At 45.5% G+C, this 287,609-nt stretch overlaps 6 protein-coding genes and 1 pseudogene across 15 annotated transcripts; 1 reads left to right on the plus strand and 6 right to left on the minus strand.

The window, feature by feature from the left end:
• Nucleotides 1-12,571: 12,571 nt before the first annotated feature.
• Nucleotides 12,572-27,218, plus strand: LOC128788385 (interleukin-2 receptor subunit alpha-like). Of its 2 annotated transcripts, none has more exons than XM_053943391.1 (7): nucleotides 12,572-12,647; nucleotides 21,239-21,424; nucleotides 21,652-21,774; nucleotides 22,069-22,296; nucleotides 24,021-24,074; nucleotides 24,938-25,010; nucleotides 26,293-27,218. In XM_053943391.1, exons 1-6 carry the CDS (start codon nucleotides 12,572-12,574, stop codon nucleotides 24,988-24,990), a joined length of 720 nt encoding a protein of 239 aa, XP_053799366.1. In that variant the 3' UTR covers nucleotides 24,991-25,010; nucleotides 26,293-27,218. The 2 variants fall into 2 exon arrangements, with proteins under 2 accessions (XP_053799366.1, XP_053799367.1); XM_053943392.1 differs by lacking the exon at nucleotides 12,572-12,647 and adding an exon at nucleotides 20,298-20,377.
• A 3,104-nt stretch (nucleotides 27,219-30,322) lies between these two features.
• Nucleotides 30,323-40,926, minus strand: LOC128788382 (endonuclease domain-containing 1 protein-like). The gene is made up of 4 exons (XM_053943381.1): nucleotides 40,362-40,926; nucleotides 36,348-36,399; nucleotides 33,982-34,300; nucleotides 30,323-31,953 (listed from the first exon to the last, which is right to left on the minus strand). The coding sequence occupies exons 3-4, from the start codon at nucleotides 34,264-34,266 to the stop codon at nucleotides 31,393-31,395; spliced, it is 846 nt and encodes a 281-aa protein (XP_053799356.1). The 5' UTR covers nucleotides 34,267-34,300; nucleotides 36,348-36,399; nucleotides 40,362-40,926; the 3' UTR covers nucleotides 30,323-31,392.
• Nucleotides 40,927-42,892: 1,966 nt separating this feature from the next.
• On the minus strand, nucleotides 42,893-54,144 carry LOC128788383 (endonuclease domain-containing 1 protein-like). Of its 2 annotated transcripts, XM_053943382.1 has the most exons (4): nucleotides 52,909-54,144; nucleotides 48,895-48,946; nucleotides 46,529-46,847; nucleotides 42,893-44,523 (listed from the first exon to the last, which is right to left on the minus strand). In XM_053943382.1, the coding sequence occupies exons 3-4, from the start codon at nucleotides 46,811-46,813 to the stop codon at nucleotides 43,963-43,965; spliced, it is 846 nt and encodes a 281-aa protein (XP_053799357.1). In that variant the 5' UTR covers nucleotides 46,814-46,847; nucleotides 48,895-48,946; nucleotides 52,909-54,144; the 3' UTR covers nucleotides 42,893-43,962. The 2 variants fall into 2 exon arrangements, 1 of the variants encoding a protein (XP_053799357.1); XR_008431054.1 differs by lacking the exons at nucleotides 42,893-44,523; nucleotides 46,529-46,847; nucleotides 48,895-48,946 and adding an exon at nucleotides 50,494-52,048.
• A 1,255-nt stretch (nucleotides 54,145-55,399) lies between these two features.
• LOC128788379 (endonuclease domain-containing 1 protein-like) lies at nucleotides 55,400-66,742 on the minus strand. Of its 2 annotated transcripts, XM_053943378.1 has the most exons (4): nucleotides 65,411-66,742; nucleotides 61,397-61,448; nucleotides 59,030-59,351; nucleotides 55,400-57,030 (listed from the first exon to the last, which is right to left on the minus strand). In XM_053943378.1, the coding sequence occupies exons 3-4, from the start codon at nucleotides 59,315-59,317 to the stop codon at nucleotides 56,470-56,472; spliced, it is 849 nt and encodes a 282-aa protein (XP_053799353.1). In that variant the 5' UTR covers nucleotides 59,318-59,351; nucleotides 61,397-61,448; nucleotides 65,411-66,742; the 3' UTR covers nucleotides 55,400-56,469. The 2 variants fall into 2 exon arrangements, with proteins under 2 accessions (XP_053799353.1, XP_053799354.1); XM_053943379.1 differs by lacking the exons at nucleotides 61,397-61,448; nucleotides 65,411-66,742 and adding an exon at nucleotides 60,901-60,989.
• Nucleotides 66,743-67,902: 1,160 nt separating this feature from the next.
• LOC128788381 (endonuclease domain-containing 1 protein-like) lies at nucleotides 67,903-74,139 on the minus strand. The gene is made up of 3 exons (XM_053943380.1): nucleotides 73,807-74,139; nucleotides 71,525-71,843; nucleotides 67,903-69,525 (listed from the first exon to the last, which is right to left on the minus strand). Exons 2-3 carry the CDS (start codon nucleotides 71,807-71,809, stop codon nucleotides 68,965-68,967), a joined length of 846 nt encoding a protein of 281 aa, XP_053799355.1. The 5' UTR covers nucleotides 71,810-71,843; nucleotides 73,807-74,139; the 3' UTR covers nucleotides 67,903-68,964.
• Nucleotides 74,140-75,404: 1,265 nt separating this feature from the next.
• Nucleotides 75,405-237,561, minus strand: LOC128788384 (endonuclease domain-containing 1 protein-like). 7 transcript variants are annotated; one of them, XM_053943389.1, is made up of 8 exons: nucleotides 236,764-237,561; nucleotides 201,771-202,034; nucleotides 183,919-183,977; nucleotides 177,748-177,830; nucleotides 90,025-90,075; nucleotides 80,866-81,007; nucleotides 77,910-78,228; nucleotides 75,405-76,773 (listed from the first exon to the last, which is right to left on the minus strand). In XM_053943389.1, exons 7-8 carry the CDS (start codon nucleotides 78,192-78,194, stop codon nucleotides 76,228-76,230), a joined length of 831 nt encoding a protein of 276 aa, XP_053799364.1. In that variant the 5' UTR covers nucleotides 78,195-78,228; nucleotides 80,866-81,007; nucleotides 90,025-90,075; nucleotides 177,748-177,830; nucleotides 183,919-183,977; nucleotides 201,771-202,034; nucleotides 236,764-237,561; the 3' UTR covers nucleotides 75,405-76,227. The 7 variants fall into 7 exon arrangements, with proteins under 7 accessions (XP_053799364.1, XP_053799363.1, XP_053799362.1 ...); XM_053943388.1 differs by lacking the exon at nucleotides 183,919-183,977 and having other exon boundaries at nucleotides 237,207-237,561; XM_053943387.1 differs by lacking the exon at nucleotides 183,919-183,977 and having other exon boundaries at nucleotides 237,020-237,561.
• LOC128788495 (endonuclease domain-containing 1 protein-like) lies at nucleotides 83,218-86,087 on the minus strand (annotated as a pseudogene).
• Nucleotides 237,562-287,609: the final 50,048 nt, after the last annotated feature.

A 287,609-nucleotide genomic window follows, 5' to 3' on the forward strand; every position in this document is an offset into this window, starting at 1 on the left:
AGCTTTGCCCACCGGGCAAAATGAAATATGAAGAGGAAAGCCCCAGAGGAAAACTTGTCCTGGCTTGGGAAGATCGGCTTAGGTTTGCTGCCTTAAAAGAAACAAAACCCAAACTTAAAGGAGTAGCAACCTGAAGGAATTGAAAACAGTTAGAAAGGCATTTGAAATATTCTTTCTTCTGCTAAGGGAACAGCTGAAAATATGACTGTGAAAGCAGTGAAGGAAACAGTGCCTTTTGCCATATATAGAATAACCCAAACCCCCAGAAAATTGTGGGGTTTTTCCCCCTATTTTTTACTTGCTTCACATTTTCACCTAGTTTCATACTTTGGCTAAGTTCCGTAACTAAAATGAGTAAGAAATATCTCAGAACATTTCATCACAGATGAAGTTTCCAACACACATACTTCAATATTTTTGATGACAACTGAAAAAAACTCCATTGCTTTTGACACTGCACAGGGAGTGTTTTTGTTTGGCCAGCCATGGGAAAAAAAACATGCTTCAAATGAGGAAATGACCATTTTGTCCTACCACTACTGTCTAAAGCTTGTTTGAAGAAGTGAGAAAACATCAAAAACATAGCAGTGAAAATATTACACATGACTAGACTCAGTACAGATGGGATCTCTGCCATCACTGAAGAAAAAAAGGGTTGTGCTGCTCTGCTAGAGGAAGGATTTTGATAAGAAATTATTCAGAACTCCCCCGTGTTAGCTACAGTGGGTCTCTGTGCCAAAAATACAGGTTTCTTACACGCTGAAAATCCCACTGCCTGAGAAACTGGAGGGATTTCAGGAGGTTTGTCTTTTTGGAATTCTAGAAGATCTTGTGTTGAAATGGACCTACAAAGATCTGGATTAAGAACCTTTGCTGGGAGTTGGACTCAGTCATCCCTGTGTGTCTCTTCTGGCTTAAAATGTTCTATGATTCTGTGATTTTATGAAAATGAGGGGTTGGGGGGAGTTAAACCTCTGTTGCAATGGTCACCAGTTTTAAAACTCATAACTGAGAAAGATACTGTAAGCCAAGGCAAACAGTGAAGGAGGGTTTGGAAGTGGAGAAGAAAATCAGCTTTATAAACATCTGAATTAAAGCTCTATCCAAATTTACAGGTAGTCTTTTTTGACTGAAATAAAATTCTGGTTATGAGATTAAATTCTAAGAACTGTGAGTTGTTATCAAGCGGAGTGACATCGCTCTGGAAATGCCTCTGCTCTGATGATTTTATAAGGTGAGGTTACCCTTCCGCTTGCTCAAGATTTATATCAAATTCTCATGAACCACTGTTTTCAGCCCAAAATAGCTGAGTCCAAGAACTTGAAGTTCAAAGAGAATTTTCTGACGTCCTGTTGTAGTGGCTTGGCATAAACAGAACTATTCTTGGTATAAACAGAACTATTTGGTGTTAGAAGCACATTAATGGGGCACTGAGGTTGGGCAGTCTCCATCCTTGGAGGTTTGCAAGGCCAAGTGAATAAATCCAGGTGGGATCTCATTACCAGCCTTGTTTCCAATCTGAACTGTTTGATGAATCTGTGATTATTTCTATGGCTTTGTTACTTGCTGTACGTCTTCAGAGAGATGAAGGAGAAGATTTAGCATCCAGACTTGCTCTGGATTTACATTCCAAGTGCTCTGACCACTGGGAAAATGTCAAAAGGAGTTCTCCTCCATTAGGGATCCCCAGCTTTTAAACAGAAATTCAGCCTCTCTTCCATGCAGTATTTTGTGCTGGGACATGGTCTTCTCTGTCTTTTTCTGTGGATTTCTTCCCATGAGGATCAAATGCAGCATCCTGGGCCCTGAAGCATGTCCAGTGGCATTGATATTCCAGGTGAGTTTTTGCAGCTAAGACAGATGTTCAGAATCTGTTGAATGAAGAAATGCTGGTTTAGGGTAGTTGTGCCAACCCTTCCAAATGTTTTTTTGCCACAGAGGTGTATGATGCCAACAGAGACAGGAACACTGGAACATCCTCATCCCTGACCAGTCTGGTCTAAGGGATATGACTCTGGTTTAGGATTTGGAACGTCATCAAGCCCCAAGCAGCATTTTCCAGCTGTTTAGAAGTTACACTTTCCATCTCACAAGAGGACCATATATATGGATATATGGACACAGGGATGTTGTCTTATACAATTAGAATATAATTAATTTCATCAATTTTTATCTTTCTAAAACTGAGATGCCCAATACGTTTTCAAGCACAGGCTGTGGCCAGGTGATCAGTCATCTCTAGAACACAATCCTTGGAACAGCACTTTCCTAATTTACTGGGACACTTTCCATATTCCACTTTATATCCTAGGACTTGGTCATAGTTTTAATTTTATGAAAATACATAATTGTTTGCCATGCAATTTTTGGTAACTCTACAATTCACAAGACACTGCTCGAGTAAGAAACAAAGAGCTGTATGTTTATTCTGAGTGTGTATCTCATTCAACACAGAAAAACTTTTCTATGTTATAAAACAACCTAATGACTGGAAGTTAAAACAAGATTAGGAAAAAAGGCTGATTATTCTGCATTTTTCTGGGCAGGATTAGGAAAAAAAGGCTGATTATTCTGCATTTTTCTGGGCAGGATTTATTGCCTCTTCCTTCAGAAATATTATCCTGTTTATTGAAAAAGGCCTGATACTGAACTACCCTGATAGGTAATGTAGCCCAGCCTGTCAACTCTTATATTTCTTAAAAAAACAAAAGCAATGTAGCCAGAGATAGAGTACTCCAAAGTCCTTGGTGATCTGATCCCAACATGGATCAGATCACTGTATCATGGAAGGCAAATGATGGAAATGGAATGCTGGACTTTCATCTTTTTCAACCTGACAGTGTTCACCACGTGCCTTGTTTTTCTTTCTACACTCATTCCAATGCCTTAATCATGAACGAGCAATGGCCAAGTGTGAGCACTGTCCATCCTTCTGTTCCTCAAATACAAGGAAGGCATAAAAAAAATCTACCCCAAACCTACTCTTCAGGTAAATAGCATCATCTTCACCATCAGACCAGACCACATGTACGTAAAAGGATGTGTTATCAAAAATATCTGTAATGGTGACCTTAAAAAAGTACAAGCAGTGCTAATGAATTTCTTGTTATTTTAGAAAGGGACTTTCTTCTCTGTTGGTGCAGAGAGCTTCCTGAAGCAAAAACAAATGAAGCTTTTATCTCTTTCTTTTTAAATGTAAGGCAGAAACATTTTGACTAAATTTCTGCTCTGCTTTTTTTCTAGTTATTCAGAATTAGGAGGAGATATTTTCAATGATCCTTCAGCCCAGAAAATAGAAGGGTCTGGGGAGAGCTTCAGACACCTTCCAGTACCTAAGCAGTCTCCAAGAGAGCTGGAAAGGGACTTTGTATGAGGGCATGGAATGACAGGACAAGGGGGGATGGCTTTAATCTGACAGAGGACAGTGTTAGAATGGATATGGAAGAAATTCTTTACTGTGTGTGTAGTGAGCTCTGGCACAGGTTGCCCAGAGAAGCTGTGGCTGCCCCATCCCTGGAGATGTTCAAGGCCAGGTTGGACAGGGCTTGGAGCAACCTGGGATAGTGGAAGCTGTCTCTGCCCATGGCAAGGGGCTAGAACAAAGTGATCTCTAAGGTCCGTTCCAACCCAAATGATTCTGTGATTCTAAGACAGAGTTCTGTCTTAGCTCAAAGACTGCACATGGCATCAAGCAGGAGGACATAGAGACATCTCTGCAGTTAACATGAAGGTTTTTATCAAGAATTTATTGTAATCAAGAGTTTACAGGTGTTGGGCAAGGGGAAAGGCAAGGAAGTGTCTTCCCCAATCTACATTTGGAGTTAGTGGAGGAGCCCAAATTAGGACGAGGTGCTCTAAGCTGTCTCCTCTGGGTTCCTTCTGATGCTTGTGGCCTTTGGAAGCTGGTCCTTCTCATGAAGCTCTCCCTCTCTTAGCTCCTCTAGTTCCCCATGTATTGGAAATTCCCATTTGTTGGTTATGATTTCTCATTTCAAAGCTCCACACTGGAGCTGGATGTTGCCAGAATGGAGCATTCCAAGGGCAGAGCCAGCCTGTGCCACCATGGGGAACTCTCAGCAATGCCTGTGACACTCAGTGAATGCCAGCAGCTCTGCTCAGACAATGTCACTTTTTGGGGAGTGTAAGAAGCTGAGGTTTGGCTGTGCATGGACATTTGAGATGCCACAGCAACCAGAATGCAAATCCAGTTGCATTAAAATGGCTGCAGTTACTATCTTTGTGGAAATATTTAGTTTTATAATTTTCTTGATACCACTAAAGAGAGATGATACAGATATAATCATCTTGATGACTACTGAACAGCCAAGCGGGTAGATACTATAATTCTATTATGATTTATTTTTTCATATTATCTTTCATTTATTCTTTTATAGTCTAAGCTGCACATATCTGGCAGAGTATCTGGAGTACTTTCCACTTCTAACTTTAAATGACCTGACAAAAACACTCCAAATGGAGGAGGCTCAGTGTCTGGCTTTTATTAGTCACATCACATATTCAGGTTTTCCACTTGCTCACCATGAAAACGGCTAATGAGATGTTTTTTTTGAGTGCTACTCTTTGTATCATGCAGGTGACAGATATAATGAAGACCGTCATGAGGGCATCTGAGCGAGGGGCAGTCTGGCTGGTAGGAAGTAAATCGGCCCTGGAAATTGTCCTCTCTTTGTTCCTTCAACACAAGTGACATCAGCCTCTGTGTGACACGGGGACATGTGAAACTCTACCCAAAATATTCTCACTTTCAAAGACTTATTTAATAATTCCCTATTTTAAAAGTAAGTTGCAAGTCAAACTCAAGATGAGGGAATGTTGATCTCTGGGAGTAGAAACAAAGAAATTTTGGAGTTGGAACCACCCACCTGAGGACAGAGCCTAAAATTAAAAGATTGTTTAATGCTTTCTTCAGAGGACTGTATAGGGTTGTCCTTGGTTATCACCATGCAGGGATCAAAATAGACAGGACTTCAGAAGGGCTGAACTGTAATAATCAGAGGTATCAATAGAGAAGAGGGTAAGTGTGCACCCAGAAGAGATATAAAAGATCCCACACGTTGTTTTTTAATCTGATTTCCTGCCTGCAGTGTCACTGTACCCTTTCAAAGCACAAGACCATCCTACACATGATGGAATTCTGCTGGATGAAGGTGACCTCCAGCAAAATTTCCACATTTTGTGCAGTTGGTATATACAATCAGATTCTAAGCCAATTGCACTCACTGTCTGAGCTCAGCATGTTGGGGTGAGGACCCCTTTTCAGCACCGAATGTGCTTAAGTTGCAATGAGCTTTGTCCTGATCTCTGGGAGAAAGCTTGAGGCTGTTTGCCCTACATGAATGATTCCTCTGCAACCTCCAAAGCCAACCACCAGGCAGTTCCCTCAGTTGGACGGATGCCGGTGATGAAATAAGGTCTGGCTGTAAAATGTGGATAGTTGAATTCCTCAGGGTCAGAGGAGAACTTCCTCAGGGTAAGGGTACTTGTGTTGAACAGCCTGACAAATAGCTGCTCCTTTCTTGGAAAAACAGCTCCAGGGCATGAAATACTATCAGCTTTATGGAAATAACTCCTGTATTTCATTGCATGCTTTACAGTCAGCTTGATCCTGTCTAGGTCACCTTCCTTCCTTTTCCTCCCAGCAGTAGAGAGGCATTGACCATCAGAGGCCTTGAACAGAACAGGTGTTTGGACTCATGTGGACATCTTGGACCTTTCCATACTACAGATTTGTCAGCTGCAGTCCTTTGCTTTCACCTTTAATTGCATTACCCTTCCAGAGTGAAACTGTCTAGAATCCAGCCCCAAACCTGCTGTGCTCCAGTATTTATAACAATCTGTGCACAAGAGCCAGAAAGATGGTGAGGTTGATGACAAGGTCTCTAAGCAAGGTCTCTAAGCACTGGGAGACTGTTATGGACACCAAGGCAACACAGGGCAATGTTTGGTGCTAATTATAGCAGGCAGGGTTTGTTCGTGGCAGTTGAATGCCAGGTGGGAGGTTTGGTGGGTATCCTCAAACCAAATGCGACATCTGCAGCATTTGGGTGTTCCCAGCCAGTGCAGCTAAGAAGCCACTTCACAGTGGAGCTCATTTCACCCCAGTGCAGACATCAGAAATAGGTCATCGGAGCTGCTGCTTCTCCTCTCTTTTCACAGTGACAGCAGACGGGTGACTAACTCAAAAGTCTGTGTCTACACCAACATCTCATTAATTGAGAAAATGTGAAAACCACCTTGTTGATCCAAAATTCTTTTCTCATCTTGTATCAGCAGTTGAGCTCCTCAGGAGAAAGACACAAAGTGCCCTGGAACCCCCCACAGGCCTGTCAAGTTACTCAGAGCTTCACACCTCAAACATCCATCATCTCATGGTCAGGGAGACCTTAGAGCAGCATTCCAGTATCTAAAGGAGGCTCACAAGAGGGCTGGAGAGGCACTTCCCACAAGGGCATGGAGTGATAGGACAAAGGGAAATGGCCTTAAGCCAAAGGACAGTAGAGTTGGATTAGATATTAGGAAGAATTTCTTTACTGTGAAGGTGATGAGGCACTGGAACAGGTTTCCCAGAGAGATTCTCCATCCCTGGAAGTGTTCAAGGCCTGGTTGGACAGGGCTTGGAGCAACCTGGGATAGTGGAAGGTGGCACTACCTTCAACAGGGAGGTTGAAACTGGATGATCTTTAAGGTCCCTTCCAACCCAAACCATTATGTGACTCTATAATTGTATGATTTAAAAATCTGAAGATCCCATCCCAACCCCACCCTTCTCCACTGCACAAATAGTGCTCAGTCAATGAAAATGGTTTTAGGTTAACTGCACCAAAACAGGCCACATAGATCTAAGCCAATGGAAAGGGTACCCACCAGTGAGCTATTTATTTAATATCTCACCCATAATTTTCTGTCTTCAAATGTCTGGCTCTGCTGAACATCAGTGCTCCCTCATTAATTCATAATTATCCCATTTTAGTTTGCCTCATCTACAACTGCTTGAATATTGGTGTCACTGGAGTATTTGAGTACCACTGAATGTGCGTTAGAAAAATGCCCTACTGAGAAAGTCCTAAAGCAGCCACAGGAAATAATGGTTTTGAAATTCTGTTCCAAATCATCAGGTCTGACTTCTGTAACAAATCTCAGCCTGAGTTACTCTGGCAATAATTGGAAGGATTGCACTTAATTCTGTAAGAAGAGGATTTGGGGTTCATCACAAAGATGTTGGACAAAGTCCTGAGCCTCATTAGAAGCAAAGAAACAAGGCATGAACCCTTATTCTGTGCTGAATAGAAGGGTCAGCTTTAATAATTTCTGCTCAAGAAGGAAAAATTCCTATTATTTTCTGTTTCTTTAGCTTGGCTGAAGCAAAATGCATTCTGAGCTTTCTACATAGCTTTTGATTTTCTCACTCTGTACTTGTTTCCTGAGTACCACACCAGTTTTCACACTTCAACACCAACTTTTCTTGGTTAGTGGTTAGATCTAGAAATCTTCCAAGTTACTCGATCTGAAGAACTTCTCTAAATAGTTCCCACTGCTATTTGCATTTAGAACTTCTAATTTTTTGCATTTCTATAAGTAATCCTCAAAATCCATCCAGTTGAGAAGGTTTTTTTCACTCCCAGGGTAAGGCACTACATTATGGTCTAGGACCTGAAATGAAACTGTTTGCTTTTAATTTCTGTAGCAGAGAATTTAGCCCCAGTTCTTGGAACATCTACACCAGCTTCCTATGAGGTGGTAAATTCAGAGCTGACTCAACAAAATTCATACAGACAAGATTAGCTGTGCTTTTACTGAGCTAAAGGAAGGCACTGAGCTCTGCCTTCTTAAACAGAAGCATCTACCCAGCCCATGAAGGTAAAGAAGATGCAGAAAGGTGCCTTCTGACATGCAGCAGAAAGATTTCTAATGGTGATCTTCAACCATGGGAAGTTCACTCGGCAATTTAAGGGCCAAAGGTGGAATGGCAATAGTGGGATGTACTAAACTGAGCATTAAAACATGCTCACATTAGTCTCTCTTGATTTTAGATGCCTCTAATAAAAGGGATGTGCCCTATTTAAATAGTCCCTAGACTCCAGTGCTGGAAGGAGATTTGAGGGCTCATCTAGTCCGTGCCTAGATGAGCTCCATCACTACCACTGCTAAGGCTCTTACCTTGTCCCCTTCTCCGTCATCATTCCTCAGGCAGCTTCAAGTTATCTGGCCCTTTCTTTTGGAAAAGGTTTTCTAGACCCTTTTTTCATTTCCATTGCTGCTCCATGCTTTTCTCAGCGTGCAGTGCCCACAAGTAGGGGCAGCATCCTGTCCATGGCTTCACTGTCACAGCACAAAACAAGGGATTTCTTTGCATGTGCTGTGCAGTTCAGAGTTAGATTTAAGTTTTTAATGTGTGACGTTGCCAGCTGGTCTTCATCATCCAGGGGACTGCTGGAAAGACTGAATAACCAAAGACTCACCTGGGCACCACCTTGCAGTGCACCCTTCTCTTCTGGTAGTTAATCAGTGCCTCTCAAGATGACCTTCCATTTGACACAGTTTTGAACCATTTTAAGAGCACTTTTTTTTTTCAGGGGTTTTCCAATAAATTTCATACTGACCTCATAATTCATCTAGGTTATATTTCTGTAACTTTACAGATAATATAAAAAATTCTTACTGAAATCAAGCTAAGAAATGGTGTCTTGGGTAAGAAGTTCACTGCAGGGTGCACTTGTGCAGTTTACAGGATTAAATAGACTTTATTCACTATAACTTCCTGGCAATAAAAAGAAGAGAAGGAGCAAATATGACCATGCAATAATACACTTAATTTACCAGTTCCTCAATTTTTTTTTTTTTTTTTTTTTTTGCTCAGGCCAAGGGAATGATGAGTGCAAATAAGAATAGGAAGGAAGTTATCTGTACTATTCAGCTGTATTTGCATGGGGAAGTATTGAGGAACCCAGTCTAGACATTGGTGTGTGGAGAACATTGTGGCAGTACTCACTACATGGAAATTAAACATATCCAAGAGTTTTTCATGGTCCTTACATATTTATCTCACAACTCAGCATCAAAGAAAGGAATAGTTAATATGAGCCATGATGACCCATATCCAGAATGTTTGGCAGAAAAGACTGTTCCCAGTCACTAAACAATCAATTTAAATTCTATTTTCAAACTCAGTATGGATTTTCAGGATGGATTTGTCTCATCCAGCTGGGGCTACCTAAAAGACCTGCTGTGCTTGTTTAACAGTTGTGTGCAGATGGAAGGGAGAGAGGGAGAGAAGATAAGAGAGACTCATCTGGTGGATGTAGATGTCCAGAAGAGGAGGTGAATCACATTCTAGATGTCCTTATTGACCCTCCACGGACTCATGGGGAACTCTCAGGGACAACTGTGACCATACAGCTCTCTCTTGAGTTGAACCCTGTATGGACATGGTGAAGATGCTCCATTTAAGGTGTGAAATTTGTGTGCCTCTTGTGTCAGCTCCATCTCACTTTTATGGGAAACAAAAAGTGTTTAAAACCTGTTTGACCTTTATAGATAATTAGGTTGGATGTAAATCTTCTCATGATAATTTTGAGCCTGGTATAACTCGGGCTTCCCCAAACCTCTGCCCTGCAACAGAGCTGGATGCTGCTGTGGAGGTTGGGAAGGGCCCTTGTGGGTGCACAATGTGAGTTCACAACCACCATTACTGTAATTTTAAGGATACATAAGCAATATGCTGATTAACAGAGTTTAGGTAGCTGCTAGAGCCACCCCCACAGTCTCCCTGGGAAGGTCCATATGAAATGTTATTCCCTTGAATACAGGACCTGTGTAAGAGTGATTCACAGCAGAAAAGCTGAATAAAACACAAAGCTTGCTTATTTCAGTGAGTTACATGGATGTTTACAGCTGCTTTAAACTGGCAAGGGCTCCAGTAAGATCACAGTGTTGCCCTTTCTTCAAGCTGGCTGAGAGACCAGTTTAAGGAAAGGACAATCATCCAGACCAAACTGTGCAGAGTTTTAAAAGCACTTACAGGATTTCAAAAAGCCCTTGTTAAAGCTAGACCTAAGAAGGCTGTAGCTGTGTTTGTGGTTTGCTCCATGGCAACTCCATTTCTGTACTAGTGATCTTGTGATACTGAATAAAAATAATCTTTATAATCTTGTCTGTGGTGGCCTGAGCTACGTGACAGGCTCTTTTCCTCCCAGCTCTCTGCTGAAACAGGGGACTTAACCTGGGCAGCAAAACTCTGCTGATCAGTGGAGGAAAGTCAAGGAGCAACAGATATCCCAGCACCTTCTTGTCCTCCTCCATCTTCCTTAATTCTCAAGATGCCTTTTTTCTTGTTTTTTTCCCCCACCACTTCCTAGATACCCACTGAGTTTTCACAGCACCTCCCTTCCTTTATTTCCACACCTAATTCTGTTGCTAACATCTCATGTTGATCATCTAAATTATAATGCTAGTTATGTTTTTTTTCTCATAACCCCAGTTTTTATCTGTGCTTGGGTGCCTTTCCCCCTTGCTGGGTCTCTCTGCTCTCACTCTCCCCTTCTCTACCTCGCTCTACTTTGGGTCTGTTCCTTGCAGAATCTGCACTTTTTTTTTTCTTGCAGAATTGTTCAGCAAACTGACCTATTTCCCAAAGCCGATCTGGCTAATTCCTCTCACAAACCATAACCGTTTTTTCTGACCTTTAAGAGGTGTAAATGCTGAGTTACAGATCTTTCTCATGCAATCTGTGTTTGTAGCAATGAGCCACCTGAAGCCACCATTCATTCCAGTACAACTGACTGTATTTCCCATTTATTCCTAGATAAAAACTCACCTTTTCTGATAAAACCTTAGTGGCTGTTACTCACCTGTGCTGAGGTTTGCTACCTGAAAACAAATGCTGCATGAAAGATTGAGCTGGAGGATTGCAGAAAATATCCCTCATCTGTGTCCATCATTAAAATAGCTGTGGAATTAAATAGTTAGACCAAGCCAGAAATTGAAGCAGAGGTTGGCAAGTAAATCCCTTCACCTCAAAAGAATAGACCCCGTGTTTAGTAAGGAAAGGAGAAAAAGTTTGGGATTTCTTTCCGGGCAACATAATAAATATGTTTTACTGCAAATGACTGCAGAGTTCAGGCAGTTACATATCTCCAGGCATCTTGGAAAAAGGTGAAGGATTGGGTTCTAAGACTTCGAGACAGATTTTTCAGGAGTGAAACTCTCTAAGTCCTTCAGATGGCTTTGGCATGAGCTTTTCCTATTACACTGTTAAATGTAGAAGATGATTTGATACTGAAGCAAAGGCAGTTAAATACTGTGGAGCGTGAAGCAGCCCTGGGGTGAGCAGAGCATTTTACCCACAGCCATTGCTTCAGAAGTCTTGCTCTCCACGCCCTGTTGCATTTGGATTTGAGAAGTAATCTCCTGGCAAAGCCTCGCAGCTGGCAAACCCTGCAGGAGGATTTGTCACCTGCATCACAAAGCTGCACAAAATCTCTCATGGAAAGAGCAAAGGGAGATTTATCAGGAAAAAGGTGGCAGACTGATGGATACAGCCATAGAAGCAGTTAAAAATGTATTACATCTATTCCTTAGCTTGCCTGTTAAGAAGATTTAATTCATTGAGGATTTATAAAGGAGAAATAAATGCCCAGCATGTAATAATCATGATAGAATACCACAGATAGTTTAAATCTGTTTTTTTTCTATTGTCTATCCCAATTAATTCTCTAGTTACTAACAGAAAATAATTTCTGTGTAAATGGCTGAAGAAAAACTACATAAAGTGTAATACTTCCTTGGTAATTTCCAGTTTTCCACTGGCATTTGCAAAAATTTCACTGAAGCACGTCACACCCAGACAATTTAGGAGCAAGGGAAACTTTTTCCAAACCTGGCAGCCTCACCCTCATGGTTTTTTTTGTTTTTGTTTTGTTTTGTTTTGTTTTTTAATCAAGCTGCCCATCCTTCAGAAGCTCAGCTGTGATTCAGAGAAACTGCACATATGCTTCCATCAAAACCAAATGCAGTATGGCTTTATCATCACTAACAGAAGACCTCTGAAAACCAAAAGGATAAGCCATGGAACTTTTTCTTTGCAGGTAGAGCCCACAGATGTTGCCTGAGATCCATTGTCACACACCAGACATCTATTCCACAGCCCTGGTCCCTCTCTAATACCTGTCCAGCCACAGATTTAGAGCTGAGTGCCTGAACAAACCTATTAAAGTCTTCCTGCTTCTACTGACCTCAGCTGTAGTGAAGTGTGAAAGAGTTCTGGAGCCAGGAGCTCTGATGTGTCAAACCACTTCCTATACACGATGGCATGCTCTGCCACACCGAGCATCGAGTTTGGTTTCCTGGATAACAGACTAATACCTGAACAGAAAGCAGCCTTTGTTCTTTCCTGTGGAGCCAGCAAAACGATGATTTGCTGACCAAAGCCCTCGCTGCACACGTGGGTGATGCTCCCAGACAGCCTCATCGGGCAGTAATTAGTTCCTTGTCTTGGCTGGCAACAGCTCATCGCTTCTGAGAAACTTCACCATCTTCGAGGTGCAGAGAAAAGATGTGGACCAGTCCCATGGAGCTCAAGTGGCTTTTGATGTGGCTCTTGTTTGGATTCATCAAGGGGAACAGGCCAGGTAAAAGACTCTTTTTGCCTTTTGGGGAGGGAAAAAGTGATTTGGGTCTTTTGGTGGTTGTTAGAGGGTGTTCACAACATCCTGACTTTTTTCAGCAAAGAAAAGATGCTAAGGAGCTTAAGGAATTTATTATTCTAAGGAAATGAGAGAAATTAGTTCTGTGCCCACAGACTGCCAACTGCAGAAAATCCAGAGCTTTAGAGGATATTTTTTGTCTGACTAATGTATGTATCCTCCAACCCATCACTGGAACAGTGGGCAGATCAAAGCAGCCTGAGGCAGCCCTTTGAATTTCCTTTTTCCATTTTGCTTGTAAGTTTAGGAAACAAAAATAGACATTGAAATGCCAGTACCCCGTAGGTAAAAATGATGGCAATGCTCTTAGTTAAAAGGTACCATCCAAATTTGCTATAGGTACTGTAGATATGAAATATTTTTTCAGCTATACCTCTCAATCAGCAGTGCCTATAAGCTGTGAATGGAGACAGCTAATCCAATTCAGCACAATTTTACACATTTATAAATGGTGACACTGCTTATATTTGGCTTATTTATCATGACAAGTGTGTGCATTGTGAAATGGTCTGGTGATGCATTAGTGTATTTAAATTTAAACTGCTTTGTTCAAAGGCAGGGATAAAAAAAAAAAAAACCTTCCATTCTCAGTGCTCCATAAATGTGATATTTCTTTCTGTGTCTGATGATGATGTCCAGGCTGAGAGGTATGAACAGACACAGCCTAAAGCAGGCTCTCAGATATGCTGGTACTGTAACTGCTGATGGATCACCCTTAGCAGGGCTGGGAATTTTCCTCAGGGCTGCCCATCTCAAGGGAAGAGTGTGTTACTAATGACTGAACTGATAAATGCAGGAAGGACCTTCATGAATGTTGAAGCCCCAGGTGATTTTATTCTCGTTATTTTGCCAGTAAATGCTGCACTTTCTCCTTTCACTGCCAGATGAGGTGCCAGAGCCCCTGGGAAGTGTTTGGTGCTGCATGCAGGAGCAGCACCATGAGCTGCTCAGCCAGAGATGTGTCAGTGGGATCAGTTCTGGGATGAGTCAGGTTCCCCAAATCACACTTTCTGTATTACTCTGCCTGGAACATGTTGTGAAATTTCTGGCAGGTCTCGTTTATCAGAAACCTTTTTGTTTTTTGGAAAAAAATCTAGGGGTGTCAGAGCAGTTGCATTTTATGCTATTTCATGTAATTTTATTCACCACTGAATGAATTAATGCACAGGATTGCATTCTCCACTGTATCACTAAGCTCTTATTTCCTCAGCTTCCTTTACTTATTTTCAATGTCTCTCCCAATGTTTAAACATAATATTTATATATATATATATATATATTTGTAATTTCTCTCTGCAAATAATATGCTAAGGTAGAAACACCACCTTTTGCCAGTTTAGGAGCTTTTAATCATGGAGACACCTAAGGTATTGTGGCTGTAAGACCTGTTGATTTAATTCCTTAGGGGGATCAACAAGGAGACCTGGGAATAGACATGAGCAAAGCAAAGGGAAAGGGGCTGGGTCAAACTGGTCAAAAAACAACCAGGCCTCAGCACATACAGTGCTTTTTTTATTATTTTGCCTTAGTATTTTCAGCTTGTCCCAGCACTGCAAGTTCAGTTTTGTAAATACATCCAGCCCTAGATGGTGTTTGTCAAAATGCAATATCAGGAATACATATAATTAGAGGGAGAAGGAAATAAAACCCATTTGTTTTACAGAATAGTTTCACTGATAGTTCTCAAAGTGAGAGAGAAAAGTCCTGCGGGACTGGGGAAGTTAAGGCATGGGATGATCATTCATTTAATAAATATTAAACTACACCTTAGTGCTAAAAAGAAGAGAAATGCTGGTTTTCCTGTGAGGAGCATCACATTTATCTCCTTTATTCTGCACAGCAGCAGTGCCTAGAAGATGCAGGCATGGGTGAAGCCTGAAGTGAGGGTCAAACACAAGGTAAAAGCTGGTCTGTGCTCCTACAACCTTTCCATCTTGCTGTTCATCATACAGGGATACACTGAACAGATTTGCAACTTAAACCTGGAAAGGATTAAAATTCACAAAAGAAAGAAATTCATTCAAGTGAATTTCATTCACACAAGATGGGTACCAGATCTCAGTCATGTAAATGAGAGGAATTTCTTTTCCATTATACTTGCATATTAGTGCTGGCCCCCATGGATTTGAAATGCAATGCAGAATACATTAAAGTTGTCAAACACAGACAAGTGATTCTTATAAGGTCAACTAGAGAGCAAATACCTTTACAAACCTTTTCAGCTACAGTGGCCTTCAGCAACAAAGGGTTCAATATGCAGCTACAAGTAAAAAAATGTTAGTAAAATGTTTTAAAAGTGTGATCCTACTGGGGAAAAGCAGACATTACAGACAGAGATCCTGCAGTACCTGCTTCTTTAGCTGGAGGAATTGTCTTTCCACCTCATCAGAGGTGAGATGTTATGTCCTTTTTTCCTTTTATTGCAGAAAAGAATCCACTCTTTATCTAATTCTAGAAAGACACTGCTTCTGACCTTGCTCACTGTTGCCTTCAGAGTGTTGTTATTTTGGTCTCCCTACCTGCTCAATGTTCAACTTTGTCTGCCCTGTTCTCCTGTTGTATCAATGCTATCTTCAGAGCCCGGCTTCTGAATATTTTCTACCCACGGATTCCGTTCCCTGACCTTGGTCCTGAATTTTGGAACAAAGTGGCTCCCTGAGTCTTTGCTCCATCTCCTCTAATGCTTCCCCAAAAACTTACATTTCCAAAGTCCTTCCGTGACTTTCCCCATTTGACTCCCTGTTCCTCAGCCCTGCCAGGGGAGCGGCACTCTGTCATCTGCTGCTTTCTTTTGATGTTCTTGATTTGTAAAGTAAGCCTTCACATAAAGAATATATAACCCTCTCTATGTGGAAAAACACTTCATGCACGACAACAGAAAAATCATGTTCATGTGCAGAAAATTTCCATCTCACTCTTGAGATCTCCAGGGCAAAGCTCCATGACCATGCTAAGTCAGGTGAGATGAGTCCTTAGGGAATATTTGAAATCAAAATTTCCCCACTAGACCTTTTTTTTTTTTCCCATTTTCCCAAGACTGGGAAACACACTTGTCAGACCGTTCAATTATTTTCAGAGAGGATATTCTCTACTTTCAGCCCTACAAAAGGCAAGTCTGAGAAAATTCCAGACAAAGGAAAGAATTTGTATCTCTGCTGTTGTTTAAAAATACATTTTTTTTTCTTTTCAGATGAAAATATCAAAGACGTGTGTTACTGAGCTTGTCTGTTTAAGCAAAAGTGTCACACACCAAAACAAGTCTTTCATGTATGATATTCTCAAAACTTGGCTCTGTGTTCTGCTACAAAACCACATGCCATGATTGCATGTAGGGAGTCTGAGCTCTGCGGCTTTACCACGGAACCAAGGATGTTATAAACACCCAGAAACAAAAAAAAGTGTTCCCTGTTCTTTACTTAGTGCACTTTCTATGCAGCACACTGTGCCCAGGCAAGTTTTCCTCTCTCTTCCTTCTTTGCTAATGATCCCTCTTCCAATTCCACATCTTGAGTTCAAGTCCCCAGCCCAGCCTCTCTGCTAGGGCAGGTGTGAGATCTATCAATACATCAGGCAAACCACTCTGATTATCAATGTGAGCATGTAAGAACATTCTTCCACCACTGCAGCTGATAAAAAGAAAGAAGCACTTCAAAGCTTTGCTTTGGAGAAGGTAAATTAGGTGTCTGCTGTGCTCTAGAGAGGTTTGCCCAGCTCCACTTCTCACAGAAGGAGCTAAGAAGGCATATTCCTGAGGCTAAATTATGCTTAACATGAGAAAGCTTAGTCCACTGTGCAACCTGCTCTAGCCTTGCTGTATATGGAATTTTTTTGGCGTTAGATTCCACTGCCTAGGTCAATGGCAAACAGCTGGTCAGCAGGGTTAAGCCAAGAGGTAAGAGAAGTGCATTTCTCCAAAACCCAGTTTTCTGTGGTCCTAGAGCTCCTGACAGTTCATATTCCACTTTATTTTACACTGTTTTTTGAACAGAGACATCTCGTACAGCAAACTCAGCAGAGACTGAACTGCCAGGTCCTTAGAACAGGACATTCTTCTTCACCACTGCTGGAAATATTCAAACCCACCTCCATCCCCCTAAGGCTGGTCTCTCCTCCATTGCTGTTTGTATTAAAACTTGTGCCTGGTCATTTTATCTGCACTGTATTTCTGTCACTTACACTGCAGACTCACTATTACTCAAATTATTTTTTAAGATAATCTCTCTATAATCCAAGGTACGGTTAATTATAATCTCACAGGCAAATTAAGTTGGGGTCTGTACCCCAACCCCACATCTGGGATCTATTCCCATCTTACAAATTCACATACGTAATAAATGTCATTAATGGGGGAAAGAATCCTGCAGAGCTGAGGCTTGCTTGTTAAAGGATCCTTTGGGAATAAGTTTTGAAGTTAGAAAATGTTCATTACCATTTCAGTCCTGATGTCGGTATCAATTCCTTCGCTTTGCCTGTATCAGTTTCATCTTCATGAGACTGCACCATTTAGAGAGCCCAGTTTCACACAGCACATAAATCCCCGGGGTTGATTTAGCTTTTCAGGCACAGCTGGGGAAATATCTTCATTTTGGCTCGGTTTGATTTGTTGGTATCTCTGGGGAGAGGTGCTCTTCATCTCTGAACTGGGCAGGTGTGTGCACTGCCTGGTTTCTTCCACTGCTTCTGCCCAAAACTTCAGAGCATCCAGTTTCTTACCAATCCCATCCTACTGCCTTTGTGCTAAGGGGAAAATCATCCTATTTTTGTACCTTTCTGCTTTAACTTGACATCAGATTAATGTCAGTGCTGGTGACACACAGCCACGTGACAGGGGAAATTCTGATTTTAGGTTAGTGTGCCATGATTCACTGTCTTTTACCTAGAACTAAAAATACCTGTTACAAATTTTCCCCACTCACTTCTTGTGGACTAAAGGTGTTGTTTTAAAGCCTCATCTATCACTGCTCTGCCAACTCAGACGTGGAAGAGAAACAGGAGGGAGGGTTTCATGAAGCCTGGTACTGCCAGCACACCCACCAAGAGCAGTTTTGTGGTTGTGTGAGTAACATAGTTGAATGGGAAACGTGAGGGAAGAAATCTGAAAGAACTGATGCTGATTTAGATGCTGGGTTTCTTTCCCTCCAGTGTCTCCTGTGTGATATCTGACAGCTCATGTGGAAATCCCAGAGGTCCTGAGACATCTCAAATGGCATCAGACACCCCAGCTCACACCTATCTGTTGGCTCAGATGACAAGGCTTGCAGTTCTCAAAAAACTTTTCAAACTTAATTTAGAGAGTGCTCCAGCAGAACCAATAACTACTTTTTAATTGTTATGTTTCATGGCTGTCTATTGTCTCAATACAGAAGTTTCCTTCTAATTCCAAGGGTTTGTCTCCATCCACTCCATCATAATCATTGAAACCACCTCCAGAATTTCCACAAATGCTGTAGGCACCAAAAACCCATTAATATGGGGAGACACAGAAATTCCCACCTGTTTTAGGAGAGCTAAATGTTCTCATAATTCTGCAGCTGACAGAAAGGCTAAATCCCTGTGAACACAATTACACCAACCTCTCTGTTTGGCCCATTTTCTACCTGTAAGTGCAGAGAAATGAAGTCCCAGGACACTTCTGGGGTGTGGGAAATGAGAATAAGTGGTAGGGGCTGATGAATTTTGTGAATGAAGGAATGAGAGAGCAGTGGACATCAGGATAGCAGGAGAAGGAAATAGTGGCACACAACACCTTGTCATGGGGATGAAAAATTGGAATATGTGCAGAGGCAAAATGAGGAGGCAAAGAAAACATCAAGACATCTCAAGGTAATGTGAGGGCAGTATTTCAAACCAGTAATAGCAGGAGTGCAGCCCTGGAGCAGCTGTGGGGGGGTGCAGAATCCAGGGAAAACTGGGCTGTGCAAAACTAGGTCACCACAGGCTGAGAGGCAGGTTATGCCCAGCTGTGCTGGCCTTTTAAAAGATTGACATTTTCATATCACGCCAACTCAAACAAGGTGATTGGCTAATTACCAACAAGGTGCAAAACAACAAAAAAAAACCCAAAAAACAAAGTTGATCTTTCCTAAAAATGTAAAAAAGTCAGAAATTTGGTGAAGGAAAAAATCTACCCTGCCATTCCCTACTCCCTGGATTCTTCCAATCCCTTGGCTATTTTACCACTCACATAGCAAGGATATTGATTTTTTTAGGGGCAAACCATGTAGTTTCCTTGGGCACAAAGATGGAATGAAGTTTTAGGCTCAATTCACTCCAGAGGTCAGGATGGTCCAGACCTCACCAGATCTGCATCCTCCCTGCAGTCTTCCCAAACTATTCCAGGAGGTGCCATGACATGAAACCGAAGGAACACGTGGAGATGCTGGAACAGGTCCAAAGAAGGGCAGTGGAGCTGGGGAAGGGTCTGGAGCACAGGTCTGACGAGGAGAGGCTGAGGGATCTGGGGGAGCTCAGCCTGGAGAAAAGGAGACTCAGGGAGAAGCTTTTCACTCCCTAAAACTTCCTGGCAGGAGGGTGCATGAGTTACATGCTGAGTGCCTACTTTTTCTAGAAAGAGGAGTAAAAACCACATAAAGAGAAGCACTTCTGAAGATATATAAGATATTTTGAGACAATTAAGAGCAATCATGGCAAAGGATATTTTGCAAAATCCATATTCATTCATGGCTCCTCCCAGTGTGAGGACTGGTACAACAATAAACCCAAAAGTTGATGACTTTGATCAAACACATTGGTGAGAAGTATGGGAGGAGAAGCCAGTGTTTCAGAAGGTTATGATGATTGCAAAGGAGAAGGTTCTTGAAAATGGGAGCAAAATATTTAATTGACAATGACAATTGACAATTTAAGTGACAATGAAGCAGTTAAAAGTCAAAGGGAGGCAGGCACAAGGTCACAACAAGACCTGGGAAATTTCTCTTCCAAAATTCTTTCTGGATCGGAGAAAGAAGTATAATTGTAAAGGTCAAAGAAGATAATGCAGTTATTTAGAGGTGAGAAGACAAGAACTTAAGCAATGTGGATGAAATTAAAAGGCTGGATTCAAGAAAGGCTGTGTGTGATCCAGCTGTAATGTGGATGTTCACCACCTCCCAAGTGCACCATTTCTGCACAATCCCTTTCTGATGTGTGCAAGTTCAGAAGAACCCCACATCTGATCATCAATTAAAAGACTGTTTGCCCTTTATGATGAGTCGGTCAAATGTTGTGGGTTTTCTTAAGAAGAGACTAATGAGTTGTAGGTTTGAGTGCCTTATGCTGAGATTCAGATCTGCAATCTGCTTCAAAGAGGCTTTTGAAGTCTTGAGGGAAACAAGCTTTTAGCTTTCAGGGAAAGTGAGAGTACATGATCTCAACTTGCTGCTGATCTGATAACTCTTTAATTTTAATCACCCTGACAGTCTGTGGTAAACCATGTGGTTAACTATTTCGGGTGCAGTCGCTTCTCTCAAAGCCACAGTCTGATGTAGTTTACAAGGCGAATCCTTTGATAACACAGAGGTACAAGGGGATTGAAACAACCCCTATGCAGATTAGCTGTTAAACTGCTCACATACCTTTTGTTGTTGCCTTCTACAAACTTTGTGACTTACTAAACAGCAAGACATTGTAAAGCAAAGAGGGCAGAAAATATCGAAGTGAGGAAATGAAAGTAAAGGGCATTGCAGGGCTGGGGCTGGGAGTCACAGGTTGAGTTGCTGTTGGTCTTTCGAGGAGAAAACACATTGGGAGTCAAGGGCAGACATCAAATGATGAACAGCTATCAGGGACTTGAGGGCCTTTGGCAGTCACTCCTGCTGGTTGCTAAGGCTGCATTAATTATTGCTGCAGAAAGTGTGAGGATATGATGACTAAGAAGTTTCACTCCCGATAGCTGTTACTGTTGTGCATAAGCATAAAGGGCCACAGATCAGGCACCCAAAGATCCAGAGTGCCAGGCCTGGTGCAACCAGACTATTTGATCCTTTAATTTCTCAGCCTTTAGGCCTTAAATAATAATTATGTAGTGCCTTTTTCAACCTCTGGGTCCCCAGCTCAGCTTGAGCAGGCTTTTCAAGTGCACTGAAATTATCTAACTTAATTCATTCCAACTGATTGAGAAGTATATTTAGATATGATTTACTGATGACACAACACTTCACATCCTTGTTTTGGGGCAAGTTATATTTAGGTTTGCAAATTTATTTCACAGTAAGCTGCTCTTTGGTGTCCTCAGACAGAACTGAGAGTCTATGCCCATTCCCAATGTTTGCTTATAGATGATTGCACCTTTTAATTGCTTACTTTTGCCTGTTGTGCCTCACTCCATAGACTGAGGCCTGTACACTCTGCTGGGGGTAGCTGCTCTCCAAAACAATTGTGTAAAACTTCATTAAGGAATTGTTGATAGTGTTTCATGCTTCCATCTGCTGGATATGTCTTTTATTGAGAATGGGGCAGTCCTTGATCCATAAAGTAAAATGCCATGCTGTCCTGATTCTCAGGCTTTCTGTTTGCAGGTGTATGCCCACGTCTTTCACCGACTGAATTTGCTGATGTTACTGCTGAGATGTATCCACCACAGACCAAACTGTACTATGAGTGTGACCCTGACTATGTCAGAAAGGCTAGTGCATACCTAGGAATTCAGTGTAAGATTGAACAGCAGGGTGCTGTTTGGAAATACCAACCATTTAAATGCTTTGGTGAGTGAGTGTTGGTTTTTTTTTTTTTTTTCTATACATAGAGGTGTTTCTCCTCTATGTGTTACTTGGTATAAAACAAATCTGGGCATTAGCAAAAGATCTTTTGTGCTTATTTTTCTAAGTTAGAACTTGAAACAGTTTTATCCAACCTCTAGAAGCTTGGGTGCTCTGGCACTTTGTTCTGATATTTGTCCTGCTGTAACTCAACAAATGTAACTTCTCCACAGATAAGAAAGATTTGTCCTCAACGGATCCCATGATGGAGTTAGAACTTACACAGAAACCAGAAAGAGAACCAAAGAGCCCTGCACCCCAGAAGCAAGAAGACCTTTCAGAGTCCAAACAAAAAGGTAAATAAGAGCTCATTCAATACTTCTCCTGCTGATTTCCATGGGAGTAGTGTAAAACTGGTGAATAATATTTAATTATTTTGCAGACAGAGGGAAAGAAATTATTTCTGTAATATCTTGGCTGAATAAGGTGATATGGTATAAGCAATTCAGTGGTTTATATCCTAACCAAGAATTAGAAAGCCTTGCTATATCCTGCTTGTCTATATTTCCTAAGAACACAAGATTTTCAAGAAGAGAAGCAGTATGCAAAATCTGTCTGTTTTAACCCTGTGCTGCCTTGTGCTCCCACAGATTTCTGTGGTCCTCCCAAGACTGTTCCACATGCCTCCATAAGGCTGCCCCAACAGCATTACGTGGGACAAGTCTTACATTTCAAATGCCAGACAGGTTATGATAAGAGACCCCCCACCTTTGGCAGCAGGACGTGCAAGGAGGTGAATGGCAAAACCTTCTGGACCCCCCTTGATATGAGATGCACCAATGACAGCAGCCAGTGGCCACCACAGACCATTGGGCCAGGTAAGACGGTTGTGATCACACCACAGCAATGTCCTGACCTGCTCATGTGGGGTTCAGACTTCCCAGCTGTCATGGGGAGAGTGGGAGCTTCAAAAAAGTTTACTAAAGAAGCTCTGCCACTGAGGGGAATAAAGAACTCCCTTGTGTATTTAAACACATTCACAGAAAGGGGTTGAAATGAAGGCAAATCCTTCCTTAGCCTCAGATTTTGTCAACAGTTTAAATTTAAAGAATCACTCTGTCCTGCAAGTACTATTGATGGCAAATCAGATGTATTTATATAAAAAAGAATTGTTTATTAAGACAAGTGAACAGGAGGTAGCAGACAAAAGACCTTCACCAAAATTACTTACTACACAGCATAAAACTAAAATAACTATTAGCAAATAATATAAAACTGTATCAAGATACCTATATTAAAGCCAACAAAAGAAATAGTATTGATTAGGAGTCAAATTTAACTTACCACTGAAATTATGATAATGTACACAGACAGATTCCTTCACTTAATCCCTTGGGAAGTAACCATGAAATAGGTGTCCCTACTCACAGGAGAAACTCCACACATTTCCAGGAAAATGTACAGATTTCTGCTTTGTGAAAGTTCGCTGTAGCTTTTATAGTTGTAAAATGAATGTCTGTCAGTGAGAAATTCAGCCTGTTTTGTCATTCCAGCCTTTGTGACCATACCAGACCACTGCACACACTGTTTTGGCATCAGCCCAGGACTTTCTCCCCTATTTCATAGATCTGTTTCTCTGTGGTTCCTGGTTCAGAGTGTTCCTGGTACAGAAGACACAATTTGCTGTCTGATCTTTCCTCTACCATCATGACACCATTGAAAATTTCACTTGGTGCTATCAGGATAAGAGAATTTCTTGATATAGCCCATCAACAAAGCAGTCCTAGAAAATAATACAGCCTATTGAAATTACATATATTTAAAATTTGCAAATATTTTAAAAATTTAAAATTTGGATTGTGAAAAACATGGGCTGGATAACAAAAGAACCCCCCTTGGCCTTTAATTCAACAAAATAGTAATTCCAGTTTCCTGCAAAATGCTCTGAAACTTCAGCAAGGTCAGGTTCTTGCAAATAGAGCACCAAATATTTATTCCCCTAAAGTGTTGCCTTTGTATTTGTTATGATCTGATGTTCGTAATGAAGCTGGAACTTTCAGTTCTCCTTCAGCATTCAGCACAAAAAATTTATCAAGAAACCACTATTACAGTTTGTCTTGTTAAAAATCTTGCCCCATACAGGGGCAAGTTCAGAGCTTCCTTTTCAGGATAAGAGAAAAATTAAATTAATTTCTTGCACCAGGGAAGTTTTAGATTACATTTTTGGGAAAAAGCAGGTCCTGGTTGAAACCATGTTTCCAAGTACTAGCTTGGCACCTTGAATGTCATCCTTCCACTCTTATATGAAGTAAAGATCTTAGATGGATCCCATTCCAGTTCACTTCATGCCCACCATTAACAAGTATCAGGTCAGCAGATATGTTGGTATCCAGGCTGGAAAGATCTGTTGATGGCCAAGAAACAAACATGGCAATTTTTAAATGTTCTGTGTAGAGGGAGAGCTGTCAGACTGTACCCTTGGAACTGCTTTGGTGCTGGAATGAGCTGGCTCTTTGGCTGACTCTGTCCTCATCACTGCTCTGGTGCTCTTCATCAGAAGAGCAAATTGATACAAAAATCAAGAATTTCTCTCTCTTCATAGGTTTGACTCGTCTGTCCTCTTTCCTTTCCTCATCGGGGACACTGCCAGTTACAGGTATGCCATTTTATTAAAAACTTCACTCCACCATCCAGAGCACTTAGTTGGTCTTTCAGTTTGTTGTTCTATTCCAAAGAAATCCTTTTCTGTTGGAAGACCTACTAAATACGCTGCAAGACAAATCTATACCCGTGTATCGTGTGAGAAGTTTATACAAAGACAGTATAAACAGATTGTTTAAGCACTTAAGTTTTTATAAAGAAATTTTCAAATATTTGTAAGGAATGTAAAAGAAAACCTGTTCAACCAAAAGTTTTTTTTTTTTAAATGGAGCCATTTTCAGATTCTTTGAGACTTTCCGTGAATTCAGCGAATCACTTCAACTGGAAAAAAGCAGAAAAAAAGTAAATATTTAAATGCTGAGGTTTTTTCACATTTTCAAAGGAATAAAAAAAGATGGGCAAATAGGACATTTCTTCACAGCTTAACTAGTGCATTTAGATCAGTCTGAAGAGATTTTTTTTCTCCCCCTTCCCCATCATCATTAGCTGATGAAATACAAATTGTGTCTTGCTGTGCATATGCTCAAGACTTTGCACAAGGGCTCTTGATTCCAGCTGGAGTCTGTCGAAAACTGTAGTGCACATTATGGTGAGAAGGAAAAATGAAATGAGATGAAGGAAGGGAAGGAGGAGTTTTGCAAACTACTCCAGGGACCACACATCAGTAGTCCCTGGTTATTCGACTGTGGTCACTCTCTAGTTGGTTGGGTCCTAGGAACAATGGAGAAACATGGAAAAATTCCTGCCGTTGGGCAGAGGGGCAAGATGAGGCCCTATCCCTAATCTTGCCTGTTTCTCCCAGTTGGAGTAAATGCAATAATTAAGAAAATTCCAGGTGCTAACCATATTGATTTTCAGGTTTTACAGCTATGTGGTTTGTTCTGCTTATCATTCCCACTGCCTTTGTGTGACTCACCAAGCATACAATAAGGTAAGTGGGACAGAATGAGGAAAATGTGAAATCTAACTAAAAAGTCCCTTGAAGTGGAAGAGTTATCAACTAGAACAGCCTCTCCCTATTGCACTGCTTAGATTTCTGGGCATCTTCTTGGTGTTAAATATGATCCTGGATTTTGGGATTGTCTGATTCAGCTGTTAAATATTGGCACAAGAAAAGGAGGAATCAGAGCTTTTAAAATCAAAAAAATCTCAGAGCAAGTTGCCCAGAGAGGTTGTGGACTCCTCATCCCTGGAAGTATCCAAGGCCAGGTTAGATTGAACTTGGAGCAACCTGGGATAATGGAAGGTGTTCCTGACCATGGCAGAGGGATAGAATGAGATGGGCTTTAAGATCTCTTCCAATCCAAATCATTCTGTGATTCTCTAATTCTAAAAAGCAGTCTTTGTCCCAGCCATTGTGGAACTGAGAATGGTAGTTCAAATAATGGGTAGGAGATTAAGTCTGTGGGAAAATTAAGGTTAATTATGCAAATACGTTGTTTCAGATAGGTTATGCAATCAGTCTTTTTCTCTCTGGCCAAACCGTGGGAAATCTGGGGGAGCATCTGCCACCACAATCACGTAATTCTGTTTCCTTCATCCCCCTAATTTCAGAGTTGTGTCATGACAACTTTGTACTTCAGATTTATTTCAGTCTGGCCTCCTCCCTGTTTCTGTTACTACGCTGAGATGCACCAAGGCTGTTCCTGTTCACAGGCTCCCTAGCCTAGTTAAGCCAAGATGTCCCTATTTAACATTTGGGAATTCTCGTCTTCTCCTCTCTCTTCGCTAATCCTCATCCCTGTTTCTCTTCATGTTCCTTACCAATTACTGCTGCTTCTTAGCTGAATGAGGATTTCTCTTGAAAAGTGGGAAGGGAGGACCTTGTGAAACCACATTAGAAGTGGATTTTTTGTCAATTCATGGCTGGATAAAGCCATATAAAGTGTAAGCAATGCTTTGAAATGTGCTTTAATAAAGATAGTCAACCATGGTGGAGATTGCCTGGGCCATTGTAGGATTTTTGAAAATATCCTATGTGAAAAAGTGTCAAGAATGATCTACATTATACTGGCTCTGTGGTGGAAAAAAGGTGAAATAGCCAGTGCCAGATGAAATAGTAACTGGCAAATGAAAGAGTAACTGAGATCCTAAATGGTGTCATCTGCAAAAAATACTCTGTTGTTTCTCTGTTGTTTCTCATGGTAAATATAGAAGAAGCCACAGAAAACCTGCTTCTTCCCACCTGTAATAAGGTGTTTTTCCTGTTGTAGGGAAGACTTCTCAGGAATTTGTGGCATTCAGATGCAAACTTGTGAAATTAATGACTTGCCACAGAAGAAACCAGATTGTACCAGCGACCCCAAGACCAGCAGTGGCAAACAAGGAGGAAGCCTGGACATTTAAATCCAATGTGTGAAGGTGGCAGAAGATGTTACAGAGTAACTCTTATGAGGACAGCATGACTTTCCACCTACAGCGTGCTGGTAGGAGGACTGCACCCCATCACTGACTGATGGGGAAAGAGCCCTGCCTGGAACTGCTTCCCAAACCCACTTCTCCTCCTCCTACCATGCAGCAGATGTATCTCTAATATAACTGCAGCCCCTCCCAAGCCACCAGGAGTACATATGGACCATTCTCCCAAGCACATTAAATGGTGCCAGTGTCATTTCAGCCCACACACCATCCTCCCCACAAACAGAGCAGCTTTGCTGGACACCTGATGTCCCCCTGCCTCTTCCCCAGGTGGGTCAAGCACAGGCACAGTTTTCTCCTCAAATTGTTCCCTTTGGAAATTAAACCCCTTTACCCCCTGCACTGCAGCTGAAAAACTGACAGGATTCCCTTATGGTTCACTATATACATGCATTCCTCATCACTCCCCTCTTCCCAATTATTTTGGATTTGTGCCTTCCATGACAGTTCCTACATAATTCCTCCAGCTCTGACAAGGATGCTACAGATCGTGACAGCTCCTTTCAAAGCTGCAGAGAGTGAGAGAGCCCAGCACAAAGGCATCTGAGGACAGGCTCAAACACACATAATACCTGACATGTTCTTGTATTATTTAGAATTTGCAATGTCTGGATATTCTTCTGCCTCTTTTTAGCCACACTCAGCTGGGGAAGATGGGTTTCACCTGGATGAATGCAAGTATCTGTGTCTGAGGCAGGCAGTAGGGAGGAACAAGTCCCTTTAGAGAGCAGTTCACGTCACCCTACTGCCTACATATATAATAATAAATATATATTATATATAATAATTCATATATTTTTATTCTGTAATATATGTATGTGAATATGTATTTATTTATACACATGCATAGACATATAGTTATTTATGTATATACACAGGTCAAATGACTCGGGGTCTTGACCTATTTCTCTGCATTTCTCTGCATGACTTTAAAAATGCCCAGATTGATCAGATTAGCTACAGATGCTTACATGGTATATGGCAAAAGCCAAATGGGATGGATCCCTTCCTTATAATTCAGAAGACATGAGGAGGTTTTGGTCTAGTTTTCTGTTTTGAGATAGAGTGTATGTGTCATTGCTTTAGTGGTTAGTATTCCTGTTGAGTTGTTCTTACTCTATAACCTTGATGTTTATATTCTGAGAAGGTCCATGGGCATGGATGGCATGAAAGGAGACAAACCCTGGAGAGGGCAGTGTTGGAAGTGAGGGGAGTAGCCATTCACACCGGCAGTGGGTATTCAAAGAGAAACTCTCCATTTGACAGTGCTGTCCTCTAGATGACTTAGAAACATGAAAACACAATTCGGTTTTAAAAAAGGGCTTTTAATTTATGTCAAATATGAAAACACCTGTAAATTTAATGTGTGCTTTGCAAACAGAGATGTGTTCTAAGACTAGTTCTCAGATTTCCATTTTATGAGTTTACCTGCCATATAATGCTTTCATGTAGAAAATTCTGGCACCACCATTGGCACTGAGAAACTTTTATGTGCATTATGTAGGAGCACTCCTCTTGTGCCACATGAGCAGGAGCTGTGTCCTGGAGTGATGTGTGTTACTGCACTTCATGGGGCTAAAGATGGACAGGTTTGGATTCTCTGTGTGCAGCCATATTCCAGGATACACACTGAGGCAGCTGGGGGTGTTCAACCTGGAGAAGAAATGACTCCAGGGAGACCTTGGCGCCACTTCCAGTGCCTAAAGGTCCTCCAGGAGAGCTGGAGAGGGACTCTGGACATGGGCATGAAGTGACAGGACAAGGGGGAATGGTTTCCCACTGCGAGAGGGCAGGGTTAGATGGGATATTAGGGATACATTCTTAACTGTGAGGGTGGTGAGGCTCTGGCCAGAGAAGCTGTGGCTGGTCCATCCCAGGAAGTATCCAAGGCCAGGCTGGACAGGGCTAGGAGCATCCTGGGATAGTGGAAGATGTCCCTGCCCATGGCAGGGGGTTGGAACTGGATGATCTTTCATGTTCCCTTCCAGCCCAAACCATTCCATAATTCAAAGAAGCCCCAGGGAGTGGTTTTTCCCTTTTCCCATAACAGTACAGCTGCTTAAAACAAGATTTCTGCAGCTGTTAGAAGAAAAGGATATGATGTGTTAACCTGGAGTATCTGCATGTGTATTCACAAGAGCTGGCTTATACATTCCCAAATGATGTGGTCAAGGGCTCATGTTCTGCCATCCTCACCTGTGCTCACTGACAATCACAATCTCTCTGATACTCTTAAACTGCTGTTTTCTGAAGACTTCTCATGCTTGAAACTGGAAGACACTTAGCAGCCAAACCTTCTCATTTTTTTCTTTTCTTTATTTTTTCTCTCAAAAATCAAGATAAAAACACTTGCATTTTAATCTTTTTACATATCTAAGATCCAGAGTTTATCTAGACACAAAGTGGTTTTGGGTAGCCATAGTCATTAAATACCACCTTTATATAAACCAGCAAGAGAAGGACAGAGATAAATCACTGCTCCTAGCATTTACTCTCTGAAGGATGGAGCCAGTGCAACCTGTTTACTTCCAGCTCAGAACCACTGGTTCAGCCTTCTTGAGCTTGCAGGTTTTTCTATCATATTTATATCACACAATTTCATTTGCTTTGGGCTTTGAATATTTTGTGAAGGTAGTGCGGAAAAATGTAACTGCATATGAAAAGAAAAACAAAAGTATGCCAATTTGCATTCCCAAGGTACAGTACTGCTATTGAATGGTGTTGGCATTTTCTGGACTTCTTCAGCATCTGATGTAAAACCCCTCAAACCCACTGGCATAGCAGAACCATCCGTCCAGCACTTGAGACAGATCAGGCTGATCTGGAGTGTATTTTCCCTCTTAGTTCTCTTCGATATATGAATCTGCCTTCTTGGAAAGTTCTTTAGATTATGAAATTTTGAGGCTCTGAATTTACAATGAATCAAAAATTAGCAGTTCCTTAAAAATAATATCAAGTAAAATCTTTTGCTGAAGCAAAAGAAGAAATGTGAATGTGATCTGGATTCTCAGAAGCAGCTCTTGTTGTCGTGGCCTTTGAGTATTCCTTAGAATGGATCTCCTAGGTATCTGTGCAGCCCAGCTGGCACAAGGCAGGGCTCTTGCTGCTGTGCCCCTGGCAGCTGGAGGCAACAGGAGCAGAACTCCATGATGCTCCCTGGCAGTGCCCTGTGTCTGCCCTGGCATCTGGTGCTCTGTGCTCAGGTGTGCAGAGCCCCCAGAGCTGCCCAGGGCAATGGGCCTGGCCTCTCGCTGCTGGCCCAGGTCAGGGTGGGTGTTGCCCAGGATCCTGCAGCACATCAGCCAGCCCCAGTGGGGCTCTCCAAAGCTCAGGGCAGCTGCAGTGGCCCAGGGGGCATCTCTTTCTGCAGCTGAGGCAGGCCTGGAGCCCTGCTGGCTGCAGTCACAGCGGGGACACCAGCACACCTGGAGACACCTGCTTGGGGCTGCCTCACTCTGCACCTCCACCAGAACCTGTGTTTTAGTGCAGCCCCCAAACAGGTCGATCCTGGCTGAGCAGTGAGACCCAGCAGGACAATGAACAACAGCTCCTGAGCTGAGAAGTCCAGTCCCAAGCTGGCACCTCTGAAAGTGACACAGCTTCTAGGAGCTGTTGGCATCCCGGCCCACTTTGTTCATGCCATTCACAGGAGAATAACTGGGGTCAGATGCTGACACTTGTGGGGGTGTTATGGCATCCGCTGATTGCATTTGCACACCCCATGTCCTGCAAGGATGCTCTGGGCACTGTGACTTTACTGGTGGTTGTAGAAATTTCAGTGGGAAGCAACTTGTGGTTTATAGAAGACGTGACCCTGCAATCCAGCACTGCAGCAAGGAACTTTTATTGCAAGCTCTTGCAAACTACATGATGTGGCACACCTTGATCTTTGACAACCATTGAATACATTTGCCCAAATCAATTTCCCGTAAATCTGCAGAAAAGCTTCAGAAGCAGAGCAGAGGATGAAGGTGTCCAAGGAGTGCACCACAGGAATTTAGCTTTGGCTGCTCAAAGCTTTCTCTGTGTCTGAGGCCGAAGCCTGCCTGTCTGATACAACAGCTGCTGCTCTCAAGGTGCAGTTTCCAAAGCAAGCAACCAAAAGCATGTCCCAGGATCACAGAATCACTGAATTGTTGTCTTTTGGAGGGACTTGTCAGGATCTTCTAGTGCAGACCCCAGGCTCCAGCAGGATCAGCAAGAGCAGGTTGTGCATCACCATGTATTGTTGGGGTTTGGGTATCTGCAGACATGGAGATCTCCAGAAAAGATCTCTGGGCAGCGTGAGGCGCCCTGGTCCCACAGCCTTGCTAAGGAGGTGAGGGACAAGTCAGCTGCACACTCTCGGGGACAGCTGAGGAGCAGAGGACCTGTTCCTGAGAGCTCTCTCCTGAGAGGGGCAGCAAAGCAAAGCAGCTGGAGGCTCTGCCCACAGCTTTGTGCCTTTGAGCAGAGGAGGAGGTGCCCTGAGGGACAGAGCTGGAAACACACCAGAGAAGGAAGCAGCACAGACGCTGCAGAGGACATTTGTCCCTTACCTAAAGGACCTCGATGAGGGCTGGAGAGGGTCTTTGGACAAGGGTATGGAGTGACAGGAGAAGTGGGAATGGTTTCACACTGATGGAGGGCAGGGCTAGATGGGATATTATAACCAAGTAAATTACCCTGAGCAGGCTGTGGTATGAGTAAAAGTTACCCAGAGCTGTTTTGACTGCTCCATCTCTGGAAGCGTTCAAGGCCAGGCTGGGGAGGGCTTGGAACATCCTGGTGTAGCGGGAGGTGTCCTTTACCATGGCAGGCAGGTCGGAATGAGGTGATTCCTAAGGTCGTATCAAGAGCAACTCATTCTGTGATTCTGTGATTCTAGGACATGTGGAAATGCCACCAAGCCTCTTCTAATGAGGATGTGAGCTTTGTTCCCGGGGACAGGCATTGTTGAACAGAGTAACCATTTTCCCGTAGAGATTGGTCAACCTCTTCTCCAGCTCCCCCAGGCTGAGGACCTCCACCTCATTCTTGTCGTTCTCAGCGATGGCCCCCCAAGCCTTCCAGGGCTGTGTGTCCCCCAGACAGCAGGCAGCTGACCAGATGTGGCTGGGTCTGTTAACCCTGCCTTCGGAGACGTAGGTGTTCCCAGGCACAGCACCCGTGACAACGTAGGTGCTTGTACAGTCCATGGTATATTGGACCATTGTGTCAACCTCATAGGCATTCCACATGCCCTTGTTGAGACTGCTGTCCTGGGGCACTATGTTGGTGAGGGTGAAGGTAGCCATCTTGCTATCAGTACTAACATGATGGCCACTGGGGCTCAAATGGCCACGGTCCAAATCCTTCAGGTCTTCGTAATCGTAAAGGACAGCCTGGCTCTCTTTGATTTGGTCTAAAGTGAATTTTTGTTGCTCTATGAGGACCGACTCTCTTTCCATCTCTTTAAGGCTATTTTTATCTATGAGCTGGAGAGGAAAAGAGAAAGAAGTGTTAGAATGGGGAATGGGAGTAATGCAGAAGATTTCCCTGGAGCAGAAGTCTCTGATGGTCAAGATCCCATTTTTTACCATCTCAGTGTAGGAAAATGTAGGAATCTGAGAGAAATCATACACATGCCCCTCCTGCATGAATGCAAGAGCTTTAAAGAGCAAGCAGCTCAGAATATGACTGCTCTCAGATTGACTTGTGACCTTTGTGATCCAACCTGCAGCCTGTGCTGGGAGCATGGATGGATGCATGAGACAAGGAACATTTCCCACTCCTAGGATTGAAAGGAAACTTTGCTGAGACACCTTCCCTGCCAAAACTGCTTCCCTTTCCTCCTGTCTCCACAGCCCAAATCTGCCCAGGGCTCTCCCTGGATCCCCTCACTCCCTGCTGGGATTCTGTGATTCTGTGATTCTGTGATTCTGTGATTCTGTGATTCTGTGATTTTATGTGTGGTTGCTACAGGTGTAGCCCAGTCCTGGAACACCAGAGTTTACCTCCTCTGACCCCATACTCAGGCAGTTGTGTCAGGAAATCAGTCCTGGAGCTGAGGTTTCCCTGGGAGGGCTACAGTTCGTTCAAGGATGAAGAGTTTTGCTCACTAAGCAAAAAGATCTCAATGTGAATGGAATCTGTTACAGCAGTGCTGAGAATGTGTCTCAGAGCTGATCTGGGCCAGGGAGCATTTTCTGCAGCATCACAGAAAAGAAGTTACAAATGATCAGGCTCTGAGTGGGGCCTGAAACTTCAAAAGAGTCCTGAAGAACAGAAATATTCCAAAAAGGCCTCTGGAGAAAGTTAACAAAATCAAAGCCTTTTTGGGTGGCCTGGGTCCAAGATCCAGGAGGAAAATGCCAGATTGGATAGGGCTTGGAGCATGCTGGTCTAATGGCAAGTGGCCTGGCCCACTTGCAGGGGAGCTGGGCTGAGATGGTCTTTAAGGTTCCTTCCAACACAAAGCATTCCATGATTCTCTAAAAAGACAGAATGGGGAGGCTGCAGTGGTGCAAGACTAGATGAGTTGCTTGAGTTCCTGTGTGTAATAAGATGCTTCTGTTTTTCATAACTTCAACATCATTTTATAATCTTCAGGGAAACATACCTAGCCTTCATGTGGAGTAGGGCATGGGGCTTCCTTCTCAGGCACCTTCCCCCAAATGCTGTCCTGCTGCTCTGTCCTCACCAAGGACAGGAATTGCCTCTTTTTCTCTTCTGCAATTGGCGTGGCCTGTTCTACTGAAGTTTGCCTGAAGGACATTTGTGAGGGCTCTAGAGCTTGTGCAGTTCTGTCTGACTGCTGGATCCTTCTGGAGCAAGCCTGAGCCAAAGGTGCTCGGGGTCACTGCCATGGATGGAGATCTCACCCTTGTAAATGGACCAACACTGATGCTCCTCACTTTCCACTGCCTGAAATGTCTCTCCAGAAATCCCTCCACAGTTAACCTGACCCTCTCATCTCCAGTGCCTTTTCCCCCAGGGCTTTGTCCCTGGGCCATCTCACCCCCTTCTGAGTTTCTCCTCACTTCTCTAACACCACTCACAAAGCCTGTTTGACTCTTGTCTGGGAGCAGATAAACTCTGCCAGGGGTGCAGAACAGCTCAGGGCAAAGTGGGGATCAGATCCCAGCAGGACTGTTGGTCCCTCACGTTTAGCCTCTCCTGGATGCCTTTTCCCATCACTTGGCCAGCCAGCACAGCAGGGCACAGGGAGGGGAAGCATTTGACTTTGTCATGAAAGCAAAGAAATCTGATTTGCTGTTCCTGTCAGGTGAAGGCAGAGAGCTGGGCACCTTTGGGATATGATTCATCTCATCCTCCTGCTGATGTCTCAGATGCATCAGAGGAGCCATGTGGTGCAGGGGTTTGAAGTTCAGTGAGGACATTCCCATCCTGTGTGGCCATTTGCATGTGTGTAGTGGGGTGTTAGGAAATAGAAGTGATAATTTAAATGCTGCAGCTCATCTCTGAGTGGCTGAAGGGTGATGTGCTGTAAGAGAGACACTCACCTGGGGCTCAACAAACCACCACGAGTGAGGTTTCTTGGCATCTCCAGGCTTGTATTTGTAGGCTGAGTACACTGGAATTCTCCTGTCTCTGTCATACAGGGTGGCATAGTGATATGAGTTCATGTAGCGCTGACAGATCCAGGCTGGGTTCTTTGGATTCAGGACATCATTTGGGGTGGTCCCAGCATAGAAGAACTGAGGACAGCTTGTGAAGGATGTCACCACCTCGCCGTGTCCCAGCCAGAGGCAGCTGGCCAACACCTGCAGCAGCAGCAGCCCCAGCATCGTGGGAGGATTTCAGAGAAGGGCTCTTGCTCCCCTGGAAGGCAAATGCAGAGGGACACTCAGCTGGAGAGAGCTGGTCATGGCCTGGAGCCTTTTTGTGCAGGGGGACAGAGCTGGCAGAGGAGGGGATTCAGAGAGACCAGGAAAGGAGTAATTTCTGTCCTCCTGGATATGGAAAAATCAGGAAGGAAATAAGGGTAAAACCTAAAACAGGGATAAGGAGCCCAGAGGAGGCAGCAGTGGGAGAGCTCAGCCTGTAGGAGGAAAGAGTCAAACCCACCAGGACTGCAATCAGGTCTTACAACAAAGTGATCTAGCAACTGAGGCAGAGCCTGGGACAAGGTCACATTTCCCACCTCCCTCCTGCTCTCAGCACCTTCCCACAGCAGACACCTGCAGCTGGGCACGCACTCTGCTCAGCCCCCTGCAATGCTGAGCTGGGCTTTAATCTCCTGGGGCGTTGGGCAGGCAAAGAACAGCAATGCTGCACTTCCTACATGTCTCTGGCCCCATGCAGGTTCACACAGACACTCAGCTCTTCCAGTCAGACCCAATACTGAGCCCCAGATGATCCACCTGGGTCCTGCCTCTCACGTGGCCTTGGCAATGGGTGTCCTGCTGCTCACCTTGCATTTCCACATTATCCAACCCCAGACTCTGAACTTGCAGACACATGGAGAGAGCAAATGAAGGGACCAAGCAGATGGTAGCAGCAAGCACAGGGGTAACACCTCTATCTTATCAGCACAATGGCTGCTGCAATGCAAGCACTGAGGGGCAGCTCTTCCCCTGGTTGCTTGGGATTCCTGCTGATGCCCATCTTCAGCTTTGCTGATTGATTTGCCTGTACAGTCAAAGGCACCGTAGCAGGAATTTCTTGGACAGCCACCTGTCCTATTTTGTCTTTCTTAGTGCTGATGTGATTTTCAGCAGTCAGTAAGGTCATTCCCTATAGAGAAACTGATGAACAGTTCCCTGGGACGCGGGCAAGCAAGCAAGGGGCTTTGTCTCCTTTCAGAGGCAGCAGAGGTTTGGGAGAGCAGGGATGCTTCCATTTGCACTAGCAGACACTCATTGGAGTGATTTAATATCATCAGCATTTGGAATAAAGCAGCTGGGACAGGCAGTTCAAAGGGTTCCTGGGAGAGAAAGCTGCCACAGCCTGTAAAGCACAAAGCCCACCTTGGGCTGGGAAGGGTCTGAGCTGAGGACTGCTGAAGGCTTGACAAGTCCCCTTGCACATTTGCTCTTTTCTTCTTCTTTTCTTCTTCTATTCCCTGACCCTCATCTCTCCATTTCAATTGGATTCAGGATGTTGATCTGCACACAGCCTGCTCTGACCCAAGATATGTGCTCCTATTTCTCATCCCTGGATCAGGAATGTGGTGACCAATGAGCTGGAAACTGAGAACTGGAACTACAAGTCGGGATTTTTTACAGGGCTCTGCAGAGCATGCCCATAGCTGCCCCAAATCAAGCAGAGAAGTGTGTGAAAAGTCCCTCTGCATGACCCCTCCTTGAAATTAAAATAGATCTCACTAACACAATATCTAACTTAACAGATACATAGAAAACAACCTACTGTGAGAAGGAGCGGCACAGGATTCTGCTCACAGCCCCAAAGTGACAGAGGAGTCTCAAATGCCTCAGCTCCAGTCTCAGACTGCCTGGGTTTATCTGCTCTCCAAGGAGAGCCAGTTGTTTGATTTCCTAAGCAGGATTTTGACTAAATTATCCCAGGAGTTCAGACAGCAACACTGTTTGTCCAGAGGTTTTTTTTGAAGGTGAGGGTTGGAGTTTTAGCACTCCATAATCTTCCCCTTGCTTATTGTTCAACAGTTTGATGTTACTTTTCAGTTGAGCTGGCTTGAGTTTATTTCCCAAATCATTCCTTCTGTCCTTGCCCTCCTGACTGACAGAAAATACTAATGTCCTGCAAAATTCAGTGCATGCATATGCTCTGATTGCTCCTTGGAGCGCAGCAGCTGCAGCACAGGCTTTGCCGATATATATATTTATTCTGAAACTCAGGAAAGATTATGAATATTGGAGTCAATGGTGAGGAAGGAGCAAGAGCTTACCTTGAAGCAGAGTCTCAGAACAGGCAGCTGTACTGTTCCTTCTGTCTTCTCCCTGGAGAAAGAACTGTTTGAATCCTCAGGAGTTGCACTGCAATATATACCCAGTCATAAATTTGCCCCTTCGTATAAACAGGAAATTCCACCGAATTGAGAAGTTTTCTATTTTCACACAGGGGGTATGTTCACACCCATCGTGAAATGTTTTGACAGTTGTTTTTCATGGTTTCCTCAGAATTTCTCCCAACATTGCTGACTTGCAGCATGGTATGTCAGGATCAGCCAACAGGGTCTGGTCACTTCCTTGGTCAATTCATCAATTCCCCCAGCTGCAGCTGCTGCTGCTCCAGCACCTACACGTGTTCCTGTTCCCAACAGAACATCTCTGGTGACATTGGATGGACTGGCCTGTCTCTGAGTACACTCAGATATTCACAGTCTGCTCTTCTGCAGCCTCCCAGAACATCATTCCGATGGTCAGGCTACAAATATTCTCTTGCCTGATTGCCATGGCTTTGTATCAGCTTCATTCCAGCAGCCTGGGAAGCAGAAGGCTCTGGGGATACCTCAGAGCACCTGCCAGTACTTTTGGGGTCTACAGGAGAGCTGGAGAGAGACTTTGCACAAGGGCATGGAGCTGATGGCTGTGCTGGGTTCAGAGTGAATTGTTTTGACAGTGGCAGGTATGGGGCTGTGTTGTGGAGTTCTGCTGAACACAGAGTTGATAACACAGGGATGTTTCTGTTATTGCTGGGCAGAGGTTTGACAGAGTCAAGGCCTTTTCTGCTTTTTGTGCTGCCAGGCTGGCAAGGAGGCTGGGGGTGCTTGGGAGGTTGGGAGGAGACACAGCCAGGACAGGTGAGCCCAACTGAGCAGAGGGATATGCCAGGCCATGTGACATCATGCTGATGATTTAAAGGGAGGGGAAGGAGGAGGAAGGAGGGGGCATTTGGAGTGCTGGGTTTTGTCTTCCCAGGTAACTGTAAGGTGGGATGGGGCCTGCTCTCCTGGAGGTGCCTGAGCACCTTTCAGTCCATGGGAAATGGTGAAAGAATTCCTTGATGTGCTGTGCTTGTGTGCACAGCTTTTTCTTTCCCTGGTAAACTGTCTTCATCTTCACCCTTGAGTTTTCCAGCTTTGACCCTTCCAGTTCTCTGCCTGATCGCAGTGGTCAGGGAGGGAGGGAGCGGCTGCTTGGGGCGTGGCTGCTGGCTGTGGTTAAACCAGGCCATTAGGACAAGGTGAAATGGCTTGAAATGAAAGGAGTGTGGGTTTAGATTGGATATGAGGAAGATATTTGTTACTGTGGGGGTGGTGAAACCCCAGCACAGGCTGCCCAGACAAGCTGAGACTGCTCCATCCCTGGAAGTGACCATGGCCAGGTTATCCCTTGGAGCAAGCTGGGATAGTGGAAGGTGTCCCTGTCCATGGGAGGGTATGGAAGTAGCTGGTCATTGAGGTCCATTCCAAACCAATTGTTTTGTCATTCAATGATCATTCATTCACTCAAAACTAAACTGGACCCATTTTCTTCCATTTCCAAAATTCCAGGACTAATAGAATGGTGAGTTGGTTGTTACAACGAGAAATATCCAGAAGAAATGTGTTAGAGCAAAGTTCATTCAAACAAACTGGTTGAGTCCTGTGGTTTCTTTTGTCTCGGTTAACTTGGATTGATACCTTAAACAAAGTGGGGATTAGCCAGAATGAGGGAGGGGGCCAAGAAGGAGCAGATCTGGTGGAGGAGGGACTAATTCCTCCTTTCTGATGGGGCCCAACTGACAAAACAAAGCAGGGCCCAACAGTGGTCACATCATCATCAGAATGGGCCATAAACCATCAAAGACCCCTAAAGCATCCTCCAGCTCCAAAGTGATGCATGACACAGTGTGAAACCCCTCCCAGGAAAAGTGGGGCAATCCCACATAATCCTGAATGCACAGAACCCGTTGAAGTCTTTGTTGCACAGACCCCCACCCCCAAAGGTGCAAGAGTGAGGACACCAAAGTCTGAAGCCTCCTTGCTGGATCCATGAGGATATCTTGTTTGAGCTGTTGGCACCCCGGCCCACTTTGTTCATGCCATTCACAGGAGAATAACTGGGGTCAGATGCTGACACTTGTGGGGGTGTTATGGCATCCTCTGATTGCATTTGCACACCCCATGTCCTGCAAGGATGCTCTGGGCACTGTGACTTTACTGGTGGTTGTAGAAATTTCAGTGATCACAGAATCACTGAATTGTTGTGTTTTGGAGGGGCTTGTCAGGATCTTCTAGTGCAGACCCCAGGCTCCAGCAGGATCAGCTAGAGCAGGTTGTCCAGAATGTTCTCTGCAGCATCTACAGGTGTGGCACAGCAGCTGGGCAGCAGCATTCCTGAACAAACACCTCCTCACCTGACCCTCGGAGGTTCTTGCCTGATGTTCCTGTGCCAAAGTGCTGTTGCCCATCAGCAAGAGACCTTTTGCCCAGGTCCAGGAAGTGAGAAGCACAATGCAGGGAGTGTAACACAAACCCACCCAGATATACAACAGATAAGCAGTTCCTCAGAAATCAGAGGTGTAACCTTACAATGTGACCTTATAAAAGGTGCCAAACAGGAAAGTTTCTTTCTTGGATGGACCAAAGGATCTTTACCCAGCTGCTCCCTCAAGCAGAGACCAAAAGATGTCACTGTCTTCATTCTCCGGTTTCCTTCTTTTTTGGGACAGCATATGGCAACATGTTCAGTCCCCAGAAAGTGAAGCCTTGATGTTTCTGGAGAAGGACTAAGCAAGCTGCATGATCCAAACACACTTTGCAGTGAAGTGGCTGGAGGTCGCAGTGTCTCCTCACAGCTGCCAGCAAAAATAATTTTTCCTTAGTGGCTAAAATCCCTGTGACACACTGGAGCTCAGAGCTCTCCCCAAAGATGGACAGACACAGAGCAACCTGCAAAATTACCCTCCCGTGTCAGTGCAGCTGCATCTTCCCAGGGAACACAGGTGCTTCCCAGCCCACCGTGGGCATGGACCAGCTCTGGGCTCAGCAAAGGGCTCCATTCCTATTCCCCATTCACAGCAGGCTCAGCAGAAAACGGGGCAATCCCAGATGAAAGGTGCCTGGCAGCATGCTTGTGGAGCTGGGGCAGCCCTCTGCTCAGCTCCAAGCTGGGCTCCTGTGAGAAGCACAGAATTATTGATGTTGGAAATGGCCTTTGGGATCATGGAGTCCAACCCCTGATCAAATACCACCGGGTCAAGTGGACCATGGCACTGAGTGCAACATCCAGTCTCCAGGGACTGGGATTCCACCACATCCTCAGGCAGTCCATTCCAACGTTGAATCACCCTTTGTGTGAAAAAATTCCATCTGATGTCCCCCCAGAATGTCCCCTGGTGCAGGTTGAGGCCTTGTCCTCTCATGGTCTCGCTAGGAGAAAACCCTGCCTAGGAGAAAACGCTGTCCCCCACGTGGCTGCACCCCCTTTTCAGGGAGCTGTAGAGCAAAATAACCTCTCAGAGCCCCCTCTTCGGGGCTAAAGAAGCCCAGCTGCCTCAGCTGCTCCTCACAGGCCGTACCCTGCAGGGCCTTCACCAGCTTCATGGCCTTTCTCTGCACTGCCTGCACTGGTGGCCTCGGCCCGTGGATCCGGCCTGTCCAGATCCCTCTGCAGAGCCTTCCTGCCCTCCAGCAGGCTGAGTCTCCCACCAAACTTGGTATCATCCGTGATCTTGCTGTGAGTTTGCTGGATCCCCTCATCCAGATCATCAGTAAAGATATTAAACGGGTCTAGGCCCGACACTGGTCCCTGGGGACGCCGCTTGTGGCCGGGCACCAGCTGGATGTGGCACTGTTCCCCAAGGCTCTCTGGGCCTGGACATCCAGACAGCTCCTGACCCAGCCAAGAGAGCATCTCTCCAAGCCATGGGCTGACAGCTTTTCCAGCAGAATGCTGTGGGAGATGGTGCCAAAGGCTTTGTTGAGGTCCAGGTAGACACTTCCACAGCCTCCCCCCTCATCCACTGGGCCAGTCACCTGGTCATCAAAGGAGATCAGGTTTGCCAGGCAGGACCTGCCTTTCCTAAAGCCCTGCTGGCTGGGACTGATGCCTTGCTTATCCTGTATGTGCCGTGTGACCACACTCAGGACAATCTGCTCCATAACCCTTCTGGGAAGCAAGGACAGGTGGACATGCCTGTAGTTCCCCAGATGCTCCTTCCAGCCCTTCCTGGGGATGGTGTCACAATGGCCAAACTCCAGGCATGTGGGACCTCCCCAGTGACCCAGCACTGATAGAACTGCTGGAACGCAACAGTCCTCAGGCATGAAATAAGGCAGAGTCCAAGCTGATCCTTTTCTCTGTTGGGTTTCCCATGTGTTTCACAAGCTTGCTGTGGATGGCAGGGCACTTCTGATTACTGCCAGGGGTGAAGGTCCTGGGAAGAGCCTGAGAAGCTGATAGAGCTGGCACTGATGGGCTTGGGCTGTTGGTTTTGCGCAGCCCGGTTCTTGGTATGGGGGGGCCACAGAGGTGGCTTCTGTGAGAAGCTGCTAGAAGCTTCCACCATGCCTGGCAGATCCAGTCCTGATGGCTGTGAAGATGGACCTGATGCTGGCCACAGCCTGGTCAATTAGAGAGGTTGGTAACACCTCTGCAAGAACATATTAAAGAAGAAAAATCAAAACAAAGCAGGGTGTGGTTTTAAGTCCAGCCAGAGAAGAGGAGGAGGTGAGAACATGTGAGGGAGAGAACATGGAGACACCAGGGTGAGTGGAGAAGGAGGGGGAGGAGGTGCTCCAGGCACAAGAGCTGAGATTCCTCTGTAGGCCGTGGTGAGACAATGATGAAGGAGCTGTTCCCCTGCAGGCCATGGGGATCCACGGGGGCTGCAGAGATCCACCCACAGCCCATGGGGATCCACGAGGGCTGCAGAGATCCACCCACAGCCCATGGGGATCCACAGAGAATGCACAGATCCACCCACAGCCCATTTCAGAGGTGCCCACACTGGACTGGGTGGATGTCTGGAGGAGGCTGTGATCCAATGGCAGCCACGGTTAAGAGAGTGGTCCCCTGCTCCCAGGATGGAGCGGCCTGTCCTTGGAGGACTGCACCCTGTGGAAGAATGGCCCATGCCAGGGCAGTTTTGGGAGGACTGTGTGCCTGTGGGAGGGACTCAGGTTGCAGCAGTTTTGGTTGGACTGCTGCTTGTGAGAGTGGAGCCACACTGGAGAAGTTCAAGGAGAACTGTCTCCCATGGGAGGGACTCCTCTCCCTGAGCATTGGAAGAAAACCTTGGGTGATGAACTGACCAAACCCCCCCCCCACTCTGTCTCCCTGTGCTGTTGGTTGGAAGGAGGGAAGAGTTGAGGAAAGAAAAGGTGTTTTGAAGGGCTATTTCATTTTTCATTATCCTCCTCTGATTGTGTTTGTAATAAACTCACTTTCTGTCACTAAGTTGGACATGTTTTGCCCTTGGAGCGTTTTCTCCCAGTCCTTCTGTCAACTCATGAACCTTTTATTAATTTTTTTTCTCTCCTCTGTCCAGCTGTGGCAGGGGAGGCTGAGTGAGCAGCTTTTGTGGGTGCCTGCTGTTTGCCCAGTGCCAAACCAGGGCAGCTGGTCAATCAGGCAGTGGTTCCAGAGCCTGGAAATGGAGGGCAGTGGGCATGGCATGAGTCATGGTGAGGATGAGTGTGGTCCCAAGCCCCAGCCAGTGTGCAGAGGTGGGGGAGCATGTCAGAGGGAGCCCCCTGAGGTCCAGCAGAGGTGTCTGCAGAGGAGCAGACAGCCTGAAATCACTCGGATGCTTTCATCCCATCAGGGGCTGTGTCAGCATTTGATCCCAGCAGAAAAAATCCATCCAGGCAGAGGACCTGGGATTGCAGGAGCTGTCCAGCAAAGGGGGTGAGAGTGATGTGCTCACTTTGTTCTCCTAAAAGCCAAATCCTCTCCTAGGTATCTGTGCAGCCCAGCTGGCACAAGGCAGGGCTCTTGCTGCTGTGCCCAGTGGGTGTTGCCCAGGATCCTGCAGCACATCAGCCAGCCCCAGTGGGGCTCTCCAAAGCTCAGGGCAGCTGCAGTGGCCCAGGGGGCATCTCTTTCTGCAGCTGAGGCAGGCCTGGAGCCCTGCTGGCTGCAGTCACAGCGGGGACACCAGCACACCTGGAGACACCTGCTTGGGGCTGCCTCACTCTGCACCTCCACCAGAACCTGTGTTTTAGTGCAGCCCCCAAACAGGTCGATCCTGGCTGAGCAGTGAGACCCAGCAGGACAATGAACAACAGCTCCTGAGCTGAGAAGTCCAGTCCCAAGCTGGCACCTCTGAAAGTGACACAGCTTCTAGGAGCTGTTGGCACCCCGGCCCACTTTGTTCATGCCATTCACAGGAGAATAACTGGGGTCAGATGCTGACACTTGTGGGGGTGTTATGGCATCCTCTGATTGCATTTGCACACCCCATGTCCTGCAAGGATGCTCTGGGCACTGTGACTTTACTGGTGGTTGTAGAAATTTCAGTGGGAAGCAACTTGTGGTTTATAGAAGACGTGACCCTGCAATCCAGCACTGCAGCAAGGAACTTTTATTGCAAGCTCTTGCAAACTACATGATGTGGCACACCTTGATCTTTGACAACCATTGAATACATTTGCCCAAATCAATTTCCCGTAAATCTGCAGAAAAGCTTCAGAAGCAGAGCAGAGGATGAAGGTGTCCAAGGAGTGCACCACAGGAATTTAGCTTTGGCTGCTCAAAGCTTTCTCTGTGTCTGAGGCCGAAGCCTGCCTGTCTGATACAACAGCTGCTGCTCTCAAGGTGCAGTTTCCAAAGCAAGCAACCAAAAGCATGTCCCAGGATCACAGAATCACTGAATTGTTGTCTTTTGGAGGGACTTGTCAGGATCTTCTAGTGCAGACCCCAGGCTCCAGCAGGATCAGCAAGAGCAGGTTGTCCATCACCATGTATTGTTGGGGTTTGGGTATCTGCAGACATGGAGATCTCCAGAAAAGATCTCTGGGCAGCGTGAGGTGCCCTGGTCCCACAGCCTTGCTAAGGAGGTGAGGGACAAGTCAGCTGCACACTCTCGGGGACAGCTGAGGAGCAGAGGACCCGTTCCTGAGAGCTCTCTCCTGAGAGGGGCAGCAAAGCAAAGCAGCTGGAGGCTCTGCCCACAGCTTTGTGCCTTTGAGCAGAGGAGGAGGTGCCCTGAGGGACAGAGCTGGAAACACACCAGAGAAGGAAGCAGCACAGACGCTGCAGAGGACATTTGTCCCTTACCTAAAGGACCTCGATGAGGGCTGGAGAGGGTCTTTGGACAAGGGTATGGAGTGACAGGAGAAGTGGGAATGGTTTCACACTGATGGAGGGCAGGGCTAGATGGGATATTATAACCAAGTAAATTACCCTGAGCAGGCTGTGGTATGAGTAAAAGTTACCCAGAGCTGTTTTGACTGCTCCATCTCTGGAAGCGTTCAAGGCCAGGCTGGGGAGGGCTTGGAACATCCTGGTGTAGCGGGAGGTGTCCTTTACCATGGCAGGCAGGTCGGAATGAGGTGATTCCTAAGGTCTCATCAAGAGCAACTCATTCTGTGATTCTGTGATTCTAGGACATGTGGAAATGCCACCAAGCCTCTTCTAATAAGGATGTGAGCTTTGTTCCCGGGGACAGGCATTGTTGAACAGAGTAACCATTCCCCCGTAGAGATTGGTCAACCTCTTCTCCAGCTCCCCCAGGCTGAGGACCTCCACCTCATTCTTGTCGTTCTCAGCGATGGCCCCCCAAGCATCTTTGGGCCCTGTGTCCCCCAGACAGCAGGCAGCTGACCAGATGTGGCTGGGTCTGTTAACCCTGCCTTCGGAGACGTAGGTGTTCCCAGGCACAGCACCCGTGACAACGTAGGTGCTTGTACAGCCCTTGGTCGTTTGGTTCATTATTTTAAATTCGTAGATGTTCCACTGGCCATTGTTGAGACTGCTGTCCTGGGGCACTATGTTGGTGAGGGTGAAGGTAGCTGTCTTGCTTTCTCTACTATCCTGATGGCCACTGGGGCTCAAATGGCCACGGTCCAAATCCTTCAGGTCTTTGTAGTCATCAAGGACAGCCTGGCTCTCTTTGATTTGGTCCAAAGTGAATTTATGTTGCTCTATGAGGACCGACTCTCTTTCCATCTCTTTAAGGCTATTTTTATCTATGAGCTGGAGAGGGAAAGAGAAAGAAGTGTTAGAATGGGGAATGGGAATAACGCAGAAGATTTCCCTGGAGCAGAAGTCTCTGATGGTCAAGATCCCATTTTTTGCCATCTCTGTGTAGGAAAATGTTAGAATCTGAGAGAAATCATACACATGCCCCTCCTGCATGAATGCAAGAGCTTTAAAGAGCAAGCAGCTCAGAATATGACTGCTCTCAGATTGACTTGTGACCTTTGTGAACCAACCTGCAGCCTGTGCTGGGAGCATGGATGGATGCATGAGACAAGGAACATTTCCCACTCCTAGGATTGAAAGGAGACTTTGCTGAGACACCTTCCCTACCAAAACTGCTTCCCTTTCCTCCTGTCTCCACAGCCCAAATCTGCCCAGGGCTCTCCCTGGATCCCCTCACTCCCCGCTGGGATTCTGTGATTCTGTGATTCTGTGATTTTATGTGTGGTTGCTACAGGTGTAGCCCAGTCCTGGAACACCAGAGTTTACCTCCTCTGACCCCATACTCAGGCAGTTGTGTCAGGAAATCAGTCCTGGAGCTGAGGTTTCCCTGGGAGGGCTACAGTTCGTTCAAGGATGAAGAGTTTTGCTCACTAAGCAAAAAGATCTCAATGTGAATGGAATCTGTTACAGCAGTGCTGAGAATGTGTCTCAGAGCTGATCTGGGCCAGGGAGCATTTTCTGCAGCATCACAGCAAAGAAGTTACAAATGATCAGGCTCTGAGAGGGGCCTGAAACTTCAAAAGAGTCCTGAAGAACAGAAATATTCCAAAAAGGCCTCTGGAGAAAGTTAACAAAATCAAAGCCTTTTTGGGTGGCCTGGGTCCAAGATCCAGGAGGAAAATGCCAGATTGGATAGGGCTTGGAGCATGCTGGTCTAATGGCAAGTGGCCTGGCCCACTTGCAGGGGAGCTGGGCTGAGATGGTCTTTAAGGTTCCTTCCAACACAAAGCATTCCATGATTCTCTAAAAAGAGAGAATGGGGAGGCTGCAGTGGTGCAAGACTAGATGAGTTGCTTGAGTTCCTATGTGTAATAAGATGCTTCTGTTTTTTATAACTTCAACATCATTTTATAATCTTCTGGGAAACATACTTAGCCTTCCTGTGGAGTAGGGCATGGGGCTTCCTTCTCAGGCACCTTCCCCCAAATGCTGTCCTGCTGCTCTGTCCTCACCAAGGACAGGAATTGCCTCTTTTTCTCTTCTGCAATTGGCGTGGCCTGTTCTACTGAAGTTTGCCTGAAGGACATTTGTGAGGGCTCTAGAGCTTGTGCAGTTCTGTCTGACTGCTGGATCCTTCTGGAGCAAGCCTGAGCCAAAGGTGCTCGGGGTCACTGCCCATGGATGGAGATCTCACCCTTGTGAATGGACCAACACTGATGCTCCTCACTTTCCACTGCCTGAAATGTCTCTCCAGAAATCCCTCCACAGTTAACCTGACCCTCTCATCTCCAGTGCCTTTTCCCCCAGGGCTTTGTCCCTGGGCCATCTCACCCCCTTCTGAGTTTCTCCTCACTTCTCTAACACCACTCACAAAGCCTGTTTGACTCTTGTCTGGGAGCAGATAAACTCTGCCAGGGGTGCAGAACAGCTCAGGGCAAAGTGGGGATCAGATCCCAGCAGGACTGTTGGTCCCTCACGTTTAGCCTCTCCTGGATGCCTTTTCCCATCACTTGGTCAGCCAGCACAGCAGGGCACAGGGAGGGGAAGCATTTGACTTTGTCATGAAAGCAAAGAAATCTGATTTGCTGTTCCTGTCAGGTGAAGGCAGAGAGCTGGGCACCTTTGGGATATGATTCATCTCATCCTCCTGCTGATGTCTCCGATGCATCAGAGGAGCCATGTGGTGCAGGGGTTTGAAGTTGAGTGAGGACATTCCCATCCTGTGTGGCCATTTGCATGTGTGTAGTGGGGTGTTAGGAAATAGAAGTGATAATTTAAATGATGCAGCTCACCTCTGAGTGGCTGAAGGGTGATGTCCTGTAAGAGAGACACTCACCTGGGGCTCAACAAACCACCACGAGTGAGGTTTCTTGGCATCTCCAGGCTTGTATTTGTAGGCTGAGTACACTGGAATTCTCCTGTCTCTGTCATACAGGGTGGCATAGTGATATGAGTTCATGTAGCGCTGACAGATCCAGGCTGGGTTCCTTGGATTCAGGACATCATTTGGGGTGGTCCCAGCATAGAAGAACTGAGGACAGCTTGTGAAGGATGTCACCACCTCACCGTGTCCCAGCCAGAGGCAGCTGGCCAACACCTGCAGCAGCAGCAGCCCCAGCATCGTGGGAGGGTTTCAGAGAAGGGCTCTTGCTCCCCTGGAAGGCAAATGCAGAGGGACACTCAGCTGGAGAGAGCTGGTCATGGCCTGGAGCCTTTTTGTGCAGGAGGACAGGGCTGGCAGAGGAGGGGATTCAGAGAGACCAGGAAAGGAGTAATTTCTGTCCTCCTGGATATGGAAAAGTCAGGGAGGAAATAAGGGTAAAACCTAAAACAGTCTTTAGGAGCCCAGAGGAGGCAGCAGTGGGAGAGCTCAGCCTGTAGGAGGAAAGAGTCAAACCCACCAGGACTGCAATCAGGTCTTACAACAAAGTGATCTAGCAACTGAGGCACAGCCTGGGACAAGGTCACATTTCCCACCTCCCTCCTGCTCTCAGCACCTTCCCACAGCAGACACCTGCAGCTGGGCACGCACTCTGCTCAGCCCCCTGCAATGCTGAGCTGGGCTTTAATCTCCTGGGGCGTTGGGCAGGCAAAGAACAGCAATGCTGCACTTCCTACATGTCTCTGGCCCCATGCAGGTTCACACAGACACTCAGCTCTTCCAGTCAGACCCAATACTGAGCCCCAGATGATCCACCTGGGTCCTGCCTCTCACGTGGCCTTGGCAATGGGTGTCCTGCTGCTCACCTTGCATTTCCACATTATCCAACCCCAGACTCTGAACTTGCAGACACATGGAGAGAGCAAATGAAGGGACCAAGCAGATGGTAGCAGCAGGCACAGGGGTAACACCTCTATCTTATCAGCACAATGGCTGCTGCAATGCAAGCACTGAGGGGCAGCTCTTCCCCTGGTTGCTTGGGATTCCTGCTGATGCCCATCTTCAGCTTTGCTGATTGATTTGCCTGTACGGTCAAAGGCACCGTAGCAGGAATTTCTTGGACAGCCACCTGTCCTATTTTGTCTTTCTTAGTGCTGATGTGATTTTCAGCAGTCAGTAAGGTCATTCCCTATAGAGAAACTGATGAACAGTTCCCTGGGACGCGGGCAAGCAAGCAAGGGGCTTTGTCTCCTTTCAGAGGCAGCAGAGGTTTGGGAGAGCAGGGATGCTTCCATTTGCACTAGCAGACACTCATTGGAGTGATTTAATATCATCAGCATTTGGAATAAAGCAGCTGGGACAGGCAGTTCAAAGGGTTCCTGGGAGAGAAAGCTGCCACAGCCTGTAAAGCACAAAGCCCACCTTGGGCTGGGAAGGGTCTGAGCTGAGGACTGCTGAAGGCTTGACAAGTCCCCTTGCACATTTGCTCTTTTCTTCTTCTTTTCTTCTTCTATTCCCTGACCCTCATCTCTCCATTTCAATGGGATTCAGGATGTTGATCTGCACACAGCCTGCTCTGACCCAAGATATGTGCTCCTATTTCTCATCCCTGGATCAGGAATGTGGTGACCAATGAGCTGGAAACTAAGAACTGGAACTACAAGTCGGGATTTTTTACAGGGCTCTGCAGAGCATGCCCATAGCTGCCCCAAATCAAGCAGAGAAGTGTGTGAAAAGTCCTTCTGCATGACCCCTCCTTGAAATTAAAATAGATCTCACTAACACAATATCTAACTTAACAGATACATAGAAAACAACCTACTGTGAGAAGGAGCGGCACAGGATTCTGCTCACAGCCCCAAAGTGACAGAGGAGTCTCAAATGCCTCAGCTCCAGTCTCAGACTGCCTGGGTTTATCTGCTCTCCTGGGAGAGACAGTTCTTAGATTTCCCAATCAGGATTTTGACTAAATTATCCCAGGAGTTCAGACAGCAACACTGTTTGTCCAGAGGTTTTTTTTGAAGGTCATGGTTGGAGTTTTAGCACTCCATAATCTTCCCCTTGCTTATTGTTCAACAGTTTGATGTTACTTTGCAGGTGAGCTAGCTTGAGTTTATTTCCCAAATCATTCCTTCTGTCCTTGCCCTCCTGACTGACAGAAAATACTAATGTCCTGCAAAATTCAGTGCATGCATATGCTCTGATTGCTCCTTGGAGCGCAGCAGCTGCAGCACAGGCTTTGCCGATATATATATTTATTCTGAAACTCAGGAAAGATTATGAATATTGGAGTCAATGGTGAGGAAGGAGCAAGAGCTTACCTTGAAGCAGAGTCTCAGAACAGGCAGCTGTACTGTTCCTTCTGTCTTCTCCCTGGAGAAAGAACTGTTTGAATCCTCAGGAGTTGCACTGCAATATATACCCAGTCATAAATTTGCCCCTTCGTATAAACAGGAAATTCCACCGAATTGAGAAGTTTTCTATTTTCACACAGGGGGTATGTTCACACCCATCGTGAAATGTTTTGACAGTTGTTTTTCATGGTTTCCTCAGAATTTCTCCCAACATTGCTGACTTGCAGCATGGTATGTCAGGATCAGCCAACAGGGTCTGGTCACTTCCTTGGTCAATTCATCAATTCCCCCAGCTGCAGCTGCTGCTGCTCCAGCACCGACACGTGTTCCTGTTCCCAACAGAACATCTCTGGTGACATTGGATGGACTGGCCTGTCTCTGAGTACACTCAGATATTCACAGTCTGCTCTTCTGCAGCCTCCCAGAACATCATTCCGATGGTCAGGCTACAAATATTCTCTTGCCTGATTGCCATGGCTTTGTATCAGCTTCATCCCAGCAGCCTGGGAAGCAGAAGGCTCTGGGGATACCTCAGAGCACCTGCCAGTACTTTTGGGGTCTACAGGAGAGCTGGAGAGAGACTTTGCACAAGGGCATGGAGCTGATGGCTGTGCTGGGTTCAGAGTGAATTGTTTTGACAGTGGCAGGTATGGGGCTGTGTTGTGGAGTTCTGCTGAACACAGAGTTGATAACACAGGGATGTTTCTGTTATTGCTGGGCAGAGGTTTGACAGAGTCAAGGCCTTTTCTGCTTTTTGTGCTGCCAGGCTGGCAAGGAGGCTGGGGGTGCTTGGGAGGTTGGGAGGAGACACAGCCAGGACAGGTGAGCCCAACTGAGCAGAGGGATATGCCAGGCCATGTGACATCATGCTGATGATTTAAAGGGAGGGGAAGGAGGAGGAAGGAGGGGGCATTTGGAGTGCTGGGTTTTGTCTTCCCAGGTAACTGTAAGGTGGGATGGGGCCTGCTCTCCTGGAGGTGCCTGAGCACCTTTCAGTCCATGGGAAATGGTGAAAGAATTCCTTGATGTGCTGTGCTTGTGTGCACAGCTTTTTCTTTCCCTGGTAAACTGTCTTCATCTTCACCCTTGAGTTTTCCAGCTTTGACCCTTCCAGTTCTCTGCCTGATCGCAGTGGTCAGGGAGGGAGGGAGCGGCTGCTTGGGGCGTGGCTGCTGGCTGTGGTTAAACCAGGCCATTAGGACAAGGTGAAATGGCTTGAAATGAAAGGAGTGTGGGTTTAGATTGGATATGAGGAAGATATTTGTTACTGTGGGGGTGGTGAAACCCCAGCACAGGCTGCCCAGACAAGCTGAGACTGCTCCATCCCTGGAAGTGACCATGGCCAGGTTATCCCTTGGAGCAAGCTGGGATAGTGGAAGGTGTCCCTGTCCATGGGAGGGTATGGAAGTAGCTGGTCATTGAGGTCCATTCCAAACCAATTGTTTTGTCATTCAATGATCATTCATTCACTCAAAACTAAACTGGACCCATTTTCTTCCATTTCCAAAATTCCAGGACTAATAGAATGGTGAGTTGGTTGTTACAACGAGAAATATCCAGAAGAAATGTGTTAGAGCAAAGTTCATTCAAACAAACTGGTTGAGTCCTGTGGTTTCTTTTGTCTCGGTTAACTTGGATTGATACCTTAAACAAAGTGGGGATTAGCCAGAATGAGGGAGGGGGCCAAGAAGGAGCAGATCTGGTGGAGGAGGGACTAATTCCTCCTTTCTGATGGGGCCCAACTGACAAAACAAAGCAGGGCCCAACAGTGGTCACATCATCATCAGAATGGGCCATAAACCATCAAAGACCCCTAAAGCATCCTCCAACTCCAAAGTGATGCATGACACAGTGTGAAACCCCTCCCAGGAAAAGTGGGGCAATCCCACATAATCCTGAATGCACAGAACCCGTTGAAGTCTTTGTTGCACAGACCCCCACCCCCAAAGGTGCAAGAGTGAGGACACCAAAGTCTGAAGCCTCCTTGCTGGATCCATGAGGATATCTTGTTTGAGCTGTTGGCACCCCGGCCCACTTTGTTCATGCCATTCACAGGAGAATAACTGGGGTCAGATGCTGACACTTGTGGGGGTGTTATGGCATCCTCTGATTGCATTTGCACACCCCATGTCCTGCAAGGATGCTCTGGGCACTGTGACTTTACTGGTGGTTGTAGAAATTTCAGTGATCACAGAATCACTGAATTGTTGTGTTTTGGAGGGGCTTGTCAGGATCTTCTAGTGCAGACCCCAGGCTCCAGCAGGATCAGCTAGAGCAGGTTGTCCAGAATGTTCTCTGCAGCATCTACAGGTGTGGCACAGCAGCTGGGCAGCAGCATTCCTGAACAAACACCTCCTCACCTGACCCTCGGAGGTTCTTGCCTGATGTTCCTGTGCCAAAGTGCTGTTGCCCATCAGCAAGAGACCTTTTGCCCAGGTCCAGGAAGTGAGAAGCACAATGCAGGGAGTGTAACACAAACCCACCCAGATATACAACAGATAAGCAGTTCCTCAGAAATCAGAGGTGTAACCTTACAATGTGACCTTATAAAAGGTGCCAAACAGGAAAGTTTCTTTCTTGGATGGACCAAAGGATCTTTACCCAGCTGCTCCCTCAAGCAGAGACCAAAAGATGTCACTGTCTTCATTCTCCGGTTTCCTTCTTTTTTGGGACAGCATATGGCAACATGTTCAGTCCCCAGAAAGTGAACTCTTGATGTTTCTGGAGAAGGACTAAGCAAGCTGCATGATCCAAGCCCACTTTGCAGTGAAGTGGCTGGAGGTCGCAGTGTCTCCTCACAGCTGCCAGCAAAAATAATTTTTCCTTAGTGGCTAAAATCCCTGTGACACACTGGAGCTCAGAGCTCTCCCCAAAGATGGACAGACACAGAGCAACCTGCAAAATTACCCTCCCGTGTCAGTGCAGCTGCATCTTCCCAGGGAACACAGGTGCTTCCCAGCCCACCGTGGGCATGGACCAGCTCTGGGCTCAGCAAAGGGCTCCATTCCTATTCCCCATTCACAGCAGGCTCAGCAGAAAACGGGGCAATCCCAGATGAAAGGTGCCTGGCAGCATGCTTGTGGAGCTGGGGCAGCCCTCTGCTCAGCTCCAAGCTGGGCTCCTGTGAGAAGCACAGAATTATTGATGTTGGAAATGGCCTTTGGGATCATGGAGTCCAACCCCTGATCAAATACCACCGGGTCAAGTGGACCATGGCACTGAGTGCAACATCCAGTCTCCAGGGACTGGGATTCCACCACATCCTCAGGCAGTCCATTCCAACGTTGAATCACCCTTTGTGTGAAAAAATTCCATCTGATGTCCCCCCAGAATGTCCCCTGGTGCAGGTTGAGGCCTTGTCCTCTCATGGTCTCGCTAGGAGAAAACCCTGCCTAGGAGAAAACGCTGTCCCCCACGTGGCTGCACCCCCTTTTCAGGGAGCTGTAGAGCAAAATAACCTCTCAGAGCCCCCTCTTCGGGGCTAAAGAAGCCCAGCTGCCTCAGCTGCTCCTCACAGGCCGTACCCTGCAGGGCCTTCACCAGCTTCATGGCCTTTCTCTGCACTGCCTGCACTGGTGGCCTCGGCCTGTGGATCCAGCCTGTCCAGATCCCTCTGCAGAGCCTTCCTGCCCTCCAGCAGGCTGAGTCTCCCACCAAACTTGGTATCATCCGTGATCTTGCTGTGAGTTTGCTGGATCCCCTCATCCAGATCATCAGTAAAGATATTAAACGGGTCTAGGCCCGACACTGGTCCCTGGGGACGCCGCTTGTGGCCGGGCACCAGCTGGATGTGGCACTGTTCCCCAAGGCTCTCTGGGCCTGGACATCCAGACAGCTCCTGACCCAGCCAAGAGAGCATCTCTCCAAGCCATGGGCTGACAGCTTTTCCAGCAGAATGCTGTGGGAGATGGTGCCAAAGGCTTTGTTGAGGTCCAGGTAGACACTTCCACAGCCTCCCCCCTCATCCACTGGGCCAGTCACCTGGTCATCAAAGGAGATCAGGTTTGCCAGGCAGGACCTGCCTTTCCTAAAGCCCTGCTGGCTGGGACTGATGCCTTGCTTATCCTGTATGTGCCGTGTGACCACACTCAGGACAATCTGCTCCATAACCCTTCTGGGAAGCGAGGACAGGTGGACATGCCTGTAGTTCCCCAGATGCTCCTTCCAGCCCTTCCTGGGGATGGTGTCACAATGGCCAAACTCCAGGCATGTGGGACCTCCCCAGTGACCCAGCACTGATAGAACTGCTGGAACGCAACAGTCCTCAGGCATGAAATAAGGCAGAGTCCAAGCTGATCCTTTTCTCTGTTGGGTTTCCCATGTGTTTCACAAGCTTGCTGTGGATGGCAGGGCACTTCTGATTACTGCCAGGGGTGAAGGTCCTGGGAAGAGCCTGAGAAGCTGATAGAGCTGGCACTGATGGGCTTGGGCTGTTGGTTTTGCGCAGCCCGGTTCTTGGTATGGGGGGGCCACAGAGGTGGCTTCTGTGAGAAGCTGCTAGAAGCTTCCACCATGCCTGGCAGATCCAGTCCTGATGGCTGTGAAGATGGACGTGATGCTGGCCACAGCCTGGTCAATTAGAGAGGTTGGTAACACCTCTGCAAGAACATATTAAAGAAGAAAAATCAAAACAAAGCAGGGTGTGGTTTTAAGTCCAGCCAGAGAAGAGGAGGAGGTGAGAACATGTGAGGGAGAGAACATGGAGACACCAGGGTGAGTGGAGAAGGAGGGGGAGGAGGTGCTCCAGGCACAAGAGCTGAGATTCCTCTGTAGGCCGTGGTGAGACAATGATGAAGGAGCTGTTCCCCTGCAGGCCATGGGCATCCACGAGGGCTGCAGAGATCCACCCACAGCCCATGGGGATCCACAGAGAATGCACAGATCCACCCACAGCCCATTTCAGAGGTGCCCACACTGGACTGGGTGGATGTCTGGAGGAGGCTGTGATCCAATGGCAGCCACGGTTAAGAGAGTGGTCCCCTGCTCCCAGGATGGAGCAGCCTGTCCTTGGAGGACTGCACCCTGTGGAAGAATGGCCCATGCCAGGGCAGTTTTGGGAGGACTGTGTGCCTGTGGGAGGGACTCAGGTTGCAGCAGTTTTGGTTGGACTGCTGCTTGTGAGAGTGGAGCCACACTGGAGAAGTTCAAGGAGAACTGTCTCCCATGGGAGGGACTCCTCTCCCTGAGCATTGGAAGAAAACCTTGGGTGATGAACTGACCAAACCCCCCCCCCACTCTGTCTCCCTGTGCTGTTGGTTGGAAGGAGGGAAGAGCTGAGGAAAGAAAAGGTGTTTTGAAGGGCTATTTTATTTTTCATTATCCTCCTCTGATTGTGTTTGTAATAAACTCACTTTCTGTCACTAAGTTGGACATGTTTTGCCCTTGGAGCGTTTTCTCCCAGTCCTTCTGTCAACTCATGAACCTTTTATTAATTTTTTTTCTCTCCTCTGTCCAGCTGTGGCAGGGGAGGCTGAGTGAGCAGCTTTTGTGGGTGCCTGCTGTTTGCCCAGTGCCAAACCAGGGCAGCTGGTCAATCAGGCAGTGGTTCCAGAGCCTGGAAATGGAGGGCAGTGGGCATGGCATGAGTCATGGTGAGGATGAGTGTGGTCCCAAGCCCCAGCCAGTGTGCAGAGGTGGGGGAGCATGTCAGAGGGAGCCCCCTGAGGTCCAGCAGAGGTGTCTGCAGAGGAGCAGACAGCCTGAAATCACTCGGATGCTTTCATCCCATCAGGGGCTGTGTCAGCATTTGATCCCAGCAGAAAAAATCCATCCAGGCAGAGGACCTGGGATTGCAGGAGCTGTCCAGCAAAGGGGGTGAGAGTGATGTGCTCACTTTGTTCTCCTAAAAGCCAAATCCTCTCCTAGGTATCTGTGCAGCCCAGCTGGCACAAGGCAGGGCTCTTGCTGCTGTGCCCAGTGGGTGTTGCCCAGGATCCAGCAGCACATCAGCCAGCCCCAGTGGGGCTCTCCAAAGCTCAGGGCAGCTGCAGTGGCCCAGGGGGCATCTCTTTCTGCAGCTGAGGCAGGCCTGGAGCCCTGCTGGCTGCAGTCACAGCGGGGACACCAGCACACCTGGAGACACCTGCTTGGGGCTGCCTCACTCTGCACCTCCACCAGAACCTGTGTTTTAGTGCAGCCCCCAAACAGGTCGATCCTGGCTGAGCAGTGAGACCCAGCAGGACAATGAACAACAGCTCCTGAGCTGAGAAGTCCAGTCCCAAGCTGGCACCTCTGAAAGTGACACAGCTTCTAGGAGCTGTTGGCACCCCGGCCCACTTTGTTCATGCCATTCACAGGAGAATAACTGGGGTCAGATGCTGACACTTGTGGGGGTGTTATGGCATCCTCTGATTGCATTTGCACACCCCATGTCCTGCAAGGATGCTCTGGGCACTGTGACTTTACTGGTGGTTGTAGAAATTTCAGTGGGAAGCAACTTGTGGTTTATAGAAGACGTGACCCTGCAATCCAGCACTGCAGCAAGGAACTTTTATTGCAAGCTCTTGCAAACTACATGATGTGGCACACCTTGATCTTTGACAACCATTGAATACATTTGCCCAAATCAATTTCCCGTAAATCTGCAGAAAAGCTTCAGAAGCAGAGCAGAGGATGAAGGTGTCCAAGGAGTGCACCACAGGAATTTAGCTTTGGCTGCTCAAAGCTTTCTCTGTGTCTGAGGCCGAAGCCTGCCTGTCTGATACAACAGCTGCTGCTCTCAAGGTGCAGTTTCCAAAGCAAGCAACCAAAAGCATGTCCCAGGATCACAGAATCACTGAATTGTTGTCTTTTGGAGGGACTTGTCAGGATCTTCTAGTGCAGACCCCAGGCTCCAGCAGGAGCAGCAAGAGCAGGTTGTCCATCACCATGTATTGTTGGGGTTTGGGTATCTGCAGACATGGAGATCTCCAGAAAAGATCTCTGGGCAGCGTGAGGTGCCCTGGTCCCACAGCCTTGCTAAGGAGGTGAGGGACAAGTCAGCTGCACACTCTCGGGGACAGCTGAGGAGCAGAGGACCCGTTCCTGAGAGCTCTCTCCTGAGAGGGGCAGCAAAGCAAAGCAGCTGGAGGCTCTGCCCACAGCTTTGTGCCTTTGAGCAGAGGAGGAGGTGCCCTGAGGGACAGAGCTGGAAACACACCAGAGAAGGAAGCAGCACAGACGCTGCAGAGGACATTTGTCCCTTACCTAAAGGACCTCGATGAGGGCTGGAGGGGGTCTTTGGACAAGGGTATGGAGTGACAGGAGAAGTGGGAATGGTTTCACACTGATGGAGGGCAGGGCTAGATGGGATATTATAACCAAGTAAATTACCCTGAGCAGGCTGTGGTATGAGTAAAAGTTACCCAGAGCTGTTTTGACTGCTCCATCTCTGGAAGCGTTCAAGGCCAGGCTGGGGAGGGCTTGGAACATCCTGGTGTAGCGGGAGGTGTCCTTTACCATGGCAGGCAGGTCGGAATGAGGTGATTCCTAAGGTCTCATCAAGAGCAACTCATTCTGTGATTCTGTGATTCTAGGACATGTGGAAATGCCACCAAGCCTCTTCTAATGAGGATGTGAGCTTTGTTCCCGGGGACAGGCATTGTTGAACAGAGTAACCATTCCCCCGTAGAGATTGGTCAACCTCTTCTCCAGCTCCCCCAGGCTGAGGACCTCCACCTCATTCTTGTCGTTCTCAGCGATGGCCCCCCAAGCATCTTTGGGCCCTGTGTCCCCCAGACAGCAGGCAGCTGACCAGATGTGGCTGGGTCTGTTAACCCTGCCTTCGGAGACGTAGGTGTTCCCAGGCACAGCACCCGTGACAACGTAGGTGCTTGTACAGTCCTTGGTCTTTTTGTTCATTGTTTTAAATTCGTAGGCGTTCCACTGGCCATTGTTGAGACTGCTGTCCTGGGGCACTATGTTGGTGAGGGTGAAGGTAGCCATCTTGCCTTCACTACTATCCTGATGGCCACTGGGGCTCAAATGGCCACGGTCCAAATCCTTCAGGTCTTTGTAGTCATCAAGGACAGCCTGGCTCTCTTTGATTTGGTCTAAAGTGAATTTTTGTTGCTCTATGAGGACCGACTCTTTTTCCATCTCCTTAAGACTACTTTTACCTATGAGCTGGCGAGGGAAAGAGAAAGAAGTGTTAGAATGGGGAATGGGAATAATGAAGAAGATTTCCCTGGAGCAGAAGTCTCTGATGGTCAAGATCCCATTTTTTGCCATCTCAGTGTAGGAAAATGTAAGAATCTGAGAGAAATCATACACATGCCCCTCCTGCATGAATGCAAGAGCTTTAAAGAGCAAGCAGCTCAGAATCTGACTGCTCTCAGATTGACTTGTGGCCTTTGTGAACCAACCTGCAGCCTATGCTGGGAGCATGGATGGATGCATGAGACCAGGAACATTTCCCACTCCTAGGATTGAAAGGAGACTTTGCTGAGACACCTTCCCTGCCAAAACTGCTTCCCTTTCCTCCTGTCTCCACAGCCCAAATCTGCCCAGGGCTCTCCCTGGATCCCCTCACTCCCCGCTGGGATTCTGTGATTCTGTGATTTTATGTGTGGTTGCTACAGGTGTAGCCCAGTCCTGGAACACCAGAGTTTACCTCCTCTGACCCCATACTCAGGCAGTTGTGTCAGGAAATCAGTCCTGGAGCTGAGGTTTCCCTGGGAGGGCTACAGTTCGTTCAAGGATGAAGAGTTTTGCTCACTAAGCAAAAAGATCTCAATGTGAATGGAATCTGTTACAGCAGTGCTGAGAATGTGTCTCAGAGCTGATCTGGGCCAGGGAGCATTTTCTGCAGCATCACAGAAAAGAAGTTACAAATGATCATCCTCTGAGTGGGGCCTGAAACTTCAAAAGAGTCCTGAAGAACTGAAATATTCCAAAAAGGCCTCTGGAGAAAGTTAACAAAATCAAAGCCTTTTTGGGTGGCCTGGGTCCAAGATCCAGGAGGAAAATGCCAGATTGGATAGGGCTTGGAGCATGCTGGTCTAATGGCAAGTGGCCTGGCCCACTTGCAGGGGAGCTGGGCTGAGATGGTCTTTAAGGTTCCTTCCAACACAAAGCATTCCATGATTCTCTAAAAAGAGAGAATGGGGAGGCTGCAGTGGTGCAAGACTAGATGAGTTGCTTGAGTTCCTATGTGTAATAAGATGCTTCTGTTTTTCATAACTTCAACATCATTTTATAATCTTCTGGGAAACATACTTAGCCTTCATGTGGAGTAAGGCATGGGGCTTCCTTCTCAGGCACACCTTCCCCCAAATGCTGTCCTGCTGCTCTGTCCTTACCAAGGACAGGAATTGCCTCTTTTTCTCTTCTGCAATTGGCGTGGCCTGTTCTACTGAAGTTTGCCTGAAGGACATTTGTGAGGGCTCTAGAGCTTGTGGAGTTCTGTCTGACTGCTGGATCCTTCTGGAGCAAGCCTGAGCCAAAGGTGCTCGGGGTCACTGCCCATGGATGGAGATCTCACCCTTGTGAATGGACCAACACTGATGCTCCTCACTTTCCACTGCCTGAAATGTCTCTCCAGAAATCCCTCCACAGTTAACCTGACCCTCTCATCTCCAGTGCCTTTTCCCCCAGGGCTTTGTCCCTGGGCCATCTCACCCCCTTCTGAGTTTCTCCTCACTTCTCTAACACCACTCACAAAGCCTGTTTGACTCTTGTCTGGGAGCAGATAAACTCTGCCAGGGGTGCAGAACAGCTCAGGGCAAAGTGGGGATCAGATCCCAGCAGGACTGTTGGTCCCTCACGTTTAGCCTCTCCTGGATGCCTTTTCCCATCACTTGGCCAGCCAGCACAGCAGGGCACAGGGAGGGGAAGCATTTGACTTTGTCATGAAAGCAAAGAAATCTGATTTGCTGTTCCTGTCAGGTGAAGGCAGAGAGCTGGGCACCTTTGGGATATGATTCATCTCATCCTCCTGCTGATGTCTCAGATGCATCAGAGGAGCCATGTGGTGCAGGGGTTTGAAGTTGAGTGAGGACATTCCCATCCTGTGTGGCCATTTGCATGTGTGTAGTGGGGTGTTAGGAAATAGAAGTGATAATTTAAATGCTGCAGCTCACCTCTGAGTGGCTGGAGGGTGATGTCCTGTAAGAGAGACACTCACCTGGGGCTCAACAAACCACCACGAGTGAGGTCTCGTGGCATCTCCAGGCTTGTATTTGTAGGCTGAGTACACTGGAATTCTCCTGTCTCTGTCATACAGGGTGGCATAGTGATATGAGTTCATGTAGCGCTGACAGATCCAGGCTGGGTTCTTTGGATTCAGGACTTCATTTGGGGTGGTCCCAGCATAGAAGAACTGAGGACAGCTTGTGAAGGATGTCACCACCTCGCCGTGTCCCAGCCAGAGGCAGCTGGCCAACACCTGCAGCAGCAGCAGCAGCCCCAGCATCGTGGGAGGATTTCAGAGAAGGGCTCTTGCTCCCCTGGAAGGCAAATGCAGAGGGACACTCAGCTGGAGAGAGCTGGTCATGGCCTGGAGCCTTTTTGTGCAGGGGGACAGAGCTGGCAGAGGAGGGGATTCAGAGAGACCAGGAAAGGAGTAATTTCTGTCCTCCTGGATATGGAAAAGTCAGGGAGGAAATAAGGGTAAAACCTAAAACAGTCTTTAGGAGCCCAGAGGAGGCAGCAGTGGGAGAGCTCAGCCTGTAGGAGGAAAGAGTCAAACCCACCAGGACTGCAATCAGGTCTTACAACAAAGTGATCTAGCAACTGAGGCACAGCCTGGGACAAGGTCACATTTCCCACCTCCCTCCTGCTCTCAGCACCTTCCCACAGCAGACACCTGCAGCTGGGCACGCACTCTGCTCAGCCCCCTGCAATGCTGAGCTGGGCTTTAATCTCCTGGGGCGTTGGGCAGGCAAAGAACAGCAATGCTGCACTTCCTACATGTCTCTGGCCCCATGCAGGTTCACACAGACACTCAGCTCTTCCAGTCAGACCCAATACTGAGCCCCAGATGATCCACCTGGGTCCTGCCTCTCACGTGGCCTTGGCAATGGGTGTCCTGCTGCTCACCTTGCATTTCCACGTTATCCAACCCCAGACTCTGAACTTGCAGACACATGGAGAGAGCAAATGAAGGGACCAAGCAGATGGTAGCAGCAGGCACAGGGGTAACACCTCTATCTTATCAGCACAATGGCTGCTGCAATGCAAGCACTGAGGGGCAGCTCTTCCCCTGGTTGCTTGGGATTCCTGCTGATGCCCATCTTCAGCTTTGCTGATTGATGTGCCTGTACGGTCAAAGGCACCGTAGCAGGAATTTCTTGGACAGCCACCTGTCCTATTTTGTCTTTCTTAGTGCTGATGTGATTTTCAGCAGTCAGTAAGGTCATTCCCTATAGAGAAAACTGATGAACAGTTCCCTGGGATGCGGGCAAGCAAGCAAGGGGCTTTGTCTCCTTTCAGAGGCAGCAGAGGTTTGGGAGAGCAGGGATGCTTCCATTTGCACTAGCAGACACTCATTGGAGTGATTTAATATCATCAGCATTTGGAATAAAGCAGCTGGGACAGGCAGTTCAAAGGGTTCCTGGGAGAGAAAGCTGCCACAGCCTGTAAAGCACAAAGCCCACCTTGGGCTGGGAAGGGTCTGAGCTGAGGACTGCTGAAGGCTTGACAAGTCCCCTTGCACATTTGCTCTTTTCTTCTTCTTTTCTTCTTCTATTCCCTGACCCTCATCTCTCCATTTCAATGGGATTCAGGATGTTGATCTGCACACAGCCTGCTCTGACCCAAGATATGTGCTCCTATTTCTCATCCCTGGATCGGGAATGTGGTGACCAATGAGCTGGAAACTGAGAACTGGAACTACAAGTCGGGATTTTTTACAGGGCTCTGCAGAGCATGCCCATAGCTGCCCCAAATCAAGCAGAGAAGTGTGTGAAAAGTCCTTCTGCATGACCCCTCCTTGAAATTAAAATAGATCTCACTAACACAATATCTAACTTAACAGATACATAGAAAACAACCTACCGTGAGAAGGAGCGGCACAGGATTCTGCTCATAGTCCCAAAGTGACAGAGGAGTCTCAAATGCCTCAGCTCCAGTCTCAGACTGCCTGGGTTTATCTGCTCTCCAGGGAGAGACAGTTGTTTGATTTCCCAAGAAGCCTTTCGAGTGAATTTTGCCAGGTGTTCGGACTGCACCTCTGTTTGACCAGAGGTTTTTGCTAGTCACGGGTGGAGTTTTATTGCTGAATAATCTCGCCCTTCCCTCCTATTCCACAGTTCAATATTTATTTTCAGATGAGCTAGCTTGAGTTTATTTCCCAAATCATTCCTTCTGTCCTGGCCCTCCTGACTGACAGAAAATACTAATGTCCTGCAAAATTCAGTGCATGCATATGCTCTGATTGCTCCTTGGAGCGCAGCAGCTGCAGCACAGGCTTTGCCGATATATATATTTATTCTGAAACTCAGGAAAGATTGTGAATCTTGGAGTCAATGGTGAGGAAGGAGCAAGAGCTTACCTTGAAGCAGAGTCTCAGAACAGGCAGCTGTACTGTTCCTTCTGTCTTCTTCCTGGAGAAAGAATTGTTTGAATCCTCAGGAGTTGCACTGCAATATATACCCAGTAACAAATTTGCCCCTTCTTATAAACAGGAAATTCCACCGAATTGAGAAGTTTTCTATTTTCACACAGGGGGTATGTTCACACCCATCGTGAAATGTTTTGACAGTTGTTTTTCATGGTTTCCTCAGAATTTCTCCCAACATTGCTGACTTGCAGCATGGTATGTCAGGATCAGCCAACAGGGTCTGGTCACTTCCTTGGTCAATTCATCAATTCCCCCAGCTGCAGCTGCTGCTGCTCCAGCACCGACACGTGTTCCTGTTCCCAACAGAACATCTCTGGTGACATTGGATGGACTGGCCTGTCTCTGAGTACACTCAGATATTCACAGTCTGCTCTTCTGCAGCCTCCCAGAACATCATTCCGATGGCCAGGCTACAAATATTCTCTTGCCTGATTGCCATGGCTTTGTATCAGCTTCATCCCAGCAGCCTGGGAAGCAGAAGGCTCTGGGGATACCTCAGAGCACCTGCCAGTACTTTTGGGGTCTACAGGAGAGCTGGAGAGAGACTTTGCACAAGGGCATGGAGCTGATGGCTGTGCTGGGTTCAGAGTGAATTGTTTTGACAGTGGCAGGTATGGGGCTGTGTTGTGGAGTTCTGCTGAACACAGAGTTGATAACACAGGGATGTTTCTGTTATTGCTGGGCAGAGGTTTGACAGAGTCAAGGCCTTTTCTGCTTTTTGTGCTGCCAGGCTGGCAAGGAGGCTGGGGGTGCTTGGGAGGTTGGGAGGAGACACAGCCAGGACAGGTGAGCCCAACTGAGCAGAGGGATATGCCAGGCCATGTGACATCATGCTGATGATTTAAAGGGAGGGGAAGGAGGAGGAAGGAGGGGGCATTTGGAGTGCTGGGTTTTGTCTTCCCAGGTAACTGTAAGGTGGGATGGGGCCTGCTCTCCTGGAGGTGCCTGAGCACCTTTCAGTCCATGGGAAATGGTGAAAGAATTCCTTGATGTGCTGTGCTTGTGTGCACAGCTTTTTCTTTCCCTGGTAAACTGTCTTCATCTTCACCCTTGAGTTTTCCAGCTTTGACCCTTCCAGTTCTCTGCCTGATCGCAGTGGTCAGGGAGGGAGGGAGCGGCTGCTTGGGGCGTGGCTGCTGGCTGTGGTTAAACCAGGCCATTAGGACAAGGTGAAATGGCTTGAAATGAAAGGAGTGTGGGTTTAGATTGGATATGAGGAAGATATTTGTTACTGTGGGGGTGGTGAAACCCCAGCACAGGCTGCCCAGACAAGCTGAGACTGCTCCATCCCTGGAAGTGACCATGGCCAGGTTATCCCTTGGAGCAAGCTGGGATAGTGGAAGGTGTCCCTGTCCATGGGAGGGTATGGAAGTAGCTGGTCATTGAGGTCCATTCCAAACCAATTGTTTTGTCATTCAATGATCATTCATTCACTCAAAACTAAACTGGACCCATTTTCTTCCATTTCCAAAATTCCAGGACTAATAGAATGGTGAGTTGGTTGTTACAACGAGAAATATCCAGAAGAAATGTGTTAGAGCAAAGTTCATTCAAACAAACTGGTTGAGTCCTGTGGTTTCTTTTGTCTCGGTTAACTTGGATTGATACCTTAAACAAAGTGGGGATTAGCCAGAATGAGGGAGGGGGCCAAGAAGGAGCAGATCTGGTGGAGGAGGGACTAATTCCTCCTTTCTGATGGGGCCCAACTGACAAAACAAAGCAGGGCCCAACAGTGGTCACATCATCATCAGAATGGGCCATAAACCATCAAAGACCCCTAAAGCATCCTCCAGCTCCAAAGTGATGCATGACACAGTGTGAAACCCCTCCCAGGAAAAGTGGGGCAATCCCACATAATCCTGAATGCACAGAACCCGTTGAAGTCTTTGTTGCACAGACCCCCACCCCCAAAGGTGCAAGAGTGAGGACACCAAAGTCTGAAGCCTCCTTGCTGGATCCATGAGGATATCTTGTTTGAGCTGTTGGCACCCCGGCCCACTTTGTTCATGCCATTCACAGGAGAATAACTGGGGTCAGATGCTGACACTTGTGGGGGTGTTATGGCATCCTCTGATTGCATTTGCACACCCCATGTCCTGCAAGGATGCTCTGGGCACTGTGACTTTACTGGTGGTTGTAGAAATTTCAGTGATCACAGAATCACTGAATTGTTGTGTTTTGGAGGGGCTTGTCAGGATCTTCTAGTGCAGACCCCAGGCTCCAGCAGGATCAGCTAGAGCAGGTTGTCCAGAATGTTCTCTGCAGCATCTACAGGTGTGGCACAGCAGCTGGGCAGCAGCATTCCTGAACAAACACCTCCTCACCTGACCCTCGGAGGTTCTTGCCTGATGTTCCTGTGCCAAAGTGCTGTTGCCCATCAGCAAGAGACCTTTTGCCCAGGTCCAGGAAGTGAGAAGCACAATGCAGGGAGTGTAACAGAAACCCACCCAGATATACAACAGATAAGCAGTTCCTCAGAAATCAGAGGTGTAACCTTACAATGTGACCTTATAAAAGGTGCCAAACAGGAAAGTTTCTTTCTTGGATGGACCAAAGGATCTTTACCCAGCTGCTCCCTCAAGCAGAGACCAAAAGATGTCACTGTCTTCATTCTCCGGTTTCCTTCTTTTTTGGGACAGCATATGGCAACATGTTCAGTCCCCAGAAAGTGAAGCCTTGATGTTTCTGGAGAAGGACTAAGCAAGCTGCATGATCCAAACACACTTTGCAGTGAAGTGGCTGGAGGTCGCAGTGTCTCCTCACAGCTGCCAGCAAAAATAATTTTTCCTTAGTGGCTAAAATCCCTGTGACACACTGGAGCTCAGAGCTCTCCCCAAAGATGGACAGACACAGAGCAACCTGCAAAATTACCCTCCCGTGTCAGTGCAGCTGCATCTTCCCAGGGAACACAGGTGCTTCCCAGCCCACCGTGGGCATGGACCAGCTCTGGGCTCAGCAAAGGGCTCCATTCCTATTCCCCATTCACAGCAGGCTCAGCAGAAAACGGGGCAATCCCAGATGAAAGGTGCCTGGCAGCATGCTTGTGGAGCTGGGGCAGCCCTCTGCTCAGCTCCAAGCTGGGCTCCTGTGAGAAGCACAGAATTATTGATGTTGGAAATGGCCTTTGGGATCATGGAGTCCAACCCCTGATCAAATACCACCGGGTCAAGTGGACCATGGCACTGAGTGCAACATCCAGTCTCCAGGGACTGGGATTCCACCACATCCTCAGGCAGTCCATTCCAACGTTGAATCACCCTTTGCATGAAAAAATTCCATCTGATGTCCCCCCAGAATGTCCCCTGGTGCAGGTTGAGGCCTTGTCCTCTCATGGTCTCGCTAGGAGAAAACCCTGCCTAGGAGAAAACGCTGTCCCCCACGTGGCTGCACCCCCTTTTCAGGGAGCTGTAGAGCAAAATAACCTCTCAGAGCCCCCTCTTCGGGGCTAAAGAAGCCCAGCTGCCTCAGCTGCTCCTCACAGGCCGTACCCTGCAGGGCCTTCACCAGCTTCATGGCCTTTCTCTGCACTGCCTGCACTGGTGGCCTCGGCCTGTGGATCCAGCCTGTCCAGATCCCTCTGCAGAGCCTTCCTGCCCTCCAGCAGGCTGAGTCTCCCACCAAACTTGGTATCATCCGTGATCTTGCTGTGAGTTTGCTGGATCCCCTCATCCAGATCATCAGTAAAGATATTAAACGGGTCTAGGCCCGACACTGGTCCCTGGGGACGCCGCTTGTGGCCGGGCACCAGCTGGATGTGGCACTGTTCCCCAAGGCTCTCTGGGCCTGGACATCCAGACAGCTCCTGACCCAGCCAAGAGAGCATCTCTCCAAGCCATGGGCTGACAGCTTTTCCAGCAGAATGCTGTGGGAGATGGTGCCAAAGGCTTTGTTGAGGTCAGGGTAGACACTTCCACAGCCTCCCCCCTCATCCACTGGGCCAGTCACCTGGTCATCAAAGGAGATCAGGTTTGCCAGGCAGGACCTGCCTTTCCTAAAGCCCTGCTGGCTGGGACTGATGCCTTGCTTATCCTGTATGTGCCGTGTGACCACACTCAGGACAATCTGCTCCATAACCCTTCTGGGAAGCGAGGACAGGTGGACATGCCTGTAGTTCCCCAGATGCTCCTTCCAGCCCTTCCTGGGGATGGTGTCACAATGGCCAAACTCCAGGCATGTGGGACCTCCCCAGTGACCCAGCACTGATAGAACTGCTGGAATGCAACAGTCCTCAGGCATGAAATAAGGCAGAGTCCAAGCTGATCCTTTTCTCTGTTGGGTTTCCCATGTGTTTCACAAGCTTGCTGTGGATGGCAGGGCACTTCTGATTACTGCCAGGGGTGAAGGTCCTGGGAAGAGCCTGAGAAGCTGATAGAGCTGGCACTGATGGGCTTGGGCTGTTGGTTTTGCGCAGCCCGGTTCTTGGTATGGGGGGGCCACAGAGGTGGCTTCTGTGAGAAGCTGCTAGAAGCTTCCACCATGCCTGGCAGATCCAGTCCTGATGGCTCTGATGATGGACGTGATGCTGGCCACAGCCTGGTCAATTAGAGAGGTTGGTAACACCTCTGCAAGAACATATTAAAGAAGAAAAATCAAAACAAAGCAGGGTGTGGTTTTAAGTCCAGCCAGAGAAGAGGAGGAGGTGAGAACATGTGAGGGAGAGAACATGGAGACACCAGGGTGAGTGGAGAAGGAGGGGGAGGAGGTGCTCCAGGCACAAGAGCTGAGATTCCTCTGTAGGCCGTGGTGAGACAATGATGAAGGAGCTGTTCCCCTGCAGGCCATGGGCATCCACGAGGGCTGCAGAGATCCACGCACAGCCCATGGGGATCCACAGAGAATGCACAGATCCACCCACAGCCCATTTCAGAGGTGCCCACACTGGACTGGGTGGATGTCTGGAGGAGGCTGTGATCCAATGGCAGCCACGGTTAAGAGAGTGGTCCCCTGCTCCCAGGATGGAGCGGCCTGTCCTTGGAGGACTGCACCCTGTGGAAGAATGGCCCATGCCAGGGCAGTTTTGGGAGGACTGTGTGCCTGTGGGAGGGACTCAGGTTGCAGCAGTTTTGGTTGGACTGCTGCTTGTGAGAGTGGAGCCACACTGGAGAAGTTCAAGGAGAACTGTCTCCCATGGGAGGGACTCCTCTCCCTGAGCATTGGAAGAAAACCTTGGGTGATGAACTGACCAAACCCCCCCCCACTCTGTCTCCCTGTGCTGTTGGTTGGAAGGAGGGAAGAGTTGAGGAAAGAAAAGGTGTTTTGAAGGGCTATTTTATTTTTCATTATCCTCCTCTGATTGTGTTTGTAATAAACTCACTTTCTGTCACTAAGTTGGACATGTTTTGCCCTTGGAGCGTTTTCTCCCAGTCCTTCTGTCAACTCATGAACCTTTTATTAATTTTTTTTCTCTCCTCTGTCCAGCTGTGGCAGGGGAGGCTGAGTGAGCAGCTTTTGTGGGTGCCTGCTGTTTGCCCAGTGCCAAACCAGGGCAGCTGGTCAATCAGGCAGTGGTTCCAGAGCCTGGAAATGGAGGGCAGTGGGCATGGCATGAGTCATGGTGAGGATGAGTGTGGTCCCAAGCCCCAGCCAGTGTGCAGAGGTGGGGGAGCATGTCAGAGGGAGCCCCCTGAGGTCCAGCAGAGGTGTCTGCAGAGGAGCAGACAGCCTGAAATCACTCGGATGCTTTCATCCCATCAGGGGCTGTGTCAGCATTTGATCCCAGCAGAAAAAATCCATCCAGGCAGAGGACCTGGGATTGCAGGAGCTGTCCAGCAAAGGGGGTGAGAGTGATGTGCTCACTTTGTTCTCCTAAAAGCCAAATCCTCTCCTAGGTATCTGTGCAGCCCAGCTGGCACAAGGCAGGGCTCTTGCTGCTGTGCCCAGTGGGTGTTGCCCAGGATCCAGCAGCACATCAGCCAGCCCCAGTGGGGCTCTCCAAAGCTCAGGGCAGCTGCAGTGGCCCAGGGGGCATCTCTTTCTGCAGCTGAGGCAGGCCTGGAGCCCTGCTGGCTGCAGTCACAGCGGGGACACCAGCACACCTGGAGACACCTGCTTGGGGCTGCCTCACTCTGCACCTCCACCAGAACCTGTGTTTTAGTGCAGCCCCAAACAGGTCGGTCCTGGCTGAGCAGTGAGACCCAGCAGGACAATGAACAACAGCTCCTGAGCTGAGAAGTCCAGTCCCAAGCTGGCACCTCTGAAAGTGACACAGCTTCTAGGAGCTGTTGGCATCCCGGCCCACTTTGTTCATGCCATTCACAGGAGAATAACTGGGGTCAGATGCTGACACTTGTGGGGGTGTTATGGCATCCTCTGATTGCATTTGCACACCCCATGTCCTGCAAGGATGCTCTGGGCACTGTGACTTTACTGGTGGTTGTAGAAATTTCAGTGGGAAGCAACTTGTAGTTTATAGAAGACGTGACCCTGCAATCCAGCACTGCAGCAAAGAACTTTTATTGCAAGCTCTTGCAAACTACATGATGTGGCACACCTTGATCTTTGACAACCATTGAATACATTTGCCCAAATCAATTTCCCGTAAATCTGCAGAAAAGCTTCAGAAGCAGAGCAGAGGATGAAGGTGTCCAAGGAGTGCACCACAGGAATTTAGCTTTGGCTGCTCAAAGCTTTCTCTGTGTCTGATGCCAAAGCCTGCCTGTCTGATACAACAGCTGCTGCTCTCAAGGTGCAGTTTCCAAAGCAAGCAACCAAAAGCATGTCCCAGGATCACAGAATCACTGAATTGTTGTCTTTTGGAGGGACTTGTCAGGATCTTCTAGTGCAGACCCCAGGCTCCAGCAGGAGCAGCAAGAGCAGGTTGTCCATCACCATGTTGGGGTTTGGGTATCTGCAGACATGGAGATCTCCAGAAAAGATCTCTGGGCAGCGTGAGGTGCCCTGGTCCCACAGCCTTGCTAAGGAGGTGAGGGACAAGTCAGCTGCACACTCTCGGGGACAGCTGAGGAGCAGAGGACCCGTTCCTGAGAGCTCTCTCCTGAGAGGGGCAGCAAAGCAAAGCAGCTGGAGGCTCTGCCCACAGCTTTGTGCCTTTGAGCAGAGGAGGAGGTGCCCTGAGGGACAGAGCTGGAAACACACCAGAGAAGGAAGCAGCACAGACGCTGCAGAGGACATTTGTCCCTTACCTAAAGGACCTCGATGAGGGCTGGAGAGGGTCTTTGGACAAGGGTATGGAGCGACAGGACAAGTGGGAATGGTTTCACACTGATGGAGGGCAGGGCTAGATGGGATATTATAACCAAGTAAATTACCCTGAGCAGGCTGTGGTATGAGTAAAAGTTACCCAGAGCTGTTTTGACTGCTCCATCTCTGGAAGCGTTCAAGGCCAGGCTGGGGAGGGCTTGGAACATCCTGGTGTAGCGGGAGGTGTCCTTTACCATGGCAGGCAGGTCGGAATGAGGTGATTTCTAAGGTCTCATCAAGAGCAACTCATTCTGTGATTCTGTGATTCTAGGACATGTGGAAATGCCACCAAGCCTCTTCTAATAAGGATGTGAGCTTTGTTCCCGGGGACAGGCATTGTTGAACAGAGTAACCATTCCCCCGTAGAGATTGGTCAACCTCTTCTCCAGCTCCCCCAGGCTGAGGACCTCCACCTCATTCTTGTCGTTCTCAGCGATGGCCCCCCAAGCATCTTTGGGCCCTGTGTCCCCCAGACAGCAGGCAGCTGACCAGATGTGGCTGGGTCTGTTAACCCTGCCTTTGGAGACGTAGGTGTTCCCAGGCACAGCACCCGTGACAACGTAGGTGGTTGTACAGCACTTGGTCTTTTTGTTCATTGTTTTAACTTCGTAGGCGTTCCACTGGCCATTGTTGAGACTGCTGTCCTGGGGCACTATGTTGGTGAGGGTGAAGGTAGCTGTCTTGCTTTCTCTACTATCCTGATGGCCACTGGGGCTCAAATGGCCACGGTCCAAATCCTTCAGGTCTTTGTAGTCATCAAGGACAGCCTGGCTCTCTTTGATTTGTTCTAAAGTGAATTTTTGTTGCTTTATGAGGACCGACTCTCTTTCCATCTCTTTCAGACTACTTTTATCTATGAGCTGGCGAGGGAAAGAGAAAGAAGTGTTAGAATGGGGAATGGGAATAATGAAGAAGATTTCCCTGGAGCAGAAGTCTCTGATGGTCAAGATCCCATTTTTTGCCATCTCAGTGTAGGAAAATGTAAGAATCTGAGAGAAATCATACACATGCCCCTCCTGCATGAATGCAAGAGCTTTAAAGAGCAAGCAGCTCAGAATCTGACTGCTCTCAGATTGACTTGTGACCTTTGTGATCCAACCTGCAGCCTGTGCTGAGAGCATGGATGGATGCATGAGACAAGGAACATTTCCCACTCCTAGGATTGAAAGGAGACTTTGCTGAGACACCTTCCCTGCCAAAACTGCTTCCCTTTCCTCCTGTCTCCACAGCCCAAATCTGCCCAGGGCTCTCCCTGGATCCCCTCACTCCCCGCTGGGATTCTGTGATTCTGTGATTTTATGTGTGGTTGCTACAGGTGTAGCCCAGTCCTGGAACACCAGAGTTTACCTCCTCTGACGCCATACTCAGGCAGTTGTGTCAGGAAATCAGTCCTGGAGCTGAGGTTTCCCTGGGAGGGCTACAGTTCGTTCAAGGATGAAGAGTTTTGCTCACTAAGCAAAAAGATCTCAATGTGAATGGAATCTGTTACAGCAGTGCTGAGAATGTGTCTCAGAGCTGATCTGGGCCAGGGAGCATTTTCTGCAGCATCACAGAAAAGAAGTTACAAATGATCATCCTCTGAGAGGGGCCTGAAACTTCAAAAGAGTCCTGAAGAACAGAAATATTCCAAAAAGGCCTCTGGAGAAAGTTAACAAAATCAAAGCCTTTTTGGGTGGCCTGGGTCCAAGATCCAGGAGGAAAATGCCAGATTGGATAGGGCTTGGAGCATGCTGGTCTAATGGCAAGTGGCCTGGCCCACTTGCAGGGGAGCTGGGCTGAGATGGTCTTTAAGGTTCCTTCCAACACAAAGCATTCCATGATTCTCTAAAAAGAGAGAATGGGGAGGCTGCAGTGGTGCAAGACTAGATGAGTTGCTTGAGTTCCTATGTGTAATAAGCTGCTTCTGTTTTTCATAACTTCAACATCATTTTATAATCTTCAGGGAAACATACTTAGCCTTCATGTGGAGTAAGGCATGGGGCTTCCTTCTCAGGCACACCTTCCCCCAAATGCTGTCCTGCTGCTCTGTCCTCACCAAGGACAGGAATTGCCTCTTTTTCTCTTCTGCAATTGGCGTGGCCTGTTCTACTGAAGTTTGCCTGAAGGACATTTGTGAGGGCTCTAGAGCTTGTGCAGTTCTGTCTGACTGCTGGATCCTTCTGGAGCAAGCCTGAGCCAAAGGTGCTCGGGGTCACTGCCCATGGATGGAGATCTCACCCTTGTGAATGGACCAACACTGATGCTCCTCACTTTCCACTGCCTGAAATGTCTCTCCAGAAATCCCTCCACAGTTAACCTGACCCTCTCATCTCCAGTGCCTTTTCCCCCAGGGCTTTGTCCCTGGGCCATCTCACCCCCTTCTGAGTTTCTCCTCACTTCTCTAACACCACTCACAAAGCGTGTTTGACTCTTGTCTGGGAGCAGATAAACTCTGCCAGGGGTGCAGAACAGCTCAGGGCAAAGTGGGGATCAGATCCCAGCAGGACTGTTGGTCCCTCACGTTTAGCCTCTCCTGGATGCCTTTTCCCATCACTTGGCCAGCCAGCACAGCAGGGCACAGGGAGGGGAAGCATTTGACTTTGTCATGAAAGCAAAGAAATCTGATTTGCTGTTCCTGTCAGGTGAAGGCAGAGAGCTGGGCACCTTTGGGATATGATTCATCTCATCCTCCTGCTGATGTCTCAGATGCATCAGAGGAGCCATGTGGTGCAGGGGTTTGAAGTTGAGTGAGGACATTCCCATCCTGTGTGGCCATTTGCATGTGTGTAGTGGGGTGTTAGGGAATAGAAGTGATAATTTAAATGCTGCAGCTCACGTCTGAGTGGCTGGAGGGTGATGTGCTGTAAGAGAGACACTCACCTGGGGCTCAACAAACCACCACGAGTGAGGTTTCTTGGCATCTCCAGGCTTGTATTTGTAGGCTGAGTACACTGGAATTCTCCTGTCTCTGTCATACAGGGTGGCATAGTGATATGAGTTCATGTAGCGCTGACAGATCCAGGCTGGGTTCCTTGGATTCAGGACATCATTTGGGGTGGTCCCAGCATAGAAGAACTGAGGACAGCTTGTGAAGGATGTCACCACCTCGCCGTGTCCCAGCCAGAGGCAGCTGGCCAACACCTGCAGCAGCAGCAGCCCCAGCATCGTGGGAGGATTTCAGAGAAGGGCTCTTGCTCCCCTGGAAGGCAAATGCAGAGGGACACTCAGCTGGAGAGAGCTGGTCATGGCCTGGAGCCTTTTTGTGCAGGAGGACAGAGCTGGCAGAGGAGGGGATTCAGAGAGACCAGGAAAGGAGTAATTTCTGTCCTCCTGGATATGGAAAAGTCAGGGAGGAAATAAGGGTAAAACCTAAAATAGTCTTTAGGAGCCCAGAGGAGGCAGCAGTGGGAGAGCTCAGCCTGTAGGAGGAAAGAGTCAAACCCACCAGGACTGCAATCAGGTCTTACAACAAAGTGATCTAGCAACTGAGGCACAGCCTGGGACAAGGTCACATTTCCCACCTCCCTCCTGCTCTCAGCACCTTCCCACAGCAGACACCTGCAGCTGGGCACGCACTCTGCTCAGCCCCCTGCAATGCTGAGCTGGGCTTTAATCTCCTGGGGCATTGGGCAGGCAAAGAACAGCAATGCTGCACTTCCTACATGTCTCTGGCCCCATGCAGGTTCACACAGACACTCAGCTCTTCCAGTCAGACCCAATACTGAGCCCCAGATGATCCACCTGGGTCCTGCCTCTCACGTGGCCTTGGCAATGGGTGTCCTGCTGCTCACCTTGCATTTCCACATTATCCAACCCCAGACTCTGAACTTGCAGACACATGGAGAGAGCAAATGAAGGGACCAAGCAGATGGTAGCAGCAAGCACAGGGGTAACACCTCTATCTTATCAGCACAATGGCTGCTGCAATGCAAGCACTGAGGGGCAGCTCTTCCCCTGGTTGCTTGGGATTCCCGCTGATGCCCATCTTCAGCTTTGCTGATTGATTTGCCTGTACAGTCAAAGGCACCGTAGCAGGAATTTCTTGGACAGCCACCTGTCCTATTTTGTCTTTCTTAGTGCTGATGTGATTTTCAGCAGTCAGTAAGGTCATTCCCTATAGAGAAACTGATGAACAGTTCCCTGGGACGCGGGCAAGCAAGCAAGGGGCTTTGTCTCCTTTCAGAGGCAGCAGAGGTTTGGGAGAGCAGGGATGCTTCCATTTGCACTAGCAGACACTCATTGGAGTGATTTAATATCATCAGCATTTGGAATAAGGCAGCTGGGACAGGCAGTTCAAAGGGTTCCTGGGAGAGAAAGCTGCCACAGCCTGTAAAGCACAAAGCCCACCTTGGGCTGGGAAGGGTCTGAGCTGAGGACTGCTGAAGGCTTGACAAGTCACCTTGCACATTTGCTCTTTTCTTCTTCTTTTCTTCTTCTATTCCCTGACCCTCATCCCTGGATCGGGAATGTGGTGACCAATGAGCTGGAAACTGAGAACTGGAACTACAAGTCGGGATTTTTTACAGGGCTCTGCAGAGCATGCCCATAGCTGCCCCAAATCAAGCAGAGAAGTGTGTGAAAAGTCCTTCTGCATGACCCCTCCTTGAAATTAAAATAGATCTCACTAACACAATATCTAACTTAACAGATACATAGAAAACAACCTACTGTGAGAAGGAGCGGCACAGGATTCTGCTCACAGTCCCAAAGTGACAGAGGAGTCTCAAATGCCTCAGCTCCAGTCTCAGACTGCCTGGGTTTATCTGCTCTCCAGGGAGAGACAGTTGTTTGATTTCCCAAGAAGCCAATAGAGTAAATTTTGCCAGGTATTTGGACTGCACCTCTGTTTGTCCAGAGGTTTTTGCTAGTCACGGGTGGAGTTTTATTGCTGAATAATCTTCCCCTTCCTTCTTATTCCACAGTTCAATATTTATTTTCAGTTGAGCTAGCTTGAGTTTCTTTGCCAAATCATTCTTTCTGTCCTTGCCCTCCTTACTGACAGAAAATTCTAATGTCCTGCAAAATTCAGTGCATGCATATGCTCTGATTGCTCCTTGGAGCGCAGCAGCTCCAGCCCAGGCTTTGCCTATATGTATTTATTCTGAAACTCAGGAAAGATTGTGAATATTGGAGTCAATGGTGAGGAAGGAGCAAGAGCTTACCTTGAAGCAGAGTCTCAGAACAGGCAGCTGAACTGTTCCTTCTGTCTTCTTCCTGGAGAAAGAACTGTTTGAATCCTCAGGAGTTGCACTGCAATATATACCCAGTCATAAATTTGCCCCTTGTTATAAACAGGGAATTCCACAGAAAAGAGAAGTTTTCTATTTTCATTCGGGGGTTATGTTCACACCCACCCTGAAATGTTTTTTCAGTTGTTTTTCATAGTTTCCTCAGAATTTCTCCCAACTTTGCTGATTTGCAGCATGGTATGTCCAGATCAGTTAAATATATACCCAGTAACGAATTTGCCCTTTCTTATAAACAAGGAATTCCACAGAAAAGAGAAGTTTTCTATTTTTATTCACAGGAGTTTGTTCATACCCACCCTGAAATGTGCTGACAGTTGTTTGCCATAGTTTGCTCAGAATTTCTCCCAAATTTGCTGACTGGCAGCATGGTATGTCAGGATCAGCCAACAGGGTCTGGTCATTTCCTTGGTCAATTCATCAATTCCCCCAGCTGCATCCGCTGCTGCTCCAGCACCGACACGTGTTTCTGTTCCCAACAGAACATCTCTGGTGACATTGGATGGACTGGCCTGTCTCTGAGTACACTCAGATATTCACAGTCTGCTCTTCTGCAGCCTCCCAGTACATCATAGCTATGTTATCCTATAATTCCTTCTGTTTACAGAAGTCCTGGAATAATAGAATGATGTGTTGGTTGTTACAACCAGAAGTATCCAGAAGAAGTGTGTTAGACCAAAGTTTGTTTAGACAAATTGGTTGAGTGCTGTGGTTTCTTTTGTCTCGGTTAACCTTGGATTGATACCTTAAACAAAGTGGGGATTAGCCAGAATGAGGGAGGGGGCCAAGAGGAAGCAGATCTGGTGGAGTTGGAGCAAATTCCTGTTTTCTGATGGGGCCCAACTGACAAAACAAAGCAGGGCCCAACAGTGGTCACATCATCATCAGAATAGGCCATAAATCATCAAAGTCCCCCAAAGTGTTTCCCAACTCCAAAGTGATGCATGACACAGTGTGAAACCCCTCCCAGGAAAAGTGGGGCAATCCCACATAATCCTGAATGCACAGAACCCGTTGAACTCTTTGTTGCACAGGATCTCACTCCCAAAGGATCATGAATGAGGACACCTGCATTTGAAGTCTCATTGCAGGAGCCATGGAGATATCTTGTAAGAGCTGTTGGCACCCTGGCCCACTTTGTTCATGGTCATTTGTATGAGAAGTAAGTGGAGTCTGATGCTGACACTTGTGCGGATGTTATGGCATCCTCTGGTTGTGTTTGGATGCCCAATCTCCTGTGAGCATGGGCACTTTTACTTTCCTGCTGGTGGAAATTTCACTGGGAAGCAACTTGTGGTTTATATATGAGGTGAACCTGGAATCCAGCATGGTAGCAAGTAAACTTTGTTGTGAATGCTTGTGTTGGGTCCGAATGAGGTAAAGGTCACAGCCCTTATAGTGCTGTGCTGGTAGCTCTCATTCTGCCCACAAAACCACTTTCAAGGAAAAGAGACCACCCTGCAAGATCCCTAAATGTACATGGCCAAAAGGAATAACAAAAATCAGAAAATATGTAAAATTCCACAAGGTTTTATTAGTAAATTACACACTTGGCATGGAAATTGTTATGTTAGTCCCTAAACTACTCTATAAGCAGGTGGCAGAATGTACTGAAGACAGGTTTCTCACTTCCTAATGGAAATTAGGTATCATGTGAAGTCTGCTCTCTCAGACCTTCCTGGAAATGAATCAGAGGCCTTTGGGAGGCTTGGGTTGTCTTGTTCCCTTCTACAGTCCATTTGTCCCTCTCTATTCTATTCTGGTGAGACCCCACCTGCAGTGCTACCTCCAGCTCTGGGATCCACAACAGAAGAGAAGGAGACAAAGCTGTTGGAGTGGAGTCCACAGGAGGCCACAGACTTCCTCCAAGAGCTGGAGCACATCTGCTCCAGAAAGAGGGTGAGAGAGCTGAGGTTGAGGGAGCCTGGAGAAAAGAAGGCTCTAAGGACAACATGGACCCCTTCCAGTGTCTAAAGGCTTTCAAAGAAGAGAGGGACTTTGGACAAGGGTATGGAGTGACAGGACAAGAGGGAATGGCTTTAAACTGAAAGCAGGTGGGGTTACATTAGATGTTAAGAAGAAATTCTTTACTGTGAGGGTGGTGAGGCCCTGGCATAGGTTGTCTAGAGAAGTTGTGGCTGCTCCATCCCTGGAAGTGTTCAAAGCCAGGTTGGACAGGGCTTGGAGCCACCAAGGATAGTGGAAGGTGTCTCTGCCCATGGCTCAGGAGCTGAGACTACATGGATGGTCTTTGAAATTCCTTCAAACCCAAACCATTCTGTGATTCTATGACATGTGGCAAAAGCTCCTGACCCCATTCCACCCAGGATGTGAGGCTTATTCCCGGGGACAGTCACTGTCAAACAGGGAAACCTGTCCCCTCCCATACAGCTCAGTTAACGTGTCCTCCAGCTCCCCCAGGGTGAGGAGCTCAACCTGGTTCTTGTCATTCTCAGCGATGACCGCCCAAGCCTTTATGTGGTTGTTGTCCACCACACAGCAGGCAGCTGACCAGAGGTGGCTGGGTTTATTAACCCTCCCCTTGGCGATGTAGTTGTTCCCAGGCACAGCACCCACAATGGCATAGGTGATTTTACAGCCCTGGGTCCTCCTGATCATAGTTTGCTGCTCGTAGTTGTTCCAGGCGCCGCCATTGAGTTTCTCATCCTGGGGCACTATGTTGGTGAGGGTGAAGGTAGCCATCCTGCTGCTGTAGTCGTCGTGGTGGCCATTGGGGTTCAAATGGCCCCGGTTCAAACCCGTCAGGTTCTTGTAGTCATGAAGGATAGCCTGGCTCTGGCTGAGTTTCTCTAAGGTGACATTGTATTGATTTAAGAGTGTCCACTCTTTTTCCATAGTTTTGGGAAAAGTTGGGCCAATCAGCTTGACACACAAAAAAGAGGAAAAGGCGTTAGTATTGGGGATGAGGATAATTGAACAGACATTCCTAGAGCAGAAGTCTCAGAGTGTCAAGATTTTGTTTTTTGTCTGCTCCTGATGTGGTACAATACCAGATTGCTTGAGTTCCTATGAGGAACTGAAAGTGCAATCAAACTGCAAATATTCTTTTATTTCAGAAATTCATTTCACATTTAGTGCATTATATTTAGCCGTTCTTTGTAACACTGCATATGGGCTTCTTCTGTGGTTCATTTTCACCTAAATCAATCCTGCCCCTCTGTCCTTACCAATGACACGAATTTCCTCTTTTTGTGCCCGTTATTTCCTTGGCCTGTTTTCCAAACATTCTGAAGTTTGACTGAAATATATCTGGGAGAGCTCTGTTGGTTTCAGAGCTCTGTCTGACTGCTGGATCCTTCTGGAGCAAGCCTGAGCCAAAGGTGCTCGGGGTCACTGCCCATGGATGGAGATCTCACCCTTGTGAATGGACCAAAACTGATGCTCCTCACTTTTCACTGCCTGAAATGTCTCTCCAGAAATCCCTCCACAGTTAATCTGACCCTCTCATCTCCAGTGCCTTTTCCCCCAGGGCTTTGTCCCGGGGCCATCTCACCCCCTTCTGAGTTTCTCCTCACTTCTCTAACACCACTCACAAAGCCTGTTTGACTCTTGTCTGGGAGCAGATAAACTCTGCCAGGGGTGCAGAACAGCTCAGGGCAAAGTGGGGATCAGATCCCAGCAGGACTGTTGGTCCCTCACGTTTAGCCTCTCCTGGATGCCTTTTCCCATCACTTGGTCAGCCAGCACAGCAGGGCACAGGGAGGGGAAGCATTTGACTTTGTCATGAAAGCAAAGAAATCTGATTTGCTGTTCCTGTCAGGTGAAGGCAGAGAGCTGGGCACCTTTGGGATATGATTCATCTCATCCTCCTGCTGATGTCTCAGATGCACCAGAGGAGCCATGTGGTGCAGGGGTTTGAAGTTAAATGAGAAGAATCCTGTCCAGTGTGTTCATTTGCATGTGTGTAGGGAAGTGGGAGGCAATCGAAAAGTTGGGTTAAATGCTGCAGCTCATCTCTGAGTGGCTGGAGGGTGATGTGCTATAAGTGAGACACTCACCTGGGGCTCAACCAGCCATGTTTTAGGTCTTTTGCCAGGTCCAGGCTGGTAGATGTAAGCAGAGTAGACAGGAATACGCATCTTCCTGTCGTACAGGGTGGCAAAGTAATACTGGTTCTTGTAGCGCTGGCAGATCCAGGTTGGGTTCCGTGGCTCCAGAGCTTCATTTGGGGGGATCTCCCGGAAAAAAAACTGAGGACATGAAGTTTCAAAGGACTTCACCACCTCGCCGTGTCCCAGCCAGAGGCAGCTGGCCAACACCTGCAGCAGCAGCAGCCACAGCATCGTGGGAGGATTTCAGTGAGGGGCTCTTGCTCTCCTGGAAGGCAAATGCAGAGGAGAGGACTATGAGAGACCAAGGAGGGGGTAAATTCTGTCCTCCTGGATATGGAAGAATCATCAGCACTACAGGCTTGTGCAGAGATAAAAGGATAATGGTAGAGAAGTTACAGGGGAAAATTTGGTTGCTTGTCCCTGGATGAAACACAGTCAGCATACCTGGCCTTCTATACACAAAGAGGACTAAATCTAAGGTGAGCCTAAACAGCAGGTGGAGTGGAGCGGAGACATCATGGCCAGGCTCTGTCAAAACCCTTGCAGAGGAGACACCTCGGTGGTATTTTCTGGCTGATCGTCTGTGTGGCAACTGAAAACCATGGGAGACAAATGAAGATGTCCTGCTGCCGAATCAGGAGCCAGGGCAAAATTCCTCTCCTCGGACTGACGCACATCCCCATCCCAAGGTTACTGCAGGTACTTTATTGAGATATCCACCCCCAAGGCATGAGAGCCCCTCACTGAGAAAGATGTATGACTACATGCAAACACCTCCTAAATGTAAAGAAATAGTATAAAAGTGAATTAAAAATGGAGAGAAGTGATGGGAGACTTCATTGTAACTTCTGGGATCAGTTGATGGGCTGAACCTGCCTTCTCTCCCTTAGGGATGCCTATTGGGTAAGAATCCTTCTTTATGCATGCTGAATGATTACCTCAAGCCAGATTTTGTTGGGGATTAAAGCTTATTAGTATGTTGTTCTGAATTAGTATCTCACTTTGAATATCCTTCTGCAGTCAGATACTTTCACTGGCAAGCCTCAAACCTCAGTCTGTCACAGTTTTATTAATAGTGTTATTCTGCAAACAGTTAAAGTGAGTCCTTCAGGAGTGCTGGTGGTTTCTGGCAGTGGCTAAAGGTGTGGAGACCCAGGAGGGTCTTCTCTGGTTGGTGTGTGACTCTGAACAGGTCAGTCAAACCCTCCAACCCAGAGAACTGCTCAGTGAAGGCTCCCTACCACGGGACACCAACAGACTGAGAAGGGTTTTGGCTTTCACGTGGCACTGACAGACTGAACACACACTAAAGGTTTGAGCAAATCTCCCTTTTTCACAAGAGAGGGTGAAATCTAAAATAGGTTTTAGGTGCCCAGAGGAGGCAATGGTGGGGGCATAGTCTGTCTGAGGGGTGTTACAAACTCACCCAATGCCTAAACAGCTCTCACGGCAAAATTATCATGGAACTGAGATATGGCACTGGGACAAGGTCACCTTTTCCAACCTACCTCAGTTGGTCAAGAGCTCAGTTTTGCACTGACACTGGAGAAAAAAGCCTTCAACAAAACAGGGCCAGGAAGCCACTGCTTCCAAACATGATCTCATAGAATTACAGAAGAAACTGAGTTGGATTGGACCCATCAGGACCACTTGGTCCAACTTCTGGTCCTGCACAGGACAGTCCCAGAAATCCCACCATGTGCCTGACAGTATTGTACAAACACATTTTTGTACAAACACATTTTGTACTCAGGCAGGTGTGGTGATGTGACACTTCCCTGGGGAGCCTATTTCAGGGTTCAACCACCCTCTGGGTGAAAAACCTCTTCCTGATATCCAGCTTAAGTCTTCCCTGACTCAGTTTCAGGTCATTCTCACTCCCTCCTACTCTGAGCACCTTCCCACAGCAGATACCTGCAGCTGGGCACGGACTCTGCTCAGCCCCCTGCAATGCTGAGCTGGGCTTTAATCTCCTGGGGCGTTGGGCAGGCAAAGAACAGCAATGCTGCACTTCCTACATGTCTCTGGCCCCATGCAGGTTCACACAGACACTCAGCTCTTCCAGTCAGACCCAATACTGAGCCCCAGATGATCCACCTGGGTCCTGCCTCTCAGCTGGCATTGGGATATTAAGCTACATATACCCTTGGCTCTGATGCAAGACATCTGGTCCTTTTTCTCTTTAGCAACCCCGGATCAGGAACACTGACCAGTCAGCTGGAAACTAAGAACAGGAACAACAAGTGGTGACTTCTACAGTGCTCTGCAGAACATGCCCATAGCTGCCCCAAATCAAGCAGAGAAGTTCCTGAAAAGTCCTTCTGCATGACCCCCTCCAGCTTAAAACATATTTAACTAAATTAATATCTAACTTAATATCAGATACATAGAAATCAGCCTACCGTGGGAAAGAGTGGCACAGGATTCTGCTCACAGCCCCAAAGTGGCAGAGGAGTCTCATATGCCTCTGCTGCAGTCTCAGACTGGCTGTTTCTATATGATCTCCAAGTAGGCACTGTTGTTAGATTTCCCACAGTGTTTAGAGGGAGTTTATCCAGGAATTCAGCCACCTGTGTTTGTCCAGAGGCCTCTTGCAAGGTCATGGGTGGAGTTTTGGTGCTCAATAAACTCACCCCTCCTTCTTATTGAACAGTTGATGTTAATTTTCCCGGTGACTTGGCTTGAAATTCCTTCCCAAATAATTCCTTCTGTCCTTGACCTCCTTTACTGGAAGTGTTAAAGAGCTGCAAAATTCAGTGCATGCAAACTCTCATTGCTCCTTGGAGAGCAGATGTTGGAACTCAGCAACTCCAGCCTAGGCTGTCTCTATATATATTTATTCCAAAGCTCAAGAAAGTCTTGAAATATTGGAGTAAATGGTGAGAAAGGATCAAGAGCTTACCTTGAAGCAGTGTCTCAGAACAGGCAGCTGAAGAGTTCCTTTCTTCTTCTCCCTGAAGAAACACTTGGCTGATTCCTCAGGAGTCCCAGTGCAATATATACCTGGTCATAAATCTGCCTGTTGTCATAAACATGGAATTTCACTGAAAAGAAAGGTTTTCTGTTATTATTCAAGGAGATTTGTTCACAACCACCCTGAAGTGGGGTGACAGTTGCTATTTGCAATTTCCTCAGGATTTCTCCCAGGTTATTGCAGCATCACATGTCAGGAGAAAATAACTGGGTCTGGTGACTTATCTGTTCATTTCCTCATTCCCCACGAATGGGGACCTACACGTGTTTCTGTTCCTGGCAGAACATCTCTTGTGGCACTAGACTGACTGGCCTGTCTCTGAGTACACCCAGATGTTCACAGTCTGCTCTTCTGCAGCCTCTCAGAATACAATTAGTAGGGTCAGGCTGCATATTTTTCCTTGCCTGATTGCAAAGGCTTTGTAAGAGCCCTTATTCATGCAAAGCCTTCTGCTGAGAAGGCTCTGGGAGACGTTAGAGCCCCTTTCAGTACCTGAGAGTGGTTCACATGGAGAGGAACTTTTGAGAGGGGTTTGGAGTGACAGGACAACAGGGAGCAGCTTCAAAATGATGAAAGGCAGAGCTAGATTAGATGTTAGGATTAGATTTTAGTCTTTGAGTAGAGCAGGCTCAGGGCACTCTACAATTACCTAAAAGGAGGTTGTAATGAGTTTGAGGTTAGTCTCTTCTACCATGCTAGTAGTGAGAGGACTAGAGGAAAAGGCTTTAAAATGAGACAGGGGAAATTCAGATTAGATATTAGAAAAAATGTTTCCAGCCCTCATGAGGTGAGGCAATGGAAAAGGTTGCCCAGAGAGGTGCTGGAGTCACCATCCCTGGAGGTTTCAGAGGCATTTGGATTTGGCACTGGGTGATATGTATTAGTGGTTTAAGGTTTACGGTTTCTGGGTACTTCCAGGGTTAAAGGTTCCCAGGACAGCCCAAGGAGGTGATGGAGGTGAGATCCATGGGGTTGCTCGATCACCCAAAGTTCCAGAGCCTGGAAAGTGGAAGCAGTGGGCATGGGATGAGCAGGGGTGAGGATGAGTGTTGTCTCAAGCCCCAGCTGGTGTGCAGAGGTGGGTGAGCGAGTCAGAGGGAGCCCCCTGAGGTACAGCAGAGGTGTCTGCAGATGTCTCTCAGCCTGAAATAGTACTGATGTTCTGGGAACTGTGACATTATTGGTAGTAAAAAATTCAGCAAGAAACAACTTGTGGTTTATACATGAGATGACCCTGCAAACCAGCACTGCATCAAATAATTTTTACAGTGAACTACTCAGGAACTAAATGATCTGTTCTATGATGATCTTTTGATTATGACACTGAATACATTGAATATATTGAATATATTGAACACATTTCCACAAATCAGTTCCCTGTAATTTTGCAGAAAAGCTTCAGAAGCAGAGCAGAGAATGAAGGTATCCAAGCAGTGCATCACAGAAATTTATCTTTGGCTGCTCAAAGCTTCCTTTATATCTAATGCCTCATCCTGCCTGTCTGATACCACCGGTGCTGCTCTCAAGGTGCAGTTTCAAAAGCAAGCAACCAAAACCATGTCTCAGGATCACATAATCACTGAATTTTTGAGTGTGGGAAGGACCACTCAAAATCTTCTAGTCCATACCCTTGGTCAAGGAGGATCATCTAGAATAAGTTGTCCTGAATCTTGTCCTTGCACCTGGAGTGCTGTGTCCAGCTCTGGGGCCCACAACATGAGAAGGACAAAAAACATATTGGAGTGGAGTCCAGTGGAGGCCACGAAGGTGTTTCAAAGTCTGGAACATCTCTGCTCTGGAGACAGGCTGAGACAGCTGAAGGTGTTCAGCCTTGACAAGAAAAGGCTGTGGGGAGAAGTTGGATCCCCTTCCACTACCTAGAAGTCCACCAAGAGATCTGGAGAGGGATTTTGGACAAGGGCATGGAGTGACAGGACAAGAGGGAATGGTTTCACACTGACAAAGGGCAGGATTACATGAGATGTTAGGGAGAAATTCTATATATATATAATCTATATATATGTATATTCTATATACAGAGGGGGTGGTGAGGCCCTGGCACAGGGTGAGCAGAGAAGCTGTGGCTGTCCCATCCCTGGAAGTGTTCAAAGCCAGGTTGGATGGGCCTTGGAGCAACCTGGTGTAGTGGAAGGTGTCACTGCACAGGGAAAGGGATGGAACAAGATGATCTTCGAAGTCCCATAAACCACAAAGCATTCTGTGATTCTATGACATGTGGGAAAATCTCATGATCCTTTTCCACCCAGGATATGAGGTTTGTTAGAGGGGACAGTCACTGTCAAACAGAGAAACCTGTCCCCTACCATAGAGCTGGGACAAGCATGTCTCCAGTTGTGCCAGTGTGAGGTTCAGGACCTGGTTCTTGTTGTTTTCAGCAATGACTGCCCAAGGGTTCATGATGGTGTTGGTCTGGCAGCAGGCAGCTGACCAGATGTGGCTGGGCACATTAACCCTCTTATTGGAGAGGTAGGTGTTCCCAGGCACAGCACCCCTGACCACGTAGGTGATTGTACAGCCCTGGGTGTTCTGAGCCATCGTTTGGTTCTCATAGTCTTTCCACTGGCCCTTGTCGAGTGTGCTGTTCTGGGGCACTATGTTGGTGAGGGTGAAGGTAGCCCACTTGCTGTTGTTGCCTCTTTGGTGGCCACTGGGGCTCAAGTGACCACGGTCCAAACCCTGGAGCTTGTTGTAGTCTTAGTTGATAGCCTGAGTCTGGCCAATTTGCTGTGGAGTGATCTTGTATTGATTTTCAATGGACTTCTCTGTATCCATATCCTTGTGATAAGTTGGGTTGATCAGCTGGACAGGGTAAGAAGAGGAAAAGGTGTCAGTACTGAGGATGCATGTAATGAAACAGATTTCCCTGGAGCAGAAGTCTCTGATGGTCAAGATCCCATTTTTTGCCATCTCTGTGTAGGAAAATGTTAGAATCTGAGAGAAATCATACACATGCCCCTCCTGCATGAATGCAAGAGCTTTAAAGAGCAAGCAGCTCAGAATCTGACTGCTCTCAGATTGACTTGTGGCCTTTGTGATCCAACCTGCAGCCTGTGCTGAGAGCATGGATGGATGCATGAGACAAGGAACATTTCCCACTCCTAGGATTGAAAGGAGACTTTGCTGAGACACCTTCCCTGCCAAAACTGCTTCCCTTTCCTCCTGTCTCCACAGCCCAAATCTGCCCAGGGCTCTCCCTGGATCCCCTCACTCCCTGCTGGGATTCTGTGATTCTGTGATTTTATGTGTGGTTGCTACAGGTGTAGCCCAGTCCTGGAACACCAGAGTTTACCTCCTCTGACCCCATACTCAGGCAGTTGTGTCAGGAAATCAGTCCTGGAGCTGAGGTTTCCCTGGGAGGGCTACAGTTTATTCAAGGATGGAGAGTTTTGCTCACTAAGCAAAAAGATCTCAATGTGAATAGAATCTGTTACAGCAGTGCTGAGAATGTGTCTCAGAGCTGATCTGGGCCAGGGAGCATTTTCTGCAGCATCACAGAAAAGAAGTTACAAATGATCAGGCTCTGAGAGGGGCCTGAAACTTCAAAAGACTCCTGTGAAAACTAAATACTCCAAAAAGGCCTCAGGAAAAGTTACCAAAATCAAAGATTTTTCAGGTATCCTATGTCCAGGGTCTAGGAAGATAAGGCCAATGATGGGTTTGGAGCATGCTGGTCTAATGGCAAGTGGCCTGGCCTATGCGGGGGAGCTGGGCTGAGATGATCTTTAAGGTTCCTTCCAACACAAACCACTCTATGACTCTATGATTCTACAAAAGTTTTAATCCCTCCCTAATGTGGAGGCTGCAGTGGTGCAAGACTAGATGAGTTGCTCATGTTCATGTCAGTAACGAGTGCAAATGGTTACTTTTTCATAACGTCAACAGCTTGTTGTTTATCTTTAAGGAAGCATATTTAGCCTTCCTCTGGAACTGGACATTTTGATCTTCCACATTTTCACCAAAAACACTCTTCCTACTCTGCTCATAGAAAGGTCCTGAATTTGCTGTTCTTCTGTTCCTTAATTGGCCTGGCCTATTCTACTGAAGTTTGCCTGAAGGACATTTGTGAGGGCTCTAGAGCTTGTGGAGTTCTGTCTGACTGCTGGATCCTTCTGGAGCAAGCCTGAGCCAAAGGTGCTCGGGGTCACTGCCCATGGATGGAGATCTCACCCTTGTGAATGGACCAACACTGATGCTCCTCACTTTCCACTGCCTGAAATGTCTCTCCAGAAATCCCTCCACAGTTAATCTGACCCTCTCATCTCCAGTGCCTTTTCCCCCAGGGCTTTGTCCCTGGGCCATCTCACCCCCTTCTGAGTTTCTCCTCACTTCTCTAACACCACTCACAAAGCCTGTTTGACTCTTGTCTGGGAGCAGATAAACTCTGCCAGGGGTGCAGAACAGCTCAGGGCAAAGTGGGGATCAGATCCCAGCAGGACTGTTGGTCCCTCACGTTTAGCCTCTCCTGGATGCCTTTTCCCATCACTTGGTCAGCCAGCACAGCAGGGCACAGGGAGGGGAAGCATTTGACTTTGTCATGAAAGCAAAGAAATCTGATTTGCTGTTCCTGTCAGGTGAAGGCAGAGAGCTGGGCACCTTTGGGATATGATTCATCTCATCCTCCTGCTGGTGTCTCAGATGCATCAGAGGAGCCATGTGGTGCAGGGGTTTGAAGTTAAATGAGAAGAATCCTGTCCAGTGTGTTCATTTGCATGTGTGTAGGGAAGTGGGAGGAAATAGAAAAGTTGGGTTGAATGCTGCAGTTCATCTTTTAATGACTGGAGGGTGATGTGTTGTAAGAGAGACACTCCCCTGGGGCTCAACCAGCCACGATTTAGATCTGTTTCCAGGTCCAGGCTGGTAGATGTCAGCAGAGTACACAGGAATGTACAAATCTCTGTCATACAGGGTGGCAAAGTGATACTGGTTTTTGTAGCGCTGGCAGATCCAGGCTGGGTTCTGTGGCTCCAGGGCATTACCTGGAGCAGTATTCCTGTAGAAAAACTGAGGACAGCTTGTGAAGGATGTCACCACCTCGCCGTGTCCCAGCCAGAGGCAGCTGGCCAACACCTGCAGCAGCAGCAGCAGCCCCAGCATCGTGGGAGGATTTCAGAGAAGGGCTCTTGCTCCCCTGGAAGGCAAATGCAGAGGGACACTCAGCTTGGAGAGGGCTGGTCATGGCCCGTGTAGGTGGGACACAGCTGGAAGAGGAGCAGTCTATTCCCACTGCTCATTCTAAACTGGATTCATTTTCCTCCACTTCCAAAACTCCCGGAATATAGTAACAACATCTTGATTGTTATAACCAGATGTAAGCATAAGAAGTGATGAATCTCTCAAACAACTCCTGAGGTCTATGAGCTCATGGTTTTGCGTTTCAGTGTTTCTTTTTATAAAAAAATCTATGCTCCAGTGCCTATTTACTGGATCTTCTTTGCCTTTCAAGTTAGTGGAGGCACTACCTGCATGTTGGCCTGAGCTGTGCACTTTCTGAATGTGAGATGTTCAGTGAGATCTGCTGCCCAGTGATCCAACTCCCCTGTGGTCTTTTCCCTAAGACAAACCTCCATTTCTTCAACTTGTAAAAAATTCTGTTGGATCCTCCAGTATTCTTACAGTTGTGAGATCAGAGATTCCTACATGAAGTGCTTTTGGTAAGTTTTCCATATCACGGTAGAAAAAACCCCAGGATTTGCAGCACTTTTTTAGGAAACATGTTTTGAAATCTGGATCTGGCTTCTCCCAGTGGATGTTCTGATTTCTCCCTCAGTTTTCTTTCTATCAGATGCTAAAGGCAGCAGTCCAACCTCATTCTCAAAGCAAGGTAAGCTGTGAAGTAGCTGAGCAAATGCAGGGAAATGGAAACAGCTCTTATGACTGCAGTAGTGGAAAAAGGGGGTTTTGAACCTGAGGGCAGTACTGTTTCTACTTTAATGACTGGACATGGCACTCAGTTGGTCTGGTTGACAAGGTGGTGATTGATCAAAGGTGTGACTTGATGATCTTGGACATCTTTTCCAACCTAAATGATGCTGTGATTCTACTGAAAAAAAAAATGAGATGTCATCAAAGCCTTCTCCTGAGTTTTCAGTCCCTGTGGAAGTGAATAGCTGAAGAGATACTAAGTGCATGGAGGGCTGTGGGTCTTCATGGCAAAGTAAATCCCAGCAGCAGAAGCCAAATGCACATGAGAAAACAAAATGCAAGAAAGAGAAATGTTGCTTGGACAGATGTATTGAGGAGATTTGTGCTCTTCTGGACTGTTCTCCTTCAAGGGCAGCAAAGATCCCATGGCCACAGGCAGGATCTGTGAGTGAGGACAGAGAGGGAGTGTAGACACCTCAAGGCCCCACACTCTTTACAGCAGCCAGGATGGTGATACACACAGGTCTCACTTTACATACCATGTTCATAGAATCACAGAAAGAATCATGGAATGGTTTGGATTGGGAGGGACCTTAGGGATCATCCAAGTCCTCTGTTTTGACACATTCCACTAGACCAGGTTGCTCAAAGTCCGATCCATCCTGGCCTTGAACATTTCCAGGGATGAGGCATTCACATGTTCATCTTTGTCAGGTGTACAAATGAGAGTGAGCTTCAAGTGATGGGTAAAACTCTGACCCAATCAGACCAAAGATTAGAGGTTCACAGAAAAGGCAACAGCTGCTTCTTCTGTTCTTCCCCTGTGTCCCAGACGTGACCCTAAAGCACCTCTGCTGTGCAGGTCTCCCTCAAGGAACATTTTCTATGTGAAAAATAGACCCTTTGTCCAGAGCTATATGAAAAAGTACCAATTTTATGGAGAAAAGTGCAAGGAAAAAGTAAGGATTTAAAAGCTTGACCATGTTACTAAATCCCCCCCCCCTCCCCCAAGGACAGCAGATGTACATTATCCCTTTCAAACAATTTTCTTCAAGCCTTTCTATGCAACACTCCAAATGCTGGCTCATGGCAATACTTGAATTTTTGAGATAAATGTATTCAATCCATTTTTTCCTCACAAGGATCAACAACTTTTTTAATATGGTACAGTTCAGCTGAAAAAGTTGGTGTGGGATTTGGATATCTTTGATAGCAGGTAACACTGAGGTGGCAGAGGGGTCACCTCCTTGCCACCAATGAAGCACCACCTTGCTACTAACACTCACAGCTGAGAGCTGTCAGGCTCCCTGTGGTTACACTCTTTCAGTTTCTTTTGGCCTTTGAGACCAAAAATCAGTATATTTTTTTCACTTTCAGATCCTCACATGGCAAAACCTCTGAACTGCATAAGACAGAGGTAGTGAGCATCCACCACAGGATGCTACAAGCCAGGTTTTGAGCCAGATAAGGGAGAAGGATGATAAGAAGCAGACCCTGTGGAGGTAGGATGGTGTTTTTATCATGGCAGTTGTCCTCCCTGACATAACTGGCTCAGCTGTAGAACTCCCAGCCCTCACCCCTGGAGAAGGTCACGCTCACACCTGAGGGGTTTCATCCCTTCTGATGGGCCATAACAGCCTCAACTGCCCCGATGTGAGAGGCAGCTGAGAAGAGGTCATAAACCATCAAAGAACCCCTGAAGTGTCCCCAGACTCATTCCCGAGGCCTTCCACCAAAGGACTGAAAGCTACCCACACCAGGTGAGGTACCTGGGCATTCCCACCCAGTCTGAGCATATTTTAACTCATCAGACTTTTTGTTTGGGGACTTTTCCCCCAGTGGATGAAGACTGTGACCATCACTTCAACCAAGAGACATCAAAATAGCAACAATAAAATCTTGTCTCTGGATCCACAGGTGGTGAGGTCTTTCTATTCTTATCCTTTCTTTCTCTTTATTTTTTTCCTTTATATATTTTCTTAAGTGATATTTTAATGGATATGTATGGATATATATGTGTATATATATATATATATATAAATAGATATGGATATATGTATATGGATATATAGATATATAAAACATGGATATATAATATGGATATTAATAAAGATAATACTAACTAAAATGACTACATACCTTCTTTTCCATTGCAACCAAATTGTTCTAAAATAAACCCATATACATATATATTCTTAAAAACACTGGTCATTCAGTGTTGTTTCATTTTAATCCACCCCAAGGGATCTGTTAACAAGAACCTGGGTTACCCTTCACTTCTGGTCTCTCACATTCTGCAGTTGTTCCTCAGGTAAAATGGAAGTCCCAGAGTATTAAAGCAACTCTGGAGCCTGAATTCTGAATTTGTGGAATTTTCTTTCCACCGTGCAGTGATAACAACACACTTCCTCATAAGCTATAGCAGCAGTCATAACTGCATTTCAATTTCAATCACATTTTGGTCTGTATAGAGATTAATCCATGCTGTGGTTTCATACAGATACATTCTTAGGAGGATGAAATACCTTTACTTATTAATACAACCTGCTTATAACGCCTCCTTTGATTTTCCTTCCTGGAAGTTGTTTGTGCATTAGGATTTCACCACGTTTGTGGACTCCCAAATGCTGTTGCGATTTGGCTGCTTTGAAGTTGCCCTCAGAACTGCTACCAAGGTGGTCTGAGGCATGGAGCACATTCCTTTGGAAAACAGGGATTCAGACGTGTTGAGTCTGGCCAAAGGGAGGCCGAAGGGCAGCCCAACAGCTGCCTACAGCTACTCAAAAGGTCAAGAACACCAAAGCTGAGCTCTCTGTGGCAGAGCCAGGCACTGTAACAAAGGGCAGCACCCACAGACTGGCTTGGGAGGTTGCACAGCAGGATAAAAATTGCCTCTAGGCACCTACTACAGCACTGGAACAAGTTGTTGGGCAATGACATAGGATGAATTGCAGAGGTGACTCAAGGCTTAGCCGGATGAAAACACAGATGAATTAGAGTCCTGTGGCTGATGTTGCCAAACAGCATTTCTTTGATCCTGTGGTAGATACATCTCCCATCTTCTCCCCATCCCACCCCACCCTGGCCTGCCACACTCAGATATTGTCTGGAAAATTATGTCAACACAGGCCAAATCCTCTGGTCCTGAGAGTTGTACTTTTAAGTCTTTCTATAGCCCAAAGTCATAAAAAACACACCACATACCTCAGAGAGCCAGGAGGAGGACACACTTCCAGAATCCTGGTTCAGACTCTTCTGGGGAAAAGACAGCAACAAGATGAGACCCTAGCCACTCATTTCTTTCCCTAAGGAGAGACTGATCTTTTTCAACAGTGTCTGCACCAGTTTGGTTCCTCTGCTAGCCATCTCCACACTTCAATAAATACAAGCTTTGCTACTGCACATTAGTTATGCCAAGGGTAATTAGCAGTCACGTCAACATGATTTCCAGTTTGACTGCTGGCTGACTGCATGTGGAAATGAGGTTGTTGATTGCAAGAGGAAATATGTCAGACCAGGCTTCAGAGGAAGAGCCTTGTTGCTCATGAGGAAAAGCAGCCCTTGTGCTCAGGGGCTGTGCCTTTGGTCACCTCTGCTGGGCTTGGCATCCCCTGGAGCCTGCGGATGTGGCTTGTAAGGGAGGGCCAGCTGTGTGCAGTGGGCAATGCTGATCTTCCCTTCACCTCTGAAGGTGTCACTCAGAGCTCACTGCCTTCAGCCAGAAAAGATGTGATAATGCTGTGTTGTAGGAGGTGGCAAACTCAAATCCTGGCCTAATTAAGAACATGTCCTCATTACAATGAGTTCACAAGAAACTGGCCCTTGAGGACAGACCAACACAAACAAACAGCTGTAGGAACTCGCTCCTGGCTCACCCCATCTAAATGACTTGTAGTCCCAGGAGCTCTGGTTTTGGCTAAGCAGGATTCACCCTGTTTAAGGGCTGGTTCTCAGCACTCCCTGTAGAGTCAATACAAGAGGAATATCCACATTTCCAGGGCACAGCTCACATCTGGAAGATGAAGGGAATTACACTCTAAAAGTGTTTCTTCCTCTCTGATCACCATGAGGATTCATAGAGGGCCAAGCTCTGACTTACACCTCCAGCATTACATGAGCTGAGTCCCACTTTATGTTGCCATCTCTAAATCCATGTCTGTATCACATTACTTAGCCAAAGCATAACAGAAAAATACAGAAGCCATCCATTTCCAAAGCCCTTTCCTTCTGGACAGACCTTCAAATCAAACAGCCTCTCCTCATTCATTTTCTTGATGTGTCAATCCAGCAGGAATTTCAGGGGAGGAATTTCAGGGACAGGCTTTCCTGTCTGGAAGGATGTTTTCTTGAGAACACAGCAAATAATCAGCATTGCAAGGAACAGGAGGGAAGGATGCACTTCATGCAATTCAGTCTGAGTGTTCTCAGACCAAGATATTTTATGTGATTATGGAAGACAACAGAGGATAAGGAACAAAGATTATTTTTCTTACCTCCTGGCAGGGTTAGCTGTGTGTTCTAAGCCTTACTCAAGCCCAAAAGAGCAGACAGCACTACAAGATCACCTGGTTTGAAAATGAGCTCATGCTAAACTGTCCACAGACTAGATGCAAATTTGGGTTCTTGAGAAGTGAAGTCAAAAGGTTTTTGTGCAGGTGACTTGCTCTGAGTCAGACCTCCTGCTGGACTAAGAGCCAGCTCATGGATGCAATGAAGCAAGTCAAAAGTCACCGTAGGCCTTCTCTGGGCTCCCCTTGTGATCCAGCCTTAGTCTGCAACACTCCTCTTCCACCTCAAACAGGTGACCTCAGAGGGGACCTGTGATGCTTCCTTTGTGACTTGGTTTTCTGCTGCAGATACCATTTAATGGGACATGACCACTGCCAATGGGATGTGTGAGAAAATCCTGGATCTAGATGCTGTGGATGCCCAATTTTATGCTCCTTTTCACTCAGAAAGATCCAGATAACAGGATTATGGTAAAAATATACCACTGTCCATAACAAGCACCTGTGGAAATTTTAGATGGGTATTTCCAGCACTAGGTCAACAAGATGTGATGAGTCACAAAATGTGGTAAGCAAACTCAGCATTTCCTTTGTTTTGTGGGATTCTGCACTGATGTGGTTCTGAAAGTGTTGTACATGGGTAACATTTCATTTCCCAAGTAGGAGAGAGAGGAATGGGAACATGGATGGGTTTGCAGGGGTAACTTGGAGCAGGATGAGAAAATCAGCCATAAGAATAGGCAAATGCTTCAGTGATGAGCCAAGATTTTCCTCAGACTAAACCACACAGGAACCAATCAGGGAAAAGCAGAAACCTGCATGTAGCCAGCTCAGACCTCACCTCAGCCAGCTCTTGGACAATGAAGGCACTTTCCTAGAACACAACCTTCCCACCAAGGGCTGACTGCCAGGACTCAGCTCTCAGTGAGGGATATTTCCTGGGGCAGAGAAGGCAGCTGATGAGGTTAGGGAAGTGCTGGGCAGCAGTACCCACAGCCCAGCTATGGGTCTAAGGAGAGGTCAAAGTTTCGTTCTTGACAAACAAAAGCAAAAGCATCTGCTGTCACAAGTGAGGAAACCAGCCCAGCAAAACTGGTTTACAGGAGATGAATTTGAAATCCAGACTGGCTGATAAGAGGCAGATCCCATAACAATGAATTTTGGAGGGCTTTTGAAGTGTTTGTGCCAGTTTAACCTCTGGGGTTAGACCACACCTGGTTGTCCTCATTGGAGCTCTTTGTTGCCTTGGTAGGAAAAGTCAGATTCACCAGTTCTGCTACAGGCTGTTGTGCCTGGACAATGCAAGAGCAAATGCTACCATCATAATTTGGGTGTGGGGAACCCTAAACCAGAAACCCACCAACCTCAAGGTGGAGATACTGAATACAAAGAGATGGATTTGATCCAACTGTCCCATGGGAACCCTTGGAGACACCATTGGCTCGGGATGGAGCCAACCTGGAGCAGTCTGATCCAGCACTGATTGTAGATCTGCTGCAAGGACCTCAATGATCTTAGAGATCTTTTCCAGCCTAAATGATTCTATGGTCCTAAAAAAATACCTTTCTGGTTACAGAGGTTGGTGCAGAGGTTTCACCTCTGAGAATGGTGGGGAGAAGGAGTCAGTGTGAGTCAAGTCCAGCCTCAAATGTCAAAAGGTAAATCTTTATGCAACCATGGGTATTGTGAAAAAAATGTGCAGAGTTATTCAAAATAATACCAAAATGCAGGTCAATGTGGGCAAAGCTGGAGCAATAAGAAGATTGAAAATATCAGGTTTAGCACTCAGTTTCTCTGTACCGGTTCTTGTTTTTCAGTCAGCTGCAGATCAAAATCACACAAATCAGCACAAAATGCAATGGTTGATACTTTTATGGTTTTTTTAACAACTGTTTCTTATAAATACAGAGCTGTTATCATCAGCCCCAACAGGGTATCCTGGGAGTCTGTATTACAGGAAACACAGCACTGAGAACATGGCCCTTTCTTTGCATACCGCTTTCACACTTGTTCCTGAGTATTATAATCATGGAATCACAGAAGGGTTTGGATTGGAAGGGAACTTCAAGATCATCTCATTCTAATCCCCTGCCATGGGCAGGGACACCTTTGACAAGACGAGGTTTCTCCAAGCCCTGTCCAACCTGGCCTTGGACACTTCCAGGGATGGGGCAGCCACAGCTTCTCTGGGCACTCTGTGCCAGGGCCTCACCACCCTCACAGGGAAGAATTTCTTCCCAATATCCCACCTAAGCCTGCCCTCTGGCAGTGGGAAGCCATTCCCCCTTGTCTTGTGCCTCCAGGCCCTTGTCCATCATCCCTTTCCAGCTCTCTTGGAGCCCCTTTAGGCACTGGAAGGAATTCTAAGGTCTTCCTGGAGCCTTTTCTTCTCCAGACTCATCACTCCCAACTCTCTCAGACTGTCTCCAGAGGAGAGGTGTTCCAGCCCTCCATCCATTCCCTGTGGGTGCATTATTTGGAAGGCACAATGAGGTTAGTGGCACAAACTTGCCATTGAAGTCCATGCCGTTATTTAATATCAACCTTTCAAAACATTGTTTTTCTGCAGGATTAAAGCAGGGAACACCCCTCTTGATTGTAACATAGGGCAACTGCCCAGCCACATTATTCCATTACAGAGCTCTTCTCTCCTAAAGATCACAGGTGCCCTGCAGCTACTTGGACATTATCTCTTAGTGCTTTTACCATGAAGTCTTCTGCTAATTTGAGATTCTTTATCTGTGTGTTATATTGTGTATTGAACTTTGGATTTTACTCTTGGAAATCACTCAAACATTCAGAAAACAGAGGCACAGACTTAAAGGTATTATTTACTCTTAAACTGCTCCTTCATTCTCCAAGTTATTTTCATTTAGCATCTATTCAGGCAGCTCATCTTTAAAAGGCTGCATGATTTTTATCCTCAGTCATCCAAACAAAGTAACCTGCAGAAACAACCTGTGCCAAAGATAAGCAAATAATATTTACAAATGGCAGCTTTTGCTCACAACTTGTATTGCTTTGTCTGCCAGAGACTGACTTTGCTGTAAAAGACAAATTTCAGTGTGTTACAAATACTGCAATTAATATTTTTCAATTTCAATTTTGCAATTAGTTGTAATAAAGTTAGATGATTTTACTGATAAGTTTTGAGGAAAAAAATAATATGCCAGTATGGAGAATTTCTTTGTCTACCTTCTGCCTGGTGATGTTCAAGGGTAAAACACACAAGGTATAAAAACTCCAGACATTTTGTTGCCTGACTATGTTTTTTGAAGAGACCTCATCATGAAAGTCCCATCTTCCCAACCCCAAAGCTGATGGGCTTTCAGGAACTGACACCAGCAATAAAACACAAGGCAATCAAGTTTTACTTTCAGAAAGCCCCAGCTATTTGTAGTACATATATTTCACTCCATCCTACCCAGAGCACTGCAAAGATGTCGCACGGAGAAGGAAAAGAGCCAGGCCACCAGGTCATGTTTGGCACCGTGCTGAGGTGGGGAAGAGGCTGGCAAAGAGGCTTTCCTGGAACCAGGGATGCTTTTTGGCCTTTTTTTTTTTGTTTGTTTTTAAGGAGAAGCAGAAGAGTGTCAACAACCCTGGCACAGGAAGGAGGCTGCCTGTGCTAGACCGTGCTCAGCGATTGCGCGCAGGAAGTGGCTCAACTCCTCCCCGTATGCAGTGGCTGCTGAGACTGCTGCACCCTGGTTTTGGTTGGGGATTGACATGAGCCCCATGTCAATCTGCTGTATAGGATCCTTGCCTTGAAGCAGAAAACCTTTTTATCTTTGCTGTGAGACACTCCAGCCAGCAAGAGTTTCGCAGGCAAAGCACAATGGTGTGCGCTCAGCTTGTGAACACAGGCAAAATTCTTTATAAGAAATGCCAGGCTTGGTCTCCCTTTGTCTTGTCTCTGCTGTTATGAAAAACACCCTGCCAGCTGCAGGATGGGAGCCAGGGTTTCCTGAGCTCTGACCTCAGCTCTCACAGGTACTTGCCAAAGGACCATTGCAAACTTCTAAATCCTCTGCCTCAGCCTCCCTACCTCGATATGACTGACATGAAACACTTGGGAGCTTGTGAGTGTCCTAAATGGCACAGCAGATTATCCTGGAAAGGGCACTTAGTTCACCACCAACTTCCAGAAAGGTTCAATCCAGAATACAGCAATCCTGGCAGCTGCCCGTCCCTTCAACTCACAAAAAATTATTTATTGTAGACTCCACCACATGCCTGGGCAGCACATCCTTGCCTGCATTACCTAACTGCCCTTGGCTGCCCTTATTATTATTTTATTCCTGTTGTAAATCCTAAACATGTTAGTTACTGACATTGCTGAAAGGTTGATTTAACATTCTGTCCATCAGCACATCGAGGAGGAGGAGGTCAGCATTATTATAAAATTATTTAGCTTGGAAAAGCCTTCTTAGATCACCGAGTCCAAATGCTAACCCAGCACTGCCAAGGCCACCACTAAACCACATTCCCAAACGCCACATCTACACATCTCAAATCCTTCCAGGGATGGTGACTCCACCACTGCCTTGGACAGCCTGTCCAACACTTGACAACCCTTTCAGTGAATAAATTTTTTGCTAATATCCAATCTAAACCTTCTCAGGCACAATTTGAGGCCATTTCCTGTACTACAATTGGTGATTCAGGACAGCTTTCAGTAACTGAAAAGATTTTTTTACACTTATCAGGCCTAAGGGGAAATAACCTACAAATTCACCCTTTATTTCAGGTCCTAAAATCTGCTCTTTCCCTTAGTCAATAGTTCTATGACTAACCATAATTTTTCTTCTTTAAAGGTGTTTTGGAAGAGTTTTGAAATTCAGATTTACAAATGCTTATAGCTGAACACACATATGCCTGACTTCTTGACACGTTCCTAACATAAAATAAATTATAAGAACTAAAGGTCAGAGTTCTCTAAAGTGAAGGAAAGAAGCATCACTACAGGTCAGATAAATCTCAAGCTCTTCACTGACCTCAGCTTCAGGGTGGCATAAAGTAGAAACCAGGTCAGCTTCAAAGAGATGAGCCTCCTTATGTTGAGCTTACTGGGACTAAATGAGAAAGGCCAAACACAGCTCACACCTGATCTGGGGCAATGGAAAATCCCCTTTTAGGTGCTCTGGCCTAAATGACCAGGAGGAACTCTGAATGTGCTGCTCAGTGCACAGGGTGGTTATTGATGGGGACATCTACAAAGCAGAGAGTACCCAGGAGCAGGAGATGCCTTCACCTCGCCTGTCTCAGGGACTCCTCTGCAATGCTTAAAAACAGCTGCTAAAAATTGACTTGAGGAATTTGAGCAGGGTAAGAAAATGCTTTCACATGAAGAAAGAGGGGAAGTAATGTTTGTCTTTAGAAATAAAGGGTTGGAAGGAAAAGAAGGACCCCAGAACCTATAAACCTGGGAGGATGAGCTTCATTTAATTCCAGAACAACTGCTGAGGCCACCTTTCTGCAAGCACCTGTAAAGTAGCATGAGAGAGAGGGTTTGTAAAGACCAGATTTTCTCAGACCAGTCTGATTTCCTCTTGTGAGCTGGTAGCAGACCTTGTGGGTAAAGGAGAGACAGATGATTTCATATTGCTTCTTTTCATAAAGACTTTGGATCACGTCTCCCATGGCAGTGTTTGAGAGACCAGAGGCTGACACAGTGCGTTGGGATACGTGTGGGAAGAGATGGGAAGTGCTCCCAGAGCACTGTGGCCTTTAGTGGTCCACACCAGAGTGGAAGAACATGGGTTTCCACACAGTCTCCCAAGGTCATGTTCAATGCCTTCACTGGTAGCTCAGCTGATGGAGGAAACCATATCCTTGTTAAATTCACATTCTTTTCCAAGCAGGAAAGGAGTTCAAGGACACGGGGGAGTGGGATTAATATTTAACAGGATCAAAACAAGTTAGAGAGATACTCTAGGTGGAAAAATACCACCTTGAAATTCATGATGATGATAACAGCATTGCAGCCATCCATTTTCTGCAGACACTCCTAGCAATTGTCCTCAAAGCACCACCAGCAGCACCAAGTGCCATTTCACAGTGGGAACCCGCACAAACAAGGAGGAGGAGGAGGAGGAGGAGGAGGAGAAGGGGTTTGCAATTCAATCCCCTAAATGTCTCATACTCCACTGATTCCCAAAGCAGGCCACAAAGCCACCCCCCTGCAGGTATTGCAGCAGCACGACAGAGATGAGCCTCTGACCAACTGACAGGACAGCACGTTGCAACTTGTGCAGGGGGGAAGAGGGGCACTTTGACAATATTTATCAAACACACTGTCCCTGCTGCCTCACCTAAGGAGGGTTCTGACTCTGAAACCTGAACTCCTGTTGATGATCAATGGTAGCTCAACTCCCCAGAGCAAATACTGGCCATGGATGGGAAGCGGAGGGAAGTTTTCTTTCCTGTGTTTTCTGTGCTGCAAGGGGCTTTGGCCATGAAAGGGAAACTTGGTGACCGGGAGCATGTGGGGTCACCAGCATGGATGCCTACCAGGCAAAAGTGAAAAGCAGAAGTTGAGAAGGTCAGATTTCTTACACTTGAGTTCATAAGAACTTGAGTTGAAAAGATGCCTGGGTGCAGCCAGGAGCAGGATGGTGCCTCAGTCAAGTGTTCTCCAGCAGCTCACTGGGCATTATTCCCAGCCACTTCCTACAAGATAGAGCCCTACTTGGTATGGGGTGAGATCAGGAGGGGGCTTTGCCAGGCTGTTCCAAATCTCCAATCCCTCTTGGGAGCAATCTCAGTGTGACCCTGTCCCTCTGGGGAGATACCACCAAAGGGAGAGAGCAGCAATTTTATGTGGGCACTGTGGGGTGGATAAAGCCCTGTGGGACCACGTAAAATGCCATAATTCCAGGAGATGGGAGATGAACTGGCAGGCAAGCATTAGCCCTGCAGCCCCTTGACATGCTGAGTGCTGTTTTCCATCATTCCCTGCTGTCAGGTTTCTCCTGCAGCAGTGCCAGTGATGGGCAAATCCATGCAACACCTACAACAACTCCCCAGCTGGGCCCACTGGCCAGCCCCAAAGAGACATCTCCCCTCCAAACAGCTTTCTGAACAGAAATTCACTTCCTTTCATGAGACCTGGCAGAGAAGGAGGGCTGGCTGAATGCCTGCCTTCAAGTTTTGCCCCAGTGTGCTCAGCACTGCATCCCCTGGACTCCAGAGTAGTGTCCAGAGGTACCAGGGGATGACTGGGGGTCCTGGGGCCAGGGCAGGATCTGGGGCTGGTTGTCCATGATCACCCATGTCTATATCCTGAGTCTACAGCTTTTTGTCTGGCTACACGGTGTGTGCTTAAATATAAACAACCGTAACTGCAGCTACCAACACAAATCAGCACTTGTGCATGCAAGAGCTTCAACTGCAGCTCTTCACCTGGAAAATGACCCACTGGACTCATTTTCCTTGCTCTTTGCCCCATGTGAAAATGATCTTGGAGCAGACTTGCCGTCCCAGTGGAGCTATTTTGCACTATGTCCATCAGCACAGTCCTGGCCGAATTTTCACGTTTTCTTACAGAATCATAGAATCTTTAATGATAGAAGGGAAGTCTTGAGATCAACCCCCCTGCCTGCCTAGAGCAGGTTACACAGAGCACATCCAGGTGGGGTTGGAATGTCTCTAGAGAGGGAGACTTCACACCCTCCCTGGGCAGCCTTTTCCAGTGCAACTCCTTTGTTCACTGTAAAGGAGTTCTTCCTCATATTGAGCAGGAACTTCTTGTATTTTAGTTTATGGCCATTGCTCCTTGTCCTGTCACTGGGCACCCATGAGAAGAGTCTAGCACCATTCCCTTGACATTCACCTTTATATTTTCAGGTATTGGTGACATCTTAGGCTTGCAAGGTCCTCCTGATCCACTCTGGGTAACAGGAGACAAGGATAGGAGGAGGACACAGATGTCCTGACAAAGAGCAGAGGATTAAAAAAAAAAAAAAATCATTCCTGAATCCAGCTCTTACGGCTGTCTGTGAAACTGATATAATTCACATTTCACTGCTTGGATTAAAGTGTGTTCCCTTCAATTCAGAGCTGCTGCTGCAGGTTGGGGTCCCAGCAATGAAACAAAACAGTGGAGCTCAACATGTGAAGGCAGCTACTTAAGTCTGCTGCTAATGGCAGCCCAGAAACCTTGGTAAAAAAGAAGAAAACAACCAACAAAACGAGTTACTGCATCAGATGAGTGGCAAACCCAACGAGTTGATGTCAGGAGTGAACCTGTGTCCTTTAAACTCACAGAATAGTTCCGTACCTGGGGTAATATCATAAAGGACCAGCTCCAGAGGCATCATAAAAATGGAGAAAATGTCCCAGGGTACAGCTTGTGGGTGCAGAGGATGTGTTCCACCCAAATGCTGAGCTCTGTCCCTAGGCTGAACTCAACCCAATGGAAAAGTTATCCCTGCCAACTCTGCTGGCTTGTCCCATGGACCATAGCCTTGGAAGGAACAGGTGACCAGTGACACAGCCAGTGTACAAGCTGGTCTCTCTGGCTTTTAGGGTCAATTACAGGTTGATTTAACCTTTACTGGGAGGTCCAGCTACAGAGGGACACAAAGCCATCAGTGGTGCTAGAAGTATCCATAGTCATGGCATTCCATGGCATTGATTTCCACTGTGTGGGACTTTTGAGATTTGGTAGGAATCTTAAGCACAGATTTGCTCTTTCTAGGCCTCAATTTACACTTCAAGTGTTTGGTTTTGCTGGTGACTGGGGCCACTTAAGCAGGCTGAAGCAGCCCTTGCCACGTGCCCATCTGTCCAGGAGTTTGTCAGCTCACAGGGCACCACAGAACCAGTTTTCAACCAGCTCCTTTTCAAGCAGCAAATCTGAAAGAAAGAAATAATAATTAAACAAAAAAAAAAAAAGAGTAGCTGCACTTGCACTTGTTTTTGCTGCAGGAAGTTCTCTGATGGAGAGAAAACTTCCTTTTAAAAACAAGGCATTGGTTAGCACTTCTTGTTCTTCGCTTCGCAGTTGCCTTCAGGTCATTGCAATATCGCAACCTTTTTGCACCCATCACCCGGCCTGCTGTTGCTCCAGTGGACAATGATCCCCCCAGGGGTTCCAGTGGCCTCCACTCCTCGGGAACAAAATGCAAAAAATACAACACTGTTTTTACCTTGCAGTCTGTTGTTTTTTTTTTTTTTTTTTTTTTTTTTTGCCTCTGTCCTCCCAGGTGAGCCATTTTGTGTATGTGTCTCTCCCTCCTCACCCAAATCACTCCTACTGGCAGTAATTTTTAGCTGTTGAGCTCAAGATCTAATACCAGCTAATATTTTATCTTCTGTTTCCAAGCCAGCACTTTGTGGCAGACAAACAAACCTATTTCCTCATTGCAATGATTTTTTACGTACCATAAACCATCTCTGCAGGAGAGATGGCATTGAGAAAAACAGAGATAGCCTGCATTTTATGAGGCTGGCAGAGAGATACAGCCCTGTGCTGGCCAAAGCAGCAAGTCCTGGCATTTCCAGGCTCCATGACCTGCACTGGGAGAACCACAATGACTGAGGCTTGTACTGACACGGGCAGAACTCAGTCAGCAAGAGTTGTTATTGAACTAAACCCTTGGCAGCTGCTGCTGAATAGGTCGACTTTGCGTCAAAAATCTCTCAGGAGCAGTAGAAAACGGAAGAAATTTACAGGATGCATTTGTTTCCAAATATGCCAGGAAATTATCCTGATCTGCAGCTGACAAATGCTTGGGGGAAGCTTTCCCCAGAGATGTGGATGGGCTGAATGTGGGCTGTGGCCAAGGCAGCCCCATGGGAGAGCTCAGGGTGTAAGTGGATCCAAGCCCAGCCTCCAAATCTCCAGGGCCAAAGGGGGAAATGACTATTTTGGCTGCTCATCTTCATAAAGGAGAAAATCTCCAAGTCCCAGAGCAGCTGGTTTGGAGACCAGCCTTGTCTGTGGGTGGTGTGGCTTCCATGAGTGGGTGCTGCACATTCCCTGGAGTCCACAGACCAGCAGAACCACCAACACAATGTGGTCACTCCCCATGGTCATCCCTTCATGGTCACCCCTCCCATGGTCATCCCTCCATGAACATTGTTCCATGGTCATCCCTCCATGATCATCATTCCATGGTCATCCCTTCATGGTCACCCCCTCTATGATCATCCTTCCATGGTCATCCCTCCATGGTCATCCCTCCATGGTCATCCTTCCATGGTCCTCCCTTCATGGTCATCTCCCCATGGTCAACCCTCCAGGGCCATCCTTACCTGGTCACCCCCCCATGGTCATCCCTCCAAGGGCAGTCTGGGGCCCTGTCCCCTTCCTGCCACCTCGTGCCTCCTCCACCTTTGCCCCCAGCCCTCCAGTCCCTCCCGTTAACCCATCCCAGGAGGGCCATGGCTCCCAGCAGGGTGGTGGCAGAGGGATGCCCTGCCCGATGAGCTGTCCCCACTGTCCCCAGGAGCAGTGCCGCCTCCTCGGCAGAGCAAACGGTGCTCAAAGTCCCCAGCCAGCCCTGCTGGCCACAACCCTGCATTATGGGGTGCCCATGAACCCCATTTCAGCCCCCGGGGTCAGCTCTCCAGCAGTGACAGGCACTGCGGAGAGGGGACATGGGACCCACGTGTGTCCCTGGAGATCCCAGCATCACTTCAGCTGCTCCTTTCCCTGCCGCCCCTCGCTGGCGCCCTGCCCAGCCCAAGGGGACGAAGATGTGCCCTTTCTCCAGCTCAAAGCTGCTCTGGGTGTCTCTGCACAGTGTCCCCTCGCTGCCACAGCAGCTGCGGCGATGCCAGCAGCGCCAGCCCAGCCCCGTGCTCATGGTTCTGCTTCCCTCTAGTGACAGCACGGCCGCACATCAGCGGGATCACTGCTCTTCCCTGGAGCCCGTGGAGACGGGAGCCTCGGCATTGGAGCCCTCACTGCAAACCCCAAGGATGGGCGGTGGGAGCATCTCCACCCCCACTGAGTCGTGTAGAGCTTGACATGAAAGCTTCTGTGTCCGTGTGAATAATCTTCATTTCTCTGTCCACGTTCTCTGCCTGCAGCTGCTCGTGGACATTCCCTTCCCCAGCACGGTGCTGGGATGCTCGAGACCCTTGGGGTGGATACCGGGACAGGCTGATTTGGAGAGCAGCTGCACGGGGAGGGGGCAGCTGGATTGAGACGTGACCCCTTCCCACACACACACACAAGCCCAGCTCCAAAGTCCTTCCAGCATTCATGCCCACCATCCTTCTCCTAAAACAGCCTCATGCAGCAGCAGTGAGGATGGAACAGGGACAGAGCTGGACTCCAGTCTAGTGTCTGGGGCACTCAGCTCGGGATAAAAGCAGCCCCAAATTCCCTCTTTTCTGATAAAACACCCAAAACTCATTTACAAACCATGGTTCCTTGCTCTTTGCAGGGTCTCTCTTATGGTGGCCAAAAGCAGCCACGTCCTAATAAAAAAATTCATGCCTTCTGCAAGATGCAATCTCTGTGATGTCTCATCAAAAAAAAAAAAAAATTATTTATTTTTAAATTTTTTAATTCAAAAGCTTCTGTACACAAAGCATTTTCTTCAAGAAACCTGTTTCTCCCCACAATTTTTTAGGCTCTCCTCGTCACTATTCAACAGCTAGGCTGCCCATTGAGGAGCTTTGAATGTACTTTCTATTAAATCTTAGCCAACCTCAAAGGTTTTTCCATGACCCAAACCATGATCCCAATTTCTATTGCCTGTGATGCTCCAAATGCCCCATCCCATGCCCCAAAAATGTGTTTTGGAGCTTAGGGGGTTTTATATCCTGGTCCCTAGGACCCACCACTCATTCCATGGCAGTGCCTAACATCCCCTCCTCTGCCCAGCTCAACATTTGCAGCGCACTTCCCCAAGCCTGAGACTCCTTGTCCTCCCATCACTCAGGGACTGGCACCCAGCTCTGGAGGAGCATCTCCAGCTCCTCCATGTCCCCAGGGCAACCCTGCAGCCCCTCTGCTGGGTGGACACGTCCAGAAGTCATCGCTCCAGGTGCCTCTGGCAGCCAGGCCCCACCACCATGGCTTGTTCACTCTGATTTAAGCACTCACTGATTGACTCCCTGACTTCTGGTCAGCCTGTTCTGCATATTTATTCACCAGGGGAAAACTCCCCTTTTGCTCATAATTGTTTCTGTTTCTGCTGCTTTCTGCTTCATCACTGCCTTCTTTTGGGAAAAGGGGCTTTTTGGGGAGGTGATTCATCGCTCTGTGGATTTTCCTGCATACTCAGTTCATCAGCTGCCCCATCCTCTCCCCCTTGCTGCTGCTTCCCCCCATTCACCCATTCCCCAGAGCGAATTGATTCACTGTTGAGGATTATTTTTGGCTTCCAGCTGTTGGGCTCCTTGCAGCTGCCTCGAGCTGTTCTGTTCCTCTCTGCTCCCCCAGAGTCTCTCCTCCTCCTCCTCCTCCTCACTTTCCTCCTGCTGCTACTCCTGGCTATATTCCTCCATCTAATTCCCCTGCTGCCTTCTCCATGCAATGTTTGGCTATTTTTAATGGTCTCAGTGTGCCCCACTGGTGACAATCAGAAGCTGGAGGGCAGCAGGAGTGTGGGAGATGTTTTGCACAGCACAGATCTGAAGGCAGGACACGTGGCGTGAGCAGGGCTTCAGGGTAAGGTGCCACCAGCCTCTGGGCACCAGGTTGAAGGGCTGCCACCCATTCCCTCATCCAGGCTGAGCACACAAGACAGCAGGATCAAGCCTATCCCTTCATTTCTCCATGTTCAGAAGGAATACAGTTTGGTAGCTGTGATTTACCTGAGGTGACGCCACAAGCACAAGGTGTCCTGGGTGGCTTTAACCACTGGTACCCACCAGATCCAAAGGAGCTGCTGTCTTTGAAGATGTGGAGAGTGGGGATTTAGGTAGCTTGATGCCAACTGCAGCACCCAAAGCCAAGCCCTGGGTCTGTAAATCCCCCAGCTCAGCTGTTCTTTAATCCTGGAGGCGTCTCAGTTCTGCAATGCCCTTGGCACAAGGGAGATCCTGGCCAGGCAGAGGCTGTCCCAAGGAGTCCCAGGGAGCTTCCCCTGACCCTTCCCTTGTGTCAAACCCTCCTGGATGTACAAACTCCTGTGGGCTCTCAGCAGAGGGGTTTAGTCCCTGGGTGCTCTCCAGGTCACCCACCACAGGAACCAAGGACTGGGGTTCCTTGGACCACAGGACACAGTGGTGGTGGGCTGAAATCCACCCTCCTCATCTGGGTAACACACTGAGCTCAGCTTCACCCTTTTGAGTGTTTTTCCTCACTACTGGGGCTCTCCTTTAAAATCCTTCCCATTTCCCAGCCCCCTTTTTGCAGTATGGACCCCATGCCTGGACACAGCATCCCTGTGCCTTTCCCCACAGGCTCTCCCTGCCCTGGTTTGGCTTTCACTCACAGTAGCCCTTAGCTCAGGTGGTGTTTGTGTCTCCCATTTGGGTGATTATTGACCCAAAACCTGTGTTTTAGGGATTTTCCACTTCCCAAGTGCAGGTGCTCTGGCGTTGGATCTCATCCCAGACCGTGCCAAGCTCAGGTTTACACAGCTGCAGGCACCAGGCAATTCATCTCACCAGTGACTTGTTTTTCCTTCCATTTTTGCCCAGCAAACAGTTTCTTCTCCACTTCCAGTTCCTTCTGGGGCTGGATGAAGTAGCTGGGAGCACAGATCCATGCCCAAATGGACACTGCTGGGAGCAGACCTTTATCCACCCCATTTGCAGTCACATTGGTGTTGTGCTGGGTTTAACGTGGGCCACGGGGATGTTCACAGCCTTTTCATGAGAATACAGAAACTCAGAATCACAGAAGAGTTTTGGGTGGAAGGGACCTTAAAGATCATCTAGTTTCAACCTGCAGATCATTCAGGGCTAAGCTGAGCACCTTCTGGAAACCTGAACAGGTTACAAACCATGTTCTCAGGTGTGAAATCCCTAAAAATACGTTGCACTATCACAGCTTTCTGTGGTCCAGCCTTCACCAAGCACAAATTCCACAAACTTCTGCTTTCCCCTCGCCTGAATCGGTTCTGCTGTGACTCTGCACGTTTGGTTTTTCTCCACTAGGTCGCAGCATTAACTTTTATTTTCCTCTCCTTACTAAACCGACAAACTGGGGACTTTTTTTTTTTCAGTAGGCAGCTCTGCCTTGTCACCCCTCCGTCCCCTCCTGGCTCCTGCATGGGGTTCCCGGGGGCTGTGGTGACTCAGTGTGGGGTGGCCAGAGAGTCCCCTGAGGTCCCTGCAGAAGGGTCTCGGCTCCTATTTGCATCTGGGCTCGCCTTGCTCATATTCATTGTGAAATTAAAAGTGAAAATATATATATTAATCACTAATTACATCAGCAGCATGAAGCCTGGAGGAAGGGGACAATGAGCAACCACCAACACACCCCTTATCTCTCCTCCCAGGCAGCCCTTTCCCCCGGTGTTGATGGTGATGACTGAGAAGCTTTTCCTGCTGATTTACAGCTTCATCCTCATGAACTGGCACGTAGGAAGGTTTCTAGCATGGAAAACACGAGCGGTGTGTCCAAATCCATCCCCTGGCCCAACCCTGCGGCCACCCCCTCCAAGGGCAGCATAGGATGCTCTGGATGCTGTCTCCTGGATGGGGCTGGGTCTAGCAGGAAATCTGGACCAGTTGCCCCCTCCAGGGCTTCACATCTCCCCAGTTCAGCACTCTGGAGGTGTAAGCTGCTCTCTGCACCACTCCACGTGGACAGAAAGGCCCCAGCGTGGGAGACGGGGCTGGGTCCCGTGGGAGATGCTGCTGCTGGTGACTCATCCCCCACAGGTGTGCCCACGGATGCTCTGGCTGCTGCCCTGGTTTTGGGGGGAGCACAGCGGGGTTTGAAGGAGGGTTTCTGTGCTTTCACTATGAGCAAACGGTGTCGACAATGGGGAGAAAACCCTGCACAGCCCCGAGGAGCTGGTGGTGGGCTAAGAACCAGCTACAAAAACATGAAAGGTGGGTATAGAGACACAGCCAGACTCCTCCCCTTTGTGCTGGTCTGTGACAAAAAGGCATCAGTGGCAAAGTGGGGCACGGGAGACACATCCAGCTCTTGCTGGGAGACACCGCTGCCCTGGGACACAGACCACCTAGACTGTACCCCGCTACTTTGGGGATTTAGGGCTTGGCCAGAATGTGGCTGACACCCTGGCTACAGTCCTGCTCAGAGTGGGAAGCTGGACTTAAGATGTTCCTTGGACCCAAAATTTCTATGCAAGTTTGATTAAAAAAAAATTGGTTTTCCTGCTTCTGTGTGTCCCCGAGCTGCTTTTGCGCTGTCTCTGCAGCCCTGAGCTCTCCAGCTTATGAAATACTGGTGTTTCCAACAGCAACAGTGATGCAGAGATCCAGAGGTGGAGGAAGCAGCGAGGAGGAGCACAGGAATCCCCTGCGGCAGCAGGAAATGCCTGGACAGATGGGTGCCAGGTCCCCTTCGGAGCCATCCAGGCATTGTTCCATGGTGAATTACCATTCCTGCTGCTCCCAAGTCCTTCTCAGCTCTCTCCTACTCAAACCCACGCTCCAGGGGCCTTTTGAGGTCTCAGCTCACTGGTGCTGTTCTCATCTCCCCAGCTCCTATCCTGCATTTGGGATAGATCCTTTGCAAACTCACCAGCCACCAGGTCACGCAGCCTCACAAATCCTCCCCTCACTGCCCCACTGCTTCCCTCTGCCAAAGCCAAGTGGGACGTGCTGAGGCTGGAGAGTGTTTTCAGACATGGGACACAGTCAGTCAAAACCTGCCTGGCCAGAGGACTCTTGCAGCAGAAATAAAAGGTGGATGTGCTGGAAGCTCCAGCTTGGAGGGAGCCCAGGACACGTGTCCTTGTGCGGATGGATCCGGCTGTGCCTGGGGCAGCTGAGAGCACACAGCGTTCAGCACTGCTGTTCCCAAGGGCTCCAGGGCCTGGAACATCTCAAGAAGAGCACTGCAGCCTCACCCTCAGGGTTTTCCTGGCATTTGACCAAGTCCCACAAGTACAAGCTATTCCCAACACAATAAGCACACGCTGGGTACCGCTGGCTTCCCTCTGCCCTCCCACTCCTGCCGTGGTCTGCTCTGCTTCCCCAAACACAATTCCTCCATAGCTGCTTCTGCTAAAGCAACAATGGACCCAAGCCCTGAGCACCTGAGGTAACCCCCAGGTTTTTTAATCCCAGATCCAGCTTCTTTGTGCTGCCCTTGCTCTGTGACAGGGTTCATGGGAGCCGCAGAGGGTAGGAGAGGTGAAGAGATCTCCAGATCGTTCAGGAGTACTTTGGCTTGAATTATGTCCTGTTCTCTTCTTCCAGACCTGTGGCTTTTTACCTGCAGTGACCCTCCCTGACTCGTTGTTTACCTTGAGAGAAAGGGAACATTTGCTGCCTAGAGGAGCTCAGCTACAGCTTTTCAGTCAGCGATGAAAACACTTGAAAGCTAAGAGCAGCATTTGAATTTAAAAATTGCAATTACAGCGCCCAAGAGGCAGAAGTTGGAAGAGGGCAATGAACAAAGCAGGAGGTTGGAAGAAAACAAAGAAAGGCATGAGAGGAATCTGTGCTTTGAACACAAGAGTCCTGAATGTCTTGCACTGGCTACTTCAAATTGGGCACCCGAAATTAATAGATTCTTTGACCTTCGTTTCTCTGTGCTCTGGTTCTTTCTTTGTAAAGCAGAAACCACAATAGAGCCTCACCAAGGAAGAAAAAAAAAAAAAAAAAGATGTCATCAGAGCAACTGCTCCAGCCAAAGCACTCGGATGCTGCAGAGATGAGGATGAAGGAAAAAAAAACAAAAAAACAACCCTGAATGGCTTTTCAGCAAGTGAGTACCAGCATCGTGTGCGGGGAGTGGGGCAGTGTCCTCTGGAATAAAAAATACCTCCCAAAAGTGTAATTAAGGGTGAACCACGCATGCCCACAGGGGTTCTGTGGGCAGCCTGAAGGCAGGCGTCTCTTAACTTTTAAATGCTTTCTCAACCTTGTCACTTCTGGTGTTATTTTGATGCATTTTACGCATAGGACTCTGCTATATTAAGAGAATGTCTATGTATCTCACAAATAACTCTGCCTTCAGAGGAAAGCCTGGCACAAACAAACAGAGCCTCAAGGCTGCTCCCACTGGTCTAAGGAGCTGGATATTGTGCTTGGGCAATTCCAGAATGGATGGGGAGCAGCCCTGGGAAGGAGGATTTGGGGGTGCTGGTGGATGAGAAGCTCAATGTGACCCAGCAATGGCTGACACCCCCCCCCAGTCCTGGGCTGCTCCACAAGTGTGGGCAGCAGGTCAGGGAGAGGATTCTGCCCCTCTGCTCTGTTCAGGTGAGATCTCACCTGCAGAGCTGCCTCCAGCCCTGGGGCTCCCAACACAGGAAAAGACAGGGATGCATTGGAGTGAATCAGAAGGCCACAAAGATGGTCATAGGGATGCAGGCCCTCTGCTCCAGAGGCAGGCTGTGACATCTGGGGGGGAAGAAAAAGGCTCCAGGAAAACCTGAGAACCCCTTCTAGTGTCTAAAAGTGCTCAAGAGAGCTGGACAACAGCATGGAGTGACAAGACAAGTGAAAATGGATTCCCACTGCCAGAGAGCAGGGTTAGGTGGGACACTGGGAAGAAATTCTTCCCTGTGAGGGTGATGAGACCCTGGCATAGGCTGCCCAGAGAAGCTGTGGCTGCCCCTGGATCCCTGGAAGTGTCCAAGGCCAGGCTGGACAGGGCTTGGAGCAACCTGGGATAGTGGAAATTGTTGAGAAGTTGAAACTAAAGGATTTTCAAGGTCCCTTCCAATCCAAACCATTCTGTGATTCTGTTTTGGTGATCATCACTGACCACACATCACATTACTTCACTGGACCTCACTGCTAGATCCTGTTGGATTTATTACACCCTGGTCTCTGCAATGGCTGGTCTTGCTGCTATGGAGGATGCAAGAGGAAGGATAAAATCCACATGCCCTAATTCTGGAGTCTTGCTCCTTTAAACAGATGTGGGAGGGAGGGTTGGTAAATCCTTGGACAGTTTTTCATCTTGCCTTGACTGGGCTGGGCTTTGGGCTCAGTCTGTTGTCTGGTCCCCTGTCACAGCTGCTGTTGTAATGATTCATCCATCTGGTTTTCTGGGAAAAGAAAATGAGCTAGGGAAATGTTTTTTGGTTGTTTTTTTTTTTTTTTTTTTTTTTCTGGCTGTCTCTTTCCTGAAACAGTTACAACTTTGCACCCACTGGAGCTGACGGGGGGAGAAGGAGTCTGACGCATCACTTTTCACTGGAGCAGAGACAGAAGTGCTGAGAATCCCATTCCTCAAAGTCAGACTGTGATGGTTTTATCCTGAACTGTGTTTCCAAGGAGCAAAAAGGATCCAGCAAAACCCAGCAGAAGATCCAGGCTGTATTCAGTGGGTGCACTGGACAAAACCTCGTGCTGATCACTCCAGGGACACCTGCTCCTTCTGCTGGCTCCTCGCCTTCCTGAGCTCTCCAGAAATTATGTGGGACGAGCTGCAGGGAGGCAGCTTGGACACACATCCACATGGAAAACATGGACACTGAAGGTCTTCTCATCAACAAGAAGCCACACTGGACTTTTTCCTTGTTGGTCTGCACAGTAAGGATGAGACAATGTACCCACCCAACTGGGAACACCAAGGCAACCTACTTCTTGCTTAAGGAAAGTGGCACTGTAAAGTCTCTTTTTCAGCAGCCCTTAAAAACATTCTTATAAACCAGCCAGCTCCAGAGATCTCCTCCTTCTCCTCACTCCAGGAATGTATCTTCCTTGGTCCAAGTTGGTTAGAGGTTACACTGAGGAAGCAGCAGCCTGCCTGGGAACAATCAGTCCTCCATTCAGACACATCTTAATGAATTTCCATCAAAGGGGTCAGGTATCAAAGTTCTTTTCTATGCTGCTGGAGCAAACCTTCCTGTGACAAATTCCTGCCCTTATTCCAGCTCCGTATCTGTTACAAGTGACTCCTGTGAGAACCAGATCTTCCTCGAACTCACCAGCACAGGAACTACCCTCCTCGCTGGTCCAGCATCCTTCCTCTCCCGAACCCCCCCCCCCTTTTTTTTTTAAGGTCTCCTTCTCCTCACCAGCCTTTCCTCGCGCTTGCCCGTTCCATGATTTCATCCGAGGTGGGTGGTGAGCTCGCTCTCCCCCGCGCAGCCTCTTCCCAGCGGCTCCCGGGATCCCTGCCAGCTCCTCTCCACCCACGGCCTCTCCCGACGAGCCCAACCGCGGCTCCCGCTGCTGCCCGCGCCAAGGCAGCATCTCACATCTGCTGGGCTGGCTCGGCCAGGGCCAGGGGAGCCAAGGAGCACCTCATCCATCCCCCTGCACCACTGCCTTCCAGGGGGTGGCACCTCCATCCCTGCGTCCCACGGGATCCCCGGCTTCCCGCCTAGGACACGGTGATGGGTCACAGAAGTGACTCCTGAAGGCTCGAAAGCTGCACAGCCAAATTTGAGCTCAGAAAGCAGCTTTGCGGGTTGAAAACCAACTGAAAACTGTCTTTTTTTTAACCCTTTTTTCCTGAGCTGCTCCCACACATAAAACCTCTGTGTGGATTTAAGCATTCCCAGCCTGGCTAATGCAGGAGCACCAGGCAGTGAAGTTAACTGGTCCCATGGCTTCAGAGATTGTGGAGCTGAAGATGGCAAAGCAGATTTGAATCATTAGGATTTGTTAAACCAAAGTGTTAAAATTGAAAACAGAGCACAGGACAGCTTCTCAAACCTCTCGGGTTATTTCCTCTGCTCTTCTGCCATGATTTAAAAAAATTAATCTTTTCACTATTCCTCCCAATGCCATTTCTGTGAGTCCATAAAACCATTTTCTCCTTGTCAGAGAATTCCGACGGCGGTGATTTATAGGCTTTGCTTGGAACGCAGCACGCAAGTACTTCACTTTTTCATTCGCCCTTTCTAAACGTTTTTAACGATCTGCTTCCTCAGATCTGTTTACATTTGGGACATTAAAAGCTAAGCAACAACTCCATTATGAGAAAGAACACCATAAAAATTCCACCATTGCCAGGAAACATCTCAATACAGTGACAAACGTAGCCACGCTCTCGTCCTGCTGCTCATCTGTGGGAAGACTGGTTTATAAATTATTCATGAGCGCCTTAAAATTTCCAGGCTAATCTCAACTAAAAAGTGGGGGTTTTTACACCATTGTTTTGCTCCGAAGTTCTCCAACTGGAATTTTGATTTGCATAGAGAAATCTTGAAAATTTACTTGCACTGAATTTCTCTTTCCTTCAAGTTGTGATTTCAGTTCTCACACTGGAAACATAGTGGAGAGTCTTTACATGACAACTAATTTGGAAGCCTGGAAATATGTGATAATTCCCATGAATTTCCTGAGAAATTTAGGTTTTCCTAGAGGTGATTTTTGAGCAGGTCTGGATTTATAAGGATTTTGGCACCTTTCAGGAGGCAATCCCATCACCCCATGGCATTTTTAGTAATGATGAAATATATGGGGAACTATCAAGCCATTCTCTTCCCAATCTGTTTCAAAGTAAGGACGGGCAAGACTGAAGATTAAATCATGGCAAAATCTAACTGAGAAAATCACTTTGAGGTCCTCTGGAGGCTACTAACAGACCAGCTCACCCACCTGTGCTCATGGATTTTACAGCTGCCAGTCTGTTCTGGGATTTAATCCGCAGGGTGGCATTGGAGTATCTTCCACGTAAAATCATCCAATATAAATAAATCCCACTGGGTTTTTATGCAGTAATGTTATAGAAGAACAGAGAGCCATGATATTTGAAGCAATGAAGTTAAAAGAGTTGCCTTACATTCCTCTTGATGTCCACGCTCTGCCATGCTTTGCTTGGAAAACTGTTGTCACAGCCGGCTCCTCCACACAGCGCTTTGATGCCCTTTCCCAGCCACTTCATCCCAGGCTGTGCTGCTCCAAATGAGGGTCAGTGTCTGGCTTTCCAGGCTGGAATGCAGCCAGAGTTATGCAGGGCTTGACACACTGATTGCTTTGGTAAAGTAGAGACCAAAAAAACTTTCCTCTGCAGCAATATGTGCATAATTCTTCCCTGTGAGGGTGGTGAGGCCCTGGCACAGGGTGCTCAGAGAAGCTGTGGCTGCCCCTGGATCCTTGGAAGTGTCCAAGGCCAGGCTGGACAGGACCTGGGATAGTGCAAGGTGTTCTTGCCTATGGCAGGAGGATGGAACTGGATGGTCTTTAAGGTCCCTTCCAACCCAAACCAATTTTTGACTTTCACTAGTAGCAAAATACTGAACTCAAATATTTGTGATCCCAAGGCTCACATTTCCTTTTTTTTTTTTTTTTTTTTTTCTTTTTGCCAAGGGGGCTTTAAAAAACTTCTTTGACACGGAGAAAATGGTTTTACTGACTTGCCCTCAGGACAGATCATCTGCTTCCATGGCAGGTTCCCTGGAAAAGAATCCTCTAGGGGAGACAGACATGATGCTGAGAAGGCAGCACAGACAGAAACTGCACATAAGGGGACTTAAAATACCCAGCAATCCAGGCAGCACAGCAGGCAGCCACACATCTCTCCATGGAATGTCCTTGGAAAGTTGTTGGAAATCCAGTAGAGCGAGAATGACATGAGGAGAAACAGTTTTTGCCTCCTATTTCAAGGAGCTGAGTGGGAATATCTTCTGACCCAGGGTCTGTAACCACTACACTGACCAGTACCCACTGAACATCCTCTTACTCAATAGCAGAGGTGGGAGCATGCAGCTGGTCCAGCTTTTCTGCTGGAAGCCCCAAAGTCCTGGATGTTTCCAGAGGAGATGCACCTGCAGCACCTGGAGAAGAGAACCCAGCAGTTTGATGCACCATTGTCAGAAACCAGGACAGCAGAGCTGTCTTTAGTGATACCTGACAAGCGACCACCTCTCCTTGCAGGCAGCTTAACCCAGGTTGCTTCACTGGAGTTTGCCCTCACTGGATCTGATTCACCAGATAGTTAGAAATTCTAGCACTATTTTCATTAGGATTACCCAAACAAGGAAGAATTTGCTCTGCTGGCACCTTTACACCGCTGTGAGCTCTTAACAGCCTGTTTAACTGCACAGCAAAGCTCTGCCAACACAAGCCTCTTGCTGCTTCATACTTAGCAAAGGTCCCAGCAGGACTCGACCAGCCCACAGTAAAAGCCACAATACCCTGGAAATGTGTGCTAAGGACACAGCAGATCCCACACAATTTTTGGTTAAGAAGTCCCAAATATTTTTGGTTAAGTCTCAAACTGGCTTGAAGGAATCAGGGAGCATCTTGTAGAGTATCACAATTTTGTTTCGTTTACTGTTCCACTCTTTCATAAGCACCTTATGCCTGCATGTTTCATCAATTAATGTTGAATATTTTATCATTTACCATTTTTATAATGAAAATTATAGTTCTGACCCTCAACTTATTTGCTGTGAAAACAAAACAATTTTCCACTATCACCCCAAGCCCCTACTGAACATGATCAGGTTATTTTCCCCCCAGATTCCCAATATACAGTGGATTTCACAGAACATCCTCATGTAGAAGCCTGACATTTTGAGACTGTGATGCAAAATCACAAAAATTTCAGACAAATTAATTGCAACAATTGAAATTTCAGCTTGATGTAGTAGAATTAAGTGGTTTCAGGGCTCATTAATAAAAAATGTGTACACTGTCAGACATTTCTGAAATATTTTTGTATTAAAAATTTCCCAACAAACATAATCTTTCTCTCCCTCTCATCCTAACATCCAGCACATTTTATATTAATCCAGAAGGGAGAGGGTTTTTTGGGAGAAGCAGTTGACTTCCAGTGCTGCTTTTGGCTTAGTCCAAGTGTTGATATAATTTTAACATCATTCCAGAACACTGGCAACGGGACAAACTTTTCTGGCCATGGAAACAATCCCCCCTGCACGTTGCATTTTGTGACTGCTGCAGGGTCTGTCAACGGGAGGATGGAGCAGATTTACAAACAAATAGTTTAAGTTACCCATTGTGGTACCTGACTGGCGTTTTGAGACTGAGGCAGGTTTTGTAGGCACCATTTTGCACCCAAATCTGTGTGACAGAGAAGACTTGTCTTCCAGTAGCTTTACTTTTTTAAAAGGCCAGGAGCTGAGCGAAAAGGATAAATTAAAAAAAAAAAAAAACCAAGCAAAAACAAAAAAAACCCAACTTCTTCAACTTGTTACGTAGGCTTCCCTCTTCCTCAGATATATTTTACGCTGAAATGCTTCTGTTTTCATCAGGAATTTTTCTTCCTTTTTTTCATCCTTTCTTTCCCATGAGAAGCTCCACCATGAGCAGGACACAATCCTGTGTGTGAGCACACAGGCACACCACCAGCAGTGCTCACATCCGAAAATACTTTCACGAGATCCAAGCACTTGGCAGCTCCATTTTTCTGACTGTAGGGTTCAAAGAACCTCTTGTCTTTCAACAGAAAGAATTAAAATGTTATTAACCTTTTTCACCTGTTCCTGCATTACTCTGTAACTGGTTTGAACCTTAAGATTAGTTTTTGCGTTAACAAGTTTCCTTGAAGTCCAGAAGTTTCGATCCTACACGCACAGCGCAAGCAGCAAAAGTCCAAACAGATCCATCTGCTCCTTCAAGGACTTCCCACAAGTCACTTAAGCAACTGTCTGCACGGGAGCTACTTAGGCAGTGGATGTACTTAGAACAGTGATTACTTTCAAGTCACACTTCCATCACCACTTAATTCTGCACAGCTTTTAACCTCCACAAGAACATCTGTCAAACCCCCTGAAACATGTAGAGCTCTGCATCGTACTGCAAACCCCCCATGCTGCTAGCCAGACTGTATTTTCTGTATTTCAATAATTTGTTCCATTAATTTAAGGGCTTAACCTACAGTCTTTGGTGCTAAACACAGTACTCGCCACTTCTCATAGCTCTATCTGAAAAGAGAGCATGAGGGTGGACTTTGTGAATGGATGGAAGGAAGAGACTTGAGAGAGTCAGTAAGTCCCTTTTGGTTTGTGATTATCTTAATTAAAAATAAAGACCACCTCATTCCACCCCCTGCTATGGGCAGGGACACCTCCCACCATCCCAGATTGCTCCAAGCACTGACCAACCCGGCCTTGGACACTTCCAGGGATCCAGGAGCAGCCACAGCTGCTCTGGGCACCCTGTGCCAGGGCCTCACCACCCTCACAGGGAAAAATTTCCTCCTAATATCTAATCTAGCCCTGCTCTGTGTTCAAAGCCATTCCCCCATGTCCTGTCACTCCATCTCCTTGCCAAAATTCCTTTTCCAGCTTTCAATATACTTTCAGTATATTTTCATAAACATAAAAAAAATTTGGAGGGGATAAAAGGAAGGTGGATTTGCTTCCAACAACCACGCAACCTTAGAAATTTCTCTGAATATTCAGAAGTTGCTCCAGTTTTTTACAAAGGACTCTTTTTTAGTTACTCCATATGGAATAGCAGGAAAAGCAGTACATTGCCGAACTCACCAGGACATCCAGGAGAACATCCCCTGCTACAGGGATGCCTTGCTGCAGGTTGGTGTGTGATGTACTGCTATAGGTTGGTTGGTGTTATTAACTCCCAAAAAGCTGGATGTAGAATGATCAGCTGATTGAAGGATGATTTTCAGAGATTATCTTCATGGATAACGAGATCCTGCTGGAACTGGGGACAGGACCCACCTTTGACTCTGCCTCCAGCCAGCTGAGTCCCCGAACAACTGACATTTCAGAGGAATTCATATTTATTAAACACCCTTGGAGAGGTGACTCAGGTTGTTTATGGCTAACTCTGTAAGGGGTGTATGAGAGAAGAATGGAAGAAGCTCTCAGGGTGGCAGGGAAAACCTCCATGAGATCTTGCTTTCAGCACATCCAGAGTATGGGAGCTGCAGATTGGAAGGTTTCCTGCTGCTCCTTTTATTTCCTCATACCTCACAGACAGATCATTAAGCCAACAGGGTGGGGTTCTTCTTCTTTGAGCCAAAGTCCACATTGGTTATTCTCACTGGGAAAACCATCTCCCTTGATCTTCCCTCTCAGCACCGTAAGGTTTTCTGAAACATTCCAAGGTTCATCTTCACACAGAGGACCTAAACCAAGATCTTGGGTTATACATTTTTACAATTCTCCACCTCCCAGCGTTTAAACTTGTAGCATTTCTGCAGCTCCATTCACTAAAATAACACACTTCCCTGTTTTCATATCATTAAAGTTTCTCTCCGGAGCCTCTTCTGTAAAAATTCACGAGGTGCAATTCCCCAATCACTATAACCGATTTCAAATGGTGCTAGAAATTATTATTGACTCTGAACACCAAAAGAAATCAGTCATCCTCTAAAGGGGTTATGGAGATCTGCAAGGATGAAGAGTTATGTGCTGGACAGCATTTCACATTGGAGAATCCCCAAATACTTGATATAATTCTTATTAAAGCACTGGTGAGAAAACAGAGGTTTAGAAAGTGAAAATTTTCAACATCAACCATTAGGTACACACGTTTTTTTTAATACAGTGAAACACTTCAAAAAATACTATCTTGAAAGACTTCTCCAGATTTCAGGAGACTTGGACAATATGACCAACCACCTCTGGTCTAACTCTCAGTTGCTGGCCATTTCCATGAGCACATCCAACAACCAACCTGCACACTGACAAGTCTTGTCACACAAAGTAAGTAACACATTCTGATCTGCCAAACACGCCACAGCAAACACGCAGGAGGGATGCAAACAGCATCCAGAACTCCCAGTGCTTCAATGCAGAATTACCTGTTTTAAATTCCATTGTCAGTCTTGTGTGATGCATGTACAAGGTATTTACAAGTGTGATGAAGTGGTAAGAAAAACAGATCTAGGTAAGGCTGAAAACAGGTTTTGAGTGAAGAATTTAGAGCATATGTAGTTCCCTCCTTATTCCTCACCATGTTGTATGAACTAGATGCAGTAGTTTTTACTAATTGGGGCACTAAAATCAGCATCTTCAATTCTGTGTTACAATTCTGTATGTTACTTTTTTGCCTCGTTTCTGTCTCAAAATCATCTTGGCTTCTGCAGTTGTTGCTCACTACTCACAAATATTATAAACATGATGACAGCAGAATTTCTGCCTTTGAAATCACTCTTCGCATTGCTCTCTCAGGGGTCACCTGGGTCACAGACCCCTGGAGTCCCACTGAGGGACTTTGTTTGGTGGTGGAGGTTAATTGGAATGGCAGAGCCACACAAGGAAGATCTTGACTTTCTCTTCTTTTGCTCTGAGGCTCCCGAGGGTCCGTTTCCCTGATGAAGGCAGGCATTCTTCCTCCAAGAACACTGATTTCAAATGGTGCTAGACAATGAATAGTTAAATCTAAACCACCATATGAAACCAGCTTCCTGAGGGAGCTTGAGTCTAGCGGGGAGGATATTCCTGTAACAATAAATTGGAAATGCCACAGAAGAATACCTAGCCACGCTGGGTTTTTATTTTTCCTGTTAAACAGTTGATGCTTTTTTCTTATTCTTACCCTTGATTTTGGTTTGAGTCACTCAAATGCTCCCTTCTGTTTTCTATTACAGTGCTACCAACAGCAAGAGAATTGCTTGCAGCAGTGTCACTGCTGCAGAGGAATTTTGTTAGTCGGGCTTGAACAACATGTACAAGGCTTTAACAAGGAATGATGGACCTTCATCTTGCTTGTGCTGCTGCCTTCCATTAACACATTCTGTCTGCTGAGCTCTGCCCACAGCAAGATTACATCCAGACACACCAGCAAGGGCAGCACTGCTACAAAACTCCCTCTTGTGACAGCGAAACACGTAAGATGTTACCAAATCTTCACTTCAACAGCAGCAGGACACCAAGACTAGCGTGTGACAGCAGCTGCACATCAGTGCCTAAGGGATGAATATTCATCCCAAAGGTTGTTCAGAGAGCCAGGAAACCTGCCCACCTGTCAGCTAGCTCTGGCTGAGGTGGGATTTGCAAATTAGGGGAAAAGTGTGTCTCCAAACCCAACGTTAAGGACTCAGTTGATGATGGGCTATTCAGACTTGGCCCTTAGCACCTGGAGCCAGCACAGCTTCTAAGAAGTCTGACAGAGGGTTGTTTCCTGGAAATCTGCTAGTGAAGTGTGCCCTAGACAATTTATTCCCTTTCAAACAGATATTTTTTTTTATTTTTTCGTAATCTTTCTGCAGGCCCTCATCTCAGCTGGCAGAACAAACATCAGACCCGAAGCACATCTGCAGAGCGACGTCGAGCAAGTCTTGAGTGTTTGCACAGCCCTGCTCTCAGTGACGTGTTCTGGGAAGCACTCAGGTCCATCACAGCCCCTCAGAAAGGAACAAATCACCCCAGGCAGTGGCACAGAAGGCACCACAAAGTGTCAGCATGGCAGAGGGAGGCACAAAGACACCGTGTGCCCCATCTGGTGCAGAACAGTTTTAAGGAAAACAGCCCATGGGAGCAAGGCCGGGCCTCTGCAAGCAGGCAGTTCCTGCAGTTACCGGAAGAGCTGTCACCACGCCAGGCCACATCAGCACTGGATTTATTGTGCAGCTTTTCTGTCCAGAAAGTGCCTGTGTGGAGCAGAGCAGGCAGGAAGCAGCAGGACAGAGCTGTGCCCGTGTCCCCGGGCTCTGCCCTGAGCGTGCAGCTGCCTGGGAATCTTCCACACAGGCTCACAAAACACTAATGGGTAAAATAAAGCTGCTTTGAAGTGCAGGCAGAACCAAACTCTTTTTCCTTCAGCCATGCAGAAGTCCAGAATTTTGCCTTGCCGCAGTGTTTTCAAGAAGAGTGAATCATCTTTATTTTTTCCCTCCTGCAGTTTATTACACCTGGGTGTGCTCCATACCTGCGTCTAGAAGCCCTGTGAAAGCTGGTTTTAGTTGACTAGAACCACTGAGGTTGGAGGAGACCTCCAAGATTATTGAGTCCAACCTTTGATTTAATACCACCATGCTCACTAAACTATATCATGAAGTGCCAGGTCCACTTGTTTTTTGAACACTTCCAGGGATGGTGACTCCACCTCTGCCCTCAGCCTGTTTCAATGCTTAACCACTCTTTCAGTGAAGAAATTTTTCCTAATGTCCAAGCTGAACCTCTGCTGGTGAAACTTGTGGCTGTTTGCCATTGTCCTATCACTTGTTACCTGGGAGAAGAGGCTGACTCCCACCTCACCACAACCTCCTTTCAGGTAAATGTTGGTCTTCAGGTAAGTAAGGTCTTCCCTGAGTCTCCTTTTCAACCCTCAGCCAGTCCTTGTAGAACTGGCATTCCAGACCCTAAACCACCAGGCAAGATGAACCCATCTGTCGAGTCCTGAGGACGGGCAAATATTCTCAATCTCCTCTTCAGGGGGCAGAAAACCACATTAAAAAAAAAAAAAGAATTACACCTGTTCCTCAAGTTTCATCACCCGCTGACACACAGCTCTGTGTTCATTTACCCCGTGGATAACAAACCCAACAAACTCAGACCAGGAATCCAGCTCCTGAAGAGGGAAATCAAGCCAGTGTGGACAGTTCTCACGAGGGCATCTGTCAGCAGCACAGCTAACACACTCGTCTCCAAGAAAATCTTCACGAGAAAAGCCCAAGAAACCTGAGATCCATCTTTTAAACAAAGAAAAGCACAGACAATTCACAACTGTCTCCCCTGGACAAGGCTAATCCCTGCTGCAGCATCTTTTCCATGCAGTTGCATCCATGACATCCACAGATTGGAAGCTGAGGTCCTGAGCTGCCTGGCTCTGCCTTTACCACTAGCCTTCGCATGGCTGCAGACCACAGCTTCTCCATGTGGCTATCCAGAGAGCAAACTCTGCCATTTAATATCATTTGCACTTTTGAAGAAAGCATCTTTCACAACTTGTAATAACTCTGTGTGCTCCTAGAACAGGCTAATGAGAAACAAGCTCGCACCAGGGCTGTAAACTGTCATTTCTCAATTGGAAAACCAAATGAACTGCAGATAGAGAGCTATTGTGCTGCTCTCCAAGATGCCTCCTTCTAATTAGGTGCTGGAAGTTTTAAAGCATTTTCAAATCTTGGACTGCTCCATCCTTCCCAGATTTAATGATCAAAGAGCTGAGGGCAATTTCCTTGTTGAACTGAGAAGAAGAACAGAGCAGTTAGTGTCTTCACATTTACAAGTAAGAACTTGGGAAACAGGAAAGAACAAACCCAGAATTCAATGACTTAGATATAAACTGTAGATGGAAGAGCATCTGATTACGCTTAGGCTTCTGCAGTTACAAATTAAGTGTTCTGTAATTCTCCAGAGAAAATTATGGGAACGACACGTCAGTGACTTCAAGCTCTAATCTTACAAGCTTCATAATTCATGTTTTTATTTGACATTGATGGGATCACTTGAATGAATAAAGTTTTGTCTGCAATTGAAGCACTGCAAGAATGAAGTTTACGAAGGCTTTGTTTTGCTGTTGAATAATTCTAGTGATTTCCAGGTGGTTTAGCTGCATTTAAACACTTATTAGGGAACCCACTCTCTTCTGATGATGAAGTGCAGAATTCCCACACTTGGAATGACATGAGAACTGTCTGTGACTCCAAGTGTCAACTGTGGGCACTTTATCCCATTCATCAGGGATAATCAGACAGAGCTGCACTGGGTGTGACTTGGAAACACCTCCATGGTGGACTAATGATTCTGTACAGGAAATTCATTAAAAAATAAGTCCTACTGCTTCCTTTCCATGCCCTGCCATAACAGGAGCCATGTAAATGGATTCTGCTAGAGCTGCACTCACGACAGCTCTATGATCCATCTGAAAGGCAGAGGCAGCCTGGAATCTGCAGACAATGGCCTGGGAGAACATCACTTCTGACAAGCTGCTCAACTTACTGTAACTTTTTAAATACCTTTTTTTTTTTTTTTATTAACAACAAAAGGTGGAGCTGAGGGAAGATGACAGAGTGACAAGTCTGCAGAAAGGCTCTGTCTGTACCATGGGAAGGGACTGTGTGAACTTCCTACTTAAGTTCTGGCCACGGCTCTCATTTATGAGCTGCTGCAGACACCCCATGGCATGATGCAGATGGAGGAGCCACTGGGAAACTATCTGTCAACTGAAAAAACAATTAATACTAACTGCAGTGAGAAAGAACTGTCTACCCAGGCAGAAACTGGGATTGTGAAAGTCAGTTACAGATGTCTGTAAGGGATTCTTTTTTTTTTTTTGTCATTTTCATCTTGAACTTGAGCCACAGCTATTGGGGAAAAGCTGCTTCATCTTTTCCTTTTCTGCACCATCAATCCTCAAGCGTTTTCACCACCAGCTTAATGAATTCCAACTATCAAGAGAGCTCATCCGCTCTGTAATTTGTCTTTTTTTTGTTCCCTTCACTAAACAAGCAGGAAAAATGTTTTTAATTTGCAATGCTGAATAAATACCTACTGTGTTTGCCAAGACTTTATTGACATTCATGGCTGTCCACAAAGCTGACTGACTTCTCACAGAGATGGTTTATCTCCTCAAGTAAAAAAAAATAAACCTGCCCTAACAAGAAGATGTTAATCTTCCTTAGTAAAATAAATGAAAAGCAGCAGTTCAATAAATAATCCCGTGGCTAGTGAAAGCCCTTCATTCAGGATATGGTCCCAGAGCAAATTTTTGTTGACAGCAAGATCACACAGCACTGGGACACCCTCCAGTGCTCACTGCTGCCTCTGATGCTGCATTTCTTGTCACCTTCAGCAGTACCAATACGACTGACCGTGGGCCATGAAATTTTTTCCAATTATTCTAATACAAAGGAAAAAAAAAGAAGCGTTTCTATTCTTGACCGAGTTATTTTCAGTCATCTTTTTTTCCACACGGTCAGGGAAGAGGTGGCACTGCATTGCTGCTGAGCTGGAAATGAATGGCTGAGAGTGGGCAGAAACTGATTAAGCTGGCACTGGCAGAAGACATGAACTGTGGAATTACACTTTGGATAGCATCAAATCCCATCTCTCTTGCTCAGCTGGTCATGAGGAGTTGAGATGAGTTTCAGCCTGCAAGGAAACACAGTTCTTGAACTTTCACAAGAAAATCAATACATTGAACTCTGAGGTTCTCACTCAAGTTTTACTGGATTTTTACACACAGTTCAACCTTCCCCACAGGCCTGTTTGCCTGATTTTTTCCATTTGAATTTCTCTCATTGAACAATTCTGTCATCTTAAAATGAGCAACGTGCAAGAAACAATCAAAGCCTCCACAGCTGGAATTTGATGTCATCAGAAGGTCTGTGGTGCCTTGATATAAACAGTAAGGAAAAAAAAAAAAGCATTTGGATCATTTGGGAGAAAATAATAATGATAATGACAAACCATTACTGAAAAGATTCCTACACTGATGACAGTACTTCACATTCCTTCCTGTGCTTTGTTTAGCTGCACTGAGAAGTGCTACCAAGTGAAGAGATCTGGGGAACATTTCTCTGGAACAGGCAAAGAGCCCTCAAACGAAGGCAATTATTTCCCACTAGTGAAACATCCAATTTACCCATTATGCAGGCACACCATGCATTTATCTCTGTACTGTCAAAGCTCCTCAAAGCTTTGAGCAGGAAAGGCCTGATGGCTACAAGGTATTTGCAACAACTGATACCAAGGAGGGACCCGGATGTGCTGTACCTGAGAAAAAACAGCCTCTACCATGTAGAGCTTTCTTTGTGTACTTCTGGAACAATTCATTACTGACAGGTTTGTCCTCAGAATCTGGAAGAAGAAAACACCAGAAGTTGTTTGAATTGTGTTGTTCCGCAAAGAGATGAATCAAAACACAACTTCAGAATGATTTTTTATTTTCCTCCAGGTTTTACACAGACTTTTTAACCACGTTATGACTCCTCACAATCTGTACTTGCGTGAGTGCACTCACAGTCAGAACAGGCAATCGAGGTGTGCCACTAACCCATCACTAAATACAGGCATCATGCTTCCTATGGAAAGAGTAATTTTGGATCAGAGCTCACCAAAAATTCACCAAAAAAAGAAAAAAAATTGCTGTCTTTGTTTCATAACAAAATATGTGTGTAGGCACTCCTTGTGAGATGCATCCAAAATACATCCAAACCTCCTGGTAGAATCCCTCGAGCTGCAGTGCACTTGTGCACTGACTGTGGCAGTGGTGCCACAGGGAAGTAATTCTTTGTGGAGGCAAAATCCATGAATAGCAGGTGCCAGAGAATCGCCTGCTGCACAGAGCAACATCCTTGACGTAAAGGTTGTCTCAGATTTACTCTGAACTCTGTTTTGAAACCTCATCAGGCTGATTCTGGGGATTAGCAGGGAAGGAAATCCTAAAAATACAGAGGCAGGCTTATCGAGCTGGGGGAAAGGCAGTAAGATGTTTTTGTGACAAAGGCTTCAGGATATGAATAATGCATTACCAAAAACTGACTTCAGTCTGGATGGGAGGAGGGAGATTTCTGTGCATCCAAATCCCAGCACAACGGGCACAAGCTGCTCTGCAGGGAATTACATACATCCTGTACAAACATTATCCATCTGAGAATCTCACTCTCTTTTTTGCCTGAGTATTATTTTGTGCTAATTGTGAAAATCTGAGGCAGAAAACCACAAATAATCTGCGAAATCCTTGGAATCAGTCTCCATCCAGTTCAGAGAGGGCTACTGAAACCATAAGGAAGCAGGAACAGTCTGGCTTCAGCCTCCCTCTATTTCTGTCCACATTCCCACCCTGTGCCCATCACCATAGCAGCTGACTGCTCCTTCTGCAAAACACCAACCTTTGGGGCAGCAGAGGCAGGAAAATAGGATCTATTTTTCCCAAATAGATCACCATTTGCTGGATAAAAGCAGCTGATGTTGTATTTTAGAAATTGGACAGGACAACCATAATAAAAAGTGTAATTCCCTGTTGATTGCTGAGGTATGTTAATGAGGGTATGATAATGAAGCAGCCACCCACAACAAAACTCACTGTTGATTGTCCATGTCTTACATAATAAAAACACATACTTTCATTGCCACCGCTGCCTGACACATTTCAAATCATCTCAGTCGAGTCTGGGAGAAAAACAATGGCCATTAAGAATTAAAAAAACCCAAAATATTTCTTCAGCTTAAAATAGTTCTTCTGACTTACAGCTTTTGGGACGCAAGAGTGATGAGCATCATTTTTAGCAACCACCCTGGCACGGTGGCTGTTACATAAGTTTCAATAGGAGCTCTAATCCCACCCCTGAGCAGAAATGCCCCTGTCATGAAGCACTCCAAAGCTACACCTGCTGTTTGTATCCTCGTGCCATGAGCTGGAGCACAGCCACTTCTGTCCCTACAAAGTGAGCTCTCAAAACCAGGCACTGCTGCCCCTCTGCTTATCTCCAGCACTGGATTAATCTGTGCTGCTCCACACATCATCGTGGCACTTTGTCTGTCAAAGCATGGAAAGTGACCTGGAAGGAACTGCTCTTCTGTATCTTTAAAAAATAACAGTAAACAGCACAAAAACTTTTATTAGTCTGCGTTTTTTTTTTTTTTTTTTCTGATATAACACAAACTCAGACTACTCCACGAGTACCCAAGAGAAAGTGAAATTAAAGTTATCACACAGAAAGAAGATAACAATTAAGAAAGATAGGAAGTTCAATCAGACCACTTCAAGTTTTAACCTCAGCTTAATTCCCATGCCTCAGGAACACACTGCAGAGGACCTTCCAGTGAAAGACAAATATTCTGTACTCCTCCCATCACATATGACACTGCAAAAAAACCCTGGAATATTTTCAGAGTGAAACAAAGCACTTTAGAACCTTTCCTTGTTATGCTGAAGAAGCAAAGAAGCCAGATGAGGCAATGAGCAACCTGGGATAGTGGAAGGTGTCCCTTCCTATGGCAGAGGGTTGGAACTAGATGGTCTTGAAGGTCCCTTCCAACCCAAACCATTTTGTGGTTCTATGAAGCAGATATCAGTATTTTTTAAAGATACTCACTTCCTACATTCTGCTGCTGCACAGTGACAAATACATATGCCAGATACATTTATATACTACAGACTTCACAGCAGGAAAAAGAACCAGTGCAGAGATCTTACTCCATCAGTGTACTGGAAACAGAAATTATTTACCTTTCCATTTGCACAGATTTATAAGCAGGTTTTCCCTCAAACACCATGTTCTTCCTCTGGCATGTGCAAGATGCCCTCTTGAGATCAGCACCTGGAATTTATAAAATGGTTTATTTAAATGCGTGTTTTGCATTTCCACTTCAGCTTCCCCTCATGAAATGCAGAGAAGTCACACAGTTATGGTAAAAATAAAGATTTTGGGGATTGATCAATGCCCTGTCAGCCATGCTAGGGACTAGAAGATCCAGGAGATGAGAGGGATCTTCACTGCATGCTGAGCAAGGATCTTCTAGATCAACTGGTGAGCATCTGGCAGTGCTGCCATCAATTACATCTGCACAACCATGCACAGGTTAGAATATTTACTGATCCTTACTTCTGAACCCCTTTTACTACTCAGTTTGTGCATGTGACTTCTGTGACAGGACAGTCACATCATGAGGATAAAAGCAGACATTGTGCTTCAAACAATGATGCTGGTACACACCATGGAAATTACAGAGCTAATTAGAGGACAACATAATGCTCCATGTATTGAACACAGCCAGACAAGGGATGGGAAAGGGGGCTTTTGGATTCTGAAAATAAATTTGGTTTTGCTTTGATCTACAACATCCATTAAATAACTTCAGTTGCATTAGAAAAATATGTCCCTGTCCATCAGAAAACATAACGTACATCCAAATTACTCCTGATCTTTTCAGTCTCCTCCCCACAACTGGCTCCACCTTTTGAAGCTGCAAACAGGGTCAGCATCTCATAATTGGAGCATTAAAGGATGGATGAAGTTCTGATTTTCTTTGGGACCTGAGAAACTCAGTTTGTGCAGTAGGTGTTTACTTTCCCAGTGATTTCCAAGGAAGGAAACTACTGTAGCAGGACAGAGACAAAGACACACTGATCTCGAAGCTTCATATAACAGAGAATAAAATGAGCTTGGTTTCCTAGTTTACTGCCTGAGGCAAGAAACAGAGACATTAAAAAAAAAAGAGAGAAAGTATAAGGAATAGTAAGACAATAAAACCTGATATAAAGGCAGATTAACAGCCTTTCTACTGTAGGCATCATAGGAAGATAAAGTTTTAAAATAGAGGCTTAAATACAAAGGTGTTTTTGTGGCATTTACAGAGGGTTGGGAGAAAGCCCCTTTCTGTTGACACAGAACTGAGCTGCAGCAGATTGCTATCAATCCACATGTACAAGCCACACAAACATCCTGGAAGGAAAACAAAATTATGCACACAGGTGCAGGTCTGGAACTTGACTACAGAGAGAGAGAGAGAGAGAGAGTGAGAGAGAGAATAATCATATCATTGAATAATAATCAAATCCATTACTTCAATGGAAATCTGGGAAGAGAGAAGATGCAGAATGTGCACACAGAGAACATAACATCACTGTGCACATTAAAAAGATGATTAAGAAAGACCACAAAACCGCCAGAATCACGGTCATCCCGTCAGGATGGAATCTCAAATGGAAACATGATTGATGCTGCTGAAAGTCTGACCAGTGTAAAAAAGGGAGGATGAAGAATTAGTGTTAATAATTGGTTAAAAAAAAGCAACTGGAAACGTCAACGTTTCCAATGAATTCAAGAGGCAGATGTCAGTCTGGAAGTGGTGCAGGATGGAATCACAGAGGTGAACCCTAAATAGCAAATCACTGGTATATCTTCCTAATTCTAGGAATGTGGCCATTACTAAACCAAGGAAAAATAAACCTAAAAAAAACCCTAGCGATTCAGTCCATGCGAGATTTCACTGTTTATTCTGCCAGCATTCAAGTTCTCCTGTTTGTAGACATAAGTTAATTCATCAATTAGTAAATGAGTTCAGTTAGTTCACAGCGTGTAATTAATTTATTCCCCTCTCTTAACAGGCACATCCTAATGTCACTTTGTAATATTTTGCAAATTCAATTACTAGACACAATGAGAAAAAGAGAACTTTGAAGGCAGAAAAGAAAACCGCAGGAAAGACAGATGCAAAACCTATGGAGATAATGTACAACACAAATAGCATCTGGCAGCAAGGTCCTTTCCCTGCCCAGCAGGGCTGACTGTTCTGAATTAACTTTTCTGTGGTTGGAACAGGTCTGGGATGCTGGGTGCAGGAACGTGGCAGCTGCCAGCCTATGGTGGTGTCCCCACAGCCATTTCCCTGCAGCTGGACTGACTTCTCATTTCTCTCACCCCTTCCAGTCCTTTGCAAACAGTTCCATCAAGAGATCCCTTTTTTCATGGAACTGCTCTGGATTTCTCTGTGGTTTTAACAGTGGCCAAGGAAATTCACTCAAGAGGAAATTCACTCCCCATAATTCCTACTGTAGCCACTGTGAAGGTTAAAAGGATTAAACGGCTGAAGTGATGACTGGGATAATAAAGTATGTGCTGTGTAACGCCAGCTGCACAGGCCTTGACAGAGTAAAGCTTTAGAAAAAAATAGAAGAGGAAAGTCTTTAGATATAAAACCTGACAGTCCCTTGAACGTATCTGCACTCCAGTGGCCACGTGTGAAGCAGGAGCTGGGAGGAGAGCTCTGGATGGGTGCTGGGATGGAGGTTTCAGGCAGCACCTGCAGCAGTGCCAAGGTGGGAGCGACCCCAGTCAGGTCAAATCTGCCTCTCACACTCACCAGCCCTTCCAGCACAGGGAAAATAGTGCCAGGTGAACCCTCAGCCAAGGAGGGAAATCAGCTGAACCACGATGACAGTAATGGACTGCAATTACAGCTTCATTAACAGGAAAATTAAGTTAGGTTTCAGTAATAAGCCATAAAATGTTTCTTGTGTTAGTGCAACACACACAGAGCTGGAGCTCTGGGAAGGCCAGTCCTGATTCATGGGTGATGCAGCACCAGGCAGGGACACATGGCTGTCCACAGTGTCCCCTGCCACGAGACTGGGAGTCTGCAGGCATCAGCCATGTGGCCTGTCTCAGTTCTGCCTGGATTTTGGCAGGATTTAGGTGCCTAGACTCTGGAGTGATAGAACTTTCTATTCAGTAGCTGCTGGGGCATCAGCATGTGCTGTACCACAGCCAAAGGTGTCCCAGCTGGCGTGAAGGAACCTGCTTCTCACCTACATTTTTCTGCAAAAAAAAAAAAGCAGCCTAAAGACCACTAAGTGCCCTGGAAGAGCCTGAAATCCACCAAAACCCATGCCAACACCAGAGCCCTTTCCAGAACAAGGCTGCACAGAGGCCCTGGTGGTCACCACCTTCCACTGGGCACTGAAGCACCACCTGAAAAGCAGGAGAGCCCCTTTCCGTGCCTGCTCAGCCTTCAGTTTCACACCACTCTGGAGAACTGGAGCAGCACAGATGCAAAATGTGAGGCCGAACACGTCTCTGCATCGTTTGTGTGGCTCCTGGTACCCAACAGGCTGCTCCACACCAAACCTGAGCTTTCCCTGTGCTCCCTACCAGGCACACAAAACCTCAGAGCAACTGATGCCCAAATCCCTGTCTGATGTGTCACAAACAAGGAGTTTCTCTCTCTATAGTGCTTATTCTGATTCCAAAATTACTTGACATCCATACCCCTGCTACCTTCTCAACACCTCAAGGGTCCCCCCCAGCCTTTTCAGTCTCATTCTGATCCACTCTGGTGGAAACAGAGCTCTGCCCTGTCATCCAGGACTTTTTTTTCACATCACACGTAGGAATTATTTCCTAATTCTGGCCCAGGCAGTCGAGTTCCACACCCAAGGGCAAAAATCCAGCATGGATACAATAAACTGGGCATTTATGTGCTTTAAAAGCTCAGCACCTGGATATTTCTAAAGAGGGTGTATGGTGCATGTACAGCAAGACACAGCTAAGCTTCATTTTGATCTGAAGCTTAAAATACACAACCCATCCTGAACTGCTTCTGTATTTGCATGGAAAATTCGGTGATATTCTTGCTGAAAAATGAATAATTAAAAGAATTTTGAAAGTGCTTAAAAGGACAGTAACAGAGAAGACAAAACTGATTCAACTACAGCACTGCAGTGAGACAAGGAATGACAGTGATTATGTTTGAGGTGCTGTAATTTAAGACAAACTGTAGCAGAACGGCTACAGCAGCTTGCTAATTCTATTACTAATCCTTACATCACACTTTCCAGACTCCTTATGGATTTCCCTCCAAACAGCCTCTGCTTTATCAGCATTTTTTTGGCAAAAGGAATTACAGTAACTTCTGCTGTGAGGGAATAATTGTGTCAGGGGGTTGGTGAGGAATATTCCCTTGCATTTCCAGATTGGAACAGCACTCTGCTTACTGTGCTCTCTTCAAGATGTAACTGGAACAATCCTCATCCTGCCCTCAGGGCCATGAAGGTTGTATCAGGTTTCCAGTTAAGGTGAGGATAATGTGTATCCTGTGTGGATCTGACAAGATAGGCTCAACCAGCTAAAGTAACTGAAGGAAAAGTGCAAACTGCACTGTACTGCACTGTAAAATACCATACAGATCTATAAAACAATGCAGACTCAAAACAAGAAGTCAGAAGTCTGACAGACCATAGGAATAGAGATCATGAAACCATGAAAAATCATTTAAAGCTGGATAATTAAGCCCACACCACAAATACTTCTTTTTCTTCTCCTTAAATACAACAGCCCTAACTTCATGTGTCAATATTATTAAGACATTGCTTTGTATCATTGCCCATGGGTACAAAACCTCTTTCTTTAAACACCCCAGTCCTAGATATTTTCAGATACAAAGGAATGAAGGAGAAGGATTGGCTACAATGCCCCAGTCGAACTTGTGGGTTTTTTTTCTGCTCAAATCCATAGTTCTGTATCCTAAAAGCCAGATGCTGAGCATATCTGCTGCATCACTTCCCTGAATCCCTGCCAGCTCTATCTGCTCTCCGAAATCCCCTGCGGAGATTTCCAACACACCGTGAGCCCTGCACAGCTCCGCCTCCGACCCTTCCTGTTAGGGACTCCTGAGCAATGGGTTTTTATCTCATTAATTCAGTGTTTTTTAGGAAGCTACTTTTCCCTGCCAGTTTTTAACCCCAGAGGAATTTTCTAGATGCGCAGTGACAGCGCATGAGTAATAGCTCCCTCATTAAACGACCAGGGAGTCATAAAACAAAACAAATTGTTCAGCTTCCCAGTGTTTTTCCGATTTGCTTTCCCTTTCCAAGTCCTGTAGCGCTCACAAACATCCAAACTATCTAAGTGACGTCATTTCTAGTCAGAATTCTTAAAGGAAACAACATGTCCTTTGCCTGTTGCTCAATTCTCTGGTATTCTTGCAGTCATTTATTTGTGCCCCTGAGTAGTTTCAAGTAATTTTGTTTCTTTAAATCAAGAGCTAGTTGTGCCCATGTGAAACACATACTTCCAAAACACACCATGAAAACCTTGTCTGGCATGGGAGAGGAGCTGTGTTGTGTTTACTCCTGCTGGGAACAGGTTCTTCATCCCATTTTGAAATCTGGGAGCCACAACTATACAACTATACAGAGCAGTGATTCAAGGAGTATTTTGAAAGGCCACAATTTCTGCATTGGTTTGTGAGAATGAGACAGGTCTCCTGCGTTTTTGTTCAGGATAGAGCAAGATACCAAAACAACTCTGGGAGGTGAAAAGGTTTAAAAATATTTGCATTTAGTGTGCATTTTGGCAGGCTTGCAGAAGTGCTAACTACTATAGTTTTCAGAACAACCCTTTAAGGTGCTTTTGCAGTCCTCACCTTAAGACAGCAAAGCAAGGACTGAGTGGAGTCAGTCTGAGGTGACCTGAATTCAGGATTTAGTGTTTTTACTGAAAAATGTGGTTTGCTTCTGGCAAACTTCATCTCCTTTTGCCTGAACAAAATCTGGGAGCCGCAGAATGAAAACCATTTCAGACAGCCTGAACATCTCACACCACTGAGATTTTAATTCTTTTTAGATCTTTTAATGAGCAGCAGAAAGCAAAGGAATGAGAGAAAACTGGGAGCTCCAGACCACAGTCCCCAACACATTTGGCAGCTGTGAGGAGACCCATTACACACGCCAGGCTCACCGACCTTGCAGATTTCTCCAGGATCAGAAAACAAAGCAGCTGAAAGCTTCTTCCCTTTTACAGGGAACTGTGCTCTCTGTATCTACAAGTAAATGTTTTGATGCTGATGAATAAGCAGCAGCTTTAAATACACATCTGAGTCAGGGAAAGAAGTGATGAATGTCAGGGAAAGACTACTTGAGCAAAAGGTGAGCAGAGATCCCAGCCCAGAACCTCAGGGATGCTCAAGAGCCTCACTTCTGATGATTTCACTACAAGCTCGGTATTCAGACACCTCTAAGGACACAGGCTGTCAGAATTTGCCTCTTTACACTGCATTACAATTGGCAACAAAGGTGGGAACAACTTGCCAGCTTCGCTTGTCACATCATCCTTACGACAGCGTGCGGAGGTACCGCTGAGGAAGGGGGATTTCGTCAGGACTGAAATACATCGCAGACACCGTGGCAGATGGCACTGGGTGAACTGAAATGGAATTGAAAAGTTCAGGGTATTTTAGAGAAGGTTCATTTAAGATGAAACGAGGTAACAGCTTAAGAAATACAGAACAGTGAAGGGAGACAAAAACGTATCATCTTCATCCTTCTCCCGACATACGGAGATGCTCAATGAACTGAAATGATTGTAAATATTTTGGCATTTACATCACAGTCACAACTGAATGCTGACTTGTCCTGATACCCTGGAACCTCCCCACACATACAACCCCCAATGCCCTGGACATTTTGCAGTCCAAAGGGTGAGGAAATTTCCCTTGTCATCTGTTTAAATGTAACGCACAGGTGGAGTGGGGACCTCGCAAGAATATGCTAAAGCCAAGACTGGAGAAGGATTAAAAAATTAAACCTTTGGACAGATAATAGAAACCCCCAAGGTAAGTATGAAAGAGCAGAAATAACCCTTTGAATCTTTACTAATTGTCCTCGACAAGGACTCCATCACCTCCCTGAAGTCTTTTGCACTCTCTGCTGCCAGAGATGTTACTGGAATGGGCACATCCCAGGTCTGAGACTCTGCCGATGCCCTAAGATGGAATTCAGTTTAACATTTCAGGAACAAGCCTGCTACTGAAGCAGAATTTGAACAGCATTCCCAAGGCCACAGAGCCCACCAGGCCTGTGGACAGCTCCTCATTAGAAGAAGCAACAAGGAACAAAACCCCAACCTCTTTTCCAGGCGGTGAATGACACCAGCATGAGACTGACAACTTTCAGGATGATGTCACCTCCGTTTCCCTTCAGAAACGAAGTTGGCAAGTACAATTAACAATAATTAAAAACTCCTTTCACAAAGGGACACTACACTTTTATTATCTCTGCTGAAGCCTAATCAAAAGCATCACAATGGGCTTGTTGATTTTTTTTAAACTAAGACACGATAAAAGACAGAAAGAAAACTGGCAATTAAGAACAGAAACCCTATTTTCTTAGATGCCATAGTATTTTGGCTCAAAATACATATTGTCCCCCTGCTTCCCTAAAAGAAACTCAGTACTTACTAGATAGCCATGGGAAAACATAACCAAAAATTTTAATTTACCAAAAAAAGCAGCTTAATGGATAAATAAAAGTGCTTGTGACACTGGAAGTTATATGGGAAGTGCAAGCAACAAGCTGTAATCACAGCCAAGAAAACTTCCTGGCATTGGATCCAATGATTTTCTGCAGCACGGAATTTCAGCTGCAGTAAGTTCCTTTGCATCCCAATTTACTATTAAAAAAATATAATTATATGAGAGCTAAACCCCATCCATGGATTCTGCTGCACATCTACAATGCTGTAACAACTTTATAAATCTTTTAAAATGTTTTCATTTTTGCTGTGGACATTGAAGGTCCCACTGCTCTTTATCAGGGAAGGTATTTTGCTATTGCTGTCTCCCCCCCATATGCAGGCAGAACTGCCAGATCAGATTTAGCAGCAGAACTTTAGGGTGCAGATTAAACCCTGGCAACTGGCTTTCACCCAGAAACACGAGAGCTTAAATCACTTCTAGAAGTGTGATTGCTTTTGAAAGATTTAGTGTTACAACCCCAAAATGACCCTGCTGCTGTGCAGAACACGTTGCGCTCCTGAGCGATCCGAGGGGCATCGGGCACACAGGTCCCCCTCTCCCAGGAGCGTGGGTGGATGATTTTCCCAAGACTGAGCCAATTTTAGGACAGAAGGGTAAGCCCAGGGACTGAGGAATGAGAGAGTTAAGTGGGAAGCAGGCAGAGTGGAGGGTGTGCCATGCAGCAGGAAGCCCACCTGCCCCCGGAGCGATGCCCGCCGGACGAGGAGCGGTGCCAGCCCACAGCCCGGAATAGCAGCAGGGCTGGCAAAGGGAAGGAAATGTACATTCTTAGGCAAGAGGTCACCCCAGTCTGAACACATCAGCACTTGAAGGGGTGGTTTTGCAAGGGCCTGACTCCACAAATCCTCGCTGGTTCCAAGGGTCATGACTTGAGAGGCCAAGGATGCTGTGACATGATCTGGTCACTCCGTCACTTCACAGACATGGGCCGGGTGTAAACAGGGAAGTCATGTGGCATCCGTAGTGTCATCTAGTGACTTCCTGAGTGCCACCCGGGCTCAGAACATCGCCTGCAACATCTCTTAGCCCACACAGTGTCTGCAAAAACGGGAACCTTTAAGCGCCTCCTATCACCGGCAGCCATCCCCGCCATCCTCCGTGACTCAGGAATCCGTTTCTGGATGCCAGCGTGCGTTTCCCGCTTCCCTTCCCTGCGGTGCACAGAACACCAACGGAGCTGAGTGCTGACACAGTACGTAGATTGACTGCAGTCTTTTGCTTTTTGGACCGAGTCCCAATCTCAGTCTGATCTGGTTCTCAGATAGGAGGCTGTACGTTGTCACAGCGTTTGTAAGAGCGGTTGCTACACTGATTCCACGAGATAGGCGAGGCTGTGCATCTGCATACTGGAAAACCAGATCCTGCACGCTGCAGATGCATCGAATTTTCTCAGAATAATGAAGTGGAGAGACACTGAAAACAGCATGGAAATCGTTTGATGGGCTTCTTCCAAACACGCTGGTATAAATACAGGTCAAATTCGCACGGAGTGCTCAAATTTGCATCGTTATGTTTTTATAAAGCCCTTTGAAAAGCAAATATTTTGTAACAGTTGAGACAACAAGCCTGGGCGACAGCAGATTAGGACTGGTTTAGTCCTATTACTACAGTGCTGACCATGGATCATGCCACGGAAAAACTCAAATTTCAATCAACTGCTCAAAGAACAGGTGAAATTTTCCCCGTGCTCAGCATCCAGAAGATGTCACCACAAGCTGGAATTAAGCACAGAGGTGCTTCCTGCTGCCTAGCACATTGAAAATCACGCCTTTCAAAGGATGGTTATACACTGAAAATGGAGATGTATTAACCAGCCCTTATCACTAAATATATCTGAAGTACATAAGCAGCTCAGAATCTCCTTTCCTACTAATCCTAACAGATCCCTGCACCTTTTCTTTGACACTATTTTATTAAGTTTACTCAGGAAAAAACGCAGCCTTGCTCATCCACATGGCAAGACCATTATCTTTTAACAGCTGTACCATTTTGAGACAATTTTTGACAGGAATTCACACCCTATGATACCACTAGGATTCGATATACATATATTTTAGACCAAAACCTTAAAGATTCCAGGCATCTCCTGAAGGACTGGAGGAAGAAGGTCCTCAGACCCCTCACTTTGTGTTAGTTGCTCAGCATTTCTTCTGGTAAATGAACCATAACATTTTAAGCAGACAAATTGCCTCTCACAAATGTATTGGTTCTACCAGACTGACTAAGACAGACAAATAGTGAAAACTTGTTTCTGGCAGTAAATAACAAGCTGCTTTGAACTATTTTTCAGCCCAGAACTGCAAATTAACAAGTCCATGCACAGTCTCCATCACAAAGCACTGTAATATGTAAAAAGGGTGCTATGAATTTTAATGCAAAAGTGTGTGACGTATCTTCCAGATGGGAAGCATTAGAAAAAATGTTATTACACACACATATTTTTAATATTAGGCAAATGAGACATCTTGCATGCAGCCACGTTCTTAGGGCAGCTATCACGACTGCAATGCGTGGTAGATCGAAGTGAATTAAATAAAAAAATATTCAGACAAAACCACAAAATCACAAGGGATGGGTGATGTATTTTTTTACCACCCTCCTTGCCCTACCCCTTTGCAGCAATTTAAATGGTTTCAACATGTGAAAAAAAAACAAAAACAAAACAATTAAAAAATATATATCTTGTTTCTTGAAGCTGTCTGGTTGTTTTCCTACAGACACTATCTCAGCATTACGCAGCCACTACAGCCATGAACTGCTTTCTGGTTTGCTGAGATCAAGTGAGTGGCTCCCCTCACTTTCCCTTGAGCAACCAACAGAAAAACTCTGGGTAATGAAAGCATTAGAAGATAGAACCTTCAGTAATAAAATCTATTTTACAACAGCAAGAAAAACATTTAAGATAATATGTAGGGGCCTTCAGGGAGACATTGAAATAGTCTTCTCCCACCTAAAGGAGCTGTAAGAGAGATGGAGAGGGACTTTGGACAAGGATATGGAGTGATAGGACACAGGGAACAGCTTCCCACTGGCAGAGGGCAAGGTTAGATTTGGTATCAGGGAGAAATTCTTCACTATAAGGGGAGTGAGGCACTGGAAGAGGTTGCCCAGAGAAGATGCCCCATCCCTGAAGTGTTCAAGGACAGGTTGGAACAAGATGATCTTTGAGGTCCCTTCCAACTGAAGCCATCCTGTTGTTGTGGTCTGACATGGAAGTGATTTTTTTCAGGAAGTTGGGGTCAAACCAATCAGTGGTCAGGTTTGGATATTGGCACCTGGAGTGACCACTGAAGGCATGGACACGCCTCTGAGAACACAGGGGGTTAAAAGCAAGAACTCCCAGGGGAACTGTCTCTTTGGTTCCGGTCAGAGTGCAGTGCAGACCTCCCCTACCCAGCCTCAGGCTGGGTGCAGGAGGGGCAGCCACGCGGCCTGAGAAAGGTGGGCCAGGGCTGAAGGTCTGGAACCGGGTGGGCCCCCTGCGGAAAGAAGGGTGGAGAGAAGCGGAGATGCCTTTGTCCCCCCCCAAGAGACAGAGAGCCTGACGGCACCTGGAGATTTGCCGGCAGAGGAGAAGGAGAAAGGTGGGAGGAAGATGCCCAGTGTGGGAGTTGGGAGTTCTGGGCAGAGATTTCAGCCGTCTGGGGAGTCTGAACTTTTAACCCTTTCCTGGGAAATGAGGGCTTTGTAAAATATTACTCCTCCTCGATTTGAAGTAGAAGAGAGACGGTCTGGGACTTGAGATGTTAGAAGAAGAAATTTTTAGGTGGGAGGAGATGATGGAGTAGCTTTTGGCTGGACTTTTCTTGTTAGCCATGGACTGAACCAAATTCTCCTCTGATAGAGACTGCATTTTAGGGGGATGCAGTGGTGACCCAAGGAGACCTGCTTCAGCTTCTAACAGCACAGGAATGGCAAGAACAGAGGAAAGTTGAGGAGGGAATGGTGATGCCCTCTGCCTTCGGGAAGAAGATGATCTCTGTTCTTGGACCCTTGGCCCCAGGGGAAAATGGGGGGGACTGTAGTCCCAGGATGAGAAGCTGAACTGTTGTATCTTTGGGTCCGTGGCAAAGCATCCTTAAAGGAGCCCTACGAGCAGTCTGTCCATGCATGGTGGTGACAGCACTGTGACATGGAAAGGAGAGTGTCACACTGGCAGATTTTCTCTGGGCGGTGCCATGCGTGACATGGAAACACAAGGGTGGCAGTTGTGTTTCCTGAGGAGGGGGGATCTGTGGTGCAAGAGAGACTCCTCTCTCCCTTGATGGACTGAGTATTGATTATCTGAAGGGTAACTTGATCAGGAATCCCGGGTGATGTCTCACTGTGGTTGTTTTGGAAATTGGGTGGGAGGAGGAGTGTTTTGGAGGGTCTTCATCCTGGATTTAGTCTGTGTGTCTTGTACAGTAGTAGTAGTTTAATAAAGTTTTTTTTTTTTCACTTGTTATTAAGCTTGGGCCTGCTCTGCTCTGTTCCTGATCACATCTCACAGCATTTATTTGGGAAGGTGCATTTTCATGGGGGCGCTGGCATTGCGCCAGCGTCAAACCGCGACACCTGTGATCCTGTAACTTCATGTCAGTGCGGTGGTTAAAATCAGCCTTTCAGGTCATAGAAGGCTCTCTGGGGCAGAATGAAGTGAAACAAGCCAAGCCAAAAGGTTTTATTTCTCATCAATGCACCTTTGATTATGTTGTTCACAACTTCCACTGTAGCAGCTACAACATACTGACCCCTTATGTAACCCAAGCCTTGGAAAAGTCAGTAGCCTCCTCTCCTGCAGCAGCTTCCTGCACCTGCCCCTACAGGTAATAAAGGATTACATGGATCAGAACTGCTGTGTTTACGAAACTTTGGGTTTTTTTCTGCTCAGCAAGCAGCTCATTTATTCTTAAAATAAAAGGAGTGGCTATGTTAGGGAAGAAAAAAAAAAAAAAGGAAAGAAAAACAACAGAATGAAAAGGAAGAACACACCCATATGGAAAAAAATGGCCAAAGACAAAGCAGGCTTATTGCAAATGCTGCAAAACCCTGTCACTGACAAAACCAAACTATGAATTAGCCAGAAGGGAAACTTCAAGGTTCTTGTTCCTGTGTGCACTCGGAATCTGTCCACACTTCCACAGAGGTCTCACGCTGCTCTTGTGATTGTTGTGATAAATTTTAATATCAAGCAGAACAATAAACAAACTTCTGGTTAGTCCTGCCACTGTAAATATTTTAACTGTGTCCCTGCAGACCCACAGGTGGCAACTGGGAGCAAAGATTTTTGAAAAAGCAGTTCTGTTCCTGCAGTTCCCAAAGCATGTGTAAACATCACCAGGATCTCTGCTTAGGTAAGGGATGCAAATTTGAGGGTTTGACAGATCTACAACCCAACAGGCTTGTATTAAACATACCCCACATACCTCTGGATTTTATTCTGCAGTTACTACAACATTTGAACATCAGCAAGCAATTTGGGCTGTTTTAATGGTAAAAAACATCTGCTTAAGTACAGCAAATTGTTTCTGGATTTGTCTAGGATTAAAAAAATGAGTAAACACTGACTACTGTACAAGCTGTCTTGGCTGCAGTTCCAAGCTTTATAGGAAATTCACTTTGCAACAGGTGACCATGTTCAAGATGAGGACGATTCCACTGAAATGGTCCAAAGTCTGGAGCATGTCTGCCATAAGGAAAGTCCAGAGAGTTGGGGTTGATCAGCTTGGAGAAGGCTCCAGGGAGATCTTAAGAGATCCTTCCAGGGACTAAAGGGGCTTCAAGAGAGCTGGAGAGGAACTTGGGACAAGAGGGAATGACTTCACACTGCCAGAGGGCAGGATTAGATTCAGTATTAGGGAGAAATTCTTTATTTTGAGGGTGGTGAGACATCTTATCTGGCTACTGATGGAAACCTGCAGGGACTGGTGTTTTCAGAACACTGCATATGAAGTTATTCCTTAGTAAATACCTTTTTGACAGCTAAGACAAGACCTGCCACTTCCTGCAGTCACTCCCCTCTAGCTGGGCTTCAAAAGGACTTGCTCTATTACGGTAAGTATTGAGAATGTACTGTGCATAACTCAATATGACTTAACAGGGCAGAGGAGACCTCACCTTGGACAACAGCCTGACTGCACCTGACTACAGAGAGGTCACAGCTGGGGCTGCAACTCTGCCATAGTAATTAATAGAAGCAGGTACAAATTAGTCACAGGGGGCTACATCCAACCTTAAAGCACTTATAGTTAAATATCCTAATAAGAACCTTGTCAGGCAGGGTCTGGTAATGATTTGAAGTTACTTTACTGTCCCATCTCCTTCATTAAAATTAAAGGAATTTCAGGTTTGGGAGCTGTCTTTATGCTGAGGCATTGCAGGTTTGTAATTCCAGCACATCCTTCACCTTCACACCTTTTATTAGTCAGGTATCTTGTGGTAAGCACATTTCTCTCTGTGCACCTCAATAAAAAATCTTGTGAGAGAGAGAAAAATGTGCTTGCCACAGTATCTCCTTCCCCCTGCAGCCCTCGGGTCATTTCAGCTCCTGAGAATGCCCTCTACAAGCTGCAATAAACCATATGAATTAAAAGTTTCTGTCTGTGACTTTGTTAGAGCCAAAAAAACCTGCAAATGCGTGATTATGGTCTGACATCTTTCTGCAGGAACAGCAGCAGCGTGCAACCAGCTGACCAGGATGAGGATTACTGTTTTATGCCCAGACACAGTAAAGTTCAGGCAGAGTAAATCACGTGCCAGGGGAAGCAGCAGAGGTCAGCAGGGTCTGTGTGCTGCCCTGCACACCCCACAGCCCCTGTGGCAGCTCTCCATCCCCTCTGTCTCCAGGAGGGTGGTTGTTCCCAGTCTTCCAGGTATCCTCACAGAACCAGCCCGTAACGCTACTCCAACTTTTTGCTACCGCCCTCCCCATGCACTCACCCCCTCCCACCTCCCCTCTCACTTGCCAGTCTCGTTACCCACCCACTCACACTTTCCCTTACTCACTCCTAACCCACCCATTTTCACGTTCCTCATTCATCTCCCCGCTCGGGCACACAACCTGAGCCTCAAACACCTCCAATCCATTCAGGGAGAGGAACTTTGCCTCCCAAGACCCACCTGCCCGTGCCTCTCTCATCGACACCCCCACGCTCCAGCTTCCTGGAGTTTGAGGGGAGGCACCTTACTGCTCCATGCTCCCCATGTCCATGAGGCTCCATAAAATCCATCTCCACCCACATCACTGCTGATCTTTCCTGCCATCCCTTCTGGATGAGGCAAATGCTTTCTTTGGACCGAGTGAGGATGGATGGGTAAGGACTGGGCAGTGCTGGCATGCTCTGCCCCCAGCAGGCACCCAACACACCCCCACCCTGCTAAAACCCTGCTCCTGGAGGCTTCCAACCCAACCCTCCCAACCTCTGGGATACTCTGGAAAGAAAAACAGAGGTAATGCTTCAGGAACATGCAGAGGACTGGGGTAAAGGTGCTGGATCATGACCAGAGGGCAGTTCAGAAGGGACTGGCTCAAGCCAGCGTGGCCGTGAGCCAGCTCACACCAACCACCCACCCCGTCATTCTCTCACGGGGTGACTGCAAAAAAAAAAAAAAAAAAAAAAAAAAAAAAAAAAAAACAAGAAACAACAAAGTCCATTTGTCCTTTTTATAGTCACTGAAGTTTTTTTTTTTTATATGGATCTAGCTCTTAGTGGTCAAGACAAAGGAAAACTTTTGAGACAACCCTCCCTGGGCACCCGAAGCTTCTGGTAGTGAAGAGCAAGCCCTGAGGAAGAAACAACAAACAGGCAAACCCCAAATCCCACAGAAACAAGTAAAACTATAAAAAGAACAATAGTTATGAAGAATTTGAATGGAAAGCTGGGAAGGGGGGGTTGGGGAAGACTCCAGTAACTAAACTGCAACTTCCACTAATTCTGTCACTAATAGAAAACTAGTTTTTTTGGTTTCCCTGCAATGCCCTCTGCAGACTTGTCTGCACACATAGCTTCCTCACTGTTTAAATGCCACAATGGAGTTAAAAATCACTTAAATTTTATCTCCTCCATACAAAAACATTTTCATTTCCAATTCAAATTGGCCTTTTCAGGTAATTTTCAACAATTTCTCAAATGACACCAGAACAGACCACTCTTATACTAAAATAAAATATGCATCTGAGAAATTATACTATTAGCAGCTCCATTTAGAATCTATCTTCAATCAGTAGAATTTCCCCAAATCCTGAAAAACTGAACATGCAGCACTTAAGTGATACGTTTAATATTCAAGAGCACATAATACTATTCCACTCATATTTACGGGCTGTTAACACCAGAGCAAATTACTAAAGATGAGAACATGGACTTGAAATAATATGAAATATTATGAAGAAATGGAAAAATTTAGGGCAGATATTAGGCGAAGAAAAATCTTGCCATCAAACTTTGTGGGAAAGATTCCAGAGGATCAAAGTGGAAGGCCCAGTTCTTAAAGTATCTCTAGCCATGAAGTGCAGGGAAAAAAAAAAAAAAAAAAACAAACCCACAACCACCCAACACCACGCAGCAGGAAACATGTACTGGCAAGACGACGGCCTGGATGATCTAATGCCCTTTCCATCTCTAACATCTCTGATTCTGTAATTCCATAGGAGCTCTTAGCACAGGGCTGGCCAACTTCTGCAGCAACTCAGTCGACTGATTGGTGTGTGATAATCACAGTGCTCAATTAAAAGAAGGCTCTTGGAGCTGCTATCAAAGCCGTGCCAGTAGGGATGCGACTGGCAGGGGCTTAGTAATGACAGGGTTGTGGGGAACTCTCCTAAACAGGCACAACAGAATTTATGTCATTAAAGAGACAATCATCTTCTTCCCTGCAAAACGCCCGAGGTCAGCTTTTGACAGTGGATTTGATAACACAGAGCTCAACCGTGTCAACATTTACGTATGCAAATAACTTTGGTCCTACGTGCGAGCGAGCCTTAGAGCGGCTGGATCTATATTAAACAGCATTTTTAACTATTTAACTCTTGATTTGTGCGCTGAGAAAATCTTCCCTCGGGGTAAAATACCAGCTTGCTTCTCAGATCATGTGCTTTGTTTTGCTATTTTCAAGTCGTTAGGTAAGCACACGCGCAGGAAGAAGACGGCGCAGAAGAACTTACGGCACAGAGCGCACCTCTGGTGTTTTAAAGGAGGCTGTGTGAGAAAAATGGATTATTCCAACAGCAGTTAGAATCAATCATGAAAATTGAGAGAAAAATGCTGAAGAGAAAAAACTGCAAAGCAGTAGAGTAGAAAGCAGAGGCACGTAGAAAGATAATCCTTCCCAACTGTGCTGTGCCTGCTGGAAGCCAAACTACTGCTGCCCCGAAACCTCCTGCAGAGAGAGGGGTTCAGGGGTATTTTGCTTTTTTTTCCTTTTTCCCCCCCCCTGGCCAATGGAAATTCTACCTGACTTGGATTATAACAGGATGTGATTTGTGGAATAATAGACAAAGGGAAGTTTTTTGAGAAGTATGACCAGAAGAACAATTTGTGATGCTGTTTGAAAAAATGCCTGTTTGATAAATGCTGTGAGCCTATCAGGCTCTATAAAGGTTATTTATGTATATTTATATAGAACTGTAAGACTTAAGGTTTAGATTGGATATTGGGAAAAAATCCTGGCTGGGAGGGTGGGGAAGCCCTGGCACAGGGTGCTCAGAGAAGCAGTGGCTGCCCCTGGATCCCTGGAAGTGTCCAAGGCCAGGCTCGGAAGAACCTGGGATAGTGGAAGGCGTCCCTGCCCATGGAAGGAGAGTTGGAATTAGATATCTTTAAAGTTCCTCCCAATCCAAACCATCCTTTGATTCTATGATCAATAACCAGAAATTTTAGCAAGGGATGGACTCCTCTCTGGCATTACCCAGTATTATCATAGGTACTTTTCTTTTTCTTAGGTATTTCAGCTCTGAACAGATGCTGAAGTTAGATGCAGACACCTAAAATCCAGATGCCAAAGGAACACAGGAAAGAGTGTTCAAAAGACAGCTTGTTTTGGAGAAAAAGGTTAAATTAGCTCTTCCTTGAGCTCCACTGTGATCAACAGACAGGGAAGGTGAGGTTTCCTGTACGTGCTGATGAACTTCATGAAGCTGTCACTGTAAGTGACTGTGTCACCTTCTCCTTTGCCTCCTGCCATAAATTCCTCCCACCTCCCCATCAGCACCGGCAGCCCTGTAGTCATGCCATGGGATGGAGCAGCTCTAATTTCCCAAGAGAAAAGAAATGGGAGAAGAAAAATCACTTTTTCAGACCAGCTCAGCAAATTGTGCTGCTCAGTTTGGATCACTCCAAGGCCACCTGGTCAGCAGGGATGGCCATGGAAGGAGCTGACCTTGAAACCACATGTGAAACCAGCAGAGCAGGTACCCTCTGCTCACACTGGAACACCAAGGGCAAAACAACATCCAGCAATCACTGCAACCCAAAGCCATGCCCACAGAAGACAAAACTGTCACCTTGAAAGAGTATCCCACTGGTGAAGAGCTCATTTGGGAGGATGGGCACTTCTCCCAGGGCTGGGCAGATCCCACCTCCTTGCAGAGACCCTGGACCAGCAGGCTTCAAGCAGAGCTTGGGCTGAGGCTGCTCTCTGCCCTCCTGCTGGAGCTGGGCCAGCTCACAGAGGAATTCAAAACTCACAAAGCCATAAAGAGAAAGCCCTGGAGGGCAAGTATGACTCCATGAGAAAGAGACTCCCAGGAGTAGGGACAGAGCCCTATATTCTGGTCTCTTCCCCAGGAATTGCTCATGCCTACTGCACAGAAGATTAGATAAAATGTATACATAGCTCCCTTCATGCTAAAGCTTAAAAAATACATCCTATGAGCTATGTAAACACACCTAAGAGCCTGTGAGAGCTCTGCCCTAACAGGAGAACAGCATATTCCTACCTGTATTCTTGGAAATATTTTTATACTTGGTGGATAAAAGTAAATCAGAGAGCAAAGCTGAGATCTTCCCAGGTATGACTCACTTCTGCCAACCTCATGTTTTGGCAATAAAGCTGCATGTACACTCTCACCTGAGCCTGTAATAACAGGTCATGTGGAGAATTTCTGTAGCCAATTGGGTTCTTAAAGGTACAATTCAGGCGCCCAAACTTTGGTGAGAAGTGAAAACTGCCTGTTAGTGTCCATTTGCTGCACCAGGAACATTTGCAGTCCCAGCAGGACACGACAGCATTGCCTAGAGATGCCCCAGTTTGGCAGGAGAAATAAATCCAATTCTGGATGCTCCATCCCTGGAAATGTTCCAGGGCACACTGGACAGGGCTTGGAGCAACCTGGTCCAGTGTAAAGTGTCCCTGCCCATGGCAGGGTGATAGAATTGGATGTTCTTTAGGGTCCCTTCCCACCCAAGCCATTCTGTGATTTTATGATGTGAGATGGAAGCAAGGGGATGAGACAGCAGAGATCACCACATACAACTCTACCCTGAAAATGCACTGATTAAAATAGCTTCCATTCTATTTTTGTTTGCCTCAATTACCTCTTCTTTCTCAGATGTTGGTGCTACCATTCCAGTAGAGTGATGGAAGAGGAAGACTCCTCACTCCTCTTTTCCAGGTCCAATTTTGAGCTCACCATTTCCTATGCAAACTTTAGCTGCAAACTCTGGATAGCTATGGGCCATAAAAAAGCCTTGAAAATTTACAAAACAAACAACAGCCTGTGAACTTCCACATGGGAATCCCTCAGGTATCAGTAAAAATCAACACTATCAAAACACTACCCAGACCTAAAACATGAAGCACCTGGTACAAGACATCACACTACACACCTGTGCATTCAGTTTTGGACTGTGAAGTGTTTTCCTTACATGCAATTTATGGCTTGTGTTTCTGTGGCTACTATTTTTGATAAAGGCATTTTTACTGGTTAATTTTTGTTAGTTTGCCTTTTTTTTTTTTTAATCCAGACCTCCATTAACTACTGCAATGAACAATACTCTGCTTCAGAGACAGAGTGCTGCTCCACCTGCCTCCATGTGCTGCCTTTTTTTTTTGCTCAAGATTAACAACCAAAAGCATAGAAAAACATCACTTTTGCAACACATAATTTAGATTCTTTCAATCATATTAAGTGACATCTTCAAAGCTGCCACTAAAAGGAGATACTGCATGCATGACCAACTCAGCATATTCTACAATTCTGTGACTCTATGTAAAAAAAAAAAATCAGGTTTCAAAACATGTTTTATTCATTTTTTTTGGGTGAAAACCATCCCTTTGCACTGTACCAATGGTAAAAGCCCGTTTCCCAAACCAGATGATTTTCAAGAGCAGCACTTTCCCTGTCCCACAGGTGGATACACAGCAGTGAACTCAAGATCTAAGACTCCTTCTCCTCAAACAGGGCCTGCTTGGGATTTCTCAGTAAATGGAACTGCTCCACTGTGATCCTGAGGAAATTTGATCTGCTGCTTCAATACACGTTTAACAGTTAACAATTTAGAGGCAATAAAAATCTGCGACTTCCTTTCTTTTCATCTGAAGTGATAAGAAAACAATGATTTTTTTTCTCCTTTTGGGAAAACAAAAATCCCTCCTGAGAACATTCTGATAAGGTTACGGTTAAATAAATTATTTTCAGGAGATACGCAGTTAACTTACAAAAATACTTGGCAGAAAAATCTATCTTTGAATATCTAATTCATATAACGTTCTCCTTTATTTGTTTAATTCAAGTAAAGTATTTTCCTCCACCCTTTCCTTTTCATAGGCTTTTCACACCCACATAACAACCAAGTGACTCTTCCCTGACCCGGCCTCCCACGCCTTTTGGTACAACTGCTCCCCGCTCTTGAGCTCTTCTCCCAAGATCCAAAGGAAGCACTCAAGGAAGGGGAAAAAAACCCAGTACAATGCTGAACCTTCCTTTTTCCTTTTTTTTTTTTTTTTTCATTAAACCACTGGGTTTATTTGCTGTTCCGCAGGGATGCGTGGTGCATGGAGAGCTTCCTCCGCGGCTGTTTTGGAAAAAAAGGGAAAAAATATCCCTGAGTGCTCTCTGTAAGTGCCTACACAAGTGGGTTTGGGATGGCAAGGTGTCCTGGTGTCACCATCCAGGGAAATAACAGCAGCAGTGTATCCCTCCCTTTGTGGAGAACCTGCAATTCCTACAGCTGCTGTTTGGAGAAGAGACGTCACAGAGCAAGACCAAGTCAATAATCACTATTCTGCTTTTCCCATTTTCTAATCATCTCAGCATTACAAGAGCTCCAGTATCCCACATCAGCATCCTCTCTAAATGGAAAACACAGCCTAAATGCTGGTAAAGCACCAAAGGGAAGTTAAATATCACTGCCCTCATTTCATTGACAACTAAAAATAAACTACTTGCCTAAGCAGCTCCCCCCTCCAAAGAATTCCTCCCAAATACAGCGACAGACTCGACAGCAGATTCATGGAGCACAACTTCCAGACCCAGCTCTGTCAGCCAACGTGATTCCTTCCAGCCAATAGCATGTTAATGATCTGGGATGTTTTTGAGAAACCACTAATTGATATCTTTTTTTCCTTGGCATTTTACAGAGCCACTCAAAAATAACATAGTTTCTATTTTAGGCATATTTTAGGGAAAGTATCATTAGATTTAATTCCAGGGATGAACATCTGATTTTCATGTGAAATTCTAGAAGACCAGAGCCTTGTTCATTCAGTGTAACAGGGAAATTACAGCTTAGCCATGACTCTGGGATGATGTGATCCCAAAGCTGGAGCTCTGGCCCATCCCCTTTGCTCAGCACCAATATCAGCAGAGGTTTGTAGGTGAAAGGTGCGAGGGGAAAGCAGTCTCAAATTGTTTCTGTCAGCCTGATCAAGAAAGTTTCCCCCTCATTCATAGACTCGTAACCTGTGGCAGGGCAGCCAGTGCTTTCTGCAAAAGCTCCAGTGGAAAAAAAAAAAAAAAACAACAAAATGAAAGCACCTCTTTAAAGAGCTGCTGAAGGGCTTTCTCTCAATCACATTTAGCAAGATACAATCTCAGCACTGAAAATAATCACATAAACTTACCAATGCAGTATCAGGAGAAGCATCAGAAATAAAGTTCAGGCATTACTCAGCCATCAGCACCTCAGCTCCTCCCTGGCACCAAGTAAATCCCACAGCAGCAGGTACCAGAGCTGCCTCTCCTCTGCTGCTCACACCCGAATGCTCACAGCCAGGCTCTGAATCTGCCACCAACAAAAGAAACCACAGGAAGACTGCTTCCCTAATGCTTCAGAACTGAGTCAGTGGGTCAACAATTCCTTCAGTTTAGGAGCCAGACCAATTCCCTTAAACACCCCTTCTTTTCTTTTCTTCTTCTTTTTTTTTTTTTTTTTTTCTCTGATGGAGAAGCCAACTGTCTCCTGCCAGTGGCAGCCCATCTGCTTCCAGAACAGAACCAAACCACTCCAAACCACCACCTCGTTTTGGCACAGGCACCCGTCCTGACGCAACTCCATTTTGTCTCCCACGTCTGGGAAAAGCCATGAGAAAATACTTACAATTGAAAAGGCAGCCGGGAAAGCCGCTCCGCGCGCACCTTGCGCAGGCTGCGCCGGCTCGCAGCCCACGCTTCCATCTCCCATGCCCGGGATGGAGTGGCACAGAGGAGAGCACTTTATGTGGCCCCACACGGGTCCCCCGGTGTGCCTGGTTCCGTGCAGGCACAGAATATCCCGGGTGTGCATTTCAGGAGCGGCGCCTGAACAAAGAGAAAGCTCCAGAGCTGCTATCCCTCTTCCCTACCCCATGACTCAAAACCGTCTGGTTGAGAATTGGTTTCGTAATAACCCTTTAGTACCACCTACTCACATCACAGAGCAATTCTTGCAGCAAATGCACAGGAAATCACCAATGAGTGCCAATGGAGCTACTATTCCAAGAACCAGCTCTTTCGGTTATTCCTTCATCACTTGGAAACCGAGATGCTTTTACTTTCCCTATTGCACAGGGTGTAGGTTTTTTTTTAAGATGAGCCTTTAACTACGATCCTGTAAAATACTTTTGTTGATAAATCACCAGCTGAAAACTTGCCCACTGTATTTAAAAAAAAAAAATAAAAAAGAGAGAGAGAAAGAATTTCACAATAATCATTCCAGAAAATACAGTAACTCCTTTCTGGAAATAACTCACTGGACAAATCAAGCAGGGAGAATTAATTTTTGGAGACAGTCTGCATCCTGCAGAGCACACAGAGGCAGTGTCGTCAGCCACGTGCCTTTGTGACCACCAACAGCAGACCCCTGACTCACCCAACCACGAGATGAGTCGCTATGAATGAGTTTCCTCTTCTTCCACGCTCCCCAGGGGTGCTCTGTGCCACCGGCATATCCTGAGCCTAATCCCGACTTTGATGGAAATTCCAAAGCTCATCTGGGAAGGCTGTGGCCACCAGCTAAACGACGTGGCCATCTGCTCCCTCCTGCTTTGAGTCACCTGTCAGCAATACAAAAGGAAATTACTCAGCAGAGAGCACGTGGAAGCCTCTGCTACAGCCTCTGGCATACGCCTTACGGGAATGCAACATTCTGGAGCACTGGGATCACCCTGAAAGGAAAGTGTTACGTCCTGTAGCACTCCCATTCAAAAAAAGTGAAATCTGGTTTAAAATAAAGATAAAAATGAATGCCAGGAGTGCAGGGAGAGTGCAGTTCAGCTGGGTTCTCAGTGCCAGCATCACTGAGGCTGCCATGGAAGGGGGGACAAAAATAAAAGAAGACATTTCACAAACACGAGACCTTCACTGTGCGTGACAAGAAAAATAATTAAAACAACTGAGAGAACTAATCTGTGGCTGCTTAGGAAGTTAACTCTTCGAAGGAAGTGATTAAGAGAACAAAAGCAAAGTGTTATGTTTATCAAACAAGTGAACTTAACCCATGGAGAGGGCTTACTCCTGTGAGTAAAGGTGGAGTATCGTCACAGCCCTCCCTGCAGGCATCAGTTCACACTGGGCTGGGATCTTAGTGAATATTAATTAATTATTATTCCAAAGAACTAAGTCTTATTAGAAATACGAAGCACAGCTTTGCCAAAACACCAAATACTAGCAGAAAGGCAGCCACAATGTCCCGTGCCTCTTTACAAAATCCCCTTGGATCTAACGCCTATTCAGGACAAAATTCCCAAGTATTTTCCTGAGAAGACTTGATTAACCACTTACAACATTCACAAATTCAGTCCCAGCAACAGACATTTTTTGTTTCATCACACATTACACAGCACACAAATTCAGCCCTGTGAAACAAGGCTCCCAACTTCTCCCCAAAAAAGCAACCGACAAATACGAGACAGTTACTACAAATGCTGCTTTGAATCTCCAGGAATTTCACAAAAATTAATTAATACTAAAGATCTAATTGTCTAACCTGCTTCTGCATGCAGAAAGAGCCAGACCTGGTGCCTCTACGTGGGGGGAGGGAAGCGTTTCTTGTTCCTGTTTCGTACTTGACTTTTTTCCTGCGCAGGAGATGATCTAATTATCCAACGTGTCAGTATATTGCTTCACCCTTCCTCGTGTGTCTCTTTACATTAACATATTTTAACAATTCAGCTCATTAGGAAGGAGGCGAGGAACAAAATGGCAAATTGTCCTTAAAAATCAATCACAAAGGCAGAAGTCTTTCCATGTTTTGTCCTGTACATCTCCAAAACTCTACCGGAGCACACAACCAACGATGCTGAATGTAAACGGGTCACAAACCTCCCCAAATCTCACATCCTCACGCTGCTCAGATGGAAGTGTACCTGTTGAAGACAGGAGCCTGATGGGTGAGCTGTGCAAGGGAGTAATTTTGGGTCCTGCCCAATTAGAAGGGAAAGAAACTCCCAAATGCCAGCCCCTTATTGTTCCCAACCGTGCTGATGCTCAGCTGCAGGCACTGTGTCTTCGAGGGGGCTGGTGGATCTCATGTATAATAACTGAGGATGGGTGATGAAAGCGAGCCATCAAACCACATAAGGCTGCTACCCATCGCCTTGAAATGGATCTGAAAAACCCTGAAATCCAAATATAACATGGACAGCACCTACATTTGCATATGTAGGATGCCAGCCGAAGTTTCCGAACCTTTTTATCATATGCCTTTTTTTACAGCCATTCAACACCCAGCCCTGTCAGCAGACACGGATTTGAGAGATGATCTTGTGTTTTAAACCTTCCCCCAAATGCCTACAACAGGTTTAGCCTGAGCAGAGTCCCCATGGCACACAGTAAAACCACGGGATCTTGGGAAACGTTTCTTCAGCAAGTTTTGTGTATAATAGCAGTGCCTATATATAAACGTGTTTACGGCTATTCCCAAAGAAGAGCCTGTTCTGAGAAGCAGCTCCTTTATTGTGATCGAACACGCTGGATTCATTCCCAGTTTTAAGCCTTATATAAGGCCTTCAAGGAAACAGAAACTTATTTTGTACAAAATCATGCCAGTATAGTAGTAGGTGCAACGGAATTATTCTGTTACACATTAAGTTTTACTAATAAAAGACCTGCACTGCCGTCATAAAGTCAAATGCTGCTTCCCACTAGCACAAACAAATTTATTTCTTGCCAGGTACGTCCACTCTGACTAATAAATAACACAGCTTTCTGAACTGTGGGCTGCAGCATAAACATATTAGATTATCCCTGTGGCCTGTTAGGAGGGAGCACAGCCCAGAGTGCTTGCAGGGATGGCTCACTCCAAAAACCCTCGAGGATGCAGGTCAGGCCATCTCACAGGTTTGGTTCCCACATCCCCATGAAGGCTTCTGGCACTGCTCCAGCAAAATCCACACATCCCAGGATGACCAGGGAGTCAAATCACTCCAAATTCAAATTGTCATCAGGACCAAAAAGCTGGGTATGTGACTCGGTCTTAAAACTCAAGCTCTTGTACTCATAATAAAACCACTAAATTGGTAATAAGCATCAGGAGCTTTAAAATGAAAAATACCACCAAAACCCAACCAACCAACAAAAAAAACCCCACTTGACAGAAATGACAGGTTGTGATTAAAATCTTATGGTGGTCTCCACACTGTGTCGTTGCAGAGAATCTGCTTGGGCAGAGCACATATCTATGCCTGACGTAGGCTGGGAGGACAGTGCAGCTCCCTGAGTGGTACAGGCAGCACAGACACAGTCTGGGAGACAGAAACACCCACTCTGGTGCCATTTAGGTGTCTACATCCCAATAAATAAACAGATCAGTCTCCACTGGATTAGCACACGCACTTTGCACAGCACTTCATTGATAGCACCAAGGCTTTTTCCCTACGGCCATGTCCCATTTTGTGTTACCACACAGAGGCAGCTCAAGGACTAAACAAGATCAAAACTAAACCTCCTCTTGCTTAAGATTAAATTATTACAGGACTGACCTTGCAGATACCTTGGCCCAGCTTTTCAGAGGGGTTCACGACCCAGCACTGAGGTTCAGCACAAAGCACAGCACTAACATTCTCTTTGGGAAAGAAATGTTACTCACCCTTCTGCATCCTCCCATTGCAAAGTCTCTTCCCTGGGAAGTGGGAGACTTGTATTCTCTTTTCTCCTTCTATGCCCACAGCCTGGCTCTGGCACTGATGCTAATTTTGATACTACACATTTATGAGCAGAGTAGTGACCTCTCACCCCTCCTTCTGAAACACACCGCTGCTCCTGAATCACATAAAAGATTCAAAATGGGATAACTGACCCTCACCCTACAGAGAAAAGGACTTCTCAGGGCATTTGGAAGTCTATGTTTTCATTCATTTTCTTAATTCCCTTTCTGTGTTTAATCCAAGCTGTTTAAGCAGACCCCAGGTCAGGACACCATTTAATATTGCCATACCTTTTTCTTCCCACTTCACTTGCTAGCAATTCAGAGATTCTTAACTCTTCTTATTCATTCTACAGGTGTCTGCTGCATTATTTTAGGTCTGCACTTCCAGGGTTGGCAGTTTTTTAGACTGCATTTCACGGGCCTGCACACGAGCCATGTTCACAAATACATTCTGGAGCTGTAGGAGCTGACAGGAGTGGCTGAATTCTGACCCTGGCATGGAAAGGATGATGTCAGGGGCAGGCAAAGCGGGATGGAATTGCTCTCCTGACTTACTCTGGTAGCTACAACAGATGGATCACATAATCCAATGCAAACAGCAAGCAAGTTTCTTGGTAATGAGAGAAAAGGACACGATGACCTCTAGGTAAAAATCCTGGGAACAGCAAGCACACATAAACATCAACCTGAGCAACTTTAATTCTGTGCCAGAGCCTGAACTGAAGATAACAGCAAAGACAAACACCCAAGACAGATTTAATTCAGGCTGTAATTTACTGCATGAACATGCCAAAATTGTGGTACAAGCCTCATGCCTTTTAACACTCCTCATTGTAAGCCTATTCTTATCTTGGTGATGAATGTAAGATTTTAGAAAGTTTTTTGTTTGCTTTTTTTCCAAGCCTCTTGTAATTTTGCTGCTCTCTTCTTTAGCGGGGAGGAAGCTGGAAGTACTTCAGGTTATGAGGTGTGGTAGAATATGTCCTAGAACTGATCCACAAACACAGGGCATCTCATGACAGGGTGCTGATAATGAATTGTTGCATGGACACAGACAAGCACATTACTGTTACCTCCCTCTCCCCTCCTCCCCAGTAAAGGCTATCTTAATTTAAGATTTATTTTGTTTGCAAAGTTGATTCAACTCCTCCAATGGGAAGCAACAGCAGCATGAACTGTGTTTTCTTGGTATGAAGGTACAGATCTGTTAGCATATGCTTTAAATAACAGACTAAAAAACTCCCTGTTCCTTCTTCTGACTAAGAAATCCTTGAACAGCTCAGTTCCCCAGCACTCAGAAACCCCAACAAGGTAGCAGGGGCCATAAACACTCATTTTCTGCCCCAAACACGGGTGGATTTTTGGGGGGATTTCCTTTATTTTGAGTGCTCCAAGCTCATACCACTAGATGGCACGTTTGAAACTCTTGGCATCTCAGTGAAATCACAAGTCTCTGCTCGGCATCACACCGTGCTTATCCCCTCCTGGGATGGAAAAGTACAGGTAAAATGATCTCTCAGGAGCCAAAGAACCGGGACAGGCAGACAATGGCATGGAAAAATGCGCCTGCTTGGGAAGGCAGTGTCTGGCAGCCAGCTGAGGGAGGGACTGCCATGGAGAGCTGAGCTCCAGCCCTTCCAGCTCTCATCTTGGTGTGGCCTTGGTAAATCTCTTCATGTCCTGGGAGAGTATCTGAATGACAGAGGGAGCTGAGACAAGAGGAAAATGGCAAAGGAGGGTGAGAGTTGATCCTTTGGATGCACAACACCACGTTCCACCGTGAGCCGAGCAATGCTCTGCTCTCTGCACATCCCTGAGAGTTCAACAGACCAAAACCCATCCACAGCCCCTCCAACACATCACTGCCACGATCTGATGGCAGGGAGACATTCAGGGCACCAGCAAACAGGGGAAAATGTAGCCAACCCGCAGCATCCCATGCAAGATGTGACTTTTCCAGAAATGTCAAGCGCTTCCTGCCCCACAGACCTCCACGAGAGATAAGCAAACACACAGCAGCCCATGACACTGAGTCACAGCCTCATGAGCAAGTCACCTCTTGTGCAGGACACGTTTTGGAGTGTACCTAGATGTGCCCCGGTGTACTGGCCTTGGCAGGGATGCCAGAGCCTGGCAGCACCACTTCCTTAAGGCTTCTGGCTCGCTCTTGCTGCCAGTTCCTTAATTTAACTCAACCCACTTAGAAAGTGCATTAGCACAAGCATGTACCAACATTCCAACCAACGAAGTAACATTCCCTCAAAGAAGAACAAGTCGGTTCAGCACCGCCGTAACGATCGCGGGCGCTCGGAGCTGGTACTTGTCATGGCATTGCACCCCACATTCCCTCCGTGGGCAACTTCAATAGACAGGGATTAACAATTTACTATGAGCACTTCAACATCTGACTCAGTCTTTGGAATGGGCACTCGTGTCAATGGAAAAAAAAAAAAATCAACAAAAATCCCCTGTCAATTTGAGCTGGAGAAGGAGAGATATGTTGATAGACCCCCAAAAGGGCAATGGCAGAAGGGTGCTTCTTGTCTGGGTGGAAGAAAAAAAATAGCATCTTCCTCCTTCCAAACAAGAACAGCTCAGCCCCAGAACTGCAGCAAAAAAAAAAAAAAAAAAAACCAACAGAAGTTTTCCTTACATAGGATACACAGGATTTAGTGCTGAAGTGCACAAAGTGCCCTCACCATCATCACCCTCACTGCAGGACCAAAATACACTCCTGAGGCAGCAAAAGAAAGCTTTGCCATAGCACTATCCATGCTACACTCTTCAGGAATTCTGCTCTTCCCTGACCCATCAGTTTGGCACTACCTGTGTATTTACATGCTCCTGTATACCCAGTATGGACCTGCTGGGCAAATACTCCTCAAAACACACCAGAGTACATTTCTGGGTCGATGTCTGCAGGCTCTGCCAGCAAGTCTGTAGGCATCAACACATGGCTGTAGCATCTTGCTGAAACATTCCAGCAAGACCTCTAACTTCAATGGACAAACAACTCTTGCTGAAACATTCCAGCAAGACCTCTAACTTCAATGGACAAACAACTGAATAAGATTCAATTTCAAATATAATGATGCAGTAATCCCATCTGAATCTTGCCAGTTCCCTTTGGATGCAGCTCCATCCCTCTAATCATCCCTCTCTCTAGTGGTGGATGATGCTGAACTTCTCACAAGTAGGAACAGACCATGGTGCCTTGACTGCTTTTAAATGAAGACCACAGGTACTCCAACAGACAGGCAAATTCCTCAGTGTAACTACAAATCCCACTGCAAAATTCTGTAGGGGGGAAGAAATGGTGGATCATCTATAAATGAAAATCCTTGGACTTCTGGTTCAGATTTTCCTCCTAATGAACCACTCAACACACTGCATCCCAACTGAAAGCAAGGAAAATACTTCATGAGTGGGATTATTCTCACTTCTATTTAAATACCTGCAGCACAGATGTTGATATCTGGGTTAGTCACAGGGAACTCCTTTAAAGTCAGTGCAAAGAAACTGTCACTTGCATGACATGATTCATCTGACTTATTCCAGGCAGTTATTTGGGATGTTTTCCCTCTCAGAAGAGAAGCCAGGAACGTCACAGCCCTGTCAGATGAGTTACAGTGATACCAAATTCTCAAATGCTGCTTTAAGCTACTGTAAAAAAAAAAAAAAAAAAAAAAAAGAAAAGAAAAAAAAAAGAAAAAAAGGGAACTTTTAGATAATGACTTGTGGCATAAACTTTTATATACTTATTTAAATGGAAAACTGTAAATAAGAATGTTGCCCCTTAGAGTTTTTGTTCCAAGAATTTTCATCCTGAAATTTCCAAACTAAATTTTGCAGCACTGGCCCAGAACACAGAGATGGGCAAAGAACTTTGGGCGATGTGAAAGTAAATGATCCATTCCCCTCTTAAAAAAATTCATTTGAAAGCAAACACAGTAACCTGAAGAGCAGACAGTGGATTTCATCACGCAGTACCCTTTTACGTTAATAGAAGGCTTTTTATGAGGAAGGAGGAATAAACTTGTGGTTAAGGGCAAGATGTTCAAAGTGCACTGCTAGCTCTAGACTGTATTTTTCATGACTGCCTCCACCTCAGTGTCACACACATTATGTTTATTGCCTCGGATTTACATTTTTGGAGAGGACGCAGCCAGGGAAAGAAGTATTAGGAGGAAGATGAGGCCATTTTTCTCTAGCACAGCATCAAGAGCTGAACCCCCCCTTGTATGGAAAAGCTGACTGCGAAGAGGATGGATCTCATGGACAGTCACAGTGGCTATTAATGAGTAGAACTGAAACTCATGAGATTGCTCCGGCCTCTGCAGCACGGCTGCATTTGATGTCTCTTATCAGGAAACTCCCTGCCCACTCAGCCTTGTTCTCAGCGTAAGGAGAATGAGCACCAGCATTTCCTTAACCTCGCTGCTCTCCTCCTCAGCAGACAACCACAAGCATATAAACAGCTTTCTGAAGAACTGGAGAGACCGCAGGGATCACCTTCTGTAGAAGTTGATTGCGTGTCCTGGGGTGTCACTGGCCTTCCTCAGTCTGCCCCAGCTCCCCGTGCCAGGACTGGCCTCTGAGGCACCACGCTCACAGGGAGCACAGCAGACTGTTTTGTCATTTCTGAGCTCGCTCCTGCTGTTGCAGAATCAGAAATGAAAAAGTAATTCAGACAATCCCACAATGGTTTGGGCTGGAAGGAACCTTAAAGCTCACCCCATTCCAACGCCTGCCATGGGCAAGGACACCTTCCACTATCCCAGGGTGCTCCAAGCCCTTCCAACCTTACTTGGACACTTCCAGGGATGGGGGAAGCCAGAGCTTCTCTAGGCAACCTGTGCCAGGGCCTCACCAGCCTCACAGTAAAGAATTTCTTCGTAATAGCTAATTTAACCGTGCCCTCTGTCAGTTTAAAGCCATTCCCCCTTTCAATACATGCCCTTGTCAAAAGTCCCTCTCCAGCTTTTCAGTTCTCTTTTTATTTATCTCCCATCTACAAAAACAGACCCACTCCACTCTCACCAAAGCTCATAACTGATTTACTGTATCATGGTAGATTAGCAGCTTCTTTTGAAAAACCTGCCTGGCTGCCAGGGAAAGTCAACATCCTCGGTCAAAGAGCATCCAACAATTAAGAAACTTCATTTAGCTGCCACCAAATGATGTCACCAAGAGCAAAGTACAACAACAGAAGTGACAGCCAGGCGGGACACGAGCTTTTCCCAAGTATTGTTTGGGCAACAACCGAACAAACCCCTCGTTGTTGGTGTGCCCGTGGAAGCGGATGGCACACACACAGCTACCTACGTGTCTCCCAACACATCCTGGGAGATGCTCGGGCAAATTTATCACTGGGAGAGAACATCACCTCCAACAGACTGCAAGCTGAATCATGTAAATTTGGGTAAAGAGAATCCCATTAAAGAAGCAAAATTAACGCTAAGTGTATCAGATGAAAGACTTCCCTTCTAAAGCCAGCGCCTGAGTGCAAATTCAAGCTACTTCGAAGATATTCAGGTCATTCAGACAATTATTTTAAAATGGCAGAGAAAGACAGCCTGATGATCCATGTATGGCAACAGGAGCCAGAAGCTCTGAATCATTCATAACAACACTTAGCAGCTCTATCATCTGCAGATCTCAAAGCCACTCCACAAAATGGATATGAATCGCTGGCACCCAGCTGTGGCTCCTCTGCAGTGGGTTGGCATCGCAGGGCTGCACTGGGAGGCTTGGAGAGCACCAGGGTGCTTTCCAAACAGCAGGCAGTAATTACAGCTTCTGTCCCTGTTTATCCACCTACCTACCTGCAATTCTCATTTAGCATTCCCATGGCTGACATTCCTGTGGCTGTACCCAATCTCCCTCCACAGGAACCCCTTCACTTAGTTCTGGGAATTCTCTGGAAAATCTCACTTTTCAGAATTAAAAAAAGTTTTTTTTCTCACCCCAAGCAGCCACATGGGTTCAGTGGATTCCTCAGCACCTGCTGTACCTGAAAGAGATCTTTCATGCTATCCTTGTACTGATGAACAACAGAGCTGAGCCAAACACACCTTTCCCATCCCTACATCCCCATGCTTTTCCTCACTCAGACTGTTAAGACTGAAACCTTTAGATTTAGTATGCAAAATTCAGGAGGCGAACGCACAGAGAAAGTAAGTGGTGTGCTGAAATAACAGGATGACTCTCCAAGATAAAACCAGGCTCCACATCGCCTGAGTCCTGGCCTCCCACCTGATCCAGCCAGGGCTGCTACACCCAGTTTGAACATTTACCTGGAGGTTGCATAAGATTCCTATAAACTGTCTGTGCCCCAACACCCCTCTGTTAATGCCAACAGCTGCTTCCCAGGGCAGAAGAGGAGGTCTGAAGGGGTATTTGCCTTTTAACTGCAGAACATTTTGTTAGCACTGCTATTACCCATCACTGTTTCTGTGGCTGTATCTGTTACAGGTTAGAAACAGGTTCCTGCTTCCACACTGCCTTTATCCACCCCATTTTCTGCTGTGTCTGTGTGCCAAATAACAGGGCTATCAGCTGCTGCAAGCTCCTGTCCATGGAAGAGCTGAAGTACAGCATGCTGGAAGCTTAAGTAGATGCAAAGCACACTGTCCTGCAGATAAAACTCCACAGAACACACTTCCCAGAACAAAAGATGCAACTAAACCAAAAAAAGGAAGAAGAAAGCTGCTACTAAAACCCTGTCAATTTCTGCTGGGTATGAAAAACTCAAGACACCCAAAGTCTTTGCTACACTGCTCACCCCTCAGTCAGTTTTCCTACACATCAGAGGCCCAACTTAAACCAACACCTAAGAATATTATTTAATAAAGCCTTTGCTCTGCTGTCCATTTTTACTCACTACCACTACAATTAGCGTAGGAATAAAACCTTACATTCTCTCAGATGCTCCCTTTTGACTCTATCTGCCCTGACAACTAAGTCATAATTCATTTTTCAATATTCTCTTTCTTTCCCCTCCTATGATGGGTTGATGGCAAGAGAAGTAAAACTTCTCTGCAGGTTGAGCCTGAATTAGGAGGGACAAAGATTTTACTGAAACTGGGAAATGACAGGTTGTACATGAAAATCATGGACTAAACGCACTGGGATAAATTACGTTTTTATCTTGAAAATCTGCTTTGGGGAGTAGGGTCCTCAATTTTCTACAAAGATTTTTCTCTCACCTTCTGGGAGTTGTCTGTAACACAGAGTTGTTGCCTCGTAAATGTGTTTGAGATACTTCTCCCAGCACTGCAAACATCATATAATGGAACTACAGGAACTTCAAAGGAAGTGGCTGCTTAGGGCAAAGCTGAAAACATTTATTGTCACCCAGACACACTTTTATCAACTTGCTCAGGCAGAGTCATTTGTGATACACTTTCCCCCGACGTGCCTTCAAAGAGAAGCGAAGCTGCTTCCCCTCAACACTGAGCTCCAGAAAAAAAAACATTTCCTGGTCAAGCCCAGCTTGTGCCAAGATATTTCTTGGACGAGCCGTAGTGCCAAGCAGTGCCGAGACCTGCAGCTCACTGATGTTAAGGACTGCTTTTAACAAGCACAACTTCCTGCTTTACAAAGGGGCTTATCTGACCGCCTCTTCTTCCAAATGTGCTGGATATTTCTAAGATTTGTCATATGATTTCTTCCCTCAGTACATGTACCCACGTCCCTCCACTGGCCTCAGCCGGTACCCAGGAATTAACTCTCTCCTTAGCTCCATTAGTTACACAAAAAAAGCCTTCCACTTCTTTCCAGGTCCAACATTTGTGTCACATCATTTTCACCTCAAACATCATCTAAATTCAGCAATAATGGTCCCCAGTCTTAACTGGGATTACTCAGACTCCAAAGTCAGTCCACTACATCTAATTATGAAGTCAGGAAATCCCGTTTTTAGAAGACATAGAGTATTTTGGTAATTATTTTATTGTTGTTCTTTCTGTTCGCAGAGGAATTTCAGAAGTAACTGCTAGTAAAAATTAAGGCCTCAGTGCACAAGATCCTAATTTCATGTGGATTACTGACATGCATAAAGCACTTTGCTAGATAAGGACCTATCTGGAGATCTCCAATTCTTCCAGCAATTCCAGTGCAGTCCAGTTGAGTCCAGTAGGAAACACAGCTCTGCTGAAACAGGGGAACTCACGTGTCCTCTTGCCATTCACATTCTCCCAACTCTGCATCAACTCTGCCTCTGTTTGCAGCCATCCCACTGCCCAAATCCTGCCCCAGAGCTGGGTCCAAGTCTGGATTAAGGATGAAGATGGGGAAAAGGGCCCCAAAAGTGGCATCATTTAATGGGTTAGTTAAACCCATTTCTGGTAATTGATGAAAATCAGTACAGAGATCATCAGTTAAAATAAGTTCATTATTTCTTTATTTGATCTTCCCTTTATCCTCTTTGCCTCCATCTCCCAAAAACACCTGCTTTTTGGAAATTAATTCTTTCCACAGCATTTGGTGGCCTTTATTCTGCCAGGTATTTTTTTCACTACAATGATTAAATAATCACTACTACTTCTAAAATTTCATTTGCAGCAACGTTACCAAGTAAATGCCAGAGAAAGCTTATCCTGCTCTGAGTAGGAGGTTGGACTGGAGACCTCATGAAGTCCCTTCCAACTTAAATTATTCTGTGATCCCATGATGTGAGAGTATCATGTTATAAAAATCCATGCAGGCTTGTTCATGTTTTTTGAGTATCATGGAGGAAAAACCAAAACAAAACAAAACCCTTGTCTGCTGCCAAAAGGTAAGGAATTGGGTGGCAGCAAAAAAAAAAAAAAAAAAAAAAAAAGGCCTACCAACTCTCACTTCTACTGGTAATGCTTCAAACTTGTCTATACTTCTCCGAAATTATTTTCATCCTGGGATCCGAAAATTCCCTACACCCATCTTGTTCCATTTCATAACACCATTCAAGCTCACATGTCTATAAGCAAATTCACCCTGGCATGGTCGGCGATACCTTATTTATTTCCCTGTGAGTTCCTCTTTGGAAAGAGCAAGGATATGGAGCAACCACATGAGTACAGCTGAAGAAAGGTCACCAAAAGAGACAGCATGTTCTTATTTACTATCCATAAATATAATTTATTAGATTTGAGGGTTTGAGGGAAAATTTGACCATATACTTCCACCCAACCATGCTGCTCTCAGTACATTGCTGTTTTCCCCAGAGTTTGGGTGCAGACTTTAGGTCAGCCCTAATTCTGTTTTCACCCCACTCCAGCTCAGCCTCTCCTTGAGCCTCCCCCAGCCCATGCACGCAATGTAACGTGTTAAAGGTCACAGCACTGCACACGTGAACGAATCTGCTTTATGTCTTCTAAAACCTTAAGAACTTAATCCTTGGAGAACCAGTCCCCTTTCACGTCTTCCTCCACAAGAAACAACACGGACCTGGAGCTCTTGGGTTAAATTTTTCCAGCCAAGCCCAGGGATTTCACTCCCAGTACAGCGAGCGTGCGTTGGCCATCGCCATCCCGAACTCTCCACCAGTGCTTTGCTATGTGCTGGCTGCTCTCCATGGCGAGTAAAGGTTAAGGCTACGGAAGGTCTCTCCCAGGTTTCAACATGCAAGAATGAAGATTTAGGACTTGGTGTGCAAGTGAAAAGGAAAGGATCATTAGGGGAATGTTGGGGACAAAGGTAGTCCAAGAAGGATGAAATTTCACTCTGGAAAGACTGACAATAAAATGCATTTTGTGTAATCTCTTTCCTTTGCAGAGTCAGTGTAATCCAGATTATTCTGCAGCTCTAATAGGAGATTTGAGAAGTATTCAACAGAAGAAACTTCCAGTTGGGGTTCAGGTAGGAGCTTCAGATTTAAAAATTGTCAATAGGTTTGTCAGCCAAACCATGGAAGTCAAATGCATAAGTAACTAGATGATTATACAAATTCCCCATATTAAACTCCCCTGAATGCTCTTTTCATTGTAAAAAAGGATTAGCAGCATATAAACAATTTATGTAAGGAGACTTGAATGATTTTATTGTGATGTGCTATTTAGCATTTGCAAAGGTTCCAATTATAAAACTTTTACTTCTTTAATTTTCCACAAGACACCCAGTGAAATAGCATGTTTTGATTTATTTAACAGCAAGAACCTTTGGTAGGAGACTGTTTTATTAAATGTGGTCATGCAGCCCTATCATCACATTGCTTGTGTATGCAAGTTCTGTACAAAAAAAGGAAATTTTACTCACTGAAAATTAACCAGTTGTTCAATCTCACCCAGCTTTGAGGAAGCTCATACAGTGACCGCAGTGATACCGAAGGTCTGTGTCTCCAAACAACGTGGCCATGTTTGGATCACAAGGGATACTGAATAAACAGCTTATTGCTATCTCAAAAGAAAAGCCGAACTTCTGGGCCATGAAGCAGGAGAAAGGAACTCTGATACAATACAGCACAGTCAACTCTCAAATATGTCTGATAACAGGAAGCTGGAGTAACCTAGTTAATGAAAAACCATCTAATAACAATACTATGCTTTGCAAAGCCAGCTCCTGGCATCTTCGGGTGGTTTTATTGCCTCGGCCGTGGTATTTCCGAGAGGCACGGATCCAGCCTGGATCCCAGAGCAACGTGGCCCTGTTCCTCTAACACAGCATGTGAGCCTCAAGGGCTTGTGCAGAGCAGTTTGTGTCTTTGCACAGGAGTCCAGAGTGAACACGACTGCTCTGCTGTTGGGCCACCACAGTGTCACCACCCCAAGCTCTGCACACGGACGTCGCCGGCCTGACCACGCACACCAGAGCTCTCCAGCTCCAACAGCAGAGGACTCCTGGCATCCTGGGGCTGTTCTTGCAGTGCACCAGCTTTAGATCTTCTTCAGAGAGACAACCAAGAAGCCACTTTCATCCTCAGGAGAGTGATGCCCTCCTAGGAGTGCAGATCCCAGAGATCCACCAGGACAAAATACGTAATCACACGTGCCCCAGGCAAACTGCAGCCCCAAAACAACCAAAGCACTTGTGCTCATTCCCCTTAAGGCACAATACAGGTGAAATTTACACCTATTTCCATTTTTTTTCATGACCAACAACTTGCATAAACACCAGAAGCAAATCCCAGGCTGCTGACGAAGGTGAACTATACAACAAAACAGTGATACTCTGGAGGGTGGAAAGTCAGTAAACAAAACAAAAATAAAATGCAGATGGTATTTAGCTGAAGCGAACTGTATGGTTCACTGCATACCTAGCAGGCCAAGAAGAAAGGGAAATTCCTTCTCAGGGTTTATGTGAACAATGAGTTTCCCTGAAAACACCAGGAGGCTGTTCCCAGCTCCTCACTGGCACCATTACTAGGAAAAGCAAATGCTGGAAAGGTTGTTTCAGTTCATTACTGACCTCAGCTGAAGTCTCAGGACCAGTGAACTCCAGTGTGGATCAACGTGACCTCTTGCTTTAGAGTATTATTGTTGTTACAGTGTGTATAGCACAGAGTGTTGCTTTTGAAAGAAAATACAGCTGTGGATGTGCCATCACGCTCAAATCCAAGTTCCAGCAGTCTCATAGGTCTGACCAAACCCTGTTCCACTTCTGCTGCTCAGTCTTATGCTTAGGATCCAGCCAAATTCTCCCCCATTTTAAGTCAAAGCATGAAAACAATGTAATGGGTAACTGTAGTTGAGCAGTAACCCAGATATTCCACATAAAAATCATCAAGAGCTGCAGGCATCCTCATCAGGATTGTGCAAAAAATCCTCATTTTGGGATATGTCTGTCACTCTGTTAGCAAGCTTTGGACAGTTGGGCATAGAAATACAAATGAATGGGTCTCTAAAAATCTTTATTAAAATATGCTCAAAAATCCATCAAGATACTCTTTAAATCTTCTCAAAGCAGTGAGATGGCACCAATGTATCTAATGGCTATTTTCAAAAGAACAGTGGCTCCTCTGCTGCATTGTTTCTATCGCATGAAAATGTCAGAAATGGTTGAAATGTGAGAAATAGGAAAAGTCTCACCAATTCAGACCAAACCGCAAACCACTTTGTAAGATCATGGAATTCTACAAGTGAAGAGACAAATGAACAAACATGCACACCAATAAAACTGCACAAGAAGAAACATGCCAGCTTCTATTCATTTTCATTTGCTCCTTTCTGCAGATTAGGAAAAAAGGGCTATAGCAGTAGAGTGTTGCTGGAGCTGGACGTAAATTTTGGAAGTTTCGTTCGAGAATGCAAAATCATTTTCAACATGGCTTCAGTTCAAGGCAGGGATGTGAATGGAAAAAGTTACAAAAGCATTTCAGAACCTCAAAATAAGGAAGACTGGAATAAACATGAAATCATCTATGGATAATGCTCTTCAAATATGAATTTCTACGCTCCTATTTTTTGGTAATACTTTGATGTGTGCTGTGGTTAAGCAGAGGGTTGAAAGAAAGGACAAAAAATAGGCAGGTTCTACAGCTGCCATGTAGGTGCAAATTCATTGCAAAGTTTTGGTTCTAAAAGCCAGTTAAAAACACTGGCACTCAGTATTACAGGAGTTTCCATCTCTTGTTGTCATAGGGGCTTAGAGTCAGTGAAGAATTTCGGAACCTGTGAACAACTTCACGTATTACCCTCATTTTACTGACAACAGGGATACCATGTCTATCCCAGGCATGACCCAGCAAGCCAGGGAGTGCAAAACTCTGCTCCTCTCATGTCCATTTTCAGCAAAAATGAGAACAATCTTTCCTCCCTTAAAAACTTGGAAATGGGTGGCAAAACTACAAATATTTAAAAAATTTACCGCTTTAAATCCCAGCTTAAATAGAGCAAGAAGAGACGGCATCACCTTATTTACCTACTGTACACTGCATTTCTACTTAGTCAGCTTCTTACACCCAGTAAATGTATGTTAGCACATTCACAGCTTTTGAGCAAAGAGGCTGAAATCCAAATTTCAAAGAGCTGAGTTATTTTTTAAGTCTGGAGAAATACACATTAAAAAGATTTTTAAAAAAGCCACATGCAGTTAATCACTGAATACCACTGCCATGCCAGCAAATCTATTTGTGAGAATTTTGTCATCTTGGATTGGTCACTGAACGTGTCAGGTTGGGCAGGGACTTCAAGATCACCCAGTTCAAACCCCCCACCATGTATTACTGCACAATTTTAATTTAAATAAAATCTTATTTAGCTGATGGTAATGACTACCCTTCATGTAAACTCTTCTTGCTCTTCAACAAACCTAATTTTAGGCTCTAATCAGCTTGCAACTCAACAGAAGCAATCAGAGTACTGGCATGAGCTGCTATAGGAATAGAGTTTAACCATTAATTGTAACTCATTGTGTCTTGTTTGTCAAACCTTTACGGTCACTTGGAAGAATTCCGAACTGTAAGAATTCTTGGTTCTTACAGATTATGTTGAGACAACAACAGTAATTAATTAATTCAATTTCCTTCACATAAGGAAATAAAAGCAGAATCATTAAGGTTGGAAAAGCCCTCTAAGACCATTGAGTCAACCATTAACCCATCTCTGCCAGGTCCACCATGTCCCTAAGCACCACATCTACCAAGAGGTAATATTAATCCCAATTTTCCAGATAGGAAACTGCAACACGGAAGAATGCAATCACATGCCCAAGATCACAGGCAGAGAACTCTAATTTTAACCTTTAACTTTAGGGTTCTGATGCACATTTTCCCTGCTCAATACAGCTGACTGCTGTTCTTCCAAGTCCTTGCACTGACAAACACAGAGTTCACCGAGCACTTCAGAAAATCTACATTTTCAGAGACAAACTGACCTGTACTGCAGCCATAAAAATGAATGCAAACATCAGAAGCCACACTTACATGTGTCATTAAGCGCTTGGCAATATTCTTTTAAAACCAGGGCAGGTAAATAGAGGGTCCTTCTTTCTTTAAACCTGTCATCTTGCCATTTCCCATAGAACCACCACTTCCCCTTGCACACACACAAACACATTCACAGACTCACCACGTTTGTTGGTGCTACCCGAGCCAGAAGAACCAAGACCTTCCAGGATTAACGCTCCGGGAAATGTTTCATGTGAAGAACACAGAAATACACCCAGTAAGATTTCTGGAATAGCTCCAGAAGGGGCTACCTAAGGTAGTGCTACCAAAATCTAAAGGATTTCCGTTTGTCCTTCCTTCCTCCCTCACGCGAAAACCTTGCAAAGGCGTTAAGGAGCACGAAATTACCCAGCGGTATTTAAGAGGCTTTTTTGCTTCAGCCACCAGCCAAACCAAACTTTTCCTTGGTCGTTAACATACCTCTGGTCTCATAACTCTGACAACCTGCACTCGCAGCCGGGACCAGGAACGCTTCCCTTGGGAGAGCGATCCTCTCTGAACTTAAACGCTGCCAGTCCCGCGTTTTCAGTTCAAAGCACATTAACAAAAAAGCATCAGGAAGTTCTACACTTCTGGAGCAACTTTCTAAAAATATCTTACCCCGCCAGAGCAAACAGCAACAAGAACTTGCTCATCAGTTTACAGTAATGTACTTTCCCTGACACGAAAGTGCTGGCAACACCGACGGCACAGAGAGATGTTCACCGTGGTAGACGCGGATGATTAAAACAAAAACTCATTATAGACTAAATTCTGGCTGCTGATGTCTGCTGGAAGCTGCTTTGCAACCCCCAGTGAAGACAGCTGGGATTTCCACCTGTAAAACATGGTTCTGAATCTAATCCCCCCCCCTTTCTTCACTCGAAAAAACCATAAAAGTTACTGGAAAAGGAGGCAGCTCTAAGCACGTATTTGAAGTGGTTAAAGTAACAGATAATCATAAAGATATAAATAGCTTTTCTGGCAAAATTAAAGCACTATTAAAAGGAAAGAGACACATGAAGAATTACCTCTGCTCTTGCTGACAGACACGTAGTCAGAACAAGACAGGCTGCACGCTTGGAGCCGTTAATAAAAAGAGGAGCAAGCGAATGAACAGCTTTCGGGTGAATCCAAATAGTTTTTGTTTCTCTGCTGCAGTTTCACCACTCCCACAGGGTCATTTCTACATTCGCTCTATAGCGAAAGCAAAGTACAGGTCACAGTAAGAGAAGGAGGAGACCAAAAAACTCCGCTTTATCAGTCAAAGTTTGTCATTCTTGCTGTCTTCTTTTCAAAGAAGGGGAAAACAGGGCTGGTGTGACCAAAGGGGATTTAGAGGGGGTTCTCTGCTGATATTTAATAAACCAGAAGCTGGGCTCATCTGCATTTTACATGATCTGATTGGTAAAAGCAGGAAGTAAGAAAACCTTTCAAGTACATGATTTATGGAAAGATTATCACATGACTAAAAAGCACAGAAAAAGAAGGACCAAATTCAGTTTTCGCTTGCAGCAATGGGGTTCTGTTCTAACTCTGTTGCCTTTGGCAGATTTATGATGCTCAAAACGAGGTAAAATACTTGGTTTTCGTGAGGACATAAAGCCATTTTAAAATCAAAATTTAGCCTCTGCTTTTCAAACACAATCATTGTTTCACATCTGCTTGGTGAAGAATTTCTGTACTGCACAAGAACCACATGAAGTATTTGGAGGGTATTTTCCAATATATTTCTGCCATCTCTACCACTCTGCCTCCAAATAATCCAGCTACTCACTGCTGTGCTACACACTCTTGCACACCCCATGAATGTTTTAAAATGCATTTCAAAATATTAAAAGAGACAGGGCAGCCCACAAGTGCACTGGAAATTCTCTCCTGCATTTCACAAAGGAAGTTGAAGTGATCACTCACTTTATTATTTGGGGAACAAAATATGAAGATGATTTTATGATGTAACATCCAGCAGGTATGGAAATTTTTGTCCAAATGACAATAAGAAACAGTAATGGTCTGGTTTTTTGCTCTGTTGCCAGCAATTAAGTCTACTTTTCTATGAAGAGCTGGTAAATTATACGAGCTACAAACCCCTTTTTTCCCTCTATCTCAACTCCTCTCTCAAATCCTCTATCATGGATTTCTACACTAGAAGGGGAAAGTGTTAGAGGTGAAAGAATAAGATGTTTACCAGGATGCCACTGGAGTGCTGAGGAAAAATAGAGAGTAACAAAGGGCTAAGAACTGAAAGCAAACATTGTGAGACAGTGAAACAGAGCTCTCCCAGCAGAGGCATTTTTTTCAGTGATGCCCTCACAGCTCTGCTGTCCTCTGAGCAGCTCAGTCAGATGGCAAAAGGTTAAAAGCACTGAGGAAAACCTGAATCATCTGACCCAAAAATGGAAAAGAGGAGAGAGAAAAAATACACTGCGGTACAAGCTCAGTGTTAATGTGATGCCCTCTTTTAAATACTGAAGGACTCTGATCCCTTTTGACAAAAACTTGCTGAAACACAGACTTTACGTGTGCAGACAACAAAACCATAATAGCAATTCATTTTCTTAGGGGTCAGAAACCTCAAATCTACTTCACACACTGCAGCAACAAAATATGAATCAACTGGGCGAATTTGATACGTGGGGTTTGTGATACTGTCCAGCCTTTCAGAACAATGTGATTTTATTCCTGTATTTAAAAATGACACACAGATTCAATAAAGACAGATTTCTCTGTACTGTCTGGGGACACATGGCACATGCCTCATGTAAAGAGCTGAGCAATAATATATGTGGTTGAAAATACAACTGGTACTCCCTAAAGTGGTTTTGCAGAGTCTTTAAACACCAGATCCTCAAGCATTTTCCTGTACATCAAAACAGCCAGATCTGTCTTTAGCATGTGGGGCAGCAACCCCAAGAAAGATTCCAAACAAGATAAAAAGTTTTCTTTTTTTTTTTTTTTTTTTTTTCAAGTGACTGTTTATCATACTGTCCAGGAAGTGGTGCAAAATCCTGAATAGAAGTGAGTTCTGATTATAAATCTGTCTTCTCTGGAATCACTCCAGCATCCCTAACCATCTGCAGGGAATAGGATAAAGCTCTCATGTACACAAAACACCTTCTGGGAGACTCTGCACCCATACAACAGTGACTAGATTATTGGTATGGATCAGGACTGGGTTTATCTTATTCAGCTACAGGTGCCAAAAAATTACAGGCTTACTTTAAACTACATCCTTGAGCAGCTGCCAGAGGAAGGCAACTGACAATGGTGAATCTTGTTAAATTCCTTAGAAATAAGAATTTACATGAACATCTGAGAAAGAAACAGCTTTGCAGGTCAGCATAACAGGGAAGCAGACTTCTGAATTCCCCCAGGCAAAAGATACTTTCTCCAACTGGAACACAGAGTATCCCAAAACGAAATCTCAGCACAAAAAAAAAAGTCTCAAACCTGTTGCTGTCAGCTTCTTGCTAATTAACTCAAATTACTGGCAGATTGGAGATGAAGGAAGGTAACAGAGTCACAAACTCACATAGATGGAAGAAGTCAGGAATGAGACAGAAAAGGAGTAAAAAAAAGTACAGAACATCTTTTAAATACTGTGTGCTTCACAAAACTTTGCCAGAATTACACTAGAGAAAAAAAAAAAAAGTGACAGGATTGCTTCTGGAATCCTGAATTCCACTCTTCTACAATCATTATCTTATAAATCAAAACCCTTTAGAAAAGATAATGAAGATTTGAATGATCTCAACCAAATAAATTCCAAAAACATTACCTTCTTAATTGAGACTGAAGACAACTCAGTGCTGGTTTGAGTTATGGAAGAATTAAAACCATCCAGGGACCTGCAAAGGATTGTGCATATCACGTATCTGATGCTGCCAACCCATCTTTGTACCACAAGTAAGTAATGGCAGGAATCTTTCAACTGCTGCATTTGAATGCCATCACTCACTTCCTCTGGGTCCCCACCAAAAAAACTGCGGAAAAAAAGCAAATTTCAAAAATTCCTTCTAGTTTGATTACACACAGGAACAGGGAAAATAAATGCATGCCTGTCTACCAGTTCATTCAACACAGGAGGGATTAGTCACTTTTCTGAGCACAATATTAGGATGTTTGTTGACTGTGGCCAGTCAAAGAGCGACGATTGAGAATGGAGCCATCAAATTCACTTCCCGGTCAAAAAGTCACAATCCAAAGAGAGATTCGTCAGAGGGAGGGTTAAACACAGGAACAGAGGAGAAGAAACTGAGACTTGGAAGGTGCCTGTGGTTCGAGGTTTAATGGTCATGTCGTTCCTTCCGAGGAAAGGGAGTGTTCCTGCATGACACAGCCAGCAAACCATGCGGGAGTCACATCCTGGTGAAGGGTGGCAGCTCCAGACACTTGACCTGGGAGGACAGCTTTATGCACAGGAATGTTGGCATAAGGAACGGAAAGCATGGGGAAAGGCATTTATTTCCAGGAAGGCATTAGGAGAGTATTTCTCTTGCTGTGAGAGTGGTGCCTGGAAGCCCAACACGCCTCCCAAGGGATGAGCCGGGTAGGGCTTTCCACAGCTCTTTTCAATCCCAGGGACAGTGCTCATCCTCGTGTCTGTGGGGCTCTCAGGAGGAAGGCACAGCTGAGCAGCATCACCTGGATGAGCACACTCACTCTCAGGCCCTGGATGACCCTCAGGGCTGCAATGAACTGAAGGGAACCTGTGTGCACCCTCTGTGCTGCTGGAGGATTCCCAGCCCTTCCTGGGCTCCCAGGCAAACCCGAACTGCTGCACGTCCTCATCACCTCTGTCCCCCCTGGCACTCACGGGGACACTGCAAACCACATCAGCTTCAGAAGCCATTCCTGTGCACAGTAATAACACTGGTCTAACTTACACATCCATTAGAGCGTCTTAAACGAATCCGAGGACAGGTTTGACTCATTTAGCAAAATCTGACTCACGCTTCTTGGGTATGGAAAAAACTATTTTGCAGACTTACTCCTGCAGGCTCTGTAGTTTCATTTAAAACTGGCCACGTTATGACACCTCAGCTTCCCTGTGCACCTTGAGCACTGGAGCAGAGCACAGGGAGAAAACAGAAAGCACAAAGGGAGTTAAAAGAGTCACCTTTTGCTAAGGCAGGAGCTCATGGCACACACACTTTTTTTGGGAAGCAGATAAATACATTTTTTAAAAAAGAGGCACGTTTCATTTTGGTAGAGATACTTTTCACACCCAAAGCCAGACTAAGAAATAAGTCAATATTAGATGTTTGCTTAACCAGCTTAACCTCTGGATAAAAAGGCCACACTTTCCTATTATGAAAGTTTTATAAGATTAAACTTCCTTTGATTTCTGAGGAACTACTTATCTGTTGTGTACCTGGATGGGATCCTCTGAAGTTACACTCCATGTACACAAGAACCACTAAACTTATTCAAAATAATTACACAACAGGCAAGTTTTCCCATTTATTTTTTTTACTGGTGCTCTCAGTTATCATCTGAGTTCTCCTCCAATGGGATTTATACACTCAGCTTTCACACAGAGACTGTGCAAATATTGGAGCTCCAACAGCCAATAACAAAACCCAAACATATCAAGTCTTTTGTACTTTCAAATATCCTTCCCTGGTGGATGGCACTCCATTTAAGACTGGCTCAGCAAAATTATCCAGATGATTATTTATGTCTGTGTAAACAGCAGATCCATTCTAAGGAATACTCAAAGGCCACAACAACACGAGCTGCTTCTGAGAATCCAGGTCACATTCATGTTTACTCTGAAAGCAACAACAATTTAAGCAAAGTCTGATTTCACTTGACGTTATTTTTTAGGAACTGCTAATTTGTGATTCATTGTAAACTCAGAGCCTCAAAAAGCTTCATAATCTAGGGAACTTTCCAAAGAGGCAGATTCATTTACTGAAGAGAATTAAGAGGGAAAATACACTCAAGATCAGCCTGATCTGTCTCAAGTGCTGGATAGATGGTTTTGCTGTGCCAGTGGGTTTGAGGGGTTTTACATCAGATGCTGAGGAAGTCCAGAAAATGCCAACATCATTCGACCTTCAGCCCTGGAATGCAAGTGGGCTTCCTCTCAGCAATTCCACGACCCAAAGGCCAGAGTCCCATGAGTCCTGATGGAGCAGCAGGCACGGCTGTGTGGATGGAGTGCAGCTACACACTGTTCTCCAGACCCAAGGGCTTCTGCTGCTCCTCCAGGCTGTGCTTCCTCACTGACTGCTCCTACTCCGCCCTACCAAAAGAGGTGGGAGGGAGATCCAGGTCCCACATGGTTTTGATTTCCCCCAGGTAAGCCACTCAAAGAAAAAACACCGTGCAGCAATTTGATCAGAAAGAGTTGCTGTGCAAGAGTTGTGGATGGGGACTGAGGTTGCTGCCAGCCAACTCACCTCACCTACCCCAACAGTGTCATGCATCAGGCAATCCCTCACACCAGCTGAGGAACATTATTCCAAAAAGATCTTCTTCCAGAGAAACACCTCCTCTCTCCTCACAAAATCATCTCTAGTAATTATTAAAATTAGTCAACCATCTCCCGAAGTCACAAGCTGCAGACTAAAACCAGAACCAGCCAAAAAAACCTCCCAAATACAACAATTCTGCACTGCAAAGCACCATTTGCGTGGAAATGTGCTGATTTCACCAAAAGCTCTATAAAAGGCAACAAGATTGGCCGGCAGGCCAGTCTGTCCAGCTTCCTGCCAGGCTGCCTGCCAGCCCCAGGGTGGGTACTCCCAGCTCCCTAACTCAAAAAATAAAAATCGGCTATGAGAAGGCTTCCAAAGGATGGGGATTTTGCTTCCTGTAGTTCTCTGATTAAAATAAATGTTGCACAGGTGTGTGTGTGTCAGGAAGGCAGGAACAGCTCTGCTATACACAGCAAGAATGGTTTCTCAACAACAGAAAAAATCAAGAAAAATTGTATTTTGAAAGACAGATGCCATTGCTAACAGCACAGGAGGGAGGGGATGAGACATCCCTGCATAAATCTGTGAGTGGGAAGACAATGGCAAAGAAATCCAAACAGCAACACGATAAATCAGAGGTGGGGAATCCCTGTCTTATCCCTTCTGCAGCGTGCATGCAGCTATTGTATTTAATTAAAATAAATTACAGCTCGCTTGTGTACAACCTGCAGGGCTTTTAACACCCCTGAACAGAAGCACAGGGGTGAGCACCACCCTTCAGGAGTTCACTCTCCGTGTCTCCAGACGAGGAAGGCAGATGCTCTGTCACAGCACAGTCGCAGCGAGGCTGAGGGATCGAGGCAGAACAAAAAGCCCAAACAGTTCTGCTTTTACACCATCCATTTCCTCAGCCCCATCCCTGGGATCCTTGCCAGGATGCTGGTAATGTTTTAAATGGAGCAGGCAGAGCTGCCCAGCAGTGTGGCAGCTGCTTCTGAGCAGGGATGTTTCACTGGAGAGGGGTTTCTTCTAACAGCAGTGATTTAACACTCTACGAACTAAATTTCTGCACTTTCCTGGTTAACCACTGCATCCAGAGGATGTCACCCTCTAATTCCTGCTTGAATTCACCCCACATATTTGCAGAAGCATCAGCACCTGAGGACAGGAACGTCTCCCTGCACTGAGGTTCACACTCGCTGTGCCCCAGCTTGGCACAGGAACATCAGTCCTGCACTTCTGAGGACCAGGAGGGGAGGAGGTGCACAGGTGCTGGAGCACTGTGCCACACACCTGAGGATGCTGCAGAGAACACTGATACCCTGGCAGTGTTTTGGGGGGATACAAACTGAGTTTCTACCATCACCCAGGTCAGCCACCCACACACAGTGCTCCAGGCTCTGGCTGATTTCTGTGGAAGATCAGCCTGTGAAGGTCTCTTACACCAGGAGGCTTGGAAACTCCAGGCTGCTGAACACAACAAAGGAAAACACCTCTTGACAGACCATATCCCTGAGAGAATTAGGGGCACAATGTACCCAACAGGACTCTGGATTTGGAGCTGCTCCATGGATGCTCAGACAGCAGAAAGGACCAGTTAAATCTGACCTTGAGCAGCTGCAGAGTATCAGCTGATCCATAGCATTTGGGAAAAAAAGAGATTTCTATTTATTCTTATCCTTAGGAAAGCATAAGTGAGGAGAAAATGGATTTTAAGTAAGCTCAGAGAAGTCCATGATAATACTAATTCAAGATTTCGAAGTGCTTTACCAACAGCAAGTAAAATACACAGATTTCTGACAGGAGAAATGAAGCAGGAAAATGCAAAGCAGCTTGTCCAAGCTTATGCAACAGATGAGAAGCACAAACAACACACAGATCTCCAGGCTCTATCTCTGTGTCCTACCATTCTTTCATTTTAAAAACCTAAATCCATTTTGCACTCCAACGAGGTTTTTCACATAGATTTAAGTGTTAATTCTGGGCTGTTTAGACCTTCTTTTTTCCTGATGTGGTATCTCACCCATTATCTCCTCCTGTGTACACATACAGTAGAAAAGGAATTAGTATTTCAGAGCCAAGAAAACAGGAAAAAAGAGGAAAGTCCTAAATTTTTATCTAAAGCCGTATTTCTTTTCATATGGGCACACTGAATACAGATTTGAAGCAGCACTCCATCCTATGAGGAGAGAAAACATTGCTTGGAAACTATGAAAATTGAAATTGCTAAGATGCTACTAAATATATATATTTATGATGCTTCTATTTCCCGCACTAATATCATGCATAACACGTTTAATGCATTATCTGTTCAGATGCAGATACCCTTCACTGCAGGCAGAGAAGAGTTATCCAAAATGCTGACAAACCATCCCTTAGCCCCATGAAGTGCACTGAGTAACACAGATCACTCCAGCACACAGCTCATGTGGCACAAGGACTGCTCCTACAAAAGACACATAAAAGGCTCTCAGTGTCCATGCTGGTGCCAGAGTTTTCTCTGTGGAGCCACCTCACCACAGAGAAAAAGCACAAAAATGAAATCTAAGAACTCATCTTAGCAAGCTCCTCTTTTTTTTTTGCAGAGCACACATTAAACTTACAGGTACTTTCACATCTGACATAAATTAAAAGCCCTCTTTTAAAACCAACTTGTGTTTTTATGCTTCTAAGTCATCTAGAAGACAGCACTGTCAAATGGAGAGTTTCTCTTTGAATACCCACTGCCTGTGTGAATGGCTACTCCCCTCACTTCCACCACTGACCTCTTCAGGGTTTGTCTCCTTTCATGCCATCTATGCCTCTGGACCTTCTCAGAAGAAAAGGGACCCCCCTAAAGAGGAAAATGGCTTTCTTTACCCTTGCTGTCTGTAATTTTCTTTTCAAACCCTCCTTCTCATTCAGCGTAAAGGGGAATTTGCTCTAAGGAAAACCTACATGCTCAGAGATGAGGCAGGAGTGAGCTCCTCCTCATCTGAGTATCTGATCCTCCCATCCTAGTATCTGAGGTCAGATACTGGGCTTTTACTGATGAAGAGCTAAAATATTAGTATTTATTGCTGTGCCTGAGATCTGAAGCAGCCCTGGTGCCCTCACTTCACAGGTACAAGTGACAAACACGACTGCCAAAAACACTTTGTGGAAGGTACATGAGTTAGCAGAATGCTTCCTGATCATCTGGTCCCTTTTAAGACCAGCCTCACACAACCAACCAACCATTTGAACAGAGCTGTGACAGAAAATACTTCTACCAACCCTAAATATGTCTGTGTGCATGGTACAACTGTTTTTTTCTGTAAGACATTAACTGGAATCAACACAGTGCCATGACACAGCATACTCTTGCCATGATCCTCCAGGGCAGATGGAATTTTGGAGTCCATCTTTTAAGTGCAGAGGTTGTTCTCTATCGTGACTGTAACAAAAGTTATTTTGGATCATTTTAAAGGACATCATTGAAAAAATGAAGGTTTATGCCTGGCAGTAAAAGCACCTTGATGAAAATGCACGGTTAAAATGGAATTATCTCGTGCCTGGCAGGTGAGGCCTGTAGGAATTCAAGGCTTCCTTTTCCAAAACAAATGTAAGAGATTTAATATAATTGTATACATTAATCTGCTCTAAACCTTGGGGAAGCTGCAAAGCTTTACTTCCTTTTCTGAGGCATGAATCCCAGATCCCAAAGCCTGGTTATTTTAAGGAAATGTTTATGTGAATAACTAACACCAGAACTTAACTACTGTGCTCAGCATGAAACCTAAAGGACGATTCAAGCATCATTAAAAGGCTTGGATTTGAAAGGACTTTAAAGACCATCTTATTCCAACACCCTCCCATGAACAGGGAGACCTTTCACTATCCCAGGTTGCTCCAAGTCCCATCCAGCCTGGCCTTGGACATTTCCAGGGATGGAGCAGCCACAGCTTCTCTGGGCAACCATAGAGGTTGCAACCATATCTGATGTTCAACGTGGAAAACATCACAGAAAGAATCCAGTGGTAATTCACAGAGATACACGCTTTAGGTCAAGGGAAACCATCTCTCCTTGAATCCCTCTCTAACCTGCTGGCTATTTCCCTAAACTCCAGATGTCCAGAGTTTTGACCAAAACCACAGCTCCTTTTTCTTTGCACACGTGATGTTCTAGATGAGCTACTTAATACACGGAACTCCTCACGTACTCTTGGCTGAATTACCTCCTTGCCTGCTCCCAGTGAGCAATAACCAATTTAAACAGTCTTTTTTCAAGGTGTCAGAAAGCCACAAGGGGTTACATTAATGCATGACTACCCTGCAGAGACTGACAGACCAGGTATCACAACCACACTCACATACAATTTATTAAATCAACCTCTACCCCAAGGACTGCACCACCACCACCCTCAGGTGCAAATGGAAGAGGAAATTAAGGAAGTCTTGGGTAATTTCATTGGTATTTTTATATGAATTTTGAGACAGACCTTTTTTAAAATGGAAAGTTCCACCACACCATGATACGTCTCTTTTTCTGTATCTGGCTCAGCATTTCTCAATGCAATTTAGTACCTCCAACAGAAAACTCACCGTAAATTAGCAAGAAATGAACAGGGAACAAAGGACAACTGCAGTTCACCAGAACAAATGTTGGCAACTTCATTATCACTTCCAGCACTGACCACATGTATTGCAGGGAAAAAGCTGACCTGGTTAAGGACTTTTCCATTTCTATCTATGATCTCTCAGGGAATGTGCTAAGGAAACGACCGTCCTACTGAATCATTTCAAGAATTTAACAGCCAAGATGATTTATTACCATAAAATAGGTCTTGGAAACAAAGATATTTGAGGAGACTCAATAGCTATTAAATCATTGTGGAAAACATGATGCTGAAGGAATTGCAGATGCCTGACACATGTTCTACTGCTTTTTTTTTTTCCTTTTTTTTTAAATATTGAGTCTCTATAAAAAGCAACTCTGCAGAATTACTTAAAAACTTTTCTGACAGAAAAGAATTAAAAAATAGAGATATGGGTATAAATTAAAATGGCATCCATAAAAGTAAAAAACAATTTTAACTAGAACACCCCACAAAGGCTATTGGAAAAACTGGAGTCACCAATACACCAATAATTTCAAAACCTATGCATTAAAAATACACATCTCACTTAGTAAACAAGCTGAGACGCGTTTTGCAGAGTTATAGATATTTTAGAGTTGAGTCAATACATAGAAAACCTCACATCATCTTAATAATGAGTCCACTTGTTAGCTGGTGTGAAACCAGATTCAGTAAAAGCACCTTGGGTTTTGTTATTACAACTGCAGTGTAGATGTTGTTATCACATAGAACACGCTCTGCTCGAGACAGTTGGAAGCAGTTCTCTTCAAAATGTGCCACTGATACTGCAAGTGAATCAGAAAGATGGTCTGTAAGGCTTGCTATGCAAAATACCACTGAAGAACATGCTGCTCTTTTGATCAAAATAGAAGAACTCTTGTGCTAAACCTTCCACTTGACCAGGCTGCTCCAAGCCCCATCAAACCAAGAACTCTTAGAATACCCAAGTAAACGTTTTAAATGTATTCCAAAATACTCAGCCAAAATACAGCAGCCTCAAAGTTAAGATCCAAGCTTTTCTTACACCAGCTGATATTACAGACAATACTAACAAACTTTTGGAGGCCAAAATCCCTTTCCAGCCCTTCTTGCTTTCAAATCTCTCCCTCTTCACAACCCTGGATCACCACAGCTACAGCAGTAATTAAGGCACAAGCCAGCCTTGACCTCCTTTGTGCCTTGACACAGTGATGACAAAGGGAGAGAAAAGATCTAGCTCGTGCCACTCACATTGAGCCATGTGGCTCAAAAACAGTTCTACAAACTGCACTCACAAACCAGGAAATGAGGAAAACTAATGGCCTTTATAATTAAATGTGTGCCTTATAGAAAAGCTGACCGATAGACTTACAAAATAGGAAAATGAGCATTCCTCTTTGACTTTATTTTGCGTCGTCCTGGTTCACTTGTGCCACTCAGCCACCGTTCCTTTTTCTGCAACACAACAAAGAAAACAAATTCTGCTTAAAAAAAAAAGTATTTGCTTGAACTGACATTTCTCATTACACTGTTAAGTAATGCTTCAAGTTTACTGCTTGCTTTTAGTCAACACTGGAAAATATTTCCATCCTTCTTGACTGCTTCTCTGATTTTGATTGCCAGAGTATTCCTGAAACTGCTCTATCAAGATGAACCTTGGAGACTGCTTGGTGATTTGAGCATAACACTGACAAACTAGAAATAGATTCCAAAGCCTACTGCAGAGTTGACCAAATTCCTCGTAGCCACAGATATAGTCAATAAACATTTTTTTTTTTTAAAGGATCTAATTGCTCAAAGGTATCTTTGTGGTGTCTTCTTAAATCTGTGAGTGCTCCTGGCTGGCCTCCAGCACCTAATTCAGAGAGGTGATGACCTGCTCTTGGTTTGGGGTCATATCTGGTACCCCATTTCCAGGCACCCTAGTGGGAGCTGAATATTGGAAATGTTGTTCTTTCTGTCCTGCTGCTGCCCTGCCTACTCTGAAGCCCCCTGGCTTCGCCTGCCCGGCCGAGGCACCGTCAGCAGCGGGGGACACTCCCCTGTTCTGGAGGAGATTCGGGGAGCGACTAGGACAAAGTGCTTCGCTGTCTGCCTTGGAAGGAGGAGAGGTGACACCTGAGGAGGTAATGAGGGAGCTGACCCAAGGCTGGGGAATCAGTCTCAGGTTTAACCCGAGCTCCGAGGAGCTCCGAAGGACAGAGCGCCCGACAGCCGAAAGCGCCTTCGAGGCTTTCGCAACAGCACAAATACCGGGGAGGTAACCAGGGGGAAGGGACGCCCATTCACCAATGGGGGCATTTGGGGGAGTGGAAGGAGGAAGGACAGACAGACACACAAACCAATGGGGGAAGTTCAAGGGAGGGACCCCTGGTCCTCATCCACTCACTGGATGCCCAAGGTGGAAGATTCTGGGAGAGTGGGATGGGGAGCAGAGTGATGGACAGGGTGCCAGGGAGGGGACAGGGGAATGACTGAGCATTTTCAGGGAGATTGGCATTGAGGGAAAGGCAGGAAAGCTCGGGGTGGAACCATTGGGAGAAAATGGGGGCAAATGAAGGGGCAAACCATGACAGAACTGTTACAGAAATATAAAAACACAATACAACATGCTGCTCTGTGGTTTGGATTCAAATCTATAGAAATAGAAAAATTATATCCATACCTTACTGGGAATTGAAGCAAAAGAAGAGCAAGCAACCAGAAAAAACAAACAGAAAAATCTAAGTAGAGTTATGAGAGTATTGTCCTGAAAAAGAATGCTCTGATGCTACATTCTCTATTTAACCACATTAATTAGTAAACTTCCAGCAGAAGTTGCAAAAAAGAATTCCTCATTCCCTTACTAGGCTAAGTAGTGACCTGGAAGAACTACTCAAACCTCCATGAAGAAGAACTGGATTGCTCCAGATAATGGGAGTAACTAAATTAACTGGGGACAGAGTGGAAAATGAAGCGCAGAGCATCTCACTGCTCAAGGTCAGTGCAGTTCTTGTTCTGCTGAAAATGGTAATTTGCAAGGGGGAAAAAAAAAGTATTTACAAAAAAAAGAAAAAGATGGAAAGTGGAGGACACCAGTCAGAAAGAATCCTGACTCTGGCTACAGTTTGCTGCCAGGAAGGGATAACAAAGCAATAAGTAAATGCCAGCGTGGATTTGTCAAACTGCTTCCCTTCCCTTTCCAAGAAGTTAGAAAACCCCAGGATACAGAAATAATTCAGTGATCACCAGGATCACCTGAGCATGGCTGCTTTCATGCCAGGTCATGTTGTTTTCTTCCAAAACAATAAAGCATCGCGGATTTGGAGAATAAAACTTAATTTTTCTCAAGTGCTCATCCAGGTCTTAGCACATGGCATCCAAACTTCAGCACCAGCAGAACCCCAACACACGCAGAAAGAAGCTGAGAGTATCATTAATTCATCAGAGAACTATGCAAAATAAGTGTTTTCTTAGTCCTGAATTCTAAAATCTTAATATGAAATAAATACATGTACCATTAGGGGGTATGAAATCAACAAGTCATTTATAAGGGGCACAGTTAAACTTCAAGCTATTTAATTTAGCAGAACAATAGAGCTTTACAAAGTGTGTCTTTCACTAATGACCTGGACACTATTTTTGTTATTTCTGCCTCTAAAATGCACAGCAAATATTTGTGGTTTTTTTAAAAAAAGGCATGTTTCTTAAAATGTTGTTGTGCAGGAAAAAAAAACAGTAAAAAAAAAAAAAAAAAAAACCTGAACTCAGAGTACAATCAAATATACAAAGGAAAACCATACAAGTACAGATTTCATCATACTCCTCCAGATTTTAAATAGATCAACATATTTTGGAGATGGGTGTGATTTTATGCGAGCTGTGCCCCTTTAAAATTGGCAACTACATTTAATTCAGTGCTGCCTTATTCCAAGTTCCAAACTCCAGTTGAAAATAGATCTCACAATGGAATCCTACAGCTGAATATACTCTGGGAGAAAATTAATACTTTAATTTATTCCAAATTCATTTGCATGACAGTATATCATTAGTATATACAAAAAAAATGTATTATACCAACAGAGGAAAAATTTTGTGCAAACAGTGAAAGAAACTCACATCCCACCAGTGATATGAGCTTGAAACTTGAAGCAACAAAGCTGTTTTATTTCTCTGAGAAACAAACCCATAAAAAATACCAAAAAGAGCTGTTAATAGTCTACATTGTCATTTTAAAAAATACCGTATGACTTTAAAAAGAAACATGAAGCAAATATGATTTCTTTCATGCCAGGTATCTCCTAAATAGCTGAAAAGAGCCACATGGACAATCAAGTGCAGACTAAAAATAACTGATATAACACAGTTCACCTACAAAGCAAGTTTTCCTACCTCACTGATTAACCAGTTGAAGAGGAAAGAAAACACACTCACTTTGTAACTCCATCAACCTTGTTGTCCTGGAAACAATTCTACAAGAGAAGTACCTAACTGCCAAAACATCTTCTGCTACTACTTTCTGGGTTTTTTTCTTCCCCTACTTCCCTCCCTGCAGTGCTCTCAATGTTTGATAAGCAGCCAGCACCAAACCTAACCCATCAAATGGCACAGAAATCGGATCTCCTGCTCTTAAAAGGAAATACATCATTCATTTGAGTATGCAGAATTTAGGGAACACCAAGTTTGCACAAAGGCTATGGAACAGACTGGGTCATTTTGTTGTTGCTGTTGTTGTTAATATGTCCTACTAACTGAGCTTTTCATTTTAGGAAATGGCCTTAAGTTGTGCCAGGGGAGGTTAACGTTTGATATTAGAAAGAATTTCTTCATGGGAAGAGTGGTCAAGCACTGGAAAAGGCTGCCCAAGGCAGTGGTGGAGGCACTATCCCTGTAAGTGTTAAAAAAAAAAAAAAAAAAAGGATATAGCAATTGAGGACATCATGTGGTGGTGAACACGATGGTGCTGGTAAGCTGATGGTTGGATTTAAGTGACCTTAAAGGTCTTTTCCAACCCAAAAAACTCCATGATTCCATATAAACCACCCAATCTACAGGGTGAACTCAGCCTTCCTTATTCACATGCCCAAGCACCTGGGGTGAGAGTCCTTTCTCTCCCACTCTGTGGGAGTACAACAAGGTCATAAACCACAAAAAAATTATCTTTTTTAGGCTTTATGGTTACTGTCTGTGTTTAGAAGGGAACAGGTCTTGGCAATTTCTGCCACATTGCTGGCCACAAATTCAAAAACGCTTCCATGTCCCCATACTGGAAACATTTGTGCCCTCCTTTTCTTGGTTTAGAATCCTTTTTTGAAACAGGTCTGTGCTTTTACTAGAAGAGAAAATTTTAACCTCTGTATGAAATAAAAACTAAGTTTAGAAACCAGATTTATCTAGGAAACAAGAGGTTTGTTTCAGACCACAACTTTACTCTCCACATCTCTCCATACATTGTTCTTTTTGCTACGCATCCTGTTTGGGCCAGATGCAGCAACTTGGCCTTACCTAAATTGTCCAACCCACTGCAACAAATATATATACTTACTTAAACACTTGTGAATTCCTAATTTCTAAACTACCACTGTTTTAAAAAATTTGGCATCCGAGCTTCTCAGTCAGCCTGCCCACACACACTGCCCACACCTGTTTTTTCAGTAAAATGCCAGAGTCTGCACTGGTCTCAGATGGGAAAAATCACAATTCACTGTTTTCAAATGAAACCTGTTAATTACCAAAATTATTCCCACAGCAAGTCCAAAGGGATTTTGGTTCCTTCAGAAGATCCATGATTAAACATAGCTACACTCAGCAGTTTTATTCAGTGTGCTATCTCTGATTTATTATCTTCACTCTGCTAAGGAGAGCTGCGTTTTCCCCCAACTTCCTCCAATTTACAATGTACTCACAAGGTTTTTTCCATGTTCCCCAGCAATGCTGGTTATCTATCTTTCTGTACCTGAGATTTTCATATAAACCCAATCTAATTGTTACCCAGAGAATTTGTGGCTGCCCCAGCTCTGGAAGTGTCCAAGGCCGGGCTGGATGGGGCTTGGAGCAACCTGGGACAGTGGAAGGTGTCCCTGCCCATGGAAGGGGGGTGGATCAAGATGGTCTTTAAGGTCTTTTCCAACCCAAATTCTGTGCTTCTAATACGCTTTTTACATTGATTTTAAACTGTATCCTTGTATCTGCTTTTCCAATGACTTATCTTTTAATATATCAATGTGAGTCACAGCTTGGTTTTCCCTTTTCTCTTGTGATTTTATTCCAGACATTGTAAACCTTCTGTGTATTGCTTTTAGGCATCTTCTGGAGAGATTACAGAATCATAAATTGATTGGGTCGGAAGGGACCTCCAGGATCCTCTATTTCTTACCCCTGCCATGGGGAGGGACACTTTCCACTAGACCAGGACCTTCCCTTAGACCAGATCATATGTTTAGCTGGCAAAATTAGCTGAAATCCCAATTAATCAGGATCTGGAGTCGCTACCAATAAACCACCACCACTAACGGATCCAAAATCTCAGCCTCACAGTCTTGAGCTGCCTCTGCAAAATGCCACAGTTAGGGATTAAAATTTCTCATCTCCTCCACTACAGACCCAGATGCCTCAGCAGCATTTTACTGCACAGGCTCAATAAACATTCCATGTGCCATCAAGCAGGCAGTGAACATCCAGAGAAGTCTGTCTTAACACGTCAAAGATCCAGGGATTTTCAGCATCCCATCTCTCATACCATGCACAAGAAAACTCAACAGCAGAGAGAGAGAGAGAGAGAGAGGAGGAAGATATTTGGAAACTTGGTACATACGAGCAAATTTAAGATTATGAAAATTGTGGTGCCTTACAGTAGCAGCGCTGTTACACGCGTTACAAACGCTGAATTTTGTCAACCTATTTCCAGTAAATGCATTTTTTTCCCCACCTCAGCACTAGAAATTCCCAGTGCATAGTATAGACTGTTATGTTCTGCACTTTCTAGCTCGAAGGAGGACCAGGTTTTACCAGCCAGCTTTTCGGAGTGTTTAGACCCTCACTCTCTGATACAGAAACACACTGATCTCAGGCTGGAAAATACTGATTTTTTTCTTCTTATTTCAGGCAAAAATTCCAAACCACAGCAAAGCTTTTGCCTTCTGCTGCCACTGAATACCAGTTGCACAAGTAAAACAGAAAAAGGCTGAAGTTATTTTAAAACAGCTCCTTTTCTCTACTTAAGTGTATAGTTTTCAGTGGGAAATTAATGCCCAAAATGATGCAAACACCAATACCCCTGAGTAGGGCAGTGGCAACAAGTGAATGAAAAAAACTTGCAGGCTTGCAGGGTAATGTAAAAATATAGTATGGAGGGTTGAACAGCATTATTAACTGGGGAGAAAAACCCATATAGCAAACACAACAAAACAACACCCTCTGATGATTCTTTTTAGACTCAGGCAGCATTGCTACAAAATACCTAATCAAGGTGACACAAAGAACTTCTAAACCATTTATTAATTACTTGAGGCTATTTTTCATTTTACTGCTTCACTGCAATTTCCATTAGCATGGGAAATTGTACCTTTTTTTTCCAAAGAGATATTTCCAGCGAAGTCAGTGTGGATTCAACAAGACCAGGACCTTCATATAAATAGAAATCAGAAAATAGTATTTCCATAAGAAACCACTCAGATTTATTGGATTAACAGGCACTTACAAGTGACTCACGCTGACACAGCCTATAGTAATCCAATCTATTTGAGATAAGAATAAATTCAAAGGAAACCTTAAATTTAGAAAAATCACCTCTGTGGCTGCACACATAGTTGGCTTTATTATATGAAATCACATTAAGTGTTCCCTCCAAATGGGAGGACAAATAAATTAAAAGCTAAATTCTAGCAATTTTTTTTCCATGAGTGCAGCATGTCCTCAGCAGCAGTAGCTGCCACTCTGAGCATAATTAGAGGGGGATAAGAGAGCCCTGTGTGGAAGTGCCTTGTGGAACACAGCAGTTTTCCTGTCCTACAATCCCACAGGAATATGCTGTGCTAAAAGGAGTGGAAAGAAGAAGAGCCATCAAACCACCTTGTCTCAGGAGAATTAAGGCAGGTTGTTAAATCTGCAGTGGCAACCACCATTTCTCCTGCACGTACACTGGTTTTCCTTTCCGTCTGGGATTTCTTGGGGAACTCTGACTTCTCCCCAGGGGATGTTACTAAATCCTAACAAACACTGAGGTGTTCTGGCTCAGCACACTGAAGCATCAATGCTTTCCTGAAACCCTGAAGGATGCTTTCACAGCTCTCACACCTCCTTTAAAACATGGCAGCAAGCAGGGAGCTGGGACACAGCTTATTTCTATAAATACTCCTCCGCAGCAATAAAAGAATTTTTACCTCTTGATATTGCCATGAATAGCAACAGTCTGGAAAAAAAAAAAAAAAAGTAGTATTAAATATTACAGAGTCATAGAATGGCTTGGGTTGGAAAGGACTTTGAAGAATATCTAGTTCAGACTCCTTGCCATGGACAAGGACACCTTCCACCATCCCAAGGCTGCTCCAAGCCCAGTCCAACCTGGCCTTGGGTTCTTCCAGGGATGGGGCAGCCACAGCTTCTTTGGGCAACCTGTGCCAGGGCCTCAGGACCCTCAGAGGGAAGAATTTCTTCCTAATATCCCATCTAAACCTGCCTTCATTTTATATGAAAAGAAAAAAAAGCCAATGTAAGGAAAGGTGACACTGGCCAGTGCAAGGGGTCATGCACTGAGGACTGGACTATCTCTACCACCAATTACTGTAAGATATAATTAAATACCACCTGTGTGTAAGGATATTTGAAAGCCATGTATGTTCTGCCATCCATAAAGCAAAGGCACTTCTCTGTGTGCAGGGATGTAAATCACTGAGTACACAAATGAAAACTCATTTGTAAGAACCAGCTGCACACTGCTGGGGCCAACAAAATCTTATCAAATGCAGACTTCAAGGCTGAAGTGACTTATTTAGAGAACCACTGTGCTGCTCTCACCTGCAGTACCAGTTAAGTTAGATCAAGGACAACAGCACATACCAACTACCATCATAAGCAGGAGGCTTTAATTTTTTATGCACACTTTCCTTCAGGCATACACACCCACTCTCAGCAAATTCCCATTAATGGCCATTCTAGAATCCTGAAAAGCAGTATGTTATAGCCTTGGGCTAACTAAATTAGAATGAGCTATGCTGAAGCTGCAATCACAGTCAAAACCTGCTGTATAACTTTCACCACAATAAAGATACTCCCTCAGAGAGCCTCTTCACAGCGTAATGCTTTCAAAAAAACCTCACCATAGCCTGCACCTCCTGTGAATTTGGTCACGACAGCCTGGGGCCTTGCCCAAGGACACTCAGAAAAAAGATCAAAAATTAACCAGTAGTCAAAAAAAGCTGATTATACCCATGATTTTTTATGTGCTTCAAGTGGGGATGCAGATCTTGGCTTGAAGGAGTGCAGAACAGGTGAGAACTCAAATGGCAAAGTGCAAGAGGACATGGCACAATTTGTTCTGACTGAAAGACAAGGTTAAACATCTCATTTTCTGCCACAATGAAAGCGAGACCTCTCTGCTCTTGTGCATTTTTCAGATTTGATTTCTGGAGACATTCTAGCCTTTACATTACAGTAAAACGCTGTACATTTTTCAAATAGCTAGATTTTGTGCTAACCCTAATTCATAATCATTCTGGCCTTGCAACCGTGGTGTGAAATTCACAGAGCTAGACAGCTGGGAAGGGGGGGGTGTGAAGAGTGGGGGTGGTGTTGTGTTTTTTTATTATTATTGCACTTCTGGTGTTCAACCCTTCTACTCTATACGAAATCCATATTCAGAAGTCTGTAAGCATGAAGATGCTTTTACGTACAAGGATTTGGTCAGGCTCTAAAAGCATCTGCAGCTTCGTTTGCAATGAATGAATCTCTCTTCAAATTTACTTTGGTGACCAAAATATGTGTTTCTAGCCTGTAGTCCTGACTTATGTAGAAAGTGGTGCTGCTCAGAAAATTGTTTTGTCCATGTAATGCTCTCCAAAATAATTTTTATCCCTTCAAAACCCTCTAAAGGACACCTAGTGAGAAATGCTTTCCAAAGAAACCTGAAGAAAACTGCCTGAGCTCACAGTACTGGTAGAAAACTAAACCTTAAATGAAGTTCTAGGAAAGAACCACCAGCTTTTCATGTAAACTTGTGGTGAGTTTTCACTGAAGCCCTCAACCCTGCCAACCCATGGCTAAATGTCATTCTTCACTTCCTATCCTAAATCAGCCATAACAGGAAGACGGTTTTGCTCTGTCATTTTCAGACCTCATTAAAACCCAGCACTAAGCATAATTCTGGATAGTGGAACTTGGCTGTGGACTGAAAAAAAAAAGTCCCCAACATTCAGACAATCTAAGAAATTTAGCCTTTTTTTTTTTTTTTTTTTTCTACCTAAATGGGACTTGGGCACAGCTCTTCACCAAAGACATGGTTTTATTTTTTCAGATGCTCTTGATACAACCTGGATCAACATCGTGAGGTGTGCAAACTTGAACAGAACTAATTAGGTTGGAAAACCCCACTAAGATCACAGAGTCTAACCATTAACCCAGCACTGCCAAGGCCACCATTAATCCATATCCCCAAGTGCCACATCTTTTAAATCTTTTAAATCCCTCCAGGGACACCAACTCCACCATTGCCACGGGCAGCCTGTGACAGGGCCTGCCAACCCTTTTGGTGAAGAAATTTTTACTAAAATCCAAACTGAGCCTCTCCTGGAGCAACTTGAGGCCATTTCCTCCTGTCCTATCACCAGGAAAAGACAAGCACAACCTACCTACAGCTGCTTTGTAACACAAGCACATCAGAAAGTCAAACTCTCACTCAATTTCTTATGCAACTATCAGTCAACTTCTAATTATTTCCCCCTGCCAAAAATCTTCTATTCTTAACAATTCTTTAAAGGCCACTTAAGGCACACCAAGAGCTATGAAAAGCAACACTGGGCTGTTTCATGGAGCATCTCCCAAGGTACCACGCTCCAAAGCACACAGTGCCACTGTATTTCTGCCTCTCTAATACTGTCTTTAGGCAGCTACAAGTTGTCTCAGTGAGAAAACATTGTTTTGTGCATGTCCTATTAAAAAAGATTAATCTGTTCAACACCTGATGATTCACTCACCCACATGTTAGAAGTCCACACCAAAATGACTCATTTTGTCTGTAAGAATATTCACCTGGGATACCCAAGTCCTCTCATCTTTTCCAGAGCTGATAACTGCTTTTTCTTGCAAAGGTGGTGGATGGCAGCTTCCCTATGAGATCAGTGGGTGACATGAAGGAGAAACAGACATGGGACTGGGCCCTGGAAATTTTAGAAACCATCTACATAATAGTAATAAAAATACTTGAGAGTTAAGTTTGTGGCTAACTGAAGAACTGGCAGAGGAAACAGTAACACTCCACAGTGAGACAGCTGTTGAAGGCAACAACTGATTTTTAACCCTGACAACTGATTTTAATCCTAAGAAATCAACATCACCCAGATTTGAAGGAGCTCAGGCTACTCCTCCGTGACCTGGACACTTTCTCCCAGGAAAGGGCTCGGGAGCAGCTGTACTGAATCACCCTGGTAGGGACAGCCAGTACAGGGCAAATCCACATTAAGGGCTTGGCTGATGACATCAGATTTGTTGTGTTCGTGCAACAAATCAAGCTGAGTTCTAGGCTAGAACTTCATGTCCAGTTCCGATACCCACGCTGCGGAGACGCCAAGGGACTGGCAAGCGTTCAGGGAAGAGTTTGGAAAATAGTGGGTCTGGCTGGGATACAGACTCTGTGACGCCAGGCCAAGCGCCTCCTGCATTAGGGAGATGAGTCCCTGACCTTGTTTTCATAGGTACTTTGTGAATATGACAAGTAACAAACAGCTCTTCCATCCTTGGAGAGAAAGGCACAGCAGGATATTACAGCTGGAAGGCAAACAAGCTTGAATTGAAAGTAACTTCTCGCTTTTTAGCAACAGCAGTGCTAAATATTTAGCATTTATTGGTGTTTTAGGACGGCAGAGCTTCTAACAGCACACCAACAGGCGCTTCTGAGGAAAAGTTCTCATCTTCTTTCACAGAGAACCACACAGACTTGATACAGAGACATGAATCTAAAAACTCCATGGAATCACAGAATAATTTGGGATGTAAGGGATCCTGAATACCATCCAATTTCAACCCCCTGCCGTGGGCAGGCACACCATCCACTATCCCGAGTTGCTCCAAGCCCTATCCATTGTGGTCTTGGAAAAATTCCAGGGGTGAGGCAGCCACAGTTTCTCTGGGCAACCTGTACCAGGGCCTCCCTACCCTCATAGCCAAGAATTTCTGCCTAATACCCAATCTCTCCTTCAGCTTTAATCCATTTTCTTGTCCTAAAACTACTTGTCTTTTACTAAAAAATACAAATCCTGAAGTCTGTACTGAAGTTAATTTTCATGCTTAGTTTTGTTGTTACTGCTATGTAATGCCTACTGCTTTACGCTGTCTCAGTATCAACTGTGCTCCCTTGCCTTGAAAGAAGCACTTTGTAGATGGTTTTCCTCCTTGGTAAACTTACATGCAAAAATACAGGCATGGAAAATACCTGATTTGCTGTTTTTCTTGACCCTCATTACCTCAAGAAGTAACATGGAAAATAAAGAGAGAAAAAAAAAAAAAAAAAGAGAATGTGTGAGCTTAATATAGGGGAAAGTAAATGGTAACTTTGATTGTGTATTATTAGAATATGATGAGAATTTATGCAAGAGGACACCAGTTTAGCCAGAAAAGCACTTAACAGAAGTGACTAAAGACATGCTTGCTGCTTGCATGACACAGCTCTCTCTTTCCAGCCCTTCTATCATCCAAACACATTTTACTGCCACCCCTTCTGCAACTCCTGGACCTGAATTTTTGACTGAAGTTTAGACAGTACTTGGAGGCACCAAAGTGCACGGCACACCCAGTTCAGTAATCCAGGAAAAGATAGGACTTTCAGATGTACTTGTTCTACCAACACCTTGCACTCAGCGAGGAAAGGGGAATAAAGAGAACAAGCTGGCCAACACCACAAACGAGCCCTGAGAAATGAAAAACACAAAAAGAAATTATCTAATGAAGGAGGATCGTTTCCTGACACAAGAAATAAAGTATATAGATTCTGAACTCCTGCTTATTTCTAATTCTGTAAGTAAAAAAAAAAAAAAAATTAAACCGAGTAAGGCACAACTGACTCATTTTTAATTCTGAGTCATCCCAAATCAGTGGATTCCTGTGTCAGACTATCTGTGCCCTCAAGAAGGTAATGGAATATGGCAATTTCTAATCCACTTAAGAATCAGGAAATTCACACAGCAGGTGTGAACACTAACAAATCACTATTTTCACTTTATACTGAAAAAAAAAAAAATTCAATCAAGCCCTCTCTATGGAATATAACGAGAGTTCTGAAGAGAGTGGATAAGATAAGCTGTGCTGTTTTACAAAAAAAAAAAGTAGGGCAAGTCCTTTCCTGGCTTGTCCCGCTAGAATTACAGACCTTGAACTTGGAGAAAACAAATAAAAAACCTCTTGAGAGCAGTAAGAGATCAGGGCAACCTTCTTCACACTGCCCTGTGCTGGGGGCTGCACACACAAACCACATCCTGAACAGCACCAGCTCTGCTCCTGATGCCACGAGGCAGCAGCTCCTCACCTTCCACTGCACCCCAATTTAATATTCTGCAAAAGCAAACACACTGGGTTTATGTAATGACTGCCATTGTGTCATTCACTCCATGGGATTTGGAGTTTTAACTCCTTAAAGACACAATCCTAGAAAAATTAATGTATTCCAGGAGCTTGGAATACTCGCATTTCTGGGGAATTTATCACAGAAGTATTTAGCACAGTGGTTTTAAATCTTCTAATTTTACGAGGAGATTCGAACTGCTCAGCATTTTTCTGAAAATTCTTGTTCCCAGAATTACCAAGTTACATAAGAATCTCATATGCCAATAATGAAACATTTTCTAGTCTCCAAGGTAGCACAGAAATGCCAGAAATTTGTCTGACATTCCTCCCCCTTCCAAAAAAAAACTCCATCAGGCACATAAAAAGAACTCAAAGTGTTATTTATAAAGTCTCATTAATTATCAATTATTGAAATACTAGTAGCCCAATTGTTCCTGAATACTTGGTGAGGAATGTTGTTGATGATTTCCATGCATTCCTGTCAGGTCTTCTTTATCCAGGGAAAGAAAGAGAAGAAAGGGAAAAAAAAAGGAGAAAGAAGAGGAGGAGAGGAGAGGAGAGGAGAGGAGAGGAGAGGAGAGGAGAGGAGAGAGGAGAGGAGAGGAGAGGAGAGGAGAGGAGAGGAGAGGAGAGGAGAGGAGAGGAGAGGAGAGGAGAGGAGAGGAGAGAGGAGAGGAGAGGAGAGGAGAGGAGAGGAGAGGAGAGGAGAGGAGAGGAGAGGAGAGGAGAGGAGAGGAGAGGAGAGGAGAGGAGAGGAGAGGAGAGGAGAGGAGAGGAGAGGAGAGGAGAGGAGAGGAGAGGAGAGGAGAGGAGAGGAGAGGAGAGGAGAGGAGAGGAGAGGAGAGGAGAGGAGAGGAGAGGAGAGGAGAGAGGAGAGGAGAGGAGAGGAGAGGAGAGGAGAGGAGAGGAGAGGAGAGGAGAGGAGAGGAGAGGAGAGGAGAGGAGAGGAGAGGAGAGGAGAGGAGAGGAGAGGAGAGGAGAGGAGAGGAGAGGAGAGGAGAGGAGAGGAGAGGAGAGGAGAAGAGAAGAGAAGAGAAGAGAAGAGAAGAGAAGAGAAGAGAGAGAAGAGAAGAGAAGAGAGAGAAGAGAAGAGAAGAGAGAAGAGAAGAGAAGAGAAGAGAAGAGAAGAGAAGAGAAGAGAAGAGAAGAGAAGAGAAGAGAAGAGAAGAGAAGAGAAGAGAAGAAGAAGAGAAGAGAAGAGAAGAGAAGAGAAGAGAAGAGAAGAGAAGAGAAGAGAAGAGAAGAGAAGAGAAGAGAAGAGAAGAGAAGAGAAGAGAAGACCGGTTTGCATCACAGTTTCCCAGCTTTTTTAAGATTACAAGTACCTGATGTTTTTATTAAAATAAGTATCGATGGCTTTAATAAAGCACATGAATTAAAAGAAGATGTTTCTTCCCAATATCACTGCATCAACCACTATGGGATCAGCATTTGGAATAAAATCAGCAGGAGCACTTCCCCATCAATGACAGCAATATACAGCTCTGTTAATTTATTGCTCATTATTATTCATCATTACTCTGGCTCAAAACAACTTTCAGGAGAGGAGTAGCTGGGAAACTTTGCATTTTTCCTTAGCAAGTATCTATGTAAAACATAAAAATGAGGCATCTAAACTATCTGTTCCCAATTACAAAGGCTGTTTATATGGTCCACAAATTCTCCTACAGTACAAAAGTAGATTTTAGAAGATTAATGCACACATTAAGAAGTCCAAATTCTAGCTAACACTTAAATATTGGTGTCTTAAAGCTATTTTAAGTAAAGAGCAGCAGTAGAGATGAGTGTGGAACTACGGCTACAGTTCTGGAAGCTACCAAATATCTGACTAATCCCATGGAAAAGGATAGCTGGATGTCCAATGAAGTATCCAAGCTTTCTGGGCTGCTTACAGAATTCCCCTTATCTCTTTATTTGCTATAGGTGGTACAGTGGCATCACATCACCTGTGCCTGCCCCTAGATTAGGACAAAAAAATTGGAAAAATTTCCTTTCTCTCCCTCTCAATCTCTTCATCCTCATTTCAGATCCAAAGCCTCCAAAATGTTTTGTACAGGCATGTTGTAAAACTAACTCTAGGTGTTTAGTAGAGTGACAAAGGGAACCATTTTGGATCCTCTCTGCAGAACTAACGCCTCAAAATGCAGTTCTGCTCATTTGTATTTTAATCCAGCTCGTGTGCTGGTATTCCAGCAGCATATGGCAGTGTGTATTTCAGTTGGAAGAGCTTCAAGGAGGAGCAGCAGCATCATTCTAAAAAACTGCTTATATACCAAATCAAGTTGGTTTTTTTTTTTTTTTTCAAGTGAGTTTCATTTAAATCTTTAGGGTGCTAAAGATTTAGGTAGGTCCTCATCTACCAACAAAAAAACCCTTCCACATCCAGAACCAAGTTTCCTTTGCCCAACTGTCTTTAGACTGTTACCTGCTTTTTATGGCAGAACACCAAGAAATAACAATTATAAAGGAAGCTCAATTTCCCTCTTCAGAACCACAATGATGAAAAGAAGGAAAGATCTTAATACTTGTTGTTTGGAATTATTCCAGCAATTAGGAGACTCTGGATAAATCTCATCACACTTTAAAAATCAGATATCCAGGTGAGATTAATCTTAATCCAGTGGGATTACATGGATATCACTTTTCACAAAGCTAGTTAGGTGAAACCCTCAGCTGCAGGGGAAGCAGAGCTCTGAAAACCTGCAGAAGAGATGGTATTTGCATCACAAATCTGAGCAGGAGTTACCATAAACCAGCCACATGTTGTACCACTGCCAACACCTCAGCAGAGTCTGAAATCCCACGCCAAGTGTCTCAAATAGACAACACCAGAAACATAATTCCTGAAATAACTTTAGGACCTTACAGAAGGTGAAAATAGACAGCCTGAAGGAAACAAACTCTCTGAATAAACACCAAGCTGATTATTCACTGATGGCAGAGGCTTTTTCAGGCCTTGATACCAACAAAATCTTAGCACTGATTTCAGTATGACTTTTGCCTGAGCAAGGACTGTGGGGTCCTTCCCTTGAGAAGTAACTACAAATTGCTCTATCTAAAGAAAGTGAAACATCCCCCTGCAAATTGTACACAAACCTTGCCTCAAACCAGTTATCCCAAGTACTCTGTACAGCCCCATCTGTGGAGCAGACAACTCCTCCAGTGAGTATTGTCCCAAACCACAAGAATTTTGTGTTAATTCTCCTTAATTCTTGGCAGACATTAACTGAAAACACCCCTCTCTGTCCTGACACCATCCCTGAACATTTGCATTCAATCCACACTTATTTGATGGGAACACCACACTCTCAGCTTCCTTCAGACCTCCAGAAAATACCGTCTTTCCCCAAATTAACAAGAGATCAGCAAATGCCACTGCTGAAGCAAACACCTGCTCTAAGGTTTGGTGGGCAGAAGAACTTTCCAAACCTGCTAGAAACTGAGATCAGCTAGCACTCAGCTGGAAGGAACCCCAGCCCTAGGTTATGTAATCTACATAGTTTTTAGACCAGTCTGCATTCTTGCAGAGCCTAAAACTGAGGAAGCTACAGACAGAACAAAAGAGAACAGAAAAAGTTCATCAACCTCAGCCCAGAGGCTGCTGAGGATTCTGTATCTGCACACTGAGGCAGGACTGCCCGCTCACCCACACAAACCTGAGCACTGCAATCTTGTAATATCGAGGGTAAAGCACCACAAAATTTCCAGCGAGTCAGATCAGTCCTTTATTTGGATGAACAACCACTAACAACTAATAAATTAAAAGACCCGCTTCAGGGCTGGGTTTGGGTTTTCCTTTTCTTGGTAGTGTGTGAATAAGTCCAGACACAAACTCATCTTAAAAACTCAGAAACAGCTCAACTGATGCTGCCACTGACCATACGGAACGAGCAGAAAGTGGTAACACACAAATTCAGCCTGACCTTTGAAGACAGATTCATCTCAACCCAGTTTCTTCTGTTGAGTATGCTGGGGTTTTTCCTCATTTCACAGAATTACAGAATGGTTTCAGCAAGAAGAGATCTTAAAGCCCATCCACTCCCACCTCCTGCCATGGGCAGAGGCACCTTCCACTATTCCAGGCTGGACACTTCCAGGGACGGAGCAGCCACAGCTTCTCTGTGTAACCTCTGCCAGGGCCTCACCACCCTCACAGTAAAGAATTTATTCCCAATATCTCATCTAAAATTGCTATCTTTCAGTTTGAAGCCATTCCCCCTTTTCCTGTCACCCCATGCATTTGCAAATAATCTCTGAAAGGGAATATATACTGCTAGAAATGCAGTCTCTGAGTACATCTCCAAGTTGCAAACTTTTCATGTACTTATATAAGAATGAGGAAAAACAGGTGAATCTATCAAGCACCCAAGTCAAACCAAGCTGTTCCTTGCAATCAACATTATTTTATAACATCTTTATATGTGATTTAAAATTCCACTCTCATTTTATCCTTTTAGGTCACCCACAGGACTGTAAGTTCTTTTCACCCAAAGAGACTTTGCAAGCCTTCTCCTTGCTTTTTAATCAAGTATCAAATTGCTCTTTCTTAACCATTATGATTGAAAAAACACTCTAAAAGTGAAAACATTGGCCAGTTCAAAACACTGAAATACCAGGATGAGATTTAATTCACTCCATTTCAAATACCTGCACTGGGTCTATGAGGATTTTGGGTGTTTAAATCCCTCACTACAGCTCAGGGAATGCAGACAGCAGCTCATCTGACCACACAGAGATGATGATAGAAGGATGAACCAAACTGCTCATTCCACTTCACTGGCTGTGGGGCAGCATCCTCCAATTATTCCAGCAGGATGAGAGCCACAGGGAGGAGAAATTTCCTGGTAAAAACTTTCTCATGTCAGTTTGTCTGACAAGAGCATCTCAAAGTGCATGGAAGCCCATGAAGCTCAAAACCTCTTCCTTCCAACAAAAGCCCAGTAAGAAAGAAAAGACACAAAACCAAGTCCAGCAGCACAGAGAGACTTCCCAGTTCCAGGCAATGCTCCATGCCTGGAAGTGTTCAAAGCCAGGCTGAACAGGGATTGGAGCAACTTGGGATAGTGGAAAGTGCCCCTGCCTGTGTCAGGGGGTGGAACTGGATTGTCTTTAATGACTCTTCCAACTCAAACCATTCTGTGGTTCTGAAACTTCCCAGCTCCAGGAAGTACCTGACAGTTATCAGCATCAAACATTGTCTCTTGAAATTAAAGTGGCCAAACTGCAGGATTTTGGAGGTGGATAAATTCTCAGAGAATTCTCACTATAATTAATGTAAACACTGCATTTTTAGACACCATTAATTAGCACTCCTTCAAACAACTCCAAAAACCCACAGCAGAGGCAAAACTTGACCCAGTCCTGACCTGTGCACAGGATCCTCACTGCTGAAGAGTGGCTGCATTACTGATTACAAAGCACTCAAGTTCAGTACTTGAAACAGTAGTTTTCTCTATTTTTAGCTGTGCAACTAAAAAAAAAAAAAATCCCCGCTTCAGCATGAAGGTTGGACCAAGTGACCTTAGTCAGGTCCTCAATAAGCTCAGGCATTCTGTGATGAAAAAACAAGGAAACTGCTATAAAGAAAACTAAAATGAACAGGCAAAAAAAGGGGAGGTATTAAGGGGGTGACAGCTTGCTGAACACCCCATATTGCATATAGAAGAATAGAGTATGTGCAACTTAAAACAAAATAAAGAACAATATTTTAAAAGCGTTCAAAAGCATGTCCTTCAAAAAGAGAAGTCATACTGTGATTCCAGGAAAAAATAAAGACTTTAAGAAACGAAATGCAAAATTTTAAGCTGAAAAAAAAAAATACTGAGAACTGATGTGTTAGGAGGAAATTTTATCAAATGCAGCAGAAGGGTGAAGCTTATGAGAAAGCCTGCTGGGCCAGCAGGTGACAGAAGATAAAAGGCTCAACAGGACAAAGCTGTGGGGAGCGGGGAAAAAAACCTCAGAAATGCTTCCTTGCCACATGAAAACCCAAATTAACTCAGTGCTCAGGACGTAACAGTTTAGGGAACTTCCAGCTCTGGCGCCTGCCTGCAGAGAGGAGCAGGAAAGAGGATCCTCTCCGGGAAGTTGAGCATTGCTCACTGCCAAAGCCTACCAGGAATTACACAGCCAGGAGCACGTGGACACAGCCAGATTTCTAAGGAAACCAAGTTATTAAAAATACCAACTGATGGACTGCAATCTGCAGGTCAAAGACAGGAGGGCTCTGAAAGGGCTCCGTGGATGTTGGGAGTCCCTAAAAATTACCAACTTCTCCACAAGGTCTTGAAGAAAACTCAGCTGTAGAGCAGAAAGGAGGAAGGGCCTTATTAATCAACAGTTAATTTAAATGCTGAGAACATAAACTCTTATATACACACATAAAACCAGACTCCTGTACAGGTCTCAAGTTAGACCTCTCTCATTTAACTGCACAATAAATTATGCTGAAAAGGACACACTGTGAGGTCACAGGTCTATTACAGATAAACCAGTAAATGCATCAAAGCAGTTACCCTCAGTCTTTTCTTCCAGCTAGTTATTATACAGCGTGACTGGGAGAGAAAACAGAACATGAAATTCAAGTAGATTAATTCTAAGGCCCTGTATACAGAAAAAAAGCAGCCAACTATGCACTGAAAATGAGGGATTCTAAATGAGGTTTTTTCCTGATTAGGTGAGACCTTGAAGTCACTGCAGATAGCTTTGTGAAAATACAGTTTTCACAGTGGTTGACAACAGAAGCAGTGAAAAAGCAAACAGAATTTTAGGAGTAATAAGGAATGAACAGAGGTGGTAAGAGGAAGCAGCAGTGGGACATTGGGACACTCCACTCACGTGCAGCACTTTAGTGTCCTCAACTCTCTATTTCCCTAAGCTTCAGCTGCAGAATACCACTGGATAAGTTATTTCATGCTACAGATCTTTTAAATCTGGCCCAGTTTTACAAACATTAGATGTTTGCTACATTAATGTTGAAAAACAAGAGCAAGTAGCAGATCTATTGCTTAGGCAATTTCCTACACCTAATCATCTAAAACAAGTGTGTATTTATGATTGTGGAGATTGATTCTTTTACCTAATCTCCCTTATTCAATATTATTTTCCATTTACTGGCAATGCAAAGAGTGACAAACCAGCAGGTTCCAACCAAGTTGGTTTTGAGACTAAAAATTCTGAAGATGAAAAATGCTGTGAACAAAGCAGGCGTGGACCTTTAAACATTAAACATCATCCTTAGTCATCCAAAAAGGTGAATCCTTTGCCCACCCTATCTTTCAAGGGTGAAATTACAAACAGGCAGCACTGGAACACTCTGCCCAGGGAAGTGGTGAAGTCAAAAAATTAATGGATATGGCACTTGAGGATATGGTTTAGTGGTGAATATGGTGGTGCTCCAGGGCTGAACTTGGTGGTCTTAGAGGTTTTTTCCAACCTTAATGATTCTGTGATGAAGAATGGCATTAGATCTTACATTATTATCCATCTTACGAAGTATTTTACAGTGACTCGACATTTACAAGTGTACCAAAACAGCACAGGGATTTTACCACAAATTCAGCTGTGCCACGTGGAGAAGTGGGCAAACCCACTCTGCTTCTGGCAGGACTTGGTGCCATTTCAGCTCTTCTTTCCACAGGGATCTGAGCTGGGATCTGTTCCCAGCACTGTTCAATGAATTCATAAATGACATGAAAAGGGCTCAACAGTGAGATGACAACATCTGCTGATGATAGTAAAGTTATTCACAGTAGCAAAGGCAGTAAATAAGTAGGAAAAAAAAACCAAAAATAAATGTGTGCAGATTACTCACTGGACATTAAAATATATAAATGAAATTCAGGAGTGAAATTAATGACGACTCTCAATGAAATTAAGTGTGAAGTAGGATGAGTGGAGGTGGGGCAAGTGGCCCTATTTCATGTATATAGGTCAGCAGGCTTTGAACTGACTCAACACTTGCAGCAGGCTGAGCTCTAGAAAATACAGTTGTAATGGAAATAGTCATGTATGAATTACTTAAGTCTTTTCCAGTGCTAGAAGTGGATTTTAAATGGAGTTCAGGCTCAAAAGTTAACAAAAGAAGATGGTTCCTCACTGAATAGGCTGATGTGTTAGTTAAGCTGGAGAACCACAGAGCTTTACACTTCCCAGTACTTCTCACTCATGAATTCCAAAAGAAAAGTCCAGTAAACACTGAAAAAAAAAAAAAAAAAAAAAAAAAAAAAAACCAAAACCATCCAGCTCAGTCAATCCGTGTCCTACAGATGTCTGGACAATGAAGGGTGTGCAGAAGGAGGATCCTATTCCCATTCTGTTGCTGTGCTCCTCAATAACCCACCTGTGGCCACTGCTGGAGACAAATCACTGCTCCAGGTCAGTAAATGACAAGAGCTGCTTTCCTCCTCCTACCTTCAGTACCTCTCTGCAAGCTGTCAGACCCTTTTATTGTATTCTAGACTTTCTGTGCTGTCTGTCAGGGAAAATCATCAGAACTATGCTGGAAAAGCATATCCAAAATGCCCAGCAGGAGCAGCTGGAGGGGTGAAAGGGATCAGGTGCCTAAGCATAAAGTCTGTCACCCCGCAGATAATTCTGTTTGCATTAAAGTTGCAATGCAGCTTTGCTCCCCATAAAACATCCATCCACCAAAGTGCAGCAGAACAGTCCCCTTCCTTCTCAAAGAAAAATCAAGCCTAAGTAAAAGGCTCCATTCATTACTTGAGTTCCCTCTTCCACAAAGGTGACTTGAGCTTATTGTTCTTTCCCTGAATTTCCCCTACATTTCCACTCTTGCTAGAAGGAAAAAAAAAAAAAAAACCCTTTGAAAAATCACCTGGATTTCCAAGCAACAAGATGAAAGTCCTACCTATTCCAGGAAGAGTCCTAATTCATTTAACAAAATTAATGGGTATTTTAATGACACTTTTAGACTACCACACTGTGACTCTTGATACAGCTGATCTGATGGTTTAAAAATAGCAAAATATTAACCACTGTACCAAAATAATCTTTGAAAGAATTACCATTATCACTATTTCCCATTTTTTTTTCTTCTCAAAAAGACACTCCAACATGGAGCAAAACAAATCTTCTGCCACAGATTGAGAATTCAAAAGAAAATTTTACTATTCTGGGTGCATATAGCACTAATTCTTAATAGCCAAGACTACAGGAACAACTTCTTTGTCAACAGGTACTGAATCACTTTAAGAGATTAAAATTATTGAACAAATCACTGCCTCTAATCGCCTACTCCTTCCCTTCAGTCTTGTAAAACTTCCCAGGGATAAAGATTGTTAGAACGTAACCTATATAAGAAATATCAGAAATCAATTTTGCCTGTTACTGTATTTTCTTTCACACAGCACAGCTGCCTAAATTTAGCATGGCTGTTTTTATTTCTCTGACAAACTATGTTAACAAACTCTGTGGGGCTCTTCACTCCCCTTGACACTGAACCACAGGCTTGCAGATGAAGGCTGGGAAAACTAACAGGGTCAAATGTCTGAGTTGGGAAGAGAAGGATGAGTAAGGGGGTTGTACCAGGGATCAAGTGCAACTCCACTCAGCTCTGGAAAGTCTGGAATAGGAGTGGAATATGGAGAAACAAGCACAGATGAATTAATTTTATATACAAATGTATCTAATTGCACACTAGAAGTTCCTGGCAGGTTAGCCACCTGGGCTAAATCATCTAAATCCAGGCAGAACTATCCATGGAAAAGATGGATTCCTTTCTACAGGCACCTTTTTAAAGACAAGTCATCCCCTTCAAGGGGGTCTGGAATAGGAACTGTCAGAAGCTGTTCATCCTACCTGCTGTCCCCCGTGGCTTCAGCAGCACCTGGACATTTAAGCTTCATGAGAAAAACCTCCCCCACAGCATGTGAGGTCAAACAGAAAGATGGAGGTATTTGTATGTGTTTGGGATGTTTTGTAGAAGCATCCAAGCTGAAACTCCTCTGTGTACACTCCTGGGAATCCTGCATTACTGTGCCTGATTGCTACTGCATCCAGGCTTCCACAAATACACTCATGTGCTCTTTCACAAGTACCCAATTCCACCTTTGAGAGTTACTGATGCTGCTTGGAAAGATGAAGGATCCAGATCCACACACACCAACTACCTTCATTCCACCCTCCTGAGTGTCTCAATTCTGTATCCTCCTCACCGTGCTTGGTGCAGACACTCTGCCAGCACACTCCTTCCACATGTGAAAACAGCATTCGCCTGAAAAAAACACTTTCCCCAGCTCCATACTGAAAGGAATTAACAGGCTGAAGAATTACTGCAGCAAGAAAACCATTTTTGGCATTTAAGATCTGGTGACAACCAACCAATGGACAGGAAATCAAGTATTAGGGTGGAAATCAAGCATTAGGGTGTACTCAGTTGGTACCTGCAAATATTTGCTGTTGAAATTACATAACATCCGTAAAAGGTGAGAGTTGTTACTGGATATATTCTATTTTTATTCCCTCAGATCACAGAGCTGCCACCACACAATTCTTATTTCTTCTTGGACCCACCGTATCTAAAAAACAATTATCATCTTGTGCTGTGGAAAGGGATGGAATGTGAAATCCCATCCACATCCCAACAGAATCCCACAAACATTTTGGCAGGAAAAATTTATTATGTAAAGCCCAGATGGCATCCCAAATATTTCTACTTCAAAATTTAGGACTCTTTTTTTTTTTTTCCTTAAAATAAATTACACAGAAGTATCACGCCTAAAATTAACTGTACAAGAGCATCAGGCAAGGTAACCAGACTTGAGCAGTTATTTGGACTATGGGAAGAATGGGAATGTTGTTTTTCTCCATTTAACTCCATTGTCAGAAATGATTAATGTTTTTCTATTCAACTGTATTTGAATGACTGGCAGAGAAGGAAGATATAACAAGCTAATACATCCAGTAACATATAATACTTGGAGAAGAACTTTTCCAGTTATCTGAAGTCTATCACCTTTGCCATCAACTTCTGAAGGAACGTTTCAAACTTTCTGAACCAAATTTGCCATTTTTTTGTTATTCTGACAGGCTTCTTTTGCTTAATATTTGGGTGTTTTTTTTTTTTTCCCACTGTGCAATTTCAGCTCTGAATCTGGGAATATGTGACTTCAAAATGGTTTTAGCTGCTGCTTCACTGAAGCAGCTAAACCTGATAATCAGTTTGGTTCAGCATGGACTTAGTCACTGCCCACCCTTTAAGCTCTGGGATAAAGACCAACCCTTGATTCCGACTGTCATTTTGCAGTGAGCCCACTCCTAGATTCCTTTTATATCTATCACTGCACTGAATGCCAAAGAAATCTCAGTGTACTTGGCATGAAGGCTGCACTTCCTATATTTATGCTCCAACTAATGTATGCTCCATTTTAGTCCTTCCCAGCTTAAAATCATCCGAGGGAAGACGGCATAAAGTGCAAAACAGCCCATGCAACTGCTTTACTAATACAAAATACTGAGCACTGCCTTTCCATCACCACCTTTCTCGTGCATTTTCGGTTTAAATCTACCCAAATTATTAACCCAGAAGGAACCATGGCCATTTCTGTGTAGCATACAGTCAGATCAGGCTTGTTGATCCACCTCAAAACTTCCAGAAAATGAACTGTTACTTTTTAATTGTACTACCTTAACTTTGCTGGCAGAAGCACGTTTTGATTCTTCAAGACGGAAGAAAGTGAAACGCTTTCTCCAGGCGAGAATTCCTTATATGTGGCACGCTAACACTTCATCCTTTTTAATTATTCCACAGGTGGTTGCCTTGGAAACTGCCAAGTAGCTCCTGGATTTGAGGGACCCAGCATGAGACAGTGAGAAGCCTTTGTAGCCACGGCATTCGGATCCACGTTGGCTGCAGCAGCAGCAGGAGGACGTGGAACAGTCACAGAAAACCTGGAAGAGACGGTTAAAATTAACAGGCATTAATGACATTGCTCAGTCCTTCAAACAGAAAATACAAGGAATGCTGATAGCCCCCTGGACAGTGGATAAAACCCACATTTTAGAGGCATCTGCTCCTGCAGCTCGCCAGCACAGCCCCGGATTTCACCTTCGGAGGACGGCACTGAAATGGAGATGCCGGCGGAGCTCACGAGCTCAGCCCTCAAGATCCAGCAAGATGAGATTATTTTCCCCTCAGCTTCCAGAAAGACCTTCCTGAGTGTCTGGTCCAACTGCCTGAAATTCAGTGCTATTGTTTTGCTTTGAATAAAAATAGAGTAACTATAAATAGCTGCCATCGCGAATGCTGATTCACTGTTATTCCGTATCATACAGCAAATTGCTCCCAACTTCACTCAGCCTGAAAAACTAAGAAAATTCTCTTTACTTAAAACGCAGCTAGAAGCCCAGCAAAGCATCCAATTCTGCATTTGTGTCACTGGTCTAAAAGTACAAAAGATTTTCCTTTTCCCTCTCTGATTTCTCATCATTTCAAAAGCTGCTAATTTGCACAAAAATATATAAATAAAACCACCAAAAACCAAACCAAAGCAAAACCTTATTACGCTTTCTGCTACTGGTCAAAACTATAAATTTCCATTTTTCAAAAATCTTTTTTGCTTCCCCATTTTCACTTTTTAAACAAAAAAATAGATTAACCTACGCCTTAAAAAACTGTTTTCATTAAAATTATCCATCATGATGGAAATGGTCACTCTTGCACTCAGAGGCCTCCCTCTCTTTACTGATATGATTAGTATGTCCAAATCAGTGATTTGAGACCTCACTCATATATAAGTGCTTGGATTTGTGGTATCACAAATTGCCTGGCAGCACCTCAAGAGTAAGAGGTGGATTTGCTTCCACCCGTCCATGATGAGACACCCAAGAGACACAAGAGCATGTTTTTTAATTCTAGAGCAGAGTTTTACTACAACTCACTAGATTAAATATACATTTATTGCACAGAAAAAAACTACAGTCAAGTAAGAGAAATGAAACTGTTTCTGAGTGATCTCCTCAGTGCTCACTTTACCCTTCCGGGGCAGGTCCTTCTCTCTTCCTTGCCTTCTTCAATCACTTGCTTGACTAAAAAATTAGAATCTGAAACCATTTTCTTTCTCTCTGTCACTGAATCCCACCAAGGAGAAAGCAAATCCGGGTGGGTACCACAGTTTTCCCTTTCTTGCTTCCCTCTCCACATCTCTTTCAGTCAGCTCATTTTCCCTTTTATGAACAAGGTTTCTGAAAAATGACGTGACAAAACCAGGCATTTTCTTTCCCTCGTTCCCAGCAGTTCCAGAAGTGAGACCTGTTTAATCCTATCTGGATTCAATTTAGGATGAACACGAGTTTCCCCAATTCCCTCATCCCACCAGCCATCCGCTTCCATACTTTGGGAGTGGAAATATGGATCCTTGTCAGCCCATCAGACCATGGTTTGTTAAGAAGCTTTTGGGGATTTTTCCCTGCAGAAGTGGCATTCTAAAACACTGTGGAAAATCCAGAGCATTTTCTCTGTTCTCCTCTTCCTAATTACAGCTATGACCTCCTGCATGTCCTGCTAATGCAGGAGAAAACCTCTCCTCTGCCACAGTTCCCTCAAGTGTCTCTGACAAACCAAGTCCCCAAAGCCTCAAATTGACCCTTTTATCACAGATTGTTCTTTCCTCTGAGGAAAGGTGGATTTTTCATCCCTGCCTCAGGCATCTTAACAGTACTCTCAAGCACATCCTCTCTCTGCACTCATGATCCCATTTTGTTTTTTCTCACAGGGGCAGACAGGTGAACTTTATCTCAGACCAAATCTGGTGCTTGACCAATTTCCCAGTGTTAGTCCTTTCAACCCACTGAGATGTTCTGAAAACCAGGGCATCCAGTTCTCAGCAGGCACCAGTGCCTGTCATTTTCATTTGCCTTATTCTCAGAGTAGCATCACCCTGAGATTAAGTCAAAAGTTGGGTTGCAAGTCTTCTTGTTGATTTAAATCCTGTACTTTTCTACAGGAATGCTGATTTCTGAATTCTTCGCCTATAGGAGGTGATGAAACCACTGCGTATCTTCCCCATCCTATCATCTCAGACTAAGTAAGTAACTTCAGAGACTGCAAGAGAGTTTGTGCTAGCTTTTTTCCCTCTTTTTAATATGTATTTTGGAAACCTCTATACAATGTATTTATGTTAAATATGCTCATTTTAACACATACTCTTCAGACATTCTGCTTCTGTGAGCGACCCCACCTGTGCAGTGGTTTATCTCTGCCATGCTCCTCCTGCTCAAACTTCTTAATCCCAATTTAATCTCTGCCAGGCTGGTGATCTGTCTGGATTCTTAGGCTCTCAGACTTCCTCTCTTCTTCATACAAAGGTTATGCATAGGAGCCATGGGATGAACTCAGTGAAAGACTTGGATTTCTTTTTTTTTCTGTGGAATTCATCCACCTCAGGTGCTACAAAGACACCTGGATCAACATGGAGCTCCACCAGCTGAGTTTCTGACCAACACTTACAAGAAAGCGATGTCACACTCTGCAATTCTTTTCCAAGACCTGTGTGGAAGAGTGCTACTGACTCTTCAAAATAGAAATAAAACCTTCTGTCTCAGCCTTCAGAGGACACAGGTTTTTGTTTATTTCCAGCCTCCTGGCCCAGGGCTTCCACAAGCTTCACATTTTGCCTCTACCATCCCTGCTCTGGGACCCTGAGTCACTGAGTGATGGAGGAGCTCAGCTCCCTCCTTCAGAATGAGCATCATTAAACACTAAAAGCACTGTAAACGCCAGAGCTCCGTGTTATTAGTAAAATACATAAAACATGGGACTTGTGAATAGCAAAATTAAAAGCAAGATGAATAAAGACTTTTAAGTAACTCCCCCGGTCCATTGTGGTTTCTTTTTTTTTTTTTTTTCCCCAAACTTGATCTCAACCCAATTTCACAAATCCCTATGCACCCCTGAAATAAGTCTTTCTTTCCCCGTTCAAACATTTCCAGAGACTGCTGGTTTTCCCCTCCTCAGTCTCCATTCCTGTCAAAGGCTCCTTTCTGACCAGTGTCTATCCCATCCTCCAAAAAGCTGCTTCCCAAAAATACCCTCAGATACTCTCAGGGAATGCTCCATCTCCCTCCCACCAGAGGCTTGCACAAACACAGCACAATAAGGAACTTTTCCCCCCACTGTGGTCATAAGAGACACGAGAAATTCAAACACCAGTCATGACACATCCCACACTGGAGTTTTCAAAAAGGCCCTAAAGGTCAGCTTGCCAAAACTTTAATTCACAAGATCCAAGTTCTTATTTCCCCTTTTTCTCTGCACAATTTTCTGTTTAGTTCATGTCAGGTACTTTTTAGCCACAACTTCTTAGTGCAAAGCTCTTTGCCCTGTTCTTGGTTTCAGTCACAGCTCAATGAATAGATAGATGACCATTAGTTTAAGTTTTTGGTTTCTCCAGTTGTAATTTTTTTTTTAAATTCTTCAGAATTGATGCACAGAAGTGATACACAACCACAACCACCTTTTTTAGCCAACTAGAAAATTGAGATTTTCTTGATAACTGTACTTTTATATGCCCAGAAGGCACCCAGACAGCTTGAACCAAGTAAAAAACTTCATTTTTATTCAATGTTTTGAATATTATGTATATATGTATATATGTATATATAATATATAGATGTATACTGGTAATAAGTCATAGATACAACAGCAGATTGGAACTGCATTGAGTCCCACTGCCCCTTTGCAAACTCCAAAGCCACTGCATTAAGGTTCCAGAAGCAACTTATCATTTAAGATTCTTTCTTAAAAAAAAAAATAAACCAAAAAAACCCAAACAACTTATATTTCAGCATTGTTTACTGATCTTCTCTTCTAATAGTCATTATTTTCCACCTGACAAGAAGTTAAATGGTGTCAAAAAAGGTGTCAATCCTGGATATCCTTTGTTTTTTAAAAAGCTTGTCAACAATTTTTTATGTTTTACTATTTGACACATAATAAGGAAAAAATAGGAGCAATCTTCAGAACATGCTGATGGCTGGCAAGAATCCCATTTTTTCAGAAAAAAACAAAAAAGACCTTGTGTTGTAAAGAAAATTATTCACTATTTGCTGTGATGTTTTTTTAAGGTTTACTTGCAAATGCCTGGTAAATAAAAAGGCACCTTTCTCTTAAATTATTTTGAAGTATAAACAACTAAAGCAGACCTTAAAAACTAAAGCCTTCTTTAAACTACTCCACATCCAGTGAAGATCAGCACAGCTTGGCTACTTTACAGATTTACCAGGGTAATACACATCTGCACCATGAATATTGAAACAAATATTAAAAAAGAAATTAAAAACAGAAACAAAACCAAAAAAAACCAACCCAAAAAAAGTAAAAAAAAAAAAAAAAAAGAAACAGAAACAGAAAAGGCACCCTTTGCTGTCTTCAATAAAAACCTAATGTAAGATTTTTAAATTAGAAATATGGTAATTTCCCCTATAAAAACTGCAGGTAGCCAGGAAAATTTCAGCCAAGCAAACCTTTCCACAAATTCAACTAGAAGATTTTACAAAATACAGGTAAAAGGAATACTCAGGACACAAGGCACTGCCTGGGACAGGACTACTCAGGATCAGCTGCCAACCAGAAATGAAGCACAGAGGGAAGTAAAACAGGCAGGAAAGGTATCAAAGTTTGGAGGCTCAGTCAGTAGCAACAAGAATACCTGAAAAAAGGAATCACAGAATTATTTAGGTTGGAAAAAGACCTGCAAGTCCAACCATGAACCCAACACTGCCAAGGTACAGCAGCAGAACATCCTTGGGACTAGTGTGGCCAGGCAACTTTGGGAAGCTTCAATTAAGGCAGCCCAAAATCAGATGGTCACTTTAAAAGATGTTTTTGAGTTGAATGAACACTTGGTGAGATCTCAAGGGAAAGGGTTTCCACATAAGTGGTGGCAACAGCTCTGATGACCTGGGCTGTCAGGAGCTCCTAAACAAAAATGCAAGGGGGAAGAAGATTCCTCTGCCAAGATTCCTCTTCAAACCAAGCCTGAACAGCTGAAACTTGTGAAGGTGATCTCTTGCTGAAATAATTCACAAATCATCCAAAACCAAATCCATCTGAAAAGAAAACTGAATACTTTTCAGTCTTAAATACAAGAATGTTTTGCTCCGTGCTACCAGGAGAGACACGGAATCAGGGTGCTGAACAGTGACTTTGTGCTTCAACCATTCAGCACCGTTGCTTAAACAATACTGGATGGAGTCTTTTGGCAAGAAAATACAGGCCAATTTTATGTAACAACTTTCACTACAATAAGAGTTACTGAAATGAAAACAGCAAAAATTATTTTGACAGTATTTAAAAAAAGATCAGTCAACACTTTCAGCAGTGTCTGGAAAAAAAAATCCTTTTCCATATATAGAGAACAACATCAGTATGTGATGATCCAGGAGATGGGCATATTCTGAATTTCTAGTTTGCAAATCCACAGTGTTTTGTGGTGACAGAGACATTCCCTTGCCCAGACTCCACAATCCTCTCTTGCTGGGGCTGATTTGTCCTCAGATCTTGCTCTTTGCAGTTTCAGCTCTTTCTTCTGCTATCTCAGAAAACCTCACCCTCCTCAGACTACAAAGGAAGCACAATAAACTAATACAATGTTAGTATGATGCACATCTCAGATTTTTACAGGATAAAGATGCTCTCCTCTTATTACAAACCACAATAAAGTATTAAAAGCATGAGAGCTGGCACTGAGATTTCTTACCAAATGCTCTCCTAAGATAAATAATCATTCAGTTGAGAGAACAAAATTATTTAGTGTGAAGGTCACCTGGTTTAGCACTAAATACTGTTCAACATCTGGTCTTAAGATAAACAGCAATTTGTGTCTTTAAAGCAGAGTTTATTTTTTGAAAAAAATCTTTACTAAAAACAGTCATCACATACTGAGAATTTCCACATTCTACCTGCCAACACTCAGACTAATTTGCCTCACATAAGCCCTCCAGTAAATCCAAAGCCCTTTTCCCCTGTGTACAGCTACCAATTACCACAACACAGATACTAAAACCTCAACAACAAATAAACGTTAATACCTGGGTAACACTTGAACAGCTTTTGCTACATCAAGTAACTGTAAACTTTTTCATTCCGGCGTTCTGACGCACACCTGGTTGTGAAGTTTTGGTGTTTAACACCAGGAGGATGAACCCACAGACCCTGCTGGCTGCAGAGCAACACAAACCACCAGTATTCCCATCAGAAAAGGGCCAAGAATCAACAGCTGAGAGCAACTCTATGGCTTTACCACCTGCTGCTGAAGCCACCTTTACCCATTTCTCATCCCTGACTGTTCATTCCGCTTCATGCAGCTGTGCCATGAACTAGATCTTGGTACTGAGCCTGCAGAAATCTGATTTTGCTGTTTTAGCTGGTCCTGCAGTGGGTTCACCCATGGCTGTAGGAGCATCAAGCCAGGACCAGGGGCCACCTGGTACCCAGGCAGGAAATGGGGGATGCTGACTGCTTCTTTCAGCAATTCTGCTGGTTTATGCCAGCTTAAAACTCCATGAAACTATTTAGAATTAGGCACATCTGAGTTAGAAATGTGGCAAAACACAAAAAAAAAAAAAAAAAAAAAGAGAGAGAGAAGCAAGCACAGATTGTTTGTCCCATAGAACAAATTACTAAGAGAGATGCTGAAATCCTCATTTCTAAGTAACTCCCAAATAAGCCAGCCTGCCCTTCTGAAAAGCATTTTCAGCAGATGCCTGTTAATTTTTTCAAATTTTCAGTCAAACATAAGCTACTGAGCTCAAACCAGGGAGTAACAGTTACATGTAATGACCTGCAACACCCTAAATGTCAGACTAAATTACCCAACAGCTCCTTCTGCCTCCCATCTTCGAAACACTGATAGATTTTAGCTCCATCCCTAGCTGTGTCAGATCAGCAGGCTCTAACAGTTCCAAACACAAGAGTCAAACGAAATGATATCCCTGCTTGGAACAAATCCAGGGGTTGAATGTGATTTCTTCACGTAGAAACAAGCAGCTCTTAACTTTTGATCTGGAATTCGTACCTCGTTAGGAGGGAAGCAGCAGAAGTCTCACCCATTGCTGGTTCCAAGCTGGTGATGACGGAGAAGGAAAAGGAGAAGGAAAAGGAGAAGGAGCTGTGCTGTGCTAGAGCTGGTCACCAAGCCCATCAAAACCCTCAGCTGTGAGTGCAAGAGATGATAATTTCGCCTGCCACGAGCAGACAGCTCCTGTGAGTCGGGAATTTTCACGTTCAGAAGCTCTGAGGAGGAGGGTCAAATCAGAAACCCTGGCTTTCAGCATCATTCTTTGTGCCTCAGTATGTTATGGGTGAAGGAAGATGCCTTCTCTCTGCCTCAGTAACTTGTGTAGTATTTCATCCTTTGCAAATTAAAAAAAAAAAAAAAAACCCTCTAAATTTACAAGACGTGTAGCACTTGGCAGGATTTCATAACTGCTGAGTGACTGAGATGAGCTCATTTAGCACAATTTTGAAATAAATGTATTATTTTATAGAGCTGAGACTATACATTCTGCAAGGCAGTGGGAGAAAGGAGGGATGATACAGAGCATGACCTGAAGAGTGTGGCCTGTTGCCAGTGCCCACACACACTTATCCCTCTCTTTTCCAGCCTCTGTCACATACACACACCCCCTGGAAAGAAACAATCAGCTCAGGGCAAGTAGGAGCATTTTTCCAGTGCTGCCAACTTCTGCCAAAATCCTATTTTCACTTTAAAATAAAGACTGTGCTCGTTTAACTACAAGATTCTTGACATACATAGCAACACCTGTCAGAGAAGTAGAAATAAAACAAGCGGGGGGGGGGGGGGGGGTGGGAAATCAGGATTTTTTTCCAATTCTCTCCTGCTTTCTGTGTGACCAGGAAAGTGGAATTTGTCACCACCACGGGCAAACTGTACTTTTAAATCCAGACTGTGGATTGGGGAAGAGTGGTCAGGAACAGCCATGGACACACAGGATGGGAATCAAGCGCTGGGAGAGCCAAGCCCATCACTTCTCCCACCTGATGCTTCTGGCTTTACACACCTTAAAAACCAACTGTAAAGGAAGACACTGCACAGAAATATATTCAGCAACACGAGGCTTTAAAGTCCTTTCACACTTCCTGCAAATTCACAGCCTCTGTTCAGATCTGCTCCTTTAAGTAGCTCAGGTGTGGGATTTAAGGCAAGCTCCTCAGCTGAGTGAGCTGCATGTCACAGTCAGCATGAAAATCCATTGCTACAGATTCCTCATCCTATAATTTATGTTAGTCAATAATATTAACTAGGTTTCAGGAAAAAAAAAAAAATCAGTGTTGTTTCTCATTATCCAAAACAAAATAAAACATTTCAGTCTTTCAGAAAATATCTGAAATTACATGCACAAAACCACCCAGTTAAGAGATACCAGCAACCAAAGGATAACTGAGAAATAATTTTTTTTTTCAGTTTAATTCTAACACTGACTGCCAGACTGTTTAAGAATGAGATTGAGCAAGCCAGGGGGACAAGTGGCAGCCTACTCATGTACCAGGCAATTCAGCAAGAGCTGAGAAACAGGACAAATGAACCCATTTTCAGCTTGGACTGATCTGGTTATATCACCAAGCCGAGCTAAAACCAGCTTGGGAATCAGAGCAGAGACACTGCTGTCGCTGAGTAAGCACATAAAGGAGGCCAGAGGCATCAATCAAATTCAGGAGAGAACTGTGTAGGTAATAATCACATAAATATGTATGTTTAGGGATAAACCAGGCAAAGTTTGGGTGTTTTGTTTGTTGTTGTTGTTGTTTGCATTTTTTTTTTTGATGGATGCGTTTTAAAAAGACACAAGAAAATTCCTTCTCTTTTTTAAAAGCCAGGTCTGAGCTGCTCACTGTGGAAGGAACCCTGCTTGATCAATGCTGACAACACACGGACAGCACTGGAATTCTGTCCCTGCACTACCATGTTTATGGTCCAAGTAATGCAAAGGTCAAGAATGAACACACCCAGAACACAAAAGACACCCACTCTTGTGCATTAGAGAAATATTTACTTCATTAGTCATGAAGAAGTTCATTTACCATTTGAATGACTGAAAATACCTTAAAATTGCATCAGCTTTCCCTTTGCTATAAAATAATTAAAGGCCTAAATTAGTTCCACAAGAGAAACTCATTGCTAACCACAACTAAGGCATGAGCACTGCAAGATCTCCTGATGGAAAAATTATTATATTGATTTAAATAAAACAATGAAATTATTGTTAATAATAGTAGCTGCAAGCTTTCAGGAATTCACTAGCTCAAGCAAAATCACCAGCATTTAAAAAAATGTCTAGAAAAATTCAATATAAAATCACTTGATTTGAAACAAATAATGCCATTTTGTAAGCACCACAGTCAGTTATACTCAACTATTACATGAGTATTAAGCTAACCCAGTTTTCCTTTATATAAGTTGCCAAGAGAATGCTCTTTCTCTTCACCCTTTTCTGATTTCCAGGAAAAATGTCTTGAAAAACTGCTTCTGCTAGAATTACTGGAGTCTGAAGTATGACCAGTAATTTACAATCAGCAAAGGACATTACTTATCCCTAAAAATTTAGAGATAAAAATATTTTTAAATCGAAGTACAAAAATTAAAAAAAAAAATCACAGTAGTCATGACAACCCCATTCCCTTTCCTTCTGCTCACCCATGTCATCAATATGATACCTAAAATAATCCACGGTAATTAAACTATCTGCAAGAGACAACGACTTGTGCAGAAAATAATTCTAGAAGAATTTACACCAAAAAGTGTTGTGGTTTAATGCCAGCCAGGAACGAAGTTCCACACAGCCCCTCGCTCCCAGCACAGGGGGATGGGGAGAACAGGGAAAAGTTAAAACCTGGGGGTTGAGATAAGAGCAGTTCAGTAATTTAAATTAAGTAAAATATCATTATAATAACAGTATATAATACAATGAGAAGGGAGATAATAAAAAGAGAGACAACAAGTGATGCACAGGTCACCCGTCACTGACTTGATGCCCAGCACATCCCAAAATACTACTGACTCCTGGATAGCATCCCTCAGTGTATACACTGGGCATGATGTCCCATGGTATGGAATACCCCTCTGGACAGCTCAGGGCTGTTGTCCCAGTCGTGTCTTCATCACCAGAGCCTGGGAAATTGAGAAGTCCTTGACTTGGAATAAGCACTCCTCAGCAGCAACCAAAAACATCAGTGTGTTATCAACGCTTTTCTCACACTGAATCCCAAGCACAGCACTGCGCCAGCTACTAGGGAAAACTAACTCCATCCCAGCCAAAAACAGGACAGACTTGGTAGTTTGACCTCAGCTCCCGGAAAAAATATGGAGAGGATTATACTGGGTGCTGCTGAGGGTCTTTTGAAGAATACACCTGCCAGGCACCACCAACGCAAGGTTAATTAATTTGATAACCATCTGTGATAAGGTCAACTGCCCAGGGAATGAAGGGGAGGAAGGGGATTCAGTTTTTCTGGATTCTAGTAAGGCTTTTGGCACTCCCAGCATCCTTCTGGGTAAGTTGTCCCCACTGTGGGATGAGCAAGTTCAGGGTGCTCTGGGTGACAAACTGGCTGGAGGGCAGAGCACAAAGAGGTTCCAGCTGCCTGGGGACTGCCACCAGCAGGGATCAGCCCTAGGGCCAGTCCTGTTCAATGTATTTGTCAACGACCTGGATGCTTCAACCCTTTAGCAAGCCCTGAACTGCTCAGGCAGTTGGAGTAGATGATCACTGTAGGTCCCTTCCAACTGAAATATTCTATTCTGTGCTACACATTGACACCTGGGTGTAAAGCAAGCACCAAGTGGGAAAAATCCCACCCAATCCTTTCAGCAGGGCACTTAGTGCCCACCTAAACTTTCCAATAAAATCTCTAATTTCACCAATATGACTCAATCGTTACTTTTCCTCCCATTATGTGAACAGCAGGCGACACGTCCAGAGATGGTGAAATCATTTGGGAACTTCAGAGCACAGCCCCGTAATTCTGCACCTCTTATTCAATCCACAAAAGTATTTTAAGACTACAGTTAACTGCACTGCAGAGTCTGATTACAAGAACAGAATAAAACTCATCAGGACTATTTCTGGGATTTTAATGACACAGTGGTCAAGGTAGCACCATGGTGTCTATTATATATCTACACTTGACAGACTAATTTTATTCTAACCCAGCACATTCCCCTCCAACTGTTTGACTCAATTCTTACAACTCAAGAAAGATTCTAAATCAACACATATGTTAAAAAGAAGAGAAGTGCAATGTTAATAATTTTCACCTGTGCCTTCAAAAGCATATTTTGGCATATACTGTCTTCATTTTGGGAGACAAAAGATCTGGATTCTACAGATTTTCACAGAAAAACACCACATCTATAATAAACCTTTAACAAAGCACAGCAATCAAATCACGGAATATTGGGATTTATCTCAATTGTCCACACCAAGCATCAGCTGTCCAGGTACCCGTGTAGGTAAAGGAGGTCTTCTTAAACTAGCAGACCTTTCATTAAGATTAACTTCCCTAAATCCAGTTCTCTCCATGAGAAAATGAGGAATCCCATCCTAAACTTCTGAAGGTAGCCCTCCACTGCCTGTAAAGTCCAGAGTGACCTGCTCAGATCAGTCATTCCCTGACACTGCTGTTCCTGGAGTCTGGAGGGATTAATCTTGTGGGCAACTCTTAAGTTTCTACTAGGTGGTTTCAAGGCAATGCTCCTGTCCAAAAAATTAAACACTTGGCAAAAGGAAGACTTGTTCTTCTGGTATCAAAAATTATATACGCAAGCCCAGAGTATTAATTAAAGACACAGTGACCCTGTGATCATCAGCCAAGGAAATGACGCCAAGGACAAAGACATTCTGCCCTCCTGGTCTGACCACAACTTCCCTCTGTTGACAAGATGACATTTCATCTTTCTATGAGAGAAATGAACCATCATATCTGATCTGATTTCCTGAAACTATTGAGTCTTTTATACCTAGAGAGGCGACACCAGATAGACAAGAACCGTAGAGTGAAGGAAACAGAAATTAAACTGAGGTAGCAAAGCACAATTTCTCTCCTTCACAATATAGAGCAGCTCCCCTCACCTGATCTTTACATCTTTACATTAGTCAGTGACCTATGTCTTATAATTAGACAATATTGTTACCCACGTAACACAACATGCAGGATTGAAACACCTAATACTACTTTACTCAGCATTTGGTTAGAAAACCAAAACAAAACAACAACAACAAAAAAAAAAAAAAAAAAAAAAAAAAAAAAAAAAAAAACCAGAAAAACAACCCACTAAAATATACCCAGCAAACTCTCAATGCTTTCTCTAAAAATAAAATAATAAAATAAAATATTAATCAACTCCTAAGCTTTCTAACCAAGAAAGAAAATCACCTATTACTGACTCTTTGCCACACTGAGATCCAGAAAAGCTCCTGGGCTGTTCAACATGCACTTCACTGATGTAGACCTGGTGTCAGCAAGGGGTTTGATTCCTTAAGCAAGCACTATCAGGTCTGATCACTGCACTCCCCTCCAAGCCTCCTAATTTGTCATTCCTGTTACTGATTCAACTGTATTCCACAGAAGAGAAAAACACCCTGAATAATACCAAGAATAACATCCTTCCTTTCCTGTTCAGATCCATTTATGTCAGTCATCTTCCTCTCCCAAGAAATTTCAAGGCATCTTCTGAAGCACGGAACCATAATTCCATTGGAATTTATCAGTCCTGTGGTTAAAGCAGGCTGAGCAAGCTTCACCCTTCGTGGCCAACAGCTCCAAGATAACTGAGAATAAATGGAGTTGGGAAACTCTCTCTGGATATCAATTTCCACTGTTTCTATTGGGGGAAAAAAAAAAAACAACACTTGACCAGCCCTTGTGCACTGAGCAGACCCCAGCCACCATCTGTACACAAGAATTTATGTGATTTATTTATTTCTATTCTATTCACATTAAACAGGGTGCATACCTTCCTTCATTCTTCTCCATTCTGCCACTCTCTGTTTTGATTCAAACTTGAAGAGTATGTTATCAAATAACATCAAATATTGTTATCAAATTCAACAAACTGACTAAAGCAAACGAAGGGAACAATCGAAGGCCCTGGAAATTGTGTCTGGAGAAACTGACTGCCAAACGGCCACGGACACACTCTGTACTTTTCCACTGTTTGGTTAAAAGCTGTTAAGACAGGTCACATGGACAGATGGAAAAGCCTTATTTAATCCCATGTTGGTTCAATTACCTTTCATCTCCAATAAGCCAACTCCACTGGGCTGCAGCATCTATTTCCCGTAAGACAGTTAAAAAAAACAAGTGCAAAAACACTCCTCTGCCACCCAAGGCACTCTGTGTGACTCCTGCACCCTCCATCTCCATCAAAACTGCACAACAGATGGATGTAAACAGATGTAAAGCCCCTGAGAACATGAACTTCTCTGCTGCAGCTCCCAGAACTATTCACATGACAATACAGACATGAAAGACACAGAAACGGCTTTACTGTTAAAACAAATCCTTCAGGTCAAAACAGAAGATTATGTTCTAACATTGACAACTACAAAATGTACAGTTCTTTGTCATTCCCAAACTCACCCAGTACCCCAACACTGCTGCCACCTGTGGCACCTGAAATCAGAAAACCCACTTAGCAACTAAAACCATTATTAATTTTAAAAATATAGGCTAAAGGGTGGAAACGAAATAGGACAAAAATATTTTAATGTAAAGCAAGAAGGCAAAAATTATCAAATATTGAGTACAGCAAAATGAAGACATGTACTACTGGAGAATAGTTGATATAACCCTTTGGTTGTTTGTTAGGATGGGAAAATCAATTCTAGAATTTCTGCTTTATCCTTAGAATTTTCAGAAATCCAAATGCAGATGATTTCCTGAAAATTTTGTTAGTTATGCAAAACTGGTTGCTTACTTTTAGGTTTATGCCAGCAGAAATTGGCAATAATTACAGAGGAACTACAACAAATCACACTACAGTAATGGGATCTGATTCTGTCCACCTTTACCATGTAAAAGATGCCAATACAGTGTTTCAAACACAATTTTTCACCAGCACTAATGCACTTCTACACCAAGGCAAACAAGTACCAAATCTGATTATTCACTGAAACAACAGCATAAAAATCCTGAAGAGTTGTGGAGACAAGGAAAGCCTTCCCCATTAGCTGAGGATTTTTTTTTTTTGTCTTGTGATTAGAGCAAAATAGATGCTTCGTGCTTGGTATATTCTGGAAATAAACCTACAACAACTTGGGAAAAGCACTGCAGTTCTGGCAACCAGCTGAGAAAAGCTGATCTATAGCAACGCTCTATTTCAGCATGTCTGAACTTCCTCAGCCCCTGCTCAGCAATTCCTGTCCCCCATCTCACATTATGCACCTGGGAAGATGAAGGCAGAGATCTGCTTCATTCCTCCCTGACCTGCTCCTTGCAACACCTCACGGGGGCTGCAAAATGCCAAGTCTGGCAAACCCGTCGTAGCGGTGCCTGAACGCTGCAGAAATTCGCATTTCACGTGCGAGTACACTCCTAGTGGTAAATGCACACAGGATCCTCACGTGCTACGCTACAAATACCAACACTCACACCAGTGGTGCCATCTGCACTGCTCCTTTTGAAGTGTCTGCCCCTCTGCTGTAACTTCCTGCCTCCCTCCATCCTGCCCTGCTCCTGCTTCCCCAGCTGTCCATCCCTCAGTCTCACAGCTGAGTTTATGAGGATTTAATTTGCTACTACTCGCAGAACAAGAACTCGGCATCGATCTGTTTTCATTGCTCTCAAAATCTGAATCATTATCTTAATGCGCCGCCTCGAACGACTTCCACAGGACTCGCTTTTGGTCAAAGGTTAGGAATCTCTGTTGTAAAACAAAAACCTGATCCAATCGATGTGTGTAACTGAATATAAACTTACAAAGCAATTTTTAATTTAAAGGGTCTGAATAATCAAAAACCTGCTTCGCTACAACACTTACAAATAATCTGTGGTACTGTGATTACTCTCTGTGTTAACACCCTGACAGTACCTTCAACTATTCCCTAGTATGAAGAAGAAATGTACTACAGTATTTATTCATCCTGAGATCAACTTGTCTCATTCCAGTAATCTACTGTAACTCCTCAGTACAGAGCATTTCACACAGCTTTTGGGGGAAAAAAAAACCCAAAACAAACCAATAAAACCTCCCCAACAAAATCCAACCCTTATTTTTAACATTCTACGATTCAGTGTTAATACTCTTCATAAAAAACAAAAAGAATCCTCATTTTTCCTCTGGGTAGGAATATGAGGTCTCATCTTCTCCTTCCATGCTCAGAATTTTCCAAAATTCAAATTAGATCATTCAGAAAACCAGTGCAGACCCCTAATGACATCATACAGTGTTTCTGCTCATACATCCATTACTGTTTAGACTATTCCAGGCTGTTTTTAGGATGAGTGATTAAAAGGTCTTTTTAAAAATCATAAAGACAGACTGAGAAGCCTCAGTCATTAAAACTTCTGCAGTAAATAAAAAGAACTTGAACTACTTAGCTGAGTCAGGCCCTACTCCAGACTTCTAGAAAGTTCTGCAAAATACAGAAAATCTCTGCAGGGTCAGAAAATGAAACGGTGCCCTGACAAACCTTGACAATTTAGCCAAAATGATGAAGAATTAATTGACTTAAGAGGCTGAAGCTCGAGATCTGCAGAGGGCCCAGTCTTGTCCATAGAGTCAGAACAAATACTCAAGAGTTTGGAACCAGGCTGGATCCTTGTTTTCCAACAGTTGAGGGCCTCACACAGAACACCAAGTTTTTGTTAGGAGGCAGAGACTGATTCCACGAAAAATAATGATAAAGTCAACTGAAATGATGGGAATACAAATGGATGGACAGGAATTGTAGCCCGCGGGAAAAGCAAAATGCAGGATTTGCTGCAAAGATGAAAGAAATGTGTGAAAAATTAAACTGTGTTAGACACAGAGACTGAGGAGAAGGTGAACCAGCGTGTTCCCAAATAGAAATTTTGACAAAGCAAATATGCAATAATTCCAGACCATGGGTTTTATCAAAGGGAGATTCAGCGGTTTGCTTTTTAGTCTAACAACATGGAACTACAGAAACAAGTTTCAATATTGAGGAAAATGCCTCCCAGTGATAGTTTATGAAGCCAGAGATATAAAAATCACATTAATTCCAGATATATTCTTTTTCAGGAAGATATAGTTCAATCTTGACCATTTACCAAAAACTATTAGTATGTTTTCAAAAGTGACTTTGAACTGGCTTGTGCTACTTTTTGTAGCCTCAGGGACTATTACTTTGGAGGAGTGAAATTATGCATTTTCACTATTACACATCACAGAAATTAGTACCAAAGTAACAACAAGATTTATACACTGAAAGCCTGTAGGATTCTATTCTATACCACAGCAACGCACCACACTTATTAATAATCTCTGTCTTAGTTTCTCTTTCTCTCCATCTGGTGTTATTTCCATGCATCCTTCAGTAACTTCAAATCTGAAACCATTTTTCATTTTCTCGTGTCATTTTATTTGAAGCATATGCTTCAGTTATCATCTTTGTCTGCATGTGTGATATCAATAATCATTCTATACAGAAAGAGTCAGATTCCAAAGTCTTTATTAGGTAACAGCTTGCCTCAGCAACATGGGCAGTCTACAAACTATTTAAATCAATTAGACTAATTTCCATATTACTCAACCTGACACAGACACTGCACATCAGAATCTAAGTAAACACATATAGGCAAGTAAAAGAAAAGCTATTTGCAAACACTGTGAAACACCACAAACAGATTAAATGAAGATTACAGCCAACGCCACATCAAATCCCAGCCACTGATCCACCTCACACAGTGTCCTGACCAGCAGGGAACACCACAAGCATTTCACAGAAAGGTGTAAGGAATTCCTTGCAACACAAAGTAAAAGCTGTAAAGTAAATGGTAAAAAAGGGGATCGCTTCTACCTAAATGTCATCTATTTCTGATGGACGAACGCCCTCGAGAATCCGTGTCCTGCTTCTCCAACAAAGAAATCCCCGGGAGATTTCCTCATGTCATCAACACTCTGGTTTTGTCCATTACACAAGCCTCTAATTTCTAGCAAAATCAAGTATCTTAATTAACACATTACTATATGGCACCCATTCAAGACAAAATTTTTCAGTACCAAACCAGTTAATAGGAAAAGATAAACAATTAGTTCCTTAATATCACGGTCTGTGTGTCCTCCTAGTGATAACTATCTGAAACTGCACTGATCCGCTGATGCAAGCTCCTGTCCTTGCTTTAACTCTTCATTTCCTTCATTTCCCTTTGATTTTGGGAAATTCCAGCCGTCAAGCCACATACTGCTCACTGTTCCTCACCCAAATAAAGCTCCCACAAGCTCAGCACTAAGGATTCACTGGGGATAAAATCAAGATGCAAAGATAACCAGTAACTACTGCACAGCAAATGTAAAACCAAATAGAACAATTTAATGTTTCAGAAGAACACGCAGAGGGCAAAGTACTTCAAGGTTTAGGATTTTAAGCAACACAGAAAACGAAGTGACTCCAACACAATTTCCAGCTAAGTGTATGTGCTAGTTTCACCCAAAGATGAAAGTTTTAAAAGGTGAATAAACCCAAATGTTTCTCCAATGTGTTCACTACTGAAGATTCATGAACTTCATTCCTACAATGCAGCTGGACTACAGCTCTGCAGGCCAAAGGCTTCAGGTCACTTTATCTGAACCCTTTTCCATCAGAGGTTATTGCATTTTGTCCAAAACATTACTTTATCTGAGGTTTTTTCCCACCTGTCAGGTGATCATGCACTCACCTGAGAACTGACAAAAAACAATTGAAGAGATATTCCCAGATTATTTCAGATGAATGACAACACCAACCTGCAGAGAAATGCAGACATCATCAAGGGCTCTACCAGACTGAACTGAAAGCTCACCCAGACCTCAAGCCAGTACAACTTTTTGGGATAACCTTCAATTCTTGTGACCACACTGCATCATCCCCAAGACCCAGGATAAAAGAAGATACACACCAGAAGATGAGGATGTTGGTGCCACAGCTACAAGTTTAAAACCCAGACAATGAGAGGAAAAAAAAAATGTAATATCAACAGAATAGTGAACATCACCCCATTGAGGGAGTTTAAACCCCTGGTTCTTCCAACAGGGGTGACAAAAGCCACATAGCTCAATTTTAGGAATCTCACTGCTATACAGGCAGAAGAGGTTTGACACATGTAAGGGTTATGACACACAAAGCTATTGACAAATGCTAATTACCGATAAAATTACCATGGAAATTCACAGGAATGTTGCCAACTGTAGGTCGACAGGCAGCGTGTCTTTCTGGAAATAGAGTTTACAGTTGTTATAAAATAGCATGATGACTGGCTAAAACCACAGTATTGTTAAAAGTGCTTGTAAATTTAAGAATTATTTGTATTTAAGAATTTCCCATTGTTATTACTTCTGTGAAGTCTAGTAAGTTTCAGTATATTGTGCATGGTCATCAAACAAAATAACCTGATTTGAAATGAATGAGTGTATTACTAACCCCAGAAATTCACATTTATCTTCAACCTTCAAACTGACACATGATGTTAAAACACTCATTTTCACAGCAGAATGTCTGCATTTTCATATAGTGCAACACTTAGATAATTTATAAATAAAAGCACTCCTTTAAAGGCGTTCCATCTAGTCTTTACTCTGCTAGGTTAGGTATTAGCCTTAAGTAGTATTTTAGATAATAAATATGAAGAAAAAAATCCCCACAAAATAGAAAAAATATTAAACTCAAATATTTCATCCAGGCATTTCAGGATTATACTGTTATTTTTAAAAAATACATACACATTTGAAATATTTCAGTTAATCTAATCTGGTTAAAAAATTTAACAACACAGACGTAACTCTGTTCAAACTACTTCAGAATTCTAATTCTTCCTTGAGACATGCCTTTCATCTTTCCTGGTTCCCACACATGCTGACCTGCTACAGTTTAGTTCATTTATATTGCTCTATGAGGACCATATTTCACTTCAAAGAACGCATTTTGGTTGGAATCATCTCTTTTACATTATAAATGTCATACAATCCAAAACTGTGTTCTATGTGATGAGTAATAAAGCTTGGCTGCCTGTTTCCCTTATCACACACACATATACATGTGCTTGGGGTTTTTTTTTATTATTGCCAAATCCTTCATGTCTTACAGAAATTTGATGGCTACTTCCATCTCCTGAGCAACAAGAGACAGGACACAAAGAAACTGCTGCAAGTTCCACCAGGGGAGGTTTAGGTTGGATATTATGGAAAATTTCTTCACCAAAAGGGTTGTTGAGGATTACAACAGGCTACCCAGGGCAGTGTTAGAGTCCCCATCCATGCAGGGATTTCAAGGACATGAAGATGTGGCATTTGGGAACGTGCTTTTCTCCAGTGCTGAGGGAACGTGTTTCATGATCTTAGAGGGCTTTTCCAAGCCTAATGATGCCATGATTCCCAAACATACAAGTTTAGAAGCCACCTACAGCATGAGAACTTTGCATTAAAAAAATAAAATTATTTAATTTCAACAGGCTTTGCAAGTAACTAATTGTTTTTTATGTACTTGAAACCCAACAGGAAAATAGGAACATGGAGGAATTTTGCTGATGCTGGTTTTACCTTGTTATTTCAAACCTGACTGCATCACCTGTCAATGTATGACTCACAGTTTGCTAAAGCCTGAGACTATCAATATTTTCTACGTGTCAGACTGCGTGTTTGTTTCCATGCTCCCACTGCCTGCTTGGGGTTTTGTGAGCCCAATTTCTCTGTGGTACCTTCTCCAGCACATCCTGTGCCTCCTGCAGCATCACCCTCCATTCCAAGGGATCACTATCCTGCACTGCTGTACAAACTCTGGAGTAGAAACAAAAGCCAGGTGGTCAGGCAGCAGCACGAGAAGGAAAAACAAAAATCAGCTGAGTTTTTCTAAGAAGTACATTTATAGATGTACCATGTAGAGGGTTTTCAGGAAGCAGCTCGTACAGGAAGCCAGTGACCTCACAGCTTCATGTAAACACCACACAATTACAACATGAAAAAGAGCAGTATTTTCTCACTGCCTCTTTCTTTTAGCATGTCCACTGTTCACTCAACGCCAACCAACAATGAAAACTGCAGATCAAAGGAATCAGGTTTTTACAGGTCTAAAAATACAGATCAATGCAACACTCGTGCCATATCCAAGCAGTGAAACACAAATATCTGTAATATCACAACCTTCCAACAATTTTCTTACATTTTGAATATTAACTCCACTGTGCCAAGCCCCACCAGGCAGATGATATGACCCCTCACAGACATGCCAACCACCAAAAATCCATGTATTTTCTACCAACCCACCCTTTTCCTTCCCTTCCAAAACTATCTGTCCCTACCTCTTAGCCACCTTCTAAACCATTATGTCCATTAATGAATTACCCTGCCTTTCCTCATCCTTACAGAGGATGGAAGCAACTGTTAAATGACATTACCTGCAATGAAAGCTGTGCTTCCTCATTCATTTTCTGATCTGAATTGACTGAAGACTATTTAGTATTTATTTATCATTGTTTGAAATGAGTGGCTTTCAGGTCCTATTTATCTTCTCATCTTTTAAAGCAGGTTTAATCCTTTCTCCATTCTTTATGTTGTTTCTTCTTCCATGAACTTAGCCAAGTATTTGAAGCCTTCATTATTTCTACCCAAATCACACAAAAATATAACCATTCTCTTATGAGCACTTCTATCACTGATTGGAAGAACATCCCACATTTCTCCATTCACAAATCTGCAACATCTCTGTCTGGTTTACCTCACTGAGCAGGGTATTTCCCAGTGAGCTGCAACACTCCCAAGAAGACCTCACAATCCGCTTTTTAAATCCACCCATATATCCTGGGGCATATTTTAAGTCTTGCTAAAAGAGAACATGCAAAAAAAAAGGTTCTTTCAACACATGGGCTGCAGTAAGTTCTTCACATGTAACTAGTCGTGGTCTTGGTTGGTGGACACTTGTAGATGCTGAGAATTATAAATTTGCCAGGTTGGGGTAAGTTTTGGAGTTTTTTCCCCCCACTAGTAATCCTGGCTTTTGTTTATGGCTTTTGATAAAACTGAGTTAGGAAAGGAGAACCAGGAGAACTTACAAAAAGAACTTAAAAAATAGACTTAAATAATAGAAGTGGGATGAATTTCAACAGCAGCAGATGTGCAGTCATATACCTGGGTAAAATATATATTCCCACCAGGTGAACAGCTCCTTAATTTGGAAACTCTGAAGGAGGAAAAATCCTAGCCCATTACTACGTGACCATGGATCATCAGAGTGACACACCTGCTAAATAAAGCAACCGTGACCCCAATTTATGGCTGCCTGGAAAATTCACCTAATTACTGTGCGTGCCCTGCTTAAGGGAACTGGATTCACACTGGAGCATGGAAAGAAAGGTGGTTTTAGGTAGCAGGAATGGCAGCAGATGGTTAAGTTCTGCCTTGCAAATAAATGCAAGTTCTGTGCTTGGCAGATTTACCTGGCCCATTTCACTGCAAGTTTAGGAGGACAAAAATAAATAAAAAAAAAAAAGTAAAAAGGACATTGTCTGACCACTAGTCATAGCTTTAGACCCGAAATGCTGATTTCTCAGCCAAGATCAGTGTCAGCAGTCACAGGACAGTGGTTGCTGGTTCTTGCTGCCTCCCAGAACTGATGAATCCCGGCCTGGACAAGCTCCTGCTCTGCCATCCTCTGCTCCATCCATGGTTTGTTCAAGTATTCAAAGCAGGAATCAGCTGAGGGCAGAGAGGAAAGCAGCACCTGCAGCCTCCACACTGGGAAGCAACACAGGAGCCCCAGCTCCAAAATGAAAGGCAGGACCATGAGGTTTGTGAGGCAGGAAATGGAGGGCGAGCCGAGCACTCGTTCCGTGCAGCCTCAGCTGCAGCAAACAACAGCAACACGATTAAGAACAGTTCCTTAAATCGTGTTTGTGCTCTGATGAACGAGTCCAACTGCACGTCAGAGCCCAGCACAGCAAGCTGAACTCACCACAGACGTTCTGGAGGAATAGAGAGATCCTCAGGGAGAGACACTGTGTCCCATGCTGGTTTAACTGTTCTGGCTGCAGGCAAACCAAGGTGCAACGCCAGCACTGAGCTGAGCCAAGAATGCAGAGCAGGCACAGTTTGGGGCAGTCAGGAGAATGGAAAATTCAATACTGAATGTAGACTAGAGGCTTTGTTTGCTTACCTGACTGAAGAGGTAGTAACTGATATAGTTCCTGGTCATAAAAGCATTAGAGTCATAAATACAAGCAAAGAGGCTTAAGGCGAACTCTGCAATTATCATTAAAAAGTGAGCATTAAATGGCTCTTCAAAATGTTAGGCTGGCAATTTGATGACTTTTAAGATCCTGGATGCTCTGAAAATTGGAATCTTTCTTCTAATTCCAATAATGGAAGTAAAAAAAACTGTCCTTAAGATGGAGTTTGATTATTTTAAAGTACAAATTATACAGCAATTATACAACATCAGGCTTCCTATATCAAGTGACAAGACTTAGAATCCTAGGAAACCGTTTCCAGTTCAATATTCTTACTAGCAGTTAGCATTAATTCTGCAGGAACATCACCAACACAATCAGCAGTAAGTATCTTAGACAGGAAACCAAGCTAAGGAAAGAGAATTATCCAATCCTGAAGAAATAATGAACAAAACTGAACCAATCAAAAGTTCTGTTATTTAAAATAACCCCTTCAGCAATAAAAAAAAATGAACAGGAACTACGAGATCATCCTTCAGAAAGCAAACAAAAAGAGATATTCTGATTCTCTGACTGCAAAAAAAAAAAAAAGTCTTAAGAGAAACCAGAAGAACATACCTAGTAATACACAGAGGAAGGGAAATGGTCACTAGCTATTAATGGAATACCTTACTGAGAGCGGGAATACATGGACAATGCTGCTTCATGTTTTTTCAAGTCCAAATCAGTAATAACACCTGCCACAATAGTTCACTTGTTATTTCATCACTACAAACATACACCACTGCTACTGAGCAAGCTGAATTCCCCCAAACATATCAAAAGCAACAGTTTTGACACCTTAAATAAGTTGTAAGATTCACACATGCACTAGGGCAACATAAACCTCGCTGAAAATCTAATTTAGACTAACGGAGAAGTAATAAGGACTGCTAATTTTACGGGCAAGCAGCCTATAACATTTATTTGGAAGCTAGCAGTCCCTGGAGGAATTTCTACATTAGTAGTAAGTCAAACCTGAATGCCCCAAAACATGATAATTAAAGGGCAGAATAAATCCTTTAAGAGAAAAGAACCATAGTTACAAATGCATGGTAATGAGTCATGCTAAAAGAAAAACAAAGTATTTCCAGTATGTGAGCCAGATGACTGCTGGACCACATCAGTTTATGGTAAAACACAAGAACAGATTTTTAAACATTTTAAGATAAGCTCTTCAAAAGCCAGCATTATCCCGGGCCAACACATTAATTTAGTGGTAACACAAAGATTATCTTTCCATGAAATCTAAATTTAAGATCCATGCATTATTCCTGCACTAACTTCTGCACTACAGCTCCAGGCATTTGACATCCCTGAAGTTAATTCCTCCATCAATTCCAAGTTTCTTTCAATAAAAGAACCCTTCTGTGTTTACACAACCAGGCTGAACACCAGCACTCATTAGGAAGAGCAATAAGCTAATCAGCAGGAAGCACAGCCAGCTGGAAGGGATATGGAAGATCCCAGTACAAATCCAACATGTAGGAAGATGAGACAGCAAAGGTGGGAGCCTCAGAAGTGCTGCCTTGTCTTGGAGCTGAGCACGAGATGTCATCTTCCCAGATGGATGCACAGCTATCTTCCCCACCAAGAGGTAGGTAATATAATATTATAATTATATAATAATATAACACAGACTTTATAAAAGTCAATTGATAAGCTCCTAAAGTTAGCAAAAATGCCTAATACTATGTACCAGGAACATGAATTAGTAATAAGCAGATATAATATAGAGAAGTTCAATGAACTCTTCAAATTTGATTTTTGTGTACAGACGAAGCAGTTTTGTTTGACTTTTTATATTAAGCTCTGGATTTGGCAGCACTGGGTTAATGGCTGGACTCAATCTTAAAGGTCTTTTACAACCTGAATTATTTTATGATTCTGCTCTGGTCTCCCTATGTTAGCCACTTGTCTCTTCCTCACAGTCCCTGACTTTTAAATCTTACCCAGCTGGGGTTTCTGTGTTTCTGCACTTTCAGAACTGATGCTCACAGACATCACAGATTCTCACAGAGAATCCCCTCCCCACCTCCTCTGCTGTGCCCTCAGTGCTGGTGACACTGACCCCCACACCCCGAATTCCCCAGGAGCAAAGGTGGCTGTGGATGCATCTCTGGACATCCCCTTTCCCTGCAGGGCTGGAGAATCCCAGCCCCTGCTGCCCAGGCCTCCTCCTCTGCAGGTCCAAATCTTATTTACAACACTCACAGGAGATGAGGGACTTAGCAGCAGAACAGCAAATACAAACAGCTTGAATTCTGAGCTACCAGTGAAGATGGTTAACATAATGTAATACTTAAATATGCTCTTATAAACCACAGGAGGGATTCAGCAGTAGATGGTACTATTAATATAAATATTATTTAACAAAACCCTTGAGAGACACAGAATGTAGAAGTAGAGGGGTCAGCTGAGTAAGATTAGCTGAAAAAACATGTATTTATAATCTTCATCCATTTTAAACTAAATGCTAGCAGGGAAATTCATTCTGTAGTCAGTTATGCAAGAAAGGCTGCTCGAAAATCATTCTTAAAATCAAGTATGCTTCATCCATCTAGCACACACAGTGGAGATGCCAGGAAAACAGAACCATAGGATGGGAAATCACCTACTTACAGGCTCTGGTCTAGAGAAAAAAAATGGAAGGATTATTTCATAGGAAGAAATTCTTCCCTGTGAGGGTGGTAAGGCCCTGGCACAGGCTGCTCAGGGAAGCTGTGGTGGCCCCTGGATCCCTGGAAGTGTCCAAGGCCAGGCTGGATGGGGCTTGGAGCAACCTGGGATAGTGGAAGGTGTCCCTGACCATGGCAGGGGGTGGCACTGAATGACCCTTAAAGTCCCTTCTGACCAAAACCATTTTAGGACTCCACAATCCCATTCCTAACTCCAGAAACCTCTAAGTTATGAACCACACTGCTGCAATCCATGGGAACATTGCTTTAAGCAGTGCTGAGAGCCTAGGATGGATTTTGCCCATCCCTGTGCTTTGCATGCCTGGCAGTGATGGGCAGAAGGGAACAAAACACACATCAGGATGGAAAGCTGATCTTAGGAGTCTGACTGCAACTGGATGAAGAGAGAACCTCCCTACTGCTGTCCTTCCCTGCTGGAATTTCTGCTCTTGCAGATTCTTTCTTTGCATATCCAGAATCAACAAACCACGAAGATAACCCAGCACTCAGGAATGAGGCAAAGTCTCCTTTTGCTGCAGGAAAACCAAAAAAACAACTGAAGAAAACAGACAAATCATGAATGCCACTTGCAGGGAAAGGACAGACTTAGTCACCTCACTTTTGTTTCCTGCAAGGCAGCAGCAGCCTGAAAACAAGACCTAGGATGGACACTGACTGCAGGCACAACCATGAAGGAACATTTCAAGGAAAAAGTCGTGAACTGGGAAAGAATCACTGCAATCTCTTTCAAAAACATGATGCATATCTGTCCATGCTACCAGAAAGAACAATGAACAGCTGAACAACATTGTTTAAGATCTTTACAAAGATTTATGTATCAAATATGAAAACTAAATAAGCCAAGCATAGTTTGCCCAGGAAAAATGTTGCAGGCCACAAGAGGTGTCACTTTATACGTAACATCAGAGATATACAATAATTAATGCTGACACAGGTACCAAAGAGACTGCATTTGAAAGTCTCAGAGTCTCTTACAGTTTTCATCTAGTCGGGGAGATTTTTCTAAAGTAGCAGAATTTAAAAAAAAAAAAAAATTACAATCCTTGTCTACCAGGAATTGTACGCACATCACAAACCTGTGCTCCAAAGCAGACTTTACTTTGGGTAAATACAATTTTTTCATGGAAACTGATCTCACAAGAAACTGCCAGAAGACCCATTAGCACTTTATCAGCCCACAGCATCTGGAACAGAATTAAACCTGTTCATGATATAGGAGTACTTTGTAATTGCAAAAGAGAACATCAACAAAACTGATAAATACAACCAGATATATCCTACAGAGAACTTGACCAGGAGAACATTAGACATGACAAATTATGTTTATAGTATTTACCTAATCCAGGCAACCAGGAGAATAATCTTCCATAAACCTTCTCAGAGTAACTGTACCCACAGGAACACAAAATTTGCTTCACAGGAAAAGGCTACAAGGGCTTGTTTTTGAAACCAGTGGTCTTTAAACAACCAGTGATTGCACTATATCCTGGAAAGGGGGAAGGGCACAAAAAAGCTGAAAAATGGAGCAATGAGAGCTCCAATTTGGAGCCTGAAATCTGCTGCAGGAATCATACTGCACATCTGCTTGCAGCAGTGAAGGGCTGGATCCTGCCATCCAGGCTGCACAATGAGGATCTATTTTCCATGCTTCTGTAATTGAAAGAGTGCTCTGACAGATGCTGCTCTCCCATCACAATGCTGGAGGCCTGGGTTAACTTATCAAACGTCCCTACCAGCATTTTCCCCCCTCTGTATTACACAATTTTGGGCTCCAGTACAAATTATTGCTGCTTATAGATATGACTCATTCACTGCTGAAGTAATACTGCTTTTGAGGAATTCGGTTTTATTCAATAAATAGCATTTCAGCTCACAATTCCTGGTTACTTCTCCACAGTCACCATCTCTGCCTTTTTTGTCTCCAATATTCAGCAAGGACTTGCCCGTGAATGTCAGCACTTCCATTAACAAGGACTGGGAGAACAGAGGTCTCCACTCAAATCCCACCAAAATAGTACAGCTGAGCTCTGCCCAGCAATACATGAAACCTGCAGTTTCTTGAAAACCAGTAAGAAGGCCTTTTCCTAAGTCACAAAAACACAAAGGAAAATAAAATTTCACCCCCCCAAAAAAACCCCAATAATAATTATCTTATTATTATTAATAAATAAAAATAAACCAAATGAAACAAACCACAAAAAAAAAAAACAAGAAAAAAAAAACCAAAACAAAACCCCATACAAATAACAACAACAAAAAACCTAAAGGGAAAAAAAAAAAAAAAAAAAAAAAAAAAAAAAAAAAAACCAAACCAAAACAAAGAAAACCCACAACATATAGTTGTGCTATAGTACAGGCTGATCAGAACAGCAGATACAGGCAGTGTTAGTGAAACTTTGTACATTTAATTGCTCCAACCCTATTATTGTTTCATATAGTGTCAACACCAAACAAATTTAAAACAAATTTAAGTGTATTTACATTAAAATACTGATTTTTTAGATCAATATCTGATTTAGATCACCAAAGACAGATAGGGCTAACAATCCAAAGATTAAAGCTGTTTTATGGGAAAGGTGCACAACCCCCTGCCAGAATTAGTTGTGGTTCCAGGACAACAACCTTTGGAGAAGCAGCTGATCCCATAACGCTGGATCCAGTGTTTGGCTTTCAGTTTATCCAAACAACCGCCGGCTTCCCTGAACAGATCCCAGGGACAGAGACGAGGAGGGAAGAGCGGGACTCAGACGCTCTGCCTGGAACAGGGGCTCCCGCTGCAGCTCCAGCAGGAAGGTGGGCTCTCGGAACTGGAGCTGCCGAGGAAGGACTCCATCCAGGGAGCCCACACAGCAATCCCTGGCGCTGCGGGTCTCCTCCGGCAGAGGGCAACGCTGGAAAAAAATCGCCTGGGAAGGAGCGGAGTATTCCATGGAAGCGACATCTGCCTCGGAGCACACGCAGCTCCGCACGCCGCGCCGCTCCAGCGCTGCCGCTCCGCCGAGGCTTCTCCTCCAGACCCATTTCCTGTGCTTGCGCTCTGCGGAGCGAAAAAATATACCTGCTGCTTCCCACATTTGGAATCCTGCCCTCTATCAGTGGGATAAACGTAATCCCGACCGCTCCAGGGTCCTGGAGCACTGCCACGAAGCCAGGGAAATTAGGATGTAAGGATCTCCCAAGAGCTACAGATGAGCCGTCAATACCCAGAAGATGTTGACAGACGAACACTGAAGTTATGCTAAAATTTAAAAAAAAAAAAAGGGGGTGGAGAACGACACTGCAGAATGATACAGCAACTACACCCTGCTCGGGAGCATTAACAGAGCTTTCAGTTTACAAAACACATCCAGATAATAGCCAGAAATGTCCTTTTCCTCCTCCTGCTGGAAGTAAATACGGTGGCTGGAGGCTTCGTCTCCCTCCCAGGAGACCTGACAGCTGCTCACATGAGCTACTGCGTAGCAAGAAATCTCCCAAGTTCCAGAAATCCAAGCACAAGGATCCCTCCTGCTTCAGACACGTCTCACCAGCACCTGATCACCGGCAAACACCTTCCTGCGCTGATGTAAATAATCATCAGCATAAAACCCAGGCAAACGCTTGTTTTCTTTCTGAACCTCGGTTTGATTTTCCCTTGTTTCCTCAGCACACTGGAAATTTATTCAAGGCCAGTACCTGCCTTCATTTTACAACTCTATTTTTGCAGAAGCTGCTACAGTTGTGTTAAAATTCAGCAAGCCGAGCATAATGCAGGCATTATTCAAAACAGCACATTTTAGGGGAATTCCACACACAATGCTATTAAATAAACACAAAAATCATCTTGCTTCTCTGAAAATCTGAAAGCTACCAAGAAATATACCCAATGACAACAAAGATGAAGAAGAATTAGGCTGAATTCAAGGTATATTTTCCAGAGAGATCCAAACTTGCTCCACCTGTACCAGAAGAAGTTCTGTGTCATTTTCAGCCCAAGCTAATAACCATTACAAAAAATAAGGATTACTTCAGGCTGTGCACTGAAATTGGTACATCTTGATGTAGCTCACAGGTAAATTGGGGCAGAAATAGCTGAATTTTGTAACACCAGATTATGTTTACCAGATTTCCCTCTCCCCCATCCTGTTCACCTCACATTCCCCCCCCCCACCCCAGACAACTAATTGCTGCTTCTGATAACTGGAGAGATGATAGAAATGAAAAATAAAATAAAGTAAATGAAAATAAATAATGATATCACATCACTATTACTGGCAGGCTGACGTCTCAAGTTTTTTATTTAGATGAGACTACTGCTCAGCACTCTGCACATGTAAGCACACCACGGGCTTGGCTGCAAGAGAGCAAGGATTTGAAATATAGGACACAAAAAGCAGGATGACTGCTTCAGAATTTACCAACTCTGCTGATTTTCTACGCAATTGCACAATTTACGTTCCCTAATAGGACCTGCTCCTCACACAAGACAGATTCAGAGGAGTGTTTGTAAAATCAGGGCTTACAACTGGTATTATAAATGCCCCCTCAACCATTTGTTTCTCAATTTCCTTTGCTTATATTTTAGTAAGAAATTTCTATCACAGAAAGAATTGGAGGGGAAAAAAACACTTATCATGGGCTAATACTTCTTAATTATGAAAAACTAATTCTCAGGTAACAGCACATTGAAATTCAACCCACTGAGAGACAGAGTAGGACCATCTCTCTTCATCCAAACTACTTCCCACAAGTCACAAACCACTGTCAAAAGAAAACTTCAATGCCCATATTGACCAAAATTATTTAAAAGAGGAATATTATTACAATTATTGCCTTTGTTTGTCCTGCCAATTAAATCACTTTTATGTAAGAAACCTGGATTTTCAGCTTGACTGCTTTATTACCATCATGAATATTTCTGCCATACAGACGTCACTATCTCAGGAATTTCCAAACTTACGTTTGGGAAGAAGCACAACACAGGGACATTTAAATTCCTTCCAGAGCTCAAAGAAGTTCATGAAAATTCCTAAATCAGGACCCACTGCAAGTGTTAAACTCCCAGATCAGGAATCTACGGAAGGATGAAATCTCTGACCTTGGTAAGGGTAAAACTCAGCACAAACAACTCCCATTTCCAGCCTCGCTGTTAGACAACAACACTACGTCTGCTGGCTGGGGTGCAGCATCCTGAGGGACTGGAAAAGGACAGGGGATTTTTCCTGCATTTGCATGAAATCCAAAGCCGAAAGAAAAATATTGTTTATGCCGAAATTCATGACAAAGAGTTGCAACCCCATTAATTCCATCTCCAGCCATTTAGAAAACCACGAGTCGGGATCCAAAATTATCATCAAACTGACTTGAAAGAATTGCTGGGGAGAGGTTTTGTTTTTTTTTTTAACTTTGAATTTCAGCATTCTTGTTTGCAAGTGCACTAACCCTTTATGTGACAGTATTTTCAAGCTCTTATTCTGGTGCTGCTAATAATTCCAGGAGCAAGATGTTTATGGAAAAACATTGTGCAAATATGGCATGAACTACAGCCAGTCATGCTATACACGAGGTCAAAGAAACATTCTGTGATTCTGTGTTTTTATTTATAAATACAAAAGAAATATAGTAAACACATGATTACAGCAATTAGAATCTAGCTGGGATTAAAGAAATCCTCTTAATTTTAACAATATAACAGACTCATACAGCATAAACAATCACATTTTTAAGTTCACAATTTCCCTTTTTATTAAAACTGACAAAATGTTTTACTACTTCCTACTGCAAAACCAATACAAACACTAATTTAAATATTTCCTTTTCAGTTGCATTTTGAGTACTTACGAAGACCAAAACATCAACCTTTTTGCCACAGAAACTGATAAGGCATAAGACCCTAATATGACACTTTTTGTGTACTTAAAGAAAAATGGGGATTGTTTCTATAAAAAGTGGAGAGAACTGGCACAATACCTATTTTTCATAGCCCTTTTTTTCATATACGTTGTATTTATCACCAAAACAGCTCAGTGGAACACAGTGTGCAGCACACATTGTGCCTTGTCATGAGCTGACAGCAAATGAAGAGAAGGTGAACCAAATTACAAAACAAAAGTATTTTTTTTTCCCCTTCTCACATGCCTGAGAAGATAAATGATCTTAGTTATATTAAGGAGAAATGGGATAGGAGATCCAAAGGGCTCGTTTTACATTAACTGCATCTCACCAACAAAAACAGAGAAAGCAATTTCCTGGTGCATCAATTCCACGCCAGCACTTCATTGTACACTCCTAATTCCAAGGTGCTGGCACACTGCACACCTCCAGGTATCCTCACATCTCCAGCACGTCAACTGCTCCCCAGCAATTTCCTCTATTAAGGCAGGGCTCTTTCCCCCCTTCCCCCCCGCCAAAAAAAATACAAAGATAACATTGATATGGCAGCACGAACCACCTCGGCTGAATAAACATCTTTCTGTAGGTAACACCGTGTCGAATTACTCCTGTAACCAACACAAAGCACCAGCTCTCTCTCAGGACTTGTGTCACCACCCCAGTTCTTTCACCACCACAGTGCCCCTCACTCCTTTCTGTAATTTCTTGTTATTTTAAGGCCAGATTTCCTTCCTCACCCACAGTGGTCAATATCTGGAAGTTGTCATAATTTCAGATTGAAAAAAATTGTACTGAAAAAGTCAAGATGGAAGAGAAGCTGAAGAATGGGAAATATCATAAACTATTCCTGATCCGTTTACCGGACTAGAGCAGCATAAAACTGCAAACCTCATCTTTCCATCCTCCTTCTCATGTTCTGTATTTATAGGGTATTAAAAACCTCCTCCTCCTAAGCAAAGACTTGTTTCTAGTGCAACACCAAAGCAGTTTTAAATATCTGTGTATACTCCTCATCATTATAAAACCCTCTCTTCCTCTTCTCAACCCAGTCTCGTTGATCTGCTGTTATTTAACTCTTGAAGGCTACTTGAGACTCACCACGTTACTAAAGGTTATGTAACTATTAAAAATACCCTGAATTTTACATTTTTAAGCCCTACAATAGAAACATACACAACAAAACACAGTTGAGGGCTTCTTCCCCACCCCTCCTCCAATTATTCTAACCCAAAACATCTCAGGGATCTAGAATAGTGGATTTCCGTATTTTTTTTCCAGCTTGTCGGCCACAAAATCTTTAGCAGTGCAGAAAACAGTATAATGAGCATAAGCCTACAGAAAACACGATGTCCTTTCCTCTGTGGCTTCCCACTGACCCTGAGTCGTCCACTGCCTGCAAAGCCGAAAGCTGCTGATCTAGAACCGAGTATCCCCTTACTCTGTTTGCTCTGCCACCCGAGAAGTTGCATTAAAATGGCATCACGTTCCTTAACTCCAAACTGACTCCCCTTTCTCCACATAACCTACTAACAACCCGTGCTCCAGAGCGTTTTGTAAACCCTATTCCCAGGAACAACCACCCAAAACCAAAGCATCGTCGGTTAAGACGCCTCGTTTTGCCACGGATTCAAACATGGAGCAAGCCCTTCACACGGAACACTGCCCAACCCACCTAAAAATAGGCTCAAAGCTCCAGGCTCAGGAGACTGAGAGCTCCACATGATCCTTGCAGCGTTCCCCGGCTTCACCTACATAGGAGCCGTGCCGTAACACTGCCGGGCTGGGCAGTCACCGAGCTGCTGCTGTGGCTTATACAGGAGAGCACGGAGGGAGGGGAAAGAAATAAAAAAAAAAAAAAAATAGGGAAAAAAAAAATCACTGGGCATAAACAGCTCTCCTCGGAAGAGAAACACCTCCCTCTCCGGAGGCCAAGAGCCAGCCACGGACAGGCTGTCACGGCTCGGCCATGACAGGAACAGCAGCCAGGGACAGGCCCTTCAGGGAAGGTTTAATGGGGCCAGGGCCGAATGGACGCTCATGGTGAGCAAGGGCCTCGGGGCAATGGCAAGAGGGTCCTGGCCACGTTGCATGGGCAGGGGGGATTCAGGCTCCCTGGGCAGGGAGCCAGAGTCAGGTCCAGTCAGACTCCTCTGGGCTGGGGGGCTTCAGGCTCCTCCCAAGCTGGCAGCCAGTTCTGTTCTCCATCAGACCCCATGGACAGGACAGCTGCAGACCCCCCTGTTCCCAGTGACACTCCCCCCTGACAGGAAGGCTCCAGGCCCCCCAAGTGTCATCCTATCAGATCCCATAGGCAGGACGTCTCCAGGTCCCCATCAGACACCCCCATCCCCCAAGGCACGATAGCTCCAGATCCCCGTGGTCCCCGTCACACCCACAAGGGCAGGAGAGCTCCAGATCTCCGTGGTCCCCGTCAGACCCCCAAGGGCAGGAGAGCTCCGGACCCCGCTGTCCCCGTCACACCCCCAATGTCAGGAGAGCTCCGGACCCCGCTGTCCCCGTCAGACCCCCAAGGGCAGGAGAGCTCCGGACCCCGCTGTCCCCGTCAGACCCCCAAGGGCAGGAGAGCTCCGGACCCCGCTGTCCCCGTCACACCCCCAAGGGCAGGAGAGCTCCGGACCCCGCTGTCCCCGTCACACCCCCAATGTCAGGAGAGCTCCGGACCCCGCTGTCCCCGTCAGACTCCCCGGCCCCGGGGGCCACGTGACCGGCCCGAGGCGCCGGCACGTGGCCCCGACCGTAACAAACAGGCGGGTGGGCGAAGGGGGGCGAAGGCGGGGGGGCCGCGCTGCGCTGCGATTGGTCGGGAGGCCGCGGAGCGCGCCGGTGGGGGGCGTGTCCCCGCCGCGCCGCCCCGGCGATTGGCCGGCGGGGGGGCGCGGTGGGCGTGGCCGCCACCTCCCCCCCCCCCCGCCCTGCGCGCCCCCCCCCCCCGCCCCGCCGCCTTGGTGCAGTGCTGAGGAGGCGCCAGGCGGGGGCTGCGCGCGCTTTTCCCGCCCTCGGCGGGGCCGCGGGACCCCCCTGAGGGCGCCGCTCCCTCACACCCGCCATGGCGGCACCGCCGTCACCCCCGCAGCGCTCGCGGCACCCGGAGCTGCGCCACTCAGCAACCCGCGGCTGCCAGGTCTCGTCTCCGCACGCCACTTCACTCTCAGCCCCGGCAGCGCCTCCCGCCGCGACTCGGCGGAGTGCGGGACCGCTCTGGCGCTCCCCACACGAGCAGCGCTTCGGCCCCTCTCCCTGCACGCACCCACCTGTGGGGCGCCCTCGGCCGCCTCCATCATCGCCCCGCTTTAAGCGCTTAAATATCCCCCCGGCGGCACCGCCTGTGTCACGGACCGGGGCTGCGAACGGCAGTGCGGCCCTCCCCGCCTCCCCCCCCCCCCCCCGGCCCGCCCCGCTCCGCATCTTGTTTTCTCCATACGCACTTGGAAATGCGTATGGAGAAAAGCGGGCTCGGGGCGGGGGGGGGGGGGGGCACCGCTGTTATTCCCGCTCTAATCGGGATACCCAAGGAACACCGAGGAAAACAACGCGGCGCAGCCCCGTTCTTTCTCCCCCCCCACCACTCCGCGCCGTCACTTGGCTGCTTCCCTCATGTCGCGATGCACACACCCCCCCCCCCCACCCCGCCATGTCGCGACAGCGCCCCGCGCACCTGCCGCGCTGCGTCCCCCCCCCCGTCCCCGACCCGCCGGCTCCTACCGGGGGTGCGGAGAAAGGGACGCTTGGTTCTCCCTCCCCGGTGGAAGCACCGCGATGCCGGCGCTCCCCCAGGTGCGCGGGGGCTCCGCGGGTGCGGAGCGGGAGGAGCGGCGGGGAGGGGGCGGCAGGAGCCGGGATGGAGCCGGGATGGAGCGAACCTCCCTCCCCCCCAGTTCCCCGTCCGCCCCCCCCCCGCCGCTTGTGTTTACCTCAAGTTTGAATTTTATCTGCGCAACATGAGCTGGAATGCGGACATGGAGGGCGGGAGGGCGCGCACACGCCCGGCGCTCCGCGGGGAGAGCGCGGACACCCCGCACACACGCACCCCGCAACCCTTCCGCGCACACACCGCGCCCGCACCCCGCGCCCCCCGCCCCGGTCCCGCCGGTAACTTACCTCCGCCACCGTCTCGCCTCCTTCTCCTCCTCCTTCTCCTCCTCCCCGGGGGAAGGTGCCGCCCGCAGCCCCATCAGCGGGGCGGACACCGCGCTCCCGGCGCGCCGAGACAGGTGCAGCCGGGGCGGGCGGGTCGGGGGGCACCGCCACCTCCCCCGACGCCTCCCCGGGCTCCCCCACTGCTTCCCTCCGTCCCTCCCCACGATGTTGTTTCGTTATATCATGTCCATCATGTGACACCCGGAGGCCTCTCTATGGAAACTTAAAGGGGACTTTCACGTCCGCCGCCGCCGGACCCGCCGGTACCCCCGGGGGGCTGCGAGCCCCGTCGGTGCCCGCTTGCCCTCCGTCCGCTACCTCCCTTCCCTCCCCGGGGGGCTGCGCTCCCTGGTCCCACCACCCTCTGCTTAAAGCAAATTGCTGCGCTTGCTTCTTCTATTATTATTTATTAGGGGTTGGTTTGATGTTTGGATTTTAGGTTTGTTGTTTTTTTTTTTTTTTTTTCCTCCCCTTCTCTTTTTGCAGAAAGGAATAACCGGGGAATAATCGGCCGGGCAGGCACTGTGCGGAAGGATGGACCCCGCTCCCGGAGGCTGCGGGATCCGGTGCTCCTCTGCGGCCGCGGCGGGTCTCCGGTGCTGGAAGAGGCAGAAAAACAGCACCAAAAAAAAATCCAAAACAACCAAAAGAAAAATAAAAATAAAAGAAATAAGGCGGAAAAAAAAAAAAACCTTGTTTGTGTCGTACTGAGGAGGAGTAGATGCGAGCGGTTCTGCCCGTGCGGGGTCGATGCGGTGGTCTCTACCGCCGCGTTTAACTCCGCCAGTCGGTAGCGAAGCGATTTCACCGTCCCGACCCGTCGCACCGCCGGCTCCCGACAGCCGGCTCTGTGCCGAGCTGCTGGAAGGAGCCGCTCCTAGGGATGTGCGCTGGCCACTGCAACGCTACCAGCAAGCAGCCAGCCCTCGCGGAAAGGAAAAGGGAAGATGCCGACAATTCCCCGTGGTTCGGGCAGCCCCGCTTCCCCCGCGCATCCCGCTGCCCGGCGGGTGCGGGGCCGGCCGGCGGCAGCGCCGCGCTGCTCCGGCTGCTGTTCCGCCTGCGGTGCTGAAGTGGGTTTTATTCCCTGCTCTCCACCAGCCCCCAGGATTTGGGATCAGGGAGCTGAAGCCCACTCTCTCCACGGTCCCACTGCCGGGCTGACCATGCGCAGGGGGCTCTCGGGGTTTTCCCTCTGGAAGGTTCCTGCAGGAGGCCCCCAAATTCTGCTCCCAAACTGGTGGCATCATGTCAGTGTTGGTGATCAAGTGCAAGGCTTAAGGGGCTAGATTGAGATGGGAGACATAGATTTGTTGTTAAAAAATGAAGGAGGAAAAGCAATCCCGCATTCACTCCTTCTTTACAGCTTCCAGCAACCCCTCAGCAGATTAAAAAGCCATGATCCACAGATGCAGTAAATGTTAAGTTGCGGATTTAATTTCTTCAGTGTCCCACCACGTTTTCTTGAAGGGAGTCATATAAATGACTTTTTTTCTAACTGCTGGGTTGCTGCTGATGGCTGTCAGCCACGGGAGGGGACCAGAGCCGCCCAGCCACCCGGCACAGGCCCAATCCTGCAGTAACAGTGGATCATCTCTGTCAGCTCTCCCATTTGTGCTTTGGACTTGAAATACCTGTGTCTGCCCCACTCATTTCCAGTGCCCATGCAATGAGCTGTACATCTAACAGATTAGTGTTTCAGATTTTTTATTTTTTAATTTTTTTTGAGTTTTGTAAAAATTACTAATGATTTTAGCTGAAAAGAGTTAACGAAGTGAGGAGCAGTTCATCCTCCTTTCCTTACTTCTTCTCAGAGTCTTTCCTTCGTCCACCCTCCACACTGTTTATGTTTATACCTCCTTCTCACCCAGTCTTGGGGGAAATTCCTCTCTGGTCTCCTTTCTGTCATTTATCCAGGCTGTCCCACTGCTGTGGAGTCTAACTACAATTTGCCTTGCTTCCCATATCTCTGGGCCTCATTTCCCTGCCTCACTAAGCCACTTTTTATTCCATATTCCCTTCTTCAGATCATGCTTAAAGGAGGAAGAGGCTGGAGCTGGGATTTAAAGTAGTCTTTTAGGAGTACTGCCAGAACTGATCTGTTTTACTCTGCTGCTGCTGCTGCTGCTGCTGTTCTGCTGTGTCATGGGAAGAGTTTCCTCTCCACACCAACCCTTGGAAGCGGCACCTTGGGCAGAGCCGGTCGCTGCAAACCCCGGCCGTGCTTTACAAAGCCCCGGTTAAGTTTGTCTGGTGCAGGATTGAGCCTGGAAGGAGAAGGCACCACTGTCTTCCCGGGCTCTGACCTGGAGAGCTGGGCACGATTTTGGGAGATTTGCAGGAGGCAGAGTGGCGGCAGCAGCAGTGACAGCACATCATCGCTCAGCTTTATTTCATTTTCTCGAGCCAAGACGCTTTAGGTTACAGCCCAGCAGAAAAGGAAAATGAAGCATTTCTGTCAAAAGAGAGCTATTTCCCAAATTTGCTTTAAATTATTGCAAGATCTCGCACTAAAAAAGAGCAGAGATTCTGTCTCCTCTTAAAAAATGTTGTTAGTTATAAAATCTTTACGATCTTGGCTCTCTCCCCCTCAGCCTGTCTCCTTCAAAAACTTGCTTTCAAAATGTAAAGTTTAAAGATGACTTCTCTCTCTCTCTGTCCCCTCTCCCAAATTTATGTTCCTTGGAAAGGCCTGAAGAAGCCTGAGGCTGTGTCTGCCCATGAATAAACACCGGCGTGCACATACACGTGCATATCCACGCGCACACACAGGATTTAAAGCATCCAATTGAAGTCCACATATAAGAAAATCCTTGATCATGTGATAAGCTTTAATATCTGCCTTAAAATTAATCCCAACTGATGGACTCTGTGTGGTGGCAGATCACAGGAGGCTCAGTAGCTGGGGCTCCTGTGCAGGTTTTTAAAAACTGCCAGATAAAGTCTCCTGTTCGCTGTTGTATTAATTTGTTTGTTCACAGCAGCTACCTGGGAAATGCTCATCTAGTGAAACCAAGTAAGAAAACTTTATAGGGCTCTGATCTTGTTTTTCCACAGTTAAAAAGAAAGACCTTGTCATGCGGTCAGGACAAGATCTGATGTTATTACACAAGGAAATGGCTAAAGTTGGCTGCAAAGTTCTTCAGGTGCTTTGTTGGAGATAACACTCCTGAATTTTATTGGAGCTTGAGTTTTGAAGATGGTCCTGCTTAATTCTCAAAGTTGCCTTTGCTTTTTTTGATTCATTTTTGTTGTTGACACTGAATTTTATTGTTTCACTTCTCTTTTGTATTCATTTCACTCTTTAGTTCCCACGTGTTAGAAAGTGCAGTTTCATTTAGACTCTTGAGAGAAGAAAGTCTGATTCCAGAGAGCAATTTGCAGCAATGTATTTTCCTTGCCACTCACACAAAAACATCACTACTCTAACAAATATAGGTATAAACAATGCTGACAAGCCCTCAAAACCAAAATCAGATTGTGAAATTGAGGCAAATAGCCCAGAGAACCCGAAATGTTCTGGTTTCTAAAATGCTGTCTGCTGTCAAAAATGGGGTAAAATAAAGCTTTGTTTACGTGTAAAGCAGAGTGTTTGTTGATCGAGTTTCTAAGGTGATGTAGCAGGAAATGCTGTTCTTGGGGAAAATGACATGAACAAAGCATGAAACTATAATTCAGCAGCTATTTGTCAACTGATAGCAGAAGAAAAAAAACCATATTTATAAAGCAGTGAGAGGTTTTCACTGAACTTTTTCTCTCCTTTGCTGGCATATATGAAGGCAGCTTCTCACCTGCTCTGCTCCTGGATATAACTACTTGCAAGAGCAGAGCTAAATCATTTATCAGAAGGAATGTTTCCATCATATCCAAATATCTACACTAGCTGCTGTTTCTACGTCATGTCACGGATGAGATTGATGCTCAAGCAAGGTTATAATGTACCTGCATTTTCTCCAGATTGGTGCCAAGCTTGCTGAGTCATTTTCCCTGTTCCCATTCTGCAGCCAGCTGCTCGCTCGCTATTCCCTGTTATTTGTGTGGGTCGTAAGCTCAGCAACAGATGAGAATAAATGCTAATATTTCTTTAGGCTACCTCCCTAAGGAAATACAGGTTCTGCTGTGCTGCTTTTCTGTGCAGGTACGTGTCCATCCCCCTCTCCCAAAAGCTTCTGAACTCATTAATGGATTCCAGATGAATTTGGGAGGAAACCGATACTTCAAACTCAGTTATATTTCTGCAAGGTGCACAAGGGCAGGAGGGAGAGACTCGGATCAGGAATTGAAGCAGAACTCAGCCCTAACGCCTCCAGGTTGGCATCCACCCTCAAGCCACCAACCCACCCATGGCAGGCAATTAATCTCTGTGTAGTGACCCTGAGCCACGGCGCTGCCCTCTCCTGCCTAGTTTTCTCTGGCTGGCAAGGGATATCAGGGAGAAGCAGAGGAACTGGGCTAACTCAGGGAATGAGCTGTTTTCAAGGCAAAATAATAGAGGAATTTATGGAGTATCACTATAAGCAACAGAAAAGTTAATACCTGGGAATGGCTGTACATTGTTTGTGGGAATGATTTAGCTTTTGTGTCAGTCCCAAAACAAACCATGGCAGAGGAGCAGGTCAGGCTGTTCCTAGAGCCAGCACAGCTGTCAGTCTGGTGCCGTGTTACTCTTGGCACTAAAGCTAAAGGCCAAGAGCCCCCACCCGAACCTCTTCCAAGTGTGGACGTGTTTCCTCTGCAATGCCAGCATCAGGTAAAGAGCAGCCTCAACCACAGGCTTCAGGCTACTGCATCTGACAGCCCCACTCTCCCATCTTCCTTTCTGGCATAGCCTGGCTGTAGCTGAGGCTCTGAATTGGTCTATGTTTGAGAAGAGCCAAGCCTGGGGTGTCTCCTCATGGCTAGTGCTGGGTCTCTACCTTGGCTGGAGCCCTCCCGGTTGCCTAACGGAGATGGGAGAGCTCCAGCCCTGCACCTCCACCTCAGGGAATGCTGGTCATGTTAGGACTGCAGACAGGATCAGATCCCTTCTCACCTGAGAGCAAAGAATTAATTTATGTGTCCTTTCTCCACCAGCTGATCTCGCTGGGAGCAGCCACCGGAGGGGGGACACCCTGACGCTGCACGTACCATAAGCACTCTTCTCCATTGCAATTAGTTTGATGCAACAAACAGCTCCAGCGTGACAAACTCCAGGCTAAAAAAAGCCAGGACTTCATCTGCATAAACTGGATGCACCAAGTATGTATTGTGTGTCACCTCCCTTATGTCCCACATTTGTTCCTGCAGCAAATGGCATATGCTCCAGCAATATCACGTGGTCTGAATGGACTCTTGGAAATACAGCAGGGATCTGATGCTGGTAGTCTTTGAAATTAAGACATTAGTTGTGATCCTGCTTATGGACCTCTTCTGGAAGGAAGGTTTTTGCATATAAATTAAGATTCATTATCCCCTGATGAATAATCTATAAAATTGGAGCCAGCCTCCCCATCGATGAGCAAGTTATTATTTCTGGTTTAGCTGTTAGACACCAGCTGAGACCAGGGGCCTCATTCTCCTGGCCACTGTGTAGTCACACCCAAGGAGATAACCTCTGCCTTGAAGAGCTTACAAAGCAGAACAACAAAAGAGTGAGCAATATAACACTCAGGCAGAGCAAACACAGTGACCTTTTGCAAATGTCAAGTTAATACCATGATCTGGAAGTGGAAGGGGCTTATCAGAGGGTGGGTGGGTCAATGAGGATGGGACACACTTCGGGGGGGGGGTGGGAATGAGATGAAGGAAAAGCCACAGCAGAAGCTGCATGGTGTGAGATGCAGAGGAAGCGCATGCAGAGCATTCTGTGGTCAATTGGTGCATCCAGGGTAAAAAATGGGGGAGAGAGTCTGATGACCCTGGCCACAACTCACAGAATAACCAGCTCCCCAAAGTCTCGCAGCCTGGAGAAGGGAGGTGGAGAGGGCAGAGGTGGACAGAGCAGTTCCTCCTACGTGCTGGTTCTGCACAGGCAGCTGGAGGTGTGATAACCCTGTTTTGGGGCTGTTTCTCTCCGTGGCTCAGCCTCCTGCAGCTGTGTTTGCTTCAGCTGAGCCTCGGGGCTGGAGTGAGACGTAGTTCAGCTCTAAGTTGCTCTAAGTCCAGGGCAGCACATAATTGAATATTAACAGGAACAGCTCTAGGAGCTGCTGGGACTCAGGAAGTCACAATTCCTTCTCCGCCGCTCCTTCACCTTCGTGGGAGGTGATTGCTGGAGGCCTTAATGGATGTGAGATATAATATGCTTCCCTCACATTAGCCCCAGTTAGCAAACTGAGGCTTTAACCACATCCTACCCTCTCTGATCATTTCCTCATCCACCTCTTCAGCAGCATGAGAAATGCAGTAGCTGCAGCCATCCCAGCGACCGAACAGAGAGCTGCAGAGACCGTATGAACACTGATTTCACACCTCATCTCCCCAGTGAATGAAGGGGTCCCACCTTTAAGGACCATCAAAATTTGCCAAATACACATTATTGAATTCTTGGTCTCTGTATCATCCTCCTAGAAATGGGAATTATTTAGTTGCTGGATGGGGATCAGCCTACAATCATGGCCCTGAGCATCATACAAGATCCATAAAGTGATATTTAAGTTGAAAACCTTTGGTACCATGCCTTTGTTAAATATTCAAGGTAAAATACAGCAGCAAATTCATAGGCACATGGGTCTCTCCGTGCTGCCTAATCAGCTGAACTGACTAGTTGCCCTCTCTAAAAATGCAGATGGATATCTTTCTCTCCTCAAATTCATGCTGCACATCAACACACATCTACACTGAGAAGTTCAGGCTTCAGTCATGCTACTTTTATGGAGGAAGCTAAGTGCTTTGCAAGAAAAAAGATGCCCACAAAAACCCATCCCTGCCATCTGATCATTCAGAACTTGGTGTTAGTCTAAGAAGGAAGGCAACATGTTCAGAGTACCAGAAAATTCCCAAAGACCCTGAGGGCTGTGCTGAACAGCAGTCAAAATCTAAAGTTCCTCCTCTTGTCTTTTTAGTCTCCTTTCCTTTTTTTTTTTTATTCTCTCTTTTTTCTCACTTTAAAATTCACAATATCCTCGACGTATCATTTTCCTTCAGGTCCACCAGCACTTGTTCATCACATAATTGCTTTCTTTTTCAAAAAACATGCTCCTATATCTCCTTTTTATTTTTTTTTTTCATTAGTTGAAGTACAATGGACTCTACCATGAGACTGCTCCTGGTTTTGTTTGATTTCTCTTTTCCTTTATCACTACCCAGAGACATCCAGCAGATTGTTTCATAATCTTCTTAGAGTTCAGAGAAAGTATATTTCTTCCAGATAGGAATATAGCCTGCAAACGTCCTCCTCCTTTTTCCTCACCACCTGCTCCTCTTGAACAACACTTCTGGCAAACTTTATCCATGTATTATTCCTTTATTCACAAATTAGATGTTCCTTTTTAGGGAAAAGTGAGGAACACACTGTTTCCCTGGCATGCAATGTGTGTTTTTGCACGGCTGCTTTGCCCTCCAGCACGCTCCGGAATTTTTGGAGCCTTTGGGAGCGAAGACCTCAGCACCACATTCATCCCCAGCAGCCACACGCTGTCTGTGGGAAGTCTGCAGAAAAGGAGGCCCTTCATTCTGCTTGTGGTGCACTAGGGAAGAGAATTGGTGGAGCTCTGCAGTGCACAGGAGGAAGGATTGCTTTTGTTATTGGTCAGGGAAGCTTTGTGCTGCGTTTGGTATCACTGGCTTCCTGCTGTTGTTGGATAATTAATTAACACCAACTGAGTGTTTGAAGCTCTGCTAAAGTGCAAACACAGGATTTGCATCGATATTTCACATTCTGGCCAGGCATGGGGAAGATGGAAGCACTGTCACGCCTCGAGGAGACAGTCATGGAACAGGGGAGATGGAGAAAGACCACGAATTCTCCTCGGTGTCTTGAGCAGGATCCAGACATCCCTTAGAGAAGCTAATCAACATCCAGAGAGGAATATTTAGAAACTGATTTAGAAATTTTAATTCATATAAATTTGCTTTGAATTTGTGGGGTTTTCTTCTTTCCCAGATACCCAATAACAACAATCTTTTCCAGTTTATTTCTGTGGGACCCAGAACAATTTTCAATAACCTTTTTATAAGTCTCCACTGCCTTAGAAGTCAGTTTTCATCTTCTCACATGTTTTTTCCCTTCTGGAAAAAGCAAATAAGATCCTCCAATTTTTTTGAACCACTCATAATTCTCATTGCTTTCTTCCAGCCCCTGTACAATTTGTCTATGACATTCTTCTACCTTCTCCTAGCACAGCATCCAGACCCACACCTGATATTTCCTTGTTAGAGTGGAATCATTGCTTCTGATGTTTCACTCTTGTTCATATGCCCCAGAATCAGATTTGCTTTATTTTGCAACAGCTGTGTCCTCTCCAGTGCCTCTTTCACAGCTCTTTTTCCATTGAATGCCTGCTTGACCAGAGTTTTGCCACTTTGCATTGACATATTTTGTTGCTTTTTACTTTACTTAACCAAATCTGGTTGATTTTATACTGTTACTTCAATTTCCCAGCCACATTTTGGAACACATCCTCAGGAGTATTTATATAGTCTTTATTTTGTCATCCAAATAGCTAATGAAAATATTAGAATCAGGTCCAGGAGCAAACCCTGAGGGAGGTCTTTTGGAAAACCTTCTAAATCCAAAGGAAAGGAATTAGTAATTATTGTATGAATACATTTTCTGTTAAGTATGTCTTAAGATGATTTGACAGAGATCATAGTTCCTGGTCAGCTTATAGAAATGTCACGTGAAATGGTGTTAAAAACCCTGCTTCTTTCAAAATATATGACATATTCTTCCTCTTCCTTATTCTACAACACTGTTGTTGGGTTCAAAGATGGAAACTGGATGGTTTTAGTGTCACTCTTCTATGACAAATCCAGTCTGATTGATTGTATGTTTTTCTATTGTCAGTCAAATGCTCACAAAGAGATCATTGCACAGTTTATTGCATTAAAGTTTTTGCATTACACGGTGAACTGGCTGCTGTGTAATCCCCCAAGTCCTGCTTCCCCTTCTTTAAAGACAGGCACTGTGTTTGCCCTTCTCCCCTCCTCTGGGATCTCCTCCCTTCTCTATGAGCTCTCCTGGATAATTACTAATGAGTCAGATTGCTCTGGCCAGTGCCTGAAGTGCTCTAGGGGGAACTTCATCCAGTCCTGCTGACTTGAATTTGCCTAACTTCTCTGAATGATTTTAGTGGTGTTTATTTGCTAGTTTGGATTGTCCTACCCTCTGCAGTGAAAGTGGTCCTGATAAATACCAGTTCATAATCTTTTTTTAAAATATTTTATTTCCCTCCGTAGCTAAAGCATAAAAACTAATGAATGTTCCAGTCTTTTCTCTATTGTTATTTCTGTTCTCTCATTTTCCATTAATTCAGTTATGTATAATTTCCATTGCCTTCCTCCTTTTTCAATACCTTTGCAGAGCATCCTTTTATCACCCGCTATATCCCTTCCTAATTGAAACTCATTTTGCCCCTGGTCTTTCTCATTTTAGTCCTCTGTAGTCACACTCTTCTTTTACAGACATAATTTTCCTAGTCTTGTTTCCCACCTTTGTACAGCTTGATGTTCACCCTCCTTTTTCTGCTTCCCTCACTCCTTCCTTTCCTTGGAGGAAGACGTTCCATCATTTTCTTATCTCTCTCAATTTAATTAACCCCCACCTTCCTGTCCTCAGCAATCTCCTCCCGTTAGTCAGTCCAATCCCAGAGAGCTCCAATGTCCTTGTCCCACAGGAACTTTGCTCCATCGTTTGCACTTCTGTTGCCCCCAAACACAGTTTCACACCCTCCTGCTGGGCTTGCAAGGCAGTGTTTGTACAGTCCCTCTTGGCAGAGCACCCTCGACTCATTTGCCAGATAGGACAGCATTATTCATTTTACTCCATTATTACAGATCTAATTAATAATGAGTTTGTCTCTTAAACCCATGCTCACCTTTGCAATATGCCAGTCCTTGCCCTTTTTTCTCCATCCAGAAGGATTGGAAGAGGACATTTCCCAGCTCCCCATCTCTTTCCCTCTTTTTCCCAGGGCATGCATTTAGAGCTAGAAGGCTTCATTAAAACCCTTTTTAGGGTGGTAGGTGAGGATGATGCTCCTGCAAGCCCTACAGAGATCACCTGCCTGCTGAAACTCCCCTCTCCAGCTCAGTGTGAGACCAAGCAGGCTTTTAGGAAAGGCAATTAAGAGGTCTGACTGTACCATGCACTGAAGCATCCCTTTACCCTTTCAGATCTATAGTGTCTGGCACAAAGATGGCATTTTTTTTTTTCCCCCACCAAAAATGCTGCTATCTTTTAATAAATCAGACAACAAACCCAGGCCTATATGAGATGTATTAAATTAAGTCCCCAGCTCTCTGGGTCACTCTTCTTCATAAAATGATTACATCTCTAAACAGGGAAGAACACAAATCTGCAAGGTCACAGAGACCTGCAGTTCCATGTAGATCCACCTGCCCCTTCTTTCTCATTAACTGCACACAACTGACTCTTGCTCAAGGCTTTCCTTGGGCTCTCCAGGCTCATGGGCACTCTCCACTGAGCAGGTCCAAGGACTGAGGTAGCATTTAAGCTGGGTGAATATATCTGCCCACTTCTATTTTGGCAGAGAGCATTAAACAAGCAACTCTCAGAGGCCCTGCTCCACACTGGAGCCCTGGGCTCACAGAGAACACTTGGTGGGACCCAGAAGAGTAGAGGTTATTAAGATAACAAGGCTTATTGCTGTCATTGAAAAGACAACACCAGATTTTGCTTGAAGTTGCACAGTGATAGGATGAGAGAAAATCAACCCAACTGGCAGAAAAGGATGTTAAAACTAGATATTAGGAGGGGAAAAATACAACTAAAGTAGTTAACAACTAGAACAAGAATCCAGAGAGCTTTTGGGATCTTTGTCTTCCCCTTTCTCCAGGAAATCTGATGGAAGGGTGTGAGAGAGGAGCCTGGAAATCCCTGAAGGTCTTTCCCTCCCCAAATCTCTGTGATGTTGAAATCCTGCGTGGGTGGGTCTGGGGCAGTCTTATTGCTGTCCTGCTCATTCCAGCTGATTGCCAACAAAATTACAAAGCTGCCTGAGCATGTTGGTTTTGTTTTGCATAAATTTGTAAGGATGCTCTGTGCGGAATCCAAAGACTGTATAATAGGAAAATCCCAGGTAATTACAAATTCATTGGTTTAAACCTGATCCCAAACAGCATCAAAGAAAATCTGATACAGGCTGTGATTAGTAATGAATTAAAGGATGCTAACCTGATTGATATGCCTGAGCAGTTTTATGGAAAGTCTGTCATGTCAAACAAATGAATGTTTTTTTAATGAGAATGTAAGTTTGGTTAATAAAGATAAGCCTGTTATAAATTACTTAGATTTCTGCAAGTTATTGAACAGTTCCTGAACACAGTCCCAATTAAAGGAAAACGGTACAAAACCTAATCTGGGATACTAAATGGATTAAAAACTATTTCAGCAAGAGATCTTATAATGCAATTTGAAATTCAATTATACTAGAGATATTGAAGTCTTCCATTTATTTATTTTGGACCCTGGGTTGTTCAGTGTCTTTGGGATTGACCCAGAGGAAATGATAATAATCATCACTGATAAACTTGAAGCTGACGTGGAAGTTCCAGACTCATGGCAGGAGAAAGCCAAGGAAATAAGGTGAATTTAAATACAACAAAGTGCAGTGTCACTGTTGTTAAATGTGTGGATTGTGTTGGCAAGAAGAAGAACAACAGCCCAAATAATCCTCTAAATGTGAACATGCTGAGAAAATTTTGCAGTACCCCAACTCAACTAACAGCAACCAAAGTTTTTTCTTCTCCCAAGAAAAAGAATTCAGGATGTTCTTGAAGATGAAGAAGAGATTGATTTGCCCCCCAGGATAGCATTCAAAGAGCTGTTGCCAGGAGGTACATTCACCACCATGCAGGGATTTATATCAAGACAGGAGGAGGATATTGCTGCTACCCACCTACTTTGCACCTTGCAGGCTCTTGGGACACCAGGGCTGTGATCCAGGGTGCCAGCCAGCAGCTCCAGAAGGGTGCAAACCTCCACAGCATGCTCTAGATTTCTCCTCTTCCTCCCCCTTCCTCACTCACCAGCACTGGGCACCAACTGGTTTGTTGGTACAAGAGAGGCTGCAGCCTCCTTCAGCTGTCACATGCTGAATCCCTGCCAGGTTTGTGTTGCAAGAACTGATGCCAGTGTTTTTAACCCAGAGTGTATTTGGCCCCTAGTCTTCTCCATGACATAGAATAAACATTAGGGAGGAGATTCAGGCTTCAATGAGAAATGCTTTCCCATGATACGTTTTCATTTTGGCATGCACACTGCTTATGATGAAAGGATCCTAAAATAATTGTATTAGATGAACCGTCTGTTCTTCTTGCTTTGAGGCCAGTACAGCATGACATTTCAGAGATAAAATGTTGTGGAACAGCCTCTGACTTACAGCCCAATGGAACTTTTCCGAAGCCATCCTTCTCCCCCTTTTTATTTGCTTGAGGTTTATAACCTGAAAACGTCAAGCTTGCATCACACTGTTGCCAAAAGATCGTCCTGTGCATTAGCTAAATCTTAAATTATCAGCAAATTAAATTTTTTCTTCAGAAGTCTGATTCACAAGCAGTCAGCTCCCCTGTGGAAAAAACTCCACCCTTCCAATTCAAAGGAATTCCAGGATTCACAAGAAGCACTAGGTTTCCAAGAGGAGACTATCTGTCCTTAGAAGAACTTATTTCTGCCTGCAAGTTCAAGTGAGTCTACGGGACCTTAAATCAAAGGAGCCCAATGCCAGGTCAGTTGCTGAGTAACTGATCCTGATAGTCACATTTTGACCAGCTGGATGAATGACAGCAACAATTTCTTGGGATTGTGTCTGGAGTCTTCTGCATTTTCTTTCCTGCAATTAACTCATGACTGCAACCTTAACGAGGGGAAATTATTTTGAGTTGCACATAGGCGGGTTTGTGCCACGTCCTTTGCACAAAGGTATGTAATGATAAAACCTCTGACTCATTATGTGCATTGCTGAGATGATTGCAATTACAGGAAAGTGAGGGGAGCCCCTTGCCAAATGCTTTGAGAGCCACAGGTGAAAAGTGCTAGCCAAAAGCCACATCATTCATGCTGGGCCAGATCCTGCCTGGCTCCTTTGGGAAGTGCTCTGCAGCTGGAAACCAAGGGGAGAAAGGTTCAGCAGGTCCTTGCTGCCCTTTTATAGAATAGTTTGGATTGGAAGGAGCTATAAAGATCACCCAGTTCCAACCCTCTGCCATGGGCAGGGACACCTTCCACTATCCCAGGTTGCTCCAAGCCCTCTCCAACCTGACCTTGAACATTTCCAGGGATGAGGCAGCCCCAGCCTGTTAAAAACTCTACTTTGTGGAGAGAGCTGGGATCCCATCACGCTGCTCTTGATGGACGGACACGGTGCTCCTTGAAGGAATTCAAGGTCACCTCTCTACCCTCACCAGGCCACTCAACAGCAGCCCTGGGGGACACCAGCTGTCCCCAACACGTGCTGTGGCGTGATGCACCTGAGAGAAGTCTGCCCTGCATGTCTGCAGCTCTTTGGCTGTAGACAGTGACCACACAGGGCACAAGCTGAGCCTTCACCAGCACAACTATTTCTGTCGCGTTCACTTGGGATAGTTGCTTCATAGCTGAGATTTTTGAAAACTACTGAGGACAGTGATAAATGGAGGATGCTGGAAGTCTCGGCTGAAAACGTGACAACTCCTGGCTCTTGGAGCTTGGGACTGGCACTCCTGCCTGCACCTTAGCGAGGAAACGGGACAAGCCGAGCAAGGCATTTTTGTTGGATCATTTATTTATTGTTCTGTGCAAAGCACAGGGTGTAACCATCACCAGTCATTTTTGGCTATTGAGCTAGCACCAGACATCACTGTGTTACTATTAGAGCAAAACATATTAGCTCATCATGAATTTACTTTTAGCCACGGTGACTGCACGGCTTTCCTGTTTTTGCGCAATGCTGCAGGCCGTGAGACAGATCCCACAGTCACAAATTCCTCCTGGGTGGAGACTTGCTTGTTGCAAACAGCCCCGTGGGTGTGGGGGCATCGCAGGAGCTTGTCTGTTGGACTGCTTGGAGCTTGGTCTGATCCAACAGTGACATCTACACCACGATCAGGGCGCAGGGACAAGCGTTGCCCACATTGTTAGTTTCTTAGTGTGGTCCCTGGTCTAGTTTTGGCCAAGGCTAATGAAAGCTCTTCCAGATCATGTGAGGGCACGAGTCTGAGCTCTTCTGCTGGGTGACTGGACTATGAGGTTCCTGTTCTGGAGGGTGGAAGAGCTTGTCCTGGTGGTCAGATGCTGCCAGATGGACTCAGGGCCTGAGAAGACAGCAAGTATTGCTGATACTCCTCTGCTCTTTCATAGCAGAGTACACCGCTACCCAGGTGTGCTCCAGGCCTTTGGTTTGTCACAGACTTCTAATGCAATTAAGCACACGTATTTCCTAATGGCTTTCATACTTCATAGCTAATTTTCCCCAGAATATGTGGAAGTGCATGAAATAGTCCTAAAAACCTCTTGCTCTTCTGCTCATCCTATTTTTCCAGCGTCTCTTTCTGCGCTCATATGACTTCTCCAGATAAACACTTCAGAGAGGGGTGCTAGGAAATACTCAATAGTTGGGGTTGTCCCAAAGCAGAGCACTTGGCAGCACAGCCAGCACATACAAACCACGGCTGGGACACTGCCCTGGCCACTTGCCTGCTCGTTCTTGGGGATTCTTGATGTGGTTTGCATGAGAACATCCAAAAATGTCCTCTAAGGACCAGGAACAAGCATTACAGGTGTATATTCTGAACTGATCCCTGTGTCTCTCAATCCACCATATGGAATGAGGCTGTTCTAAAAGGGACATTATCAGTGCCTATACTGAGAAAACAGCTCCCACCTTCCTGGGCCTTCCTTGTGTGTCCAGAGCTGGACAGCAAAGCTGGGAAAGGGTCTGGAGCACCAGGAGAGGCTGAGGGAGCTGGAAAAGGGCTCAGCCTGGAGCAAAGGAGGCTCAGGGGGACCCTTGTGGCTCTGCACAAGTCCCTGCCAGGAGGGGACAGCCAGGGGATCGGGCTGTGCTCCCAGGGAGCAGGGGCAGAACAAGAGGAAATGGCATCAAGTTGCACCATGGGAAGTTTAGGTTGAATATTAGGAAAAATTTGTTCATGGAAAGGGTGGTCAAGCATCGGAACAATCTGCTCAATGAAGTGGTGAAGTCACCATCCCTGAAGGGATTTAAAAGAGGTGTGGATGTGGCAGCTGGGGACATGGATTAGTGATGGGTTTGGCAGTGCTGGTTAATGGTTGGACTGGATGACCTTAAAGGTGTTTTCCAGCCTTAATGATTCTGTGATTCTACGGCCATGTCCTAAATCTGTATCCAAGAAAGACCAATGTGCACCAGCCTGTCCTCTGTGCCAAGGACATCCAAGCCCCCAGGAGAGCACCAGGTCCATACCACGAGCCCTGGAGCAAGAGGACCAGGGCTGGCACAGGGAGCCCCCTGAGGCAGCACCCATGGGACCCTACCCATGCTCTCCTGCCTGGCCCTTCCTGTGACTCCCAGGCTGGCTCCTTGCTCTTTAAGCCACCAATCACAGAATCCCAGAATGGTTTGGGTGGGAAGGGACATTCCAGATTATCCAGTTCCACCCCCTGCAATGGGCAGGGACACTTCCACTGTCCCAGGTTGCTCCAAACCCCATCCAACCTGGCCTTGGACACTTCTATGGGGAAGGAGCTACTCAACCCTGCAGGTCTTTCCTGACCCATCCTGGAAGTCATGGGGCTGTGCAGCCTCAGTGGGGATATTGCACACACTTATCTTCTGTTGACACTTCAGTTTTTGTTAATTTTGGGTAAACAGGCTCCCTCCAGCAGAATAAGCTGTCTTTTGCATTATGCTGACTTTTTGCTGCTATAATATAAAAAGCACATGGGCTTCTGCTGACACAGTTATTCCAGCAAAATGTTTAAGTACGAGTTTAGCCTAATTCTTTGACAATATTCCCAGATTTATTACATGCAATGAGCAAGCACAGAACAAGAATTTCACTGACAACCTCTGGATTGGAAACAGGCACAAAGAAATCATTTCTCTTCTCTGCAACATCCTAATTGCCCCTTTTACTCTCTGATGGACTGAAAGATTGCCAGTTTCCTTCCAGGTTTCCTTACTCTGTCTCATACATTAAAAAAAATCTGATTTTTTCTTAATGTCCTTCCTTGTTTGCAGTTTGAGTCTCCCTTAGTCTTTTCAGTATCTAGATGATACCAGACCTTCCAAGGTTTAAAACCCACAATTTCAATATATTCTAAGTGATTTTAACATCACATTTCTTTCCATATGTATCTGTGGATATTTAATGCAATTTTTCTGCCATGCTACTGATTTTTTAGTACTATCAAGTTGTATATTTTAATAAATACTAAAATAGCTGAAAGACAGTCCACTTGCAAGTGAAAATCAACCGCAATTTTAATGTTATGTAATATAGCTTTATGGGGAAAAAATCTCGTAGAACTGGGTAAGGAAAGAAAGCAGTGGGAGTCAATAGAAATGTAACTTGGTTTTATAGAAGTTATTTTAAAATCTGCAGAGTTAAACAGAGAATAATTTAATTTTCACAGAGTTTTTAATAACCTCTAAAATTCTATTGCACTGATTTAATATCAGCTAAGAGCTTGACAGAAAGGTATAATTTCCTGCTAAATTCTATAGGATCTTAACATAGGTTTGTAACCTAAAAATAATTTTATGCCCAAGAGAGCATCGTCTCTAGCAGGAGACTGCCTCCCCGCAACTGAATCTCTCTGTAAGGTGTTTTAGCTCCAGAACCCTTTGCTCACTTTTTTTCCCCTAATATTTCATCTCTACGCTGTTGGGATGAAAAGAAGAAAGAGGTTGTCTATTTCTTGTCTGCTTAGGCTGCCTATTTCTTGTCTGCTTAATAAACTCAACGTCTTCCCCTGTTTGCCCAAATCTCTGCTTTTGGAAGCCCCATATCATGTCATAAATGCTACTTGTTCTAACAAACAGGGATTTATTTACGGTGCTGAAAGAACTTTTTGTGCTCCCTGCCTCATTTGCAACATTATTCCCAATTGATTTCTGCCGTACCTATTATTGACTTGCCAGCAATATTCCAGAGTAAGGTTGGGTCTATGTCAGAAAAATTTGTTGCCTCACACTGAGCCTTTTTCAGCATCGTTTACTCAATATTGTTCCTCTACCCAGCTGCTGCTCCAATAAACCAAAACAGCTCGCTGTTGTCTGAAATGAAGAATAATTGGAAACACCATGCCTGCCTCTTTCAGCACAAGTAACAATTCGGCCATTTAGGGCTCCTCTAACACTCCTGAGCGCTGTACAGCTCAAACCTTGGCTTCCTGCTAGCCAGGAATATTCAAACTCACAAACTCTTGGCAGTGTTTGCCTCCGCGCTGCACAAGGTCGGGGTAAAGCCACACGAGGCATCTGAACCACCACACGAAAAAGCTGATGGGCACAGCTGCAGCAACTTACCTGAGCACTTCCCAGCCCAGGGCTTGCCTGGCACGTGGGAAGTAGGGAAGCCTTGAGAATGTTCTCCAGGAAAAAGCTGCAGTGGGTCTGCTGGCGAGTTCTTTGGGGTTCCCTTTGGTTCCTCGGGTTCATGCAGATCCCTTGTGCCTCCTGGGCTTGCAGTGTGAGAATGGAGAAAACCACCCATGTTTCAGCTGGGTTGTTGAAGCTCTCAGAGGATTGGATGTGGGACCTTGGAGGACACACAGGGTAAGGCTGGGATAGATCCCACCAGGGCTGGATGGAAGCCTCCTGCTCCAGGTACTCGAGTCCATCCCCCAGAGTGAATATTCCAGGACCTCACTGGGTGATTACACTGAGCTATAAACCTGAGCAAGGCAATCCTCTGCCTGAGACAGCAAAGGGGATGTAGACCCAGCACAAAGCACAGCAGCGTTGTCTCCTTCCCAGCAGCTGGCTCTGACTCATCCCTTGGTTTCCCATCCTACCCATGACTTGTATCTGCAGGGTGATGCACCTGTGATGTCACCTTGTTCCTGGCTTTGACCCCCCCCTATGACACATCCAGTGGCAAAAGTGTCTCCCACACTTCTGCCTCTTTGAACTTCAAGCCCTCTTCTGTTGTCTTGGGATCACAGGGATGCTGTGTCAGGAGCTCTCTTTTGCATAGGAAAACAAATTTCAGTCTTTAAACACAAATATCTCCTGGCTTTTCAGGAAGACATGGGCATGACACACTCAGGAGGAACTGGCTCACCTTTGCTCATCCAATGGGGAAGATGTAAGACACCCCACCATCCTTTGATCTTTTCAGTCAAAGGCTGGACTCAATGGTCTTGGAGGTCTTTTCCAATCTTATGATTCTATGATTCTGTGTCTTGAAGGGATTTTCAGCCACCACGAATTTCACTGGGGAGCCAAACCATCTGGGAATGGTTCTTTCCTACAGAGTCCAACTTAGCCCTTTGGCAATGAGGATCTGTGGGTCTTTCCCAGAGGAAACCATCCCTAGCACAGTCTGAGCCCGGGTTTTGTTGCTTTTTTTGAAGGACATAAACTCAAGGTCCAGGATGAACATAGAGCAATAGTGACTTGCATGATGAAAGTATCTAAAATAATACATGGAGCTTGTACTTTACTTCTGGACCAGAAAACGTAGAGCAGAAGAATCCATGAGTTGTTCAGACGATGGATGGATGGATGGATGGATGGATGGATGGATGGATGGATGATGGATGGGTGGATGGGTGGATGATGGATGGGTGGATGGATGATGGATGGATGGATGATGGATGGATGGATGGATGGATGGATGATGGTGGATGGATGGATGGATGGATGGATGATGGATGGATGGATGGATGGATGGATGGATGGATGATGGATGGATGGATGGATGGATGGATGGATGGATGATGGATGGATGGATGATGGATGGATGGATGGATGATGGATGGATGGATGGATGATGGATGGATGGATGGATGGATGGATGGATGGATGGATGATGGATGATGGATGGATGGATGATGGATGGGTGGATGGATGGATGGATGGATGGATGATGGATGGATGGATGATGGATGGATGGATGGATGGATGGATGGATGGATGGATGGATGGATGGATGGATGGATGGATGGATGGATGGATGATGGATGGATGGATGATGGATGGATGGATGGATGATGGATGGATGGATGGATGATGGATGGATGGATGGATGGATGGATGATGGATGGGTGGATGGGTGGATGATGGATGGGTGGATGGATGGATCCCTATGTGGCAATGACATAATGTTGCTCCATCTCCCAGCCCAAGCATCCCACTGGGCTGGATTTCACCTGTGCCACAGGCAGAGAAGAGGAAACATCAGGAAAACCCACCTCTGATCCCATTATTTATATTAATTGGCCACAGTTTAAAGCCTGTAATGAGAGAGGATGGGAAGAGGGAGCAGAACTCATCAACAAACCTCACATCTGGAGGCACAGCACAGCCTGGGAGCATGAATCTGCTCCTGCCCTTCAGCATGGGCAGAAATTCAGGCAATAAAGAGAATAATGAGGTCATTTTGACCCTCCAAAAAGGTAATTCCCACCCACCATGCAAGAATTGGTGAGTTAAATTGCCCAACACCCCTATGAGTAAAACAGGCTCCTGTGTCTTTTTTATTGGTAACAGCAAAAAAAAAAAAAAAAAAAAAAAAAAAAGAAGCTGGAGATGGACACACAGCCAGCAGAGCCATCAGGAATTCTCAGGGGAGATGTCCTGGCTCTACTGAAATGGATGGAAATCCTGCCACCAGATTTTCTGGGATTTCAGCCCAGGACTTTTGGATACTTTCTGCACACTTTTCTTGCTGTCTCTGCATGATATAGTGAAGCTGCAAGAAGCATTAGATTGCATCATTGCTTGGGCATCCCATGAAAAAAGCCTTGGCAATGCATTTGGCTACTGGAGTAATTTTTGCCAACTCATGTGGCAAATCTCTGACTCTGTTTTGAAAGTGTATCTGGCTGGCACAGAAGCATCCTATGTTATATCACATTTATTTATTAGCCCCTGGAAGTCCAGAGTGGTATTAGGAGAGCAGCAGGGCCCGTCTGGAAAATGTGTTGCAGGCCATAAAACACTGTCCTTTGAGTGTGAAAGGTCAGACTGAATTATTCAGCAATCTTTTCATTATTTACAGGGGTTAATTCTGGGATTAAATTGGTGCATCCTCCACAGTGTTGGGTGATGCCTCCAATGAGACAACACACAACCTGCCTGAATGGGGCAGGGGGAAAATCCCCTCACCTTCACTGTGGAGGATGAGGAGAAATTCCACCTGGGTGGCCAAGTATCCAAAGAATGCCTGAAGAAATCTCAGAATGGTTTGGGCTGGAAGGGACCTCAGAGCTCATCCAGTTTCAACCCCCTGCCATGGGCAGGGACACCTTCCACTTCCCAGGGTGCTCCAAGCCCTGTCCAGCCTGGCCTTGGACACTTCCAGGGATCCAGGGGCAGCCACAGCTTCTCTGGGTAACCTGTGCCAGGGCCTCCCACCTCCATAGGGAGCAATTTTTAAGAAAATCAGCAGATTCAGCCAAGAAGAAGATTTGGAAGAACAAGACCTTCTGTGGTCCATGGCCAGGACATTTCTTTCCCACCTCATATGTAGGATGCAACTGGGGGTCATTGTATTGCTCAGGTTATGGAATTGGGTTTTATAAACAGGGAAACTGAGGCACGGGCAGGGGAATGAGTGCAGAGATTTGCTATCACCAAACAGGTTGGGCATAGAATGGAGGGTGTTTCCTCCACGTGGCCAGGGCATGCCATGTCCATCCTCTGCTCCATAAGATCCCCCTCACACAGGCAAGGAGCTCACACACAGCATTTTCTGGAGCACCTGCCTTTTCCTTGCAAGTCTCCTTCCCAAGCTGTGAGGAGGCCAAATCCCACTTTGTAACATGCACCTGCTGAAGCCACCATCTTCCTGCTGTCTTGTTCTCCACGTGGTGGGAGACTCCTGGCAGAGAAGGTGTTTTTTGGGGCAGATCCCTGCGTAGAACATCTCCCTCCCCAGCCTGTGCTGGGGCCGTGGGTGGCACGGCTCATCCCTGCTGAGCTGAGCAGTCACGGGGAAGCAACGAGACCAGTGCCAGCAGCACCACTGGGGGGTCACCACCCCTGCCACAGGCTGCAAACCCCAAAATTCACTGCTGGTGTAGTCACTGTCCTCCATCCCCACTGCAGCAGCACAAAATGCTGCCAAACAGCTGCCGGTGCTGAAGTGTCTGCAGGAAAAGCAGCCGTGGGCATTCGGGGAAATATTGCGGCTGAAGTCATCCGAGCTGGCGCAAGGAAAACATCCAAACCCTGAAATCACCCAGCAGCCACTGGGTACACGAGCAGTGGGTCAGGGAGGCAGATGGAGTCGTGCACACACGCCTGAGTCAGGGCCTTGTCACCGCCGTGTGACCGGCAGCAGGGACGTGATAAAAGCCCCAAGTGCTGGAGCAAATCCCAGCAGTGAGTGGTGCACAGTTGGCTCAGAGGAGGCACTGCTGGCTCTGCACGGCTCCTCCTTCTGACACAGAGCTCCCCTTGGAGGGGAGATGGGCTTGGCGAGCGTCCCAGCCCGGGGAGACGTGGGGAGTTCAAATCAGAGTCATGAGTGGTGTGAGATCATCTGGTTGGGCCTTTCTGAGGTGAAATGCTGATGCATTTCCCTGGTTTGCCCAGCGTGGGGGTCCCTGCACATGCCCATGTGCTCCAGCCCAGAAAAGCATCACGCAGGGAAGGAGTCACCACTCACTTCACCGCTCATTCCAGTGGTAGATCACGTTTCCTGCTGTGGTCTTGAAGCTCTTCTCTCCTTTGAGCTTGTCTGGCATCCACTTGGAGTCATTGAGTCTTGCTGTGACTGTTTGATGTTTAAAGAGCCCATGAGAGCCTACTCCCTCACATCCTGTGGAAGGGCAAACTTCTGCCCAGCTTATCAGCAGCTAAAAGCCAGAACTTCCTGACCACTCCCTCCAAAACTTTGCCTCCAGCCCCCAAGGCATTGATCACAGAATCGTGGAATCATGACAGCTGGAAAAAGCCCTCTAAGATCATCAAATACAACCATAAACCCAGCACTGCCAAATTCCCCACTAAACCCCATCCCCAGCTGATGTAGTCACATGTCTTTTGAGCACTTCCAGGGATGGGGACTCCACCAATTCCCTGGGAAGCCTGTGCCAGTGCTTGACAATATTTTCAGTGAAGAGATTTTCCCTTTCAGAGGAAGAGAACATCCTCTGGTGCAACTTGAGGTTGTTTCCTCTCATCCTACTGCTGTTTTTTCGAGAGCAGAGCCCGATCCCCCCCGGCTGTCCCCACCTGTCAGGGAGTTGTGCAGAGCCAGAAGTTCCCCCCTGAGCCTCCTTTGCTCCAGGCTGAGCCCCTTCACAGCTCCCTCAGCTGCTCCTGGGGCTCCAGACCCTTCCCCAGCTCCATTCACTACTCTGGATGTGATATTTCTCTCCTGATCCTTCTATCTCTTTTCCAACATCCTCTCACAACCATGAGCAGGACAGAGCTCCCCACCATGCACAGAAAGGAGGACGTGCTTCTTACAGAGGGTTTGCATCAACCATTTCAACCAGCCTCACACTGGGAGACCATATTGGGTTCTTTCTCTCCTGAATGATCCCATCTTTCAGAGTATAATCCTTCAGCAGACAGGGATGACCAGCCACCCTTCTCCCTTGGTGGAGAATTTGCCATTAGCAAGTATTTAAATGTTTAAATTTAAATTAAACTCCCCAGAGTTTGCTTGGGGAGCCCGAATCAATCTATTCATCTCACCATGTGTGATCAGAGAGAGGCACATCAGCAGCAGTGACTCTGTGTTTACCACCAGACTCCTCGTCCCTGTGACGCCTCACCTTCCAAATTGCATTTGGTGCTAATTCCCAGCCAAAGCTGGAATTCGAGGTCTGCCAGGCAGGCACTTTTTAATCCATTTTGCAAATAATAATTTGTGCTCATTTTCAGTGCCAGTTTTTTAATGGAAATATATCCCCAAAGAGGGAGTATGGGGTGCAAGGACAAAGGTCTGAGCATTTTGTACTGTAATCACTGCCACCATCAAACAAACCTTTAATTTCATTCAAGAATGCTAAGCCAAACTCAGTTAAAAATGCTGATTTTCTATCAAAACCGACTTGATTGATGCTGATTATATTCTTGTCATTTTATACCATATGGACTGAACTGCAAGTCCACTGTTTTGCATGGGACTGTTGTCATGTCTATAATTACCTGTGCTGTCCTGCTTGCCTTGTCATCAATCAGCACTGGATGGGGCTTGGAGCAACCTGGTCCAGGGGAAGGTGTCCCTGCCCATGGCAGAGGGGTTGGAAGAGATGATCTTTAAGGTCCCTTCCAACCCAAACCATTCTAGGATTCCATGATTCTATTATTATCCTTCTCCTGGCCTTCAGGAGTTCCTCCATATGCCAAAACTTGCAGAAATATTAACACAAGCAATCCAGAGGCCTATGGAGGCAGCTCCTCAGGACCATTTGATGCAAATTTCCTCGATGGCTAATCTAAAAATATTTGTCTGTAGTAGATATCCAATATCCTCCTTGGTTCTACCAACAGATGAGACTCATCTCACCTAATTTTAGCTGCCAAAACGTCAGGTGTTCGGTGTGAGCCAAGTCTGGCCTCCCCCTCTCTAGTCAATGGAGGGAAGCAGTTTTAGAAAGCAACTCATCCCACCCATCTCTGGAGCGACTGAATCACTCTCCAGGAGAGGTGTCTCTCTCCATCAGCTGCTTAGAAAGGCAAAGCAGGCGGCTGCATCAGGCACTGAGGCTTGGTAGCCCTCTTCCCTTCTGGCAGAGATTTAACATCTCCACTGCAAGCATTCCCTGTGCTCCTCATTTACCTTTAGTACTTCTCCTTATCTTCCTTGTGCCCCTCAGCCCAACCATTCCTGTGTTGCCTCTCGCAGTTACAGTTCCCCTAATTAATTGGTGCATGACACTTTCTATCCAGTGTCTACATCCACTTCTTCCCCTGCTTTTTGCTGATTATATTCTGCTTTTTATTTCTTCATGCTGCTTTCGTCTTGCTATTTGCCCAAGATGAGCACCACACTGAACACTTGAGTTTTTTGGACATCCTACAAAAACCTCTTCCTCTCAACCTTGCCTTTTACACTCAAGGGGCTCTATCTCAATGTTTTATCCCATTTCTCTCCACAGCTTTGGGAAACCTACTGTGCCACCAGCTGCTGTGTCTCTCTTTGGGTCTGTTCTCTCTTAGTTCATACCAAATGCTGTTGCAGGTGATGTTCATGAGGCTGTGAACAGCCACCAGTGATAAATATAATTTTATCTGTCATAATGAGGCTTGAACCAGTTGGCTCACATTTGGTGCAAGACCATTTGTGTCAGAAATTATCTCCTTTAATTTTGAGAAGACTTGGTGATGTTTTTTTCTGCTGGCTGCGGGAAACTTGTGTTATACCTGACTCATGCTGACGTTCCTCTTAACAACAGTTGCATTTTCTGTAATGTGTTATGAAGATGAACTCGTAAAAAAGTTCATTTGACTTTGTTCTTCAACTGTGTGACCCGTGTTGATTCCCAGATGCTACAAATACCTGCTCTTGAGCTTGACTACAATCAGCCTGGCTTGATTTTAAAACTGAGAGGGTGGAGAAGTTATATGAGCCAAAAAGACCAAGCTTCTCACCATGTTTTACCAATAAATCAGAAAGAAACATTGAGACAAGCGCTTTTTCCTCTCAATTTCTCTGTCACAGTAAGGGGAACAACATCAGCTCTGCTTTATAAAGGGTCCTGAATTTCTTGGTTGGGAGAGGTTGCAGAAGTACAGTCAGTTACTGCTGCAGACTCATGCTCGTAAAAGGTGTTCTGGGTTTGGAGAACATTCAGATCTAGTTTCCCTTTTAAATAAAGAGGCTCACATGATTACCTCTGTAATGAGCTGGGACCTACAAAAAACACGCTGTAAGTACCAGAGTTCAGAAGAAGCATTAGTACAAAAGACCTCCTTTAAATGCCCCGGAGCCAGATTTACAAAGACAGATAAGACACGGCCTGTGAAAAATCCGACACCGAGTTCAAATCTCAATTCTCCTAGGACTCATATGTATTCATTTCTCCTCCCTCCCTCCCTTTCCTCCTTCCCCGCTGCTTTTGCCAAAGGAGATGAGCTGGTTACTGTTAATGGCATCATCCCGAGCGTTTCTCGTGTTGCAGCACCGAGACTTGTTAAGGAAAATCCCCGTGTAATGGCATTACTTGGCACTTTTGTACAGGACCTGCAGCTGGGAGCTCCGACACCATCCAGAAGCACAAACTGATTAAACCCCGCTGTGCATCACCCCCCTTTGCCAAACACCACGCCAGGGCTTGGTGGGCTTTGCTGGTCCCGTGGTGGAGTGGGAGAAGAAAGCAGGGGCTGGTTCTCCTGCCTTTCTGACTCCCTCCATCCACACCCTGGATGGGAGTGGCCAGTGAAGCTTTTTTTGCAGCCCGTGCTGGTGGGGCACAGCTGCAAAGTGGGAGGTTTGTATGATGCCTTCTTGATTTGGCATATTCCCTCCTCCCCTCTCCTCCCAGTCCAGTGCTCTGAGAGGAAAAAAGAAGGGATGATCCATTGGTAGAGAGAAGTTTTCTGTCTGTGCATCCCAGTGGTGGGAATTCAACTGTGCAACAGGTTAAGGGCTGGACAGCTCCAGTCAAGGCAAAGGGGACCAGACTCCCCTGGTCCCACCTCTGCACACCAGGTCTGCCAGCATGAGGGAGAAGCATTTCCCAAAATCCTGACCCTGAGGTCCTTCTCATCTACCGAGATCCTTCCCTTCCACCAAGCAGCAGAGGAAATGCTCATGCCTCGTGCAGGAAATGGTGCAGCTGAGCAAATCCTCCCTGTCCCTCCCTTAAATTATTTAATGTCCTACAGGAGCAGAAGATGACCCCTGCTAAGCAGACTGTCAGGAGAGCAGCAGCCTTTGATGCAGTAATTGGAAATTTCCATTCTTTGCTTGCAGCCCTGAAAAACAGAAGAGTCTAATATACTGGGAAATCTCCATGCTGAGCTAGGAAATTTCCACAATGGAAATTTTTAATGTATTCTCCGGCTTTAAACTACACAGGTTGATGAGGCTTGGGGTGTTTGTTTTGTGTTTTGTATTGTATTTGGGGGTTGTGGTGTGGTTTGTTTCTCTTTCTTTGTTTGCTTTGCAATTTGCTTGAAAGAATCAATGAGTGGCTTGTGGGAAGGGTTGGAAAAATCAGCCTGACCAGAGGAAAGTGATGCATTTGCAGGAGGAACACGTGCAGGACTGGCAAGGCACCTGTAACACTCCTGGCCAAGTCAGAGATAATGAGAACCTGTATTCTAACGAGACGGTCACTGCCAGAGGACAGAAATGACTCCGCAAGAAGCTCTGCAGCACAGCTTGGAAAGGTTGGAGCTTTTGATGCTCTTTCCACAAAAAGCCCAGGAGCCCAGAGGGTGAATATATCTTTCCCTCAAATGCTTTGCACATTGCACAAGGAAAAAGCAGGTAAATAGTGGAGAAACAGCTCTTAAGGCAAAACCTGTGTGAGCCCTCTGTCTAAATACCTGGCAGCTCTTGCCGGTGCTTTGAACAGAGAGTTCTCAGGGACAGAAAATATGGGAGGGAATTGTCAGCTGTGCTGTAAAAATGATGATGAGGAGCTCGTAGGAGCGAGGGTGGGAGGACAGCAGAGGAAACACATTGGAAGCAGAGCTGCCGCCTTTCCTGACTGTAGCACTGGGACTCTGCACGGGCTCTGTGTTGGCTTCTGCAAATCTCTCCCAGGCTGAGGCTCTGCCAGGGCTGGACCCAGCTCCCTGTTCCCTGTCCTGTCCCATATTGATGGTGGGGTGGCTCCTGTTGATGTCAAGCAGCAAAATGCAAAGTGGCCCTGACATTTCAAAATAACAACGTGCAAACAAAATCCTACCAAGTCCCAAGATCCCTGAGCAAGTGAAGCCCCTTCCATCCAGTGGGACAAACCAGCAGAAGTGGTTGGTTTTATTACCCATTGGACTTTTTATTAAGCAGAAATTAGGGATTAATGGAGGTGGAGACATTGCAGCTTCGTTTTATCAGGCAGGTCCTTGTGAGCAGCAGGGGTGGGGAGGAAGGGAGGGAGCCAGCCCCACACTCCGGGCTCTGGGTTTGGTCCACAGGAGCCTTGTGGGACCAATACAGACACAAAAACCTGCACAAAGCCAGCCTAATCCAAAGACAATGGGAGTTCTTGGCTGGCTTCTTTCTAATGCCCCAAAAGGTGTTTACTCCCTTCAGCCCCGTGCTCCCAAGTGCATTCAAGGTGTTCCTGCCAGCTCCCAGGGTGCAGGATCTCAAAGGAAACACAGAACTGGGATGAATGGCTGGGTGAGCAGTCAGTTCTTCACACCCAAGCACACAAAACCAAAAAGCAAATTCGTGGCACAGTAGGGAACTTCACCTCTCTTCCAGCTGGAACAGATGACTGCACCAAAATATCAAAGGCTTTATTTCACTGTGCTCCTACAGGGCCCTTTGAATACAGAATCACAGAATCATTGAGGTTGGAAAAGACCTCTAAGACCATCAAGTCTGTCCATTAACCCAGCACTGCCAAGGCCAATACTAAACCACTTCTCCAAGTGCCCTATCTGCATGTAGTTTAAATTCCTTTGGGGATTATGATTCTACCACTGCTCTGAGCAGTCTTTTCCAGTGCTTGACAGCCCTTTTCGTGGAGAAATTTCTCCTAAATTCTTCGCAGTTTGGGAGAAGATGTGTTCAGGTGTCAGTGAGTGAGAAGAGGTAGGACAGGTGCTTCTGAGCACAAATCCTGTTGCCATCAGGTCAAGTCATCAGAGTATCCTGAAGCTCTTTGCTTGTCCATCACTTAAGCCCTAAATACCAAAACACTAAAACAAGTTATCTCTAATGGGGCAAGAGCTGAACTGTTGAGTGTCTGCCTGGGATGTGTTGACTACAGATGACAAAACAGCAACTAAATCCTGCTCTGAGTTTGCAGCAAATGCAGAGAAGTACAAACCCTTAGGGTACAATCCATCTCCCTGTAAATGAGACACCACACTCCACCATAAGCAGAATTACTGAGCTCAGAGTCTGGCTCCACAACACAAGTGGGTGGATCCAAGCCTCTCAGACTACAAAAGTGGGTGACTTTGGCTAGACAGATGGCTTTGTCACTGAGATCTCGTATTCATTTAAGTGTCCTTCAGTCTGAGTCCATCTGCTGTCTCCTGTGCCAAACGCAGGAGGTGGAAGGCATCACCTGGGTGAGGTGAGTCCTTTGCTCTGGGTTTGTACTCCTTGCACAGCCCATCCTGATCTATACATGCAGTCCCAGGTACAGGAAGAATCTGAACCATGTGCTGCTTCCCTCTGAGTTTGGTTGTTCACCTGGGGAAAAAAACCACAAAAACTCTGATGGATTTTCACTGTCCTTTGCTAATGATGATAGATTTTTATTTTCAAGGATTTCTTTATTATTTCCTCTTCACCGCTGCTGCCAAAGAGTCACTTGAGTCATTTCCTCCATCCTGGAGCTGAGCCAAGCTCAGGATCAGGTCTCCAAAATCAGGACCACGTCTTTGAGTGGGAGATGAGCCAGAGCCCAGATCCTGGTGTCCTGAGCCTGGCACACGGTTGGGCCACTGATCCAGGATCAGGGCACTCAGGGTGTGATTTCAGGCTGCTGCTTACTGGGTTTTTCCACTTTGTGAACTCAGCTTGACCTTAGAGCTCAATTCACCGCTGGCTGCCTGAACCCAAGCCAGGTTTGCCACCAAACAGGGTCACTCCTGAACTTTTTGGGCTCGGGGAGTCATTCAGCCCAAGCAGGGAACACACCCCCAGGCTGGCTAATTGCTGCTTCTTGCTCCCTGCAGATGGACAGGGCAGGAGGAGGGCTGATCACTGCTGTCTGTGATGGCAGCGCAAGCAGTCTGACTTTTGGACCTCTCCCTCAGGGGCTTTACTCCTGAAAATGATTTATTAGGATGGTCTGTTTGATTTAATATGATACGGATGTGCTTTATGGGTCACAGAACTGAAATCTGATGAAGAATCTTCAGCAAATGCTGCCAATAGTATTTTGCCTCTCAGAACCTTCAGCAAATGCTGCCAATAGTATTTTGCCTCTATTCCTTTCCATATTCCAGGAGATTTGCTAGGTTTGTGTTTTGAGTGGGTGGGGTCTTTTAGCTCAATAACAGTTTTGCCAGTCTAGGTGAAGTTTTACCAGCTTACAGAAACTGTGCATCAAATTTACAACTGAATATTCACAGCTGAGAGATTTACATCGAGGCAGAAGCTGCTGGAATAATCAGTCAGTCAGGGGCAGCCATGCTTTCTGGCCAGCCAGAATGATCCCATCCAAATGGAATCAGCTCCAGAGCGGCGCCGGTGCCTGGTCTGTGCAGGGTCACATGGTTGAACCGTCAGGAGTTGTGATTCCTCCATGTATAATTCATGAGCAAAATAAGGAGCCACATTTGTTAAAGAAGCTGGTGCTTATGGATGATGCACTTACCGCTCTGCTCTGGTTCTCTCAGCACTTCTCCCAGATGCTGGATCATTATCCACATTGTACATTCAACAGGATTTGTTCCAGCTGTTTTCCAAGGAGAATTTTTCCTGTTCCCTGTTAGCTTGGGTTCCCAAGGAAGCAGGGCTGGTGCTTTTGAGCACCGTTTATTTGGAGCCACACTGCCATACCTGCCTCTCCAGCACCTCTCAGACCTGTTGAACTTGGTGGGCATCTTCATGTGAATTTAATAGATGGAGAAGTGAAAATTGCCCAGAGAAGCTTCCATCCCTGGAAGTGTCCAAGGCCAGGCTGGATGGAGCTCTGATCAGCCTGGTCTAGAGGGAGGAGTCCCTGTCCATGGCAGCGGGCTGGAACTGGATGATCTTTAGTGTCCTTTCTAACCCAAACCATTCTGTGATTCTATGAGCATTTTTGGAAGTTTAATGAAAGCAAGTAAAGGGGAGCAGCAAGGAAAAGAAAGATTAAAGGCTGACTGCAACTCCCTGGGGAATCCAGAGAGAAATGAACTCTTCTAAGACCTTTGACTGCAAGCAAGGTGAGCCTCAACCCCATGAGGCACATGAGAATTCACACTCAAGAGGCATCCTTATCAGAAACCTTAACTGTTGCTACCATACCTACTTAGGGAGTTTTAAAATTTATTTAAAAGTTGTTATTTTAAAGGCATAAGTACCTTGTGGTGCAGCATCAGAAGAAAAACACAGTGAGAGGCACCATTAGCAGGTGGAGCCGAGCAGAAAGTGCTGCCTCCCATTGTGATGCTGTGCGGGGCTGAGCAACCCAGAAAGAAAATATTAAACAGAAACAGGCTGTGATATTGGCTGACAGCCTCAGCACAGGCCCGGGGGTTTGGAAATCCAGGATCAAATCAGGTCTGTGATAGCAACTCCTTTTATTGCCCACACGGACTTGGGGGTTTGGCTACCTTAGTTAAAAGGAGTGGGGATGATGGAAGCTGTCTCACAGGATCATTCCTGTCCAGCAATATGAAATCACTTGATGTGCTCAGAGGTTGAGAGCACCCTGCAGTGAAATAAAAGGCACCAGCCATCACTCCTGTAGGCATTCTACGCTTCTCCCTACCTTTGACAGCTGCCACGCTATGGCAGAGATTGTTCTGCTCAGCCCCAGCTTCAGAATCCAAATTTAGAACGTGTCCTATGACAGGAATCATTTACATGACAAAATCTGCCTTTCTCCAGATCCCTCTAATTAAGTCCTGCCTCCCTCGCAGCTTTCACACTGGTGGAGCGTTGCAGGGAAGCCGCCGTGGGAAAAGCAGCGTGTCTGTCTGCAGGATGCTCTCCTGAGCCCAACAGGATCTAGTTCAGTGCTGAGTATCTCAGGGTCAGCCCACACAGCCAGAAAAAAGGGTGAGGGCTCCTCATCCTCCTGCACTGGCTGCAATCCCACCATCAAGCTGCAGATGTGGCAGGAGAAGACTTCCCTTGGAGCAATTTTTGGCGCAGATTTGGATGTTTTTGTAAAGCCTGCTGTGGGTGCCTGATTAAGAATGGCTGTTGGCAAATTTTTGGCATCACCTGGCTCTCCACTGAGTACCTGTGGTGGAAAGATCCACCATGGTCAACAGCAGTCTCTGTCCTCCAAAGGATGTGCTGAGCTGCTAATGTGCCTGGCAGCTTGGAATCAAAGCTACTTGGCCACACAAATAGGAGGATTTTAGGAAATCCCACTTATCCTTCAACATATTCTAGGAAAAAAAAGGTTCTTTCTTACTCATCCTGGGGTCACTGAGGATGTCTGAGCTACTTGAAGCAGAGTACAGTTTCAAAGACTTCCTCCTTGTATAACTGCTGTCTTTCCTACTGGGAAGATCTTACGCGTACCCGGCAGAGGAGCTTCTTCCTGCCATGGGAGGGATGTGAGTGGAGCCTTCGTGGCACTCCCCACTCTGCAGCCCTCAGGAGGGTCAAACCCCCCTTCAGATCTGCCAGGATCCCTCAGCTGAGGCACCCAGTGCTCTCCCAAAGCTGACTGAGCATTGCTCGGTGTCCGCGCGGCGCTGCCTGAGTTCGTGGCACAGATCAGAGGGTTCAAGGTGCCACCCAGGCTCGGGCACAGGGACAGGGTGGCCACAGTCAGTGAAACACAAAGGAAGGAAGGGCGGCACTGGCAGCTCCAAGTGCTGCTGCTCATCTGGCTCCAAAAAGCCTCCCTGGGATGGGTCAGTGTTTGTTCTCCACTGGTGGCACTCGGCCATCTCTGCGAGGTCTGGGCGGCATTTGGTGTTGCCGATATTTGTCCAGACAGGGGCACGTAAGCAGCTGGAGCAAGAGCAGCAGGAAGCTCCAGGAACCACAAGAGCATTTGGCAGTGATGCCAATGGAGAAGCTCTTCCCATGGAGCAGCTCTTGCTCCTGCCTCCACACGTCAGGATGGATCATTTCAGAGGAGTCACAGGCTCCATGCCCTCGAACTCAGCACCAGCTCCAGGAGTGATGCTCTCATGCTCCTCATGAGGACAGTGTAGTCCTCCCTGTCACCCAGCCAGGTGGTGAGTCCTTTGCCCACCCCTTTATCCATCCCTCCATCAAATTCCTGCTGAGAGCCATGCAGTGTTGCCATGGGAGAGAACACGCAGGATGTGCTGGCCACCACCAACAACACCTGGGACTCAACCATTATTGGGAAAAGCCCTTGAAATGCCTTTCCGTGAACCTGCAAACTCCCCAGCAGCACTTTCTGATGTTGCCAGCAGGTCCTCCCTGCCTTTCCTCCACAGTTCAGCACTTGGGGCAGGTGCCTGAGCTTCCATGGATGCAAAATTCCTGCCACGGGCAACCTGTTATCCCAAACAGGAGCACATCAATTCCATACCCTCACCCTCTGTGCAAGAGAAGGGATCATTTCACTCAGTTATTCCAGCCAGATTCCACCAAAGCAATCACAATTCAGGGTCTGTTTCTGTGTCTGATGCCAGCCACATAATGCTCTTAATCTTGGTGATTGTAGTTTATTAAGGATCTTGGAAACTGGGAAAATGGCTTTCAGAGGAATTAAAAAAAAAAAAATTCCCCAATTCCAAATCAGAGAGGAAATTCCCTCAGAGGATCATGGCTGAAAACAAACATGTTTTTGTGCTTCCAGAAAATCAGCAAGACTAACAGTGCCATTGTTTGTGTAAGGGGGATTTCCACATTTCAGGGAACAGCTTGGAAGCCAGCACAGCAGCTGCTCTTGGGAGAGCAGGAATTGTGAACCAGCACCAGGAAAAATCACAGCAGGTTAAAAATCATGGAATTTTTAAAAATTACCATCCAGATTTAGGCTGTGTTTTAGTTTTTCTTTCCTTTCTGTGCCTGCTTTCCTAACCTTTAGGGGGCCTATTTTCCTGTTTCCCTCATAGCATGAGGAATACAAATACACCAGACTATTTTTGCCTCTCATAAAAGCTTCTTGTCACAGAACCATGTGACTCCGGCCACCCTTGCGTCACCGATGGCATGAAATATCACAAGATTTTTAATAAAATTACATGAGTCAGCAATGCTGAAACCTACCATGAGAAACAAGAATGCCATCCAGAGGGGAAAAAAGTGGATTTCTAAAACCCACGCTGGGCTGTGCATTAGGACAACCCACATTGCTACCTAGGATTCCTTTCCAGATGAAGAATCCCATGGAGACCCCCTCTGTGTCACCCTGGAAGGGCCAGGAGACAGCACCAGGATGATTCCATTTGCAGTGGTAAGACCAAAAAAGGGACAGAGAGCGGTGGGAAAGGAGAGAGCCATGAGAAGAGCAGGAAGGGAATGACAGGAGCTGAGGGAGAGAGCCTGAGGGAGCCAGAAACCTTTGTCTTGTCTCATGGCCTCGATGACAAGAAAGACAGTGAGGGGCTGGAGCTTGTCCAGAGAAGTGAACAGAGCTGGGGAAGGGGCTGGAGCAGCAGGAGAGGCTGAGGGAGCTGGGAAGGGGCTCAGCCTGGAGCAAAGGAGGCTCAGGGGGGACCCTGTGGCTCTGCACAAGTCCCTGACGGGAGGGTGCAGCCAGGGTGGTCTTTGCTCCCGGGGAACAGGGACAGGAGGAGAGGAAACAGTCTCAAATTGCACCAGGAGAGGTGTAGGTTGGATGTTATGAAAAATGTCTTCACTGAAACAGCTGTCCAGCACTGGAGCAGGGATGTGTTGGAATCACCATTTCTGGAAGTGTCCAAAAGACTGTTTGCACTTGAGGACATGGTTTAGTGGTAAACACAGCAGTGCTGGGTTCATCACTGGGTTTCGTTATCCAAGAGGTCTTTTCCAACCTAGATGATTGCGTGATTTGATGATCCTAAGGACGTTTTCCAGCCTGAACGACTTTTTGATTCCATGGGGACGGATGCTATCACCACAAACACTACAGGGAGATATCCCAGCCTCAGCTGATTGCCCTGATAGTGTTTGGAGATTACCATATCCCTTGGCTGGGCTGCCTGCCAGGAAAACATGACTGAGAAGGCGATAAGAAGGGTGCTTTACGGGGAAGGCGATGGCGTCGATGCTGACAGGGATGTTACCTCATCCCCTCTGAGTAAGCACCGTGTGACCACCCTGAAACTGGAGCAGGGGAGGTGACATGGGGGCCCTGCAGGGCGAGGGCAGGGTCACCTTACTCCTGCCACCACGGGTGGACCTGTGACAAATATTTGGTGGGACGGGGCAGGCGCTTGGGATGTGCTTCTGGAACATTTGTTCTGCCTTGGTGCCCGCTGGGAGTAATGAAAGTGGTTGCTCCTGTAGGTAAAGGAGTGTGGCTCTTCTTGGGACCGCCCTACATGGGGATGCAAGGTCCTTTTGGGGCATGGGGAAAAAGAAATCACTGCTCAGTTTTAGTACTTTTTGTCACAGATGAAAATCTCCGCAGAAAAGACTCCAGGCATGTTTGTGGTGAGACACCCTCACCAAGCAAAGATGAGCAAATGAAAGTTGGGAAGACCCTGGCTTAAAAATATCCCTGCAACCTGCAATGATCCCCCTTGTGTGGGTGAGTCCTGATGGCCCTTAATTGAGCTATTTTTTGCACTGAGCTGCTGCTTCATTTAGTGCTCAGGATGTGCTGTGCTCAGTTAATGAGCAGCTAATCAGTGTTGTTCTTTGGCTGCTCCAGGCTGAACCCCGCAGAGCTGATGGACCTGGCAGCCCTGATGGAACAGGGATACTCCTGCTCCTTCTCCAGGTGCAGGGAAGGCACCTGGTGGGCTTTGAGTGCGCTGGTATTTCAGTGGCTGTCATTGAAGATGTCTCATCTGAACGCTGGCCAATGGACATTTTTGAAGATGAAGGAATCCAAAGACCAGTCAGTCCCACTCCACAGCTGAAATCCACAAATATTTTCTTAAAAGGGAGAAACATCTTACTCTTCCCTACTCCTGGTTTTAGAAATGGCTGCCTGGTTTTGGCTGAAGGCTGAGAATTAGTACAAAACATTCAGCACAGAAAACTTCTGCCCAAATGTTCCAGAGTTCACAGTGTTAAAAGCAAGGTAATACATCTTCTAGTGGGAAGTTCTGGGTGATTTACTAACCCATCCTGGAGTGCTAGCTAGAAGTTAAAAATCATATGTCTCCATCACTCAGTGGAATTAACTGCTCCAGAGAGCAGCTTAGCTCAGCTGAGTGCCAGGCAGGAAGGGGAACACTTTGAAAGATCCAATTTCCAGATTAGACTCAGCCATGTTTTGCTTGTTCTTCCCCAAAAAATCTTTTAAACAAACAAGCCATTAAAGGTACCAGAAAATCGTGGCATTTAGTTCCCTTAGGGTTTCTGAAGAGTTCAGGAGACAAAAAATAATTACTAACAACAAATTATAATCTCAGACTGATGAGCTGAAGGACAATGAGGAAATAGTGAAATTAGAAATACCCATGATAAGCACAGAAACACCTTGTGTCTTTCCACACCTCTTGCAATCCCACCAGTGCAGGGTCTCTGTTTGGAGGAAGAAACTTTCATAAATGTACTAATTAAGGAAAACAAAACTGAATTAAACAGGGACCCGATGTGTTATAGATTGCCTGAATAAAGCCATTTTAGAGGGTACCAGAGCTCTAAAGCTTGATAATACAAACCATCATCTTTGTGTACTTCCCAGCAGGTCCGAAGTGGTCCCTGAGAGTCCTGCAAGGTCCACAATCCCCTTCCTCCCCATGTGATGTGGAAATGCAGGACCAACATCACTGCGACAGAGAGGATGCCTTGGCCAATTTGAGAGCTGGCAGCAGAACATCTGCCAACAAAGCCATCTTCTTGGTGACTCCCCACTGCCTGGGGTTCCACTGTGCTAGAGGCAAAAAACAAAGCCCTGAAGGATATTCAATATCTATAAGAAGTATTTGGAGCAGAATACTGAGAATAAGACCTTGAGATCTGGCTTGCACAGAGCTCTCTGGTGAGCCAGGGCAGGACTTCTCATGGACTTCCTGTTGTGCTCCATATCCAGAGATTTTGAGCTGACCATTGTCATAATAAAAGAGAAGGCACTTCCCCAAGGAATGAAAAGCTCTTGTAGGGATTAATTTTGTACTATCCTGTGAACTCAACAGGCTTGTGGTACCCCTTAAATGGATGCCAGGCTTTGACACGTTAAAAGACCTGGACATCTTTGCAGGACAAACAGAACCATCTATGTGAAAGGTCAGGTTTTGTGGGTGGGCTGTGGAGTGTCTCACTGAAGGACCTTTATAACTCACAGGAAACAAAGATCATAACATTACAAATGCCAATCACAGCAGCAGGGGCTGATTTGCTTCATTTTAAGGTTGGCATCAAAAATGACAGACCTACCTCCAAGCGCAGCTGCGTCTCTCCTTAGCAGGTGACTGAAGGGAGCCGAGGGTGATGAGAGTAGCAGAAGGCTCCTGCTTACCCCCAAAGTCAGGAAAGATGAGTGTTGTCCCTTTCCCAGGAGTCTGGCACAGTCCTGCTGGGACAAGGAAGGACAATCCTTCCTCACTGCGCAAAGGAAAAGGTCCAACCCTCGGGCTGCAGTGGATGGTGCCCAACTGTGTCACCTCCAGCTCCCGTGCCAGGCTTGGTCCCCACTGCCCCTGCCAAAACCCAGCCACTGCTGACTTGCAAAGACTGCCCAGAATGATCCTGTTTTGTTGCCAGACACTCATGTCTAGACACTGAACCTTGTCCTGGACTAGCTGCAAAGACAGGGCGGGAGTAAAGTCCTCCTCTGCTCAGTGCGACTCCATCGCCTTGGGATCTCACCAAGGAATTGCCTTCACGTGACCGCAAGGGAAGAGGCCATGAGGGACAAGGAGCAGTGACTCCTCAGTGGAGCAGGAGCCTGGAAAACTGGGATCCCCCTCTGCTGTGCCACTGACTGGAGAGGAGCTGAAGCATCACTCCGGAGTCGCTGCCGGCGATGGAATCACCTTTGGCCAACCTTGGGTCCCACCGGTTCGTCAGCTCAACACCTGGAACCTGCGCCTGGACACCGAGGCAAAAGCCGGTGAATTTGGTGTCTGCTTCTCCTGGATGAAGACCAAAGCTAAAAGCCTGGCAGTGGATCAAGTCACGCAGAACATCCAAGTGGAGAGCTGCTCTGTTGAGAGAAGGAGGAAGGATGTCTTTATCTCTGGGCAGGTGTTTGCTGCAGGTCCTGGAGAGCAATGCCTTTAATGGCTTTGCTGAGGGGGGCATGGGCTCACACAAGCTGTAAATTGGCATCAAATCCAGCAGCTGTAGACCTGCTATACATCACTGAGAGGGAGTTGCTTCCCAAGTGACTCAGAGGAGATCCAGGTATTTCATATCAGTTGCCAGCAGTATTTTTCTGCTGTGCTGGAGTGTGGTTGGTTCATTGTGTGGGGTGGAGCACATTTCAGGATTTGGAAAATGGCAGGGTTGTGTAGGTGTTGGAGGGAGGATTCACACTCTAGGCCATGTGGTATCTCTGGGTGAACTCACACTGCAGACAACACCTGAAAATTCTCCACTGAAATCTGACCAGGACAGATGTAACTTAGTCAAGAAATGGTGCTCTGCGCAGTGGTCCAGCATCTCTCTCAAGCTGGCCACAGTCAGTGCCACAGTGCATTCTCTGCATCCAAGGGATGTGCCATGCTTTTGGCCATTTCTTGGGAAAGGACACTGTATCACACCCAATGGTGAAGCCATCCCACCCTGCAAGCTGTGGTTAAGGCTTTTGGTCTCTCTTTGCCTCAGTTTTCCATGTACAAAACAGGTCTGGGTATTTTCCTATCCCTGCAGAGCTGTATGATGATGAGTATATTAAAAACTTGGCTGTTGTTCAGGTTCTGGAGTCCTGGGAGTGACTTAGATGGATGGTTTAAAGCCAATTAAAGCAAAATCTTTGCTCTGACCACAGAGAGAGGGAAGATATGTCAGGTCACCCAGCCCTCATCCCTGCCAGTGTAGAGTTCTTCTATTTATTTTCTGATCTTCAGCCTTGTCTGTGTGTACATGCTGGAGGCAACTTACTGTATTTCCACCAGGAGAAAATTCAGCATTTAACCTAAACACTCCCTCTGTTAATTTCACCCCTGTATTCCCATTTATCCCCTTGGCAATCCATCATAAAGCTTGTTTCCAAGCTAATAACAGGAGTCACAGCAGCAACAAGATAATGTCACGTTAAAGGGATGAATCTGTTTGGCCTGGGAGCATCATCTGGGTGAATTAAATGCTCCCAGGTGCCTGAGATGATGCAGAATGGATTCCCTGCATCAGGTCCCCTCCTTGTTCACGCCTCTCTGGCACAAATGTAGGATTTTCATCCATCATCGGAAAGGCCAGTCTCCTCCAGGTTGTGCTTGAAGGTGGAAAAAGCGTGATAAACGCATGCAAAGGGTAAATGTTTGTTGAAACACTCACTGCCCTGAAGCCCATGGCAAAAACACAGTGCTGACTTCTCAAAGTCCAGCCCTCACCTCATCCCTTGGGCATAAATCGCTCTCAAACCCGATCTGTTTATTTTCATTTGCCTCCTTGTCTCATTTTTACTCCGGCTGTACAGACACAAACCCATTTGTATTTCACATCCTTACAAGTGGTGTTTTATTCAAAGCTTTCAGAAGGTGTTTTTTGTCTGTGGTGTTCCCAGGGGGCAGCTGGGATGATGCTGTTCCAGCACCATGAGCTGCTGAGGGCTTGGCTGCATCACTTTTGTGCAGAAGATCCTTCACTTCCACTTTATGGGCATTTCAGACCAATGGTTGAAAACAAATAGGGTATTTTGGTAGGTTTTCACTCTTATAAAATTAATAAGCTCCTCAGCACCACCCTGGGAAAGGATCAGCTCAAGATGCACATGAAAATAAGCACAGGCAAAACTCTTTGTTGCAAGGAAACTTTTCTCCAAGCCCCCTGTGCGTGTTCATGGAATCATTGAATCCCAGAACGGTTTGGGTTGGAAGAGACCTTAAAGATCCTCTAGTTCCAATCCCCTGCCATGAGCAGGGACACCTTCCACTATCCCAGGGTGCTCCAAGCACCCTGGCCTTGGACACTTCCAGGGATCCAGGGGCAGCCACAGCTTCTCTGAGCAATTACTCAGTTACTACATTATTTAAGCCCTGGGTAGGACTGTGACCAAAATAACCAAATCTTTGCAGTCTACAGCTGTTGGAGGTTTGATCACAGCACAGGGCACAGGAGCAGAGGTGGGGGCAGGATTTGAGCCTGTGGGATATTGCTGCTCCATGCTGTAGGCTGGATTCCCCTGTGTACCTCTGATCATGTTGAGGAGGTGAATGTGCTCTGAGGATTCTTGGTGTGAGGAGTCTTATTCTGTCCACATGGATACCTTTTAACCACATTTTTATTTTGTAAACATCAATCAGTCATGGGATTGTTTTACTTTAATCGAACTCTTTTCATGCCCTCTTTGTGCAGCCCAAGGAAAGCCAATGCTCTGATTACCAGAAGGCATTATTATATACTCTCCATCAGTAGGGCTTTTGAGAGAAATCCGTGGCAGCCTTCAACCACTAGAGTGGAAATAATTTTTAAAACCAATTTGACTTGTCACCATTTTCTTTGAACGCTGTGATGACTCCATTTGGGATCCATTTGTCTCTATTCAACCCACCCAATTCCAAACATCTTGTGAGGTGCTTCCATCAGCTCTGGTGACAGCTCCTGGCAGTGACAGCATCTGGGGCTGCAGGAGGCCATGGACCTCTCTGAGTTGGCTTTTCTAACACTGCCAATGCAGGTGATGCATTTGGGGCAGCCCAGCTCACACATTCATTCCCAGGTTGCACACTTAGCTCTGAAATCAAAGAGGGTGGTAAAACCCTCTTGATTCGCTGGTACAGGCTGCCCAGAGAGGTGACTCCACCTCTGGAAATACGCAAGGCTAGGCTGGGTGAGGTTCTGAGCTCTGATCTACTTGAAGATGTCCCTGCTCATTTAACCTGACCTTGGATGTTTCCAGGGATGGGACATCCACGACCTCTCTGGGCAACCTGTGCCAACATATCACCACCCTCGTTGTAAAAAAATTTTTCCTGAGGACTTATCTGAATCAACCCTCCTCCAGTTTAAAACCATCAGCCCTCATGCCAGGAATTTGTATGTGCACCCCACTGTTTCTAGCCTGTCCCACAGGTGTTGGTGGGCAGAAGGACAGTAGCCTGGCAAAGCAGAGCCAGTGTGAGTGTGCAAAACTAGTATGTGATTAATTAAGGCTTCCAAAGCATGTTAAGGACCATAAAAATCTCCAAATGCAGTCAATTTAATATTTGCATGGCATCCCTTCCCATTTCTCTTTTTCTCACCTTCTCAGGAGGAGGGGGAATGTTTTTTCAGTGTAGCAGTTCAGGTGGCAACTCAGCTGGCCCGGGCTAAACCTGGTCGTGAAGGAAATAAAAGCCCATCCACAAATGAAGTCCTGAGAGCTTTTAGGAAAGTCCCTCAGCACTGCACCTGTCCCATGCCACATGTACCCCTTCTGTACTTCTATAAGCTGAAGCTTTTTAGTTTCTGGACTGTAAAAGACCATGGGGAGAGAAGGATTTTTCCTCTGTTTTGCTCAGCATTGACATAGGGGTGCTCTAAGAGGATTTTGGGCACCCTCAAGCCAGCACCCTCAAGGAGCAGGAAGGTGATGGTTTTCCTGTCCTCATTTTCAGGATGGTTTGGAGCAGGACCCACATTTACCACAGTATTTCTTTTCTTTGGTCACAGTGATAACAATGAGAGCATTTGAAGTAGGCTGATGCTTCCCAGTGATTAATTAGTGTTTTTTGAGGTCTGACCATTCCCTGTCCCTTCTCATCAGCGCTGGGTGGTGAAGGAAGGGCTGTTGTGTTTCATTTGCAAACAACTTGGGCACCCAAACAGCTGTGCTGCAGCCCCAGAGAGGGGCTGCAGAAGGGCTGCTGACTGCTGGAGGGAGCTGCGGTGTGCCTGAATATCCACGGCCACCGTCCCAGCTTCCCTGCACTCATCCTGGGCCAAATCTGGGGCAGACGCGAGGTCACAACCAAGCCACAGCCCCTCTGCCCCTGTCAGCGCTTACTGCTTTTAGCTACGCCCCATCCTCTGCCTTTTGCATCCCCACCAACCCCGCTCCTTGCAGCGAGGGCTTTTATTTTCCATCCTAACCTTTGTCTCGTTGAGCCAGTGACTCATCTCACTCATTAGCTGAACTTTGAATATCTCTTTATCCGCTGGATCCCTTTCAAGCTCGTTCCCTGGCAGCGGAAGCGCCTGCTCGCCTTCTCCCTGCTCTGGATTGCAGGGGAACCGCCTGCCTCGCTCTTGCAGCGGCATCTGTCTCCCCGGCAAGGCAGGAGAATAAACCCAGGGTGGAGCAGGGGTGGACTCCAGCCCTTCCCATGTCCTGGGGGTGAATCGCAAGGACACAGCCCTCAGCGTTTAGGAAGCCACCCCGGTTTTTGCCTGGCACCCCCCGTTCCTCCCCCCGCAATGTTGTTGCTGCAGTTTGTTTGTAGAGCTCCAGGGATGCTCTGCAGCCGCTCCCGAGGCCAGCTGTGCTCAGCGCCAGTGCCAGCAGAGCCGACCGGAGCTGCCTCAAGGGCTGCTGTCCTTGTGATCCCCCCCAGAAGGTCCAAATCCTTCCTCAGTGGCCCCTCTTGCTTCGTGCTCTGGCCACTGGGCAAGCAGAGGAAATTTCGGCTCTTGCGACTGAGCAGTCTCCTGGGAAGAGCAGGGATGGGTCAGATGTGATAGGGCGTGGATGACTCAAAAGGGTTTTGAGCAGCTTGGAGAGATGTAGGTGACCTCAAATCACTGCTCCCGACGTGCTCCCGCTGCTTCAGACTTGAGGAGCCTCTCACCTGATTAAATAAGAGCACTGAGAGTGCTTGATCAAAGGGAGAAACCCATTCCCTGTTGCTCCCTGGAAAGTGAACAGGAGGTGACTTTTTCTCGTGGAGAAGACCAGCAGCCTCCTCTGCGTGCCTGCTACCTTTCACCCGGCTCATTTTCCCACTGAAAATTCTTTTTTTTTTTTTTTTTTCCTGGTTAGCAGCTCTAATCGCCTTCCCAAATTGCCGGGCACGTGACCGAGGGCATCTCCGTCGGTATCTCCCCTCTCCTGCTCCTGTTTACGTGCTGCTCCCTGGTAATTTGTGTCTCTCCGAGCCGGGGAGCTGGAGAGCCCTTCCCCGCGAGGAGCTGATGATTCACAGAAAAGGGAATCAATAAAGGATGACTAAGGCAGCCCTACATCAGGATAGCGATTAGAGGCTGCCTCCGCAGCTTTGTCCAGAGTGGCAATTTGCAGATTGTCTTTACAATTTTTGTCTTGCGGGGTCTCCATCAGGCTCCCAGCAGCACTTTTTATTTATTCACTTATTTTTGACTCTGGTGTTTCACAAGGATTTGCTGCCTTGAGCTTTCTGGAGGTGAGAAGTTGTGCCAACCTACGAATTTCTCAGTGAGAACAGTAACTCAGGCTGCCCTAAACCAGCCTAAACAGAGAGATGGGTGCTATTAATCACAGCTCTGGGGCCTCTTGGGGATTGCTTGCCCACGAAAGCACTTTGGGACAGAAGAGTTCTTGAGAGCTTTTGATTTATGAACTCACCACCCACTGCAGAGAACACACAGACACGATAAGTGCACACTGGACAGGAAACTAATTATGTGCTACCAGCTGCTCAACATCCACGAGAAGGTAAAATAATACTCAGCCATGAGACAGAGGATATTTTACACCTTTGCAGCTCCTAAAAGTACACACAGGTACTCCAGGGTCTGGAGGCTGGCTCTTGTTCCATGTTATTCCTCCAATTCACTGTGTGCTGAAGCCTTCTAGGAGTAACACAGGGCTGCTTCTCATGGAAGGTGTCCCTGCCCATGGCAGAGGGGTTAGAAATAGGTGATCTTTAAGGTGCTTTCAAATTCAGACCAGTCTGTGATTCTGTGGATGCAGGGATGTGCCAGCCTCACTCTTAATGTATCCTGGAACATTTCTCCGGCAGCCGTGCTGTCCAAGCAGGGCCTGGGGAGGGTTTTTATTGGCAAGGTTATCCTGTGCTGGATCAGTTCCCCCAGCTGAGGTCGTTGTGGAGCCCCATGGCAGGAAGGAGAGGGATTTGGGGGCTGTGGGGCTGTTAAATAGAGAATGGCAGCCTTAGTGACAGGTAATGTGAGGATGTTGGGGAAAGCGGGCTGGTGCAGGAGACAACAGGGAAAAGTGAGGAGGGGCTGCTTAGAAGACCCTCCAAAGGGCAAACTCCTGGAAGGAGAGGGGGAGATATGGCACTCATTGCCTGATGGCATTTCACTGGCATCCAGGCTCCAGCAATGACACAGGGAGCAGAGACCCTGTGTTGGAGCAGTCCTCAAAGCCTGCCGAGGTGATGACAGGGAAGAGGAAGGCCAGGAAGGAAGAGGCATTTCCCCACACCCATGCCAGGAGGATGCAGCACATAATTCCTGGCACAGGGATGGCAGTTTCCACAGCAGTCCCTGAGGCTCAGCCTGACCTCCCTCACCACCAGGGAGTTAAAATACCTCTCTGATCTTCCTCCTCAAAATTCCCATTAACTTTGAGGTGCCTAATGGGAGAAAGTGCTCTTGGATGGATGAGCATCCGTCCTGGGACACACCTCGTCTTAGACACAGGATTTAAATTCTGACTCATCCCATCCCCAGTCCAGCATGGTCCCATCTATCCAAAAGAGCTGCTTCAATATCCCAAAAGTGCATATTTCTCCCTACAGCCCTTCAAAGATGCTCGAACTTCTCCATCAGCTCATCCTCATACTTGTTGCTGCCAGCATCGTTTTCATTGCCTCCATCCAAGTGCTTGGGGCCGCCTCCAGGGGGCAAGCCAGGATGCCCAAATTGGCTATAGGGAATCTGTGGAGGTGACTTTGGTTTGTCCTGGAGCAATGAGGTGTCCACCAGGCAGAACCCTGGTCTCCTTGCTCTGTTCAGCCCATTGGTGCCCCCAGCTCTTTGGGATGCCCTGGGTGAAGGCATCTCTCTACCTGGGCAGCTCCCACTGGGTGAATAAGGAAGCAAAGGAGGTACCAGCAGTGCTGAAGCACGTGGCTGATGGAGATCTGTTTATTCCATGGCCTCAATGCCCCCACTCCCTCCTGTCCTCTTTCTAGTTTCATGGATGATGCTCCAAGAAAAAGGAAAATAAAAGCCAAATCCCAGAGAGGTGTCACAAGTGTGGGAGCACAGCTGTGCCCAGTGTTCCCCTTCCTGAGTGGGGAAACACCTTGGGTTAGAACCTCTGGTCCTGGCTCTGCATTCTGCTGGGGATGTTGATGCCATGGATCCCACCAGGAATGGTGGTGCCATGGGTAAAAGTCTCACTGGGGATGGTGAGAGTTCCATAGTGGAGGGGAAAGTGATGCCACAACTGAGGGTCCTGCTGGGGACCCCCCCAGCTCTGGCAATGCTGCTTCCTGCTTGGGTGCAGGTCCTTCTCTCAGCCTGCCAGCAAGGCTCCTGCTCCTGGTCGGCTCCCAAAAGCCAGTCAGATGACAGGGTTATTTACTAAGGCTGGCAGGAAGGAAAAGCCATAAATTCCCCAGATATAACGGCTGAGTCAGAGAATGAGGTGCCCGTGGCCAATTCTAGCATGGCCCGGGAGAGCAGCGTGAAGAGAGGGGACAGGGTCAGCTGTGGTTTGTGCTGTCCCTGCTGAGCCAAGAGGTCCCTTGGAGGCTGGGAGGGACAAGGAGGTACCAGACAGCAGGTCCCACCAGCTTCTGGTAATCCCAGAACTGCTTTCCCTGGGAAGGCCACCCTGCTTCCCGTGCTTGGAGGCAGAATTTTTCTTTGGTCTCCTGCCCTGCTCGAGGATCATGGCTTGGTTGGAGGGCCTTGCTGACAGCCTGCCCTCCCACACTAGGGATTTCTGCTTCTCTGGCAGGAAAGCCAAAGGTTCAGCCTTTGGAGATGAAGACCATTTATTATCTTTTGCAACCTCCCCCCCCCCCGGCTATTTTTTTTAAAGAAAATAATTCCTAAAATTATCCCTGATGTGCTGCAAATGTAAAATCCACAAATTTCATTAAGAAAAAAAAAAAAAAAAAAAAGAAGGGAAAAAAACCCACACCATAAGGAGACATTTGGATCCATTCACATGCATTTCTTTTTCCTCTGTTTGTTTGGTTGTTTGGGAGCAAATTATGCAGTGGCTTCAAACAGTCTCAAACCAAACTGGATAAATATTATCTTTCCAGAAAGTTTTACCCCACGCTGCCTGCTCCTGCCCTGTGCAGGGCACAGCCTCCACAGCTGACCCAACCAGACCCCAGCCCTGGTTGTTTTGCTCATGGTCCCCTCATCAGTCACTGTATCCATTATTTCTGCTCTCTTCAAGTTTCTTCCTCCTCCACCTCAGGGGCACTCAAGAATTCCAGTGAGTGATGATAGAGTTTGCAACCCCTACCTCCTGTTTAAAGTTTTATTGAAGCTCTGGAATTGCAAAATGCACCTCCTGAGCAACAGATCCCACCACACCTGCAGAACTGAGGGTGTCAATGTTTTATGTCCCTCCCTTCTTCAGGCCTTCTGCTCCTGGTATGGTGCTGGTGCCGAGACCACAGTGCTGCAGCCCCAAGGAGAACTGGTCATGCTCTGACCAGGGCATCTGCCACAGGCAGACACAGCCAAGAGAGAGAATGAGGTTCTGGGACTATAGGAAATGTAGGTGAAAAGCACTTTTCCTGCAATCCTCACCTCTTTCCTCTCTCCCTTCCCAGCAGGTCCCGAGAAGATTGACAGATGAAGGAGTCCCCTTCCCATAGTGACTCCTGGTTCCCTTACTGAGGGTAACACTCTCTCTGATTCCCTTCTACCACTGAGCTTGTTCTGTGAGAAAAGACAAAAAGCCATGAAATCCTCCCCAGAAACATCCTGTGTCCTTCTAGCCTGCTTAGAGAGGACACAGCTGCTCCCAGGTCCCTGTCCCCTGCTGCTCCCTGTCTCCTGATGGCCCAGAGAGCTCGGCTCAGTGCTCCAGGGACCTGGATCAGGCCACTCCAGCGACTCACGGCTGTTGCTCAAGCCCTCACGGATGGAAAGGTCTTGAGCAACAGCCGTGAATCACCCAAATAGTGCAAAGAGGAGGCAGCCAGAGGAACATGAGGCCAGCACAGACCTCAGAGGCAGCTGGGGGGACCAGTTTAAGCCACGCTGTGTCAGAGCACTGGAGGAGAAGCGGGATGGAACACACATTTGAAGGCACAGTGCTCATCATCATCATCTTTTCCAGCAGTGATCATTGCAGGTGGGGAAAGGAGAATGAACCTGGAGAAGGCGGCTGCGTGTGCTGGGCTGCTTTCTTTGCTCCAGAAATGTCTCTCTAAATATCAGCCCAGGGATGGGTCTGCAGCAAGACCTGGGAAATATGCCCATAAGTAAATTGGGAGGGTTAAAAAGAGACACTGAGTGGGCTAAGTGGTGAGTAATGGAGATGTCACTCAGCGAGAGGAGATGTTTCAGCGTGTTCACCACCGCTTGATATTGGATGGAAATTTCCAGGTGTTCGCAAGAAAACCACAGACAAATCCTTATTATTTACCAGGCTGCTTCAATGTTACCATCCTCTGTGTATCTCATTTTATGCATTGCCCTTCCAGACCATTAGCAAAGATGTTAATGAAACTTGATCTTTAGCCCTGACTCTTGTTCTGCACTGGTAACTGGCTCTTGCTCTGTGTAGCCCACTCCTGTTCAGGATTACTGACTGCATCCCAATGTGTTTTCAGTTTGTACAAACCACATTTCAGACCAAGGCTTTTTTCCCCTAATTTTTGCATTTCCTAACACAAAGAAGCAAAATACATTAGTCAAAATAAAAACACATGTTCATAAAAGGCTGTGCTTTCATCCTTTGGCCATGCCGTTCTCTAACAGCATTTCTCTTTGCACCAAAAAAAGTTGGAAAAGAAGAAAACTGGCAGTTTTCTGTGCCCATCATCCCTTGAGTCTGACTGTTGTCTCATGGTAATTTTATTCAGCATCTGGCTTCTGCAAATTTTCTCCCCATTGACACTATTGTGTGGACAGAACCAAGCTCTAAATATTTCATCATGATTTTTTAGAGAATATTTGTTCTGCTACTTTTATAGGCTGGTGATTGCCAGAATTATATTCTCCCCTTCTTTGTTTTAAATCACCACCTCGTTTCCTTTCTTCTGCCTTTCAGGATCACATTGTCCAAGGATTTTAAAATGCAACCACCCAAGGATCAATATGTTCATTAAAGAAACCTGTAGTTAGCAACTGAGAATGAATACTGAATGTCTGCAACCCACACAGATTGGTTTCTTAAACATAAAGTTTCTCAAGAATGTCTTTTTCCTCTTTCTCCCTGCACAGGATTTTAAGGATCATTCAGAATATTTGCCCTTTTAGCTTGTCAGTAGTGTCTTTTTCTTCCTCACTTACCTTCCTACTTCCTTTTTGGGTGTAAATCCCCTCTTAATCCTTCAATGAAGACCAACCTGTTTTGCTGTCTGGCTCACTGTCCTCCTCCCAGCAATTCTTTGCTGTCTCAAAAGGCTCACACGTGGTTACCTCCCTATATTTTCCATCCACAGGCAGATGTCCACCCTGCAGAGGGCTGTGCCAGCTGGAAATGTCACTGTGCCCTGGCTAATTGTTACCATCCCCAGCAGCACAGGACAGTCTGCACCACAGTGTCCATGGAAGTATCATTCTGACCCCAAATCTGCTCCAATAAGCGATGCTGCTCTGTGTTGAAAGGGCTGGAGCAGCTGAGGGGTGGGGAGGAGAGGCTGGAGGAGGAGCATGTCCAGTGGCACAGCTGGATCCAGGAGCGCACATCTGTCCAGGGCTCCCCATCCCTGAGGAGCCTCTTGAGACTCGGCCTTGGACAACTTTTAAGTTGGAGACACTCTTGGACTTCAGCCCTAGGTAGAACCTTCCTTGGCATTTTCCAGCCTTCTCCCTCACCTCTGGCTTTTACTGTCCCTTCAAGCAGAGACTTAAACCCCCCCAAATCCCTGTTTTCTTTTCTTTCTTTCTTTATGCAATCCTCACTGTGGCCCAGCTGAACTCCTTTCACAAGCTGCATGTCCAAGGTTTCCCATCCATTTCCAGTCTGGAAGAAGCAGGGTTAGGAAGATTTTCCAAAGTATAAGTCATCACATGAGTGCATGCTTTGGATCCTTGCATTGGATCCTTACTTTGGGGTGAGCAGCTGAGTTGGAGAGAAGCAGGGGCTGGGCGGAGGATTGGCTGGAAAAATGTAAAAGCAAAGTGCAGCCTCGAAGCAGCAAGACAGTAATTTTTGGGAGGTTGGGATGGTCCTTCAGCCTTACAACAGGAGCCAGTGAGCCATGGGCTCCTTTTCAAAGCATCCAAGGAAGATTCAAAGCAACTCAAGCTCAGGGCAGGCAGCCGTAACCAGCTGTGACAGCTCTGGTTTCTCCTGCACTTGTCGTGCTGCCTCCAGGCTCTGCCCCATCATGCCAGGAACTGGTCCTTGCTGGCAGCTCCTCATTTTGGGCTGCCAGGAGCTGAGGACAGCTTCTCTCTCCTGCTGAGGAGAGACACTGGCAAGGGCTGCTCGAAAATAGGAGTGAGGCTCCTGGCTTCGGGTAAAATGTCCCCTGTGCTGGCCTTGGTGGGGGGACATGTTTTGTGCCAGTGTTTCTACACTCACCACCCAGGGCCTCTTTGGAAGGGAAAAGGATGAGAGTTCCAAATGCAGAAGCATTTTGAGGGATGCCCATCTCTGCCTGAAATACCACCTCTGCTACACAGAAAGCACAAAAAAATGGGAAAAAAATATCCCACTCCAATCACTATGACAATTAAACTGAGATTTCAGTATCAGATTTCAGCCCTGCCATGGGGAATAATTGCTAAATCACACGGACTCGGTGGTCATCGCCTCACTGGGCAAACAGGAGCAGTGATGTCAGGCTGCAAACTGCATTTCCCTATGGACTGGCTCTCTCCAGGTTGTTCTTCTTCCCCAGAGCACAGCTGTTAATGGATTTCTCTGAAAGTGACTCAGTACCTGGGTGTGATTCTGGCTGCATGCACCCTGCAGATTCCAGCTCACGGTGTCCACGAGTTAACGCAAAGCCCTTGAAAGTCTCACTAATTTATCTGCTTATTGTGAGGTTGGAGGAGACTGAGCAGTGAGAGCAGGTCACAGGTTTATGGGATCCTGGGGCTGGCAGGGACCAGCCTGGAGGTTCATTCACCAGAAGCCATCCCCATGAGGAATTGCCAGGAATCGCCCAAGGAAGGATCTCTGCAGCCTTTTTCTCCTGAACAGAGGAGTCATTTCCCCATGGGAATACCCCAGACACCCCCAAATACCTCATTCCTTCTCCTTACACGCTCAGCCATGGCAGGGATGCTCAATCTTCCAAATCACAGGGACTTGTCTTTTCTCTCCCAACCCCATAACAATAGTTGGTCTTTACAGGGTATTTTCCCTACATTAACCCCATGCCAAGGAGTGCTTTTGTAGAAGGAAATTGAAGCAGAGAGACAAAAAAAATTCATTTTTCAGAGCTAGACTTCTCAGGAACTGCAAGGCCTCTTGACCTTCTCCCTTGCCAGCCTGCCAGGGCTGAAATCACTGGGGAAAAAGGGATTTTTGGGCAGAATTTAAGATAAAGGACAGTAAGTTTAGATTACAAATTAGGAAGAAATTCTTTTATGGTGGTGAGGCATTGGCACAAACTGCCCAGAGAAGGTGTGGATGCTCCCTCTCTGGAAGTGTTCAAGGCCAGGTTGGACAGGCCTTGGAGGAACGTGGAATAGTGGAAGGTGTCCCTGACCATGACAGGGGTATGGAACAAGATGATCTTTAAAGTCCCTTCCAACCCAGGCCATTCTATGATTCTATGAGAGTTTTCTCCAAAAAAGCAGTAAATCCTCATCCTACCTCCAAAGTCTTTCCTGCTGCCGTGTGCAAGCTCGAGTCTTTTTGTGAGTTAGAAAGGCTGGCACCTTGTCACTGAGCAGCGTGAGGGTGCAGGAAGGAGAATATTGCTTACCAGCACTAAATCCAACCCCGCTCCTATTATTGCTGGATTTCTGAACCTGCTTCTCCTTTGCCCACTTTGTCCACTTATTCACAGTTGCTGTTTATGCCAGAATTATTTAGCAGCAAAAGCTTTTCTA

The sequence above is a fragment of the Vidua chalybeata genome, chromosome 5 (assembly GCF_026979565.1).
Source record: "Vidua chalybeata isolate OUT-0048 chromosome 5, bVidCha1 merged haplotype, whole genome shotgun sequence".
NCBI lineage: Eukaryota > Metazoa > Chordata > Aves > Passeriformes > Viduidae > Vidua > Vidua chalybeata.

Excerpts from the sequence above, each read along its gene's own strand:
- LOC128788385 (XM_053943391.1), top strand. The coding sequence starts at position 12,572 with ATGTGGACCAGTCCCATGGAGCTCAAGTGGCTTTTGATGTGGCTCTTG. Across the intron at positions 12,648-21,238 it reads CATCAAGGGGAACAGGCCAG|GTGTATGCCCACGTCTTTCA; the intron begins GTAAAAGACTCT and ends TTCTGTTTGCAG. Across the intron at positions 22,297-24,020 it reads ACCACAGACCATTGGGCCAG|GTTTGACTCGTCTGTCCTCT; the intron begins GTAAGACGGTTG and ends CTCTCTTCATAG.
- LOC128788382 (XM_053943381.1), bottom strand. The coding sequence starts at position 34,266 with ATGCTGGGGCTGCTGCTGCTGCAGGTGTTGGCCAGCTGCCTCTGGCTG. Across the intron at positions 31,954-33,981 it reads GGTGGTTTGTTGAGCCCCAG|CTCATAGATAAAAATAGCCT; the intron begins GTGAGTGTCTCT and ends TTTCCTCTCCAG.
- LOC128788383 (XM_053943382.1), bottom strand. The coding sequence starts at position 46,813 with ATGCTGGGGCTGCTGCTGCTGCAGGTGTTGGCCAGCTGCCTCTGGCTG. Across the intron at positions 44,524-46,528 it reads GGTGGTTTGTTGAGCCCCAG|CTCATAGATAAAAATAGCCT; the intron begins GTGAGTGTCTCT and ends TTCCCTCTCCAG.
- LOC128788379 (XM_053943378.1), bottom strand. The coding sequence starts at position 59,317 with ATGCTGGGGCTGCTGCTGCTGCTGCAGGTGTTGGCCAGCTGCCTCTGG. Across the intron at positions 57,031-59,029 it reads GGTGGTTTGTTGAGCCCCAG|CTCATAGGTAAAAGTAGTCT; the intron begins GTGAGTGTCTCT and ends TTCCCTCGCCAG.
- LOC128788381 (XM_053943380.1), bottom strand. The coding sequence starts at position 71,809 with ATGCTGGGGCTGCTGCTGCTGCAGGTGTTGGCCAGCTGCCTCTGGCTG. Across the intron at positions 69,526-71,524 it reads GGTGGTTTGTTGAGCCCCAG|CTCATAGATAAAAGTAGTCT; the intron begins GTGAGTGTCTCT and ends TTCCCTCGCCAG.
- LOC128788384 (XM_053943388.1), bottom strand. The coding sequence starts at position 78,194 with ATGCTGTGGCTGCTGCTGCTGCAGGTGTTGGCCAGCTGCCTCTGGCTG. Across the intron at positions 76,774-77,909 it reads CATGGCTGGTTGAGCCCCAG|CTGATTGGCCCAACTTTTCC; the intron begins GTGAGTGTCTCA and ends TTGTGTGTCAAG.